The sequence below is a fragment of the Pelecanus crispus genome, chromosome 1 (genome assembly GCF_030463565.1).
Source record: "Pelecanus crispus isolate bPelCri1 chromosome 1, bPelCri1.pri, whole genome shotgun sequence".
Lineage (NCBI taxonomy): Eukaryota > Metazoa > Chordata > Aves > Pelecaniformes > Pelecanidae > Pelecanus > Pelecanus crispus.
In genome coordinates this window covers 1,957,441-2,239,084 of record NC_134643.1, presented here as the reverse complement: position 1 = coordinate 2,239,084, position 281,644 = coordinate 1,957,441, and the positions used below count along the sequence as shown (strand labels likewise).

Sequence of the window (281,644 nt, the reverse complement as noted above, 5' to 3'; positions counted from 1 at the left end):
TGCTTCTTCTGGGGCTAAAACACAGCTGCAAGGAGGGAGGCTTTGGGGTGGGAGGAAGATCTTCATCCTGTTAAGCTTTTGCAGGCAAAAACTGAGTCCTGGGATTTAAATGCCTGATTTGGGGCTGAAGGAAGGAGAGTTTTGGGTCCCTAATTGCCCTCACATGGGGGTCGTATGCCTGGGAAGGGTTTTCCTCCCCCATCCTATGGCAATGGCTTTGCCAGTGCTGCCTGGGTCCCGCCAGCTGGGCAGAGTTAAGGGGACGGTTGTTGCCTGGGGGAGCTCTGTGGGGTTTTGTGCAGGGGCAAGCGAGGCAAAGAAGTGGAAATCGAGCAGCTCCCTCAAATCCTGCCTGTACGACCTGCCCCAATCTCCCCCTCCGAGGGATGGCAAAGGGCAGAGTTAAGGGGATAAACCTGCCCCAATCCCCCTCCTTCAAGAGACAGAAAAGGGCAGAGTTAAGGGGATAAACCTGCCCCAATCCCCCTCCTTCAAGGAACAGAAAAGGGCAGAGTTAAGGGGATAAACCTGCCCCAATCCCCTCCTTCAAGGGACAGAAAAGGGCAGAGTTAAGGGGTTAAACCTGCCCCAGTCCCCCCCTTCGAGGGACAGAAAAGGGCAGAGTTAAGGGGTTAAACCTGCCCCAGTCCCCCCCTTCGAGGGACAGAAAAGGGCAGAGTTAAGGGGATTAACCTGCCCCGATCTCCCCCTCCGCAGGACAGCAAAGGGCAGAGTTAAGGTGACAGCGGTTTCAGGGACCATGGCTCAGTGGCAGAAGAGCAGGTCCAGGGTGACAGCTCCTGGGGACAAGGGGGTTGATTTGATTTTGGATCAGTCTGAGGACATCTCCCCCACCCAGCAGCCTCTCGTGCAGCAAGGCACAGCCTCCATCCCCAGCCGTAGCCCCAGGACACGGACATCCACAGAGACTCAACAGCAGCCATCCTGTTCCGCAAGAGATTCCCAGAGGCTTCCCCAGCCTCCCTGGCCCCTCCACAGTCCTGTCCCCATGGGAAATAACTTAGCAGCCCAAAGCCCCAAACCAGTGGTGAAACCTCAGCACCAGGCCGGGTCCCCGCACCCCTGGGGACTGTCCCTTGTCCAGGGCTTGCCGTATGACACGCTTGCCACAAGATGGGGCCCGAAGATTGGGAATGCCAGCACGCCTCCTGGCACTTGGAAGGCCCCTGTGCCCTCAGGGCTGGCCCCAGGGACACTTGTGTGACCTTGACATGGGCAAAGACCCCCACCTCGAGATGCCCTGTGGCCTTTTAGGTGGCCTTTTTGAGTGGTCGGGTGGGTATACAGGGAGATGGGTCGCTTCCCGGAGAGACAGGACTCAGAGATGCAGGGAATGATGCTGCTGTGCTGTGATTTTGAAGGTGCCCCCAGGTCCCCAGGCAGGGCTGTCCACGGAGGGTGATGTGCCCCAAATGTGCCATCAGATGGAGCAGCCTGTCCTGCAGCCAGGGTGGAGGGGTGTGCTGGGGATGGAGCCATGGGGTAACAGGCAACCCCAGAGCACCCCAGGCCAGGGCTGGAGAGGGGATATGGGGCCATCACGTTGGATTCCCCCTCCAGCACTGGGACCTGCTCCACTCTCCACACCCTTTTTGGACCAAGTTGGGTGAGACAGGCAATTGCCAACTTCAGAGAGCACAGAAACATCACTGGTGGCTTCAGGCTGACCAGAGAGGAGCTGAGAGGAAAACCCACCTTTACAGCAGCTGGTGGTACACACAGCTATTCTGTGGAGGTATTAGCAAGGTGGAGAGGGATGCATGGGGACCGCAACAAGATTGCCCCAGGCAAGGGGCATGGTAGAAACCAGCTCTCCTGCCACAGGCACTTGTGTTTCGGCAAAGGGATGGCCAAATTCTCCCCTCTGTGAAGGCTTGCAGCCTTGCAAATCACCTTGGACATCCCACCTCCCACCCAGCACCCCAAAACTAAGGGCTAGGGGGTTCCACCTTAGAGGAGGAGGCTCCAAGGCAACTCATTCCCACCTGCCCTAACTATTAGATGGGACCTGGGGGGGGACCTGGGAGGTGAATCCAGGTCCATGGGATGTGAGAAGATGGGGGGATGATGGTGCTCTGCCCCGGGCCCCGCGGGAAGCTCATGCCCATCTCTGCCCTCCCCTCGCTCTTTCCACTGGGCAGGCCACCACAATGCCCAACACCAAGCTGCTGCTCCTCCTTGCCCTCCTCTGCGCTGCCGAGACTGGAAGGGCTCTCCGCCTCTATAACGCCGCCTCCATCTTCAGCTGCCTCAACACGGCCCTCGCTGAAGCCCAGAAGAGCCACCCAGAGGAAAACGCCATCTTAGACAAGCGTGGCTTTGACTCCCCATTGCCAGAGGAGGCTTCTGAGGAGGAGGAAGGGGAGGACATGGTGGATGAAGAGATGGGGAAAAGGACGTTCCCGGGCGAAGGCCATTACAAATATGTCTCCCAGGCGCAGGTGAAGGGGAAGACGTACCAAAACCGGGCCAAGACTGACCGTCGCACCAAGGTCACCCTCTCCCTCGACGTCCCCACCAACATCATGAACATCCTCTTCAACATCGCCAAAGCCAAGAACTTGCGGGCGAAGGCCGCCGCCAATGCGCACCTCATGGCCCAAATCGGGCGGCGGAAGTGACCCCCCCGTGGGGCAGGGGGGACTCGGAGCAGGGCTGGCTGCATGGGGCCACCGCCTGGCCCTGGCCTGCTGGCCAGAGGGGACTGACAGCCATGTATGATATCAGTGTTGTATATTTTTGACCCATAGAGCTACCTAACTTTCATATCTCTTCTTCCTCCTTCTCTCCTTCCTGATCTCCTCCGTCCCTCCTCCTCGACATTTCCATGCCCGGGGAAGAGGCTCATGTCCACAACAGGGCAAGGGGACGCGTCACCTCGGGAAGGTCCCTAATTAAAGCTCTCTTGAGTTTTAGCTCTCTTGATCTCTTGAGTTTCCAATGCTTTGTTCTCCCATCGCCTCCACCGAGTGCTCGGTCGGGCCTGTCTGGGCCTGTAGTGTTTCCAAAACATCCCTCCAGCTCAACTGCAGGCCCTGTCCCCACCATGGTCCAGACCCTACACCCTCTCAAGTCCCCATACACAAGCTGTCCCTACACACAATCATCACTGCATTGGGAAGGGAAAAGGAAGACTGGTCAGGGGACCTCAAGAGGGATTTCCCAGGTTCTCCTCCTGGGGACCCTCTAGATTATAAGGTTGTCTTGCAACCACCCCTTTCTCCACCAACACCTTCAGCAGTCACAGCTGGGACACAGCATCACCCTCTCCATTTGCATGGCCCTTCACGAGTGTCCCCAGGCCATCAGTTGGCCCTGGCCAGGACCACCCCATGACCTCAGGTGAGTTTGGACTGCTAGAGTTGCAAGTGCCTCCCTGGCTGCTCCAGACTCACCCTATGGGGACTGACCATGTTGCCCAATCTACCCCTGCCCACCTTTCCACCACTCTCCATTTCTTGGTAGACCTCTGTACCAGCCCTGGGGCTTCAGCTCCCCATACACAGACTGTCCCTGTTCACCGTCCTGTTTTCCACCCTCCACTGAGCCCCAGCTCACCAATCTCCCATCCCTCCACCTTGGACTATTTATCCCTTCCTCTAAATCTCCCTTTCTCTTCACCTCCCAGCCCAGCTCCAAAATGAAACTGTGTCTCTTGGCCTCCATCCCTGCATGTAGCAAGCATGGGAGGTAGAGAGAAATTTGGCCTTCCTTCCCCAGGAGATGTTTGCTAAGCACAGCAAAGCAGTTCCCACCAGCCCTGTCCAGGTGTCCAGGGCACGGCCATGGGGAGCACTCCAGGTGAGACATTAAGAGGGGACAGGTCTCCAGTTGAAGGCTTGGCAGGTGGATCCACCAGCCATCTGCAGAGATGTAGCTGGAGGCATCTCCCCTCCACTTCACTGGGCACCCAGAGGAGGCAACACAGCAGAATTCAGCTCCAGTGAGCCCATCCTCAGGTGGCCAAGGCTTCTAGCTGACCCACAGCCCAGGAGCTCAGGATCCAAATTCGACTGAAGACCAAAAAGCAAAATAAAAATAATATACCAGGCCCTTCAGCATCTTCCCCTTATAGCACACATCTCCGGCAGACAGCACATCAACATGCCCACAGCACCTCTGTGCAGTGAACTCCTCCTGCTTTGGCTCAAAGCATATACAGGTGAGATCTTTCCTTGTTGCAATCTGCTGTAGCCTTGAATTATATGGCCCTTTATGTACACTGCATATAGCTTTATGCATTTTTATAGCCCAACACCCTACACATCCAACCCCATTGGTATATTGAACTTTTGTTTAGCAGGACACAGTCATTGTCCCTATTTTACACCCAGGGAAACTGAGGCATACATGCCCGCTCACATCTGGTCAGGCAAAGCAGGGCAGATCAAGGTCAGACCTGGCCGGACACCCAGCTGGACGCACTCTCGTCCCTTTGTGGGTTTGGCCAGAGGTGTCCCTGGGTTGTCCAGGCTCAGCCTTTCTGATGCACAGTGCTGCCTAGAGGAGCCTTGGCACAGCAAGGAGTGTCAGAGGGATTTGCTCAGAGCCGAGGGAGAAATCATCGCTTTGAGCAGAAAGTTGAAGAGATTATCCCCTGTGCTCCACAGTGAGTTCCAGTAAAGCACTGGCGGAGGCTGGGAACAGGCTTTTCCCCACCATCAGCTGCTGTGGGGATCTGCACCAGCCCTGCTTGGGGTCCGTGCCCAGCACCAGGTTAGACAAGGGGAACATCTCAGCTCTGTGCTAGTGCCTGGAAATCAAAATATCACATGCCTGGGACTCAGACCAGGTCTTTCTTCTGCTCCCCTTTAACAAAGGGGATGTCCTGCCCTGCTCCTGGGATGTCCTGTCCTGCTCTGAGCTGGGCCAGGTGAGGCTGTGACCAGCTCTCCCATGAACAGAGCCACCTCCAGCCGCCCAGGACCTCTGCACAGATCCCCCTCAACACAACCTGTGACATGGTGTATTGGGTTTGCGGGGCAAAGTTTTGGGACTGTGGGGGCTACAGGGGGTGGCTTCTGTGAGAAGCTGCTAGAAGCTTCCCCTATGCCTGACAGAGCCAATGCCAGCCGGCTCCAAGACGGACACACCGCTGGCCAAGGCCAAGCCCATCAGGGACAGCGGTAGCACCTCTGGGATAACGTGTTTAAGGGGGGAGGGGGGAATAAATGGGCACAAACTGCAGCTGGAGGGAGGGGTGAGAACATGTGAGAGGAACGACTCTGCAGACACCAAGGTCAGTGAGGAAGGAGGGCAGGAGGTGCTCCAGGCACGGAGCAGAGATTCCCCTGCAGCCCTGGTGCAGCCCACGGTGAGGCAGCTGTGCCCTGCACCCATGGCAGCCCCCGGGGGAGCAGAGATCCACCTGCACCTGGGGAGGAGCCCACACCAGAGCAGGGGGATGTGCCCCAAGGAGGCTGTGACCCCATGGGAAGCCCACGCTGGAGCAGGCTCCTGGCAGGACCTGTGGACCCACGGAGAGAGGAGCCCAGGCTGGAGCAGGTTTGCTGGCAGGGCTGGGGACCCCACGTGGGACCCACGCTGGAGCAGTCTGCTCCTGAGGGGCTGCACCCCATGGGGGACCCACGCTGGAGCAGTCTGCTCCTGAGGGGCTGCACCCATGGAAGGGACCCACGCTGGAGCAGTCTGCTCCTGAAGGGCTGCACCCGTGGAAGGGACCCACGCTGGAGCAGTCTGCTCCTGAGGGGCTGCACCCATGGAAGGGACCCACGCTGGGGCAGGCTGCTCCTGAGGGGCTGCACCCGTGGAAGGGACCGACGCTGGAGCAGTTCATAAGGAGCTGCAGCCCATGGGAAGGACCCACGCTGGAGCAGTTCATGGAGGACTGTCTGCCGTGGGAGGGACCCCACGCTGGAGCAGGGGAAGAGTGTGAGGAGTCCTCCCCCTGAGGAGGAAGGAGCAGCAGAGACAACATGTGATGAACTGACCGCAACCCCCATTCCCTGTCCCTCTGCACCACTCAGGAGGGAGGAGATAGAGAAAATTGGGAGTGAAGTTGAGCCTGGGAAGAAGGGAAGGGTGAGGGGAAGGCGTTTTAAGATTGGGTTTTAATTCTTATTACCCTACTCAGTTTTGATTGGCAATAAATTAAACTCATTTTCTCCAAGTCGAGTCTGTTTTGCCCATGACAGTAATTGCTGAGTGATCTCCCTGTCCTTATCTCGACCCACAAGCTTTTCGTTATATTTTCTCTCCCCCGTCCAGTTGAGAAGGGGAGTGATAGAGCGGCTTTGGTGGGCACTTGGCATCCAGCCAGGGTCAACCCACCACACATGGACAGAGCGCATTAAGATGCAAAAGCCAACCCCATTCTTCAGAGGAGGGTGAGAAACTGCCCCCACTCTCAGCCCCAAATTCGCTGGCTGATTGTCCTGGTTTCAGCTGGGATAGAGTCAATTTTCTTCCCAGTAGCAGGCATAGTGCTGTGTTTTGGATTTAGTAGGAGAAGAATGTTGATAACACGCTGATGTTTTAGTTGCTGCTAAGTACTGCTTATGCCAGTCAAGGACTTTTCAGCTTCCCATGCTCTGCCAGGTGCACAAGAAACTGGGAGGGGGCACAGCCAGAATAGTTGATCCAAACTGACCAAAGGGCTATTCCATACCATATGACGTCATGGGCAGTATAGAAACTGGGGGGTTGGCCGGGGGCAGTGATCGCTGCTCGGGAACTGTCTGTGTATGGGTCAGCGGGTGGTGAGCAATTGCATTGTGCATCACTTGCTTTGTATATTATTATTATTATTATTATTATTATCATCATTATTATATTATTATTATCATTACTATTTTACTTTATTTCAATTATTAAACTGTTCTTATCTCAGCCCAGGAGTGTTTCTCACTCTTACTTCTCCGATTCTCTCCCCCATCCCATCGGGGCAGGGGGAGTGAGCGAGCGGCTGCGTGGTGCTGAGTTGCTGGCTGGGGCTAAACCATGACACTGATGGATAGGTGATTTGCTCTGCTCCATGTCCCCCGCACATGCTTTTGCTTTGACTCTTGGACCTTTCCCTTCCTGTCCATTTTCTGTGGGTTGTACCCCTCAGAGAGTCCCATTTTCTGCTCTGCCTCTTGGCAGGCCCTAACCCTCCCACTGAACACAAGAAGGGTGGTAGGACAGAGGGTAACTGACCTACACCCAGGGCACCAGATCATGAGGTTTAATAGTTTCCAGAGGCAGTCTCCATGTCCTAAGTCTAGATCAGATTTTAAAACTTGAGTTTCTGGCCTCTGGAACATCCCGTGTCAGTGAGTTTCTTCCTTTCATGTATGCTGCATGGAAAATGACACCCTTGGCCATTTGCAACGGGGCGGTCTCATTGGTGTCTCTCAATCCTGCTGTTATGCCATGTACTGTCACCTCACCGCACGGCTATCCCAGGTCCTCCAAGGCATCCATCATCCCCACATCACACAACAGCCTCAGCATCTCTGATGAACTTTTGCCACCTAACAGCTGTTATCCCTATTTTAGAGAAGGGACACTGAGGAACAGAGAAGTCCCATCGCCCACCAGTGTGCCAGCAGCGCACAGGTCCCACGCTCCCCTCTGGCAGTGGGACCCAGCTCCATGGGGCAGGCTGGGGAGAGCTCTGGTCTCTGCACTGTCGATGGCCTGGGGCCAGGGAAGGGGACGCTGCAAAATTCAAGTAGTCTGGTTGCGTTCGAGGAGCCAGCACTGCCCTGGAGCTGGGACAGCCCCACTTTCTCATGGCACCTGTGATGGAGAAGCCATCCCAGTCCCATGACATTACCCCCCAAGGCAGGAGCCCCATCCTGCAACTCCTGTCCATCCCCAGGAGATTTAACAGATGTGCTATTTGCACTTGGAAAAGGGGGATGGAAAGCAGAAAGTACATTTCCAGCCCTGAAGATTGCAAAGAAAGTCTTACAAAATGAGCCTCATTTTTTAAATTTAAAAAAAAAAAATTAAATAAACCCACATACTCCTCCCAAAAAAACCCATTCAGAACTCTTTTCCTGATTTCACAGAAAGTGCTTTTAGACATCATGGGGAAAGCAATACTGAATGAGCATGTAAAAGCCAAAGAAACTCCAAATTCCATGGGTCTGCAGGTGCAAGTTCTTCAAAGCACCTTGATTACTCCACATGGCTATCCCTCCCGGAGCACAAACACCTGAACCCTTTGCCAGCAGGTGCCTGCACGAGGAGGGGGCAGGAGGAGGGACCTCTTTAGCAGAGATCCCAGCTCTACCTGCTATAAAAGGCCCAAGAGGGAGGCAGGCAGGGTGTGCTCTCAGTGAGGTGGTTGTGATTGTGGTGAGGAGTCCAGGCAGTTCAGAGCCATGGTAAGTAGCTGTGGGGCTTGGGTTTGCTCTCTGGTAGCTGGGGTGGTTCTTCCCAGCTCTGCAGGAGGGTGAAGCTGGAGGTAGTTTTTCTTTCTGGCTGGGGAAAGGTGTCTTGCCCTTGGCTGTGGACTTCCCCTGGGGGTGAAAGTGGTTGTGGGCTATGGAGGAGCATGAGAGACCTGGAGAAGGGGTTCCTGGTGGTGTAGAGCTCATGCTTAGGGGAGAAGGGTCTGTAGAGCTGTGTTGGCCTTGCAAGCCTGGTGTCTACCTCTTCCTGGCCTGGGGAGGACTACCCTGCTGAAATGTATTCAGACCTGCCTGTCCTGCTGCATGAAGATACTCTGAAGGTTTTGCTGGTGGCATCTGGTACAAGACTCAGCTAGGTGCCCATCTGGTGTTGCTGTGGGGCTGGAGCAGGCAGTACAGGTGTCTCCTTGTGAAGACTGGTTCAGCATCCCTGTGCTGGTGCTGGTGTGGGAGATTAAGGCTGTCCTGGGACTGTTTGAGTAGGAAGAGAAAGGCAGTGGTGGCTGAGGGCCCATACATCAGATATCAACCCTCAGGAAATGAACCTCTGGTTTAGTGTAGGATGTTGCTGCCCTGTTCCTGTGTTTGGTTGGAATCCTGCTGTGCCAGGCTTCTTGCACAAAGAAACTTGAAAGTTGCTATGCTGGGTCTCCAGTCCATGTCCTGCCTGGGCCACAGCTAAAAGCAGGTGATGAGGGCAGACTAAGCCCTGGATAAGCCTGTCTGAGACTTTCCTGTCTTGTAGCTCAGGGCTTCCTGAATTGCATGTGTGGTTTGGGTTTTTTTTTCCCCTAGTAAGCCTCAGTGGAAGTCTCTAGTCCAGTCTCTCTGAACCCAAAACCTGGTTTTCACAGCTTCCTGTGTCAAGGAGTTCAACAGCTCAACCACACTTTCTGCATAGCAACTCCTCCCTTCAGTTCAAGCCAAGAGCAGTTGATTCATGGGGCAACTGCTAGTCTTGTATGGAGAAGATGAAGAATTGGTCCCTACCCATCCTTGCTTGGATCCTCTCTAGCTGTCTCCAGCCAGTCATTTATGCATGGCTGTATCTAGCCTAAATGGGGATGAAACTGCTCTGGCAGTCAATACTTGAAGCCCAACAGCACAGGCTTCTCCCATCAGAGAGAGGCAGAGGTCTGCTGCTGCCCATCTGGGTGGGGAGAGGTCTGCCTCTACCTCTGTGGGAAGGGCATGGTGGGGAGTGTTTGCATTGCTGTCTAAGGCTGGCTGGGCTGAATCATTCCCTCCTGCCCAGCTGAGGGTACCCTGGGGAGGCTGTCTGTGCCCTGTCTTCTGCCCCAAGGCAGGATCAGCAGAGCAAAGAGAAGAAACCATGAGCAGTTGGACTTGACAGCTATCATGTGCTATAGGTTCAGCAGCTGGGCCTGGTGGCCTGCTCCTGGGAATGGGGCTGTTGAGCAATGTAATGACAGTGCAGGGATGCAGAGGGACCTACTGCAATGCCCTAATCTCTGCATCTACTTGGTGGGAGATTGCAACATCTTAGCTGTGATTCATGATGCTTAGCTGTTGCTCATTCAGCAGCTCTTGGGTGCCTGCTAGGGAGAAAATGCCCTGGCTGCCACCAATCTGGGCTAATGCTCCTCTTCTCTGTAGGTTGTTGGCTATGTGCTCTAGAAAGACACGCAGAAGGGCCAGCTTTAGTCTAATTCCTCAGTGCACATTCCTAACCTCCTCTTCTCTCCGATCCCCATGCAGAGGGAGTGTATTTCTGTCCACATTGGCCAGGCTGGTGTCCAGATGGGCAACTCTTGTTGGGAACTGTATTGCCTGGAGCATGGGATTGAGCCAGATGGCATTGTCTCCTCCAGTGCATCCTCAGGGCAACCAGACTCTTCCTTTGGGACCTTCTTCAGTGGGACAGGATCAGGGAAGTATGTGCCCAGAGCAATATTTGTTGACCTGGAACCCACTGTCATTGGTAAGTCATGGCAGGTCTCCAAACCTCTTGGAGGGGTGGAGAGGGAGTAACTTCTCTGACCTGAAGTGTAGTGTTGGCTACCTAAACTGCTGGCGATGCTGCCAGCTACCATGTGAAACTGCATCTAAATTAGTACAAGTAATTTGGTGGACAGTGGATCTTGTGCCAGTGACACTCACGAGATCTCAACTTCCTCCAGATGAGATCAGGACTGGGACCTACCGCACGCTCTTCCACCCAGAGCAGCTCATCAGTGGCAAAGAAGATGCTGCCAACAACTATGCTCGGGGCCACTACACCATTGGGAAGGAGATCATTGACTCAGTTGTTGACAGAACTCGGAAAATGGTAACAACCCTGTGGAGGGTCTTCTGCATTAGCCACTCTGGTTCCTGTTGCCCTGGTCATCAAGAGATGCAATGGAGGGGAGGGCCAAGCAGATCATGGTCAGCTTGACCACGCCACTGTGACCTGGAACAACATGATGGATGTATGTGGGTGTAAGCCTTGCTGGTTGGGACTTGAGGGGAAAAACAATGCACTAAAAGTGCCCTCAGCTTAGGCAGGAAAACAAGCAGCTGTTATTTAACTGTCCAGGCAAGATGGGTTTCTCCTAATGGGTGTAGTGTCTACTGTGTCCACCCTGATCCAACATCTCAGCCCAACCAATGTCACAGCTCAGCATCTGTCTAGCATCTCTCTTAGGCCTCTCCTCCCTTGTGTGGTAGCCTCTAGAGTATGAGGTTTCATCCATGTAGACCCTCAGAAGTGCTGTGATAACACTAAGATATTCTTGATTTAGGTGGAACCCCTTAGTGGCCTTCAGACTTTTCCTCATCTTCTTGACTGCTTGTATCATGAGTCTCTATCTGACCCAATATATCACTCTGTCAGGCTAGGCCCTTCTTCCTGCTAAAAGAGGAGATAAATTAAAAGCAGCTGCATTTGCTGTGTCTAACAGATCTCACCTGTTAGAAGTAGAAGGTGTGTGTAAGCAGTAGTAAAAAAAAAAACACTTGATGGTTAAACACAACTTCAGCTTAAATTAAGTCCAAGGAGACCAGAACAACTCTAGTAACTTCATTCTTCTGGTCTTTTCCTGGTGCTGCAGGCTGACCAGTGCAGTGGCCTCCAAGGGTTCCTGGTCTTCCACAGCTTTGGGGGAGGCACAGGCTCTGGATTCACCTCCCTCCTCATGGAGAGGCTCTCCGTGGAGTACAGCAAGAAGTCCAAGCTGGAGTTCTCTGTGTACCCAGCCCCACGGGTCTCCACAGCCGTGGTGGAGCCCTACAACTCCATCCTCACCACCCACACCACCCTGGAGCACTCGGACTGCTCCTTCATGGTAGACAATGAGGCCATCTATGACATCTGCAACCGCAACCTGGACATTGAGCGTCCCACCTACACCAACCTCAACAGGCTCATTGGGCAGATAGTCTCCTCCATCACTGCCTCCTTGAGATTTGATGGTGCTTTGAATGTTGACCTGACTGAATTCCAGACCAACCTGGTGCCCTACCCACGGATACACTTCCCGCTCACCACCTATGCGCCCATCATCTCGGCCGAGAAAGCCTACCACGAGCAGCTGTCGGTGCCAGAGATCACCAATGCTTGCTTTGAGTTCTCCAACCAGATGGTGAAATGTGACCCACGCCGTGGCAAGTACATGGCATGCTGCCTGCTGTACCGAGGCGATGTGGTGCCCAAGGATGTGAACGCGGCCATTGCAGCCATTAAAACACGACGGTCGATCCAGTTTGTGGACTGGTGCCCCACTGGCTTCAAGGTGGGTATCAACTACCAGCCTCCCACGGTGGTGCCCGGGGGTGACCTGGCCAAGGTGCAGCGGGCTGTCTGCATGCTGAGCAACACCACGGCCATTGCAGAGGCGTGGGCCCGCCTGGACCACAAGTTTGACCTGATGTACGCCAAGCGAGCTTTTGTGCACTGGTACGTGGGGGAGGGCATGGAGGAAGGGGAGTTCTCGGAGGCCAGGGAGGACCTGGCTGCCCTGGAGAAGGATTATGAGGAGGTTGGAAGGGACTCAGCAGATGGAGAGGAATATGATGAGGAATAATATTTGTACCTGTGGAAAGGCAGCTTGGATGGAGCTTTTTGTATCCTAGTCTTGCAATTCCTTCCAGAGAAGGGAATTGTGGGCTGGCTCTGAGGAAATGTGACTTGGAAACTCTGCAGCTTGGCCAAAAGCAACTCTTTGGTCAAGTCTTATGTATCCACAATATTGGCTGAATAAATGGTGACTAGCAAAACATCTTCTCCTGCCTTGATGTGCCACTGACCTGGCTCATGGAGGGGTGGGGATTGCAGGTGTGGTTCCTGTGTTTTGTTGGTCGCTGCAGTCCTAGCCTTTAGGCTTTCCTGCCTGTAGATGCTGGGGTGAGTCCTGTGAACTGGGATGGGTGACAGCATGATGTGAGCTGTCTGCCCTGGGGTGGAACTGCTGTGTTAAAATGACCACTGGGGTGATGGTTCCACTCAGGCCCTGGCTGCCCATGGCCTCTCTGTGTGCTCAAACACAGCTGGCTCTGGGTTTTCTGTGCTGCTCTCTGCTCCAAGGCATAGCAGGGAATGGGATCAGGTTTCCCTGGTCCCCTGCTGCTCTGCAGAGCTCTGCTGAACAATCCATGTCCAGCTGCCAGGGCTGGGCCTGTCTGGAAGTCTAACTGGAGTTGAGATGAGAATTCAAGTACCTCAGCTATCTGTTAGACCCCTGCCAAAGTAACCAAACCCTGTCCTAGCTCCAAGTTCTAAAGCAAGGAGGTGTCTTCCTGGATCAGACTTCCTCCTTCTCATGCTGGGTGATGGCTGTTTGCCAGGCATGATGCAAAAAAAAAAAAAAAAATCCTTAGAGACAGCTAATGAGCTGGAAAGGGGGATTTAACTTGATCTCTGCAGATCCCCTGGACTGCAGCAGGTTATTCCTCCACTGGGAACTCTCCTCCCACTAAGTGATCCAGGAAAAGGAGCTGGCTGGGATATGGTGGGGAAGCTGGATCTGCAGTCAGGCTGTAATTGAAGGGCTGACAGTCTTGGCTCTGGGTTGCACTGGAGGAAGGTTTAAACAACCTGAGGCAAGGGTGGTGGGGGGTGGTTATTATTAAAGCCTGTCTCCACTTGCCATTACTCAGCTGGGCTCTGGGAGGTGGCAGTTGCCCAAGGTCACCAAGGTGGGAGCTCCTGGGGGCTGTCTCACCTCCAGCTGCCCTCTGCCTGGGGGAGCAAGGCGGCTCTGACTGGTGGGGCTGGCAATGTGATGAATGCAGAAGAGGGAGTGAGCAATCCTGTGCCCCCTTTGAGCCTCCTGGCTCCACCAGATGCAGTTTTATGTGCTGAGAAATCCTTTTCTGCAGAGGGCTGGTGCAGACCCCAAAGTGATGCCCAAACCTCCCTCCAGCAAAGAAGGAGGGAACAGAGCATAAGGAAGCAGCTCTGCCTTCCCCTCCTGGATACTTGGCCAGGAGCTGAGTGAGGGTTGCTTGATTTTTTTTGGTGGGGGCAGCTCTTCTGCTCAGCACAGGTGTCCTGGGATAGGGGTCCTGTTTTGGTGTTCATGGTCCTCTGTCAAGGCAGGTCATCTCAGCGCTCATAGGAGGGAGGCATAGTAGCCTGAGTGGCTACACCAAGTCTGGTGGCCTGAGGGCACATCTAGACCATCTGATTTTATGACACTGGAAGGGCTTAATCTCCATGGATCTGTGGAATGCTGCATTCTTGGAGGGTCAACCTCCTGCTTGGAAAAAGTACTATTTTTGTATTTTTTTCTTCTTATTGTAATTCTTGTGGTGTGCCTGATAGCTCTTGAAGGCAGAGCTCTACGTTGTGAGCTGGTGCACAGCTATTATTGATGCTGGAATGGAGAAAAAGTCCAGCTGTTGGTCTGTTGGGGACATGAGTGTCTCAGCAGCCGCAATGTGATCTTGCCCACTGTCCTGACAGCCTTGCAGTTCCATCAGGGTGTTTTTGTGAATGCTCATGAGCTTCAGGCTCATCAGCTTGTGATGGCAGCAGGATCCTTTCTATCACATCTGTGTGCGATAGCCCTAAGCTGGGCCCAGAAGTGATGATGGAGTGAGATGGTTTCTCTCCCAGCCAGATGAAGACCATGTCCTGCTGTGCTGAAGACCAACCCCCCCCAAGCAGCCTCATCACCACTGGCCCCAGAAAGACCATGCACAGTTCCCCAGCTGCTCCAGACACAGCTCTTGGCTTGCATCAGGCCATGGGATGGAAGCAAGAGGCAGCAGGTGCTGCTGGATCAGGGCTGGATAGCAGCAAGGAAGAGGGAACTTGCCCAAGACCTTGTGAGAAGTTAGTGGCAGAGCTCTACAGGCACCTTGAGCCTCCTCCCTGTGGGATGATGATGAACAAATCTGCACTGTCCCCTGTGACTTACCCTTATTGCAGTAATGAAGTAGTGAAGGAAGAGTGGTGAACGGGCTGGAGCAACATGGTGGAAACACGGATTCTGCATGTTGCTCCATGTGTTGCTGTTTAGTGGACTGGTCTTTTATGACCATTTTTGCTATTCCAGCACACAGACAGGGAAAATAAAGCTGAAGCCATGCAATGAATTGTGTGCCACTCTTGGGTGTGGGTCTGGAGGATCTGCCACTTGTGGAGAGGCCAAAGCATTGCCTGTGGCCATTGAGCTGGAGATGCCAACTCCCCAAAAGCCGTGGGATTGCTCCCCCCCCCCCCTCCCCCAGGAAAATCCTTTCCTTCCCTCCCTGACCATGTGTGTGGGAGGGCAGGAGCAAGTCTGTGCTGATGGAAGTGCCAGAGTAACTGATTTCAGCATTAAACAACTGCTCCAATTACATCAGCCCTGGTGCTGTGCTGATGGCTTTCCAAGCTGCAGGAGCACATAGCTGCGCTCCTGCCCTTGCTCAGCCACGCTGGATTTGCCTGTGGCTCCAAAGTGGGAGTGATGCTCACTTTGTGTCCACCCCAGGCTGCTGTCACTCACATTTTTGGGGGATTGAACCAGTGGCCTCTAACCCCAGCTGTCTGTGGGGAATGGAGCCACCAGGGAAAGGTGGCAGCCCTCAAGACCATGCCTGGAAACTTCCCAGCACATTTACCTGTGGGCACAGAGCCAGAAGTCATCTTTGCTCTTTTAAAAACCATCTTTGAGCCCTGAACAGTCTAATTTCTGGCAAATGGAGGAGTTGCCATTCCCCTGTGAGGGTTACTGTCAGTGCTACGGTCATGGTGTGGGGACAAGCAACTGGAAACCCAGGAGGTGGGTTGGCCCTGTCCCCAGGAATCAGGGGGTGGAAAGTGACTGCCTAGGGTGGATGAGAGGACATCCACTCAGCCCCAAGGTCTTTGGGCTGACCAGCTTTGGGGTATCTCAATGGGGTCTATATCACCCCAGCAGAGCTGGAGGTGGAGGAGAGGACTCATCAGATGAGGCAGCAGCTGGTTACCATTCCCCAGAAGGACCAGCCTAAGAGGGTAGTCTGATGCTCAGCCTGCCCATGAGCAATGGAACATGCCTAACATTTTAGCCCAGGCAATCTCATAGCAGTGAGTTGAACACAGAGGAGGCTTCAGCCCAACAGGGATCTTCCTAGGGGTCCATCTGCTGCCCATTCATACTCTCAGCACCCCAGCTTTTTGGGCTAACTGCAGCCAACAATGAGCTCTGGGCTCCTTCCCCTTCCATCTCCCAAGTATAGGATGCAGCAACACCTCCCCACCTCTCTAACCATCCCTGGCTGTACCTCCCAGTGCATCACTTTGGGAACGTCTCCAGAATCATACCCCCATCAGGGGAGAGGGCAGCCGTAGCTACAGGGCACGGAGGAGGTCTGGGGTGACAGCCTGGCTCCACTTTGAGACAGAGCCCAGCATTGAAATGAAGGGTGGATGTGAGGCTACAGTATATAACAAACACAAAGTGTAATGCAAGTCATGAGCAGGGTACCTAGAGACTCAATGCACGTGGAGCCAGCCATTCTCCTACCCCACAGGCTTATGAACACTCCCTCTCCATATCTTATCGGGGACTTTTCATTACTTTTCCTCCTGAGTCACCCCATCACATGGGCCTGACTCACCTTCTCAAGGCAAACTCCTACCCCAGGCACATGGGGCTTGTTTCACACACACCACTCCTGAGCAAGACCACAGCTTGGAGCTACAGCACTGCCCCAACAACCAGGACTTGCTCAGGAAACAAACCAGCTTCACCAGAGATGGTGAGGAGGCAAAACTCCACCAGAAAGATGTTCTTTACCCAGGCACCACTCCCCATTATGGCACTGGTCAAACTGGGGATTGCCTCTCTGCTCCCAGACAGGCTTCCTCTGGGCTCCTCTTGGAGGTGAGAAGAGCAGCATCCAGCCCCAGACAGACGAGTCCCTGCAGGATATAGGTCATTTCCCTCACAGCAATAATTATGGGTGATGCTCCTCACAGATGGCCTACCCAGAACACACCCTTATCAGCATTTGCCATTCTCCCCAAGACAACATCCTTGCAGTTGGGACCTCCCCACACAAACACCCCAATTAAATCTAAAGAACTCAGAGCAAAAAAAAAAAGTCTTTATTCAAATACAAAAAGACAGTTGCATAGAAGTGTACAGGTACAGTTCTAATTAAAAAGTGCTTTTACAGTAAAAGCCAGAGCAAGAATTTGCCATTTCAGCCAAAGCAGGCAGCTTGCAACATTCCCCTGGACTAGGAACCAGGATCCTCTGCCCAGGCAGGATGTGTCCCCAACACTAAGCCAGGCACCTATTCAGCGTCACTCATTGATAAAAAGCAGTGTGATAGAGCTCGAGACACCCATGCTACAGAAGTGCACTATGAGCATGTAGACTATGCAAGCAGAAAAGGTATAATACATCAAACAGTAGCGTTGAGGTTCAGGACAATCCTTTGGCACCTCCAGGCACTCAAGACCAGTTTAGCCTGATGACAGAGGGTTTGTATTTCATCTGAGGTTTGACTTCATTAAGAACAGACTGCAGTTTGTTAATACTCATCCTCATCAGCCTCATCTTCTTCTCCATCTGCCGAGTCCCTTCCAACCTCCTCATAATCCTTCTCCAGGGCAGCCAGGTCCTCCCTGGCCTCCGAGAACTCCCCTTCCTCCATGCCCTCCCCCACGTACCAGTGCACAAAAGCTCGCTTGGCGTACATCAGGTCAAACTTGTGGTCCAGGCGGGCCCACGCCTCCGCGATGGCCGTGGTGTTGCTCAGCATGCAGACAGCCCGCTGCACCTTGGCCAGGTCACCCCCGGGCACCACCGTGGGAGGCTGGTAGTTGATACCCACCTTGAAGCCAGTGGGGCACCAGTCCACAAACTGGATCGACCGTCGTGTTTTAATGGCTGCAATGGCCGCGTTCACATCCTTGGGCACCACATCGCCTCGGTACAGCAGGCAGCATGCCATGTACTTGCCACGGCGTGGGTCACATTTCACCATCTGGTTGGAGAACTCAAAGCAAGCGTTGGTGATCTCTGGCACCGACAGCTGCTCGTGGTAGGCTTTCTCGGCCGAGATGATGGGCGCATAGGTGGTGAGCGGGAAGTGTATCCGTGGGTAGGGCACCAGGTTGGTCTGGAATTCAATCAGGTCAACATTCAAAGCACCATTAAATCTCAAGGAGGCGGTGACTGATGAGACTATCTGCCCAATGAGCCTGTTGAGGTTGGTGTAGGTGGGACGCTCAATGTCCAGGTTGCGGTTGCAGATGTCATAGATGGCCTCATTGTCTACCATGAAGGAGCAGTCCGAGTGCTCCAGGGTGGTGTGGGTGGTGAGGATGGAGTTGTAGGGCTCCACCACGGCTGTGGAGACCTGCGGGGCTGGGTACACAGAGAACTCCAGCTTGGACTTCTTGCTGTACTCCACGGAGAGCCTCTCCATGAGGAGGGAGGTGAATCCAGAGCCTGTGCCTCCCCCAAAGCTGTGGAAGACCAGGAACCCTTGGAGGCCACTGCACTGGTCAGCCTGCAGCAGAATAATGTATATTTACCTCTCTCTGTTAAGGACTGGAATAACTATCCCAAATAATACAGCAATAAATCCTGCTTAGAGCACTTACTGGCCAGAGTGCACCCAATCCCCAGAGTGGATTCACTCAGTATATTGCCCTACTGAGCATCTTAAGTATACATGTCTTAATCAATTGCAGCATTTCCATGGAGATACCACAGGTAGCTCCGAATGGTCAGATGGAAACTTGGCAAATTTCTCCATTATCAGCTCAATGCATACCTCAGGACCAGAGAGAGGATGGAAGGTAGCATGTGGGTCCTAGACCTTTAGGAGACATCTCAAAAACATTTCACTAACAGGCATCCAAGTACATTGTCACAATCTTGATTCACTCCTATTAAATGTGGAGTTTGGTCTGCCCAGCCTGGCCACCAATTGTGTATTTAGAATTAATATCCGCAATTGCACAACCACAGGGTGTGGCTACCCTGTCGTCAAAAGTCCTTCTCTTCTGCCTCTTAGGTCTAGTGTTGTGTCACTTCATACATGTATGATATGCAATCACAGCTGCTTTTAGGGCAGATATACATGTTCAGATGCCCCCTTGCTTTACTGAGCCCCAGTAATCACAGCAGCAGCAGCCCTTGAGCTCACATAAAGGGGTTTTTCTTCTAAGACTTTTGCCCCAAACCCAAACCTCAATTGTATTGTCCATGGTGTGTTATTTTAAGGGAAAGACTGTCTTTTCTCTTACCATTTTACGAATTCTGCTGAGGACAGTGTCTATAATCTCCTTTCCGATGGTATAGTGGCCACGAGCATAATTGTTGGCAGCATCTTCCTTGCCACTGATGAGCTGCTCTGGGTGGAAGAGTGCATGGTAGGTCCCAGTCCTGATCTCATCTACACAGGGAGAAGCAGTCATGAAGAGCAGCACACAGTTACAGGTTCTGGACATTAGTGTGACAGAGTAAAACACATAGCAAATCTACCAGGAGCCCACGTGAGATGACAGTCATGGCATGGTTAGTTCAGACTGGGAATAATGGAAAGGGTAAGAATAACCACATCCAGGCTGATTTGTCAAGGTCCTACTATACCTCCCCCATCTTCACCCAGCAGCCACCTTGAGATCCTAATGTAATTTGGCTTAAAGAGTTAGAACACTGCCTATGTTTCCAATATTATTGTAAGATTACAGTTACCATAGGCAGCTTGTGTTTCTGCTTGTTGCAAAGCATCTTGAGGTGGCTGGAAGCACTACCTCCATCCTCTGCTCTACAGCACACTGAAGAGGAGACAGAGTGCCTCCAGTGTCAACATTTCTGCTAGATGTATCCAACCCAGCTTCAGGCGCCTTATGAAGGCAGGCGTTAGGAGCAGTTTCTCTGGACTCCACACAGTCAATAAGGTTGGAGACACCTCCAGAGGGTATTTAAACCCACTCAGTCTCAATATTGGATACATTTCATATTCTATTGGCTTGCTGACGAGGTTCCCAATTTTGTGCCTTGATAAGGCGCCTAAAAATTAAGTGGAGCCAAAACAAAAGTCTACATTCCTTCCATCAGATGAAATAATGAGTCACACATCCTAGATTTTAAGATAGCGGCAAACGCCCAAGAGAAGCCTAGAAGGCAGAAGCAGGTAGATGGATGCAGGTGGTTGGGAGTCATTTCCACCAGTTCCTTGAGCAAAAAAATAATTTGTTTTCTAGGAAGGTACTCTAAATTAAAGTGCCATGATTGAGTCAAACACCCAGAGATCACTAAAGGAGCTGGAAGGAGAAACAGAAAGCTTGCAGCAGCAAGACACCCAGTTTCTACAGAAGCATGATGTGTAGTACCCATCTGCCCAAAGATGCTTCACAGGTAGCATTAAAACCAGATGTGCTGCATCAGGTCATAGGATGGTGTAATTCAGTTCAGAGCCACTAAGGTTAATAAACCCATGCCACTTTACACCTGCTGAGGATCTTGCTCAAGACAGCAGATCTCTTGAAAGGAGGGATCAACTAAAGACAAGTCAGTGCAGTAAGAGTAATGGGTTTGTCACTCCAGGTCTATTTGGAAATGCAAACTTATGTCTCCATCCATCAGAAGGAGACATATACTAGAGCAGAGGAGTGGGAGCTGCTGGACAATATGGGCAGCAACACAAGCCCCAAGTAAGAAGGGTCAGAAGTCACGATTAAAGATGCCACAACACCCAAATGCCCCATTATTACCAATGACAGTGGGCTCCAAGTCTATGAACACTGCCCGGGGCACATGCTTCCCAGACGCTGTCTCACAGAAGAAGGTCTCGAAAGAAGAATCAACTTGTTCAGACTTTGGTTCCACAGGTTTCACCTGCTTGGGGCCCGGAATGGTCCCGTCCGCCTGGATCCCGTGCTCAAGGCAGTACAGCTCCCAGCAGGCATTGCCCATCTGCACGCCAGCCTGCCCGATGTGGATGGAAATGCATTCCCTCTGGAAGGGGAAAGGGCTTGTTAAGGCAATTTTTAGATATCCTGTGACTTAGCACTAGCCCCTGTGGTTCTTGTTTGAGCCATTTGCTACTGCGGATGATTAGGGAAACAGGCAGCTTCCGCCCACTGCCGGGAGTTGGAGCGAGGATCAAACCATGATCTGCAGGGCAGCTGGACACAGCCGAGCGGCACATGCAGTGTCCTTAGGAAGGGCTCTCCCAGCCCAGGGGAGGAGGAAGGAAGGAGGTGATGGGCTTCGTGCTGTGGCAGGAAGCAGCTGAGCAGTGCTGGCTCCTCGATCGGTGCTCAACTGGCCCTGCCATTGAGCCGAGCAGCCGTCAATCCCCTGGGTCCCAGAGCAATGGGGCATCAGGGACAACAGCTCCAGGCTGCCCGAGCTAGAAAAAGCTCTGCACCAAGCAGGGAGAAGCCAAGCTTGGGAAACCCACAGCCAAGCTGGGAGTCACAGCTGAGACTGGAGGAAACCAGCAGTCACCCAGGGCCAGAACAAGGGCAGGCTGGCCCCTTGGGAGAGGCTCGGAGTCCTGATTTAATTGGGTCACCCTCCAGGAGCCTCTGACTACCTCCAGGGCAGTATTGGAGGTACTGGCGTCTTCTGGAGACTCTCTGGGGACTTTTGATGGCTGCGCGTTTCCCTGGGTAATTGGCATCTCTGCTGTTTCCACCAGCCCAAGATCAAAGCACTGCTGCAGCGATGACAAAGTCTCATGTCCCAGCTCCCAAGCAGAGGCTCCCAATTACTGCCACGCATGGCATGGGGCAGTACTGCTTCCCAAGGGATCACCATGCAAGGGAGCTGGTGATCCCACCTAGGGATGGCAAGCAGCATGGCTGATCCCATTATTTGTAGTGTTGATGGGCAGCTTGGTTCAGGTCTCACCTCATTTCACACCACCACCCAGTCCTACCCAGAGCTGGGGGTCTCCACAGATAAGCTCGGCTTCCCTGCCCCAAGTAGCCCACCTTGAGCAGAGCATGACAAACGCCACTGACAGCTCAGTTGTCTCAGGGCTGAGAGGACACTGTGTGTGCACACCACTAGGCACGACTATCCTGACAGAAAGAACTCTGTCCCTTGAAGGTCACTACCCTCTAAGCAATGCTGACAGTCTTGGGCACCAACCACTTGCGGCAGTAGCCATCAGGAGAGGATGCAATGCAACTTCTCCCTTCTTAGTCTCCAAGCATGGATGTGCCAAGACATTTCTGAGTCCCCAAGCAACTCCAATAGCCACCACATGTCCAGGTCATCCACCATGAAGCTAGACACCAACTGGATGAATGGTCCTGGTACCACAGAGGGACACCAACCCCTTTACCCACAGCTGGCTAAACACTGCTTAATCCCAGTCTGGGCCGAGACCACCAGTTCTGCTGGGTGTGGAGGCTGTGTTTAGGTCCTCCCTCTCCAAGTTGATATTTGCACTATGTGGGAAATGCTGACTGCCATTTGCCCATCCCTCTCAGCAAGATGGTTGCAATAGCTCCTCGCCACAGTTTGCAAGGGTCAGCGCCACAGCCGCTTCACCAGCGCTAGCTGGGACAGCTGCTCTGCTCACCAGCCTCTCCCAGCTCCCTAGTCCCAGCACCTGCTTCAAGGGAGCACTGGTATTTTCAGCCCAGAGCACAGGGAATGGGAACAAAAAAAAAAAAAGGAGGGGGGGGAAGAAAGAAAAAAAAAGAAAAAAAAAAAGGAGGGCCTGCTGGAAAGAAGAAAGTGCAGCTTTTTTCTGCAGGTCCCCAACCCCCCCACCCCTCCAAATATGCCAGAAGGTTTTTTTGAGATCCCAGATCTCCAACATTTGCATGAAGATGAACTGCATTTTACAGACTCTGGCTATAGGCAGCCTATTGTTGTCCAGCTGATTTTCCCATTGGAAACACCATGTAAATGTTTAACTGTTTTATAACCAAGACAGACTCTAGAAGTCAGCAGATAAAAGGAAAAGTTCAAAAGCTGGCTCGCTAGGAGTTACTTTGAAGTTTTCTTCCATTTGCAACATGCAAAGGGACACCATCAGATTTTCCAACAAGTTACTCTTTTGCATTCACAATAAGGTGACAGTTGTGTTATTCTTTACAAAGAGTTTCAGCTAGATCAGCCAGCACTGTACAAGGTTGCAGTTTTTTTAGTAACCAGATCAATCCACTTCAGTTTCACAGCTGCAAACTCTTTAGATTAAAGATTCAATTAAAAAGGTAGAAGGAAGGAGGACTTTATTCACTTAATATCTAATCCCAAGGGTTTGTAGCAGACAAAGGCAACATGGCAGCTCACTCCTAAGGAAAAAAAACCCTAAAGGTCTCTGCAAGTTGCACTAGTTCCCTGTAGCAATGCAAGAGTTGAAGTGTTAAACTTTGGGAAAATGGCCAGCAGTGTCAAAATTTAAACTTTAGTCTATCACACAGTTGTGTATCGAGATATGCTGGACCCCCCCAGAAAAGTAAACCCCAACTTGCATTAAAGAGACAAAAACTTTGCAACTCTACAGACCCCACCTCAGGAGCTGCAAACTCAGAGTGAAAAGCAGCAAGAGGCCACCTAAATAGCTCTTCTCCAACCAAGCCCCTCACTTTTCCCTTATAAGGAGCAAACATTGAATCAATAAACCATAAGGTAATCAGCAATTAAACAAAGCTGTTTGGAATTAACATCCCCAGGAGAAAGGAGAGAAAAAAAGCAAGTAAGCTGTTTTAGCTCAGTAGACCTGGAAAATATACAACCTATATTTTAAGTTTAGGCTAATACAAATACAAGGCATGCTCTTACCATGATGAGACTGGAAGCTTGCTAAGATCTAAGCAAAACAGCTGCTGCCCCTGCCTCTCCCTGCAACTTTATAGCCCAGGAAGGCTTGACTCCACCTGAATATAAAGAAGCTTTCTGCTAGCTTAAAGGAACAGAGCTCCTTTTCCTTTGCATCCCTAGAAATAGCAAGGGATAAAATGATCTATTAGTGTCTAGCTGGTGCAATTTCTGTGATTAAACAACCTTGCATACAGGGCAATGTGAGCTTTTGGGTTTTTTTTTTTTTTTCAAAGAGCCTCAACTGGGGGAAAAAAAAAGTAGATGTCAAAGTTTGGGTTTGGCTAAAAAGAAGGAAACTCTGGGGAAGTTTGAGTGCCCCCATATGATTCACTTTATCCAGCAGAAACAATCTTCCCCTTATCATTATTCAGAGCGCTGCCACTGATGTGCTGTATCTTGTCTGGTTTTAGACACAATCCCGCAATTTTTGGTCTTTGTTCCATACACTCCATGACCTTCATGGGAATCTGCTGATTTGTGCACCTCTGGGACATTCAGGTGTAGGCTCAGACCCTCCGTTTGCCTTAGCTGCTGGCCATTGAGGGTTCATTTTGCCCTCCTGCCGAGAGCTGACAGAAGGACTCTGAGCCAGTTTTGGCCCCATCCTGCAAATGGGTAGGTACACCTTTAAGACTGATCTGGATCTTCCCTTAAATCTAAGTAGCGCTTACTAGCAGCAGGTAGATAAGAGTGGTTAGGGGTAACTTTTTTACTAATTCCCTTATTTACCTCTTCATTCTCCCACTGAAAGGTTCCCAAGCCTTCTTTGGTCCAGCCTTAGCTGCAACAGGTTGACAGCTCTGGGGTGGGGGAGACAACCATGTCACAGACTGTATCAGCACGAGCACAGCCAGAGAGTCAAGACAGTGAGTTTTTCCTCTGTTCAGCATTTCTTAGTCCCTCTCTGCTTACTGGGTCCAGTCTGAGCTGACCAGTACAAGATAGACATCGGTATTCTTGAGCAAGTCCAGCGTAGACCGACGAGCCGGTCAGATTTGGAGTACAGGGCATAGGTGGACAGGGTAAGTGGGCTCGTTCTTCCTCGAGAAGGGGAGACCTTTCAACTCACCATGAAGGTGGTCAGACATTGGAGCAGGAACCTAAAGATGGGGGAATTTTCATCCTTGAATGTATTCAAAACTCACCTGCTCAAGTCCTCAAGCAACCTGTTCTAAGTTGACCCCAAGGTATTTTTAGGAGGCAAAATTAACCCTCTTGCCAAGGACCTGTATGCACCAACCTGATTGTAAGAACATCCCCAGCCATAGGGTAAATTTCTTTAGAGAAGCTTTATTTCCCTTTGTACTGTCAGCACCGCATATGGGCTTAGCTGAGCCTGGAGCGTGGCAGGTATTCACCTCCCAGCTCTGCCGAGGCATGGGGACAACACTGCAGCGCTGATGGACAAAGAGATGAGTTGACCTGCAAAAGGAAGGCATCTATGGAAGAGCTCTCCTCCACTGGCGTGTTCAGCCCAACCTCTACCTCTGAGGGCAGATGGGAGCATTACCGTGTTCCTGCTTGGGGCTATGTCATGGATTTAGGGAATTCGAGCCAAGCAGGTTGAGCACATGGCTATGCCTGTTTTGGAAATGGGGGAATTGGGCCGCAATTGGGTCAGGCAGGGTTCTTTTGTTAGAGGGAGCAACATACAAATACTGCTGTCAGCGACATGGCCTCCAAACCTCTGCTTGGAATAAAGGCGGCCTCTGAGTATAAAGAAGCTATTCATTTCTGGCCTAAACCAAGCGCCTCCCAAATGTGTGCACCAAGCCTGCTGGTCAGACAAGATCTTGTCTTTCCAAGAGGCATCTGTTCCGCAGTGAGAAAAGAGAAAATGAGGAGCTCAGGCAGTTTAAATCATGAAGTATTTCTTCACTAAATGATGTGCTTTTGGTCAATCCCAAGTCAAAAAATTTGGGGGCTGATTTCTGTCTTTCTTGGGACTCGGAAAGGAAAAGAGAGAAGTGCTATAGTCTGGTGGTGACAGAGAAAACCTGCCTGCGATCTCAGCCCCAAGACATATTTAGAACGGCATCAACGAGAAGGACAGAGACCACCCCCTCCCAGAGGACCCATTGCAGCAGCTCCCAGCCCTTTTATAGCCAGACCTCACAGCTGCTGCCTCCTTTTTCCCACTCCCGCATCCTAAATATCGCCTCCTCACTCTCCCTGGTCTTCCTATTGCTGTCCCCACCATGTGGTCTGGCACCAGCTGCTGTTCGCCTCTACAGAGCAAATCCTTACCCATGAGGATGTGGGTGGTGTCCCAAAACATGCTGGACGTGTGTCCTGAGATGGAGGGGAGAACTGATCTGTGGCCACGCTCTGGGCAAGCACTTGACTCACCAGGCTGCTGAGGAACAGAGAAGGTACCGCTTTTGCTGTGCTACTTTGGAGAATGGCACTTACTTGTCATCTTTTACGCCTGTGGCTTGCTTTTGTTAGAGGACCTCCCATGGAATCAAAAGGGTTTGTTCCTGGGAAGACAAAATATTTAATTCAGTATTAATTTATATAATTCAATATTAATTTTTGGTGTTGATGAAGCAGGAAAAAGTGGGGAAAAAAATCTCACTTTGCTTCAGGCTGAGCCAAATGTGGGATTTTGGGGTATTTTTCATTTGTTGGCTGAACTGAAAAAACCAGTGATTCATGTAGTTCCAAAATCCGCCATTTCAGAAATAATTTGCTCCCATGTTTAATTGTTCACCTAGTTAAATTTGCTCCCTGTTTCACACGTGAATTTCCCTAGCATCAGCTTCCAGCCACTGGCTCTCATTATGCCTTTTTCTGGGGAGTAAAAGCTGCCAGCTTTCCACACCCTCCTCCCCCCGAAGGCAGTTGTCTTTTCAAGTGAATTCAGCGCTGGCCGAATAGGCAGAACAACAGTCCTAGAGATCTCCATCCTCCCCTTTAGCCTGAACTGCCAGATCCCATTCCCCAGCAGGTCTCCATCTGCCTCCGGTGTCCTCCAGAGGCATAAAGCCACTAACACCATTAATGAGAACTCCCCAGTGACCTGGGCAAACCTGGGCTCATCCCACTTAATGCCAGTATCCACTAACAAGCCTCTGCCAGGGGAGGAACTTGCCCTGCGCCAGCGGTTTGCAAAGCTCAGCCAGCGATGAGCACGTATCCCACAAGGCCGTTGTGACCCTCAGAAGCTTTGGTGGCCATCACACGGTGGCCCTGCAAATTTTGCTCTATGGCCTTCAGCCTCATGTCTGATGAGCAAACAAGGACCCTCCCAAGGGGCACCCACTTAGTGATGGGCCAACTAGTCCTCTGGACACCCCCACTTCTCCTTGTAGGGAAGCCTCAGGCCACCGTTACCCTAATTTAGGTTTGCCAGGGCTGACTTTGAAGCGCTGCTCCTGATAGCGGTTGTCCTTTATCTATCATGCAGTGAGGCCCCAACCTCAGCTCAGGCATCTGTTGCTGATAACCAGAGATGATTTATCCAAGCATTAGCCTGCATATCTCTAGCATTTCACTGTGTGTGCTTCTGTCCATGCACGGTTTGTTTTTATACTCTTCCTTCTCTGGTCTTGACGTCAGCCCTTTCTGCTTCGTGCACACGAAGGATGCAAGCAGGGACAACTCCACTTGTTTTGCTTATGTGGTTTCCTACCCCTCCCTCCAATGTACAAATTTTGCTTCAGCCAAACTCCATCTGCAAACACGTCCTTGCAGCGCGAGACAGCAGAGCGATTTGGATGTGGGGGGATCTGTTCAGATATACTCACAAAAAAAGAATTAAACTTACCACAAAAGTCAATTACTAATACAGTACTGTCAAAAGAAGCATGCAGCACCAGTAGGAACTTCTGACATTCTCTATTGTAATGCAAAAAGTTACAGCAAAAAGTGATTAAAACTGAAAACCTTCATTTCAAGGCTATCAGTGTGGGATGTTTTGACAATCCAACTTCTCCCCCACTCCCCTCATTTTTTCTTTCCAAATAAAACCCTGGCAGACCCATCCCGTTCTGCTAGACGGCTCGATTGGAATGGAACTGCATATTTCAGCAGAATACAGTTCCAGCAGAATTCCCCCAACCAGCTCTGCCTCAAAGCTATTCCCGTAACTGAGGGTGGAGAAAGCACCATCTCTTTATTTGTGTCTGCACAGCTGTGCTTCTCCTCTACGTTCCCTAAAGCAGATAGGAACCAGCTGTGGGGTACGGGCTTCTTTGTGGCAGGGTTAGGCTGTAGCAATAGCGAGCGCATAAGGACATATTTTTATTTATTCTCCAGTTGTAAAGGGTTATTTCTACTCTTCTCCCTTTAATTGCCTTAGCAGTAATGAGGTAAACGCTTTAAGGAAAAGCTTTCTTCTAAAGTAACTTGAAGAAAGATGGACTTACATTCTTTAATGAATTTCAGGGTGGCTGTAATGTGTCAGGCAAAGGTCTGCCTCCCGGTGCCCTGCTCCCAACCATGGCCACAAGCAGCTGCTTGGAGAAGTGAAAAGGGCTGGGAAAATGTATATAACATATCCCCTGAAGTCTCTCCTCTGATTTTTAATCAGCTCAGGGACTTTCCGAACGGCATGTGGTTTCTACATACTCACTAACCTTCAATGCATTTCCCTGCCATCAGTTTGTCTCGTGCCCTTGAACATTGTCCAACGTTAGCGTCAGCTCACGGGCACTTCTAGTTTCAATTTGTTCAGCAGGACTCCAAGTAACTAACTTCCTGCTGCGTGACTTGTTTTCATCTTTTTGATACCCCTTTTTTTTTTCCTTCTTGATCTCTCTCTTGCTTTTCCCTGTCTACAAAGCTGAAACCATCTCATCAGTCAAGAGCATGTGTGTGTGTGCGCACAGGTTTCTTGAAGAAACCGAGTTGTGTCTTTCTCTCTGCCAACGAAGTGATTTTATCCGGTTCTGCAGAGGATCCTAGCAGCTCTCTGCTCTCTTAGCAGCTGACCCTACTACCAGTCCTGCAAGTTTTTGTTTTAATCAAAGAGACTGAGCCAGAATCCCCATCGTTCACTAGGGCGTTGCTGTTAGTCCTCACCAGGGAACTGCCTGGCGCATTTCAGCATTGATTCAATTCATTGTTGACCCTCTACGAAGGGCCCTTCTCAGTGGGACTTTTCCTTCCCACCTGTCTCTACATGGGAAACACCTAGAGCAAAGATGGGATTAGAAAAGCTCTTGCCAAATTCATGACCAGTTTAAGAACTCAGCCTTAGCACTTCCCTTCATGTTTAATGTCAGAGCTACCAACACCGCCTTTAGTGGGGTTGAAAACTGAAGCTTTGCATCAAGTGTTTTAGAAGAATTAGATTTCAGCACAGAGGCTTAATTTGAATTATTTGGATTAATTTGTATGTGTGGTGTACAGAGATTTGTTGCGTGGCTGGAAAAGGTAGGTAGACACATTTGATTCTCCAGGCTGTTCTTGGCTGCATGGGATCTTCTCATTCCTGCACATATTCCTGCTCCCTTATGGAAAAAGGATCGTTTTGAAGCTGCTGAAACCAAACCCGTAGCAGTGTCAAAAGGGCGTCGTAATGTTGTAGCTAGAGACCTGTTCCCCTGCTGTGCTGAGCTGTGCAAAGGAGAAGTTTTGAGCAAGAGCCCTTCCCATCGCCACAGACAAAGCTAATAGATGACTGACGATTCTGATTACTTGCAGTTCAAGGGGCTTTTCTAATGGTCCTAAATCTGTGATGACAATAAATGCTGTCATTAAGCCTACATAAACAACCATTCTGAAGATGTAAAAGCAAACCACTTTTTCCTTCATCTTCTGAAAGCTGGAATGCATTGTAAAAATACATGCAGGGCTGCGCTATTATTGAAACTGGCTTTTTTACATTGGTCAGCTCTCTGGCTAAGACAAAACACAAGCGAGGCCCAACTATAATATTTGTAGAAGGTGCAAGGACCAAGAACAGAAAAGTAGAGTGACTTGGATTATCCAAACTAATCTGCTTAATTTTTTTTTTTTTTTTTCTGAAATGAATCAGTTCTGCATGGTGTGCAACAGTTGGGAAATGCATCACTCGAGGCTTACAGTGGCAGTTTGGCCAGCTTGCGTATCTCGCAAGCCTCATGGAAGAGCTCTGAAACCTTTCATGAGTTGATCGTGTCGCTTGGCAGAGTTTCTGTCGTGGCTGTGAACTGCAAGCATTATCTAGCCTGATGCTTGCTGACTACCTGGAATGCAAGGATAATTTTCATGTAGTTTTATGGCACTTATTTTCTAGGGTTTTTTTCCTAGATGAAAATACAAGACAGGTTGTTTTTTTTTTTTTAAAATGTCTCTAAATACTGATGGTGACACACACCCTAATCATGTGCAATTTATGGCCTAAAGTTTTATGGCACTGTAAATGTCTAAGCTGCCTTGAATCCTCCAGATGACTACTTTCGAAGAAGTGCAAGTGCTTAAATGAGCAACGTTGCCAAGTGTATAAAATTCTACAAAATAACTTGACACTTCGAATCCTGAAAGAGATCGGTGTCAATGAAGCGTGCTTTAATCTTTGCCTAATTAAGTCTGCTTGTTTGAGAACCACAAGTCCTTAATGCATGTGTTACTAATCCCCTGCCTAATCCAAAAAACCTTTCCGAAAGGGAATAGTCCTAACAAGACAGACATTTAGGTCAATAGAGTCTCTACTACTCCTTGCTGAGAGCGGGGAGGAGAAAGCTTAGCAGGCAAAAGCCCTCCTTTGAGCAAATATCTTTTCTGGCCTCGAAGATGAAGCGTGGAGCAAAGCTCAAACTTAAAATTTCTGCTGGAGCATTGTGACCTTCTGAAAATGCAGCGAAACTGTTTTGCAACCCCTGTCAGCACTTGTGAGCAGGTAGGTGCTGTAGCATCAGTGGGATTCTCACCACCATTTTAGCCAGCCCCTGAGAGGCTGTGCTCTGTCAGTAATTCTAGCTGCGCGTCACTCCTGAGATCTCACGGGTACCATGTGGGCATAATCTTCAACCATTACTTGGCTTTGATGGGCACTGGGCTGCCCGAGTCCATCTCCAGTGGTGTAAACAGCCTCAGACACTACCAGGGACTCAGCCATAAAGTCAGGATGTAGCCCGAAGCAAGGCAGAGCTTCTGTCCTGACCATCACAACAGAGGCAGGTCGTACCAGCCAGTGATGAGCTAAATGCCTGACTTTGAGATAATATCTTTATATCGCTATGTGATGGCTGACCCTGGCTGGATGCCAAGTGCCCACCAAAGCCGCTCTATCACTCCCCTTCTCAACTGGACAGGGGAGAGAAAATATAATGAAAAACCTCGTGGGTTGAGATAAGGACAGGGAGATCACTCAGCAATTACTGTCATGGGCAAAACAGACTCGACTTGGAGAAAATGAGTTTAATTTATTGCCAATCAAAACTGAGTAGGGCAATGAGAATTAAAACTGAATCTTAAAACACCCCTCACCCCTCCGTTCTTCCTGGGCTCAACTTCACCCCTGATTTTTCTGTACCTCCTCCCCCCCAAGCAGTGCAGGGGGACAGGGAATGGGGGTTGCGGTCAGTTCATCACATGTTGTCTCTGCTGCTCCTTCCTCCTCAGGGGAGGACTCCTCACACTCTTCCCCTGCTCCAGCGTGGGGTCCCTCCCATGGGAGACAGTCCTCCATGAACTTCTCCAGCGTGTGTCCTTCCCATGGGCTGCAGCTCCTTACGAACTGCTCCAGCGTGGGTCCCCTCCACGGGTGCAGCCCCTCAGGAGCAGACTGCTCCAGCGTGGGTCCCTTCCATGGGTGCAGCCCCTCAGGAGCAGACTGCTCCAGCGTGGGTCCCTTCCACGGGGTGCAGCCCTTCAGGAGCAGACTGCTCCAGCGTGGGTCCCTTCCACGGGTGCAGCCCTTCAGGAGCAGACTGCTCCAGCGTGGGTCCCTTCCACGGGGTGCAGCCCCTCAGGAGCAGACTGCTCCAGCGTGGGTCCCTTCCATGGGTGCAGCCCCTCAGGAGCAGACTGCTCCAGCGTGGGTCCCCCGCGGGGTCCCAAGCCCTGCCAGCAAACCTGCTCCAGCCTGGGCTCCTCTCTCCGTGGGTCCACAGGTCCTGCCAGGAGCCTGCTCCAGCGTGGGCTTCCCATGGGGTCACAGCCTCCTTGGGGCACATCCCCCTGCTCTGGTGTGGGCTCCTCCCCAGGTGCAGGTGGATCTCTGCTCCCCCGGGGGCCCCCATGGGTGCCGGGCACAGCTGCCTCACCGTGGGCTGCACCAGGGCTGCAGGGGAATCTCTGCTCCGTGCCTGGAGCACCTCCTGCCCTCCTTCCTCACTGACCTTGGTGTCTGCAGAGTCGTTCCTCTCACATGTTCTCACTCTTCACTCCATCTGCAGTTTCGTGTCCCATTGGTTTTTTTCCTCTCTTCTTAAATACGTTATCCCAGAGGTGCTACCACCGTCGCTGATGGGCTCAGCCTCGGCCAGCAGCGGGTCCATCTTGGAGCCGGCTGGCATTGGCTCTGTTGGACATAGGGGAAGCTTCTAGCAGCTTCTCACAGAAGCCACCCCTGTAGCCCCCCTGCTACCAAAACCTTGCTATGCAAACCCCATACAAGCATCCTAAATCCACTTATGTTTATTAAAATTCCAAGCTCTGGTGAGCACATAAACTGCACAAGTAGCAGTTATCAGGGCGATGCAGCTGGTAAGTCTCATGCCTAAGTCAGGGGAAGAAGACACAGGGTGAGGCTGGTGTGTCTAGCTGAAGACTCTTGCTCATGTGCTGATTAGTAGAGTCACGTACCCTTCCTGCCCAGTGCTTGCCCTCCCAGCTGCCTGTGATGAGAAGCTGGGGATCCCCTTGGGCACGATGTCTCCAGTCTGATAGGCACTGCTGTATGGCGGTGCGAGGGAGGAGTGTGTGAGAGGCAGGTCTCCTCAGCATCAAGAATGATTTTCTTGTGCAGCCTCTGGCTCCTCTGATGAAATCATTGCTGTTGCTACTGCCTCTCAGCAGGGAATGGAAACTGTGAAAAGGTTTCTTTCACAGAGCACCTCGGTTTGCCTCTTCCCTGGTCCTACGCCGGGGTTCTGCATTTCCATCTCTGCCAGACAGGGTGGTGTGCAGATGGACAGTGCAGTACTGCCTCGAACATGGGGGTCCAACCACAAGACCCTGTTCCCATAACCAAGCAAATGAACGAGCTCCTCTGGTTCCTTCGTTAGTGAAAGAGGACTGGGGGAGCAGCTGTCCAGACTATCCATCCAGCTCCAGAGCCCCCAGTCACTGGAGAGACACCAAAAATCAGTGGAAATCTAATAAAGAGGATTACAAGAGACATGAAAAGGATCCCTGAGCTGGACTGGCTTCTCAGCTTTCCTAAAATGTTGGCACCAGGAATCTGGCTGCCCACAATGAGAGGTTCTTCCCTCTTCTGAGCTGTGGCCCATGCTTTGAGGTTCCCCTTTGTCTTCTTCCACTGTTCAGCAGATCCTGTGACTACTGTGGATGTGAGTTCAAGGAGAGCTGTAGGTGAGTCTCTGTAATTTAAATTCATTTAATATAAAGACTTAAGGCTCTTCTAGAGAAAGGTAGCAGTGACTCTGATTTTCAGTCTACTTCTCCCTGCTCTGTGCCTCTCTTTCCACTGCTACCTGGCCTCCCTTTTACTATGGTCTCCAGCCAACATGTTTCACTACGGCTGAAATTCAGATTGGTGTCCACTGCTGTACTTTCACAGTGAGCCGCACATCAGTGGGAAGGGAGATGCTACCAACAGTCTGGGACTGTTGCACCCCTAGGAAGGTAATGCTGGATTTGGGCACTGGCTGATGAGACTTCCAAAATGGCAGATAAAGCACGATGGGTGCAGAGGGGAGGCAGTCTGAGTTCTGTCACGCTTCTGCAGCTTGAAGATAGATGGAGACTTTCTTTGTCTTGAACACGTAACTGAAAGGCAAAGACAGGTGGGTGTAACAGAAGTCGATAACAAGGCAGACCTGACTCTGCTCGAGTTCAGATTTCAGGGTATGTTTCCCTCCCCAGTCTGTCCGCAGCTCAAATCCAATTGTGACTGACTCCAAATGAAGTGTGGCCTTCAAAAATCTATATTTTGATTGAATGCTCATCTGTAGCAGTCTCTCAGAACCCCCTTCTACTGCCTGCTGGTGGATCCTGCAAGGGTTCCTGGTCATTCAGATCCAAGCTGTAGCTCTGCAAATCGAATTGAAGACAGGGAGCTTCCACAGGCAGCTCCGTGCTGACCTCCCACCCCACCCTGGCACACTTAGGCTCCACAGGAGACAAGAAGGCCATGTCATAGATCTATGACATCAACCAACTGCAAGCTGGATACCCAGCATCCCACTTGAACTTGTTGGCATGGTGGTATCCTCTTCCATCGCATCCTTGGTTTAACAGAGCCTTCAGTATTGACTTCACCAAGAGAGACACACCTGGTGACCGCATCCTCGGATATGCTTTGCCCTCATGACCTACATACCTAGAGTTTCAGCAGAGGAGGCCTGCCCCAAGCACCTCCTCAGATCACCAATGTCTGTGCTGAGTTCTCCAACTACATGGAAAAGTCATTTGATAAGTCCATGGCTCACTGCCTGCTGTATTGCGGGGGGGATACAGTGCTCAGGGGTGCAGCTGCAGCCACTACAGAATGCAAAAACAGGAGGTCTTGAAAAATTGGAAGCTTTTCAAAACCAGGAGGGTACACCAGTTTGTGGATGGCTGCTGCAGAAACCAGGGTCCAGCTGAGCAGAGGAGGTCTCTGGGGTAGGAGACAGCTGTGGAGAAGGACTGGAAAGAAGTGAAAGAATTTGGCTGGTGGAGATGAAGTGTATGAATGTCTATCAGTAACTACAAGCCAATATAAATGAAATACAAAGTGAGGCAATACAACTTGCTAAACTGTTTAGGTTTGAACAAAAATAGAAACTTCACAGTTTTGTCATGTGACGTCTACACTGGAATAAAATAAGCAAAATTAATTCCCTTAGGCTTGGCATAATATCAGTGCTGAGTCTGACAACTCTGGCATACTCTGCTGAGAGTAAGACTGGTGTACTGGGTGTGCTTACTCTTTCTCCCATCCCAATGGTACATTTCAAAATAGAAGCACAACTTCTTTCTAAAACCTTCCAATCTTTTGTCTCACATATGGTTATGTTAAACCTTTTGGCAGGCTGCTGTATTCAGCTTAAAAGAGGGGGCATCTACTTTTCTGAATCGAGCTGCAGGTTCTACTTCAAAAGGTAGACCTTTTTTTTAGTATCTCTGAAGAATCCATTTCTGATTCATTACTAAAATACAGCCAAGTCAGTGAAATGCCTTGTGCATATGTGGGGTTTTTAATGGATTTCAAAGCATTTCATCCAACTGCTACATAGAAGTTGAGATCAACCTGCGACTGAAATGAACATGATAAGCTCTAAAAGGCCATTCCAGCATAGCTGCCTGGGGTGCCAGCACTGTTAAAAGGAGATCTTTCTGCCAAAATTGTCTGGTCTAAAGGCAGATTTGCACTCCAGAGGAGATACTTCCAATTTATAAGCAATGATAAACCATAATCCACCTTCTCTTACAGGAATGGCTGGGGCTGCTACCCCATGAGGGCAGAGACCCCATGCCCTCCATGGCAGCCACTTTCCACAGAGAGAAAGGGCTGAAATGGAGGAAAAGAAAAATCTCAGCCAAGTGGGACACATTTCCCACTGATACCCTCACCTGAGCACATCTAAACTTTCACCCAGCGTCTTACTCAAAGCACCACTTAACCTGAAGTGGGACGGGAGGAACCATGAGGGCTCCTGATCGCTTTTCAAGGCAGAGTTTCTGGGGTTTGCTCGCCAGCGCCTGTCTAGCCAAGGTGTCTGCTTTTCTCCGGCACTATCAGAACTGAAGACCCCGCTGCAAATGGATTACACAGCGGTTTCGTGCGCATGGCTCAGGGATGGCGGACCACAGCCTGGGAGATCCCACCCTCCCTGCACCAGCGAGCGAGAGATGAGAATCCCACCTCCTTCCTTCACATGGTTTTATGATGCTGCACGGGGCCAGTTTGGTCCAGGTACATCCCGTGTCGTCTGGAGAGAGGGAAAACCCTGTAAAAGCTAGAGGGAAAAGGGGCCCGGGGGTGCAGGCAGGCAGCTCTCTGAGGGAAGCCGCTGCCTCAACCCCATGCGCACACCCAGGGCACACCCCGAAGCTCGCACCGCATTTAAATCTCTTGTATGTGTTTTGAGGGGGGTGTTTGAGGTAAATTTTTGAGATTTGAGCTCATTTCTGAGGTATGGGGTTTTCTTTTGGGGGGCGGGGGAGGCTCTCCTCCAACACTTTGTTGATTTCTGCCTCCCTCCGACGGGGACTAGGACGTTGCCGCGCTCCCCGGGGGCCGTGGGGTGCTGGCCTTGCGTTCGCTGAGGAGGAAAGGCTGAAGGGAAGGACGGAGGACGGGAGAAGAGGGAGCACAGCGCCGGTCGGGACGGAGATGGCTGGCGACGGCCGGGCACAACGGCTCCGTGCCTCAGTTTCCACCCCCAGCGGGGGTCCTCCCACGCCGCGGGACACTAGGGGGCGCTGCGCCCTTTGGGGGGCGACAGCCGCCCCCCGCCGTCCCTCTTCCCTCAGAGCCCCGCCCCTCGCTCGCCCCGCCCCTTCTCCTAGCAACACGCCCCGCCCGCCGCGCTGATTGGCCGCCGCCGCTACCGCCGCCATTTTCAAACCGCCGGTTCGCCGCCGCCGCTACTGCCGCCGCCATTATCCGCCGAGCGGAAGCGGTGAGGCTTGGTCCTGTCTCCGCCTTCCCCGTCGCGACCTGTCACTATGGAAGCAGAGCCCATGGGCCAGAAGCCCCCTCGGCGGAGACGGGGCAGGGCCAGTGCCGGGGCCCGCGCCAGCCGCTCGCCTCCGGCGGACAGCACCCCCGGTGTGGCCGCCTCGGCCGCCTCCTGCAGCCGGTAGGAGCCGCGATCCCTCCCTGTCCCCCCGTCGGGGGCTGAAGCCCTGCCAGTGGCCCGCGGTTCCCCCTGGGTCGTGCGCGCCCCGCAAAGGGGGACCCCACCGTTCTCCTGTCTTATACAGAGGGTCCTCCCCTCAGGCTGCAGGGGACTCTACGCCCTCTTCCCTTGTAAAGGGAACCCCCCGGCAGGCTGTGGGGGACCCCTCCCCCTCCTATCTTACAAGGAAAATTCCCTCACTTCTGCTGTACGCGACTCCCCTCCTATCTCATAAGGGGAATTCCTCTTCTCCAGGCTGTAGGGGGCTCCTTGCCCTCCTACCTTATGAGATGGACACTTCTTCCCCCCCGCCCTGGTTGTAGGGGACGCCTCCCTCTGTGTCCTATAACGGAGGACAACCCTCTGCCCACTCCCGGCAGGCTTTCCCTCCTGTCTTATGATGTTAACGTGTCCGTGAGTTTAGGGTATCCCCGAGTACCCTGTAATTAGGCAAAGGGCCCACCAGTGCCCCATCTTATATGGTAAGAGTGAGGAGGGACATTCCTCAGGTCATAAACGGTTTCTCTGCCTGTTCCTGTCCCATAAGGGGGTAAGCTGCTCCTGTCTCCACCCCTGCATGCCAAACTATCCCTAGGCTTTCGTGCAAAGACTTTCCTCCTCCCTCATCTCTTGTGGGAGTGGCTGGTGGACTGCCTACAGCCCACATCAGTTTGGCAGAAGGAGGAGAGGATTTTGTGGCTCCACGGGGTGGGAACGCTTTGGAGATGAGGTGTCTTTTACATCCCTTAGAGAGATTGGCTGAGCCACCAGGATCTCTGCAGGCCATAACACCGGATCAATTCCCTCTCCTGGGCATGGGGAGACTCGCCTAAGCTCCAGTGTCAGTCCTGGCTTTTATTCTGATTTTTAAATCCCTCTGTGTGTGCGTGCCATCTATTAGTGTTACTTTGATATGTTGAACTTGGGAGACTTTCCCAAGACCACCCTGTGAAAGCAACTGTTACTTCTTAAGTTAACCTGAAGATCAGCTTATCTGTGTTGACCCCAATAATGATACTTGGATGTGTTTATAAGCAGCTCCTGCCCTATCAGCAGCTGACCCCTGAGTGACCCATCTCCTGCTGACTGGTATCTAGACAAACCCAGATTGATCAGCAGAGGTTTGTGTTTTCTGTTGCCCTCAAGGTTAGGAAATTACTTCTCCAAGCATGCAGGTGATGTAGAAACCACCCATTTCTGACAAAAGTGGCTCTAGTTACCTCAGCCCAGTTTCTACTTCCATAAGCTGTATTTGGGCAGAAGTTCACCCCCCGATGTGATCAAGGTCTTTTCCTCACTGTCCTCATTCTTTGCACCTGATGGGTGATGGGGAGTTGCAGCCCTTCGCATCCCAGCCTGTCAGCTGCTTGGGCTGGAGTGGTGAGAGATGCTCCTGCTCTTCCTCCAGCCTCATTTGTGCCATGGGAATGAGTGAGAGGAAGATGACCGGGGCAGTCCCTTGTTTTGAAACCTGGTGAAATTCCCCACAGGCTGGAGTGGATGTTCTTTATTAGGTGACTTAAATCAAAGCAAGGTAAATGTTGGTGAGCTTGGTTTTCATAATGGCTGGGTTTAGTAACCATTGTGTGTTCTGGATGGCAAAACTTTTTAATGAACTTTTAAAAATAAATGTTTTCATAGCACCATGCTGCAGTATCATCTTGAAGATCAAATTGTAGTTCCCTAATTACGGCACTTGAAAAGCGTAGCATAATTGAAAGCTTCAGTGATTCGGTGAGGCGATGAAACACACTGGCTCAGTTTCTGGGATGGTTGTGCATTCCTTTGTAAGGCTTGTCTGTGTGGAGAGGCCCAGGGAAAGTGTGATAAAACTGGGAAAGGAGTTTATGCAGATAAGACATGTATGTATTAAACCTTCATCTGGAGACTCAGAAGCAAGATGATGCCAGCTCGGCACCTAGATGTGGTCTTGTGATGTAGGTAGAGCAATTCAAGAAGCTGCTGTCTTGAGGCTTTTTCACAGAATAATGTAAAACTTTAACTGGAAGGGACTTCTGGGAGGTCTCCAGTCCAACTTCTGCTCAAAGCAAGGCCAACTTCAAATTTAGGTCAGGTTGCTCTGAGCATTGGCCAGGTAAGCTTCAGAAACCTCCAAGGACAGAGATTTTCTTACCTCTCTGGGTCCCCTTTCCAGAGTTTGACCACACTTGTTGTGGGGGAAAATATTTTTCCTTCCATCTAGTGGGATATTTTCCTTGCTGCAGCTTGTGCATGTTGCCTCTTTCCATTCTGCTGTGTGTGCCCAAGAAGGGCCTGTCTCTGTCTTCTCTCTACCCCCTTTTTAGATAGTTGTAGCCAACGGTTAGACACCCCCCCTGCCTTTGCCTTCTCTTCCCCAGGCTGAGTGAACCCGCTGTCAGTCTCTCCTCATTAATCCCATGCTTCAGCCCCAACACCATTTTGTTTGCCCTCAGCTGGACAGTTGTTATTTCTTGTACTGGGAGGCTCAAAGCTGGACCCAGTATGCGGATGGGGTCTTGCAAATACTAACTGGCATCGTTTGACCTGCTTGCTGTGGTTTTTTGCCACCCTAGTAATACACAGCCAACCATCTTGCTGCAAACCACTAATAACAGAATATAAATTGTTTAATCCCTTTAGCTGTTGGGGAAGTGGCAAACTAGGACAGAGGGACAGGGTTGGTTTGGGTTTTTTTTTTAAAAAAAAAAAACACACAACCTGGAAGCAGGTGTTGTTTGTTTTAAAACCACTTTAGCCAAATATGCAAAATCTGTGTCTTATGTTCGAGTGGCCTGGTTGCTGTGCTCAATTCCTGAGCTGTAAGCCAGTCTAACCTTGCATGGGCTGGTATAGGTTAGTGTGTGATTTTTTGCCTTGTTAATGGTGACTGCATCTACCCACCTGTTGCGGGCAGGATCAGTACTTGAGTCTCTGGGCTGGGACAGGAAAGAGCTCCAACTGTTTGCGCTGTGTTTGTGGTCTGAACAGCCAGCCTGCTACGCAGGGCTGCTCTTAACAGAAAATCATGAGCTGGGGGGTTGAATTCAGCTGGGCCTCCAGGAAAGCCACATGGAGCACTTTAAGCAAAGGCTTCCCCTGCTCCCTGAGCAAGCACTTTTGTGCTAGAACATAAATATATTTAAACATACGCACGATAAATACCTCACTCCCCCTGTTGATTTGCCTTAACCTTGTGAGTGTGTGCACACACATGCATGAAAAAGCTTTTGTCTCCAGCCCTGTAATCTGACCCTGGAGGAGGAGTCCTCTGCCCACCAGCCTGATTTTAGTCAAATATCTGTCCGGGTAGAAATGGAGCTCCGGTTGCAGGCCTGAGGCCTCTGACTGAAAGACTATGAATACACGAAATACATTCAGCAATGTTTGAGGGCGAGGTAATATCCTTTATTAGATGTGTCCTCTTGCAGACCCTGCCTTGCTTTTATATGCTTAGACTCTCATGGCTACAACATTCCTGAGTAGTCTCAAATCTGCTGTTTCAGTGAGGGTTTTTTTAAGCATTCGTTTAACTTCTGTAGAAAGCATCAAGTTTCATTTCTGTGATGCTAGAGAATTCCTAATGCTTCCAAAAGAGGAGTATGTGGCCAGAGAGGTGTGAAGGGATGTGGTTTGGACAGAGTATTTGTAGTCAGCCCCTTGTGTGTGTAATGCCAGAGTTGTGTCTAAAAAGGGAGGAGACAGTTGATAGCATGCTAGAGACAGTGACTTCACACAGTTATGAACGGTGAGTATTTCCCCTGATAGCTCTGATCTGGGGACTGCTTTAACATCTTATAATTTTCCATTCATCTGTTTCCCCTATCAGCAACACAACTGTAGCTCTTGCACAGCAATGTGAATCAGGTTTAAGGTATAAACATGAGAGGTAATTGCTCTGTTGAACAGAGGGAGAAGAAGATACAGAGTATGCCCAAAGAAGAGCAGTCCCAAAGGGGAAATGAGGAGTGGGTTTACCAAGAACGCATTCTCTCTCTTGCCAGCTAGTTTCTGACCCAGAATCAGAATGCATTACTAGTTGCTGGATGAGTGTTTCTCTGAGCTTTCTCCCCCCAGCTCTGGCAGCTAGAAGGCAACAAAAAAATTGCAGGTAGGCTTCTGGGACAGATAAAAGCAACTTTGCTTTGGGGTTTGTTTGCTCTGTAATCTTATTCCCAACTTCATAGTTTATCTAGTCTCAAGGTAAATCCAGGTGAAGCTGACAGCTCAGGGGCATGTTATCTCTTCTGAGGTAACACACATAAATAAAACAGTGAGTCCTCTCTCCTGCCCCAGACACTATCTAACCCCGGCTTGCATCTTGCATACATCTTTTGCCAAGCTGCATGAGTCGGTGTGGAGGCTGGCTCTGGAGGAGCTCCCTCCAGCTGGGATGGCCCAGCACCCGGCTGGGAGGAGACAGGTACCCTCTAGCCCCAGGCAAGCCTGGAGCTTGCAAAACTTTTTTATCTTTGTCCAGAGTCAACTGTTCGCTCCAATATCTAGAAATATTCTGTAGCTTTCATACTGCAGAAGCACCCGGAGGCGATCGTGCAAGGTTGGAGTACTGCTGTGCCAAGCTTCTGAGGATGGAGGTGGGCTGTCAAATCACACATCTAACTAAAGCCCTACCTCATGCTCCCCTTCTTGAGCGTCTGCATCTTTGGTAGCACAGAGCCACAGGTCTTTGCAACCACTGATCCTGTGATTCATAGGCAGTGTTGTGCCTGTTCTGTGATCTGTTGGTACTTGCTTGGCACCTGGGGTCCCAGACCTTGTAAAGACAGTGCAATTCTGAACAAGAGACAGCGATGTGTCACTTTGAGACAAGCTATTTGCAGTGGGAAGGGAAGAGAGTCACAGTTGATTGTACTTATTCATATACTTGTAAATATTTTAATTGTAACTGTCACTTCTTGGTAGTTATTCAATTGGGATTAATCCCAATTAACTGGCTGACTTTGTATGGAAGGATTAGAAGAAACTAGTGTTTTTATGTAGGTCACATTGGGGTGGAAGGTGGAAAAGATGCTCAGTTATCAAGTTGTGTAAGCAAGGGTGGTATCACAGTAAACCCCTGAGCAAAAGGTGGTCTGAAGCAGGTTGACCAGCGTTGACTTGAGAAAGCAAGGACAAATGGCTTCTGTCTGGTGTGATCAATGGATGGGGCTGACAAAGGAGCTTGGTAGAGTAGCAGGTGTTGGAGAAGAGCCAAGAGTCTGGTTTTGTGTTTTCTCACAGATGGTGCAACCGCAAACTGCTGCCAAAGGTGGGGTCTGGGTTCCCCAAACCAGGTCCACTGCTGCTGCTTTCCTTGCAGCAGTCCCGGTCACTGTGTGGCTGCAGGGTGAACGGGGTAGTTGGATTTCTGCTGAACCTACACCCCAAAAAAGTGACATTTACATTAAATCAGCAGCTGAACCACCTTTCCCTATGGCCACAGGATTGCTGAATTAGGCTTGCAGGGATCTGGCTGGGAGGAAGGGAGAAAGGTGGCCTTTTTTGGTGGCAGCTTGCAGTCACAGTGGAGAGGTGTAATGTGAAGTGAGACCCTTCGCTGCGGCCTGTGCAGGAGGTTTGTCAAGAAGAACAGGAATGTAGCAGAAACAGGAGTGAAGAAGCTGGTTGTCCACAGGGGAGAAGGATGGGTTTTTAAGGAGGCATCTGGAGAGAGAGAGAGAGAGTCCTTCCTGAATTATATGTTTACATATTAAAAAAAACAAACTCTTTTTAAAATCATCCCTGATCACCCACTTGTTCTTCACAATCTGCAGTAAACTCTTCAATTGGCTTTTCTTTATTCACTATACACATTTAAACTATTTCAAGTCAGTTGTTTGGCCAGTGACCTAACACTCTGCTGTGAAGGCCAAGTGTTTTTGATGGTGATGGCTCTCTCCTTTCTTCTCCCTAATTATGGCTTTTCTGAAATGAATGTTTGTTTGCTCTTGATCTCTGTTGTGATTAAAGCCTATATTCCATCAGAGTTTCTTGGGCTGGTAAAATAGTAATGAAGAGTGCAAACATACACTTTTCCTTCCTATTATCATGTCAAAGTTAGCACAAATGGAAACTTTTACTCCACTGAAGAAGGTAGCTATTAAAATGCATCACTTGAACATAATTGGAAGCTACAGTGTAGCTTTCAGAAAATGCCTAGAGGCTCTCCTATTACCACTCTTTTATTCCAAAAGCAGGCTTTGAGTGTCTGGGTCTGAATGTGTTCAAGGTTTATGTGCAACCACTTCAGTCAGTTGTCCTTCCTCAAACGCACAGCTCATAGGAGACTGGTAACGCTGCAGTAGCCGTAGTATCCTAAATTGTGTGTCCATATTTTGGCATGAAGTTACTGTAAGAGAATGCCAATACTTTGGCAGTCATTCATAAAAATCAAATAAGGGCTTGGGGTTTTTTAAGGGTTAGAACCCCACTTGTGTACTTTGTTGCTTGTGCTTCTCCTCAGCTGTCCTTTGCACAAGAACTCCACAATGTTTCAGCAACTGGGAGAGGGCTGGGAACAAAGTATCCCCAAAACTGAGAGGCTTTACACTGATAGCAGTGATCTTGTGACACTTTTCTTCCTATATAGATTGTTTTTCAGTGAAATAGCTAGTGCCATTTTAAGGTCGTCTTTATCTTTCTCTACACTTCGAGTGTCAGAGGATTTATTAAAATCCAGTATGATGTTGTTGTAGCAAACTGGAATGAAATCGTGACCTTACTGGGCACCTATCAATAACTATTGGTGCAGGGCAACTGTCTTGTACCTGGTGTTTTTCTGCAAGGGACAAAAGATCTGAGCATACCTGACTAGTCAGTTGCACAGCTCTGGAAATAGTTCCTGAGTTTTTTGGTTTTGTGTTAAAACACAGGCAGAATTAATAACACAAGCTGAAGTATATGCTTCATGTACTTCCATTGGCATCTGAACAAGTATCTCTAGGAAATGCTGGTAGTGCCTGTGGGAATGTTCTTCCAGCGCCAGTGTGCTCCCATTGCAACTTGGTGTTTCTCAGTGCTTGGAGATGTTGGAAATGAATTAAATTTCTCATACACAAGGGTTGGAGGAAGAAGGAATGACCTATAAAATCATTCAGAACTTGCTTTTTCTAAACCATGGTACTGCTGCTTTCCCAACCTACATGGCAAGTACCACCAGCCAGTTACTAAAACCTATTAAAATATTTCAGCACTCTCAACATCCCTCTATGTGAATGTTGATTGTAGGCAGCACCAGTCTCTTAATTACTATATGCTGATGATAGCCTCCTTGTTATTGTGTTGTAAAACAGAAGTCATGCTATGCTTACCAAATAATTATCTTCACTCACAAATCATTATCCTCAACATCCAGTTGCTTAAGCCCAGCTATTACTGCTTCAATTAATATTTTCAGGGCAAGCTCATCACAGATGCCTTGCAGAATGCTCCCTTCAGATAAGTAACTCGCAGTGGATGACGACAGGATATTACTGTCGAGCCTGGCCAACTTTAGTCCTGCGAGTCAAAAGATAACGATAGCATCTCTCCTGTAAATATAATCCCTTCAGTCCTTTTGCACCCAGTGAAGTCATCTTTGTGTGTGCTGAAGGTATCTTTGCTACAATAAGGGATGTTCTTAACTGTTCTTAGCTGTCTCTTCTGACTGGTCTTGCTTCTGACCAAGGTATCGGGCAAAGGTTGGTATGAGCCCACAGCAATGACATGATTCAGTGTGATGAGGAGAAGACCTCGCTCTTCCCCATTTTTTACTTGTGAGTAGCTGCAGTAGTTCTTAAGAAAAAAAAAAAAAGCACTTAGTCAAATGCACTTGCAGCAGAGATTGGTATTGCTTTCCTGGTTTCTAAGAGGCGGATTGGTAAAATATTCTTTCCAAAATAACAAATTATGTTAACACCTACATTTCTTACTTGGATAGGAATAGAGCACAGAGGTAGTGTTTCCTGCAATTGCAAGCAACAGTGTAATAGAGCCTACAAAATGTCTGCTTCGTGCCCTCTCACTGCAGACTACACATGTTTCCAGATCCCTTGAGCAAGTTTAACAGCTGCTGGTTATGATTGCTGATCTCCTGGAATCTGCTGTCGAAAAAGAAGAGATAAAAATCAGTGGTACTGTTGGTCTTGTAGGAAGACTAACATGTAAAGAAGAGCTCTATAAAAAGGGCCTTGCTGCTTTTGTAGGGAAAGGCCAAGAAAAAGCAACTAATCCTTACAGTCCTGCTGATCTGACCAGGGGAGAACTGACAGACTCCAAATGAGGAGAATCATTATACTGAAATCATGCAAGTGAGAGACTACCCAGGCATCTACCTCAGTTACCTTAATTTTAGGAGACTCTGCATGTCTTCACTATATCCTGTGTGATCAGAGGAAACTGAAACAACATAAAGATGGCCTTTCTCAAAGGACTGAATCTTGCATGTGTAGTGCAAGAAACAACAAGTAAAGGCAGGCAAGGGAGTACAAGAACAGAAGAATTTGAAAGGTACGGAAGAATGATTATGTCATCTACTGTAGAGGGTAGAGACTACATTGGGAAATACCAGAGTTCAGCTAATCAGGAACAGCAGGAAGTTAGTTACCAGCCTTCCTTCTAAGTAGCAGTGGTGGGCACAGGTTTCATTGAGGATAGCAGTAGATGTCTTGTGAGGAGCCTTAAAATGAAGGCAAATACATGTGGTGCTATAGAAAAAGATGGATCCTCCAAAGGGGGCTGGAGGGTGCACAGAGTCATTAATATGGAGGACTAGAAATTACTTTTGTAGTGGTTTGCCAAAGAAGTGTGCAGTGTTGTCCTATATACTTGCTCAAGTCAGGGAAAGTGTTACACCAGTAATATATCCAAACAGGGAGCAGAGTTTAGCTGTTGGGAAAGGCTGCATCTATTCCCAACAAACTCTTATGTTTGCCAGAACAACATGTTGACCTATGCTTAAGTGTGAGGTCCAAATCCTGCCAAAGTTCTCTTGACTTGTATTCCACTGCCAGAGAGGCAGCCTGGCTGTACCATGTATGCTGCCACCATATTAGACCTCAAGTCTAACGAGCTTAGATGAGAACAGCCTATGGATTAAAGAAAAGTTTAAGTTGTGAAGGTGAAAAGATCTGGTTTTGTTTACTTAATCCCCTCCTCAACTCCAGGAACATAATAGACCTTGTACTTGCATCCCTACTGGATAAAAAGGAGATGTAAGAACTTGAGCTCTAACTGTCTGGGAATGTGGGGACAATGCTTCAGACCAGCATCGTGGTGCTTTCCATCATGCTAAGCAGATGTAAAAACAGCACAGACTCAAGGTGCTACTACTTCCCTGACTGCCCTAGCTTCACACAAAATCCTTGAAACTGCTGAACTTGAAATATTCCACCAGCTACCGCTGCTTGCCCTTAACCCTTTCAAAGAGTTTAAACTCCCAGTTTTGCTTCCAGAGTGTTTTCAAGAGCTCATATTGAAAAGAATTGGAATTTTTTTTCTTGACAATGTTTGGTTTTTTTCTTGTCTAAATCAAAGAAGAGATGAAAAATGTAAAGACTGCTTCCAAAAATCTTTTCCTGCCCAGGTGGGACCCATAAGGCTTCTGATTATCAAATCACCTGTCATTCATTCTCACATGCTGGCATGCAGATTTGCAGGTGGTAACCAGCAAACCTCATGCTCTTCTTGGTGTGCCTGCTAAAGACATCTCAAAGCACTCTAAGGTTGGCACTGATCAGTATGTAAGGAGGGAGCATTACCTCTGGTAAACATAGCTAAGCAAATTACTGAAGGGGGTGAGGAAAACTGACAGCCTCAGAGCCCTTGTGCTTCTCCATGGAGATGGTATTTGCCTGAGTTTAATAGAGCACTGGGCATGTCAAGTAGGGGCAAAATTATTGTTAACCTGCAGAATTGCCTGTCACATGGATAGGCTTAATGTGTGATTCTGCAAAGGAGGGTTGGAACTGTGAGTAGGTTGGAGAAAGCAGAGTGCTGTAGCACTGTGGCAGCTCTCTGCAGGGCTAGACCCAGGTATCTTTGTGAAAGGGGAGGCTATGGAGAAAATAAAGGAGGAGGAGAAGCTTGTACAGGCTGAAGAAGAGGCATTCACATGTCTGATGGGAGAAGAATGAGACTGCGCTGCTGTTTTGCCAACAGAGAACTTGTGGGACATCTTCAATTTCCACTGTTGGGTCAAGCTTTTCAAATGTCAGAGCTGTGTGCTTTAAATATTTAGTATTTTTCCTATTCCTACTGACCTAAATGCTCAGTATTCACACTTGACATCACATGAGATGTCAAGGCTCTCAGTTTCTGTTGTATTAGGAAGCTTCTGCTTAATTTTTTTTGTTTCAATTTTCTGGGCAGTTCTCTGTCTTGCCACAGTTATGCCAAGTAAAACCCAACCCATTAGGATTTGAAAATGTTTCTTCTTCCTCTGGGCTTGATTTCTGAGAACCGCTTACACGTGGAAGGATGTGAGCAAATGCCTGAGACTGTTTTTCAGAAGTGCCAAAGTAGATGTCCTGCACTAAAGTCCCCTTCAGCTCTTATGAAGTAATAAATATGCCAAGCTGTCTTCCTCTTCCACTTCACAGGAGCAGTTTCTTTTAATACAGTAGCACAAGAGAAATGCAGAATGCTTCTTGGCCTTTCTCACATATTCAGGAGGGTGACATTTTTCTTGAATTTAGCTTATTAAAATATTAGGGGTTTTCTTTTACTAATAGCTTTTATAAAGTACTTGGGATAAGCTGTAGGTAAACTTTTCTCGCCTGCAAAGAAAGGTTTACTCTGTCTTTGCCTGATCTAAGACATGGGAATATGATAAGCAGTTGTCTAGATTCACATGTATTAAAAGCGTGGAGAAACGGTTCAGAGCATTTTAGTGTGCATGTCTAGTGGCTGCAGAATCTTTCTGTAGGAAGATAATGAAAAAGTACTAACTTAAAAACTTATCAACGTAATTTCATAAATGAAGGTTTCCTAAATAGGGGTTCATCTTTGCTGGAGGCTTGGAGAAAGACAGTTGTGGGGATAAGTGATTTTAAAATAAATTTTTGTTATATATTGTGTGAGGTGATAACTACGGAAGTGGTATTTTTTGGCAGTTGTAGTGGATTTTGCTGTCTGTGGTAGTAAGCAAGCACAGTTTGGGGGCCTATGATTGAAAGTACCTGAATGAGGGAGGCATGCTGGTGAAAGACAGAGTTTGGATCTCACAATTATGAATCTTGGATGGACCTAGAACAACCTGATTTCTTACAGACATCAGTTATACTAAGAAGTTGTCATTACTGTTTGACTTCCTGATTTGCAAATCCTTTCTTGTTGGGTTTTTCAGCAATGCTTTTCTTTTAAAACATTGTGTGAAAATATGACCTCACTGAAACTGGTGGTGAAATTCCCAGTAAATTCACTGATTTTACCATAGTATTACAGGATTTTACCCTAGACTCTTTTGTACAATGGATTCATGTCAAGTGCGAGTCAATTTGACAGCCACAGAAACTTCCAATGTCGGCTGACTTGCAAGGACTTCCTCTCTGGATACTGGAAAAATTTCATCCCTTCTGTTAATGCTTGTTTTCTAGCTCTGCTATCAGTTGGCTAAAGTTACTTGTTGCCCTCTCTATTTTTTCCCTTTCCCCCCTTCTCTTCCTTTCCTGTCAGATCTGCCAGGATATTTTATACTTTCATTTCTGCATCAGCTTTAGATCTGTTGCCCTCTCTCTATTTTTTCCCTTTCCCCCCTTCTCTTCCTTTCCTGTCAGATCTGCCAGGATATTTTATACTTTCGTTTCTGCATCAGCTTTAAATCTGCTATCATCTGTGGTATTGCTCTGAAGAAACAGCAGGAAACATGGGGTTTCTGGTGAGTGTCAAGCCACTGCAGCAATGGAACTTAAAGGAAAGTTTTGAAATGCCTGAGAAAAGAAGTGATAAGGCAGTCCTGACAATAATATGTGGAAGGAAGAACTCTTCCCAGAAAGGAACGTGATAGAGGTGAACAAACACTGGGAAGCAATGGGGTGAGAGAAACAGAATGATTATGTGAAAGTTTCACTAAAAAATAATTTATAAGTGGGAGGAAACAGCTGGTGATGATCCTGATGTTGCTGAGGTAAAACAGTTAATGAGGATGGAAAAGCCTTTCCCCCCAGTGTAAATCAGTTGAATGAAGAGTAGACAGTACTTAAGCTTTATATGGGCAGTTGCCAGGGAAGCTAATGGAATTTGACTACTTGTATTCCTTTTATACTGGCAATGTTGGGCTGCTTTTTGAGAGGTAAAAGATGTAAATGTTCAGAGTACGCTGAATTTTTATTTAAATTCCAAAATTCTGCTCACAGGTAATGAGTATTCATGTTTGCCTCAGCTGTTCTTGAAAATAGTGTCTCTTCTAAATAGTGTGGTGTCCTGGTACCTGATGCCTTTTACTGCTGTAATTGAAGGGCCTTCTAAAAACCTGTAGTGGAAGTGAATGCAGGAACTACTTCATCTGCTAATTAACACTAGCAGCTGAATTTAAATATAAAATACTCCAGATAAGGATAATGCACCCACCAGATTCTGAAAAACTCTAGGTAGATGATTCAATTTGAATTTGGCTTGGAAATAAGTAGTATCACCTAAGCACTTCCTGAAAGGAGTTTTATATTGCAAGAGCAGGTCCTACAGCAAGTTGGCCAGTGTGTCACCTTCCACAGAGCTTGTCACAGCAACTGGGATGGCTGTCGCTGAGGGATTTTTGCTTTGGATTTTATGGGGAAAAATGCTTCATGCAGTGGAGTGCCATGGAGAACTGGGCCTTCTGTAAATGTGGTAGGAGTGTGTCCCCAGCAGGCAACCACTGCTTTACTTTGTGCATGTCTTCACAGCCGCGCGTGGGCAGTGTCCCATTCAAGCGTGACTTTGTCACCTCCTGACAAGCCGTGAACACAAAGGCTGCAGGCATGAGCTTAGGAATTAGATTCATCTTCAAAACTAAACCATGTCACACTATTAACATACCCAATGAGCTGGAGAAAATGGCAGGGGAAGGTTTGTGACTTGCTTCCAAATAGGATTTTAAACAGTCATTAAGTTTGTCCTCCTAGCTGCACATCTTTGTCGCTTCCTAGCTTTTATACTCTCCGGGGCAAATTTCAGCGGTCCCTGGAAAGCAGCTGCAGTTTCATGTAGTATTCACATACCTAAATACATACCTTGTTCTTTTAACTGTTTAAAATTTGCAGCTTCGTTGTTTCAACTGGGGTACCTCTTCCCTTTGCTGTGCGAAATGTAAATAATTTTTCAGTTTCTCCCCACCCAAAATTGCAGGTTGCCAGCAAATCTGTTTAACTCTGCGGTGCCATAGACTTGGTGGTCCCACAGTTACCACATCCTGGTGAGAGGGGAAGTACCTTATTAAATGTGCTGACATAATTGTAAGCAATTATCTGACCAAACCTTCAACTTTACCTGCAAATGGACAGGAAGGCAGGCTTGATCACAGGCCTTGACTTCCCGGTGCCTTGCCCTCCTCGGGCAATTTTATTTAGGGTTACTTTGAAGTCTTCCCAGAAATTAAAGTGAGGACGGAGGCCCTCCCAGTATTCTTAACAGAAAGGAAAAAGGCACAGTTTATTTCAGACCTGACTGTCAGATGTTTGGATGGGTCCCAGGTGGACAAGGCAATTTCTTTGTTCGTTGAGTGGGACCCCATGCTTGCCAACAAGTTCTCCAAAAGAAGCATTTAGATCCCGGAAGAGGGAAGCAAAGCATATCTATCTGTGCAGCCATGGTCTTACAGGCTCCGTGCTGCAAGCATTATCCCTCCTCCATTTGGATGGTTGACTGCTCACCTTTATTCTTGATCTTTATTTTGGTGAAGCCAAAGAAAATGCAGACTTCAACAACAACAAAAAAGGCATAAAGCCAATAATGTAGTTAGAATTGCAAATCCAGGTGGGCCCCACCTTATGTGGAGGAGTAGGAACAACCTTGGCTGAAGTTTCCTGCATGTTTTAGCAAGCAGTCCCAAGGACAGGCAATAATGCAGCCTGGTTTCCTAAAGAGCTGGCTTGTGCTTGGATTCTCTGATGTCTTTTTCCTCCCACCTCCACGGTTGAGGTGTAACAGTTCATTCATGATGTGCAAAGTTGAGAGAGAAAGGTTTTTTTTTTTAAAAAAAGGGGCATGTGGAGATAGAGTCCTTGAGTCTGGGGAATGGAGGTAAGGTCTGTTAGGAAAGGCATAAATGGGCTTACCTGCTGCTGGGGGCCTGGGCCCTCCTGGGCTGTGTGATCCTGGAGGTGCCTGAGCATGATTTGCATCCCGCTGATGCTGCTGTGCAGAATACTTTGCTCTTCCTACAGTGTGGGGGGTGACTGGGCAGAAGGAGCTGCCACAGAGGAGCTCTTGGGAAGGCAGAGACCTTCCAGTGCCATCTGGAAGGGGCTCAGGCTTCTCCCTTTTCTCCTCCATCTTTTTCTTGTGTCTTTCTGGAGCGCTGTTACTGCCAGAAGCTTTCTTCTCACTGTGTCTTCCTGTGCTGGAGCACATGCAGGGAACTCCAGAGTATGAAATAAGGGTCTCCAGAGCCATTGCTGGCTCTGGCAGAGCTTCCTAATTTCTTTTTCAGTCCCTTCAGGAGCTGCCAAGCACGCAATGAAATCCTCTCCCTCTAGGTGTCACAACTGGATTGGGAAACAGATCTTTTCCTCCTTTCCCTCCAGCTTTGAGCTTATTATTTACAATAAATTGACTGGTTAGGCTACATTTAGGATTAATGTCACTTTACTCAGTCAAATGGTCAGTGCCTCCCCATGCAGAATGAAAGGAAATAGTTTCTTGAATACTACAGGCTGACTTTTTTTCCTTTCCCGCACTGAAGTAATACTCTTCCGTGACATACTGTCTGCTGACCATGTCATTTTCCTAAACCATTCAAACTCGGTCAGCTCCAAGGGGGAGAAAAGCGAGCACGGAACCAAAGCACATGAACGCATCCTGGGTGCCCTGGGCTCTCAGCACGTGGGTGGGCTGGAGGAGGAACGCAGCAGGGCTGGAAGCGTTCATCACCTGTGTCTTCACTTAAAAGCTCTTCTGCAAAGTTGTCTGGGTGGTTCCAGTTTCATTTCTGAGAATCCAGAATATGTTAGTCTTTGGCATCAGAGAGACCACAAAAGCCTATCACATAAAGTTACAATTAAGCTGATTTCGCTCCCCCGCACACATAAAGGTCTTAAGACTTTGTTTGTAACAAAACAAGAGTTAGTTTAAACCTCTAGATGCAAGGTTTTCCAGCGAGACAGAGAGATTTAATTCCTGTGAGTGGCTTTTTTTAATTGCAGTTGTGTTCATGAGTCCCTTAAACTGGCTGGTAAATATCACCAGAGCACTACAAAGCATTAACTAATTAGCGGCCCTGTCCTTCACAAATGACATTGCCATTTGTTTCATGGGACTTTGCACTTCATACGGTGATCTTTCGAGGCTTGAGCAGCTGATTTTGTTATAACTGTTTTACAGATGGGTCAGCTTCGAAACTCAGCAGTTAAGGACAGACCAAGGCTGGTGCAGAAGTGCTGACTTTCAGCAAAATGTCTATTAACCACAACACAGCCTGGCCTCTGGCTCGCCCGCCTAGAAGGCTGCCAGCTGCCATTGGTGTCACATCCCCTTCCCTAAGGTGGTTTATGTCAGTAAAATGAGTTGGTGTTTTAACTTGTGCTGTATCAACAGTTGGGAAAGAAGGTGCTCTCCATAATAGGTGAGGCGTTGAGATACACAGTGTTGTCAATGCAATAGTCCTTATCGTTGTATCAAGCCCTGTTTTCTGAACCAGCTTTACATATGTAATGTTTTGTGTTGCTGCTTGTTATTTCAGCTGACTAATGTATCTCCCACTTGTTTTTTAATATTCATTTTGATTTGTTAGTGATGATCTCTTTTCATTGAGCCTACTACGCTTTGTAGTCGCATGTAGTGGGTCTGTTGCAATACTAATTCATACACGTAAGGGGGCAGATTTGAGATTGTTCTGGAACCTAAATCAATTTTTTTGTGTGTGTAAAGAATTGCTTCGGGATAATCTTTAGAAGAGACAGAGTAATCTTTGTACTAACTGTCCAAGAATGTTCTCTTGAACATGAATAACCACTGGTGAGCTGAGTGAGTGTTAATAATGGGTTTCCTGTGGACATGTCTAGCAGACTTTCTCTTCTTGTCTCTAAACACAGTACGTGCTTTCTAGAGAGGTGCTATTTTTCCCTTGCACTGGGAGATGTATTTTGTGTGGGGGTGGTTTGTTTGTTGTAATAACTGGAAATGGCTATAATGCTTTTATGAAAACTTCATTATTACTCTCTGTTTAAAACTTGAAAACAGACTTCAGGTGTATTTATACTTGTCCCGTGGAAAGAGATTAGAGACTCGTGTCTGAACTCCTCCCTTTCTCATCATGCTAGCTCATATGTCTTCCTTGGCCCCCGAGCAGCCACCTTTCCCTGCCAACCTCCATAAAATGATCCCTGGAGGCAGCAGTTCCTCGTCTACTGCAGTAACAACATTTTCCCTGATTTCTTAATCCTTCATCTGTATTGTTTTGTCTGAGTTTCAAGCTCTTTTCCTCTCCTTGCAGGCCTTTTTTTCCTCTGTTCCTTATCTGCTACTGCCTCTAAAACCTCTATGGTCAGATAGCCCAATAACATCTGAGACTGTCATCCCCACAAAGAGAATTTGGCTTCTAGCCTGAGGTCTAACCTGATCTCTACCACCACCCATGTGCAAACTGAGCAAAATTAGTCAGATTAGGAGAACAGAAGGTATCTCAAACTGGAAATTCTCATCTAGGATGAGAACCAAATCATTTGAGAGCTGATACTCCTCTAATGCTTTCCCACCGGCAGGAGAAAGTGGAGGGTCTCAGCAGGAAGCATCGTGAGGTATGTCCTAAACACACACAGACGGGCACGGAGGCGGAGAGGACCGAGAAACATTGCTATGGTTTTATGTTGGAGCTCTGTGACTGCAAGCTTGGGTCAGACAAAGGTACCAGCCATTTGGACAAACTTTAGCTGGGACCCACCACTGAAGCTCTCGTGGAAAAGGCAAGGCTGAAGTGCTGCGTGAAAAGGGAACCCATTGAGGAATTGGAAGCCTCCAAACTCAGGTGAAAAGAGGTAGTTCAAGGTTAAAATAGTGTGAAGAAAGGTAGTCACAGTGAAAGGAAATGGTTATCTTGCCTGAGCACAGTTTAAAAGCACTAGTTAACGTGCCTTGAATGAATTTAATAAAACAGTGCAAACCCTGTTTGAGAAATTGAGTTCTCCTGGGGTGGTTACTGGCCTATGTCAACTTAGCACAGGTCAGTTTATTACTGGCTTGCAGAGCTGCCTGGGATATCAGCACTAAATGTGTTTACTTATTTTTACATTTAGTAAGAAAAGAATGAAAGGGACCATGCCTTCAAAAAGTAAAAGCATTAAGCAATCTCTTCACCTTCAAGTACACCTTCAAGTCCTTGTAATGTTTAAATATTTAAAATATGAAGTCACTCAGTGCTGCCTTACCACCCACCTACTAAGGCCTGTTTCTCTTCCGATCTTACTCTTAAATTGTATAGACATTACATTATACAGCTCCACCCTGCAGCCATTTCCTGCCCAGCTCTTTAGTCCTTCATATTTTCTGATTATTTTTTCTCTTGTCTCCTTTTCTGTTTTTCCTATGGCTCCATATTTTATCCATGGTTCCTAGACTGCTTCTGCTGGCTTACTCTGTTTTGCCCAAATCTAACCCTGCCCCCATTTCTTTTTTTACTGTATGGGATAAGTGCTAATCTCCTTCAGCTTGCAAAGCAATGCAGGGCATCTTTTTATAGCCCTGCCAAAGATGAGAAGGAGGTGAACTTTCTTAAGAACATAAGAGCTGGTTCAGAACAAGGGTCCCTCTGACCCAATGCACTGTTTCCAACAATGATTTGGGTGGTAAGTAAGAAAAAGACTGACATTTATGATGCTCCTTTCTCCTATACCATCTCAGTCTCCACCAGTTTTCAAGTTGTCTGCTTAGTAGCCCCCAGTAAATCTCTTCCAAGGCTTTGTCTAGTCTTGTCTTGATTCCATGCGGCCCTTGCATCTGAGGCAGCTTTTGGCAAGGAGTCCTGCAGGTCAGTTGTTTATCCGGCATGTTCCTGGTGGGGCCATGGCTGGGAAAGGCTCTTCTCTACTGAAATGGCCAGGAAAAGGGGACATGACCTACCCCCACCCCAGTCAAGTTGTATTTTAGGGCTTCTGCAGAACTGCCCTGAGCAGTAGGAAAAATGCTGGCTTAGATTATTTCAAGCCCAAGCCATCCTGTGACTTGGTTTGTTTTTGTTGTGAATCATAAATAATTATGAACACATTATTCTAGTGCTGACGAGTCCCCACACTGGTGCTAGAGCAAAGGGCAAGATGGTTTCCTTTAAATACACACATGGCAGTACCACTGCTGTTACAAATCCCCCACCTCCTCCATTTTTAAGAGCCTTGAGCTGCAGTATAGTCCTGTATAGTAGAAAAAAAAGCTATGCTAGTACAAGCAAGCAACCACATTTCAGCTGTTCTTTAATAACCTTTTACATGCATATGTTCAGCCTCAGCAGAAGATGATTGCCTTTGACTAAACACAAGCCTAACTGAACTCTTGCTTGGACTACCTCGTGTTTGCTGCAGGTTGCGAGGATGCCTGTGGACTCTTATAGTGCTTAAGCTGGTCAGTGGTAACTTGTTACACCATGTTAAGTTGCTGTTCCAGCCCTTGAGCCCTACAACTGGCATAACTGCATTCATACCAGGGGCTGCAGTGGCAGTTTGCATAAAAAAAGAAAAACGTACAGCTGAAGTGACTGTTTGCATAGCTGCTTTAGAGTTAAAAAAAAAAAGTTTGTGCCTGTCAGCACTAAAATGTATGTTTTCCTGACTGTTCTCTTGTGATAACTTCTAATATTTATTGGATCAAGCTTGGTTCCCACAAGAACTCAAAATAGTTGTCTGGATTTGAACCGACGCAGTTTTCCTCAGCTGGCATGGCTGCTGGACGGCAGAGCTTGCTCCCATGGCTTCTGGGCACTTGGAATTCCTCCGTCCCAACCACTCTCCCCCGAGAGCATTCAAAATAGGTATCGGAGGGGAAGGGTCTTGCAGGGGTGACTCTAAGTGGAAAAAGTTATGTTTAAAGTACAACTAGTTTCAGCTGAACTTGGAGCCTTTTGCTCCCTGCCTGGAAATGTTCAAAAAGTTTAAAGTTCACTTGCAGCCCTCAAGAGCTGCTGGTTTTGTGGGAATTAAAAGTCAGGTAAAGTTAATCCAAAAAGGTCAGTGGTTCATTAGAGCACCCAGAGACAGTGGCCTTTCACTTTGGTATATAAAAACACCATGAAGACAGCCTTATCTTCAAGTCTAGTCTCTATGAGACAGGGCTTTCCTGTAAGCATGGCGATTGTTTACAACATTTGCTTCCTTTCTCTTTCCTCCTTGAATGTGGTCCAGATACCTAAACGTTTATTCGTGGCATTGTGCTTTATCACCTGGTCACATTAAGTTTAACATCTCTTTATTGAGAAGACAGCTTTTATGTTTTTTTAATGACGGTGGTTTCTCTGGAACACAGCTCATTTCTGACATTGAGACCAAAATTGCTGAAGAGGGTGTGAACTATTTAGAATAAAGCCTGACTAAAGATTTCTCTAAGCCTTTAGAGGTACGTGCTATCAACTGTACAGCTAGGATGACATGATCAAGTGAGTAAAAAATGTATTTATGAATCTTGCATCAGAGCTCTAACTAAAAACTTTGTCAGCTGGTATCTCCTAAGCATTGCATGGAAGATTCATTTCACCTAACTTTGGTCACCTAAAAGCTGATTGCTTAAATCTGAGCCGCACACAAGGTTCCTTTATAGCCGATGCAGAAAGAGAGGCGCCTCGAGGGCATAACCAAGCCAGCTTAAAATGCCTGGCTGGAGGTGTCAGCCTCTCTCCAGGAGTGACAGGGGAGCCTGGACAACTGCTTCCCCGTCCAGGGCTGACAGATGAGATGAGCCCTGGCCTGGCTACACACTCAGCAGGAAAAGGGAAGCCAAGGTTTGGCATGTCGTGTTGGTGTGGTTTCATTTCTGTTCCTGGTTTTTAATTGGTAGGATTATCTGCTAGTCCATCATTCATGAGAGAAGTCATGCATGGCCGACAGACCTGATTGACAAGGGCCTGATGCACGAAACTCGGGCAGCTCAAGAGCTGGGGGTGCATTAGCTCTGCCGCAGGAGCTGTGCTCTTCTGCCAGAGATGATCCTGCAGCAGTGAGAGCGCTTGCACAGCTGCTGACAAGCAAAATATTTTGTCAGCAGCTGCACCGCTTCTCCCTACAGTCCTCCTCCCCACTCTGCTTCAGCATTTACATCATATCTCTGGAAGTGAGAGTACAAATAGCTCTGTGAAGTGGGCAGAATTGCTACATGCAGCATGTGCTTAATCATGTATCGGGAGATGTTAGTTCTGTCAGTAGCTTTCATTTTCTCTTAATAAAGAGGAATAAAGTTTTTCTCTTGAAGAATTATTGCCATAATCCTCTCTTGCAGGCAAGAATACCTGCCTGCAGAACTGGAGCTCTCTTTGTACAGCTCTGCTCCTGTGTGCCATAAGGCTGTATGGTGGAGAGTCTGCTCTTGCTATCTTGCAAAGCAAAACATGGATGGAGCCAAGGGCAAATGCTTGGGTGAGAGAACAGCTGGGCGATGCTCTGGGCCATCGCTGGCATGAAGAAGTTAATGCTGATGAGTCCTTAGGGACACCAGCTCCCTCATGTGCCCTGTAAGAGGAACCGTACTTCTGGAGCACCACAGTTTTGGCTCATGCCTAGTGGTGCTTCTGTCCTCTCAGTTTGGGCATGGCCTGGACTCATGGACTCCTCAAGGCATCCAAGTTTTTTTTGTTTCCTCGGTAGTACATGTTCCCTGGGATGTTCACAGTGTTCCCATCACCTCCTCGCCGTGTTTGCACGTGCGTTTAGGGGCAACCTTAGGCCATGATGGCAGTTGAAGATGGTCTGTGGTGCACCTGCAGAGTTGTCTCAGCAGGCCAGCTCGTAAGCAAAGCGGAACAAAGGCTTATGTTTGCTACGTCTTGGTTTGGCCAGCGCAAATGTTTGCACAGTCATGTTGTAAACTAAATTGCTGAAATGGTCCTCTTACAAATAATCTTCACAAAAGGCTATTGTTACCTGTTTCATTTCAGTGCTCAGTTGACGGTGTATTGCAGTGTGTCATTTGACCAGAAGCCTTTGAAAAATGCCACTGAGTGCTAAGCATAAATGTTGAAGTAACTTGAAGAGTTGGACAGGGGAAGAAAGGAGACTTGACCATGTGCTACTGAAAAAAACCTTCTTTTTCTCCTGCAGAAAGCTCTGCTGCCAGCCCTAGCAACAGTGCTAGGGAGCTTAGCGCTTACTGAATTTGACTTGGAGCAGATACCCGGTTGGGGAGGGAAGTGTGAAGGCGAACTGGAAGGAAGATGCTTGGGTCATAAGGGAAGTCTGCTGTGAAAAGATATCACTTCAATCCTCAGATGAAACTAGATGTTGCTGCGTTGGCTGTGGAGAGGCTGTTAATGTGCAGCTCTAGAGAGGTCAGGCGTGTGATTATTTAAGGATATCGGCGCATGTTTAATCTCCTTGGGGCTTATCTGCGCGTGTTCAGTGCTGCTGTTGATTGCTTCTTCAGACAAATAGCTATAATATTCCACCAATACCTGTGAGGAGCAAACACTTCTAAAATGGAAAATCACTCTTCCTGTTCAGTCTGCGCTGAACTTCATAAAACTATTTAAACAAAAATTTAATGTTCTTTCTATAATTTAAACCTGCCCAGAGTGTCTGAAGGCGCTTCCTTTTAGAAGCTGAGGTTGTTCCAACATAAAAGAACAAAATAATAGCTATTCCAGAGTGTCTGAAAAGTACAAGAAGTTCTCAGCTCAGCAGTAGCACCGCTCAGCCCTGTCCAAGTGGTAGATGGATTGAAGCGTTTTTGATCGCTGTTTAACTCCACTGCTGGCCGTGTGTTTTCATGGCTTTGCTATTTGAAAGCTGAGACTGCTAGAATTACTAATTGCACCAGTGTTGCAAACCGTGATGGTGCTGTTGCCAGAAAGTTATTGCAGCTTTCTAAACCACATTTCCAGAGAGCAACCCGTCATTCTTTTGCTCTCTATATAATTATGGCTGTAAGTATCCCGCTTCCTTTTGTGTGCTACTAGCAGCGATAGCATTAATGAGGTAGCATTAATGATGGAGAAGCAGTCTGCAAACTTGAACTCCGTGCAGAGTTCACCGGCACCATTTTCCTCTCCGCCATTGAAGTACTGAGTTCTTCTGTCTTGCTTTTAGATATTTAAAATGTCTGTCAATAGGTTTTTCTTCAAGTAAGGCTTTTACCCTGGAGCTTTTCAAGATAAGGAACCGTGACAAGCACTGCTCTAAGTGCCCTTAGTTTGTTTGCACAGTGCTTGGGAGGCCTCTTACGTTGGCCAAGGCCCCTGGATATTGTTGAAGTGGAAATATTAACTATAGTAGGTTGGAAATCCAGAGGCTCTTTTTTCCCCCCTGCAGAAAAGCTTTAAATTAAAATTGAAAGGACCCTTTGTGAAGCATTTCTGTTCTTGTCCTTCAAAACAGGATTCACCAGTGCGGCTTGCTTGTTGGGGAAAGACTTACTTTTAATCTGTTCATGTTGCTGTAATATTCATCATCTTAGTACTTAACTGGTGCAAGTGGTTTATATTTAAGAACAGATTGCACTGAAAACAAAAAAAAAGGAGGGGGGGATGGAAATCAGAAGGGAAGGAAACACAGAATTGCTGCCCAGTCTGAAGAATGTATTTTGGAACTTTAAAAAGTTGAGAACTGCCAGATCAAAGCATTTCTGCAGTTTCCTGGATAAGTCATCAAAAATAAGTAAAAAAAAAAAAGAGTGCAGACTGTTGAATGATGCTGACTAGGCGGTGCACATTTACAGTAAAAAGGGAGAAAAATGTTTCAAATAACATTAATGGGAAGTTGCTCTAACCTGATGAGTGAAGCTTTTCTGTGCTTTATCCTCTAGTCTGACTAATAGGAATCTATTCTAGCACGCCCTTTGTGGATGTCTTTTGGATTTTTGTTGACCCCAAAATCTCTTTTATGGCTTCCCTTCCACCTTCCTCAAAAAATAGCAGAAGTCAACACAAAAAAAACCCTGTCTCTGGAGAAGACAAGCAATAAAAAGATGCTTAAGAAGCAACACAGTACTTGACAGAAACATTTACTTTCTGATAAATTGATTTAAGATCAGGTGTGGTTTTTCCACTGCTGTTTAGCCCTCCCTTCTGAACTTGAAAATGTGTCCAGCTTTGAAGGGAATCATCAACCTTGAAATTAAATTATGAGGATAAATTTGTCCAAGTGTTCACTGCTATTGCTTCATCCATACCGTCCTGTGCTGGTGAGAGGATCCTGATGTTTATTCAAGGAAGGCAGCGAACAATGACTGTTTCCTTAGTCTGGCTTCAATGTGAAACAATTGAGCCTACCGGCTTGCCTTTATCAATATGTTATCTACTAAATTGCCCAAACTTCCTCTGTTAAGATTATTGAGGCCCCATCTCCTCCCCTGCTATGTTGCCGAACAGGTTTTATGTTCAGGACTTCCCCTGCTTCTCTCAATGTTTGGTAGCTGGTTTTCTAAACCTGTTTGCAGGCCAGCTTGAAAATACAAATGACACATGCTCTTTTAAGGTTAAAAAGTATTTCACAGCTAATCTCGCCACGGACCATCAGCATGGCAATCTCTATTTTAACAGGCTCTGGAAAGATTTACTCTTGGCAAGACTGGCAGTATCATCACTTGCTGGTAAGCAGCCTGGAACATTCATTTCTTGAAACAAACAGAGGGTACCAAAACAGAAGTGTTTGTTCTTTCTGTACAGTCTCAACAAGATTGCCCTTCCGCTGCTCTTAGTTTGGAGAGATTTGCTTTGCCAGCATGTTGCTGCAACGTTTTACATCTTGAAAATTATTTTCGTGTGTTCACGTAATCGTCTTCATAGCCCTGAAGTTCTTAATCACTTTGAAATACCATGAATCAGCCAGCTATAATTAACACTTTCTGCTTGTCTTGAGCCTCATAAGATAAGGAAAGAGTCTGTATCTGCTCATCCTGTCTTAAACTAGGAAATTATGCTGGAGACACTCTATCAAGAAGAATCTTTTTCAAGGAAGTGACTGAACACAACTTCAGTCTTTTCGTTTGGGTGACACAGCAGGGATATCTATGGATGTTCTACAATAGGGCTGGGCTCTTGGAACAGCTTTGTGGTAAACACAGCAATTAACTACATCCAACTGCTGGCACCAGCACAATACTTTATTCTGCTATCTTCAGGTAGTAAAACATTACATCCAGGCTGCCCTGCACTTGTTTGAATTAATCATACATTGTTTTGAGCAATGACCAACAGCACAGTGCTCAACCTGCAGCTCTGCTTTTTCTCATGTTGCATTGTGAGATACACTAGGTAAAACTTCTAGGATTGCTCTTACGGTCATCGCTGACCTTTAATTCACCAGCGCAGTCTTCAGATTCTTCACAGACCTTGCAAGGGATGCCCATCTGAGCACTGCAATCATGAGTCATCCATTTGCACATAATACGCATGGTAGTCATGCAGGTGACTAAATTTGGCTCTGTAGTTTTGAAGAGCTTTGCAGGCTGTAGCAGAGCTACAGACAGAGCAAAAAATCAAGCAATTCTGCAGCCAATTATCCCAATGATCTTTGCTTAAAGGGTACCTCATCAAGGCTCAGTTAGCAAGCAGTGACTGGAGATGGGACAGCAGGAGATGTGATGAAGCTTTGAGATGACAGAGGCCACTTTCCTACAGGTCTTTTTTTCCTAGGAGATCTCGGCTCCCTGTACTTGGCCAAAGACTTGAAAAAGGAAGGAGGATCAGTAAGATATCTTTACACCATAAAAAGCTTATTCCTATTAACAAAAGATGGTCAGGAAATGTCTGTGATACCAAGATCTAGAACAAATAAAAGAATTCCTACTCCCAGAACACTGTCGATGTTGGTGGCATGTGAGCAGGAGCAGTTTCTGGTTTATGCTTTGCCCTTTTCTGTTGATTGAGTTCTCTTACTAGACCATTGAAGAGAAAGAAAGAGCAGCCAGCCTATAAGGGGCTCTGTTGTTGCAGAACATCTGTGTTGGATGTTTGGAGGACTGAAGAGAACTTTTTAAATGGGGCAGATGTTTCTATATGACATGCCTTTTGTGGGAGGTACTAGCTGCATTTCTCCATACAGCTGAGTGACCAAGGGAGAAAGTGTAGATGATGGAGTCTGAGATGGAGAAATTTCTCTCCAACTCTTGTGGACAACTGGAAACAAAGCTGCATGCAGATTTTTGAACCTTAATCCTATTGTACTCCCCACCCCTACAACTCATTTTAAAATGCTGAGGTTTCCAAGTTAATGCCTCTCATATGTGATCATTTCTCCTTTTCATGAAAGAATAGTAGCTATGCAGTCTTGATATTGAGCAGTAGCAGCAGAGAGGTTAATACCTGTGTGATCACCTCTGCAGGTTGTCTTTTGAAAGGCACCATCAGGCAGGTTCCCAGGAGACACCAAGAAAAGCCTTTTTGAAGGACAGTGGGGAGGCCAGGGTGGGAAGCATCTTGCGCATTTAGCTACGTGAGTCCCACCCCAGCTCGAGCAGAGGGGTATCTGAAATACTGCATAGGCAGTCCCATGAGGTACATTGCCTTATAGTGTGCATGCCAAAATAAAACACTGCTTTGCATTAAAACCTTATTGTAATGCCTATATTATAGGAATGAAACACGTTGGGCAATAATTGGAGAGCTACGGTGGTTGCTTTAAACCTACGAGTGTAGGAGGACATGATGATAGTTGTGCAATACCTTTAAATTTGAGCTTTTTGAAAGGCTGCTGTAGCCAAACGTACTTGATTATACTCCATAAAATCTCCATTTGGTTGGAAGCTGAGTGCCCTCGTACAAATGGGCCAAACTCATGCTTGTTCTCAATGGCAGTTTTTTATCTGCAGTCCTGTTGCTCCCCATGGGCAGGAGGGCACAACTCGGGTTGCACCCAGGACCCCAGACAACGCAGCTGGGGCAGCTACAAGCAGCTCATATCCATACTGGGACGACTGGGAGTTACTCTGAACAGTTTGCAAGCCTCTTGTGGCTTCCAGGCCACAATTTGCCTGCCTCTGGAGAGCAAGAGTCATGGAATAAAATTATGCTCCTGCTTCCCAGCATAAAAGCTCATGCCTGCCCTAGAGACTGAGGCTTAGTCCATTCTGGTAGCTCTTTATAGCTGCGCAGGGCACAGTTTACAGACCATTAATTATCTCTTTGCTTTTCTATCTGTAGTCAAGGAAGGTTTAATCAAATTCAGAAATTTTGGTCTGGGCAGCCTAGCAGGTTAGATGTTGGGATTAAAAAGCGAAGATTTTTCTTTCTCATGAGAAAAAATGGCTCTATGTTAAATTTCAAAGAAATCTGATGCTCATTCCCAGATTTTCTTCCTGAGCGGTATGTACTCTTATAAATCCTAAAGAATGTTCCCTTCCAGAAATTTCTTCTCCATCTAGCAATCAGTGTACTGGTATGCAGCTCTTGGAAATGCCACTTTCCTTTCTGGAGCAGTGTCACAGACACGGTGATTGTATTAAAAGGTTTTGGCTGATCCTAAGGTACCTGAAGGTCATGTGGTCTGAGGAAAAGTTTCCTCTGGTTTACATAAATCATAATTCATGTGTATGGTACTCTGAACAAGCTTATTTTTTATATTTATGTATTTTATAGATTTTAGGTATTTATTTTGGATATCTATATATTTAGATCTCTAAGTCTATCTGTACATATAACGTAGATGGCATATTTACTATTCTAACCACTTTGAAGCCCATGACAATGTTCCTGCTTCCTGGTTTTCCACTGGAGATGCTGCTTGCTTGGCATTTTCACTGCTCACATGGCAGCTGCCTTGCTCAAACCCTTGGAGGAGGAGAAGTGCTCCCTAAACAGGTCCCAAGGGGACTTCAGCCACCCCAGAAGCTGCAGGGAAGTGTTGATCCTATTCCGTGTGACCTACTGAGGTGGCCGAACAGCTCTCGCTCCCTGTCTGGATCAAAGTATATAATTTTCTGCTGAGGCTGCTTCAGCTTTTTATGTGTGGCAGACACATTCCTTCACCACGAGTGGGGAATGAAGAGAATATGCCATTCTTGCACATAGTGGTCTTGTCTTTTTGGTACCAGGTGCAAGATAAGTTTTGGGTCATCTCCTTGGGTCATCCCAAGAGTCAAAATCCGCTGCCCGGACATGTCCTTCCTAGAGTGAGGAGCACAGAACCAGCTCAGCCATTCAGCAGTTGGTTAGCTTTCTTCTCAGATTTGAGTTTGAAGTAAAATACGGCAACGCTTGTATTAACAGATGTATGCTAAGCAAAGGCTCAGCATAGAAAGATATTTCTGGAGGAAAAGTGCTAATAAGCTCATCTGTGTAGTCTACATCTGCTGCATAAAATGTTTGTCATCACCAAAAGTATCTTGTATTCCTTCACATCTTGCTTCCAATAAGGTACACTTCATAAAACGTTTATCTTGTTGCTCTGCATTGGCTGTTAGAAGTGCAAAAATATTTTCTGGGTGGTTGACTTATATGTTCCAAATACCAATCCAGAACACCCCACCCTGCACAAACCTTTTACAGACAAATGCTTTTTCTCTTCTGATACAGAGAGCTGCTGACGTTAAATACTGCTAATACTCGGTGAGATGAATTTTCAGCAATGCCTGAGCAATGCTGGAGTGCAAGTCCCCTGAAAGTCGGAAGGGTTTGCATTCCTATATTATTTCCAGGTTTTTTATAATCCTGTGGGATCTTAGTACAAAGAAAGGTGCAGCTGGTGAGGAGATGCCTTTTCTGTCTGAGTTTGTGATAGCAAGGGGGAAATCTTCTCCCCAACAGGTGATACAGCTGGCTGCCCTTGGAAAAAAAAAAAATTGTGTGGCCCATTTGGGACTAAAATTCTACATGCAGAAACCCAATGACAGACAAAAATGTTTCTCCATACTACGGCCAGAATAAGCTTTAAAAAGTTGTTGCTGGAAACATACCTTAAGTCCACCAGACAGTGAAAGTTGGAACATAACTTGTTTGCTTAACTCGGTGCTAGTACAATAAATGACTTGCATAAGGCAATTCGTTTACCATTGTTCAAAGAGCAAGGATTATACAAACGGTCTATTGTGTGTAATGCTTTCTGGTGGTTTAACTTTCTTGGATTGAGAATGACTTAATGAAAGACCACAACTCAATTCCTGGTTGTAATTTTATGGGAAACTACAAGGCTGCATTGTCAAAGATGCAGTTTGTTGCCTTCTTTCATTTCAGCTTCATTAACCTTGGAAAATGAGGCCACAATATTATTATTTTTTATTATTATTACTATTGTTTTATCCTTCCTCTTGGTCAGATTGGCAGGTTTGTGGTCAAAGAGAGATTTTCCTGCAGACCAGCCTGCAGGGCCCAGTGGGAAGTTTTTGCCTGCCTCTGTTGCACAGAGCCATTTATTGTAATAAACTGGGATTTTTAATCTAACACCTGCAATCGTGACGCGGAATACTGGCAATCCTTTTGGTCTCTATTTCCCAAAGTCTGTGCTACATCATTGTCTTTGTAAGTTTTGTGCTAGGAGCTGAGGATGTATGATACCCTCTTTGGAAAAGACTTCCAAAGCTGTGGAAAAGAGATGTAGTTTATTAATTGTGGCAGCGACCTATAAATTATTTACCTTATTCCTTTTTTTTTTTTTTTTTTTTACTCCCAGGTACACTCTGAGACGAGGCAGCTCTTTCACGTTTCTGACTCCGGGACCACAATGGGACTTCACCTTGGTGAGTAAAACAGCTGGTGTGTGCATATTGCAAAAGCATGCAAACAAAAGCAGGAATACAGAGGTGAAGGTCCCTCTGCCTGGAGGAGAAAGAAAATCAATACATTCCTCCCTCCCTGGCTAGACACTTTCTGAGCCACTGAGGCTTCTGAGCTTTAGCCTGGAGGGTGCTTGTTGCACACAGGGATTAAGAGAAGGCAGGATATCCTGGACACTGCAGTTCCTTTATGAACTTCTTCTGGTGTGTTTCAGCAGTCCTGCTAGCTAAGCTGGCAACGCAATAGGTGAGATGTAAAACATGGTGTAAAAATAAACCTTTTGTTTTTTCTTAAACACAAAAATCTGTATTTTATTTGGTATAGAGAAACTATCTAGAGTAAGTGCACGGCCTTATCACCTCGTGCTTTCTTCTCTCCATCCTATAACATGCATCCCTTACTATGGAAGTGGTTCGTATCCAGCCTCTAGAGCTGGTAGAGAAAGATGGACCACTCTGGCGAGTGGTTCAGAGGACTTACACTGGGTTTCTGTTCTGAATTGCTGCTTCATGAAGTCTGTCCCTCTTCATGCGCTGAGGACTGCAAGGCAATTAGTCAGCTGAAGTAGGTGCACAGCACTAGTGTTAGGTATATAGATCTTGTCCCATCTTAAAGCTCATTTTCATGAGCTGCCTAAGCTGATTTGCCCCCCGCTGCCCCTGGAAGCGGTGATCCCATCCTCAGCCAGCAAACTGATCTGGCTGAAAAACTTGCCTTACCAAAAAGAAAACAAAGAGTTTTGGATGAGCTGATCCAGCTGACTGCACAAGCTGTATGACTGCCTGCGTCGGCACGAGGAAGGGCGTGAGAACATGTCTGGAGGTGGGGAAAAGGACAGGACTACCTTTTATGAAGGAAATCCCATCTAAAAATCAGATGGAGGTTCTTGTGAAAGCATGTATTTAGACAGGCATTTTGCTGGCTGTGCCTCGGAGGGCAGCCATGTGCAACTTTGAGGCCGCACAAACGCCAGTCCAGTGTGGGAGTGGATTAAACAAAACCATAAGCTCTTGTAGATTTTAATTTTGCTTCATTTTAGAAACTTTCATCTGGTGACTGCAGCTACAGTAAACATATATACATTTGAATATTACAAAGCCCTAGAAATTATATTCTTTCAAATTTGAAAATATTGTGCTCTAACATCGCAAATTCAAAGCATTTTGATTGAGTTTCAAGTTATTCATGTTCTTTGCATGGTTTTTTTCATCTGCTTTTATTTGGCTATACACATATTCAGTTCAACTCTCAATTACAGTTAGAGCGTATTGTATGTCATGACAGACTGCAAAAAAACAAAGCAAATGTTTCTGAAGGACTTAATTGCTTGTCTGCGTTCCTCCATCATGGCCCTCATCCTGGTCCACTGCCACTTCTCCCTTCAAGCCCAAGCAGCTTTATTTCCAGCTACAGATGGTGGGTAGCCCTGGACTCCAGCCCTTTTCTGGAGATCCAAGCCTTCCTGTGACTAGCTAGAGGTTAGTCTTGGATTAATACACCTAACACTGGAAGAGAAGTAAATACAGGAGGGAAAGAATAATGAAGGAGAGCACATAGCTGTGCAGTTCAGTCACCCGGCAGGCATACCCTTACTGCATGGCCAGGGACCAGGTCTCTGTTTAGAAGCTTTGCCACTGTAATTACACTGGCATACATTGACCAGAGCGCTGCATTTTGGCAGCAGCCTGTAAGCAAGAACTGTACTTTTCTTGGTGTCATGTCTCTCGTGTGCTGGCGTGTGTCACACACAGGGTTTTGCTCCCCATGACCACCAAGTACTCGTATGCTGCTCACAAAGAGCATCTCTTCATGCAATAGTTTGTGCAGCCGTTTGGCCAAAAGTCTGTGAAACATAAAAGGTAAAGAAAGGTAAAAATACCTGGCCTGAGTCTCGGGGGAAGTGGGTAACTCAGCCAAGTGTCCTCTTCATGCCTGCAGAGGTTGGGTGGTTTTAAAGGGAAGGACTAGTGTGTGCTCTGCACAAGTCTAAGACAAGACTAACGCAGTTTGGATTAAAACATCCTCTGGATGGCTTCTGACTGGAAGCAAGGTTACTCATGGTCTGTTTTCCTTTCCTCATTTTCATTAAGGAGGATTCATTTATGAGAAACAGGCACTTGATCTTTGTTGACTTAACGGTCCTGATGCACATTCCTCACCTGAAGCCGTGTTGGTGTTTTATGACTTCAGGTGGGCAATAAGCAGCAAAACCAGACTGATCCCTAAAGAACAAAATATCCCAGTTTAAGGCAAAAAGCTCTTAGTAGGAGAGAGGAAAACTAGATGACTAGAATTGTTTTTAAATTGAAAACCAGTACTTTCTTAAAAAGCGTTCCTGGACCTTTAATCGGAATCCTTGAAATGTAATTACCATTTTCATTGGTAATTACCAATTACCATTCATGCTCACGGCATTGTTTAGGTCTTTCTAAAATAAAGTCACAAAATATTTAGATTTTCCCTCCTGATTAGGATTTTTTTATGCTTCTCCTGTACAATACCTCTTTGAGAGCCTAAATCGGGTCTCACGTTTTTTACAGTTTAATAACTTTCGTAGAAGTAACTTTTTCCACATGACTTGAGTTTCGTGAGAAGGTTAACGTATCGGATCTCTGATCGTGACCGTCTCAAAAATGTGAGAAAACAGTACTGTAGCAGTTGCTTTTCTATCATATGGCTTTAAATGCCCAGATTTGAGCAGTCTGAAGAGGCCGTTTTCTTGGAATCTGTTCCTGTTCTGGCACCACACAGGAATGATACAGCTGGCTCTGTAGTGAAATGTCTAAGTTTTTGTATGAAACTATATTGGGCAAAGGAAATGGGGTCCAGCCAATGCAATACTTATTGCATAAGTCTAGCCAGTTTAAAAACAAAACTTTGGCCTTCCTTTCGTGTCTGGGCTCTGGTCTGGAGTTCTATGTTAAAGATGTTAATATACTTGACTACATAAGGAACGAATAATAGTCAGACCAAAAAGGCGTGGTGTCTTTTGTCTTTATTGCAAGTTTTCTTCTGTTAAATAGATGCTAATATCTTTGACTTACATATGGGAAAAATAATCTGCAGACCAAAAAGGTGTGGTTATAGCAGTCTTATTGCAGGGTTTGATAAATAACCAACCCTGAATATTTTACTAAACCTAAAAAAAAACAAATGTCTGCATTTGCATGTCTTCTCAAGCCTGCCAAAGGTCTGTTCAAAAAGTATGGAGTGTGCTGGGACATTAATTCAGTGTCAATGCTACAAATATGGTAAGACATAATGTCTAACGTGAGAATTTTTTCCTCTGTAGTTAGCAAGTCTATCAGTGAAGGGATGCACTCATGTGACAAAGTCGTATCTTGTCTTTGCAAATACAGAAAAAGAAAAAAAAAGAAAAAAAAACAGAAAAACTTAAATCAGTGGGGAACTTTGTACTTGAATCAACTTCTGTAGCTAATGTGAATAGCTAAGGAAAAAAACCACAGCACCAAAACCCAAAATATAAGAAACTAATGAGTGCAATTCTGTAATATCTCACCATTACATGTGTATATTTAATAGTTAAACGGTAGAGTCAGCATAGCATGGACAGGCAAGAAGACACACAGGAGGCTAAAGGCACATCATATGAAAGGACTAGCAAACAAGAGAACAGGTTTCTGAGAACCCTGCAGGGAAGCTGGACATCCCCTCCACAGCACCAGATTTTCAAAGGAGCCATGGAAACTAGGCTGGTCAACATTTAAAATAATTTGAATGAATATTTGTATTCAGACATTCTAAATACACTTACAATGATGACAAACCTCTATTAAAGCTGAAAAATTTAAATTATTTGAATATATTATTAAATTCTAAGAAAACAGGAATTACATATTTGCTCCCGACAGCCGGTCAAGCTGCTGGACTGGTAGAGCACAAAACCGAAATTTGCTGAAGTTCAGAGTGGATTTGTGGTAGTAGCTCCCTCTGCAGCTGCAAGAGAGGGTGTTTTCCCCATTTCATCTAGTTCAATGTCTAGTCTGTTAAACTGATAAACAACATGTAGACCCTTATAAAAACATAAAATAGTTTATTTTCTTTTGTGCTTAATAAAGTGGAAGAGGAAGAACTTGACTCATTCTGAAATGTTGAAGGACAAGGGTCAAACACAGGATGAAAACCAACTACCTGTTTTGTGGGTGACCAAACAATTTATGCTCGTGACCCATGTTTTTTTCCAGACCAGGTGATTTGCAGGCTGGCACAGTCTAACAGGATGAGTCTATGATCAGTTTTCCATTATCTGGGTAATGAAAAAATAATGTAGAAACCCAGATAGTACAGAAATAGTGGGAGGTATCAGGAAGCTCAGTGCAGATGTCTTTGATCATTGGTCCACTGGCTTGTGCTCTTCTTCAGAAAAGAAAATAGCTGAGAGCTCCCTGGCCAAAAGCCTCACCTTTCTTCCACAAAAACGCTTATTCTTTTAGCCCATTGCATTCCTAGCAGGCGTGCTTCAGCCACAGCTGTCTACTGGCATGTCCAAAGTAATGAATTAAATAAGTGACTGAAATGCCCTCATATACACACATTCAGCTGTTTGGGGAACAGCACTAAAACAAATCCCTGATCCGCAGTAAGAATCCCCTTAATAAAACATATTTGGGTATTAGAGGGTAGCTGAGGAGCAGGAACAACCAACCTAGTGCAGAACTGCTTTGTGCTGGCACTGTCCCCAGGGTGAAATCTGTAGATCCCCTCACTCTCAAACCCCTGCCCAAGCCCAGCTGTGCTGGTGAGCAAACATAAGAATTAGGCATGGCATCTTCTGGTGTCCCCTAGAGACCTCAGATCCTAACGATCACCAAGTCTGACCCTCTTAGTACCTAACCCTTTCAAAAAGCCCAACTTTATTGCTGGATTGCTGACCTCAGAAATCACAAAAAATATTTCATTTAACTAAATGAATCTCAAATCATTTCACAGTGGTAACTGCTGCATTCTGTCCTGCTGCTGAGATTTCCTACTTAAAACTTTACTCACAACCACAACTATGGGAGTACAGAGAAACCAGATTATAGGCATTTAATTTATAGGTATCAATCAGGTGACAAACCTTATGAAACAGCATAAATATGCTTCACGTTTGTTTTCAACCTTTAGTTTTTTTAGTTATTACAGTTAGTTGGGGGTGTAAAGAAAGAAAATGTCTCTAGTCTGCTTTATAAAAAACAGAGCCTTCTTTCTGAACGCAAATCTAGTGTACAGCTATAACTCTCTTTCATTTCTTACAGAAGAGGAAGCGCCGAGAGAAAGATGATGATGTAGTCAGTCTTTGCAGCCTTGACTTTAAGGTAATCAAAACACATTCCTCTATGATATAGACAATCATCTGCTGGTCAACTGTAGTGGCTTCTACTGGGGAATGCCATACTTTCTGTGTTTGTGTTTCACCATCAACAGTTTTGAGACATGTACAGCTGTGTTTGCTCTTGCACACACCTCTGGGGTGGGCTGAGTCCTGCTAGGGATATCCGTAACACTCTGATCTCCTGTTTTAATCATCTGAATCCTAAGTCTGCCACAGTTTTAATGTTGTGTGAAATGAATGCATGTAACCCGTACTTAGCAAGAACATAAGCATTTTCAAGTGCTGGGAAGGAAAACTGTGCAAAGCCCCTTCAAATGTTGCTTTTGTTTGACTTTAGTTAGTGCACTTAGTTGTATTGCAAACAAGCTGGACTGACTGGGTGGTAAATTGTTCTTAAAGCTATGGATTAAATTGGCTTACAGAAATGAGGGTGGGGATGTGCAAAATTGCATCTTTTTCCAAGGACTATCCAACCTTGGTTTTCTGAAAGAAAAACTCCTTCCCGCTGTCCACCTGCCCTGAAGATCTCACTGTCGGACACTCCTCTGAAGAGCAGAAGGAAGACTAACAGGGTTTTTCCTAGGAAGGTAGCTATTGAGTTGGGAGTTAACTTAAGTGGGTTTTATGGTTTATTAGACTGGGATTAAAAGTAATTTGTTAGTGGGGAATTTCCTGTTTGACCTAATGACCAGTGCATCCTCTGTTGTTGTCACTTTGCATTTGTGCATTATTTATTAGCCTCAACCTGGCTGCTGCTGGATGCTTTCCATGACTGATTGTCCCATCCAACAGGCTAACTCTGGGCTTTGACCTCTCTAGGCTAGATCTCCTGTTCCAGATAAGACCATCCCTGTACTTTCCAAGTAGGGGAGGGAAAAGAGCAAAAAAGATTATCTGCAGAGGGCTGTGACACAGCAGTGCTGATGCCTCTGAACTGACTGTGTTTTGGGCTTGTTTTGTTTCTGAAATCTTTCTGGTTTTCTGATGCAGATGGGAGTGTTATGGCTAGGAAATCTGCCCTCAGGGAAGAAGATTTCTTTTTCTTCTTAATTGGACTACCTTTTTATGTGTTGGACAAAATTGCGTGAATTAGGATATCTCCCACAAAGCAATGTCTTCAAGGTGAAATTAAAATATCAACAGTAATCCATGTACTCGCCTTTCAAGAGTTTTAACAGGAATCTTCCAAGGAACAAGAGAAGTCCCTAGGCTAATACAGTCAAAGTTCAGACTGCAGCTTTTGTTTAACCTGACTTTTTAACCTGTTCTTTTGAAAGGGTCAGGCTCTCCTGGACATTTGAGAGTTTGAGGCACACCCACAAAATACACTCCAGTATTCTTGTGAAAATACATAACAGTATTGATTGGATTGTTATTTTCAGGCTTTTTGATACCAACTCTCAAGGTCATTAAAAGTTTCAAAAGCACTGTAGTCAACTACTTATAGTCAGATTTTTCAAAACACATCACCAGGATGTCTGAGTCTCGACCAGGATGTCTGAGTCTCGTTGAGCACTTATGCTGTAGTACAGATTATACTTTGCTCTGTCCAGATTTGATGAGGGTGAACCAATAGCCTAAAATTTGGCTCCATCACACACAGATATATCTATTTTATTGATGAAATAAGGTCACAAGAGAAGATCAAGATAATTTAAGAACGTTACGTGTAGGTCAGACCATATATTGTTTATCCCCATCTTACAGATGGGAACTGATTTTTCAGAGTTTGTCTCTGTAAAGTGTCTTAACTCCACAGCATAACTGCTATTTCAGCTCTGCTGTCTCCCCTGGCAAATATAGCTCAGCTGACAAGCTGCTGTTTTGTCACCATACTTGTAATAACGTAGGAGTTTTGCTAGCATACTGCATTCACACTCCTACTAGACATAATTGTGCTGACAAAATTGCCATGTAGATGGTGATCCCATGAAGGGCTGGTTTGGAGCAGGGCGTTGCATCCTAGTATCCCAAACTTGGCACCTTACCCAATGTATGTTTTTAAAATAAAGGTGGGGGAAGGGATTCTTTAATTTGGATGCGTACCTGTCTCTGAAAAGGTTGAGCAGTCCTTTAATGACGTTTAAACCTCACATATTCTACATCATTGTTCTACATACCAGGAAGATAGTATGCAAAATGGCAGGGGAGATCATGCCAGCCCAGATCATGCAATGTCCCAGCTATTCTTCTTTATTTTGGCTTGTTAACCTCCTCCTCGCCACCCAGAGTCCTACCCAAAAGTGAACCAAATCTGTTAGGTCTGTTAAGCTTCTAATGTGACATACAGCCTAAAACCCTCCAAATATTACCAAAATATGAGTGGGAAATTACAACCTGAGACCATAGTTACAACAACCACTTCCTTCAGCACTGAGCCACCCCTTCTCTTCAGCCAAAACACTCTTCTTTTGGGAGCAAGAAGGTATTTTCTCCCCAGATCATGTCTGGAGCAGTACTACAACGTGGGCTGTTGATAACCGTCTGGGCAAGACAGAAGGGAGGGTGAATTGCAGTGCAGAAACAAGAGATTGAGGACAGGAATTTCTTTATAAAGTAGATCTTTACACTTTAAGAGTTATTTTTGCATTTCAGGTAGGTTTATGGCCAACTTTTGTCAAGTGATCGCATATGAAATAGTTCCATATTACCCCCGCAGTTATGTAAGGTGTTGAATGATTCATGCGAGGAAGCAGTACTGTGTTTTTTGAAGGTGTGTGTATCTTCATGTTTGTTAGCAACTAGATAAATACTTTGCAGTATATGACAGGGAATAGACGGATGTGATGGTGTATTTTACCAGAGGCAAAATGAAGCCAGGCTGAGTAATGTCTAAGAATCACGTCTCATCTGGATGGTGTTTTCTGTTGGTTGTGGGACATCCTTGTAAGGCCTTCGGAAGAGGGATTTCGGAAAGGATGTGAAGTTTTAGTGAGGGCCCTTTTTATGAACCACCATGCTGTGTCCTTCTCAAAGTCTTACTCACGTTTTTGGGACCAATTCTGTGAACATTACTCAGCCTGGATAGGATTTCAGCCCAAACAAGCCCTAGAGTTGTATTAGGCCAGGTAAACATTGAATTTTTTTTTTTTTATGTAAAAAAAAAACTTGGGAAAAAAAAAGAGGAGGGGGAGAGAGAATCCTTGTGTGTCTGCATTCTTGCTGGTCCAGATCACTTGAAACCATCAATGAGTGTCTTTCCATGGTCAGAGTCCCCACAAGCAGCTTGGCTTCAGGCAGGGATAACACAGCCTCAAGATTATCACTAAATAATGCAATAAACTGCAGGGCTAACTCCTTTCTTTAGATATATACACACAAGCTTTAAAGAAACAACAAAAACAGTCCTTCCCTCCTCTCTTCCCCCCTCTGAAAGATACAACTGCACTAAAGGACTTTTATGGAAATTTTATTGGCGTGTCTGATTCATGCAAGAACATGCCCATGCATAAGTTACAAATTTGTATTTGGAAATAGACTTTGATCAAAACGAACATCTCTGGCATTGGCTACACCGTGCAACTCTGAAAAACAACATTTGGCATGTGAGCAGGTCGGGAGCTGAAGTCAACTCTAGCTTCTCGCTCCATTACTCGGCTGTTAGGGTAGATACCGTGTTCAATAATATCACAAGATTGGACGGTCCACGTTTTCTGGTGTTGCATTCATATTCATAAGATGGAAATTGCTTTTCTGGCCTGAGCGCACAAATGTTCACTTCAGGGATGGTTGAGGTAACTCGTTTTCTACAGAGGTCTGCAGAATGACGTAGGTTGTATTTCAGTAAAAATGCATCTGCACTGTGGCTTGGGTTTTGTTTTGGTTTTTATTTGTAACTGTATAATGGAGTTGAATGGCAGCTAATTGTAGTGACCTCCCACCATCCAAAATAAATGCTGGATTCCAGAGCGGCTCGTAAACTTTTCAGATGACCCAATAGTCTCTTGATGGGTCATAGCCTACTTTTGCTCATTTTCCAGAATACTGCTCTGAATTTGGCTCTGAATATAAATATCTGGGAGTGGAATGTTAAACACAGCTCACGGACAGTAAACAACTTTGTGTATGGCAGAGGGGGTCTGACTGCCCTGGGCGCGTGAACATGTATGGGAGATGATGATTCCCTGTGGAGATCTTATTTATTCCAGTCCTCGAGCATTCTGCATGTTACGCTATATATAGCACATTAAGAATAGCTGTAAAGTGAGGGTTTAGGTGGATTTCAGTTCCTAGTAAATAGGATTTCAAAAAGTACACACACAACAATGAAAATGAATATACTATGAATATAATGGATGCTTTCGTTTTCCCCGAGACTTCAAGCCGCCAAAGGGATTAAAATGTCGCAGGTTCTTTCTTTGAAGAAACTGAATCCAGATGTCAGGCACATCAGAGGCATCCCGGACCTGTGAAAACTGGGAAAACTGTCCAATGAGGAATACCCCTCTGCCTCTGGGCTCTGTTAATGCATCAGCTCAAGTCTTCTCCTCTCGAGCCAGTGGCAGAACAGAGGTCTCTTGTCATTGGCTCTTGTCAGCAGCAGCAAAGCAAACATCCTTCTTGCAGGGTTAGGTATAAAATAAAGGAAGCTTAAAGTGTCCTGGCTGATGGTCGGGGCTGTGTAACCTGGCCAGCCCTGAACCTGATATTGAGGGTGCTGTAATGGTTCTCTTCCACTGAAGGTAGGCTGAAAATCACAATCCAGGCCTGCTAGGGTTTTATATTAACTGTGTCTGCCTGCCATTCTTGCATGTGATTTGCTTGAGTACTGCCAAGAGAATAGATGGGATCAGGTCGTGAGTGCTGGCCACCCTGGACACAGGTGCTGGAGGACATGTTCAGCTGTTGGGGTAGCATTCCTGCATGCCACGCTTGGCAACCCCTGGCACTAGCCAGGTGCCATGTGTTGCTTAAACAACTGAGTATTTTTAACTGTGAAAACTTACATCAGTCTGGAATTGTACACTGGAATTTGGATGCATGTTTTCTTAGGAATTCATCATTTGTTAATCTAAAACTTATTTGATGATGCTTTGGGGCTGAAATAACAAAATGGCATGTCAATACCCCGGAGAGCATTTTTATTTAGTAGCAGCCCTACCCAGAATAACTTGCAGGAGCAAGGAATGGCGCAGGTATGAGGCCGCCCAGGACTTCAGGCAAACAGCTCTGTGTAACAGCAGTCCTCCCTTCTCTGGGGAAATGAAAACCCAGGCTAAAAATAAGAGTAAAACAATGAGGGATGGTTAACTCCTCTGTCACTTGAACTCTTCCTGGCTCCCTAATTTGATAGTAGGATAGGAGTCACCAAGGTATTTTGCTCCTAGAAGTGAAAATCCCCATTGGAGTATAAGGGAGGATTGCTATTAATACCCACTAGCAGGAGAGCAGGAAGAACTGGTCTGTTACCCATCGCTCAGCACAGCGACCGGCCGGGCTGCATTCTCATGGCTGCAGAGCTGCCACGGAGCGGGCTGATCCCTGCTCAGGGGGCTGGAGGGGCAGGGGAAGGCACAAGGGAGGTTGGGGCCAGGGCAGAGGGGTAAGGGGGCACTGGGAAGACAGAGGGAGACAGTGTTGGGTAGGAGAATATGCCCTGAGTTAGAGGGAAGTCGGGATTGTGGTGTGGGGTGTGTAGGGTACAAATCTGTAAGTCTGGCTTCCTTGCTTCTGCAGCACGAGGAACAGCTCTCCTTTCTTTTTCCATTTGTTTTGGCTTTCATCTGAGGGTCCCTAAGTCCCACATAGTCTTGTTTGGGATCATTTTGCCCACTGGAGTGCCATTTGCACTACAATGAACTTTACTAACTTAAAGGTCATATTCACGCTGCCTCTTGCACGTGTAGTAGAGCAGAGGCAGGTAAGTAATGTGCAGGTATTGTAGTGCTTTAAGGCCGTGCTGATTATGTTGCGCTAGAGGGGACGCAGTGGGCCTGCGGAATGGTTACTTTACCTCTGCAAGATCACCTTCCACCCTTGCTGCCTTCAGGCGTCTCCAGATTTATTGGCTACCCTGCGTTTCACTGGTCAGCAAGTACCCATTGCACAGCGCATGTCTCCACGACTCAGGGTGGATTTTGCCTCGAAATGGCGCTTGACGATCTATACAGATATAGCAGGCATACAGAAATCATCCCATCTCCTGCAGGCGCAGCTGGGAACCGCTTCTTAAGGGTTTTTTTGTTGCTCTAAGGCCTTATCCACCCCTTGCTTTGAACAAAGGGCAGTTGTCCAGGGCACGTAACCCTTCGCACGTGCCGTGCCAGGAGGCATACAGCGAGCCCTGTTATAGAATCATAGAATCGTTTAGGTTGGAAAAGACCTTTAAGATCAACCTGTTGCATCAGGCCAGAGCTTTTATGCTTCCACAACATGACATCAGCAGGCTGCATCAGCCAGGGCTGATGCATCACTACAAATTAGTTAGCCTCACAAGGTGTCACGCAGAAAGTCAGGGATCTCCCCGCCGGTGAATCACGTGCTTCCCCTGTGCCCAGCAGCAGGGCCCTTCCCCGAGGGCTCAGGAAGGAGAAGGGCTATTTAACGCTTGCATCACAGAAAACACTTCATACGGCATCAAGTGCTTCAGGACACGGGACATCACATTCTGGTCCTGATGAGAAGCGTTTAAGTGCCACCTTTGTGCGCGTGACTCTGTTTTACGCCTTCCCTCTCAGGTCCTGGTTGTTCATCCCCTATTTTTAGTTGACTCCGCGTGGCCTGTCTACATCTCAGTGAAAAGAGATGTGCTGTCAGGGTCGGCAAGCATTCCTGAATCTTTAGACCAAGGTTAACAAACTTTTGACCTTAGATTGTAGGAGAAATGGGCATGTTCGATACTCGCCAAAAAAAATGATCAAACTCAACAGAGCGTTTGCCTGCTCCTCCCCAGTGTCGTTCTCCCTTTTTGTTTTCTTAAAAGTGGTTGACTTCACTAATCCCAAAAAGGATTACCCATATCTGAAAGAGTCACAGTCTGTCCTTTCAACAAGGGTATGGAAACTCACTGTATCCCAAGTTTATGAGAATCCTGCAGTGGACAATCCTCAATGTCCTGGTCTCGTGTCGCAGAGACTAAATGGGCACAGATTTGGTGAGAGCAGCTCCCCATGGGAGAGAAGCAAACAAAGCTTAAAAAAAAAAACCCCAAAAAGCCAGGGGAGGGGACAGCAGAACTTTCCTCCTGCCCATTACTCTGAAAAATGCCGTTGCAAACCCTCTGCCCATCCCACATGCGAGCTGGGGACCCTGCACCCCAAATTTATCTCCTCTGAGAAGAAGGTTGGTTAGCATAGGTAGGCAGCAAAGCAGCTGCCCTCCTATTGCCAAATAACCTCTGTTTATTTTTGCCAGCACAAGAGACCTTTTATTTTGGAGAGTTGTAGCAGTGCCAGGAATAATATGACTTGAACAAACAAACAAAAAATACGAACCCTTTGCATCTATGGCCAGGCCTGCTGGAACAGGCTCCCCTGTTAGAAGAGGGGGAGAGGCTCAGCCCAGCCCCTGGCTAACAGAGCTGTGCCAGCACAGCCTTTAAAGCTGAGAGCAGACTTAAAAGCACAGGTCTAGACAAGAATTCTTTTTTTATTTTTTTGAGCAAGGAGGGCTGAGGCTGGTAGGAAAAAAAAAAACCAACTCGCAGTGGCAAATGATGTATGCTTCGGTGGGGGCAACAGGAGCTGCTGTCAGGAGGAGCACGTCCCACCGCCACACGAGACGGCTGAGGGTGGTGGCAGGCCCTAGCGCTGCAAGTGCCAGCAAAGAAAAAGAGGGGAAAAACCCCCCAAAACCAAAATATACATTTGGCTTTGTCCCTTTTTCAGCGCAAATTAGCGAAAGCCTTGCGCTTTTCAAACTGCTTTCCATCGTGGGTTGTGATAGAACAGTCCCCTCGACCCTCAGTGGGTGCCTGCGTTTGTGCTGCCTTAGAGTAGAGCCTCTCAGGGGTCCCATTTTGGGGGAGTTTAGGAGGAAATAAGGGCTGGGAAAGGGGCCCAGGGGGTCCTCGCCCCCGGGCACCCTGCCTCCGGCGCGGGGGGCGGGGCTAGCGGCCGGGGGGCGGGGCCGCGGCAGTAGCCCCGCCCCCGCCGGTGAGGTTGGGGCGCGGCGCGGCGGCGGGCGCAGAGCGGGGATGAGCGCGGGCTGAGGCGGCGGGGGCGGCCGCGGAGCGCGGCCATGGTGGCTCACGACGAGCTCGGAGGGCTGCTGCCCATCAAAAGGACTATCCGGGTGATCGACGCGCAGAACCAGTCCTTCAGGGAGCAGGAGGTGAGGAGAAGAGGGGGAAAAAGGGGTTGGGGTTTTTTTTTTGAGGGGAAAGTGGTGGGTTTGGGAGCCCCCCCCCCCCCCCCCCCGCCTCCCCACTTCCCGCTCTCCGCGCCGAGGAGAGGCGACGAGCCGGGTGTGCTGCCCGCTGAGAGCCGATCCCGGAGTGAGCTGCAGGCAGCGATTTAAAAAAAAAAAATTTAAAAAAAAAGGGGGGGGTTAGAAAGCAACAACAACTTCATAGCCCATGGAGGAGTGGGACCAGGGAGCCGAAACCGAGCTCGGCGCCTCACCTGACCCCGCTCCCAACAGCGGGATTTTCATTAAAAAACGCCTCTTGCTCTGTGCGCTCTTTCCACTGACAGGATTTTTCCTAATTTGGGCGTTTGTTTGCTGCATAAACCAAAAAAAAAAAAAAAATCATGGGGGTTGGTTGGGGTTTTGAGTTGGCTTTTTTTTTTTTTTTGGAAGTATTGTTATTTTTATCATCTGTTGTTGTGTAGCGAGAATAATTGCATTCCTTGTAGATGCTCGCATGCCTCCTGCTGCGACAGGAGGCAGAAGTTCAGCAGGCAGGTGGGGGCCGGCTGCCCTAGGCGGGGTTTTATTGCCGAGATTAGCGGTGAGATGAGGTGGAAAAGGAAGGGAAAAAAAAAAAAAAAGGCGGCTCCAGACAGCTCTGGGGCTTGAGGGCTCCGGTCTGAGTCGCCAGCCTCTTAAAATCCTGGCTTTAAAACAGCCAAACTTGGGCAATCTCATTGTGCAAAAGGGAAACCAGATGCGGGGAGAGAAATAACATAAACCAGATCTTCTAAAGGAGACTAATTCGCCTCTAATTCTTAAAACGTGTATTTTCTGTAGGTTATAAGCAGCACGCTGGCTGGCTGAGGTTAAACTTTAGGGCTGGGCTTGAGTAACTCCTGAGCCAACACTCCTGTGCCAGGTACTGAGTGGCCATCGAGGGCCACTGAAGTGATCAGCGGAGCGTGAGGCCAGGTTTCTCCCTCGGTCGCGAACAGCTTGTTGAATTTGAGAAAGGAGAGGGTTGTAATCTCCGTACTGACGTTGTCAAGCCTAGTTGACAAGCCTGGTTGGTTGGTTGGTTTGAGTGCAGACAGCAGAACAGAACTTGAGATTCAGCGAGCTCCTTGCACGTGAATCTTAAAATAAGATAGTCAGGTGGCGATGATTTCTGGCAGGAATTTTTCGAGCTGGTGACTAAAATCCCTTTTTGCTTATTTGGCTCAAGAAGAAAAAATTTTGCTGCGCGTGGTTTTTAGATTTGTCACCGTGTTTGTACCCCTTGATATGGGACAGGCACGTAGGACATTGTACTCTAATAAGTGATCCTTGTAACAGCCACTAATTATTACATAGCACACGGGAGAAAGGTTATAGGTGTGCGTGCTGCTAGAGGGAAATGTTTGTTGCTCAAAAGCAGAGCCTGGTTTTCTTCTGAGCAGCAAGGTGCAATCTTTTCACAATGTGAAAACCTGCGCTTAGAAGCACTTGAAGAAATTCCACTAGCGTGAAGTCTTGTCTGCCAGCTGAGGCACCGAGGCACAAGTTTAGCTTTCGTGTGTATGTTTATGATGGATTTATATTCACTTTTAATAAATAGTCCTCTGGGGAAAAAAAAAAAAATCCTGAATGGAAGCAGAAGTGCTGTTGAACTCGCTGGGGTTTTAATTATCTGTCGGTGCCGTAATGCTTAACACTGCTAGCTTGGTACAGAAACTTTACAGACTTCATTCTAATCTGGGCTTCTGTAAGTAATACAGCGTGGAGACAGGCTAATCATTGTTTGCAAGTACAGAACTAAAAAAAAAAAAATACTGAGACGAAGTTATCCATAGTATGAACTGCGCTGAGTCTCAGCTTACACCACGACTGAGTTTACTGTAAGTGGAGTACGTGACCCCAAGCTGAAATGCAGATCTCGGAGAAGGTGAAGTTTCTAAGGAGAGGGATTTCCACCCCCCCCCCGCCTTGGATCAAACGATATCGCTGGAAGGAGAAGAAGAAACAGATGCGGTTTTTTGGCAGTTGAGCCGTTCATGTCTGAGAGCACTCGCAGGACAGAAAGTGGGATTTGTTTCTCTTTAAGAGAGGGGAAATGGCCTTTTGCTAAGCTGACTTTATAGCATACAGAAGTTTTTCTGTTGGCCTAACACCCCAGGGGAGCACATTGCATGTACAGAAAATGCTCTGGTCGTGCCGATCTGTGCGAAATTCCTCCCTCCACAGAGCAGAGGAGGGCTGCTCGGGAGCCGTGCTTCCTCCTGTTCAAGAGAGCAGTGCTTTTCACTGCAAGCCTGTCTTTGCATGTCTCCGTATGTATCGGCTGCTCAGAAAAGTGGCGATTTAGAATCCCAGGGAGCCCCTTTGTACCGCCTGTCCCAAACGGAGAGGCAGGAATGCCTTCTGCCAGACCTTGTGCATATGCATGTGTCGCTTCAGCCTAGCACAGATGTGCTGGCAAGGCATTCACACATGTCCCTTAGCGCAGATAGTGTGTCACCGTATCTCATAGCTGGAAAGGCTGCAGAGCTGACCCTTTAACAGCGAGCTGCAGAAGACTGTACAAGCGTCCTAAAATACTGAGGTTTCTTGCTATTCATTTTCAGTGTCACCTTTTTTGTTTCCATGCTCTTTATATCACTGGCCTTGACAGAGCCGTGTGTGGCTTATGTCTGTATATTTTCCACTTACATTCCTGCAGTTTCTTAAGCTTCTTTTGGCTTGCGTCCCTTTATTCTAGTACATTGATACATGGTTTTCTAAAAGTGAATTACCTGTCCTTTTTCTCCGCTCAGAAACATCTGGAATTAATTAAAGTTTCCTTGTCCTCTTTTGAGCCCGGCCTAACTTTCCAGCCTTCTGCGTAATCCTTTTCCTGACTGACTCTGTCTTGAGTGCAGTGGCTCATAGTTGGCAAAGGAAAGAAGTGACTGCAGTGTTCCCAGTGCTGTATCTAAACCCAGCTGAAGGTTGGGGTCCCAGGATTGAGGGTGCTCTCTTAGAGCTTTTCCCCATTTCTGTAGTACTCTCATAGTTCTGAGATGACCCACACGTTTCAAGCACAGCTTTGAACACGCTTTGTGCTGTGCCAAGAGGTCTTTCTGTTCTGCATCACTCATAAATTGTTTCTTTTCATGTTTCCCCCCTGCGACTTTGAAGGCTTAATTCAGTGTGAGCTAACCTCCTCTGTTGCTTAACGCTGCGTGTAGGCAGACAGGCGGGCCACTCCTCGGGTCATGTTGCTGAAATCAGATCTTACATACGTAGCTTTTATGCTTCCTCAGTCTCATGACTGGAATCCAGCTCTGTGTGTTCCTATTCCCCTTTTTTTGTTTTCAGCATTTGTCACTTCTGTTCCTACACAGAAGCAAAGGGTTTGGGCACCTTATCTTGCAATCTCGGACTGAAAACAGAGACAGCAGAAAGCTTGTCCGAAGCGGTCTTCTCAGTCTTTGCCTTTTAGCCTTTTGAAACAGAGGAGGAGGGACTCAACTGTAATTAACCAAAAATGCCTAATAAAGCTTTGGTAAAATTTCTGCTGAGATGAACTCAAAAAAGAGGCTGCCTCTATCAACTCATCTGAACTTCATGCTAAGAAACTTCCTTCTGATGATGAGTTAATGTCCAACCGTCTGCCAGATGCAGCAGGGCACCTCATCTAGCCTTTATCCTAGCCTTAAGCTCCGAGTCCATCTCCTCCTGGCGTCCCATTGCGCACACCTTTCCTGTACAGTACTTACAACGCAATATTTTTGATGTAAAATACATAGGGTTGCCAGCATGGTTTTAAAAGCTGATCTGAGCTTAAGCAGCAGGAGGTTTCCATGGGGCGTTTCCTCTTTCTTGGCAGCATTTCGGTCAGGACAGAATTGAAAACGCTCTGGGCTCCCGGCAGGGATTAGTGGTGTAGAAAAGCAGAAGCTCCATCTTTCAAAGCTAAACAACGTATGAGAAAAATTATGATGACTTGTGCGGGGTGGGGGGGAGCAGAAGGGAGAGGAGGCTTTCTAAACTGAAGGTTTTAAACTTTATCCACTTCGTGTGTGTGTGTGTCCCTCGCAGGAATGTTCAGCTTGTGGTCATTTGCTCTTTGTTAGAATAGCTGCTGAGGCTGTCCTGGGCTCTGGCTGCTACTTTTCTCTCCAAAATAAAATTAAAATGGAAAAACACATTCTTTCTACAAAGGAAAACATGGTAAAATGGAGAAGCGGATCACCGCTCCATCTTTAGATGACAATCACTTGCCTTGCAGAGAATGCTTCAGTCTATTTATGTTCCAAACCATAACGGTCCCTGTTCGAGCCCTGTTTTGAATTCTGACTACTGCGTATGTTATCTTCCCTCTTTTACACTGGGCAAAATCTCTGCGGTTTAATTGCAGCCTTAAAGTTCAGACAAATATTTACAGCCTCTGCTTTCCTTTTAAGACGAATGACTACTTCAAAACACTCTATTTGCTGTGTTTCCCACTCCTTAAGTGGGTTCATGCTTTTTCAACCTGCCAGAGCAGCTTGAGAAATTAAGTGGGAGTCACAGCCAGTACAATTTGTTCTCTGCTTTATTTACAGGAGCCAAGCAATAAGCGGGTTCGACCTTTAGCACGGGTCACATCCCTGGCGAACTTGATTTCTCCTGTAAGAAATGGTGCAGTGCGGCGCTTTGGGCAGACAATACAGGTAAAAAGCAGAGCCTTCTAGTCCTAGAAGTCTAGAGACATGGGGAGGGTACTGGCTGTACGGGGGTAAAACAGGCACCAGGATTTCAAGGCATCTCTTGAAAATGTCCTGTATGATTCATGCAAGGACAGAAAACTTGCTTGGGACTTGGGGGTGAAGAGCTCAGGAGTTTAGAGGTAGCTTGCTAGGCAACCAGGTTACTGAGGGTTTAAGCAGTAAAAAAATAAACTGATTCAGATCAGCTAATTCTCCTTATCTGAATCAATTTATTGTTCCAGTACTTGAGATACACATATTGGAGCATGTACTTAAACATGAACTGACCCTGCTGTTCAGGGATCTTTCAATAACGTTAGGAGAAGTGTTGTCTAAGGAACACTACACCCCACACATGCAGATAAGAGCGCTTCTGCGTCTGGGTTTCAGTAACATTGCAAATCACAAGAGCAAAGTTCAAGTGTCTCCTGATTAGCCCCATTATAGGTAGAATTATGATCCTCGTTTATTTACTTCCTTATACCTTGGAAAAAGACCCGAGCTTTACTTGCCTGCCCTCCTCCCGAGCACTGCTGCTGGATCAGTGTAGGGAGAGGAGCATGGAAAAGCTTGCCAATCTCTGGGCTTTCAGGACTTTCTCGGCAGCTTGATTAAAGTTTTCCTTTATCTGATGAAAAGTGTCTGGGTGTGTTTTCCTGCCCTGTACAACAGAGGAGGATGAAGGATTGGGAGGGGTATGGATAATACTATAATACTTCTGTACTTCTGAAATGGTGGCTCTACAAATTTTTTTTTTTTAAATTTTTTTTTTTTTTTTTTTCAATCCCTATAGTCATTTGCCCTTCGCAGTGACAGCAAATCTCCTGGCTGTGCCCAGAAGTCATGTAGCAGATCTGCTGCTCCTACTCCTCCTAAAAGAAGAAACAGCGTGCTTTGGTCGGAGATGTTAGATGTCAACATGAAAGAGTCCCTGAGCACCAAAGAAATTAAGCGCCAGGAGGTAGGCTGTTCGTTAAACAGCAGGACCGGGAAAGGCAGCCAGGGCCTTGGCTTGGGCTGTTTCCTTGGCAAGTAGAGGAGTAATGAGCATCTGTGGGTGCCTGTATCTTCCTGTGCACCTTCATTTCTAAACCGCTAGATTTATTTCTGCATTAGGCATGGGAAGAGGTAGGCTTCTCTCTCTTGAGTCGCTAGGGAGTTTGTCTCCCCAGTTTGACCCTTCAGAGATGCCAAACTCTTGCCGTAGGGGTGCTCAGCATTTCTGAAATTCGAGACCCAGCCATGCTGGTTGCTTTGCAGCAGACCCAAAGTCGGGTTCCTTGTAAATCCAGCTGTCTTTCTCTTAAAGCTCTTGACAATTGGTTGAAAGCCAAATAGCAAGGCCTTGGCTTGCCTTTTTCCTGTAGTTCGTAGACAAATCTTCTAGTGACAACACAGAAGCTGACTAAAGACGCCTGGGATTTGACCTCTGTGGTTTTCTGGGTTTTGTTTTTTTCGTACTTGCCTGTGTAAAAGCAGTGATTTAAAAGGCGCTAATATTTAATTTGGCTTGTGCATGAGCGTCAGAGCTTTCACACAGTTGTAAGTAATGTTGCTTTCTCGGAGCTGGGAAAGCCGGCAGATTTACTTGAGGTTGTCATGCCCAGGTGGCATACGGTGATTCAGATGGCAAAACCGCCTATTCAAGCTGCAGAGACAGGATGTACATTTTGTGAGCTAAAAGGCTCTTTGAGAGGAAGACTGGTGTTAAAAATGACTCTCGATGCTTTATCCTCTTCCTCACAGGCAATATATGAAATGTCCAGGGGAGAGCAGGACCTCATCGAAGACTTGAAGCTTGCCAGAAAGGTGAGTCGTTTTTTTCCTGCAGTCAGTAGTCATATTACAGATAATAATAATAATAAAGTTGCTTTGCACCTACGAACGTTACATATCAGCTTTATCAGGCCCAGAATCCACAGTTTGAAAGCTGGCCTGGAAAGTTGACGTGAGCAGTCCTACAGTAGTGGTTTGATTGCCACAAACCCAGCCAAAAAAGGATTGCACTTTGTGGTTCTGCAGAGCTAGTTGGGGAATCCCTCTCCCAGATGAGAACAGTTCCAACAGGAAAGTCCTTTTCATTTGATACCTTCATACAGAGATGAATCTTTGAGCGATCAAAGTCAGCGTTACTGTTTCTCTTGGCTTCGCTTCATGTCTGTCCTACACATGATACATCCCCTCATATTTAAATTGTCAGCTTTTGGGTTTGGGAGATTTTAATGTATTTTAATACTGATATTCTTTGACAGGCTTATCATGATCCCATGCTGAAACTCTCTATCATGTCCGAGGAGGAACTCACCCACATATTTGGGGACTTGGATTCTTATATTCCTCTGCATGAAGGTAAGAACAACGAGATCGTTTTCACACAATGTGCTGACTAAGAGTTAAACTCTATGCTTTCTCACATTAGAACAGCTTGCTGGGGCATTGATGCAGTTTCTATTCTTGTGTTTCAATTCCAGACTTGTTGGCAAGTTTAGGAGAAGCAACAAAACCAGATGGAACAGTGGAGCAGATTGGGCCCATTCTTGTGAAGTGGGTGAGTACATAACTTGGAGACAGCAGGCTAAAAACGCACTTATAGAACGTTTAAAGCTGGAAGCTGAAAAGCTGTGGGCTTTTGTGGCCTTGAGCGAAAGATTGAAACGGAAATCCTGGCTACACTGAAAACAATGGGAGTCTGTCAGCCGTAATGGGCCACGATTTCACCCTGGAGACTTACGCTGGTGTGACTGCAATTACTTGCTGATTTATGTTTGAAATGTCTGTATCTTCTGGACTGTTTGTCAGTGAGGTGATTTCAATAGCGTTATCGCTGTTAATCTCAAACATCTGAACTTCAAAGGCATTGCATGCAGGATGCCCTTGTTCTCCTCACAAAAGACTAGCTACATATACAAGATAGTCTGTCAGCTTCTTCACTAGGCAAAGTATTGCAGTAAGGGAGGTAGAACTCCCCAAGTTTGACACGTTAATGTGATTTGCTTTTCCTACGTGGAATTTAAGTGCTGAACGTTGTTCTGTTCTGCAGTTACCACGACTCCATGCCTACAAAGGTTACTGTAGCAATCAGCTGGCAGCCAAAGCACTTCTGGATCAGAAGAAGCAGGACCGGAGAGTGCAGGACTTCCTTCAGCGCTGCCTTGAGTCTCCTTTCAGCCGCAAGCTAGACCTTTGGAGCTTCTTGGACATTCCTCGAAGTCGGCTGGTCAAATACCCGCTGCTCCTGAAAGAGATCCTGAGGCACACTCCCAAAGACCATCCCGATATCCAGATTCTGGAAGAAGCCGTAAGTAATAGTGATTTCGTGATCATTGTTCTGACGTAAGCATGTCATTCTGGAGCTTCAGAAAGCTTTCTTAAACCCTCAGCAATTTTGCGGGGTGGTTTTCTCGGTGGACACAAATCTGTGACTGTAACCCTTTGTGAAAGCAAGTGAGAGATCAGTCCACATGGATTCCATCCTGGTGTTTTTAAATAGCAGTTGAAGAGAAGATACATAAGCAGAGGTCCTTTTATTTAATTATTTGTAAATGTTTTGTTTTATAGATAACTATCATCCAAGGAGTCCTCTCTGACATCAACCTGAAGAAGGGGGAGTCAGAGTGCCAGTATTACATTGACAAGCTGGAGTACCTGGATGAGAAGCAGAAGGACCCAAGGATTGAAGGCAGCAAAGCTTTACTGTGCCACGGGGAGCTGAAGAATAAAAATGGACATGTAAGTCCCTCGTGTTCATGGTAATTAGTTCTCAAGTTTGAAAACCTTCCCTCAGAGGTGGTTAAAGTGATTTGTCTGTCATAGCAGGACCAGGAGCCCTTCTATCTTTAGGGTTAGTTTAGACAATTAGCTGAATTTAAAAAGCAGAAGAGAAAGCACCTGATGGCAGCCCGCATTTCAGGGTGTAAGGGAAAGTTTCCTGCTGACAGCTTTACAATTGGCCTTCAGAAGCTGGAAAATAATTAGCACAAAATTACCATAGAAAGTGTGCTCTGTGCCCAGGCACTCCATCAAAAGGGATTTCCTGCCGGCTGTTTACTTTCAGGTGCTCTGACATTCCCCATTATGAGCGCAGTGCACAGCTCTTCCAAACAAAAGTGTTCCTGCAAACGCCTGTTTGGCTTTGAGATGAACTGCCAGAAGTTTATCTCCCACTGCAGCAGCGCTGAAAGACCCTGCTGTACTCGAGGGTTTGCTGCCTTTTGTTCTGGCTTGTATTTGATGTTCTAAACATCAAATCTTTTTCTGGGTTCTTAATTTTTTTGTTGGGTTGGGGGGGGGGGGTTGTTTAATTTGGCATGAAGCATTTAGTATTGTCAGAAAAGATACTGCTTCTAATCATCCTATTCTTGGCAGCTGTAAATCATAATTCACTTTTTAAGAGTCGTTAAAATAATAAACCTGTTGATGTAAGTCTGGTCTGTGCCTCCACTGCCAGGGCCCTGCGTTGCTGGAACAGGAAACTCAGAAATTTAATGTGGGTGAAACTTCAGATAACGTGGCCTTGAATCCCCGAGGAAGTGTCACCGCTTTGAATACAGAGTACGACGCTTTGCTTATATTCAAATGCGTTCTCCCTTTCAGAAACTCTACGTCTTCCTCTTCCAAGACATCCTGGTTTTGACGCGGCCGGTCACTCGCAATGAGCGTCAGGCCTACCAAGTGTACAGGCAGCCGATCCCCGTCCAGGAGCTGCTGCTCGAAGACCTGCAGGATGGCGATGTGAAAATGGGGGGATCCTTCCGAGGAGCTTTTGGCAATTCCGATAAAGGTACGGACCAAACCCGGTTCCTCTGCGTGGGAATCTGGTGGTGAGGAGAGATTACACCTGGGCGCAGATCCCCAGGGACTGAGGATCCTTCAGGATGGCAGACGTGTGACGTGTTAACGTCCGCCTTTAGACCGCCACTGCTGGGCTTTGCAGTTTTATAGTTGGCCATAAAATTACCTATGGCGCTTTGCAGTTGGTGCTCAAATTAGAAAAACATCTATTTCAACATGCCTCTGCTGGGTTTTCAGGGGTTTTGTGGTGGGGTTTTGAACACTTTTCCCTGAAGCAGAGCAGGGCAGTCCAGGTCGCTTGTCTAGCAATGGAATCTCTAAATATTGAGCTAGGAACTGATCTGCTTTTTGCTATGTTTATCTTCAGCTAAAAATATCTTCCGAGTTCGTTTCCAAGATCCCTCCCCGGGCCAGTCCCACACGCTGCAGGCCAACGATGTCTTCCACAAGCAGCAGTGGGTTAACTGCATCCGAACCGCCATCGCTCCCTTCCAGCGGACTGCTGCCGCAGCAGAGCTGAAGGAGCTGCCAGAGCTGAGCGAAGAGTCGGAGGAGAACAACCCCTCCGCACCCAACGTCAAAGCTCAGAAGAGGCAGTCTGCCATGTCTGGCGTAACCGAGATGGAGCTAGACGAAAGCGCATCTGAATGCAGCTTCATCCTGGACTCGGAGGAAGCCAAGGGCGTGAAAACGCACAGAACGTCGTCTGGGCACAGGAAAACCAGGGAGAAGCAGCTGAGTGGCAAGCGGAAAGAAACGCTAGTGTAAAGAGGAGCCCAGCAACGTCCCGGTGGAAGACTGTTTATTTATAAATAATGTGTACATTTTTCTTGTAACGTGAGCATGATCAGATTCACTCTACTGAGCAGAATATTTTGTTGTTGTTGTTTTCTATGTTGTAATGGCAGCTACTGGTATACAGGTAACACTGTTGAACTGGAGTCTGTTTTTTACAAACCTGGCCACTTCGAACCTGGTTTTAACGCTGTGAGCGAGTGATTCGGAAGCCCTCGTGCTTTTGACCGCTCGTGCCGGCTTTGAAGAGCACGCTTTGGTTTCTGAAAGATTTGCACGCGCGGTGTTTGAGGCTGGAAAACAGTAAAGCTGCAGTGGAAGGTCGGGCCGTCACCGCGAGCCTGGTGGCACCTCCCTCTGCAGGGGGTTCGGATCAACACTGCGAGAGTCCTTTTAAAGTGGACTCGAAACCTGAATTCGTGTTTTCTTCTTGCCTTGTATGGCGCATGTTTTGCAGTGCGTGGTTATCATAATCTGTGCAACTTTTTGTGTTTAAAAAAAGGAGAGAAAAAAACCAAACAAACAAAACCAAACAAAAAAAAAACCCCAAAACCAAAAAACAGACCCCAGGTTCAACAGGTTCTCAATTTACCTACTGGAATCTTTCATCTTAGTGTGTCCTTTGTACATTCCTCATTTTCAACTCCTGTAACCTGCCAGATATTTAATTTTTTTAATTAGTTGTTTTGTTTCGAGTTTGGGGTTTTTTTTTTTATTTTCTTTGGTTTTCTTTTCTTTTTTCTTTTTTTTCTTTTTTTTTTTTTTTTTTTTTTTTTTACTTTTGTATTTTCATTGTTGTTCAGACTTGGCATTTCCTTTCAAGTACTTGCTCCTCCTTGCTCTGAGGTGCGTGTGTACATACTGTTTCTCACGTTGCTCCACAGTTCTGCGGAGCGCAGGCAAGCCGCGGCGTTACGAGCCGGTGACTGGCGGAGACGCTCGACGTACCCCGTTACCATGAGCGACGTAAGCGGCTTGTGTGCGCTCCGGACTACTGAAAGAGAACTGCATTGCTTAACGGGGTTTTAGGAAGGTTTTTAGGCACGTCGTAAAGGGTTTGGGGAGGGAAGAGGAGCAGCAGCTAGAGGGGGATAGCAGGGAGTGAAGGTAGATTTTCTTGTTATCGTTGCCTTTTGGAAATGAAATGCCTTCCGCAGGGAGGCAGGACTGGAGGCAACCAAGGGGTTATTGCATGTGGTAGAAAGGTAGAGAAAAGAAAGCGTTCGAAGCTGATGAGGTGTGAGGAAAGAAGAGGTAGTGGTTGTATATACTCATAGCGGCGACACTGCTGTGTTCTAGCGGTCCAAAGATTCGTGTGAGAGATGCCGGCTTGGTAACTGCGCTGCAAAGCGTTGTAGGAAACAAAGCGGTGACAGCTTTAAGCAAAGCCAACGGGGTCGCTCCTGTCGTTCGACCGGTGATGACGGGGCGAGGACAGCGACCCCACGATACCCGTCCTTGAGCGTTACCTGAAATCCGTGCTTGAGGAGCCGTAACTCGCGTGTAAAGGGTTACTGCCTGTCACGTGTTTGGCCAGTAATGTTGGAAACGGGAGGAGGGTGTACATAGACACAAACGTGTGGTTCTCTGTAAATGTATTGTACAGTTTCGACTGCCAAGTACAATTAAATTCCTGACGTCCTCTTGCCTGCCACGTCTGAGTCACTGCCTGGGAGGGATGGGCCTGTGCCGCGGGTGCTGCCAGACGGCAGCAGGTAAGCGTGTACCTGCGCTTCTCCGAGCGCACGCAGCTGGCCTACCACCACGTAAACCGGGCGTGGGCCTGGAGCTCGCAGGAGGAAGCCGTGGCTTTATTCAAAACCCTTTTTCTGTCGCGGTTCCTCTTTGTGCCGCGGCAGCCAGGCGGTTTACAGCTCCGTGCGCGGCGTGGGGCCCAGCAACATGTGCGACGGGGCGGTCGCTGTAACACGGGCACAGCTGCGTGACTCCGGCTCTTGCGGCATTCTCCGTTTTGGGCGGGGAAGAGGGAGCAGTGGCAATAATCCCTGCCCTCCTGCGGGCACTGAAACCCCCTTCCTTCAGAAAAGAAACCTGAAAGGCTCCCTAATGAGCAAATATTTTAAAACCCTCTCCTAGACGAACCTTCAGAAGCCCCTGCCAGGGCTGCTTCCCCCGGGGTGGTGGGGAGCACCCGCTTAGCAGCAGCATGACAAAACCCTCAGCTCTCCGCGCTCCTCCCGAAAAGCTGCAGCCTGGCCATGTAAGGGGGTGTCTGGGCAGGGCTGCAGCTCCCTGGGGAGAGCGGCCCCGGCTCAGCAGCAGCTCCCTGGGGTTGGCCGTGCTCCCCTGGGTCCCCTGCTGCGCCCCGGGGCCTGCTCGGGAGGGAGGGCACGGCTCAGTTTGCAGGGAGAGGGTTTACAGCTGAGCTTTGATCTGTGAAGCTTGAGTTTTCATCTGGAGGGGACTGGGCTCTTCCCAAGCAGGGAGAAGCTGGAAAAAAGGCTCCTTTTGCCAAAAAAAAAAAAAAAGGTGGGGGAGATTAGTGAGCTGCTGGGGCACCCGGCTCATCCTCGGCAGAGAGGAAATCCTGCAGAGAGCCTGCTTATCCTCCCGCGCGTCAGGCTGGGGCTGAACCTTCATCTCGTCGTCCTGTATCCAACAGAGGGCAAATTAGCCAAAAACTTAATTTCCCTTTAAAAGTAAATTCCCCCCCCCGCCCCAACTCCTGGTGGTTCCTATCCCAGCTCCGTCCCTCCGGGAGGAATGTGCAGACCGCAGCCATCCGCCTCCTCAGCCCTCGCTTCGCTAGACTAAACAAGCCGGGCTTTCCTGGTTTCCTCCTGCGCTAAGCTCCATCGGGTCTTGGCCAAGCCCTCTCCTTGCATCTGCTGCTAAACCGCTGAGCCGAGCCCCCCCATCCCGCACACGGGGGGACCCCGGGACACGGCGGGGTGACGTACCCACAGGCAGAGGGGGGACCTGGGCCAGCGCAGCCTCCCCGAGCCCCGCTGAGCCCCTTGGCCACCCTGGCCGTAGCGACATCGCCATGGTGGCCGGGGAAAGGGAAAGCGTCCGTGCCCGGCGGATGCATGGGCACCTCCGCCTTGGGTAAGCAGCTCCCCTGCCCCATATTTACCTTTGGGGATCCACCCAGCTCAGGTGCTACGAGACCTTCCCGGAGTCGGAGTCACAGCGGGGCACGTTCTCCCGAGCACCTCCCCGGCACCCCGATCCCAGCCTCCCTCCTCCGCTGCGGTGACAGCTGGCAGACCCAAAAGCGGGACCCGCGGTCCCTTCGCTTGGGGTAGAAAAGCCCGACTTCAGGAGCGCTGCCCTGCAGACCCCACGCTTCGCCCTCGGCTTTGGAAACCGCCCTTAAAACGATATCTAAAATAAAACACAAGCCACCAAAGCCCAAATTTTACACCCAGCAACTGCCGGCCCCTGGATCACGCCCAAACTCAGCCTTTCCAAAATCCCGTTTTGCACATTAAACCCTGATGCAATTTAAGCCGGGCTTTGCGGAGGTTCCTCCCCATCCCTACGGACGCTCCTGGGACCCGCCGGCCTCGGCGCGTCTGGGCTCACGCGGGGGCACGGGGCCCCGCGGAGGTTTCCCTGTCGGAGCAGTTTCCCTCTCCGCCTCCAACTTTCTCTTTTTTCCACAAATTCATCAGCCTCCCCCACACACACCGCCGCCTCGTCTGCAAATGCAAACCCAGACATCGCCGCACACATCTGCGCGCATCTGGGCTTGCGTTACGAGCCGCGCAGGCTCGGGATAATCCAGCTGGGTGCTTTTAACCATCTGGTCTGGGGTTTTTTTTTTTTTCAGCCGTTACCTAGATCAGACCGCTCAAAGCCAGACGCTGAGGTTGAGCAGGGCGATGTCGCCTGGAAAACGCTGCGTGAGGCTTTAACATCGGCCGTTTGCACCCTCTTTCGTCAAAGGATTGACCCCTCCAGCTCCAGCTGGAGGCATCCCAGGAAAATTGGCTGCCAAAATACCCGTCAGCTGGTGGCTGCGTGGTCCTGCCTCCCGCTGTGGTGGCCTCGCCACCTTCCTGTCCTACCCCACGACCCATCTCCGCTGTCGTAAATAGGACTTGGCCATAAACCGTGGGATTTTATGGGCCAGCAGGCAGTTTTATTAAGTTAATTATTTGTCCCTGCTAATGAGGGCACAGTTAAGCAGTCAGAATCAAGGGCTGGCTTGACCTTCTCCCAAAGAGTGATGCAAACGTCAGAGGCAATGGGTGCTGGTGGTGGGGAGGTGATGGGTGCTGGTGTAGGGGAGGTGTTAGGGAGGTGGTGGGTGCTGGCAATGGGTGCTGGTGTTGGGGAGGCGATGGGTGCTGGTGGTGGGGATGTGATGGGTGCTGGCGATGGGAAAGCAAAACCCCCAGCAGCTTCCAGCGTCACTCAGCACCAAGGGACACCCAGGATGGAGCAACCCCTTTGTCCTTAGCGCAGTGACCCAGGGTCCCCCCCACCCAGCCCACCCTACTTTTGGAGCTCAAACAACCCCCTCCGTAGCTTGAACAAGCACCTTTATCCTCCCGGGCTTTGAAAACACGCTGTTATCTGATGGCGTTTGCTTCTCCCAGCTGGGTTCGAGCCAGCTCCCCCTCCTCTTGGCTCCTTGCTTGGCTGCCCGGGGCTTTTTCACAGAAATTTTGATTCAATCTTATTAAATCTGGAACAGAACAGCAAGTGTGGGCAATTAGACAGACAATTAGGGAGCAGCTCGTTGCACAAGAGGAGCTGCCAGGACCTCCCCTCCCCGAAACGCACTCGCGGGGCGAGTAGTGCCGTGCTTCTTGCCAGACAGGTTCCCGGCACGGCTCGGCCGATTCCTCCCTGCAACTGCAGCATTTAACGTGCCCGGAGTTTTTTTTTCCAGATGAGGTTTTCCTTGAGATGGTGATCCCCTCCCAAACTTTGTCCCACCTGGAGACCCCATTTCCCATGTGTTCCTCAGTTGCCCCATGGGCTGGTTTCTGCTTTGTGGCCTTCCCTCCAAATCCCACAGCTCTGATTCCTCACTGGGTTTAACGGGGTAAATTGGTGCCATTTTCTTGTAGCCAAGAAAGTCAAAACTATCTTCTGCTTGTGCCTGATCATCTGGTCCATTAAACGCTCCTTGGCCCAGCTGGTGAAGGTCGCTTGGCTGTTACGGGCACATAGGAAAGAGGGATGGATGGTTGGAGGGACAGGTAATGGATGGGAATGGGAATGCATGGATGGATGGACAGATGCATGGACAGGTGGTTGGAGGGATGGACCAACAGTTGACTGGATGGATGGGTGGAAGGACAGATGAATGGATGGATGATGATGTGGTTGGGTGGATAGATGGACACGCGGATGGATGGACACGTGGATGGATGGTTGGGTGGATGATGATGTGGTTGGGTGGATAGATGGACACGCAGATGGGTTGTTGGGTGGATGGATGGATGGTGACATGGTTGGGTGGATAGATGGACACACAGATGGGTTGTTGGGTGGATGGGCGGATGGATGGATGGTGACGTGGTTGGGTGGATAGATGGACATGCAGATGGTTTGTTGGGTGGATGGATGGATGGTGACATGGTTGGGTGGATAGATGGACAAGCGGATGGATTGTTGGGTGGATGGATGGATAGTTGGGTAGATGCATGGATGGATGGATGGATGAGCAGACAAATGGATGGATGGAATGTAGTGAGAATAGGTGCAGCCACCTATGGATGGTAGGATGGATGGACAGGAGGACAGAGAAATAGCCCTCATTGTCATTTGGCTCTGAACCCTGCTGTACTCCCTGCTGTAAGAGATGAGTAAAATGAAAGCAGGCCATTACAACATGGTTAACCTTTACTCAGCCCCAGGGTTAACCCCTGACTAACCAAGGCAGGACTCATGGCATTGCTCACCTGATGCACCACCACATCAGCTGCCCCGGGGGCTGCGAGGCCGTTCTTGGGGAGCCCAGAAGAGGCGTCATGGCTGATTCAGGTCTCCGTCAGCGCAGAGCACATCAGCTGGGCTCTGCCTGGACCTGCACGAGGGAATCCTCCCTCAGCAGGTTTGACATGCTGCCAGCATCGCCGTGGTGGCCCTGGGGCTGGGGAGACTGGGGCAATGCCTCTCAACACACACACACACCCCCCCCATGCAGGGCTGGAGGCCTTTGCACAACTCCAAACCCCACCAAAATGGCCTTAAAATAGCCAAAAATAGCGTGTATCACCCCCCTTCCGCCAGCACCCCTGCCTCTCCCCGAAACCACCGCTTGGCTGCAAGCCACAGCACAAATCCCTTAATTAGGGGTTTCATTAGGAGCCAGCCCCGTGAAATGCCACTGGCGGAGCAAGTGGGAGGGCAGCCGGGGTAACCCCAGGGGGCTGGGGGTCACCCTTCATCTCCAGAACCCCAAAACTCCCCCACCTGCTCCTTCAGGGTCCAGCTGAACCGTTCCTGCTGACCCCATGGCTCGGCCTCTCCTGTGTGCCCCAGCTCCTGCCTCCTCCTCCTCCTCCTCCTCATCCGGGGAGAGGCAGGTTGGAGGGAGGAGGCCCCGTCTGCGCCTCCCCGCCGGCGCCACGGCGTGCCGCGGCAGAGACGTGTGCGAGCGGGGAGCACCATGGCCGAGCGGCTGTCGGAGGAGCAGATCACCGAATTCAAGGAGGCTTTTTCCCTTTTCGACCGGGATGGAGACGGTTGCATCACCACGAAGGAGTTGGGCACCGTCATGCGCTCGTTGGGGCAAAACCCCACCGAAGCAGAGCTGCAGGACATGGTGGGGGAGGTGGATGCCGACGGCAGCGGCACCATCGACTTCCCCGAGTTCCTCTCGCTGATGGCGAGGAAGATGAGGGACACAGACAGCGAGGAGGAGATCCGCGAGGCTTTCCGCGTCTTCGATAAGGACGGCAATGGCTACATCAGCGCGGCGGAGCTGCGGCACGTCATGACCAACCTGGGTGAGAAGTTGACGGATGAGGAGGTGGATGAGATGATCAAGGAGGCCGACTGCAACAATGACGGGCAGGTCAACTACGAGGAGTTCGTGAGGATGATGACGGAGAAGTGACCCCCTCCATGACCACCACCTCCAACCCCATCCCACAGGTAACTCACTAGGATGTGGCTTTGCTCCCAACCCCATGTCCACGGAAAGCCCCAGACCAAGGGGTCCACCCCACCCATTGCAATGGCCACCCCAAATCTTGCATATCCCCCATCCTGACCACCTCCTGCCCTGCAACTCTTGCTGGCAGTTGGAAAAATCAGTGTTCATGGTCCTTTTTTTAATCTTTCCTTAATTTCTTCATAGGGAACAGAGGCCGTGGTGGTCCCCCAGCCCCTCCATTCCCTACCACCTTCTCTCCACCATCCTGGGCTGGAAAAATCCTCATTTATCCCAGCCAGCGTCTGCGTTGGATGCAGGCGTCCTACCTGGCAGGATGGGGCTTGGGGTGCAGATGGACACGGGGGGGGTCTCTCCTCACTGCCCCCCACGAGATGCACCCCTCATGTCCGTAGAGGTGCCAGTAGCCACTGCGCGTCCCCCAGGCCCGTGCCGAGTCCAATAAAGAAATGTCCCCCCGTGTTCTGGTGGCTGCCAGTGCTTCCTTTGGCTTCTCTTTGGGGTCCCTGCTAAAAAACAACCCCCCCAAACCACCGACATCAGTGCATCTCATTGTGTTCAAAAAATGGGTAGATGTGGCACTTCGGGACATGGTTTAGTCTAGTCTACCCTTGATTGGCTTAGAGTAGACTTGGTAGTGTAGGTTAATGGTTGGCCTGGATGATCTTCAAGGTCTTTTCCAACCTAAATGATTCTATGATTCTATCTCAGCCAGGGTCAAGCCCTGCATCGCCCCCATCCCCTTCCCCCCATTCTTTTTCCCTACAAGCTGGAAAGATGCCCCTCATGGGTGCTGGGCACCCTCCAGCTGCAGGCCCCAGGTTGTGGCCGTCCCCACCCCAAATCCCCATCGCTTTTGGGGTCTGCTGTCTGCACTCCCAGGGTGTTGGGGGCCTTTTTCTCTCCCCCAAACTAAGAGGAGAGTTGGCCGCTGGATTTAGCCCTAATCCCCATCCCAAAGGTAAGTAGAGCAGGATTACACCTTTCCTGGCCGTAATCCACCCCGTCATGCTGCCCGTGACTCAGTTTCCCCACAAAAGAGGGTGAAACCCAGTTACAGCAGCCCTCCTGCCCCGGGCTGAGGTGATTCCCTATATGGAGGGGTTTGAAGGAGAATTAATTATAATGGGTCCTATTAATGCTCAGGCACTTACGAGCAAACGGGGAGGCGGTGTACACAGGGCATAGCTGCGTCACGGGGGACATGGCGGCTCTGGGGATGTTCAAGCTGCCACAAGGACCTCACCCCCCCCCCCCTCCTCCAGGCTATCCCTGGGGCCAGGATCTTTGGCAATCCCGGTTGTTTTCCCAACACCGGGAAAAACAGGCAGGTGCCTGCACGCCGACGGGCAGAGCCGAGCACACCCACACTCGCTCCACCCCAGGCACAGCCCCCAGCCCAGCACCCAGCGCCTTCACCACGTGCTGCCCTCTTGCTCGCACACCCAGCATGCCTGCAGCTCTGCAGGGGACAAGAACGGGGCAAAGCCCAGCAGAAAAAAAAAAAAAAGCCCCAAATCAGCAAAATCAAGACAAGCGAAGGGGTCACACCAGGCTATTGTACCCGCGCCGCTAAAATTAGACCTTCCCGAAAACGTGATTATTTGTTAATGCTATGCTTCACAGGCAAAATCATTCCCTGTATTTTTAGGGTTGACATTTTTCTTCTTCTGTTCTGGGGTTGTTTAATTACCGGAGTATTTTTTCACACCCCTTATCCTGAGCTGGTTTTTCTTAACGATGGTCTTTAACAGGAGGCTGGACCTTGGCCAGAAACGCCAGCCCCACAGCCCCATCATCAGCGGCACCGGCCTGGAGAACAAAGTTTATTTGTTGTTTTGCACCAGAGATGTTTGCCCATTTCTCCCCCAATTTGATGCTCAGGAGTGTGGCGGGAAGGTTTGCACCAGCATCACTTGGGATGGACAGATGGACAGACGGGAGGGTCCTGTTCGCTTCAGTATTGCCAAGGGCGGGGATTTTGCTTCCCAAATCCAGCTTTCCAGGCCCCAGTTGCCCCACTGGAGGGGAAGGAGCTGATGGGGTGAGCAGGATCCATCCCGGAGCTTCCACGCTGCCTCCCTCCAGAGCCGTGACTCACAGGGCGTTTTGGATCGGGCATTGGTTAATGATTAAATTAATTGAGCCGGTACAGGTGATGCACTCGCTGCCTGGGAGGTGGGGGCAAAAGCGGGGGATGTAGGGTGCCAAGGGAGAGACCGGCCATTTCCACCCCAAAACCTGGTCAGGATGGTCCCCTGCACCTGGGGATGGAGATTGCAGAATGGGACCTGGCGTAGGGGTCACCTGGGACGGGTCCTGGGGGAATCACCTAGGCCAGGACCTGGGGGATCCCTTGGGATAAGACCTGTGGGATCAGCTAAGAGGGGACCTGGAGGAGGGTCACCTGGGATGTCACATGGGGGACCATCTAGGATGGGGTTTGGGGGATTATTTTAGATCAATTCTGGGAGATCCCCTGGAATAAGACTTGGGGGATCATCTAAGATGGGACCTGGGAGTGGGTCGCCGGGGATGGCACACTGGGGATCACTTAGGTTGGGGCTTGGAGCATCCTCCAAGCGATTGGACCTGGGGGATCCCCCAGATGGGGGATCATCTAGGATGGGATCTGGGAGACCACCCAAGATGAGAGCTGAGGGGGGAACCACATGGAGTGGCCGATGAGGGATCACTTAGAGTGGACCATGAGGGATCACCTGGGCTGAGACCTCGGGGTTCATCTGGGGTGGGACATGGGGATCAGCTAGCACAGGACACGGAGGATCCTGCACTTAGGGGATCCCTTGGGCTGGGACTTGGGGGAATCTCCTGGATCCAGACTGTAGCAGCTGATCCCAGCTCCACCGCTGGCAAACAATCTTCCACCACCTTGCCATATATTTTCCTCCAGCCTTTCCAACACAAAAGCCACCGAGGGCTCCAGCACCACCCAAAACCGGGGGCCCAACCATAACCCCCCCATCACTCCCCTTTCCCTGCTCACGGTTCTGCTTCACCTGGACACAGGTTTTCTCTAAAATGATACTTTTTAGGAGAAAAGCAGCTCATGAACCCCCCAGCATCACCCACCATGGGGGGGGCCAGCGATGCTTCTGCTCCAGTGCTGCTGAATCAGTCACAAATTCTCCCCATTCCCTTTTATTTTAGCAAAACCAAGACATTTTAATACCATTTCAACAACTGGGCTTTAAAAACACATTATTTAAACATTGGGGAAACAATACTGAGACCCACCAAAAGACACCAAGGAGCTTTTCTGAGCCCTCCCAAAGGACGTTGAAAAGAAAGGCAGGATTTTTTTTTTCCCCATTTCCCCCCATTTTTTCCCCCCCTCCCACAGCCCCCGGGGCTGTAGCTCCCTGCCTCCTCCCCGGCAATAACTCTGCTCTTAAGCAAACATGACGTATTGCCCGGGAAATGTCGCTGGCCACAAGAAGGGGAGGCCCCTGGACACCAGGCTGCTGTAAAAAAAAAAAAAAAAAAAAAAAAAAAAAATGGGGGGGAAAAAAGGATTTTTGCAGTGAGGTTGTTACGAGTTGGTGGGGCAAGGGGTTAGGGGATGCCGCAGAGGAGGGCTCAGTTGGGTTGCAGCAAGCCAGGTTCTGCATTAAGGGAATAAGTAACTAAACAAACCCCCAAAAAACCCAGAACAGCTTTGCAAGTATGTCTTTCCAATATTTAGTTTGGTGGAAAAGTGTTTAATTTCTCAGAGGTGTTTTAAAGTGCTTTTTCTTGCTGATTTTTCACTTTCAGATTATTTGTGAAAGAAGAAATCACTGTATGGGGGAGAAATTTAAAAAAAAAAAAACAAAACCCAAATTGCCCCGCAGCCAAGCACCAGCTGTGGGGCAGGATGGGCCACGGTGCCCGGGGATGGCCAAGATGGTGCTGAATGGAGCAATTTGGGGCCAGATCCAGTGCCGAGCCCGAGGTTGAAGCAGATGGGGCATTGTTTTGGGGCAAAGTGCCTCATTTTTGGACCAGAGAGGTTGTTTTAACCCCCCTTTTTTTTTTGGCATTAGCCCCTTCACCCTGCGCGGGACTCTGGGTACCACTGTGATGCAGATGTCCAAAAGCATCTGAGGCACCGAGCTGCTTTGCATGACACGAGTTTCCCCGGTCTCAGCTCACAGCCAGGCCAAAATCATGTTACCCTCTCATGTGCGCTTGCCAGGGCATCCAGTGATGGGGCCTGGGGGCTGCGCTGGGCTTCCCCCTGGGTGGGGAAAGGCTCTGGCCCCAAAAATTCGTGCTGAATCCCAACAGGTCTGCACCAAAACTGCCTCTGCTGCCCCTGAGAGCAGGGCCAGGGGATGGGACAAGTGGGATGAGGAGAGGGGCCAAGTGGGACAGGGAGATGGGGATGAGTAGGAGAAGGAGAGGGGACAAATGGTACCAGGAAACCAACAGGACCAGGAGAGGGAAATAAATGAGACCAGGAGTTGGAGACACGCGTGACCAAGAGAGGGGACTGGTGGGACCAGGAGCTGGGGACAAAAAGAATCAGTAGAGGGGAAAAATGTGACCAAAAAATGGAACAAATGGGACCAGGAGATGGGGACAAGTGGAACCAGGAGAAGGGACCAGTGGGATCAAGAGATGGAGACAAGTTGGACCAGGAGAAGAGACCAGTGGGACCAGCAGACAAGGACAAGTGGGACCAAGAGACAAGGACAAATCTCTGGGCTGCAGATAAGTGGGAGCAGGAGACAAGCGGGACAAGAAGAGGGGACCAGAACAATCAGGAGATGGGGACAAGTGTGAGCAGGAGAGGGGACCAGGCCAGGGGCTCCCATGCTCTGCAAATGCCAGGTAGTTTGTTGGGGCATGAGGTGAGCCAAGAGCAGCCCCGGGCTGCTCTAATGCCCTGTGCCCCGCTGCAAGGAGCGGGGGACATCTCCCCCGGCACCCCCATCTCGCTTCCCTGGCGTTCCCAAGGCTCAACGTAAAGCCCCAAGGGATTTTGTGAAGAAGCTTGGGGCTCCTCGCGGGGATGCCGAGAGCCCCCAGCTGCCACTACATTTCACAAGGCTCCTCTCCCCACCTTCCACGGCCGAGGGGTTTCCCAAGTTCAAGTTACCAAAATAAGCCCCCAGTCTCAGCCTCGGGGGCTTTCAAGCGTGAAATGCAACCAGCCACCGGCCTCCCGGGCGCTCAGCGATGGCCGGGTTTCCAGCATCGCAGTGTGGGCAGATGTGGCTCCAGCCCGGCCGGCTGGCGGGGAATTAAATCCGACAAGGTCTTTGCAGGCGCCGGGAGGGTTTTCCAGATGTCTCAAGGGACCCTGAGCCCCCCCCAGGAGCCAGATGAGGACCTGCAGCAGCCGTAGGGTGGCCAAGGTGGTGACCATCAACCTTCAAGGGATGTAGCCTATCGTCGGCACCGTGAGATTTGGCGCTCTCAACCCAAAAAGTCAGACATCCCCCGCAGGGGTTAACTGCAGCAGCCGCAATCAGAGCTGCTTCATTTTCCATCCCTGCAGCGCCGGAGCCGTCGGGGCTTTTAACGGGAAATTAATAGCACCATGACCTCAGCCACCACGCACGCGGGCTGCTCCTCCGCGTGCCGGCAGCCCCACGTAACCACAGCCCACCACATCCCAGCAGGAGGAGATTTTGGGGCCTTTTCCCTCTTTTCTCCCCCGGGATAGGCAGGAGGAAGGTGCTGTAGCTCTATAAATCACCCCCCAAGGTAAACAAACAATAAAAAAAAACCTCATCCCCATCTCTGCAGCTTTACAGCCCAGCACCTTCCCTTCTTTATAGCTTAAAAAACCCCATTAATTTCCCACTTTGGTTCATCCTAGCCCCAAATCAGCCCTTGCAAGAAGACATGCCACAAAAAAAGTGAGCCCAGGCAAAACCAAAACAAAGAAATAACTGCTTTGCAGTCCCTCCATCCCCATTTTTTGCCCTATTTTCATCCCATCCAGGAGGCACAACCTGCCCCACATTCCCTATCTCCCCCCAGCCAGGCTGGGTTTGCACAACTTTCCCTCAATTCCTGTTTTTCTCCTTAAAAATGCAGCCCCCCCACACACACACACACACCCTGCCCCAAGCTGAGATGAGTGGGAATTCTATTACTGACAGATCTGGGAAATATGAAAAAGCTTTTTGTGACACACAGGACTGAAGCCCGGTGGTGGGAATTGCATCTCCCAGAGGTGATTTGCTGTTGCTATTCATTTTTACCCAGGGTAAGGGTTAAAAAAAACCACCCAAATACAGGTGAAATGGGGCCCATGTTTGCAGATTTAAGAGCTTTGCTGGAATAAAAGAGCAACTTGGCTCAGGGGGACCCGCAATGCCTTTGCCGCCCGCCCACGGAAAGCTGCTCAGGCTTGTTTTGGGGAGCAGATTTTCAAAGCTTTTCCAAGATTTGTCTTTCTCCTGCAAAAATGTGGCTGGTGCAGACCCAGCCGGTTAAATATTTCCCACTCCCGGGGGAGGTTTTGCTGCTCGTACTGGGGGGGAGCAGCACCGCCAAGCAGTACCCGCGGGGGGAAAAGGCTCCCCGCAACCCCAACTGCAACAAAACCTGCAGATTTTGAAGCTTTTCACGCTCCCATCACAAATCAGTGCCAATTCCCCAAAAAATCCACCTTCCCCAAAACCCGCAGGCACCTTTTCTGCCCCTGACCAGCTCCTCCAGTCCACAGGAAGGACCTGGTGAGCAGGTTGGCTGGAGAGCATCTCTTAGGGAAGAGAGAGGCTGTCCTTTTGTCCCCAAACAGCATCACCTTCCTCCCAATTTCTTTGGGATGTTGTTTCTAGACTCCGTTTTTCTTCCAGGACTCAGGATTTCCCCCAACCCCTTTGCAAGCTGCCCAGGGGGAAGAGGTTTCCCCAGCCCTTCTCCCCAGGTTTCAACAAGACATGGGAAGCATCCCTGGGGAACAAGGACTAAAACTTTTTGGGGGCATGGTGGGGCTTGTTTTTCAACATTTCAGTGTCCTCTAAAAATCTCAGCTAGTGCGCCCCTAAAAGCCTGTGTCCACTATTAAAAAAAAAAAGGGTTTTTTTTATATTATTGTTATTTTATAAAAAGCCTGTTTTTATAGAATCATAGAATCACAGAATGGTTTGGGTTGGAAAGGACATTAAAGGTCACCTAGTCCAACTCCCCTGCCATGAGCAGGGACCCCTTCCACTAGATCAGGTTGCTCAGAGCCCCGTCCAACCTGACCTTGAACTCTTCCAGTGATGGGGCATCCACAGCTTCTCTGGGCAACCTGTGCCAGCGCCTCACCACCCGTGGCATAGAACATTTTTTTCTCATGTCCAAACCAAACCTACCCTCTCTCAGTTTAAAACTCTTGCCCCTTGTCCTGTCACTACAGGCCTTGGTAAAAAGTCTGTCTTTCTTAGAAGCCCCTTTATATATTGAAAGGCCCCAATAAGGTCTCCTCGCAGCCTTCTCTTCTCCAGGCTGAACAACCCCAACTCTCTCAGCCTGTCCTCACAGGAGAGGCGCTCCAGCCCTCGGATCATTTTTTGGCCTCCTCTGGACCCGCTCCAACAGGTCCATGTCCTTCTTGTGCTGAGGACCCCAGAGCTGGATGCAGTGCTCCAGGTGGGGTCTCACCAGAGCAGAGTAGAGGAGGAGCATCACCTCCCTCAACCTGCCTGGCCACGCTGCTGGGGATGCAGCCCAGGATACGGTTGGCTTTCTGGGCTGCAAGCGCACCTTGCCGGCTCATGTCCAATTTCTCATCCACCAGTATCCCCACGTCCTTCTCCACAGGGCTGCTCTCAATCACCTCTATCGATACTGGGGATTGGCCCAGGTGCAGGACCTTGCACTTGACCTTGTTGAACTTCATGAGGATTGCACAGGCCCGCTCCTTAAGGTCTCTCTGGATGGCATCTCTTCCTTCTAGCAAATCAACTGCACCACTCAGCCTGGTGTCATCTGCAAAGTCCATCCCGCTATGCCATTGATGAAGATATTAAAGAGTATTGGTCCCAGTACAGACACTTGAGGGACACATCTTGTTACTAGTTTCCACTTGGACTTTGAGCCATTGTCTATAACTGTGGATGTGGCCATCCAGCCAGCACAGACCTGGGCTGGTTCATCCTCAGGAGGGTAATTTCAACTGGTTTCACAGGTCTGTAAAGCCATGGGCTGACGTGCTGCCTGCCCGCAACCTCATTGCAATTAGGGATGAGGCTGACAAAGCAAGAGGAACTGGCAGGGCTCCTGCACAGACCCCCCCACCCCAACCACAACCGTCTACGGAAGAAACACAGTTGGGCACAGATGAAACCTTTCAGAGCAAGTTTTAATCACGGATAACGCTCTCACGCATTCGCCCCTGCCCAAATCTTAGCGCCACGGTGTGCTAGGAACCATTAAAAATCAGACAATCAGGTATAAATACAAATAGCATCTTCGTAGCGTGCTGTACTCTTTCCAAACAGAGGTCAATGCTTTCTGAGCCCGATGTCTCGGCGCCTAAACCCAGAGCAGCATCAGGGTATCACAGTTACAGGGCGCCTACTGAAGCACAAGCTGCTATTGGGTGAAAAAGTGAGTTGGTTTGGGTTTTTTTTGCAGGACACATGAGGTTTTTGTCCCTGGTAGCATGCAGGGAGGAGAGCCCGGGGTTAACTAACAGCACAGGGGAACCTAAAGATGCCACGTAGAAATCAAGGTTTTGAGAGGCCCTAAGAAATCAGTAGTGGGTTTTTTTTTTTTTAACTCCCTTATGCTTTGCTACCTTGCTACAGATTTAGGTGCTGGCTTTAAGTTTGAAAATAACAACCTTGGCCTTAAAAACCCTGATTTCAAAACAACTGGTGCTCCAGCCGCCCCCAGGCCAGGGAGCAGGACGTTCACCAGCCTCCGAGCTGGCCAAGGCTGGACCTCAAGCAAGCGCAAGTCAGCAGAGACCCCCCCCCAACTTGGTTTACACCAGCTCCCACTCAAGCGTGCGGGACAGGCGCCATCTTCTTGCAAGTGCCTGCAAGATCACTCATTCCCCTGAAGAAAGGAGGGAAGTGATGAACAGGGTGTGTGAAAGCTCAGGTAGATCATATACTCAAGGTCGTCAGTGTTTGAGTTGTTTTTTTTTAAATCAAGAGGTAGAACAGACACTTCCTGCTCATGCTTGCCCTAAACGTGATGCAACCACTGCATTACTCATCTTCCGATGCCACTTTCCAGAGGACACTGAGGTCTTTGTTTGCCGATGCTAAGGTTAGGGCAGCTCCTGGAGTTTGCTCTCTCGTACAAACTCCTCTGAAGACATTAAAAAATAAACATACCAATCCTGTTTGTGTTTGATGTCTTCCCTTCACCGCCGTTTCTTTACGCCAAGACTTGGGGAGCTGCAACCAACAGCACAAATCCTTCCTTCATGCACAGAGGGGAAGGGTGGCTCCTCTCCGCCTCGTCCGGGGAAAGCAACGGATACTGGCATTACAAGGAGTTAATTCTTCAGCACCGTGAGGCTTTCTTCCAAGGCATCGGCTTCAGTCACACCTTGTTTTTTCTGGACAAACTTCACATAGTTGGAGAAAAGCTGCTACGATCAAGCTCCCCACTCGCGAGCCGACCAGCAACCAGCAGCGTCCAGGAGCAAGGCTGACTGTCCCAAAAGATGATTTTCACAGATGAAAGCAAAGCCCTATTCTCAGCTGGGCTTCCCCAAAGCAGCGGGGTTATTTCAGACCGCTCCATGTGCTGCTGGACCCATAGCAAAGCTGGTGGAGAAACCCACAGGAGAGGGGAGGTGGCCCGAAATGCTCAACTGGGTTTGCAGTTTGGGGAGCCTGGGAAGGGTACAGATGAAAGCAGGAGTGGCCTGGTGGGTTTGGGTTTGTTTGCACTGGATTCATGCCCTGATTTGACATTTGGATTAATGGGTGAAGGAAGTCAAATAATAGCCAGCACCTGACATAAAAATGAAGCAAAGGGTGTAACCCAAGCAGAGTCAGCTGAAGAGTTTCACTTAATGCCCGTGATTTAGACAGTCTCTCTCATTCCCAGCAATCCCCAAACTCTTTGCAAACCCATGGGTCCTTCAGCTGCCACTGAAGCAGCAAAGGCACCCAGTCCCTATAAACTAAGCGTGAATTGGGTGTTTGGGACCTCCAAGTTTTTTAACCCATAACTGAGAGAAATCAACCCTACGTGGCCAGAGGGTACATCACCTGGGCGAGATGCGTAAAACTTCCAGACAATAAGGTCCTCCTGAGACCTTCTTTCTTATACACGTAAGAAACAAAACACAACCAGTGCAAAAATAACCAGAGGAGGAATCTCTCAGGGGCAGCCACAACTGCCTTTCCCAACCCATACCTGTAATGTGATGGTGCAATGAGAGACGGGTACAGCTTAATGGGATACAGAACAGCACGTCCACAGCCTCTGGGATGTCTTGCGGGCGATCCTGAGCCGTCCACTTCTGTGGCTCACGTCAAGCAGGGCGACACAGTGTGATGGTTTTGCAGCAGCGGAGTGCTGGGGATGGCTCTCCAATGACCTGCCGCAGCCTCTTGTATCAGTTAAGTGGAGGTACCCTCAGCAATTCACCAGGAGAGGAGAGTCTGTAATCCAAATTTGACCCCCAGCGTAGCCCCCAACCCCTGTTAGGGCAATGTTATCTCCAAAGCTTCTAATTTTCATCTTAGTTTGGGATGGCTGCAGCAATTCCCAGCTATCCAGACTATATTGTGGCAAGGATGATACCGCTACTCATGCAGTAACTGCTAGCTGCCACAAAAATTGCAGTCTGAGATATTAAGGGAAGCCAAAAAAACATCGCATTGGTTTAATTTGGCATCTACTTTGCCTTTACTCTGAGCTGTAAAACAATAGCTCAGAATATGCTTCACAACCAGCTGAGAAATCCCTGCAAGATTAAAAAAATTGAGGGCTAGGCAGGTTGGATAAAAGATGAAAAAGAATCTCAATCTCAACTTTCACTTGCAGTTTAGAAACCCAGAAACGCACAAGTAAACACCCATCAGGTGTTTAAAACAGCCATGGCATGATCCGGCCACCTGCCTCAGTACCATGGCACACCGGGGAACAACTCGGGTGTTGTTTTTTAGCTCGTTGACTCCCAAAGGACCTTCCTGGAAAACCTCTCCCTCCAGACATGGCCATAAGAAGCAGATGTCTTAAGAAAACTGCTACTGAACAAGTTTGGCTATTGCCACCAAATAAGAGGTGCTTAGCTCTCTTGGTAAGTCCTCCCTGGCTGCGTGCATTGATCAGCAGGACCTCTTAAAAGATATTAAAAAAAATAACCAAAACTTTAGAACCTACCAGAGAAGTGACTTAAAAGAGAGGAATAAAATAATGACATAAATAGGAACTTGTAATTTTATTCTTAGTTGTTCGAGGAGTCTTTTGTTTTGACATTGGAAACTTGGGACTTTATAATTTCATTATTTCACTAGCTTAGGCAATGTTAAAAAAGCAACCCAACAAGGGATTTCAATTTGAACCAAGAGGGAAGGTTTACACCCCAAATTACCAAAAGGTGCACTTTCCTAATACATATTTATCTGTAAGGAAATGCACGTTGGGCAGAGGAAGCTTTTCTTGAAAGATACAATACAAAACCTTTATCCTATCAATCACAGGGATGAATCCCACAACAAAGATCTCTAGGGCTTCCCTGAGCTTCTTGGCAATTTCACATTTCTGATCCTTTAAACACAAAAATCAGAATTACAAACAGACAATCCCCCAAAGAGCAGGATCTCGAACCTTTTTCTGTCCTGTTCTATACAATAACTGCACAGCAAAAAAAAAACCCAACCCCAAACAAACAAACAAAAAAAAAACAACAAAGGGATGCAGGGGGGAAACAAACCTCAACAAAAGTTAAAAAACAAAGTGATTTGCTGGTCACCATTAAAGTGCATTCAGTTCCACCTCAGCTCTTTAACCCTGTGCTCATCCTATTTTCCGCCTCCCTCCCGAGGCTGAGCCCCATCGTGCTGGCTGGAGGAGCACGAGATCTTGCAGGCAGCAGGCAAGCGAGCGTTTGCTCTCAAGTGTTAGTTCACAGCATGAAGGATGTTGAGACATCCTGTCACATTAGACAGCGGATTTCATAACATCTGCTGTCATTCAGAGGAGGAATTTGTTGTCATCACAGTGCTAAGACTTGCCATGGTGGCACCTTGGAGCTCCATTCCCTTAGTACCACGTAACCAGTAGGCTACTGCCTTCAGACAACACGTAACGCCTCATCAGGATGGTAGATAATAATTTTTGGCTCTGCTCATACAAATGTCACCCTGAAGGTTTAAAATCACTGAAGGACAAAGCTGCAGTCACGCCTGCTGAAGCCAAAAGATTCGAGCACAACACTCAGCAGCACATGGCTCAGGGCCAGCTCCCGCTGCCAACCTCTGGAGAGGCTCCAGCATTGAGAGAGAAACTCAGAGGGGGAAAAATAAAAATAAAAATGTCAAAACCCAAGGCAGAGCCCAGCCCTCCTATTGCCTTTCACGCAATGGGTATACACCACAGGGATCTGCTGCACCACTACACAAGGGACATGCCCTCAACGTACTTCAGGCACCTCCGGGCAGCAGCTCTGCCACTTATTGCACGTAAAACCAACAGGGTGGCCACAGGGCTCAGAGCAAGTGGAGAAATATTCTTTGGGACCAGCCATCTGGAGGGAAGCATCCTTGGACATGCAGAGAGACCTGCTTCCTGCTTGGGCTTGCAAATTAAACGTGGTGATACCCTAGAGGAACACTACAGTAAGAGCTGGCTCACCTACAGCGAGGAAGGAGCACGGGCAAAGTCAATCCTGATCTGGCAGCAGTTTGTCCTCACTGCTGGTGCTGAGCCAAAGCCCGCTGAAGTTCATGGAAAGTCAGTAACCAGTTGCAGTGCCTCTAATTATTCCTGAGCTTGCTGGGGACTTAATTTGCCTCCAGCTAGAGCGCGCAGGTCTCTCGAGCCTTGTCCCTTGGCATTAGGCAGCTGTCACTTGAGTTATTAACACAGAGGTGGGATCCAGCGCTCCCACTGCAGAAACACAGACGTCCGTATCCGAGGGTATCACCTCTAAATCCCTTTGCAGTCAGTGGAGACCGGTGCTCCCAAGGCACACCCTATCATCCCAGCACAGGCACCTAAAATAGGACAGATGAATCATGCTCCAGAAGGATCTATTTCTCTCCACTGACTGCAAAGGGAGCCTGGCTAGATCATACGGAGATGCCTTTAGGCTACAGACAGGTAAAATTAGGCAAGATTAATCCCGCTCAAAGAGCGAGCGCTACAGCCTCAAACACAGTGACAGTCTAACAGATCACCCCAGGAGAGGTTACAACTTCAAGCCAGTGCTACACGTTGCCTGAGCCTGTCTTTGCCCATGGAGAACAGGAAGTGCTGCCTCATAAATACTATTTACACCAGTTTGCTTAAATTAAAATTAGTTTCTTGGGGGGAGGTAGAAGAGAAAGAGACAGATACTTCATACTGCAGGAGCCAAAGATATCGTCCTTCCTGGCCACCTTCGCCCCTGTCAGTTGTAGGACAGGTATTGGATTAATCGCGGAGGAATATTTAGCTTGGCAATCTTCTCCAGTGCTCGCTGCCCAGCGGCTTTCCTCACCGTAACTCTGCAAAGCTGTGACAAGCTCAGAGGCGTTTCTAAAAGGAGAAAAGAAGATCCAAAGTTAGGACTGCAGCGTAGCGGACGGCTGATCTTCCCGCAGAGCGCAGACCTCCCAGGAGGGTGACGCCTGGCATTGCCCCCACCGTGATCACAAGCCTGGCTCTGCTTACAAGCGCTCGACCTCCCACAGCACCCAGGCCCTAGGAAGGCACCGCAGAGCCACGGGCGTGCTCTCTCAAGGCTCATCCTGATGCAAATCCCACCAGAAACAGTGAGCACAGCTGCAGCACGCTTCTCCCAGCTCCCTTCCTCACCTGCATCCCTCAAAGGCCAACAGCGCCCACTGGATCACCTCCTCTGATCCACTGGGGCTATCCAAGACTTTCAGATTTCCCTTAGTGATGCTGTATTAAGCCTCAGCAACATTGTATATAGGAACAAAACCTACTTCCAACACTTCTCTACTGCTCCATTCCTCCATCTAAGGATTGCGTTAACCCTTTTCATTCAGCACTCTGCTGAGAGCTCCAATAAAATTCCCCAAGCCCCGTCCAGACAGCCCCCAATCCACAGCCCACAGCCTCGACACCGGGTGTTGATGCTTGTGCAGTTACAATTGGGCACATTGCTCTGGAAGTAGTCAGTCCTAAGAAGCTGTGCTCCCTACTCCCACAGCCTTTGTAATCACCAGCCTCCAAGATCTGCATCCATCCTGACTCTAGTCCCGAATTTAATGATACAAATCAAAAGGAAAAAAAAACACTATTAGAGCTAGCACAGTACTGTTACAACAGCCTGCGTTGAAAAGCAACTACACGTGCAGTTCTGACAGCTGGGTTTAGAGGGCAGCAAACTCTGGTGAGATATAAGGAGTATTTATGGGCATGTAGGATTCAATCTCTTCAGCCAGCTCAGCTGCAGCCAGACCAGCACGCTTCACGGCTCTCTAAGAAAACACAGCAATGAATAACTTGGAGGAGAGCATGCTACAGGGAGAAGAGAAGTCAGAGGGAGAAGGGGCTATAAGGCGCTCACAACACAAAGGATTGCAAAGCCAGAAAATACTTTATTCTTCTATACAGAAGGATTTTTTTTATGATGAGGGTGGTGAGACAGTGGAACGGGTTGTCCAGAGAAGCTGTGGATGCCCCATCACTGGAAGTGTTCAAGGTCAGGCTGGACAGGGCTTTGAGCAACCTGATCTAGTGCAAGATGTCCCTGCCCATGGCAGCAGGGTTGGACTATGTGGTTTTTAAAGGTCCCTCCCAACCTAAACCATTCTAGGATTCTATGATGTTTAGGATCATCTAGTGCAGCAGCAGTCTGCAAATGCTTGGAAAGGTCTGTGCATTACTCCTCTAAGGGTAACCAAGACAAAGACTGACTTAAAGCCATCCTCAAACCTCAGTCAAACGCCTCCTCCAAAATCAGACAGCCAGTGCAGCTAAAGTTTAATGCGTTCCCTGCCCCAAATAAAAGGAGTTTTCAACTGGGCGATTTCCTTGACCAAACTTAAAGCACCAAAGCATAAAGGTTGATGCTGCCACATGAGAGGGACCTGAATTCAGTGACGGCATGATCTGAACCATCTTACTACTGTCATTCAACCACAATTAAGCAGAGCTAGCCTACAGCCAGCTGGCGTACATTTGCCACCAAGAACTCGCTACCTTCACAGGAAGATGATCAGGGACCTACAGATCAAAGCCGACTGAGAATCATGATGTGGTGCAATGGAGTTGGCAGTCACTGAATTCCTGGGGCAGCGATCATATCTCACTTACTTTCATAGTACTCAAAGCACTTTGCTGTGGGACTGCTGCTCCAGGTGTAATCCGATGGCTTCTTTCCTCGGTTGTCCCTTGCGTAAATGTTTCCTCCAAATTCAATCAGCATCTCCACCAGATCTACGTTTTTCACTTTTGCTGCATGGTGGAGGGCTGTCTCATGAAGTTTAGCAGCATTCACATTTGCCCCTGAGGCCAGAAAGAAAGACAAGCCTGTTCATGAAAGCCTCACTTGACCCAAACGTAAGGAGTGGTTTGACTGGAGAAAAAAATGCTGTTAAAAAACGCACGACCAGCTAGAACAAGATCCAAACAAAACAGCACAAACAGGAAACCAAACTGCTGAACAAGTTCTCGGTGCTGGCAATGCATGAATTTTCTTCTCTGGGTTTACGTTTTCCTTGCAGAGAAAGGATTTTAGTCCATGTTACTGGGTAAATAAGCTGCTGAGTGTGAAGTTCAAAACTGCTTCCTGAAGCTGTGCTGTCCAAAGCCAGCCAAGAACCATTCCCAGTCATCTCAATGGAGTGCTCCCACTCAAGGCAAACAGTGACATCTTTGTTAGCAGAAATACCCCAGACCCACAAGATGTGGCAGCTCACCATCAGACACTACTGCAGGATCAAGTTTTACAGATATTTTTGCTAAGAAAGTCTGGCTTTTATAAGCTGACAGCAAAAGGTCTTTCCAATCCCCCCACAATGCTTGCATTTTGTCAACCGAGTTGTTCAGCAGCGGTGAGATAAACCTCACTGAATTCAAACAATTGACTTTTAGATATGTGTAGCCATACCGAGCTGCCCTTAAAATTAACAGGGAGAAACAGGCATTTCTGGGGAATCAATTAATGACAGGGAACCGGAGCCGCTGGAAACAAACTAGCTTAGATGTGTAATTTTTAGACAACTAATGTTCAATGAAACAAATCCCCACCTCTGGGACAAATCTCCTCCTGGTAAACACAGGCAAAGACAAGAAGTCCAATGCCAAATTCCCCAAAGTTAGCAGCAAGAAAACTGGGATGTGAAACCTGGAGCATAGAACATTAACTTGAACATCTAGCAAACTCATGTGGGTGTAACACTAACCAGATCTCCCTGAGGTATGAAGTGACTTCATCTCTGGTTTTCTGTACAACATCAAACCCTAACATTTCTCCTTAACACCCATCCAAAACAATATGACTGTGCTACCAAAGCTGAACCAGTTGATACCACTTTTGGGAAGAAGTTGAAACTTCGCTCTAGGGGGCTGAAGAGTTCTGAATTTTATTAAAATAAGAGAATGGGAATGTCACTGGGAACATCACAGACTGGATATTGACAGGCGTACGCCAAAAAAAAACGCTTAAGCATTAAGCTTTGCTCAGGTAAAGGCAAAACCTTTCACCTTTGTCATCTGTATTATGCTGTGAATGAATAAATTCTTCGACAAGAATGCCGCTGTGGAACACCGAGGGAAACGCTGCGCACAGACACCACCGTCTCCTGCCCACCCAGAAGCAAAGCCTGCGGCTGCCGTACCTGCCTTCAGCAGCAACTTTGCACAGTCCAGATGCTCCCTGGCACAGGCCACGTGTAGGGGCGTCCCGAAATGGCAGTCGTGAGCTTCCAAGTTTGCACCGACGTCAATGAGGAGTTGCACGCACTCTGAGCTACCTTTAGAAAGGGAAGATGCAAGTCAAAAGAAAGAAACCGGCTCAAATGGGAGCATATGGGATGCTGAGATCAGCTTGACCCACAAACAGCCTGTTTGATATCTGGGGTGATGGCTGCAAAAATAGAAATGCTTGTGAGCCAACACTGGAGGATCGAGACTGAGACCAGGGCACAAGAAATAGAGTCACATCTGCTAGGTGAGCTAGAGCTAACAGGTCTCGCAGGGAGTCAGGTCAAACAAACCTGAATTCAAGGGTTTGCACTAAATTGCCTGTTGTTCATGTAGCTGGTTGTATTGCTGAGCCTGCCCTGGGTGGATTCGATCACCTTCAAGACTACTCCAGCTTTACTTTTTCCAGTGCTAATAATACGACTTAACAGAAAGCAGGCAGTCATCAACAAGCCTTAGGAAAAAGGCTTAATGAGGAAAAACTAAGCAAGAGCTCACAGCTAGGTATTTAAGTAACTACCTTTTTGTCAAAAATGCTGACTCCCACAGCCTTCGTAGTCGAAGGGAAACTGTCCAGGACAGCATATAACAAAAACAGTGAAGGAGGGAGAGAGGAGGTATTACATCTTACAAAGAGGAAACTGAGGCACAACACGATTGAAAGATTTGGTCACAATTATCTAACGGGGAGACTGCCACTCTCACATCCCGGCTTTCCTGCTGTTGCATTTGCGCAAGTGTAAGTTCAGGGTTGGAATTACACTCAAATACCCCTCCGCCACTTCTTCCGCCTCTGCGGCTATCACAGCCACCCCTGATGCTTGCTCTTGCTCTGTAACCCCGATCCAAACACCCAGGAGAGGCTTGAGTAGAGGACAGGGGAGGCAGAGAGCAGCTGGCACGTGCCAGCTGGAACATTATTTTGGCCCCTGTAGTTTTCTCTTATCCCCTGGACAGACCCTCCAGCTGGAAAAGGCCGAGAGAGGGACAAGGAGCAGTACAGGCAGCAATGCTGCCCCACAGTCCCTGGCACCTGACAGCTTCATCCATCAGCTCTGAACAACCAGGAGGGGTCTGGGACAGGACCACCTGATGAAGACGGTCTCATGTCTTAATCATGTCATGTCATTCTACATCTTAATCAGAACAATTTATCCCATCTCAACTTGGATCAGAGGGAAAGGATGCAAACTCCCCTCTGCTCGCAAGAGCAAAGCTACTGGTTTGGCTCAAGGTTTTCTAGCAGAGCATCAAGGAGCTGGTGCTTTATCTGCCTAACATATCCCATGTCCGTCATGTGGGATAAAAGCACCCAACACAAGGGATGGCTTTATTCATCTGATACCGCAGCGCTTTGCATTCTGCGTTCAAAGGGAGCTCTGCCCACGTAAGGCAGATATATTTGCAAGCTGTAACGGTCTGATGAGCAACACGGTCAATTTAAGATACTTGGCAGCTGCTTTTGCTGATTTTTTTTTTTTCCAAGCTGCAAATAACCATGCAAAGATAAGACCACGTGGACTTACCGTTCATGCAGGCTTCATGGAGAGGAGACGCTGTGTAAAGGGGAGGGTTCACCTTGGCGCCATGGGACAGCAGCACTTTCACACACTCTATGCTACCCGAGGCACAGGCATCACAGAGCGGAGTGCTGCCATCGATATTCCTGGCATCCACCTTCAAGGTAGAAAAAAAAATGTTAGGTACCCGCAGGCTGCTGTGTGACGGTACCCTCTTGCCTACGTTTTCAGTTCTTTTAAATCTAGAAATAGTCTGGACTCAGGAAAGAGTTGGTTGTTACTGCCAGCAACCTGGCTCGTGCTGTTCCCATTACTCTCAGGGGACAGATTTACATCAATGTCACAAGTTTCGGCTGTTATTTCCATCATTATATTTTTCTGCCGCTTTCCTGCTGAAGGTTACAAGCATTGCAGCTGAGTAATACGATGCAACTCCTCTCTGCTTTAGTGCAAAGCCCAGCTTCACCAGCGGACCGAGCCAAGCTGGCTGACTTTGCACTGAGAAGGACCACGGAGCGCACGCATGCTCCACTTCCCCGGCTTTCCTCTGAGGACAGCTGTCCTTAGCATGTGAGAAATCACAAGCCCTTGAAGACAGTCGTCGCCAGCTATATCCAAAGACTCTGTTTAGCTGATTGTTGTTTCCATAATAAAATTAAAGAAATAGAAGAAGAAACAAAAGAATAAATGTAAATCCCCTCTGGAAGCTACATGTCCCCTGCTCCCCTTCTGGCCTCTGGATTCATCCCAGCTAGCTTTAGATACTTGAGTCATCTAAACTAGATTTCTAGTCACGCCGGGCTCTGCTGATAGTCACTGAGGAGAGAGGGGGAGAGACAGAGAGAGAAATACTTTCAGGCAGTTTTTTAAGTCCTCATCAAGCTCAAACACCCTCTGAAGAGGCCTGCCCTCCTCTGCTGACTGTCAAGAAAGCCCAGGGTGATGAAGAAGAGCCTAGAGCTAAATGGGGAGAATCCAGATCCCAGAAATAACTTCAGACATCAAGATGATGTTCCCAGCTGGATCAGACCCGACTGCACACCTGGGCCCCTGCAGCCAGCAGGAGCTTGACACACTGCGTTTGCCCTCGCAGGCTGGCCTCGTGCAGTGGGGTGATAGAGTCATAGGTGACCGCATTGACACAGGCTCCGCTCTCTATCAGCTGCTGCAGCTGCAGGATTTCTCCCCGCCTGGCTGCTTCATGAACTGGTGTTCGATCGGCCCAGAAGCCTAGAGAGGAAAGAATAAATAAATAAGTAAATAAATAAACCCATACACGTGGAGCAAATGGGTCTCTGTGCTGGAGAAAAGCAGACGGGGAACATGGGCCGGCAGCTAGAAGAGAGAGCGGGGAACGAGGAGCTTATTCTGCACCATGCCCCCGCTCAGCATGTGTTCTGAAATCGGGTGCTTCACATTTGTGGGTTCCCCACTGATCACTGCCCTCTCAGGGACTGTTTGTAATGCTGGGTTCCCTTACAGTTTCTGAAATGCTTTGCTGTACTTGCTTGAAACTTTACCCAAGTTACAAACCCCAGCGGCATTCATTAGGTCCAGATTCATCCCAGCGAGCTCTTATCTATTTAGCATTAGGAGTGCTCTCCCTCCTGGCTCCATCTGAAATCACTGGAAACGGGACAACTCCAGAGAGCAACTCAGCCCACCTAAAAACTCTCTTCCCGAAAAGTCAATGGAGCTTCGACAACTAAGTTTCTGGCTTCGATGCCTTTGCTGAGCATCTACACGTACACAGGGCAAGCCTGGGCTTCACTTGCCAGCACGAGCTGACAATATCATCTCCTTTCAGGTGTGTTTTGCTTTCAAGGTAGCAATGAGTAAAGAACAGGCACGTGCATTTTCATGCAACCTTCAGCAAGGTAAATGCATCCTCTCTGTAAAAATAAGTCCCTCGGTACCCTGCAAAAGCCGGGCTTATAGGAGCAGTATGGTGCTGTTCGCATAAAACTCGATGCTAAAAACCATTGGCAAACCAGACCTTGAAGCTACAGTTACTCCCCGTCTCCATAAGACCCCCATTTCAAGGCAAGCACTGACGGAGCAGGAGCAAATGCATGATTTGCCTTATTCATAAAAAAAATAAACACCTTGCCATGTATTTCAGTTGGACTGACCATCCCTCCTCCATCCCTAAACGCAGCATTTTATTTACCAGCAGAAAGCAGTAAATGCCGACACAAGGCAGTGGTTATGAAAGATGGAGCAGACCCAAAGAACACCACAATGCTGAGGTGTACGGTGGACCGAAACCACCCCCCGAAAGGGAATCGCGAGTACCAGCCTTTTCACAGCACACAGTATGGACAGGCTTTTTAATTTGCTTGTTAGATCCTCACTCCCTTTGCCAATAGCCCTGGGCAGGATGTTTTTTCCTTCACTGGAGCTTCTCACGGTGTATGTCAGGAGAAGCAAGAAGTCCAAATGAGGATGGAGCCCTTGAATTGCCAACCACCAAGCAGCATCACTTGGTCACCAACAGGACGGGGAAGAAGAACAAGCCCCAGCAGCATTTCATTAAAGGCCTGTCATCTATTCCAAAAAAACCCCAAACCTGCAAACTGCAGGCTCCTCAAATTTCTTCTCTCTTACTGCACAATTCTTTATGTGGCAGGCTCACGTGAGAGATAACATCATCAGTCCCCACGGATGGGGCTCCCACATCCACATCCAGCCAGTTGCACCCGGGGTTATGGATCAGGAGGGAGACTGCAGCCGGGGCCAGACCTCCTAAACCTGCACATTCAAGACTTACTCCTCTGCCTCGCCAGCTGAAGCACAACACAGGGGAACACGGCCAGCTCCTGATGCAACCAAAGAGCATTCCTACCAGGGGAACCAACCACGCAGCACAGCCTTGCACCCGCTACGGTTTTTGCTGCGGTCCATCCGCAGGGCAGGCTGCCAGGCTTGGCCCGATGCTCCAGCCTGCTGTGCCCCATCCCAGCGGCACAATTTCTCAGCAGCTATGCAAGCAGCTTTGTCACCTCCAGCCCTGAGGAGGTAACACAGCAGGCAGCTGCGGGCGGGAGGCAGGGTTTGGGCCCTCCGGGGTGTTGCATGGCTCCCATCCGCTATCTCCCTCCAAGGAGGGAGCCATCCGTTCTCCTCCAGCTCCCCACCACCGCCTCTTCGGATCACACACGCACGTTAGTTCATGGAGGAACAATAATAACTCCCCATGCCCAGAAACAAGGGGACTCCCAAGAGCATCCTCACCTTCCTCTTATCCCTTTCCTTTGGAGAGGCCACTCGCCCCCCAAACCATCCTGCCCAACCCCAAAACAACCTGCCCACCCCCAAAACCACCCTGCCCACCCCCAAAACCACCCTGCCCATCCCCAAAACCACCCTGCCCACCCCATTCTGTCCATCCTCAAACCATCCTGCCCACGCCCAAAACCATCCTGCCCAACCCCAAAACCATCCTGCCCAACCCCAAAACAACCTGCCCACCCCCAAAACCATCCTGCCCATCCCCAAAACCACCCTGCCCACCCCAAACTATCCTGCCCACCCCCAAACCATCCTGCCCATCCCCAAAACCATCCTGCCCACCCCCAAAACCATCCTGCCCACCCCCAAAACCATCCTGCCCAACCCCAAAACCATCCTGCCCAACCCCAAACCATCCTGCCCACCCCCAAACCATCCTGCCCACCCCAAACTATCCTGCCCATCCCCAAACCATCCTGCCCACCCCCAAAACCATCCTGCCCACCCCCAAACCATCCTGTCCACCCCATCCTGCCCATCCCCAAACCATCCTGCCCATCCCCAAAACCATCCTGCCCATCCCAAACCATCCTGCCCACCCCCAAAACCATCCTGCCCACCCCCAAAACACTCTGCCCACCCCGAAACCCGAGGCCAACGCCAGCCCCGTCTCTTCCCGCAGCAGCTCCACGCCACCCCCGTGCACATGAACCCCACCGCCCCGCCGCCCCCCACGCACTGATCTCGCCCCGCAGGGAGCCGCTGCCCACGGGGCTCTCCATGGCCCGGGCCCGCCGGCTCCGGTAGCGCTGGGGCGGCCGCGGGCCCCGGCACCGGCCCCGGCCCCGGTCCCGGCCTCCTCCGCCCGCTCCGCCCCGCTCCGCCCCGGGCGCCCGGCACCGGCCCCGGCTCCGGCCGCGGTGGCCGCCGGGACTTGTAGTGCCCTGGCCGGGCGGGTGAGGAGGGGCACTGGGGGTACCGGGGGTGGGGAGGGGGCACCGGGGGCACTGGTGCGGGGGGCAGGGGGGTACTGGGGGCACTGGGGTGTGGGGAGGGGGCACTGGGGGCACTAGTGTGGGAGGGAGGGGGTACTGGGAGCTACTGGTGCGGGGTGCAGGGGGTACTGGGGGCACTGGTGTGTGGGGAGGGGGCACTGGGGCCACTGGTGCGGGGGGCAGGGGGTACTGGGGGCACTGGTGTGTGGGGAGGGGGCACTGGGGGGCACTGGGGTGTGGGTGAAGGGGGGTACTGGGGGCACTGGTGCTGGAGAGAGGGGGCACTGGTGTGGGGGGCAGGGGGTACTGGCGGCACTGGTGTGTGGGGAGGGGGGTACTGGGGATACCGGGGGGTGGGGAGGGGGCACTGGGGGCACTGGTGTGTGGGGAGGGGGCACTGGGGGGCACTGGGGTGTGGGTGAAGGGGGTACTGGGGGCACTGGTGCTGGAGAGAGGGGGCACTGGTGTGGGGGGCAGGGGGGTACTGGCGGCACTGGTGTGTGGGGAGGGGGTACTGGGGGTACCGGGGGTGGGGAGGGGGCACTGGGGGAACTGGTGCGGGGTGCAGGGGGTACTGGGGGCACTGGTGTGTGGGGAGGGGGGTACTGGGGGTACCGGTGTGTGGGGAGGGGGGTACTGGGGGCACTGGTGCAGGGGGAGGGGGTATTGGGGGCACTGGTGTGTGGGGAGGGGGCACTGGGGGCACTGGTGCGGGGGGCAGGGGGGTACTGGGGGCACTGGGGTGTGGGGAGGGGGCACTGGGGGCACTGGTGCTGGAGAGAGGGGGCACTGGTGTGGGGGGCAGGGGGGTACTGGCGGCACTGGTGTGGGAGGGAGGGGGTATTGGGAGCTACTGGTGTGTGGGGAGGGGGGTACTGGGGATACCGGGGTGTGGGGAGGGGGCACTGGGAGCTACTGGTGTGTGGGGAGGGGGGTACTGGGGGCACTGGTGCTGGAGAGAGGGGGCACTGGTGCGGGGGGCAGGGGGTACTGGTGGCACTGGTGTGGGAGGGAGGGGGTATTGGGAGCTACTGGTGTGTGGGGAGGGGGCACTGGGGGCACCGGTGCGGGAGGCAGGGGATACTGCAGGCTACTGGTGTGTGGGGAGGGGGCACTGGGGGCACTGGTGTCTGGGGGGAATGGGTACTGGGGGCACTGGTGTGGGGAGAGGGGGGTACTGGTGTATGTGGGGAGGGGGCTACTGAGGGCGGGTAGTGGAGGTGCTGGTGTTTGTAGGCAGAGGGTGCTGGGGGCATTGGTGTATGTGGGGAGGGGTACTGGGAGTACTGGTGTTTCTGGGAGGGGCAGTGGATACTGGTGTATGTGGGGGAGGTACTGGGGGCACTGGTGTATGTGGGGAGGGGGATATTGGGAGCACTGGTACGTGCAGAAGGGGGGTAACGGCAGCACAGGCGGAGGTGGGGTACAGGGGGCATTGGTTAGGGGGTACTGGGGTGTGTGGGCAGGGGGTATTTGGGGCACTGGTGTGTGTGGAGGGGGGTATTGGGAGCACTGTTTTGCACAGAGGTGGTACTGGGGGCACTGGTGTGTGTGGGCAGGGGGTATTTGGGGGAATGGGGGTGTGGGAGGGGGGTACTGGGGTACATGCACGTGAGAAGGAAGATGAAGAGGGACTGAGAGCTGGTGTTTGTGGGAGGGGGTACTGGGGGCACTGGTGAGAGAGAGCTGGTGTTTGTGGGAGGGGGTACTGGGGGCACTGGTGAGAACAGCCTGGGGTGCAGGCTGGAGGTGCCTGTGAAACTGGTGTGGGACGCGGGGAGATGCTGGGAGGGCAAACTGGGGACACGGGGCGTTTTGGGGGGAGGAAAGGCTGGGGGAGCCGGTGCTTGTGGGGAGCTGGGGAGGGGCCTCAGCGTGGAGGGAAAGGACAGGCTGGGACGGCCACCGGTGTGGCCGTGGGATGGGGTGCAGGAGCTGGGTGAGAACGTTTTGGGGGGAGTTGCTGTGGCAAAGGGAGGTTTGGGGCGCGCTGGAGTGGGCTGGAGAGAGCGCTGGGGCAACATGCACCAAAAACGTAGTGGAACCATTTTCCCTGGGTCCCAGATGGCAGCAGAGTCCACTCAGGACCCAGGGCTGAGTGAGCTGCTCTTTCAGAGTCCCCAGGACCAGGGCGAGTTCCTTGGTAATTGTGTCATTGATGATATTACCTCCTGGAAACAGCACGTCACACGGGCAACGCGGAACTGGGCCTCCTGACCTCTCCGTAAGGACTGGCATTTCTTAGTTATTTGTATTCCGGTTTGAGCTCTCCAGTTTTGTCGGGTTGTCCTGTCGATGGCTGCTCTGCAAAATTTACAAGTAGGTACGACAGCGGAAACAGAAGCACAGAAAGGTGAAGTGATTTGCCAAAGATTACAAAAATAAATCAGGGCAAGGCTGAAATTACAGCCTGGATCGCTTGATTCCCACTTGATTCACCCAGGAGCATGCAACCCTTCTCTACCACTTCTCTACTGTCTACCCCAGATCTCTCCTCTCTCAGGATAGGAGCTAGGATAAGATGCATTCCTTAAAATCTGGATTTTAAACCTTCCAAAATAACTGTGCCCACACGGAGGCAGCAGCAGAGCCTACAGGAAACAGCCACGTACCAGGCTTGATCATGCTGACGAAACCATCAACAGCACTGCTGGTGTCTCGGGTATCCGGTCCCCATCCCATCGCCTTGCCTGCCTCAGGGACACGGCTCCAAGCACATCCCTTTCCTCGGCTGAGGAGCCCTGCGCAGCAACTGCATCTCAGGAACAAATCGCTGCTCAAATTGCTGCTCCGTGACCAGGGTCACAGAATGGGAGAGAAGCCACAGCAACCCAACTGCAGGAGACAGGAGCCACACATGAGTGCATCACACTCAGAATATGAACATAAATGTCAGTGACTGCCCTAAAATCTTCCACTTTCTCCTCTGTTTCTCCCATCTTATCACCTAGGACAGAAATCAAAGAGCCAGGTAATACACAGACTTCATCTTCCACCTTCCCCTCCTCCTCCATCTTTAAATTACTGTTCTTTGCATTAAAAATGTAGGAGAAAGAACCCAGGCTGTGCAGTTAGCTGCTGTTCATCCCTGGATTTTCTTCCCCTGCGCGCCAGGTTCCCCCTCCTGCCCCACACTCGTGTAGCCACATCCAGAAATACAAAGCATTTGCTGTCCTAATTCCCAACAGATTATTTAGGTAGCTGGTTTTTCTGAGGACTTTGTAAGAGGCCTTGGTGCCTGTATGTTTATTTTGCCTTGGCAAAGCAGTTTACCCAAAGAGAAACCAGACCTGTGGGTTGGCATCTGTGTGGGCAAGAAGTTAAATCTGGGTGCTGGTTTGAGAAACGCAACTCGACTCTGCGCTTCCTGAGCTCTCAAAAAGGTGCCACATGCTCAGGACACTGATGCCTTGACTAGCAGAGCCAAGCTTTGTCAACAGCTGCCGGCAGCCTGGGCAAATACCCTGCAATAGCTTTATTAACCTCTTCTCGTTTAAGTCCAGGTCTTGAAAGAGGAGGCGTGTATCAGCTTTCTCGTCTGTCCTACTTCTGTTAAACTCCCAGTCTTGCAGTCTTCCCCTGACATCCTTCCCAAATTGCTGGAGTAAGTAAGCGAGGAGACCTAAGAAATGGATTAAAAACAGAGATCAGAAAAACCCCCTTCACCTCAAACAATCTCTGCAGGAGTAGATCTGCAAGGAGAGCTGCTCCTCCGAGGAGAGATTCTGCAGGATTCCTTCGCTTCACGGTCCTGACGTACATTTGCAATTCTGTTCATGTTTTTCATTTTGCCCACCTGCTTTGCATTTGTATGTGCATTTCTCAGGTGGTTGGGAGCTATGCTCTAGGGTACACAGCCAGCTAAAGAACACCTGCTTTCCCCTTCCATCCACAGCAGGATAAAGGATGAAACCAGATTTTAATAAAAATTTTAAATTACATGTTTAGAAAAAAAAGTAAAATTCTATTGCTTCTTACTATTCTGCAGCAATTGCACTTCTAAAATAGAAATCTGCCCTCTGCTTGTTCCCCACTTTGAGGGAAAAAATCAATGTTTTCCAGCAATGGACATTTTTCTCCTGAAAATATTAATTTTGAAGAAAACCAATTTTCCATTGCAGGAGGATGAAATTAAATAACTCCAGTGGGAACCTTCTGGTCAGCACGGTGGTGGACCAGCTGCCATTTTCATGTAGTAAGAAAATCAAGCATGTCTGCACTAACTTTGTAAAAACTAAAATTGCTACACCCTGTCAGCTGCAACAGTACGAGGATTAGCCCAGGATAGGACCTCTCAAAACAGAATCATAGAATCATAGAATTGTTTAGGTTGGAAAAGACCTTTAAGATCATCCTGTCCCACCATTAACCTAACATTACCAAGTCCACACTAAACCAATCAAGGGTAGACTAGACTAAACCATGTCCCAAAGTGCCACATCTGCCCTTTTTTTGAACACTTCCAGGGATGGTGACTCCACCACCTCTCTGGGCAGCCTGTTCCAATCCTTGACCACCCTTTCCCTGAAGAAATTTCTCCCCATATCCAACCTAAACCTCCCCTGGCGCAGCTTAAGCCCATTTCCTCTTGTCCTATCACTAGTTACTTGGGAGAAGAGACCAACACCCACCTCACTACCCCCTCCTGTCAGGCAGTTGTAGAGAGCGATCAGGTCTCCCCTCAGCCTCCTCTTCTCCAGGCTGAACACCCCCAGCTCCCTCAGTCAGCCCTGTGCTCCAGACCCTTCCCCAGCTTCGTTGCCCTTCTCTGGACACGCTCCAGCACCTCAATGTCCTTCTTGTAGTGAGGGGCCCAAAACTGGACACAGCATTCCAGGTGCAGCCTCACCAGCGCCGAGTACAGGGGCACAATCACCTCCCTGCTCCTGCTGGCCACACTATTCCTGATACAAGCCAGGATGCTGTTGGCCTTCTTGGCCACCTGGGCACACTGCTGGCTCATGTTCAGCCGGCTGTCAACCAACACCCCCAGGTCCATTTCGGCCAGGCAGCTTTCCAGCCACAGGCAGGATGAGGTTGCTGTGTAATTGTTTTTAAATTTTTCAGGGCTTCCATTCCCTACTTAGAGATGCAAAGAGCTGGCATGCCAGCACTATAGCAGCAACACAGACAACAGGGCTGGAAGCGATCTCGGAAAACCATGTAAATTCTCTCACCTCTTGCCCAAAGGTGGGTCCAGGGATGAATTTATTTAAGAAGTGGATAAACTCATTGTCTTAGTGCAGGAGAATAGCAGGTAGTGTCAGGTAGAGATGGAAATACTCTGTGGACTTGCATATATTGTCAGCTGCAGTTCAGACAGTGCTGGGGGTTAATCAGCTGTAGATAATGAAATTATGATACCGGCAATAATATGAAGAGATAAATGCAGTGTCTGCCTCAGTTTGATAAGATCAGGAATAAGTGTTTCTATTTCAAAACATAGCCCTGGGGCTAACAACATAACATAACAACATAACAACATAAGAATGATGGCATTTTAACCTTCCCAAATTCCTTATTTGGCCTCCAGCAAAACATTTGGTGCCTCAGTTTTCTCCTCTGGAAAATACGGATATTACTGATTTATAACATCTGCCTGATGGAGGACTTTAAGCATCACCAAATGGGCTGATGTGGCGCACGGCAGGAGAAACTTCATTCTCCGAGACCAGCCAGCACCTCTTCAGCCTCACCTGGCTCTTCTGTAGGGAGAATGCAGGATTGCACGGAAGGAGATAGATTAGAGGTTGGAAATAGTACAAAGTGGGGAAGAAGCAGTTGTGGAGGCGGATCATGGATACAATCTAAATTTCCATCTATAAGCAAATAATCCACTGTAAATATTGCTTAGCTGAACAGGATCACTTGCCCGCATCTGCAGATAGTCTGAAACAAGAGTGGTGCGACCAACTCCAGCCTCACACAAGCCGATATCGGCTCAATTGCAAATGCTCCCTCTGTTTCATTACTACAGGACTGCATGAGAAGAAAAATACTCTGTTTAGATCTGGACAGTCTCAAACTTGCAGTCTCGTGTTTTGCCATGACCAAGCAGTAACATTTCGGTTACAGAAAGAGCTTGCACCTCCTGGCTCTGGTCTTGTGCCCGGTAAGGAGTCATAATTAATGTTTAGAAAGTGCTACATAAAACACTATCTTCAGAGATTGCCAGGTTTACATTGCAAAAATATACAGTAAGCAGCACAGCTATTTATTTTTAATAGCTACCTGACTGATTAAAAAAAATGGGGGAAAAATGGTAAAGGGACTTGGAAAAAAAAAATCACTTGCTCACCACTGAAAATACTCATCTGCACTTTGTCACATTCTTGTCATCTTTGACTGATTTCCTGAGTGGACCTTGTAGCTGCTCATGCGGTGTGTGGTTTTACACCGTTGTGAAAACACCATAAAACAAAGCTGGGTTTTCTTAGACGCTTTTGTAGGGGATTGGTTGGCTGTTTTAACAGCTTTGATTCTGATTCCCCAGTGCCGCTAGAACTATTTTAATGTTTTGTCATCACAGCTCAAACAAAAAGTTCGTTTCTTAGGAAGCTGCAAGTTGCCAAAATAGCCAAAAAAACCAAACACAAGAATAAATCAAACCAGAAATGAAAAATCTTAACTGTGCTTTACTGCAGGAGGTGTATACTGCATGAATACACCGTGAGCAAATACCAGAGTTCAACGGCAATGAAAATACAACGCATTTGCCAACAAACACGAGAAGCAGCATGCCACTAATGGGCACGTCATGGAGAGTTACTTGGGATTTCCGCGAGGAGATGGAAGACTCTTGACAGATCGGTAGGCTCGGAAAATGTGCTGGCCTATCTAGATAAGCATATGCTGGGAAGGTAAGAGGGAAGATTTTGAGGGAGAAGACTCAATCAGCTATGTCTTTGAAGGGAATAATCCTCTGCATTTCATCTCGATCTGTCTGTCAGCCGCAGGCTTAGAAAGCATGTGGTAAATGTTACGTTCTCAGAGAAACCACATACACGTACCATGGTGCTGAAGGATTCCTGCATCTGTATAGAGCTGGAGTTGGTATTTGCTGTGGTATTTTTAAAGACTTTCCCCTATTATTGAAAGACACGACAAAATTAAAAGTCTTGGGCACAATCTGGTTCTCTTGCTGCCAGATCCCAAAGTGATTATGGGAGTTTTGCTTGAGTCGAGTGAAGGATGGGGCAAGACAGCTTTCTGGGGGATGACATACACCTTGACAGTGTTGTAGAATAAAGTAGACCGCTGGGTCAAGAACTTCCTGACTTTGCATTTCTTGTTCTTCCTTGCTGTTTGGCTTGGCACTCCCTTACAGAAAAGCCAGTAGAGCAGAAATGAGTGGGACCAAACTTGTTTCTGTCCACCTGGATTAAACCAGAAGGGCTCGAACTCTGTGGTGGTGTGCAGGAGCCATTTCTGAGCTAGCTGCCTGCTCCCACCCCTTTCTCAAGTGCCCAGGAGTCTTTGCATAAACTTTTCATGGTCTGAACACGACACCTTTAAAAAGAGCTCTGCAGTTTTTCTGGGAATACCAGCAGGGATGACCAAACATAACAGGCTACCAAAGAGGTCAAACAAGCCCATGAGTTCTCTTTCCCCACTTTCTCTTTCAGTTAAGGTCCTGAGCCAACACTTCTCAAGCCAAATGGCTCTGAACTTGTTATTTTACCACAACACATCAGCAGTTCCTCAAACAACAGATGCTGGGGCCTATCTGACCCTCCAGATTGATCTGGTGATGCTGCATCTAGGGAGGCTTCTGGTTCTTGGCGCAGACTTGTACAAAAAGTTCAGTCAGGAACAGTCCTGCTCTGCTTCATTCCTGAAAGCACTGCTCGGGAAGGGAAACTTCATCTTGAAATAAAACCATGCTAGGATCCCGCGGTGAGAGAAGCCCATCTTGCCTCTTCTCCCTGCTGTAGCCATTTGCCTGGGGTTCCTCTTGGTTTCTGCAGTTGCCCCTCTCCCGTCTGGACGCGTCTGTCCAAAATCTCAGCAGCAGCAGAACACCGGGGTTTTCAGCACCCTCCCAAAAGGCACCCCTGATATTTCCACATGCTTGCATTTTACCTTTTAGACCTTCTTTAATCTGTCCCGACAGCCATGCCAATGAAACAACAGTCACGCTGGGCATCAGCCAGCCATGGGGTTCATGATTTGGCTTTGAGGTCTACGCAAATGCAAACATTTATTCAGAATTACCTTGAACCACTGGTGACCTCCTCCCATCTGGACTCCTTCCACAGCAACTTGCTGTGGGGGACAGTTCAGCCTTTGGATGTTCTCACGAGCAGGAGAGGAAGAGGGTCCTCCAGCAGACCACTGATTTTCTAGAAAATTGAAGAAACCAGTCTGTGAAACCACTGCCTTGCTGTCAAATTTGGCTGAAACTGGTTAATGGCTTCAAAAGTTAATGGGAGAGACAGACAGACAGAAATAGTACGATCACAAGCCTTGTTTCCTTAGGAAACCAAGCAAAAAACAAACCAATCTCTCATACCACATATTATAAAGAAATAGGAGAAAATCAAAGAGAAGCTCAGGGTTTCCACATATTTCTGTGTCATCTGCTGTCCCATGATTCACACATGGCAGGAAAAGGCAGGGGAGCTCGCAGGTCCTATGCCATCCAGTGTTTGCAGGCTGTGTTTGTACACTTTACACAGCAGCTGGGACTCCTGATGCTGCCCCACACAGTCAATAACGATTTCAAATCTAATTATTTGCTTTATCGTGTATTGTCTTTCAGCAGGACACTGTCATTTTCAGGAACTGCTGCTTTCACCTCCCAGTTGACTCATTTCATTGCAACTATTTTCTTTCACGGAGTGACTGATGGCATCTGCAGGCATCATTCATTTTTCCCTGAATAGAAGAGGAAATAGAAGTTCAGATGACTACTTCTTTATTTCAGACTTGCAAGTATGCCAGAACTTTATGAGTCATTCTTTCAAAGAAGCCAAAATAGTGTATTGCCAGGAACTAGGTCCCCACCACAGTTAGAGCATGGGCTCTCCTCTTGCACAGACCACACGTGCCATCGCCCAAAAAGGCACTGAGGCACCAAACAGCAGCACAGAAACTCCAGTTAGAAACGGTCTGACCTCCAGAGGCTCCAGTTACTCTCCCCAGAAAAACGATGATAAAATTCCCTCAAATTCCTTGTTTTTCTAATAGATTAAATGAGAATAGATCATTGAGAAAGGAGCTCTCACCAGAAATCCCACAATTCCTCATCAGAAATAATTCCTAATACTAAAATACTCGTGTTTCATTGCGGCGGTGGCTGAACGGCCACATTCAAGGTGGAAATCCAGGTGCTCTGACTGCGGATCTGCTCTTCCTTGTAGCTGCTGCAGAAGCTCAGAGCCCTTCTCCTGTCTCCTAGGACAAGGCACACGGTTACACGGGGCTGTTCATCTTACACCCTCACGGGGCAAGCGGGGACACTGACCCCCCAAAGATATTTCTGTCTCACCTCACCTGAGTACTACGGCATGGGAACACAGAAAGCCCTTTTTCTTACTCCTAGGCTAGCTGCCTCTAGGACACCAGCAAGAATTCCAGTCTGATATATCAGCAGGAGCTAGAAAAATCAGTTGATCTGGCAAATCGGAGATAATGCTGCTACACGGTCAAAGCACAAGACTTCCATGGACGCTGCCCTTACTGACTGTAGGACACCAGAAGAATCACCTAGTCTTCCCCATGCCTTTGTTTTTTCACTGGGTAGTAGCACTTTGTACTCTCTGCTACTGCAGTAGCAAATGCTTAGTATGGGTGAAATATCTGTAATGGCATGACTGGAAGCATTACTGACCTGAAGCATTGCTTTGAGTAATAAGTGACTTATTAGTGAGCTGTCACATCATTGTCACTTTATTCTTTCTCCTGTTTTCCTTCATTTCTCAATCATTCCTGCAAAGGCTATGACTACCCCAGCATGCGAAAATACACCGGACTGGGTCAGCAGAGCTAAACCAGAGCCTGGGCACTGGGGAGCCGAGTACAGAGACACCCAAATGGGCTGTGCAAACACCAGCAAGGATCGGGAATCAGCCTCTCCATAAACTTATTCGCTCGGCTGGGTGACAGCACAGAGCGTCCACGATGCACATTGCTGTGCGGACACAGCAGCACGGATCTCCGGTCAAACCGTCAGCCACAGCTCATTGCTGAAAGTACTTGAAATCCCAGGTGGGCTCCCCTCCATGCACCCACCAGACTCGTTGCCCGGCATGGCCAAAAGGGCATTCATGCAACACAAATGTTAGACCCATAATTTGGCACACTGCATTCACACAACCGCTTGCATAAGAGGTTGGGCAAGCCCAGATCACCCCGTTCCCTGCTCCAACGTCTATTGCAACATTGACTATTTGCTGCATTCGCGATGTCCTCGAGATGCTGCCGAGCCTGGTGAACCCTAAAAATTATCATCCGTTCTTACTGTTCCACTTAGCGTCCAACGATACTGCGACAAGGGAACTCAGCACCATCAAAAGAGACTGTACGTCCCTTGGAGCAACATTAAAAGGATCTGGAGCATAGGCGGTGTTCTCCTCTGTCCTCCCAGTCAGGGGAATTGGTTTAGGAAGGAGGACACAAATGGGCAAGAGATTTTTCACCAACAAACTGGCCAGACTTTATGGAGAGCTTTAAAATAGACTTAGTGGGAAAGGGGGATGGAGTTTCAAGCAACAGAGAAGAGCCAGGGGCTGTTGATGCATCAGGAACCAACCAGCTGTGAAATGCCTCAGAGGAATTCGGGCACGTTCCTCTAAAAAGGTGTCACGGTCCTGAAATGCCCACCTGAAGTGCCTCTATACCAATGCACACAGCATGGGTGAGAAGGAGGAGCTGGAAGTCATTGTGCAGCTAGAAAGCTACAATCTAATCAGTATCTTAAAAGTCTTTTCCAACCTAAATGATTCTATGATTCTATATTCAGTATATAAAGGGAGCTTATAAGAGACGGAAATAAGACTTTTTACCAGGCCTGTAGGGACAGGACAAAGGGTGACGGTTTTTAAACTGGAAGAGGGTGGGTTTAGACTGGACATAAGGAAGACGTGTTTTGCGGTGAGGGTGGTGAGACACTGAAGCTGTGGATGCCCCATCACTGGAAGTATTCAAGGTCAGGTTGGACGGGGCTTTGAGCAACCTGGTCGAGTGGTTTACCTGCAGCTACTCGAGTGACAAACCATCTCCCTGCCGGGGTGATCTAGACAGGTCCCAGGTGATCTAGACAGGTGGTGGAAGGAAACTGGATTATTTATCTACTTTTTCTGCTTAAACGTTCATTTATCGCCCTCAATCCTGAAGCAAATCCACCCCCAGGCCACGCGCTTCCGTGTTTTCAACAGAGGAACGAACCCCAGAGTATCTGGGTGGGACCGGGCATTTTTTAACATCCCAGGGAAAATCCTATTTAAAAGGGGTGACCCATTAACCCCACTGCACAGGGGCTGCTTCCCCAGCACTGCTGCCATGAAGTGGGGCCTGGAGCCACCCTACGAGGGGTCCCGGGGGTACCTGGGAGGGGGACAGGGATGGGGCCGAGGGGTGAAGGGAGGTGCTGAGGCCACAGAAAGGGGATGAGGAGATGAGGGAAGGGGCCAGAGGGGCTAAAGGAAGATGGGGGAAGGCCCTGAGGGAAGGAAGGGGCTGAGGGAAAAGCCAAAGGAAGGGGCTGAGGGAAGGACCGAGGTGAGGGAAGGGGCCCAGGGCATGATGTGAGGGGATGAGGGAAGGGGATGAGGAAAGGGGTTGAAGGAGTGAGGGAAGGTCCAAAACAAGGTGTGGGGGGAAGGCACTGAGGGGCCGGGGGAAGAACGGAAGAGAAGGGGCCCAGGGCATGATGTGAGGGGTTGAGGGGATGAGGAAAGGGGTTGAAGGACTGAGGGAAGGTCCAAACCAAAGGGCTGAGGGAAGGCACTGAGGGGGAAGGACTGAGGTGATGGAAGGGGCCCAAGGGCACGATGTGAGGGGATGAAGGAAGGAGATGAGGAAAGGGGTTGAGGGACTGAGGGAAGGTCCAAAACAAGGCATGGGGGGAAGGCACTGAGGGGCCAGGGGAAGGACCGAGGTGAGGGATGGGGCCCAGGGCATGATGTGAGGGGATGAGGGAAGGGGTTGAGGGACAGAGGGAAGGACCAAGGTGAGGGAAGGGGCCCAGGGCATGATGTGAGGGGATGAGGGAAGGGGTTGAGGGACTGAGGGAAGGACCAAAACAAGGCGCCGGGAGAAGGACTGAGGTGAGGGATGGGGTCCAGGGCATGATGTGAGGGGATGAGGGAAGGGGATGAGGGAAGGGGATGAGGGAAGGTCCAAAACAAGGCATGGGGGGAAGGCACTGAGGGGCCAGGGGAAGGACTGAGGTGAGGGACGGGGCCCAGGGCTGAAGACTGAGGGGACGAGGGAAGGGGCGGAGGGGAGAGCTGAAGCCAGGCGCCGAGGGGAGCAGGGAAGGGGCTGAGGGAAGGCCCAGCCCAAGAGGGAAAGAGCGAGGCGAGGGAAGGGGGCCGGGACAGGAGGTGAAGGATGAGGGAGAGGGCGCTGAGAGGACGGCGGGCAGGGCCGCCGAGGGCCGGTGACTCGCGGGAAGAGGAAAGCCGCGGCCGCCCTCTCTTTCCGGTTCAGTTTTCACTTTCTGTTTTTTTCCCCGCTACCGCCGCCGGGCCCCGGCCCCGGCTCTGCCTTCCCGCCCAGCCCCGTCCCCTCCGCAGCGCCCTTTTCACTTCCTGGGGCCGGCGAATGGCGGCGGCCCGCAGCGCGCCCGCCCCGCATGCCGCCCCGCGCCGCCTGAGCCCGCCGGCCCGCCCGGCCCGGTAGCGCCGCGCCCTCCCGGGGCCCCGCCGGGAGCGGAGCCGCGCCGAGGGCCGGGCGGGGCGGCATGCGGGCGGCGTGAGGGGGCCGGCGCGGCGGGGAACGGCGAGGAGGGGGCCTCGGCCATGGGCGAGCGGCGGGACGAGGAGACCGGCGGGCCGGGCACGGGTGAGCGGGGCCCGGGGGACGGGCGGGGACCGAGCCACGGGGAGGGCGGGCGGCTCCATCCCGCCCTTCGTCTGGGGAGGAGAGGCCAAGCCGGCTTTGCCCCTCTGTTTCTCCAGAGCCGGGGCTGCCCGGCCCCGCGGGGACGAGCTGGGAGGGGGGGTGCCCGCTGCTCGCCGGCTGAGGGGGAGCAGCCCCCGGGCCAGCGCTGGGGGCACCTGCCCCGAGCCCTTGGAGGCCTTCGACACCTAGAAAGCAAGCTCTTGTATTTAATTTTGGCTGGCTCACTGGGGACACGTTGGCTTTTCCAAGCTCCCGCTTGTGCAGGTAGCTGGCTCCAAGGCCCGTGCAGCTGGGAGAGCTGCCGTCCTTTTTGGTGTCGTGGCTGCACGCACCTTCCCTCTGTCCTTGGGGAGCCGTGCTGGTCAGTGCGGGTGCCCGTCAGGAGCGGGGTACTGAAATACAAACAGATCGGCTGCGTGCTGCTCCCTTCCTGGGATTGGCATGGGGAGCTGAAGGCTGGAAGGCCTCTTTGCTCCCTCCTTGGAGCAGCTGCGCTGCTCTGCAGGGCTGGAAATTTGCCCTAGAAGTGGTGGTGGGGGGCCAATATATTTGTGCTCTGGTCCCGCACAGTTCTGCTCCCAGATTGTCCCCAAACAAATTGTCCCTTTGGCAGGGGCTGAGATAGGAGCGGGGCTTGCCGAGCTGTAGGTCTGCCCTCCTTAAGGGGGGGGATAATCTGGGATAGGCGAAGCGAGCAGGAGGGTGGATGGCATAAAAATAGTTGTAAAATATGTTCCTTACTCCAGGGGGAAAAAAGTTATGTTTTTTTTTTTAAAAACATGCAAGAAAGCCTGCCTGGCCCAGAATAATCAGCAGCCCGGTGGTGTGGTGCTCATCATGGATGCAGGAGACGCTGAGGGGGATTCCAGTCAGAACATTAACCTCATGGTTTTACCCCAAGCATTTGGTCAAAGTGGATGTTTCTTAGTGCTGCTCGATAGATCTCGTTACAGTGCTTATAAGAGACTGGTAATGAACAGGGAGACAAACACGGGGCTCTACTGGCACTAGCTGTCCTATGGTTGAGTCTGGAAATTACGGTTCTGTGCTTGAACAAAATTGTTAGGTATAGTGTGTCGTCAAGAAAATGTCTGATTTCACAGAAATTGCTGTTTTTCCAATCAAAAAATTGTTTTGTCAGAGAATTCCCTATCTGCTCTGATACGAAGTGTAGTACTCGCCTAGGACCAGAGGCTGTTTTACCCGGCTCTGAAACTGGTTTTACATACTTTGGTCTATTTTTAGTGTTCCTCTTAAACCTGGTGGTTTTGGCGGTAGCAGAGCTGGCTTAAGTGTTCCCCATTCCCCAATACTCACCCCCGATACCCTGTAACATCTGCATCCTGCCCGACTTCGAGCTGTGTTGGTGCAACTCTTTGTGGAGCTGTGCAGCAATCCAAATTGCTGAACCTATCTGGATTAAAAATAGCTACTTTTACTTTATTTTCTGCTGCAGTTTACTGATTTTCTTCATTACACAGCCCCAGCTGTGCCAGGAGGGGAACAGAAAGAGCATCGGGGCAAGAGCCTACGTAGGTCACTGTAGCCACCCACCAAAATGCGTGTGGGATTACAGCTTTGGTGGAATGGGCTGCTTTTATTACATGAAATACATACGTTGGTCACTCTGGCACCTGCCAGTGACCAAGTGATTATTCCCGGTTAGAATCGCTTTGAGACAAGAAAGTGAAGTGTTTATTTTTGTAAATGCTATTTTCGCACAGTTTGGCTTTTTGGGGTTTTTTTTTTTTTTGATGGTGAGAGAACTAGCCACTAGTTCTGATGGGGCGTTTGGACTCAGTGTACGTGCGCGTGGGGATTGTAGTACTTGGCTTTGGTTCTGTTTTTATTTGAAACTATAAATGTGTGTTGGTAATTTCCCCAGCCAAAGGGTCCACAGAGAGCGTGTGGTTAGAGCTCTGTTGTCCTATCAAGCAGAACAAGAGACCGGGGGAAAGAAAGTCAATGCTGAAAGGAGAGCATCTATAGTGAGAGCAAAAGTAATGCAACAAACCACACCTAAGGAAGACTATATCCCTGTTTGGGAGGTTTTTGGGCTTGCTTCAAGGCAAAAGGAGTAAATAACCAGCAGTCTGGAGGAATGCAGCTGCAGGATTTGAGGCAAGGGAACTGTACACTCACTTTCTCCAGCCACAAACAAGTTGTTTTTTTGGTTTTTTTTCCTCTTCCCAAATGGGGGAGCTTTGCCTTCAGGAGGTTGTTTTTAACACATAAACCGTTGCTGTTGCTCTCACAAGGCTGCCTGTGTGTTGGGAGACCCTGGACATCGCTGCAACGTGTGCATTTGCCTTGATGGCATGTGGGCTTTAGATCCAGGACGTCCTCAGCGTCAATTTTTTGGGGTCCTGGAGGGCAGCAGATGAACTCCAGCTCGTGTGGCAGCTGGCTGATGTTTTTTGCAAGGGCTGGGTGTTGCTCTGTGGGCGCTGTGCGGTTAGCTGGGTTTCAACACGTGGGTTTCAGCGTAGCATCGGTGGGCTGCGCGCAAGGGATCCTCGAAACGTAACCGAGCGAAGGCAAGCCTGTCATCAGCGGGATTTTAGTTTGACGTGCACTGTCTACAGCTCTTCCACAAGGTCAAACCACATCAAGTCTGGCTGTCAGGCCATCAGGCTACTGCACAAGCATGGAGAATCACTTGGCTGGCTGGTTTTGAAAAAGAAAGGGTTGTGTTTAGTTGTCTTCAGTGCTAAAACACCTATGCTGGTGCTAGATTTGGGAAGAGTCAATGCAGACACCTGCAGCTGAGTGAATCCACAACAGGTGGCAACCCTGTATAAGATGATAGAAGAGGGGAGCTGTGGCAGGACCGGGCTTTGAGGAGCCTCTGCTGAGATGAAAGGCAGCAACAACTGCCTGTGCAATGAATTAACGAGGGCAAACCTGTAAAAACCACATCTTCAATTACATGAGCAGCTGAAAGTAACAGGAGGGAGGTTGTAAAACCAAAAAAATGTTACCTGGAAGGTTTCTCTGGTGTAGAACTCCTGCTCTGAGTAGAGGGTGTTGGTCTCTTCTCCCAAGTAGTTAGCAATAGGACGAGAGGAAATGGCCTCAAGTTGCATCAGGGGAGATTTAGATTGGATATTAGGAAAAATTTCTTCACAGAAAGAGTGGTCAAGCACTGGAACAGGCTGCCCAGAGAGCTGGTGGAGTCACATTCCCTGGAGGTGTTCAAAAAATGGGTAGATGTGGCACTTTGGGTCATGGTTTAGTGGGCATGGTGGTGTTGGGTTAACAGTTGGACTGATGATCTTAGAGATCCCTTCCAAACTTAATGATTCCTAGTTTTTACTTTCATTAAAAAATCATCCAGCCACCAAGCCAGGAAAGATGAAATTATTACTCTCCCCTTAACTGGTTTAGTGGTGGACTTGGTAGTGTTAGGTTAATGATTGGACTGGATGATCTTAAAGGTCTTTTCCAACCTAAACGATTCGATGATTTTTTTACCAACATCAGAGTGGGGCAGCTGTGGCTTTGCCCAGCCAAGGATGGGGACCCCCAGCTCTCTGCAACCTGTCCTAAGGCTGCATCACCCTCCGGGGGAAAAATTTCATCCTCTCGTCCAGTCTGAACCTCCCAAGGTGCAACTTGAGGTGTTTCCCCTTATTTTTTCCATCTGCCGGTGCCAGAAGAGAGGCTCCATCATCTCTGTGACTCTCCATCAGGGAGTTGTGGGCTGCAGTTGGATCTCCCCAGCTTTTCTCCCCCAAAACTAAACAAGCCCATCTCCCTTGCTCTCTGTGTCATTATGTATGGTCTTGTTAGGGCTGCCTTCTCTGGTAGGAATTTGGGGCAGAGTTTGAAACAACCAGGTTTGCTGAAATTTCTTATGACATAGGGTTTTTTTTACATAGTGTAGGAACATAACCTTCCCTACCCGTGAGGAAACTAATAATGTTTTCTCCCCAACCAACTAGATGCATTCAGCTATCGCTGTGAGACTAAATCTGTGTTGGCAGAGCTCAAGTGGAGCTGTCTGTGTAAAGGTTGCTGGTCCTCTGGGCAGAGTGGTAGCCCTCCTGAGAGGGTGTCAGGGGTTCCCTGCATCGCCCGACTCCTAAAAGTGATCTAAATAAATACTGTCAGTCTCTGATATTGAGATGAAAAGCATTACAAAAGCTCCTGCAGCTTAGATATCTGCATTCCCAGGCTGCCTGATCCCAGAGGTAATTTAAAATACAATTCAGCACCTGGGTTTTCCAGCTTAGCAGCAATCACCTTGTCTCACTATGGAAGAATGTTTTAAATACATCAAACCAGGAGATTGCAGAAGATACCATCTCACCCCAAACAGGGACATAACTCCCAGGTTTAAGGCCAAGGATGTTAATTTAGGAGAGGGGAGCTACATCAGCCTGCTTACTTTTTTCAGCTAATTGCAAAGGTTAGAGAGCTGTACCATGCCAAAATTCCCTCCTGCCTGGCAATTTGAATGCTCGGTTCTTCTGGGGGCAAATAGCTCCACAGTTATGATAACTCTTGAACCTCCACGTGAGCCAACCGCTCTCTTTCTGAGAGTACGAGGGAACATCTGCTGCAGAGAGGAGGTTTGTAATGATCTGTTACGATGATTTACTTGCAGGAGCCCTGTATTGGTTGCAGGATAATTGGCTTGGTAAGTTCCTGGTCTTGCCCATGAAAGCACCGCATAGAGTAAGAGATGCTTCCTACCACAGCCACGCTAATGTGGCGCTGCATATCCATCACATGGTGTCAGCCTGGCTCCGTGCACGTAAAACCTTGCACTGATTTAATGGGCTGTCCCAGCTGAGACCGAGTATCTATCTTGGCTGGTGTCCTGACTCCAGGAGTGTCCGCTTAGGGAAAAGCATGTGAACAGGGCAAAGGTACAGTGCTCTTTCTCTGAAAACTCAAGCCAACTGCACAGGTTTGTGGCTCAGGGACTTCCTGAGGAAGAGCTGGAATCTTTGTATTTAATAGAGTATTTTCCCTGTAAATCTGTCCAGTTGATCTTTGAACCCATCTGCAGCAACCCATGGTGAGACCTTCAGGAAATTCTGCTTGTTTTTAGAGCCCTTCCTGGCTCTGCTGGACAGCCCGTGATATGACCTGTGCCGCTTATTCCATCCCCCGTGGAAGGCCTTTTCCCCTTTCATTTGCCAACAGACTCGCTCCTCATCTCTGCAAATGGGTGCCTTCATCAGCCCAGTTTAAGCCAGAGATCTTGTTTTGGCTGGACCATGAGCACAAGCCTGCCCTGGTAACCCACCCCATGCCCAACATCTGCCTCTGGTACGTGTCATATCCCGGCCGTGTTGGCTCTAGTGATGCGTGGTTTAGATCAGATCCGTTACTGCATGGCAGGTTCAGCCAGCTCTGCTCATTAGCAGCCTGACAAATACAAGGTTAGAACAGTTGTCTGTGTTTCGGAGTGGAAAAAGTGAGAAGGAAAAAGGCGAGAAAGCGAAAGAAAAAGATGCTGGGAAGCAGCAAAGCTGTAAAAGTTGCTGATGATGGCAGGAGCAGCAGGAACTAGGCCCTTGTCTGGTGTAGGAGAGTGTATTTTGAGATCGAAAGGCTTTGGAGAACCCACACTAAAACACAAGAGAACCTCTGAGAGGCTTGAATATGCCAAGGCAATAATTTTCTGCTTCAGTACCATGCTAACTGTGCCCTGGACCGGTCCCCATGGGCATAGGACACCTGCTCCATGGTGGGGATAGCTCTGCTGCGCTGCACGGAGCGGTCTCTGGGGTCTGCCTCGGGTGATCAGCTTGCAAATACGCCTAATACCAGCTAGCCACGTGAGCGGTCTGTGCTACATCTCCTTACCTGATTCCTCCTGGAGAATAAATGTAAGCTTGGTTTACATCATGTCATTAACTGAAAATACAATGGTCAGAAGCATCTGCCATAGTCAATGTCTTGTTACTTTGCAGGCATGACACCTTCCTGCTCCTAGACGTTTGTGGGAGATGGTGATTTTTGGCTTCATTTGGCTTAATTTGGCTCAGTTTTTGGCTTAAACTGAAAGAGGAAAAGTGACTTCAGCAGTAATGAGCCAAGACTCATTATAAAAGTTGGGCTGCGCAGGTGTAGTGGTCATGGTCATGACCCGTGAGGGTGACCTGACCCGCAGGTGGGTAAAGATTGTGATCGTGGGGTTCTTGGGATTCTGCAGTACACGAGGACACGGAGGTCTGGGTTTCTGAGAATTTCTTTATTACGAATTGATGCAAAATTACTATTAGTAAAAACAAATATATATGTATGTAAATATATACTACAAGTCACTGTGCGAGGAAAGCAAATATATATATATTACAAGAGTAAAGCAAATATAGGTATATTGTAACTTATTACAGAATTCCAGCTAGTGAAGCAAGTATATACTTAATGAACCTTTACCTGCGGGTGCAGCTATAATTATATTGTGTGAGGTGTCACCGGTGTGATGCTCACCGAACTGCTCCCAGGAGCGGGGCCAATTGCTGACGGAAAAGTCTCTCTTCAAAGGTGATCCGTGTCACTGAGTCCAGAGTCAGCCGGGTGTCACTGGCGAGGGTCTCGTCTGGCTGGGAGGTCTCATGCAGGGACGTTGTTGGTAGGTAGCGAGTTACTTTTTATACCTTTTTGGTGTAGAGACATAAGTGGGCGTAGGACATCAGTTCCCAGAATAGTTGTTGCTGACTTCTGTTTTCCTGGAAGGTCAGTTTGTTATCTCAATTTCTTTGTCCTGCCAGCTGCTCCCCATCAAGGAGGTTCTGGCTCAGCTTATCACGGATGTCTCAGGACTCCTGGAAAAAGAGACATCCTTCTTTGTCAGTGTGTTTACCAGGTCACCTTTGTGGCTACTCTGTCAGCAGGCTGTAGCTAAAAGAAGTTTGCAGGTGAAGAGCTGGTCAGGCACGTAGTACCGTGGGTTTTATAACACAGAGTTAAAAGGGATAGTTCATATGATTTTCATAATAATTTCTAACACACAGTAATTATTAGAAAGTAGAACTAAAGCGTGAGAACAGCAAAATGAGGATGGAAGGTTATAAGAAGAGAGAAACTGGACTTCAGCAGAGCCAAAAAAGTTGGGAGGGTAATGTTAAGGCGTCTCAGCTGGCAGTATGTGAACTGTTGACAGTACAGAGTGGTATGTGGTGGTGCCAGAACTGACACTGCTGGTGTTGCCTGCTAGTACAGCTCATACTAACGATGGGACCAAGCCAGGAAAATGGAGGAAATCCTGGTTGAAGAGAGGCGAGATGGAGAAGGGCTGTGGGAAGGGACAGTGCCAGAGCAGCTGTGCCGAGGACAGGTCGAAAGCCCCGTAAGTGAGCAGCATGGCTGCGTTCAGCGTGCGTTGACCACACTGAGTTGCAGACTTTTGGAGATTTGACAGCATTCAAGTGTCTGCAGCAAGTGCTACTAAAATTTTAAGGTTAAAAAAAAAAAAAAAAGACCAAGAAGAAAAGCAAACCTTTTTCTCTGTACAAGTCTGTACAAGCAAGCAATGCAAAAGCCATAGGTTTTCTTCGTGGTCTGAGTTTGGAAGTCTCTGCGTGGTGAGGCCATCCAGAGGTCACATGAAAATGGATGAGCCAAAAGAGGATCCTGTTTTGGGGAAGTATGTGTCTCTTGGCCTTGGCTGGCCCTCCTGACGGGCATCCAGCATCTGCAGGAGCCCTGAATTGGAAAGGGGAACAAAGGCATGCAGCTCCCGGGAGGCGTATGGGCCGTACATGTCTGCCGGTGGGGCATCTCCACTCAGGCTGGCTTTAGCCAACGCTTTGCAGAGGACAGCACAGGGCACGTCGAGACACTTGCAGGCGCGATCAGGGAGGAAAGGTCAAAGGAGCTGGGTTTAAGTCTAGAAGAGGAGGAGGAGCGAGTAGGTCAGCAGCCTTCCAAGGAATGCAGGGCTCTTGGAGGATGACTTCTGCACAGCCACAGCACGAGGGAAAGATCAGCCTTGCTTGCAGCATTGGCAACTGATGTTAATAGCTGCAAAGGTGACTGTTTTTTCTTTCTTGCTATCAGGGTAGGAAATCACCAGGACAGGCTGTGAATTCCCTCCCCAAGGATTTCAGGGCACGGATAACACCCACCGTAGGTTCAGCTGGGCCGTGCTGGTGCAGAGCTGTGCTGGGTTTCTCCAGCTCGCCTCCAGCCATCGATCCTGTGATGCACCTCTGCTATCTGACCGAACCCATGCGAGAAGTCGGTCCCGTTCCCTGAGGATGCTGCGTGGTAGTAGTGGCATATCCAAGCTGCTCAGAGGACAACGGGCACTTTCACTTTTACTTCTGGTTTAGGCACTTTCGCTTTCACCTCCTCACAGCCTGCGCAGAGATTGTCAAGGGCCTTCAGCTCCTGCAAATGAAACCTGGATGTGTCAGGGTTTTGCTTGTATTTCTGTAAGCCCAGACTCTTCCTTAGGGTGGGAACAGATCTGAAGGAGCCTCTGAAATCTGAAACTGGAGATGAGGGTCACAGCAGGCTGCCAGGCTCAGTGCCACGCTCTGTGATTGTTTCATCTCATGTATTTATGTATTACTATGACAACTTTTTTTTTTCCCCCTTTTTGGACTTTCATTTTTACACTGCAGCTGAACTTACAGGGAGGACCAAATGTTTGAGTTACCACCTGCAAAATTGCTGTTTATGTTGCATTTCCAAGAGCTTCCCAGTCTTTATTTTTTTTTTTAAAGCCTGTAGCTTTTACCCCTGAAAGATACCGAATATCCAATGTTTTTGCTGATTTAACACCCCACACCCTCCATATGTGTTCTGCGCCTGTTTTTAACCCTGTAATCTGTCTTTGTCAACCCAGTGGCTCACATACTCAGCGTGGAAACACACAACTGGCTCCCAGCTTGCACGTTTAGACATGGCCTTTCTCATGCTTCAAGACCCCAAACTTGTCGATGATGCAGAGTTGCAAGACGCTATCAGTAGGAGGAGCAGAATGTCGCACCCTGAAAAGTGAGATGGTTTGGAGCAGCAGCTGTGAAATTAAATAGCACCTGCTGCAGTCCTGTGTTTTTGGGACATAAAGAGTGGTTGAGGGAGCTGGGCTTGTTTAGGCTGGTCAAGGAGATGCTGAGGACGGGGCTGTCCCTCCTTGGAGGATGACTCCGGACACAAGCGTTGCAGTGCTCCAGCAAGAAGCAAAAAGGGACATTATGTTCGGTCCAGGCCTTTGAGCAGAGCTATGAGCTGGGATGTAATTCCTTGATCTGATTTCAGTGGAGGAGTCTGAACTCCCTGACTGCTTCTTTGAGATCCACAGGATGCAAGAGAGACAAAGCAAAATGAAAGACAAGTGAGGAAAAAAGTAAGCAAACTTAACATCCCTTCCTATCCTCATTAGGTTCAAAGAGAGAAAACAGTAATACTGAGAGAGAGCTGGAAGACCTCTTTGTTTTTCATTTTTCTGTGCTTGAGAGCCAAGTTGTGTTCACCTGCTTTTTTACTGCTGCTAATGATTACAGAGGCATCTCCTGAAAGTGGGAGGTTTAGAAAGTGAATACAAGAGGGCACAGAAGACCCCAGAGCAACATTAAGAGAGGCAAAAGTACTTTTAAAGACTTCCCTTTCTGTTCCCCCAACTTCCATTCCCACCTGCCCTCTACATGCTTTTCTTAGAACCATTTTTAGAGCCATTTTTATACTGCTTCCCCCCCACTTTTTGCCTTGTCCGGATTTTCTTTTGCTTGGCACAGTGCAGACACTATCTCCCTTCCCCAGTTAAGCCCCGTAGCACGGACTGGCTGAACTGGCTTAGAGTGGTGTAGCTAAATGAGTTTAATACACACAGTTTGAACTGTTATTTTTCCTGTTCCTTATATTAGGTCCTTTTTGGCCTTGAGTAATTTGAAAGGAGTAACGATTTGTGACATAGGGAATAATTCTGTCTTTTCTTCTTCTTTTTAATTGAGGGAAGGAAAAGAAAGAAAACTTACCCTTTAAAAACGGGAGTCAAAACACCAAGTAGGCTGCAGGGTGACAACAGATGCTATCTTGCTCATCACCAGAGGAACATGGGCCTTTCTGCTTTAGAGGTTAAAATGAGAACTTATCTATTTCTCCTCAAGAATTTCGGTGAGGTTTTTCTTTAAAGAGCGACCAGCAAAACCTGCTCTTCGGGTGGGGTTCAGCAGTTCTACGTTTCTTTCCTTATAGATGAGTGCTTTATTTTCTGAAGTTTATGGATCAGAAGAAATAAACCTTTTCAATGTGTCTATGTTGCAAACTCAGCTTGGGATTTGAAATCTCGCTGCTCGTGAATTGCCACAGTAATAAAGGTTTTTCAATGTGCAACAGAGACTGAGCCCAGGATTTCCTGTGTTTCTAGGTGGCTGCTTTATTTAATATTTAGGTTTTAACAGCTGCAAGAGCACAAATACTGCAGTGCTTTCCTTTGTTTCTGTGTTGGTATTTAATTTGTCAACTGCTTTGGGACCTCTTCTTGGTGGGATGTTGTTGGGAAGTGTTTTACTGGGACGTTTTCCTTTGGAGATGTTGAGAGAATTTGTGCTTTGAGAAGACACTGCCTGTTGAGGCTTTGAAGGAAGGTTTGCTCTCGTGGTATTGAAAAACTACATTCACTCTAGGCCTGAAGATCTTTATACTAAAACAGATAACCCTGAGAAACTGAGCATGCACCGAGATTTTCCCTGTGTGCAGACATCAACTCTCGCACCCTAAAAGAGTGCACAACAGATCTAACTTTTTGGTACAAGAGAAAACTCTGACCTGCTCAGAGAGCGTAAAGCTAGTTTACCACCAGGCTTTGCTTCTAGCAGTTGCTAATGATTTCTTTTTTTTTTTTTTTATGTTGCAAAGGAAAAACTTTAAGGGCTGACTGGCAAACAGGGAGCTCGTATTCCTCCTGTGGAAGGGCAATTTAACTCGCAGACAAAGACTTGGGGGTTGTGTGGCTGGAGGGGAGCTACCACTCCCAGTGGGAGCCATGGAGCTGATCCATGGAGATCTGGGCTTGATAAATGAGGCCGGTGTGCTGTGAGTCACACTCAGCTGCCACCCGCCTCTGCTGAGGCCCCATACTCATCTGGGGATGCCCAGAGTTAATATTTGCACCTGCTTTTTTGCTTTCTTCCTCCAGGTTTTCATCCAGAATTGGAAGAGTCGAGTTTCCTTTTGCAGACAGCGGTTTCGGTGCTGCAGAGCTCCTATTTGAACTCTACATCTCAGGACGGTTTTCAATACAGCCAAGCAATTCTGGTGGAAAACGATGTTTTCCTAAGTGAGGTAAGGCTGGTGGGGGAACAAGGTGGTGGTGTTTCTTTGGGAGCTGCAGGCGTCTGTAAATGCTCATTTATTGGCAGTTTTTTCCTTGGCAGCGCGTGGCTGATCTGCCTGCCTTGTAGAGCCCCATTTGCAGTTCCTGACTGAAGGGAGCCTTTGCTTTGCTTTCTTGCACTTCCCAATCTGATCAGGAACAAAAGGTCTGTTCAGCATTCAGCAAACGTTGACAAACATTCAGCAGCAGTTCCTGGAGCAGGCCTTCGGGGTGGGTTGAAATGCTGGTTTGATACCTAGCAGGAGAGCTTTAATGTTACTGCACCTCTCCTGATTCACAGCAAGGCAGATTTCCACACGGTATTTCTTTTGTCTGCCCTCACACCTGTGCAGGCACCAATTTTAACCCCATTTCCCTTTCTCCGGCTGACTGGGGCATGTACAGAACCACTTTTAAAGTGCCTGTATCCCTACAGTCCCACTGTCATTGGCATGGAAGACAGGCTGTCTCCTCCAGGGACTGGAGATGACCAGTCTGCTTGTTGTCGGGAATTAAATAGAGCTTAGACATTTTGGCTGCCTAAATCTGGGATAGTCACTGTGGAGCTGGATAAAAAACTGGGAAAGCAGGTATCAAGTAATTTGTTGATTTGCCTGTGAGTTCTAAAGCCAAAGTAAGCAAAAGAGTGATGAGATTGTTGTTTTTTGTCTTCTAACCCCGTTTAAAAAAATCCCATCGTTCTACAACTTCTTTTGTTAAAGCCCCAAAACATCATGGACTCAGACCAGCTCTGTTTGCTCCCATGATGTTCTCCCTGTCTGCACTGAGAACACGCTTTGCTTTAATTATCAGACAAAAGAAATTGGAATAATGTGTTATTTGGCTGTAGCCAAACTCTCTGAGCTGTAGTTGCATAATAGCACCCGCCCTCTAGTCAAATAATCTAGGCTTCCCTGGTCAGTGGAGAGAGAAAACAAGAAGTGCCTCCAAGCATCTCCCCTTCTGTAGGCATCTTCTCCATGGCTGAGATAATTTGTCTTCTGATGGCCGTAGCTGGCTACTAAATGTGATGCTCTACCAGCCCGCATGCTGCTTGGTGAAACAAGCTCCCCAGTAGCCAGCGATGTGTGGCAAGAGGGGCAGGGTGGAATAAGGCTGGACTTGCCTGGGATGAGCACAGCGTGATGCTGTGGGGCTGGATGTGCCTGGTGTCCCTTGGAAAACATCGAACATGTTCTGCTGGGGGCAAAGGCAGAGACAGACGGACAGACAGATGCATGGATTGGGGGCCTTGTGGGGAGAGACTGGGTGTACATGTGCCTGGGGGAGGGAATGATGTGTGGGCGCATGAGCTGGTCCAGCATCGCCCGGCTGCTGCCAGCTGCCCCATACTGACCACGACTGGAGGTACGCGGGACACGCTGTCCTCACACCATGAACGCGTCACTTGGCCTTGGCGTGAGTGGACTAGAACAAAGTGTTGTTTTGTCTTCTGCAGCTCAAAGCTTTTGCCCAAGCAAAGGAAGCCGCTGGGTACAGCCAGGAGGAGCTGGAAGAGACCTTTGCATTTCTCCTGTTTGATAATGAAGAAGAGGTAACCTGAAATGTTTATTCAGCCTAAGAAGTTTGATGCCAAGTGCCTGCACATGTGCTCCATCCCACCAAACCTGACAGATCTATTGACAGAAGTGTCCTGGCTCTCTCTACCCCAGTTACCAGTGCAATTACTACTGTATAAATAATCCAGAACAGATTCTAAAAGCAGCTCCTGGGAGGTTTTAGTGATGGATCCTATTTTGCGTCTCTCCAGTTGATTACTGTTTGAGATTTGGCTGCCTCCTTTGCCTTCTGCAGGGAGATAGAAGGAGTCTTCCTTTGTCCCAGTGGATTTATGGTCAAGTACAGGCAGGTGAAACCTTTCATGTACACTTAGAAGAGAAAAGCGCCTTTGCGACAGAAGACAGGAGTTTGTCCGGTGGTTTTAGGCAAGTTCCCTTGGTTTTGCCATCTAGGTGGACAGAGAGCCTGACACAGCTATTGGGAGGTAGCTATTCCTGCCCATTTTTCACAAGGATTCTTTTGATTTTGTGAGAGGAGTTTGTTTACTCAAGGATGCTCAGGAAATCTAGTGGGAATTCACGTTTAACGTGATTTAATTATGCCATGTTAAATCACTGTAGGGATGGTTTTGTTCAGGTTGAGAGTGGCCTGAATGCAGCTTAGTTCTGTTCAGTTTGGACTGAGCTACAGCAAAATAAACTACTTCCAGTCTCAGTGTGGGAGCAGGGCTTGTCCCACTTCATTTTAGCTGTTTGAAATTTAGCATAGTCTGTGCTGAGTGACTGAGCTCCTTGTACAGACCCTAGGAAAGAGGGAGCTCTCCAGAGGACAGCTGGAGCTCTCCAGAGGATAGCTGGACCTCGTTTAATGCAGGCATCTAAAGTCCTGGGGCTAAATCGCTCTCTGGAGGTGCCTTTCTCCACTGTTCAGAGAAGAGGTCTAGCTGGGTAGTCTAAGCTAGACACGTGCCTTTTAGGAGGCAAAATTTAGGTGAGATGAGTGCCCCGTGTTGCTTATAAAGGGACTGAATACAGTTTGACTCGTTTGCTTTTCTTTCTCAGCCTTAATGAGTTCAAACTGCTCCTGTTGTCACTCTTTGGTCAATATGCATTTGGTTTTTGCACGCTTTGATGAATCTGCTTTGGACGTGGATTAAATCAAAGCCGGTGAGATGCTCCCAGGGCAGTAATTGTGCCTATGGAGGGTTGAGCACAGAGTAGCAAATGTCCTTTGCCTTCATGCCAGCTCCATTGCATTTATTTTTCCACAAATTGCCCACACAGATAAAGAAAGTGCAAAGTCCAGCCTTGTGCTTGCAGTGGTTTCTAGAGATGCTGGAGTTTTTCCAGGTTTTTCTAAGCTTTTGCTTCCACAGAGGTTTTTGTGACAACGCTTGGTAAATAAAAGCATTTAGTATCTGAAACAACAAATTTTCTTCCTGTTGGTTCTTCCTGTGAACATTGTGTTTAGTTTTCTTTATACCACCGGTGTTTTGGGACTGTAACGATACGTAATTGACTTGCAGCATGTGTTTGCCTGTTGCAAGTATTCTGCCGACTGTCGTGCTACATATTTCAGTAGCTGTGTCCTTTATCTTTGCAAATAGATGGTAAAAGAGGCTGTCTCTTCTTTTGAAGGCAAAAGAGGTGTGTCAGACGGGCCTCCGTGTAAACAGCAGTTCTATTTCCACGCTTGGTGACCCAGCAAAAGGTAAGATTTCCATTCAGAGGACCGCGAGACCTTTTTGCTGTTCTGGGGCTATCAACTCCTTTAAAAACAAAAGCAAAAGCCCAGACAACCTCCTGGTACTGCCTTGTTATTTACTGCAAAGATCCACAGAAACGCCCATGTTTCTTACATGGGGAACTTCATTTGTTTGGATCAAGCAAGCAGCAGTGTTTTCCTTCTGCCCCCTCAACCAGATGAGGATGGGATCTTCCCCAGGGAATGTTACCATCTCTTCACTTCTCCATTTCATTTTTTTTTTCCCTTATTAATAACAACCCTTGTCACCAAAATGGCTTTTTGGCAGCTCTCCCTGCCAGTTTGCTCTTCAGAGTCCATTGCTGAGCTTTTGCCAGCAGTTTTGTTAATAACCAGAGCAGATCGTGACGTGTCGAAGCTCTTTTCAGTCTGTGCTTGTTCCTTGCTCAAAGGTCTGGGGCCTCAAGACAGTGCAGGACGCATTACTCAAAGAAATCCTTCTGCCAGAAGTAGAATGTCTCCCAGTGCTCATCCAGCAAGTCTTTGCAGGCCAAGGCACCTAATTATTGAACAGTCCATGGCAGTGAAAGCAAAAACAAGCAAGAACAGGTTATTTAGCTGGGTGTATATCTTAGTCCTGATGGACTGAGATGAATATTACGGTGTGTCTCTTTGTAGCCCTTCCCCTGCCCAGTCCCCATTTCCCCCCCATGTACTTCTCTTACCAGCCTTGTCTACAAATATAAAGCAGGAGTGAAAAGCCAACACCGTTCCCCCCACTAAATCCACGTATGATACTCCCTGAACATGGAGAAGGGATGGGAATAAACCATGTCAGAACAGGCCTTGTCACAGGGTAGAAGGTTCACGTTGGCATCTGGGACGCTGAAGGACCATAAAGAGCCAAGGAAGTGGCTTGGGAGGGTCTATGCCATGCCATGGGCCTGCTCTCCTGCCCTTGCAGTGTGTGTTCCCCACGTATAAACATCCACATTGCCTTTGCGTGACTCCAAATCGAGCAAAGCACCTGCCCCTCTTGCCGTCTGACCTGGAAGCCCTTCACCAGATCTTCCTGTAATAGAAAAACCCTCGCTCGGTCTGTTTTCACGTAGTGTGGGCAAAACTGATGTTAGCTGGGCTACTTCTCCCAGGAGAAACCCACGTTAACTCCTTTCCTAGAGCTGACCCTGAAACATATAACAGTGTTCCATACCAGCAGTCAAAAAAAGGAAGAGTCAGAAAGTTTCACCCTTTTTATGGCAGCAAGTGCTACTGTAGTATGCAGCACTGGCTCTGCAGAGACTCCTGTTCCTGCAAGGAAGGTCCTCTTTACAGGGTTTTTTTGGCAATCAGCTTTACTCGACAGGTGATTCACGTTACCTTCCATTGCTTTGTTTTCACAGGGGTTTATATTTCCAAGTATGCAGACTGTCTTCATCCGAGACCCTGGTATCATGGAAAATCAGGCTATATTGTCATTTGTAAGCTAATTAAGGTAAAATGCAAGTCTTGCTTTTTATGTGGAATGGTTTTCAGAAGCCACTACACAGTGCAAGCAGTTTTTAAGGAGATATTGGTGCCCATAGCTGGTGGGGTGGGGTGTAAAATCAGCTCTGAGAGCTCATCGGGATTTTTGACTATGGGATGTGTCAGACTAGGAAGCAAGCAATCAGACTGGGCTGGGCTGGGCTGGTGGCCTGCGGGGGGGCGGAGAATCATAGAATCATTGAATCATTTAGCTTGGAAAAGACCTTTAAGATCATCCAGTCCAACCATTAACCTAACACTACCAAGTCCACCACTAAACCAATTAAGGGGAGAGTAATAATTAATTTCATCTTTCCTGGCTTGGTGGCTGGATTATATTTTAACGAAAGTAACAACTAGGAATCATTAAGGTTGGAAAGGATCTCTAAGATCATCAGCCCAACCATCAACCCAACACCACCATGCCCACTAAACCATGTCCCAAAGTGCCACGTCTGCCCGTTTTTTGAACAGCTCCAGGGATGGTGACTCCCCCACCTCTCTGGGCAGCCTGTTCCCATGCTTGACTGCTCTTTCAGTAAAGAAATTTTTCCTAATATCCAATCTGACGCAACTTGAGGCCATTTCCTCTCGTCCTATTGCTAACTACTTGGGAGAAGAGACCAGCACCCACCTCACTTTCAGGGAGTTGTAGAGAGCGATAAGGTCTGCCCTCAGCCTCCTCTTCTGCAGACTAAACAACCCCAGTTCCCTCAGCCACACAATGCAGCAGACTTTCCAAATTCCACTGCTGAGATCAGAAAGTCCCCATAGGGTCACCTTTTTCCCTGGACTCTCATGCATTTGGGGCACTTGAGGGGGTAACTTTAAGGTGGCTGAGATCACAGCCCCATTCCCTTCCTCCATGGGGCTGGTGTGTGGTACCTGTCTCCCCTCCCTGCGGGCTCTCTGTAGCTGGCATGGAAAATGCACTCTCCTGAGCAGCGCTGATTTGTCTGCCATGCCGTGCCGAGCTCGGCCAAGTCAGGCCCTCCTGTTTGGAAGGATGCAAATGCACACAGCCCCCTCACAGTGGGCAATGTGGGGCTGCCAGCAATTCTGTCTTTGGGGAAAAGGAGGTTTCGGGGGTCTTTTAAAAGAAGTTTCTGCAAACAATTATGTCTAATTTTTTTTTTTTTTTGGTAAATTTTCTGGCACAGGGGAAGGTGAGGGTGGTATCTGAGAATTACACAACCAGCTACACCTGCCCGTCTCCCGGCTATGACTGCCACGTCGCTGTGAGCAGAAACAGCATAACATCAAAGACCAGCCACTGCCAGGCCTTCGAGCAGAGCCAGGTAGAGGTTTGCAACAGGACGGTGCAGATGGCTCACTTGCGGGCTGCAGGGGAGCACAGCGCTGGCCCCAGTGCCTCGCTCATTCTTCAGCATGGTTTTTTTCATCAGTGTTTCCCTTCTCACCCCAGTATTACGTGTATGAAGTGTCCGATGGCAGCACTGCAGAGCGGCCCAGGCAGATCTGCCCGTACATAGTCATCGCCTGCCAGTACAGGGAGCCAAAGGAAATGCCCGTCTTAGCTATAGAGAGCCTGTAAGCAACTTCTTGTCATTCCAGAATACCCGGTTGCTTTTGTAGGCTGTTTTCCTTTTCCCATTGCTAAATGTTCCTCTTTTTCTCCCTTTTCTCTAGACCTGAGCTTAACCACAAAGGTAGGAGCATCTGGTGGTTGTTTTTGTTTTATAAATGTACCTTTCTCTGTTTGCCCTCCTCTCCTGCTTTCTCTGAGCCGTTCTCCCTTTCGCCTGTAGCGTTGTACTGTCCATGGCGCGGGCAGCTCTCCATCCGGGGCCAGCTTTTGTGCAACATCGCCCTGAGGACCCCATACAGCTCCGCGATTCCAGCCCAGCTGTAAGTTGCCCCTTTCTCTTCTTTCTGTGCAATTTGTGGAGTGTGAAGCATTACCCCTTTGGGTGTCTTTGTACCAGCGAAAGCCAGTTTTGTCTCTCCTGCCCCATCTCCCCTTATTGTTCATCATTTTCTTGCAGCTGTACCACCTTACCACCTGCACTGTCAGGGCAGTCATCAGTGTCAGGAAAGTGGTGCTGGGCAGCCAGCGGTGCATTGTCACAGCAACAGCTGGATGAGGACGTGAGATCAGGCTCTGAACTGCAGCTGGAAACGGCTGTATTTTGTTATCTGTTTTTGTTAACTGCTTTGGGATGTTTATTCCAAATCAGTTATTCCTGCTTGGGATTTTTCTCCTTGTGAGAAGTGGGCTTCCCGATGGTGCACGTACAATCAGCCAGTTGTGTTTACAGATTGGCACGATGGCAAATAAAATATTGAGGCAACTGGCATTCAAAAAAATGGGATATTTAAGATCTTCAGTAGTCAGAAGCCAGCCAGCAGGCAGCAATTTGAAACAGCCAGTGACAGCCAGTAGCACAACCACCGATGATATCGGTGTTTGGAGATGTTTACAAAGAGGATCCTCAACTCAGCAAAGTGCTAAGCAAGCTGCACCTTCTCCAGCCTTCTCCAGAGCTGCTTTCTCTGGTTTCACAGTGACAGGGCAAGCAGGACTCTTTGCTGTGCTTAATCTTGAGAGGCTTTTATGCTTGTGATCTCACCGTCTGCTACTTTATCCCCACAGGCCTCGCAACCTGGATGTTAACCATGTCATGGGTTTGTCCGACTTGAAGAAAAAGCTACCAGAAGCTGCGTTTGGGAAAAGAAATTACATTGAGAATGAAGGTGAGTGCAAAACCCACCGGCACAGTGAGTAACGTATGCTTGTGCTGTCCCATAGGAATTGCTGCAGAGGGTCAGGGCTCAGGTCCATGTAGCACTGGGCCCTGTCTTGAAGGGTGGCTGATTGCAGGCAGCGCAAGGATGTTTTCCTGTCCTCACTTCATATGGTCTCCTGGTGTGATATAATCCTCTTACCAAAGCAGCCCTTTAATCTGCCCATTCCTGGGACAGGACAGATTGGGAGACCCTGTTCGGAGACCTGGGCTCCCATCCTGCAAAGTGCCAAACATGGCGCAACTGAGAGCAAATGCAGGGAGACAAACTTTCCCCTTCTTACATGATCTCCCCACGAGGTGAGGGACGCTCCACCTCTTGGGGTCTGACCCAGTGTCTCCTGCAGATGGGGGTAGCTGCCAGCCAAAGCCAAAAGATAAGGCTGCCTGCAGTAGCTTTGCGTCACGGGTAACCTACTTGTCACTTCGAGGGAACTGACAGTGACAGTGAATTGCAGCGTGAGAGGACTCCAGAAACCTTGGGGAGAGGCAGGGAATGCTCAGCAATCAGCAAATAAAAGCACAGATTTGGGGAAGGGAGAGAAAGGCTCTGCTGTCCCCTTAGGGATGCTAAGAGACACTGCTTGCCTATAGTCAGCCACTCTCTGTCCTGGTCAGCGCAGGGTGGGGAGGAGGGCACCTGTGTCTAATTACATTTTGGGGTTCGTATTACTGATTGATTTTTGGGTAGGAGTTTTGATGAGCCTGGCAGCTCTCAGCCCCAAGGTATTGAGCTCCCGATGGCTGTGAGTGGCTGCGTATTGCAGCGGACACGCGGTTACTGACATGGATACTGCAGGTTGCACGTGGAGAGCTCTGAATGTGATTTGCAGAAGCTCCAGGTGCATTTCTATGTCATCTTACACCAAAATAAGTGTGGACTGCTGCAGTGTTGCCTCCAGTCTGTGTATCAGCTCTGCTGAGCCAGGTCAGGGCACTGATCAGGCCAGCTGACAGCTAGGCTGTTCTGGAGGTTAGCATTCAGCTCGCAGTGCGGACGGACACGGGATAGTACTAGGGCAGGGGAGGAGACAGGAGAAGTGGGAGGAGGCCACATTGATGCTTGATGAAGGTGCTGTGGAGCCGCAGTCTTAGGGTTGGCTGGTGAAAGACGGGAGATGCTTGAACAGAAGAATTTTGCTGCAAGATTCAGGAGGGGTAAAGACGGGACCGAGATCTTGCCTTTGTTAAAGTCCCTTGGGCATCAGAGTGCAGAATAAGGATACTCCATAGCAGGGGAGAGTATGGCGTGTTAGAGTGAGGTATTTGCCTCTGAAAGGCTCCCTGTCTCTGTTGAAGGCCACAGCATTGGTTAAATTGATTTCGTTAGCTGCAGAGATAAGATAGGAAACATCTCTTGTGAACCATGGGTTGAAGGGGAAACTCACTGCGGTATGAAAGCATATACTAGCTTAGGAAATATTTTTAAGTTTTTTGTTAAACCCCAGTGCTTCCACCAATTGCACGCCCATCTTCCTGGTACGGGAGCACTTGTTTGTTCAGAGTTCATGCAAGAGGCACTGGGGACAATCTTTTTAGCAAGGCCTGTTGTGACAGGACAAGGAGTAATGGTTTTAAACTGAAGGAGGGTAGATTTAGACTGGATATAAGGAAGAAATTTTTTACAATGAGGGTGGTGAGGCAGTGGCACAGGTTGCCCAGAGAGGTGGTGGAGGCCCCATCCCTAGCAACATTCCAGGTCAGGTTGGACGGGGCTCTGAGCACCCTGATCTGGTTAAAGCTGTCCCTGCTCCCTGCAGGGGGTTGGGCTGGATGAGCTCTAAAGATCCCTTCCAACCCAAAGCATTCTGTGATTCTATGATTCTCTTTCAATGTCATATTCTCTCTCTTTTGTCTGCAGTCTGCTTTCAGGGACTTTACTTCAGTCTGTACGAAGTAGAAATATCTAATAAGGATCAATACAAAATGGATCGGCTAGTAGAAAATCTAAAGGAAAAGGACTTGGTAAGTATTTTAAAACATTGTCATTCTGTGAGGGAAATAGGCTTTTAAATGAACTTGGAACTTTTGGTAACATTATTGACAGATTCTGAACTAATGCAAAATGGAATTAATTTCCCTGCTTTAATTATTATTTTCCTGCTTGGTTAGTCTCAAACATAGTTTAGTTTTTCTGTATATAAACTGTTAACTGAAGATTACCCACTATGAGCTGGGAACTGATTTCTACAGTGACCACGCCCTGCTGAGCAGAAGACATTATACCAGGCAAACCTCTTCTTTGGCTATGTTTATGCCAGATGAGATTATTTTATTGTCTTTATTAAATGATTTCCCTCCTTCATTGCAAACAGCATGGTGGACAAGGACTGCAAGGGGATCTTATATATTAAGAAAGCAGAAGCAAAGTCTCCCAGTGCCAGAATCATAATTACTAAGCAAAAGACATAAGCTGTCACATTTCTGCCTTTCTCCCTCGTGCTGAAAAACAGCCCCCACTCAGCTAGATACTCAGAGTTACGCTGCCGAAACCTCATGGACTTCCGGGAGCTCTGAACGTGCTGAGATTTATTGGTTTTTTTAATGGGGAATTTCCCTTGCGGTATATTATCTGATAAGGCTTTTTTCCAGCACGCTGGGGTCGTCTTGTTCCCCGTGCAATTGTCACATCTCCTTGGGGCTCCAAGGGATAAACCTCACCCCTGTGGAGCCCAGCACCTGCCTCTCTGTTGGGATTTGTGGTCAGGTTGGGTTTGGCTTTGCTGCTGCTGGTTGCTCTCTCCCATCTGATGCTTCCTGTAGATGTAGGGTTGTAAATTCACGGCCGCAAACTCACAGCTGGCTGGGCGCTGCTTCCCCTCGCTGTAAGTTGGCAGTGGCCCATGAACTGCCTGGAAGTGCTGTTGCTGTGCGGCACTGCTGAAGAGCTGCCCACCGATGTGCAGCTTCCCACATGTAACGTAGCGGAGCACGTTTGTTGTGGATCCCCTTAAAAACACACTGACTCCCTAAAGTATTGATTAAACTATCTTTTATTGGTAACAACATGAGAAGAAAAAAAGGGGATAGGAAAGACAATCTCAATGTCCCTTCACGTGCAGGTAATCCTGAAGTGTGCAGCATAGAATCATAGAATGCTTTGGGTTGCAAGGGACCTTTACAGGCCATCCAGCCCAACCCCCTGCAGGGAGCAGGGACAGCTTTAACCAGATCAGGGTGCTCAGAGCCCCGTCCAACCTGACCTGGAATGTTGCTAGGGATGGGGCCTCCACCACCTCTCTGGGCAACCTATGCCAGTGCCTCACCACCCTCATTGTAAAAAATTTCTTCCTTATGTCTAGTCTAAATCTATTCTTCTTTAGTTTAAATCCATTATTCCTTGTCCTGTCACAACAGGCCTTGCTAAAAAGATTGTCCCCATCCTTCCTGTAGGCCCCCTTTAAGCACTGAAAGGCCACAGTAAGGTCTCCTTGCAGCCTTCTCTTCTCCAGGCTGGACAACCCCAACTCTCTCAGCCTGGCCTCATAGCAGAGGTGCTCCAGCCCTCGGATCACTTTTGTGGCCTCCTCTGGCCCCACTCCAGCAGGTTCATGCCCTTCTAGTGCTGAGGGCTTCAGAGCTGGACACAGTGCTCCAGGTGAGGTCTCACCAGAGCAGAGTAGAGGGGCAGAATCACCTCCCTCGACCTGCTGGCCACGCTTCTTTTGATGCAGCCCAGGATTCAGTTGGCTTTCTGGGCTGCAAGCACACATTGTTGGCATTAGTTGGACCTCTGGCTGGGGCACAGATCTGTCTGTGCTACAGCTCATCTTGAGGTTCCCAGCATCTGAAGGGACATAAGCTTATCTATGCTATCCCTTTTTTCTTCTCCTGTTCTCACCGATAAAAGACAGTTTAATCAATACTTTACAGAGTCCAAGTGCCTTTCTTACTGGGATCCGTGACAACCGCTTGTTCCGGTGCATTACACCGTGTCTGCAGCCACTGAGGGTTATAACATACATCCTGCCAAGCAGTGCTGGGGTCTCTAGAGGAGCCAGGGAAAATGAGATAGTTGAGCTGTGGCTGTGAGCAGTGTGGTATTGAAAGCCATCAGGAGCATTTTTTTCCTAAATCTTCCCCACCCTCATGTATCTGTCAAACTGGATTAAAGTATGTCCCCTGTTTCAATGAGGAAACAGTCGCAGCCTATTTTGGGTGTGCTTCTTCCTTCCCCTTAGCATGCTGTTGAATGGCCCACGGGTGAATCCGCTTTGGCGGCAGCTCCCAAAACTACGAATGAAAAATGCCCTCTGTCTCCTTTCCCTTTCAGTGGTGCATGGGCCAGGCACCCACCTTGCACAGGGTCCAAGTGAACATGAAAGGGTGGCTGGGGCTAGGTGGGGTTGCCTGAGGCCAGCTGCATTTCTCTGGGTGCTGAGTGATGTCTCTCAGCTGTGTCAGGTGGCTGCTGCCTTGTGGCTTGAATTTCCTCCTCACCTGCCTGAAAATCATCCTGTCGGTGAGAAACCGCAGCTATTTCATTGAGCTGGATTTATGCAGCAGAGATGCTGGCTCTTATCCCTTCTGCTGTGCTGGCTTGAGACAACCAAAGCAAGGAGCTGCTGTTCTGAATAGTAAATATTACACTGAAATTGTTCAGCATTTCCAAAGTTGTTCTGTTGTCCTAGAGAAATGAGGCTGCGGGCATTAATCCAATCCTCTGTTATGTCTGAACATACTGAATGGGATCAGCAAAGTTTCACAGAGCATTAGAAGCCCTAGGGTTATTCAGTTCCTGTAGGTTTCCTGACAAGATGTGTCTGCATGGAAGAAAGAGATCCAGATGGGTGTCCCCACGGAGGGAAAGGCAGTCCAAGCCAAGCTTCTGTGACGAGGAATCAAACAACACCCGAACACAAGAAAAGCCTCGATAAGTGCACGTAACTTTTTAGACATGCGGTCATCCAGCAGGATGAGACAGTGTCGCAGGAGTCTCTTAGACTCAGCAAATTTTTTTTCACATATTCATTGATACTGATGCTGCTAATAAGCAAGCTGCATGGCCTGACTTTCAGTCAGGCTTGTGGCTGGGACAGTTGGTTGTGTTTTGTCAGATGCCGGTGTCCGGTTTTGCTTTCCCTGCTGGGAAAACCTTGGGCTGTGGAAACCAATTCCTGGCTAAGATGCCCAGGAGCTTTTGAACTGAAGGGACTAAGATTATTCACCTTGTTCATTAATTACAGCTAGTTTGGCTAAGCATATTTATTTTTTTAAGGAACAGATGGGAGGAATTTGAGAGCTGAATAACAACATAAATGGAATGCTTTCGGTTACAGGTCCCAGTTGACCCAAGTGACACGGACTGAACAGTGTCCTGCTCAGCAGGGAATGAGCTGGTGGTGTTGGCACACGTTCACCGGCAATTAGGGCTTGTTGACAGTCATGCTGAGTGATATAAAGTGTGCTAAGGAGGAGAGGGAGTGCACTAACTTTCTATGTGTTTGTTATAGGCAATCATCAAATATTTACAAGATCAAGGAGTCCTTCTCCTCCTCACATCCTCTGCCTTGGCACGAGATGATGGTAAGACATGGCTACGTAGAAACCAATATCTGTGCTTAAACATTCTGCTCTGTTTTAGAGATGGAGGGTGGGCACCCTCAGTCTAAACAAAACCTGTTGCTTGCTTTCATAGGCTTCGACCCTAAGGAGCCCGTCAGCCTCCTGGCCCTGTTTCTGTTCACCTCGTCCCGGTCGGTGTGCCTGAGAGGTAGGGAGGTTCCCTTTGCTAGCTTCAGACACCGTGTTTTGGGTGTGGGATCCTCACCAGAGGGTCCTTACAGACAGGATACTCTCGAAGAGCTGGTTTCTCTGCTCAGAACCACCTACAGCTTTAGTGCAAAGGGTGTTAAAAGAGGAGAGAAAAGTCCCAACTCTCTAGCTGTGCTGCTTTTGGATCTGGACAGGCTGGATCGGTGGGCCAAGGCCAGTTGTATGAGGTTCAACAAGGCCAAGTGCCGGGTCCTGTGCTTGGGTCACAACAACCCCATGCAACGCTTCAGGCTTGGGGAAGAGTGGCTGGAAAGCTGCCTGGCCGAAAAGGACCTGGGGGTGCTGCTTGACAGCTGGCTGAACATGAGCCAGCAGTGTGCCCAGGTGGCCAAGAAGGCCAACAGCATCCTGGCTTGTATCAGGAATAGTGTGGCCAGCAGGAGCAGGGAGGTGATTGTGCCCCTGTACTCAGCGCTGGTGAGGCCGCACCTGGAATGCTGTGTCCAGTTTTGGGCCCCTCAATAGAAGAAGGACATTGAGGTGCTGGAGCGTGTCCAGAGAAGGGCAACGGAGCTGGGGAAGGGTCTGGAGCACAGGGCTGATGGGGAGCGGCTGAGGGAGCTGGGGTTGTTCAGCCTGGAGAGGAGGAGGCTGAGGGGAGACCTTGTCGCTTTCTACAACTACCTGAAAGGAGGTTGTAGTGAGGTGGGTGTTGGTCTCTTCTCCCAAGTAGTTAGCGATGAGAGGAAATAGGCTTAAGCTGCGCCAGGGGAGGTTTAGATTGGATATTAGGAAAAATTTCTTCACGGAGAGTAGTCAAGCATTGGAACAGGCTGCCCAGAGAGGTGGTGGAGTCCCCATCCCTGGAAGTGTTCAAAAAACGGGTAGATGTGGCAGTCTGGGACATGATTCAGTGGGCATGGTGGTGTTTGGTTGATGGTTGGACTGATGATCTTAGAGGTCCTTTCCAAACTTAATGATTCCTAGTTTTTACTTTCATTAAAAAATAATCCAGCCACCAAGCCAGGAAAGATGAAATTAATTATGATTCTTCCCTTAACTGGTTTAGTGGTGGACTTGGTAGTGTTAGGTTAATGGTTGGACTGGATGATCTTAAAGGTCTTTTCCAACCTAAACGATTCCATGATTTGATGATTTTAAGCTGATCTAAACCAGGTTCCCTGCCTTGCCCATTCACTTGCACATCCTTGCCCCTTTGCAGGAAGTTCATGTGAGTAACAAATAATTACTTTTCTCCCTCTCAGTCAGTTTTCAGCAGCATCTGCTCCCTGAACTGTCTTATGTGCGCACATGGGAGTCTGACTCCTGCAAAGCCTGCCTTACATCCCTAAAGGTGCGCTGGAGCTGTGCTCAGGGGGCAGAACGACATGTGGCACTCACTAGACCCTGCGCGGAGCTGATGTGATTTGCTAAACCAGCAGGAAAACAGCCTGCCCTGAAAAATAACTTAATTTTTTTTTTGCTGAGATTACAAGTAAAACAGGCTCCGTGAAAGGTCGCTGCTGGCGTGGGGAGGGAGACCAGAGGTGGGGGAGGGGCATTGCTCCCTAAAGAGCAGCAAGGGTTTGGAGGCTCAGCCGTTATGTGTGACTTCTCTGCTGTGGGATCCGTAAATGCTGGTAGTGGGGCCGTGACGACTGGTCAGGGTGCGTGACGGGTGAAGGAAGGAGTCAGGGAGATGGTGTCGGGCAGAGCTGCGGTGCTTTGCTGCCATCAAGGTGAGTCACAGCTCTGGGACCTGGGAAGTGAATCCAGGCTGTCTGTAGCCCCAAAACATGCTTCTTTTCATGCAGAACAAACACAGAGGCACTAAATAAGAGAAAATTGTTGACACGCCAGGAGGACAAGATGTCATCCAAAGGGACCTGGACAAGCTAGAGAGGTGGGCCTGTGTGAATCTCATGAGGTTCAACAAGGCCAAGTGCAAGGTCCTGCACCTGGGACGGGGCAACCCCCGATATCAATACAGGCTGGGGGATGAAGGGATGGAGAGCATCCCTGCGGAGAAGGACTTGGGGGTACTGGTAGATGAAAAGCTGGACATGAGCCGGCAGTGTGTGCTCGCAGCCCAGAAAGCCAACGATATACTGGGCTGCATCCCCAGCAGTGTGGCCAGCAGGTCGAGGGAGGGGATTCTGCCCCTCTACTCTGCTCTGGTGAGACCTCACCTGCAGCCCTGCATCCAGCTCTGGGGCCCTCAGCACAAGAAGGACATGGACCTGTTGGAGCGGGGCCAGAGGAGGCCACAAAAATGATCCGAGGGCTGGAACACCTCTGCTATGAGGCCAGGCTGAGAGAGTTGGGGTTGTTCAGCCTGGAGAAGAGAAGGCTGTGGGGAGACCTTACTGTGGCCTTTCAGTGCTCAAAGGGGGCCTACAGGAAGGATGGGGACAATCTTTTTAATAAGGCCTGTTGTGACAGGACAAGGAATAATGGATTTAAACTAAAGAAGACTAGATTTAGACTAGACATAAGGAAGAAATTTTTTACAATGAGGGTGGTGAAGCACTGGCACAGGTTGCCCAGAGAGGTAGTGGAGGCCCCATCCCTGGAAACATTCAAGGCCAGGTTGGACAGGGCTCTGAGCAGCCTGATCTGGTTAAAGCTGTCCCTGCTCCCTGCAGGGGGTTGGGCTGGATGGCCTGTAAAGGTCCCTTCCAACCCAAAGCATTCTATGATTCTATGAAAATAAAGATTGCACAGTTTGAACCTGCAGATCTTGAATTAAGAATGAGCCTCAACCTCTTTTGCGTTTGCCTCAAGTTTTCTCTGTATCTCTTGGCTTTTTGCTGCACTGTCTATGTGGAAATATTCACACTACAATTTCCTCTTGTGGACATAAAGAAAGTTACTGCTCTGCCTCCCCTGGACAGCTTCATCCACACACCTCTCACTGCATCCACTCCACCAGTAATACTTCTAGCCTTGCAGATCCCCAAGCAACATATAAACAGGGGCCATTTGCTCTGCGTAACTCTGGCTTGCTCTTTTTTGAGTCATCCTAGGGACGAGCCAAGAGACTGTTTATGCCAGCACACACTGGTATTTCAGTCCGTCTCTGTGTGAGTGATGGCTGGCATTGCTGACAGAGCTGCACAGGACATACCCATCGCCTCTCCCCGGAAGACAAAATCGGCAGAAAAGCCAACAGGACCTACCAGCGCATCCAAGCATGGATTGCTTTGTCCGTTTCGGTGTTTAACCTCCAGCTGTAAACTTTTTCCTACAGGATCCACATACGAAGTGGGCTTGTAAGTCGAGTGAAGACGTGATGGTAACTTGGCAGTGTGGAGTGCAAATGTCTTTTGATGCCTGAATTCAGTCAGCCTAACTTTAAGGACGTGCTGCTGGTGGCTGTAGTAGCATGGCAACTTTCTTAGTTTCTTTCTAGGTGAAGGAGAGAGACAGGTTCCTCCTGAGGCAGACTGAAGATCCAAAGTGCCAGGTCAAACCTGGGAACAGGTTGTTGCTGTGCTGCCTGAAGCAAGGGCCTGAAGTTGGTTGAGGTGAAGGGGGGAAACGCATGGAGACCAGACGAGGTGGGAACTTGCCACCCAGATATTGCGATCTTGCCGACCAGCCCTGCCAACGGTCAGAAAATACCCTCTGGAGCAGATGGATCTATTCCTGAAAGGCTGACTGCGAGCACTGTATGCCCGGGGAGAGGAGAACAGGGCAAGGAGGTATTTATCTGGAAGAAGGTTATTGTGGAAGAAGGTGGTGGAGACAGGAGAGGGCACCAGGCATAAGGAGAGTCCCAGAGCGAAGATGGTGCAAGCAGCTGGTTGGTAGGAAGGTTTGGGGCTGTAGCAGATGTTGCGTGTGGCTGGTGTTGATCTAAAGAGGAGGCAAAGCCTGGGCAACCGGAGGGTAGCTGGTAGCGAAGCGAAGAGGCTGGGGGAGAGGATAATGTTGAGCAAACACTCCATGTTGTTACATGACACAATCTGAATGTTCATGGCTTCCAGATGTTTTCCCTCTGGTGCTAGCGGCACTCCTGCACATGCTGTCCTGTTCTGCCTACGCAAGCAGCGTTACCCCAGCCAGCTCTGACTGTCCCCTGGGTCCAAGACCTCTTCTTGCTGGGATTATAAACCCTTTTTCCTTTAGGGCTTCTCCTTTCTATGAAGATAAGCAGAACCGTGCAGCGGTTTGGGATTGAAAAGGGATGGTCATCAAAGATGGCAGGGGTGCAGAGGAGATGCAAAGAGAAAAGGAGGGTGAAGGATGGACTCATTTGAAGTCGCTCAGCTCAGACTCGAAGCATGAATAATGTTTCCTGTTTCAAAACAGGCGGCCTCTGAAGCTGTTCCTTTCCTGTCCAGACAGCTGTCGGCAGGAATGTGGGGCAGGCGTAACAAGCCCACTGTGCAGACGTGCTGCAGCATTCCTGAGCCAGCAGCAGAGTCAGGCAGCTGGGATGTGGCTCGTGGGGATGCCTGGGCTTGCCGGTAACAAGGACCAGCATTGCCAGTGCAAGGCAGCAGCAGGGCCAATAGGCAAAGAAAATCACACACCTGGAAAGGGAAGAGAAATGCCTTTGCCTTGCTGGGAAGGGATGTGATGGGGAAGGGCACTGGGGTTGTCAGCCTGGCCCTGCAGCCAAAAGAAACCTCGGAGTCAGAGTATAACACGCAGATGGGCCAAGCCTGCAGGTGCAAAGTGCCAACATCAGGCTGCTGGCTTGCAGCGGAGGAAGCCGGATAAGTCTGGCTTCTGCAGAAAGGGAGCTCCACTGACAGGCTCTGCATATCACACTGGCTTTCCAGGCATTTCCAGACACCGAGAGGATACTGCTGTGCCAAGCAGAGCCTACTTCCATGGTGACATCTGCGAGGGCAGGCGCTCTCGAGCTCTGGGACTCGTTCATGTTGATCCCTATTGGGAGCTAAACTTTATGATACTACGCGCTGTACGTGGTAGGGTGTTAGTCCTGCTGAAATGAGAAGCACCAACTGTTTTCAGTAGGATCAGTCCTTCAGCTTTAGAAAATCAGCCAGAGGTTCATGTTCTTGATTTATACGGTCCCCAGGTCTGCTTGGGGAAGCCTGTGTTCCCCGTCCCGCTCCAGAGCACTAATGTGTGTCTTCATGTCAACTGCATCCACCTACACTGACAGCAGGTAGAGATGGAGCTGCTGGAAGTTGCATGTGAACAGGGACATAAACAACACAAGTGATCTGAAAATGGTGCTAGTCTAAGCACCGTGCATGGACAGCCCTAAATTTAAACAGGTTTAAAAAAAAAACCCCAAAAACCATGTGTTTTTGGAGCTCTGACTGTCCTAAATGTTGGATTTAGAGAGAATTGCTGGAATGAAGGGACTTAGACCACTATGTGTGCGATCTCACCCTGTATTTTCCTGTAGAACGGGGCTAGCTGATACAACAGCAGTCTTTCATCTTAGTTTAATCCGCTTTTGACTCCCACGTGCAATTCTTTTTTACCTTAAGCAGTTACAAGCATCCGTCAAACCAAGACATTGCCCCTGGGGCTAGCTTTTTGTAGATTGGCTTCTGGGGCTTTCATAGCTTTCATGTTCTCTTAGCATATAACAGTGAGGTGATTTGGAGAATTTACTCCTTTTTTAATATGAGTAAAATTCTGTTTTTTTCCTTTTGCAGTTGAAAAGCACGATCCAAAAGATGAAAGGGAAGATAGTGACATCTCATTAAAAACAGCCTCAGTTTTGCCTGGACTTCGCTATGCCGTACAGAAAGCCACCGATTCTTCGTGGGGGGACAGAGTCAGCGCTAGCATACGTATCAAACAGCACTTCCAGGAATACGCAAAGCTGGATCAAAGTCTACAGCCCACCTCTGGCCAAACCAGCAAAATTCCCCTTTCTTCTCTCCTCTCGCCAGCCGAGGATGAATGTGCTAATCCCTTCAAAAAATGCACAGTGCAGTCCTTCTCCCAGCTGCAGCATTATCTCTCCGATCCCAGCAGCTATACTCTGGACATGTCAGCTGCCTTAGGATGTTTGACTGGTGCTGTTCAGTCTCTTTGCTGTGATTCAGAGACTGATTGTAAAGTGGACTTCTCTTCAGCTGTGCCACCGGACCCTACTTGTCCCAACACAGCAGTGGAAATAAAAGTCAAAAGTGAAAACCCAAAGCCTACAGTGGGGCTGGACCAGAGTGGTGAAGGGCCTGCAAAAGATGTCAACTCAACCAGCAAGCTACGGGTGCAGCAGAGCAGGAGGAAATCCAGCCAAGCCGTTGTGACCAGCACCAGGACGAAATGGTCACCCCTCAAGATGCAAATGCATCCTATGGGGGACAGCAGCAGGAACAGGAAAGCAACCAAGAAGAAGAAAATCAGCATCGCTTTCTCTTTTTCTAAAAAGCCAGGCCTCACGGCCAACTCCAACGAGCCCATGCTTAAACTGGCCAATTTGCAGTTTCCGCACAGAAGGAAAAGAGGTAAGTGCTGTATAACGGGACTGACTCCTCCTGCTTCTCCAGGGTATCCAGCCAGGATACTGAGGGTTCACTAGGAGCCGCGTCCCCTTGCCATCTTCCCGGGTGCCCAGAGCAAGTAGATGCCTCTTGAGAGCATCCAAATACGTCTGTGGTGATGTCTCCGCAGTCTCTCGTTCAACCTGGGAAGAAGCCCAGGGCTATGACAGGGGATTTCAGTGAAGGTGCCTGAAACCCGGTGCAGTGGTCCATGCTGTTGTCTTCCTTTGCTTACGAGTGACTGCATAGGGACATCGGCCAGGTCATGGTTATTGCATCCCTTGTCCACAGGCTGTCGATGGCTCAGGCAAGGAGCAGTTGCCAAACCCACAGTCATTACAGGCTGCCTAGATAACCAGCTACCCTACATGGTCTTGTCGTGACTCCCTGAGAGTCAACTTTCTTGCTGTGGCCTTGAGGAAACAAGAAGTGTGAGATTGATCACACCCAACTTACTCTTCTGAAAGCTGGTATCTGGCCTGAGCTGCTCACGCGAGGTGTCTCAATGGCATAAATTGTCCTCCGAAGGCTCCTTGTCTCACTGCCCAGGATAGGCTGAGCCTGTCCTTTTGAGCCAGCCTGAGCCTCCACCTGATTTGTAGAGACACTCAAAGTGGGTTGAGATGAAACGTGGCTGAAAACATCTGAAGGAACCTCTCCTGGCATTTACATACATCACAGGTAGTGGCAGCGACGGGGGAAATGGGCTGTCATGCAGCACAGGGGGTGGGCATGGTGTCTGCCCACTGTGGGCTGAAGTCAGCTCTGATTCACAGTCCATCGAGCTCTGTCCTGGGACACATTGCCTCGGGCCTGGGTGACGTTGCTGATGGATCTGGGAGAGGTTCTTATGTGCTTCTTGGAGACGTAAATAAGCACCCTCAGGGTGCATGTGTGCCAGGCAGGCGTTAGAGTGACTTATCCCCCGAGAACGCCTATTCTAGGCCAGGAAAACAGGCTTTAAATGAGCTTAAGAAGCGATGCTTAATTTTTAATAACTGCTTACTGATCACTTGCATCGGTAACAAACCCATTTGTAAGAACAGATGCATAAATCAAGTCGTTGAAGACTACTCTGCTGCTGCCAGTTTGTCCTAGAGCAGTCCTTCCACTTTCCTTAACTGGATATTTTGCAATTACTCCTTTTTAATCTGAATATGTCTCACACCAAAACAAATCCCCTCCCTTTTCCTTGTCCCAGGTGCGGAGGTCCTGTCTGCAGAATTTGTACACAAAACACAGTCTGAACCTGTTTGGAAGGAAACCTCAGCTCCCGACGATCCTGGCTTGGAAACAAAGAGACCAAAGACACTGAAGAACCCAGACATGAAAAAAGTTCCTGTTGCTGAGACTGTCACGAAGCCAGTGAAAAGTAAGTTGCTAAAAGGTGTGGCTAACAGCCCATCAAAGCATCAAGCCAAAAAGCAAGCAGAAGGTGGTAAGAGCGCTGTTCCCTGTGGAAATCATTCCTTTAAAAGCTGAGCCATCGAGCAGCACAGTCAGGTGATGGTAGTCACAGCACGTTCAGCAGCAGCTGAAGGGCCTTACCACATTTAGCGCCGAGGGTCTTGCTTGGTGTCTGGGTACTGTTGCCCCACAGCCTGCAGGCTCCCAGTTGTGCACTCATAGCGTAAAAACATGAAGGCGACTGTGCAAATCACCGTTACAGGACGTCCAAACCACACGGGGTCTTTTCTGAGTCCTTTCCAAAGCCCTCAGTTTGCATCCTTGGCAAACTGCTGGGATAGTTTAAAAAGCCTGATTTTTAACTGCTGAGCTCTGAAACTGTGTTGAGGCAGCTCATGGACAGAGGATTGTACCCTCTGCTCGTAGCCAGCATCTGCCTAGATTTTTAGTCTGTTATGTTGTAAATCCAGTCGTTTTAAAAAAGAGTTGAATTGTCGCAGCCTTTGCAGACAGACTGCAGCAGATTTAAGAGGCAGCGTGGACAGCCCCTGAGCGTAGCGTCTGCAGGTGCTGGCTGGGAGTCTGCTGTTAAACTGAGAACTAGTATTACGGTGCCAAAAAAAATGCTGGAACAGGAGAGTCATTTTCTGTTAATTTGTCATCTTTTCTCACACTCGCGCTGTGATGTCCTTTTTCAGATCTGTCTCTGGTCTTTCTTTTTCCCCTTCCCGGGCGAGGCGGAGGCTTTGGAGACTAGTTTAGCCCCCTCAGCTCGGTTTATCCATTCTTCTTGGTCTTTTATTGCCACGTGTTCCTGAAACGTGGCACTTTGCATCAGCGTGTGTGTATCAAACGCCGCCCCTCGTTGCCTGTGTCACATGGGGGTTCCTGGAGCAGATCTGGCCAGTGCTCTCACACAGGCAGGGTGTCAGATGGGTCATGCTGAATACCAGGATCTGCCAAAAATGCAAAATCAGAGTGTTTAGAAATAAATAATTTATATGTTTTACTATGCCGTTCCCAAGGAAATGAAATGTAACACGTGGGACCTTAGCACAGATGTAATTTAATAAGGTTTTACTTGAAGAAAGATTTTTGTGCTGGTTTTTAGTAGAAAGCATTAACCTTGTTTAATGACTTCATACTGTTTTTACGAATGTGGGCTTTGAGCCATGGTGAGGGGCATTTTTAACGCTGAAAACTAAATGAACACCTAATTTGCTGTGCTCTGACTGCTTTTGGGAGCCCCCAGGTTTCTGCATATGCTCTGAAGTACAGCTCAGGGGCAGGTTATGCTCTTGAGAGGTTGTGCAGTGGGAAGCATGACAGCAGAGTGGTTTTTCTCTCTGTTTTAGAGATGGTTTTTTGTGACTGTGGATTATTGAAAGCATAGCACGGGGTTTATCTGAGAAAATTGCAAATACTCAAACTAGAGGAAAATTTAAAGGAAAAAAAAAAGATTAAGGGAACACTTAAAATATCTCAGGTTGTATTTAAGTGGCCAAACTACCCTATGCACAGAGGCCAAAGGAAATTTTGTTCACTCTGGATCCCGTGCCTTTTATTTCTGAGGATAAACCCCTTTCCTGCAGTTGCTTAGATCCCAACTCTGGATCCTTTTGTAGCAGCCATGAAGGTGGTTTTGTAGTACGATCATCGAGGTGGGGTTTTTTTCAAGTGTGCAAATTCCGTGTTGGAGAGAGACTTTTTTCCTGCCAAACTGAAAGCCTGCTTTGAACCCCTTCTTGAGGCAGAGCTCTGTGGCCTTCATTTATTCTCTGAATTTGTTTTTCTCACGCAGAGTGGAAGGAGCCATCCTCTGTCCACCCGAGCGAAGTTTCTTCCCAATGCCACGGAGCAGATAGCCAAACAAGTGAGATTTACCCAGGCGGGGCTGCTGATCCCGGTTTTGATCTGGAGAGGAATGACTATGAGTCCCACGCCTTGAACTTGCTGGCTGATCTGGCTCTGGGTTCTTGTATTCCTTCGTTTATCCCCAGGAACAGTGGGATGATGGCTGTGTCCTGCAGCCCCTCCAGCGACTCTGCAAAGGAGCAGCAGAGTCATCGCAAGCACAAATCCTTGCGTGTTGCTTCCGACCACGAATACCACAGGGTAGACAAGCTTGCAAAGGGAGCCACCTCTCCTAGCAAAGCATCACCAAACCAGAAGCTTCCTCCTGCTGAAAAAATAGACTTAAATGACTTGGCCTCTATTCCCAGGGAGAAAAGCCCCGGGATTTTCAGCAAGAAGAACAGTGCGAGCCCCAGCCCTGCAAAACCCCATGCGTTGCCTCCAAGAGAGACTCAAGAAGCTGCCGAGGTGAACAAGCACTCCTTCATCTCTGCCGAGCACTCGTATGCGTCGCAGCTGCCTGAGCACTCAAAGAAACACCTGTATCCCAGAGGTGCCCCTTACCCTGCACCAGCACCTTCCAGAAACGGAACCAGGAACGCCCAAGCAGGACCCCTGGTTGGGAAAGTCCTGCCTTTCCGCCACCAGCAGAACAGCACCCACCACCAGCGGCCCTTCAAAGCTGTGACAATGAGGCGCAGGAGCAGCCTGCTCTCCCCCAGGCTGAAGGAGGACTTCGCCAAGTCCCACACAGTGAACGTGTGCGGCGAGTCCGTGAAGGTGACGTGCCACTGGGAGACAGAGTATCTCTTCAATTTGGACAGCAGGTACACCAACGATGCCCTGGAGAAAACCGTCATCCGTGCCCTGCATGGGTAAGTCAGTCTGGAAGGCCATCTGCAGGGGATGTCTCTTGCTGGATACCTGGAGAGATTTTTGGAGGGGCTTTCTTTGCTCTTTTTTGGTTTGCTTTGCATGATAATTGCCTTTTTCCCCATGCTCAGATGCCCGGTGTTGCTGTGTTAAAGCTGGTGTGCCTTCCCTGTGGAGAAGGAGTTGGGGATACTGGTGGGTGACAAATTGGACATGAGCCGGCAAGGTGCGCTTGCAGCCCAGAAAGCCACTCATATCCTGGCTGGCATCACAAGAAGTGTGGCCAGCAGGTCGAGGGAGGTGATGCTCCCCCTCTGCTCTGCTCTGATGAGGCCTCATCTGGAACACTGCGTCCAGCTCTGGGGCCCTCAGCCCAGGACAGACATGGACCTGTTGGAGCAGGTCCAGAGGAGGCCACAAAAATGATCCAAGGGCTGGAGCACCTCTGCTATGAGGCCAGGCTGAGAGAGTTGGGGTTGTTCAGCCTGGAAAAGAGAAGGCTGCAGGGAGACTTTATTGCAGCCTTTCGTTATGGTGGAGTCACCATCCCTGGAAGTGTTCAAAAAACGGGTAGATATGGCACTTCGGGACATGGTTCAGTCTAGTCTACCCTTGATTGGTTTAGTGTGGACTTGGTAGTGTAGGTTAATGGTTGGACTGGATGATCTTAAAGGTCTTCTCCAACCTAAACAATTCTATGATTCTATGATTCTATGCCAAGGGTGGTGAGACGCTGGCACAGGTTGCCCAGAGAAGCTGTGGATGCCCCATCACTGGAAGAGTTCAAGGTCAGGTTGGACGGGGCTCTGAGCAACCTGACCTAGTGGAAGGTGTCCCTGGCATCTTCCCCCATGACGGGGCGGGGATTGGACTAGATGGTCTTTAAAGGTCCCTCCTAACCCAAACCATTCTATGATTCCTGTGTCTCTGCAGCTAGAATTGGTACCTAGAGCCATGAACAGAAGTCCTCCTTTGCAGCTGTGAGTTTCTTTTTTTTTCAACAAGCTGGAAAAAACACATCAAGGGATTTGTGTCTGCAGCTGGGCATTTGCAGCCCTCCTGCATTGGGGCTTAGCGTCGTGGGGAACCAGGAGATGAGTTACCTTGTGCTAAACAACTGGAGGGAGGATGAAGACATTTCAAGCTGTGTTTGCTTTTCCTTCCAGGCCCTGGGACCCTGATCTGCCCGACGATGTGGATGAGATGAAGCTGATACTTCATATGTGGGTGGCTCTTTTCTACAGCAAACCCAGCAAATTCCTGAGCAGCACGAGGAAGGTGGTGGAGCACAGCAACCCCGAGAAGTATGTCTCAATAAACAGCACTGGGGACTTTCTTGAGCTGAGTGATGATGGTGAGGATTGTTTTGGGTTGGAGACGTGCCCTGCAGACTCTCGGTCAGACCCTGACCAGACTCCCAGCAGCTCTCTGGATCACAGCACGCGTTGCCAGGGACCTTTCCGCCCAGAGGAGAGCCCTGCAGACTCTCAGACCGATGCTGATGGGGCTCCTGGTGTTGTCGATAGTACGGTTTCATCTTCTTCAGGGGAGCTGCCCTGTGGGGAGGAGGAGCCTTCCTCCACAAGCTGTCCCGGGAGCCTTTCCCTCACTGAACATGCTGATGAGGGCCTGGCTGTGAAAGACAGGCAGCCGGCGGTCATTCCTGAGGAGCGTGTGCATGATGTCTCAACCATCACTGCGGTAAGAGCTTGGAGTTTGGGTGATACGAGTCTGCAGCACACACAATGCATTTTGTGCTTATAGGAGTAGGATCTTCTGAGAGGAGTGGAGCGGACGTCCTTGTGGGCTCTCTTAGAGCCAGGTAGTGGGGGTCCCCAAAGCAGGATGGAGAAGCGTCCCCCCAGCATTTAGCTGCCCCAAGTTATTGCCACGCAGACGTGCTCAGAGTCAGCATAAAAAAGCTGAAAGCTTCAGTCCAGGCTTGGATTTCCTCTTGGACTGAGCTGGTATCCCTGGGCTCTGGCACAAGCTGTATCTATCCCTGTCCAAGGGAGCAGGGCCTTGACATGGATGCTCTCCAAGGGGGAGGAATTCCAAAGAATTAGAGCAGTGACAGTGTTGAGCTCGGCATCCGTCCCAGGTTTCGGCTGCGAGCTGTGCAGGCCTGGCCGAGGTCTCAGACCTGCACTTAACTGAGGGAGGAGAGGAACCACAAACACCCCAGACTGACACTCAAAAGCCTGCCTGTCTCCTGTGGGCAACTGCATTTGTCTGCCTGTGGACGCAGGAGCCCAGACGTGTCACGGGACACAGCACAGCCTTTCCTCCACTGGTTTGGGAGAGCTGAGGTTTGCTGGCTTGGAAGGGTTTCCCTCACACAGATAGCAGTGCAGTGCTTTGCAACATTTCCCTCACCTCTCCAGCAAAATTAGTTAATATTCCATTCTGGGTAGGGTTTTTTAAATTATTTTTTATAGTTTCTACAGTTTACAGATGGTCAGGAGTGGAGGTACTTGGGTAAAATTAAAACATGGGTGTCTGATGACATTTTTCAAGCCTGAGTTGAAATAATTCCTTTAAAACTCCTGCTCTGAACACACGGGCAGCTGCCATACGGCTGCAACTGTTTTGCATGAAGGAAAAAATATCCCAGTGTTTTTTACCACCTGGGTTTAGTGCTGTGGAGCAGGCAGAAGTGTTTTGTGAGGAAGTGTGGGATCACTGTCCGTAGGGTCCATATAGCTTTCTTGGATAGATAAACACAGTAGAGATAAGAGGATGCTGCTGCATACATTACCTCTGGGCACCAGCTGATGGCCCCTGCACAGTTTGGCCTATTTTTAAGGCATTTCATGGCATAAAGAAGGTAGAAAGTTTCAAAACCTTTCCCTGGCTGTCTGCGGGACTCTGCTTGGCAGCTGCAGTGGGGATGGTGGTGTCTCATGTGGGGTAAGGATTCAACTTAGACTTATTTTAGAGACAAACTAATGTCCTCAGGTGCTGTGGGAATGGTTGTACTCACAAAGTTTGAGCATTTAAAAATGTCCATGTCCTCCTGCATGGGGGTGTCAGCTTTTGCATTTGCCTCCCTTGAAGATTAACCTCTGAATTGTGTTGTTTCAGGAGGAGCCGCCCAAGGAGGGGCTGCCGGATGCTACGATCGCCTCCAGCCTTTCCACCGAGCTTGGCAATGCCAGCAAGCCCCCAGCTGCGCTGGGCAGGGAAAGCCCATGCAGCCAAGCCCCAAGTTCCAGTATAGCTCCCTGGAGTGCTGCGCCGAGTGCGCTGTGTGGACATGGAGAGCAGCAAGAGAGCGGGTGGGCATCAGGGTCAGGGGATGGCCCTGGCCCTCCTGAGGAAAGGAAGAACATGGGAGACGCTGGGCACTGTATGGAGGTTGAGGACGGCAGCTGGGCCACCAGTGACGGACCGCAACATGTCTGTGATTCAATGCTCTTAGAAACGAGTCCCAAAAGTGCAAAGCCCGATGGAGTCAGCAGGGAATGGAGGGAATCACAAGAGCCCTTCGGACATCCAGAAAAAGAGGAGGAAGAGGTGGAGGAGGGAAAAAAAGAGAAAGAGGACTCTGAATACGAAAGCACGGTCCTGGGGCCTGTTGATTTAGCATTTTCTGAAAGTGGTGATGCCGACATGGAGCATGAAAACAGCGAGCAAAAGCCAGTGAATTCAGCATGTCTGAAGGACTTTGGCCTTCCCGAAGAGGGCTCGGTGCCCAGCCGCACTGCGTTGGCGTTCCCCTGCCCAGGCAGATCAACACCAGTGCTGTTAGATGGGACTGGGACTGGCCCTCAGGAGCTTCCTGGTGAGATGGCACCAGGTCTGGACACGCTGCAGGAGCCCTGGGAGGCTCTGGCCACCTCAGGTGCAGAGACAAACAGTGTTGGTTTGGCACACCAACAAGCCAGTCCAGCCGATCTGGGGTCGCCCCGTGACAGCGGATTGATGCTGACGTTACCATCTGATCCAAGCCTTGTCTGTGGGGCACAGCCAGACAGCATTACAGGCAATGTGGGAGCTGCCGGGGAGACACTCAGGGACAGTTTGGAGCAGAAAGACAAGGATTGTGCGCCCTCTGCAGAAACATGGGTGCCTGCTGGGAGCGAAGCTGCCGGCACAGCTGGTCTCGGGTCGCCGTTCGGCCAGGGACTGTCACTAACCTCGTCCCCTGACTCCAGCTCTGTCTGCTTCGCCTCTCTTGATAGAGCAACAGATCCGGGGGCTGCTCAAGAGGACCAGAAGGCCATGGCAAGCAGCCAGTCTCCGTCCCAGAGTAGCCTGGGAGGGAGCAGCTGCCTCTCCCAAAAGTGCGGAGGCGACGTTTATGCTGACCTCACTTTACTGAGCACCAGTGAATCAAACCAAGAAGGGAGCGAGGTTTTGGTGGAAGAACAGCATAGCAGCCCTTCTGCCAACCAGACAGATGTGCTGGATGAGTCCTTGGGAGCAGGTGATGGCCAGGACTTCGCCTTCAACTGTACAGCCTTAGCAGGTAACTCTGAAGCTGGGGAGGGCGATGATGTGTGCATCGATGCAGAGAAGTCCCCCAGGAACGATGAAACGAACGCAGGAATGGTGATGAGCCCACCGCAGGAGCCAGAGACCTCTCTTCATGACCTGCTGGAATCGGAGCCCTCCTCCCTGGTGAGAGAGGGGATGTCTGCCATGAAGGAGCACCCTAGGCAGCAGCAGAGCTCCCCAGACAGCCTGTCCCCACCTGCCCACGCAGGCTCAGCTCCTGCTTTTTCCCCCCAGCAGGACCCTCACACCCATGGTGGAGATGCAGACCCCGCCACGCACTTGTTAGAGCAAAGCAAGCAGGTGCCAGTCCTGTGCCAACATGGGAGGTCCTGCGAGCAAATAGGTGCTGCAGAAGTGAGTGTGGCTGCCAAGAGCCCGCATGGCTCCTTAAAGCCCAGATGTGCAGAAGAAGTGAAAAAAGACACAGGTCTGTGCCATGTAGAGCCGGCGAGGAGCTCCCCTGTGGATGTGCTTGTGCCAGATGACCCAGGATCGGTGCTGCCTCCTCCTCCACCTGGTCACAAGGCAGGTCTGCACAGCGCTGAGCAGAACTCAGTCCTTGATGTGCACCCCAAGATGCTCTCTCCTGGCATGAGTCCGGTTCCAGACAGTGCCCCATGGTCCTGTTGCATGGGCACCTGCCCCAGGTGTGCCAGCCCTGGGGGCCAAGCAGTGGATGCAGTAGGGAGCCACAAGAAGGAACCCATCCTGCCTGAGGATTCAGAAGGAGGAAGCGGCATCCATCTTGCCAGTCCCGCATCTTTTTCAGCAGGGGAGTTGCTCATGCCGTTGTGCGAGCCCCAGTCTGTGTGCAACCAGGGTGAGCACAAGGCCGAGGGATCTGACGCGTTTGCTGATCTGCACCATGCCAGCATGGAGGTGGGAGAGGAAGAAATCCCCACTCTCCCCTTCCCGACGTTGCCGTTACTTGTGCACAGGGTGCTCTCTGGAGAAAGCCTGAAGCTTAGTGACACTGAGGATATTTCGGACGTGCTCCTGAGGGCAAAGCAGCTCCCCAGCAAAGACAGATGCATGGGCTTGACCTTTGATGATCTATTTGAGACTTTTTCTGGCAACTCAGACCAGGAGTATTCTGGGGAGACTTCCCGGTCCCTGCTTACAGCCAGGGGTTCCTACAGCACGAGATCCACGGATGCTGCAGGCACAAGGACTAACTGCAATTCCCCCTCCACGAGCTCGGGGCACATGGAGGGGTGCAGCGAGGACTGGAGCTTGCTGGGCATGGAGCGGGGCTGCTCACAGGCTGAGCACTGCTGGTCACCTGGCCCGGGGGAAACCAGCAGCAGGCACGTTCCACCGTATGTCAATATTAGGGACAGCCAGGGGATTGCCAAGGACTACCGGAACTTTGTGGTCACCAAGAAGTGCCAGGAGAGCATGGGAAATTTGCAGACTTCGAAGAGGCACAGCCACTGTTCAGGGCAGTCTCATTTGTTAAGGTCACTGATAGGGACTTCGAGGGGTTTTGAGGAAATCACCCAGCACACTTTGGACATGGAGTGTCTCCGTTTCCATTATAAGCTAAAACAAATCCTAAAGAGTGGGAAACCACCCTTTTCTACCTCCAAAAGCATCTTTCCAAAAGACTTTTCTCCCCAGGCGATGTCTGAGACATTGTCTGTGCGAGAAGCTCCCATCCCACTCTCCCCGCGGAGCAGGAGCCCTTTGCAGGTGACAGTCCTGCCCTCTGACACGTGGCCGAGCGGGCTTGGCTGCCACCAGCGAAGCAGCTGGCATGGGGACCCGTGTACCCCGTGGCTGGACACCCTCTGTGACAAGAGGAGCAGGGCCAGATCCCAGAGCCAGGGCTGCGCGGCTCCCTTCCACCTCAGCAAGCTCAAATATGATAATAAGCTAAAGGACTCGTGGGGAGACATTGCTGTCATCCTCGATGAGTACGCCGAGTTCAACAGGGTGATGCTGAGCAGGGCTGAGATGGAGAGTGAGGGTGGAGGGCCGGTCCCGGCGCATGGGGAGGCTGCAAGCAAGTGGACGTGCACGTCCCTTCCCAGGAGGATAGCTGCCTTCGAGGAGATGATCGGGGACCTGTGCAGCACGCTGTGTTTCCACCTGCACAGCGTGGCCAAGGAGGCTTGCAGCCGCACCGGCATGTTCTACCTGGTGGAGACGGGCAAGGACCCTTTCTTTGCAAAAGTGAAGGTAACAGCCAGTCCCACCAGCCTGGATGGGGAGGGGTGGCCCTGGGGTGAGAGCTGAGGGCAGCAGGAGCAGGCGCAGAGCAAACTTCCTCAACCCGACGTGGATGGTGTTTGGTTCCCTTAAGCCAGGAGCCGCCTCTGCCATTTCATCTCAGCTCCTGCCGCCAGAAATTATTTCATAGAATCATTTAGGTTGGAAAAGACCCTTAAGATCATCAAGTCCAAATGTAAACCTAACACTGCCACGTCCACCACTAAACCATGTCCCTAAGCACCACATCTACACGTCTTTTAAATACCTCCAGGGATGGTGACTCCACCACTTCCCTGGCAGTTCCAATGCTTGACAACCCTTTCAGTGAAGAAATTCTTCCCAATATCCAATGTAAACCTCCCCTGGTGTAACTTGAGGCCGTTTCTTCTTGTCCTATCACCGGAACATCCCCTGGGCCAAAACAGATTGGAGTTCATGTAGAAGCAGCCCAAACTCAACCCCCCGAAGGTGGCTTTTGCTTGAGCTCTGATTAAAGGGTTCGAAACTCGGGGAGGGTGATTGCATGGGAAGATTTTGCTGCTCCAAAATAGCAAGGAGGCTTCATGCATGGTACAGTGAGATGCTTGAGGTGGTTTTCTAAAAGGTTTTTGTCAACAAAGGTAAATGGCTGCTTCCTCCACCTCCAGCTGGAGCCCCAGCCTGGAGCACACCATGCTTTTGACAGACAGACACCGTAGGCTGCCCTTGGCACCAGGGTGTCTGATTGGGGTTGCTGTCATGCTCCTCCCTCCTCTCCCCAGGCACATGTACGCCAGGAGTGTGGCACCACTATTGTGAAGATATTCTCCGTACAAACCTTAGAATCATAGAATGAGTCATTCAGGTTGGAGAAGACCTTTAAGATCATCCAGTCCAACCATTAACCTAACACTACCAAGTCCACCTCTAAACCAACTAAGGGTAGAGTCATAATTAATTTCATCTTTCCTGGTTTGGTGGCTGGATTATTTTTTAATGAAAGTGAAACTAGAACAGAACCATTAAGGTTGGAAAAGATCTCTGAGATCATCAGTCCAACCATCAACCCAACACCACCATGTCCACTAAACCATGTCCCAAAAAAACTTCTTACGTGCTGCAATGATTTCTGTTTCAGACCTTGCTGAAGAAAGACGGCCACATGGAGATCGAGCCTCTGAGCTTCTGTGAAGCGAAACACCTGGATGCTGACAGGCTGCTCGTCATCATCAGGAACGAGGACATTTCCTCACATATCCACAATGTAAGACCTGAGTCCGTCCTTTTTTTCTACCGGCAGCATTTTTGAATATCAGGATCCATTTTAAAGGTTTTTAAATTTTACACTATATATAGCTGTAGATTTAATTGTCAGTCTCTGCGGATACACTGTTCTCTCCACTGAAAGAACAGTGCTTCATGAAGAACTGTTAAAAACAAATGTCTCAAAAACATGAAGCCTGTCAGTTCTACTTTTCTTCTGTCTCCATTTTTGATCACTGAATAACATCATTTGGAGTAGCCCAGCTCAGAGGAGTCAGGCTGGGCTTATCTTGTGTAACGGAGCAGTTCAGCCAGGCTTTGGCTCATGGGAGCCAGTGAATATTGCGGCAGACTGAGCTGCCGGTAGCTCCCCGTACCATCGTCCACAGCTTTGGGGTCAGGCTATGGAGACACGAGAGCCAGGGTGACGCAGACAGAGGACGGGGTGGGCTCCCCGGGTCTCCCAGGAGCGGTGTGAACTGCAGAGCGGTGCAAATGCTGTTGAAACGCAGCTGTGTGCACAAAAGCGTGTCTGCCTCGAACAGGTCCCGTGCTTGCTGGAGCTAAAGCACTGTCCGAACGTGGTGTTTGCCGGAGTGGACAGCCCCGAAGATATAACAGATCGCACGTACCAGGAGCTGTTTCATACCGGTGGCTTCGTGGTGTCTGACAACGAGGTGTTGGAAACAGTAACGCTGGGTGAGTCTCACTACGGCCTCTTGCTTGGATGCAAACACACAGTGTTGGCTCCTGGCCTTGTCCACTGGTTTGCCAACACCTTCCAAAAACTTGCCATGGGTGTCCTCTGCTCCTGCTTTTCCCTCTGCTTGACATTTGTAGACCCCATCTGGATAGCGGGTCCGTGTCTGGGCTTCCAAAAACATCCAAGTACAGCAAGGGCCACCAAGATGGTCAGGGGCTGGAGCAGGGGTGGTACAAGGACGTTCAGCCTGGTGAAGGGAGGGCAAAGGGGAGACCTAGTTGCTGTCTTCATCTCCGTAATAGGAAGGGGCAGAGAAAATGGAGCCACGCTCCTCCTGGAGATGCACAGTGATGGGACAAGAGGTGACAGGGACAAGTTGCTCTTTTACTTATTAGGAAGAAAAAAAAAATCATAGAATCATAGAATGGTTTGGGTTGGAAGGGACCTTTAGAGCTCATCCAGCCCAACCCCCTGCAGTGAGCAGGGACAGCTTTAACCAGATCAGGCTGCTCAGAGCCCCGTCCAACCTGACCTGGAATGTTTCCAGGGATGGGGCCTCCACTACCTCTCTGGGCAACCCGTTCAAGTGCTTGACCACCCTCATTGTAAAAAATTTCTTCCTTGTCTAAATCTACCCTCCTTTAGTTTAAAATTCACAGCAAGTGTGTTCAAACACCAGGACAGGATCCCAGTTTCACGACCCAGGTTGTGAATCTCCATCCTTGGAGATCTTCAAACCTCACCTAACCAAAGCCCTGAGCAACCTCAGGTGTCCCAGCTTTGAGCAGGGGTTGGGCCAGAGACCCCCAGGCACCCTTTCCACCCTCAGTTTACCCTCCGGTTCTTGCTGTCTCCCCAGGCCAACTGAAAGAGGTAGTGAAGGTGCTGGAGAAGCTGAACAGAAGCGGGAGGTGGAAGTGGCTCCTTCACTACAAGGAGAGCAAGAAGCTCAGAGATGTCAGGTAAGGGCTCTGCGGTGGCAGCTCCCTCATCCCCGCTGTCCTCGTCACCGCAGCAAGGACGCGCCCACCGTGGTGGAGTGTGGTGTCCCATTCGCTGCACTCAGTGCAGGGGCACAGGGCGAGTTAGGTGCCTCTGGTTGGATTTTGGCCTCTTAGAAGATGAATTTGAAGATTTTTGTTTAAGTAAGAACTTTTCTTATCAGTGAGTGACCGTGTGCCTCAAGTCTGGAATTGCCAGAGGTCAGCATTTGCAAGTAAAGTGCGATAGATTTTTTTTTTTTTTAATACCGATATGAGATGGAGCAGCAGGACATTGGACCTGCAGAGGATCAGATGGCCTGAAATGTTGCGTCTTGCACGTGATCCTGGATGAGGCAGAGCTCTGGCAGCTGCTTCTTGCACCCCGCTGTATCTCCATAAGGCAGTTCCTCTCCTCTGTTTGGCAGAGACGCCCTCTGTGAGCGTTACAGCCTGCAAGTGGCTTGAGGAAAGGCACAAATTTCGTCTGCGGAGCTGCACGCTCCGAAAGCTGCCTCTGCAAACTGCCCCTTCCCACCAGCTCACCCCAGGTCCTGCACACACACACACCCCGGGAGCTCGGGGTGCCTTCCCGGGCCTCCCACTGCCCCGCTGTCTCTTTGCTGTTTCTTTTTCTGTCCCATCGCTTGTCTGATTTGGGTGAGCGATGAGGAGCTCTGACTTTGTAACGTGGAGAGGAACTGGGGTGTCTTGGGGAGCACGTAAAATCAAACCCTGCTGGGAAAAGCAGAACTTCTCCTGTTTGTATTTGCTACTTATTTTAGGTTATTTGCAACAATGTGTATTTAAAAGATGCCATTTGAAAAAGAGAAGTAAGAGGGCAAATGTTTTTGTTGTGGTTTAACTCCAGCTGGCAACCAAGCCCCATACAGCCGCTTGCTCACTCCCCCACTGTGGGATGGGGGAGAGAATCGGAAGGATAAAAGTGGAAAACTCGTGGGTTGAGATAAAGACGGTTTAATAGGGAAAGCGAAAGTCGCGCACGCAAGCAAAGCAAAGCAAGGAATTCATTCACTGCTTCCCATGGGCAGGCAGGTGTTCAGCCATCTGCAGGGAAGCCGGGCTCCATCACGCGTAACGGTGACTTGGGAAGACAAACGCCATCACTCCGAACGTCCCCAATTCCTTCTGCTTCCCCCAGCTCCGTGTGCTGAGCATGAGGCCACACGGCGTGGGACATCCCTGGGGTCAGCTGTCCCGGCCGTGTCCCCTCCCAGCTCCTTGTGCCCCCCAGCCTGCTCGCTGTGGGGTGGGTGGGAGGCGGAAAAGGCCTTGGCTCTGTGGAAGCACTGCTCGGCAGTAACTAAAACATCGCTGTGTTATCTGCACTGTTTCCAGCACAAATCCAAGCCATAGCCCCATACCAGCTACTGTGAAGAAAATGAACTCTACCCCAGCCAAAACGAGCACAATTTTCCATTGCAGTGTCCTGCTTTTATCATGTTTGAAGTCAGAGGGGGACTTTTTTGTCAGGCAGGCTGCCTTTGTTAATGCCAGACCACGGGCCAGAAAGGATGGCTTTCTAGTACGACCTGCAAACAAAGAGGAAACTGGTCTGGTCTGTCTGAGCAGAGGTAGTGGGTCTGAGATGGAGTTAATCTTCCCCACAGCAGCTCTCATAGTGCTGGGCTTTGCATTGGTAGCTGGAAAGGTGTTGATAACACACCCGTGTTTTGGCTACTGCTGAGCAGTCGCAGCACAGCGTCAAGGCTGTCTCTCCAACATTCCCCCCTCACCAGTAGGCTGGGAGTGGGCAAGATCTTGCGAGGGGACAGAGCCAGCACAGCTGACCCAAAATGACCAAAGGGGTATTCCATACCCTGTGATGTCCGCTCAGCAATAAAAGCTAAGAGAAAGGAGGAGGAAGGGGGGACATTCGTTATTTACATTTGTCTTCTGGAGCAACCACTATGCGTACCAAAGCCCTGCTTCCCAGGAAGTGGCTGGACATTGCCTGCTGATGGGAAGTAGAGAATAAAATCTTTGTTTCCTTTTTTTTGCTTCTGCATGCGGCCTTTGCTTTTGCCTTTTTTTAGTTAAACTGCCTTTATCTTGACCCACAAAGTTTTGGGTTGGGTTTTTTTTTTTCTTTTTTCCCCATCTCATTTTCTCCCCACCTGTCCTGCTGAGGAGGGAGTGATAGAGTGGCTTGGTGGCACCGGGCATCCAGCCAAGGTCAAACCCACCACAGCAGAAGATGCTACAACAAATGACATCTCAGATCCTCTCCACACTCAGCCTTTATGGTGATAGCACAAAGTAATCGCTCTGAAGACCTGATTTTCAGTCCTTGAGTGGTGAGATGTCGCAGAAGCTCGGGGTTGGGTATTTTATAGCCGTCTGTGAGATGAGGACTCAACCTGTGCAGAGTGGATGCTGCTGTGGAGCAAACATTTTCTTTGTGCTCTGTCAACGGCACTCACATAGCATCTCTCGACTCCGTTGTGGTGGGATAACGAGTCGCGGTCTGTTGGAGCTGCCTTGAGCAAGGGATCGTTTTGATTTCCTGCTGCACGCACGATCCGTACGGTGACACCCGCTCCTGCCATCTCTGTTTAGCGCAAGGTAGCAAGCGTAAAGGCACCCATGAGGCTGGAAGAAACACACGGAGGGGGGAAAGGCAGGTCCCGTCATACCCACTCATTCCCTGGGAGGGGACAGAGTGGCGAAGCCCCTTGCCACTTCACCTTGCCCCTCTCCCGGCAGGGTGGACGCCAATGCCCGCAAGAAGCACTTAATCCTCAAATTGTGCCAAGGAACCGATCTCATCGAGGTGCTGCACTACCATGCCTGTGACTCCGGGTCGTCCCCCAAGTCCGAGTACGTCAAGTGTTTGTTGAACCTGCAAGTTCAGCACGTTGGCGCCAGGTTCGCTGTGTATCTCACAGGTAAGGGTGGGCTATGGGTGCTGCCCTGTGCTGGTGCCCTCAACCCCCACAAGCACTGTCTTAAATTGGCCTGGGGAGGCGGTGGAGGAGGGACAAGAATCACCCGGTTTGCTCCCATTTCTGTTAGAATCACGGGTAAGGTGTGAGTTGATGCATTGCAAGTCAATGCAGTAAAAGGCAAAATGATTTTTGGAGCGCTGGTGAATTCTGGCAATTTTTTGAGCCTGCGGATGGCTTTACGTCACGCTCTAATTCTGGCCTTGCTGGGCTGAGCCTGTTTGCAAAGCAGCGCTGTTAAGCTGCTCACAGTTGCAAACCAGAATAACTGCGGTGGGATTTGGGGATGTTTTCTGTAGGTTTCAGAACAACCTCGTTTGCTTGTTTCAATTACGGTGCCGCTCCTTCCTTTGCAGAAAAGCCCAGCGTCAGCAGGGAGGTCCTTGAAAGCAAAGGAATCCTTGTGGCCGATGTCAACACCTTCCTTGGGACGGTGCAGAAAGCAGCTGCCCCGTTTAGAAGAAGCTACTGGTAAGTGGGGGAGGTCAGGATTGTCCCCTTCTCCCCCAAAAGTCCGGGGGAAGCTCCCAGGTTTTCTACAGGGTGGCGGGCAGGGAGGTGGGGTCCCGCAGCAGAGCCGGGACCTTTCCCAGGGGCTGGCTGTAGGATTTGCTCCGGCTCTGCCAACACTTAGGGCCGACTCCTGAAGCCGTACCCGGGAGGGCCCGTGCTCAGCCGAGCCGTGCTCGGCACCGCTGGCAACGGGAAACACGCCGGCGCTTCCCTCGGGGAAGCTCTGCAAGAAGTCAGCGCTGCCCGGAGTGAGGAGGGGAGCGGAGCAATAACTTGTGCCACGTCTCTGTGTTGCAGGTGACGAAGCGAAGCCACGGTGCGGCTCCTCCCCGGGCCTCGCGGCGCCGGTTTGGGTGTCCTGGTCCTCTGCGGGATGGCCCCGACGTCCTGGTGGGTTTTGGGTGCTGCCCACAGGAGCCGGGCACAGAGAGGTGGCGGGGGAAGGTGGGCTCTAGTTCTGTGTAAAGAAGTTATTTAAAGATGGCTAATGCAAATCTTCCCGGGGATTTACTCCCTGCCGTCAAGTTGCATATAGGACAGAAGCTATTTTAACATTACACAGTTTTAAATTATTGTTTTCAAGTGATTAGTGCAGCTGACCTTGGAAGAAATAGGAAAATAAAAATAAAAAAAAAAAGCCGTTTACTTGAAGGTTAGAAGCAATACAAGCCTACGATAAATGCATTATTTTCCACGTGGCTGTTGCTGTACCTCCCGTACACAAGACGCATGCGTTAGTCGCTGGGGTGGGTGTACGTTTTAAATGGGTGTTAGCGACCATCACCTGAGTGTCGGTGAGCCTGCGGCAGCCCGCTCTACACTACGTGTCAAGTCCTCTGTGTTGCCTCTCGGTACTATTTCACTGCTGGGACTCGAGCGTGTTCCAGCACGCGGAAGGCTTGTAAACAGCCAGACCACAGGGTGTGGGAACAAAAAAAAAAAAACAAAACAAACAAACAAAAAAAAAAACCCACCACCTCTTACTTGTGGTAGCTCAAATGCGCACCAGGAAGAAAACGCCGCATTAAAAAAACCTTTGTAACATACGGCTGTGGAGGACAGGGTTGTCCTCTTTTTTAATTTTAATAAAAGGATGCAAGACTTTGTGTAGAGTTTGACTAATTAAAAAAAAAAACCAAAATGAAACACAACAACAACAACAACAACAACAAAAAAAGTAAAAACTAAGTTTCACGCACCGCTGCTCCCTGGAGAGGGGCTTCCCACTCAGCACCCACCCTCAGCGGTGGAGTACGGCAGTGTTCCCAGCTCAGACGTAGACCAGACATCAGCTTTGTTCTGCATTACCCCCAGCTTCGACGCTCACGCCGGAATGAGCGAGCGAGATGGCTCAGCACCAACAGCGGTGGGCACCCGGAGCCTCGGGGCTGCAGGATCAATACCCTCCTCCTTCCCCGCAGGAAAGGGGCACCGGGAGCCAGAGGAATAAGCAGGTTACAGCGGAGAGGGGTAACAGAATGATTTAAGGTCTGATTTAAGGTCTGTCCTGCCTTTGAACAGGCTCAGCTTGGTGACCTTGAGCCCTGAAGCAGCTGGAGAGAGGAAGCGCAAGGCAAGGGAGAATTCCCCCAGCCACCGCTGCGTGCCTCGCTCCGGCAATGCAGGCACCAGCGGCTTGAAACGGAAAGGTCATTCCTAGACCCGGTGCCCAGGGAGGGAGGAAGCACCAAAAGCCGCCAAGGCCAGGGAGGGAGGAAGGAAAGGGGCAGCCGCAGCCAGGTTTAGCACAGCGCCGCTTTGTGAAGGAGATGCGGTCAAAGAGCCAGTTCCTCTTCAGCGGCAGCAGGAGAGTGGCACGGCTACGGCCGAAGGGAAGGAGAAGCCCTTTACCAGCACCTACCTGGCCAAGCACAGCAGCTGAGAGCAGGAGAAAGCTGTTCCAAGGCACTTTCTCTGGTTTTTTTTTTCCCCTGGCACTTGGCATCACCATGTATAAACACGAGCCCTGCTCCTCACTGTACGCCGGCCGCCCAACAGCAGGAGCGCTTCAGGCCGCAAGATTCAAGCCGGGGGAGCGATAAGACTTGCTCGGAAGAGGAGCATCACTTATTCAGCGATCAATACCCTGCAGAGGAGCCGTGAGAGCACGAATTACTTACTGCCGCTTCAAGCAAGTGCTATTTTTGGATGTAGGCACAGAGGGGGGCTGCAGGGAGCGAGCAGGCTTGTGCCTAGCCCCGGCTTTAGCCACAGCAGCAGGCCCTGTGCTGCCGCAGCTTCTCCCCTGCCAAAAGCAGCCCCAGAGCAGCTGGAGCAGCCGGGGCAGGGAAGCCCAAGTGAGGAAGTCGGAGCCTGTTTTCTAGTAGGAAATGCTCTGCACCGCTCCCGGTTCAACCCTGGCAGGCGGAGATCCAAGGGATCTCGGAAAGGAGATGCTGCTCCTACAACTGAAGTGAATCAGACCAGAGCACAGGACTGGTTTCCAGAATTTGGCTTTACTTCGCAGTACAGAAATCATTTGGAGCCTTCAGGAGACACGAGACGCACAGGCTCTGTCATATCGATACCGCAGTGCCGTTTGGTCCATCCGAGAAGCCACCAGGGTACAGAAAATACTTCCACATCTTGCCTGCTCTGTAATTTGTTCTCTCAATTTTATTAAGATTAAAACACAAAGGAGCCTTAGGCACAGCTGTGTCCCAACCGATGTAAACAGTTTTAGAAGCTTAAGTGGAGGTTAAGTTCTGTGCCCAGAACTAAGCCAACATTTGCTGCTACAATAGATGTGGGCTTTGTCCATAATACAACTCGCCACAAAGTTAGATTGATGGGAAGAGACTTTAGGGATGCTGTCCACAATAATGGAGTGCTCAGTTTCTATTTTCCAGGTTTGAGTGACAACTGTCACATCTACTAGCTCACCAGAAGCACATAATTGTGAAGGATGTTTACAAATGATTAAAAATACAAGGTAAGACACAGCTGTCAATGAGTTATTTCAAATCTGCACCAACGTCTATGTCTGCAAAAACAAACAAACAAACAAAAAAGTTCAGTCTGCCTTTCGCTTACGAGGTTAGTCATTAAATCGGTCAGTAATTTGCCAGATTCTGGACAGCAGCCCTCCTAGAATGAAATAATTAACACATGATATCCAAAAGGGGAACATTACCAGTGCAGTACTCTTCAATCTCTCAGAGATGGGATTACAAAAGCAGGCCTTACAATATTGAATTTCATACAGTGTTCATTAAGTTCCTTATATATTCATATTAGCCGATTTAAATTTCTCCTAATTAGAGATTCTCATTACTGCTGCTCCTCCTCCCCATAGATATCATTTTTCTTGCGTTTCATCTCTTCGAAGTCAAACTCTGATCCCATCATCCTCTTATAAATATCTTTGATGTCATCGCACGTCGTCTCAAAGTGAGTGGTGGCGTCATAGGTGCGAGAAATGAAGATCTGGAAAGAGAAGCAGCAGTTTAGCATCGAGCCTCTCTCCTCAACCCCTCAAACACGAGCTCGGCGCTCACTAACCTGGCTTTCGGTTCCCAAGTCGGTCGGTGCGAACAGATCACTGATGCTAACGAACCTGGAAGGAGTCAAAAAAAGAGCTTCAGAATGGTTTTTAAAGCATCGCCGAGCATCAGTATGGGCACAAGAACGGCTGAATTGAAGGGCGTCAGCAGTCAAGGTGCAGAGGAAATTCAGAGTTTCAGCACCTCTGTGCAGCCAAACGGCCTTCGGATCCCCTCTGCCTTCACGCCTCAGGCCCAAGCGCTCGCAGCGGAGAGCAGCGAGGCGAGAAGGGGGAGAGAGGGCTCGTAGAGGGCTTACTTCTGCTCAATGGGCTCCAAGAGGTCCAAGGCCGGCTTGATTTCCTTCTCTGGGTCCGCGGTTTCCACAGTAGTGCTGGCGATGGCGATGTACTTCCCCTGCGCTGCCACGTTGTGCGCGGAGGAGATCATGCAGACGTAGATATCTGGGGAAGCACACCACAGCAGCGGGTCAGTATGCGCCAGGCAAGCCAACGGCCTCATCGCAAAAACCTCCTCTAGCTTGCACGCTCATGCGCCTCTGCCTGCTCCCCAGACGCTTGGTACCTCCTTGTCTCGTTTAAAACCACGCTTGAACGAGTTCTCTCCTTGCCCCGCAGGCCTATGCGCTCTCAGTCTCTTGGCTCAGGGGCACGGACACGAGCAGCCCTGCTGTGAGATCGCCAAAATTCTGTTTCCTGTGGCTATGACGGCTCCTGAAAGCCGGCGGGGTCCCTAGCAGCCAGCCCACCCCTCTGTTCAAGGGCGAGGAAGCATTTCCCCTCCTGCACTCAGCCCTCGCCCCCCTCCCAGAGCACCCCCGTGCTCCTCACCCACCTCTCCCAGGTTGGGGCACTTCCTTCAGCGGGTTCCTCACACGCCTTTCTGACCACAGGCATCCCCGCTTCGCCCCCAACCGCTGCTCTAAACTAAAGCCCAGCCTCGCTGGGGCCTAAAGGATTTCTGGACAAGGACGTGAAGTCTGCCACAGGAGCAGCAGTAAGCGCATTCTCCCGTTTGATTCATATTTACCAGACTGTCAGAGCGTGTGGTTGGCGCGAGGCCGTTTACCGACCGCTCTGCCTCAACCCAAGCGTGAGGAGAACTGCGCACACCCCCGCAGTTCCCACTCTCCACACACCTGATTTTCGGTTGACTTGATTCTGTGGAATGATGATCTGGCACGAGTTGGCATCGTTTGTATTCTTGATCGGGTGGCTCAAGATGCAGATTACCCGAATCACTTGGCCGACCTTCGTTACGCGGTCCGAGACGTAGCTGGGGTCACAGATGAGCTGTTTGCAGCGAGCAACCTGCAGAGACAGACAGACCTTGCGTGACCACCGCGTGGAGGTGTGTACGCAGACAGCCAGAGGCAAGGAACCAGCTGACTGTGAGGAAAACCAAAAGTGGTTTGAGGTGGCCGTTCCTGCATCAGGTTCTTATTTCGCTGCCAGCAGCACGCTTCAGCTTGGACAATCCAAGTCTCAGTGCATTACTCTTAAAAGAGCACGCAGAGCTGCACGATCAATCACATTTAGGACGAGAGGAAATGGCCTCAAGTTGCGTCAGGGGAGGTTTAGATTGGATATTAGAAAAAATTTCTTCATGGAAAGAGAAGTCAAGCATTGGAACAGGCTGCCCAGAGAGGTGGTGGAGTCACCATCCCTGGAGGGGTTCAAAAAATGTGCAGACGTGGCACTCTGGGACATGGTTTAGTGGGCATGGTGTTGTTGGGTTGATGGTTGGACTGAGGATCTTAGAGATCCCTTCCAACCTTAATGATTCTGTTCTAGTTTTATTTTCATTAAAAAATAATCCAGCCACCAAGCCAGGAAAGATGAAATTAATTATTATTCTACCCTTAATTGGTTTAGTGGTGGACTTGGCAGTGTTAGGTTAATGGTTGGACTGGATGATCTTACAGGTCTTTTCCAACATAAACAATTCTATGATTCTATCTTCCCCTTCATTTGCTGCACAGTTAGGCTCTAACCACTACAGAGTCCAGTCCTTCCAGTCTAGGACCATAACTTGCTGCAGTCCAGGCTGACCCAAACAGCTAAGAGTTGACCATTTTGCGTTAGAACTCATTTTTACAGTAATAGTTTAACATTTGACCAGTTTGAAGCCTCCAGGCAGCCTGCACTTGGGCACATCAGTCTATGGCATGGATTATCACCTCCACTGCTAGCCAGGACACATCATCCCCTCCCCAGAAGGGACACGTTCCCTACCAGCAAGTGCTAAACTGTCTTGTGAAGCTCCTGCTCTGGTTGGGAGCACATTTATAGCTTCCAAGCAGCTCGCAGGACTCTCGCTAGTTTTATATCGCCAGGTTGAGAAGAAGCTGCAGAAAGGCTGTGTGCCAGCTGTCTGAGCAGCTAATACTTAATGTCAAGGGCAGAGCAGGTTCCATACCCAGCTCAGACACAAGCAAGCAGCTCCCTTCCAGTTTAGCCAGCCTGATTTGTTCATGTCCTCGCCATGAAAACAGCAACGTGTCTTAAGCGAGTTGGCATGGGGAAAAACAGCAGTGGCCAAGCAGTTTTGGTCCTAGGGCTCTGATGAGGGTTTTTCTACTGCAGTCGTTCAGATCGATGGCCGACAGCCTCAGTTTTGAGAGGCAAGACACGGGGTGGGGAATAAGGAAAGAATTGGAAAGTACCGTACCTCCCCTTCAGACTTCACACCAACCACTTTGCCATTTTCTATCACAATCTCTTCGATGGGCTTGTTCAGCATGTAGGTGCCTCCATATATAGCGCTTAGCCTGCAAGAATAAAGCCACTTCAGCACATTCCACAGGTGCGCGTTTGATTTTTAACAGCCCTTCCAGCCCCTTGTTTCTGTTCCTCTTGGACAAGCCACACATTAGACTTAAACCTCTTCAAAATATGCTGCTTAAACATCTAGGCAGCAGATGGCATCTGCTGTTCTTTCTGCAAGGCGTCGGCCGGTATTTGGAGCAAATTATAGGTGCAGTTACATCCAGCTACAAAGAATCTGCTTGGCGCAACCCAGACAGTCCTACAGCGTGAGAGCTGCAGGCTGCACAACGTAGGCAAATCCGACTTCTTGGATAGACTACATGCTGCAAACAGTATCTCTGAGCAAACCCGGAACTACCGCTCCTGACAGGAATCGCGTTAAACAAGCCCAGAAAGAAGCAAATCTCACACGAAGGAATCGCTTCTTGATTAAGACAGCGAGAGAACCATTAACGACCACGGTATTTTTATGCGGCATCACGTTCCAGAAGCCTGAGCCCTGACTCCGCACATCTGATCCCCCACCAGGTACCACAGCAGGGCTGAGAAAACACTGGAGTTCAAAACCTAGTTCTCACCTTGCAAATCCCTGGGGCAGCTCTCCAAGGCCATAGAGGGGATAAAGGTACGGGCTTTTACCATATCTAGCCAGCGACTCACTGTAGAGCTTAATCCTGTTGATTGTTTCTTGGCAGGGTTGATCTAGATAGCTGGAGAGGGCAGTTACGTGATTTGCAACGTTTCGCAAACCAAGACTCAACAGCAGAATACACTCAGAGCGCAAAACATTTACTTCCCATGATGTTTCCTTCCCCACCCTCCAGCTGCTCCTGGCAAGTAATTTCCCTGGAAGTTCCCTTTTAGAAGCACTTAGTGTCACAAGGGGTTTTATCCAGGACAGAGATGCTTTGTTAACCTCAGGAACTCACAAACTTGAAATAGCCCATCAGCAGAGGACCCCATATTTTAAGATTCGTGCAGCACTCGTGGACAGGCACACTTTGCAAGACACATCCCACCCTCAATTTGCAAGGCCTGTGCTGTAAGCACCCAGCACCCCAGCTGATTTGGGGGAGCAACTGAACCCACACTTACTCGTCAGTCCTGTAGAGCGCGAGGGCGTGGCCCGTGAAGTCTATAACATCTTGCCCCAGGTCAAACTTCTTATACACGTCACGCATGGTGGTCTTCTTGGGATCAACGCCTTCGAAAGTTCGGGGGTCGTTCTCATCAAAGTTGGCAACGTACACGAGGAATTTCCTGAACCGGCGTTTCTCAAACAAGCCCATTAAGCCTAAAAACAAGGCATTTTGTCAGAACGTACACAGCTACTAAGTGGCTTTTCACATTGCCGCAGAGTATCAGAAGCGGGTAAGAACTGCCGAGCGTTTCAAACATCACTCGATAATGCGGAGTTTGGCCTCGAGGGCTAACCAAGGCTCTCCATTCGAGCAGGAGAGACACCAACATCTGCCAAGCTGTTCCACAGTGACAGCTGTCCTGGCGTACCGGACCTCAAGAGGTAGTACAGCCTATTTTTTCAAGGCGTGGCCAAGCTTCTACATGCTACTCCCAGCTGCGGGAAAGCTTGGAGAGCAGTTTCCACTTGGCCTGGTGTAAAGCCCAACCTGAGCTTCCCTAAGCAGAGACCCACGTTTGGCATCTACCAGACTTACCGTCAAAGCAAGCGGTGCTGGGCTCTACTGCAGCCTCGCCAAGGAACTAGCAAGTGCTGCGAGGGTCAACACTTCAAACACAAGATTGGCCAAGGCACCATTTATGCATTTTAATTTTCTACAAATTGGAGAAGCAAGACTGGACTTGCTGAAACACAAAGGCAGAGACAGCACCAAAGGCACCTCCTACTTCTACCAGTACGAGTCTCTTAAGAGACCACTTATGAGACAGCAGCGTGGCCAAATTGAAGGAACAACCGATTACTGCACAACAAACAGGAATATCTGCCATGAGGAAGGCTCCAATGTACAGACAAGCCACATACCAGGAGCCTTATTTGCAGGAGTCACTTCATCACGAGACTTTTCAGTGAAGTTGCTAAATCCATCCCACATCTAACACTAATGGACTGCCCTCTGCCAGCTCCTAATGTATTTCACTACGCTATTATGAATGATCAGTATTTTATCTGAAGAGTGAAATTTAAGTAGATGACAATTAAGATTTGAGCTAGGTGCCACATGTCGGAATTACTCATTCCAATTTGCCTGCTGATGAACATGACATTTTTCACACACACAACTCCGTCCAACAAGGACCTGACATTGAACATTTATGGCACGGCTCGGAGCATAAGCCCCAAATGTAACCTCTTGAGGAAGTAAAATACTGCCAAATTCTCACCAGATGAGCCACAGAACAGGCAGCTTGAGCGGCTCCATCTGAAAGCTCCAAGACAACAGTAACTCAAGGCTCAGGAAGCCCAAGAGTCCTTGAGGTGTTTAAGTCAAATGAGATGCAGAAGAATCCTACGCTAAGCAGAGCTTGTTACCACAATAGAGTCTACACACAGCACCACGTGAGGAGTGTCAAGACTTCTTTTGTACACGAGCACGGAATATCCTGAGATGCCTTTGTTCAGGGGCGGTAGCCTCAGGAGGAAACAAAGCAAGGTGCAACTACTCACTGGATGCCAAGGCTTCTGCCTCAGTGGAAGGAACTTTGTAGATCTTTCCTCCCTTGTAGACGAAGCTCCCCTCGATCACCTTGAAGTCCAAGTAGCGAGTGACTTCTGTGTAGAGCAGCATCTTTACCAACTGACCTGGAAAGGAGGGTTGGCACAAGTCAACCAGCTGGTCTGTAGCCAGAAGCCAAGAGAAGGACAGCGCTTCTCCCAAGGCAGACAGCTCTTCCAACACAGCAAACCCTTCAACGGCAGCACCAAGTTCAACCCACACAGCTCCTACACCTTTGTGTACCAGGCAGGGTGTGGCAGATACTCACTACTGCAATTATTAGGCTGTTTTAAGGCTTTTGTACAGGCAATTAACAGCTTCCTTGTCACTCCTGCGTTTCCATCAGTTGTCTGAGTAAAGGCCACCCTGCAGCATGTTTCCCCCTTACCTGTCCTCACCCATGGTCACATCCCCAGAGGCATGGTGGTGTTGGGGTGACGGTTGGACTGATGATCTTGGAGATCCTTTCCAACCTTAATGATTCTGTTCTAGTTTTACTTTTATTAAAAAAATCATCCAGCCACCAAGCCAGGAAACATGAAATTAATTATTACTCTACCCTTAACTGGTTTAGTGGTGGACTTGGTAGCGTTAGGACAACAGCTGGACTGGATGATCTTAAAGGTCTTTTCCAATCTAAACGATTCGATGATTCTGTTCTATGATTCTATGCTGTCCCTTAGAAATGCACCACAATGCCCGTGCAAGCTGAACGTAAGCTGTGACTAGAGTAGCCAAACCTTGACTGGACTCTTATGAACTCTTCCACTGCACTAACCTGGAGCAAGACTGGCACTACACAAAACATCTATCCCCTCGTGCTTCAGGGACAAGAGATTCCAGTAGCAAGTGGTTGGTATTTGGCAAAATGAGTTGCCCCTGAGCTTGTTTGCATTGATGACCACTTCACTGATAGTGGATTTGGTCCAGAAGACCTGTCCCAGTACTGGGACACAAAGATTAAAGAATGAGGATTTGTAGCATCAATAAGGCATGACAGAGTCTGCAAGCCATAAAATAGGAACAAAGGGGATTAACAGTCACCATGGAATCAACCATTTCTTCCTAAGCCACGGAAGAATAACAATGCACAAATTCATGGCATTAACTCTGGCTAGAAATGCAAACACTTTACGAGAGGATGTTGGAAAATGGACGTTCAAACCTTCTAGACATGCCATGGCTGCACGCTCTGAGCTGGAGCCATCTTCCCAGTTTGAGAGGTCCACAGCCAAAACAAGTCACAGCACAGAAGCCGTGCTGCTTCTGGCATAAGCGTACACAGATCAGCTCAAGTGAGCTTTCCGCGGCTCTTTGATTAATGCTTCAACAAGTTCACGAAGAGATAGCTGAAGGGCTGTTTATTCGATTACAGCGCTGAACACTAACCCAGGCTAAGCTTACGAGGCAGATGTGGGAGCTCAGTATCGCTTACCGTTAGCCATAAGGAATTTTGGAATTAGGTCCACGTTCCAGTCTCTTCCTCGCCCCATAGATTCTGGTGGAGTTCCTGGTAGATTAAACCTTTTGTAGAGCTTCGGAGAGAATGCAAAACTTATTATAGCAGAGGAAATATCTATGGGTATAATTTCTCCCACACATGTACACACTTTCCACCCCCACATCTCCCCAGCTGAACATAAGCTCTTCACAGCAAGCTTTTGGCCAGCGTTTTAGCTCCAGTCTGATTTTTGATGCAATACACAATGCACATCCAGTAAATTCTTACAGTAAGAATCAGGCAGCATTATTCTGCTCATCCAGTCTTTCTTCCTCCAAGGCTTAAAGCTTGGGAATTTATGACCTGCTGAACCGAAATACTGTTTAACATTGCTAGAGGTAATCTGATCAAAGTGCCTGCTTCAGGAGAGGGCAGGCTCCTCCACATACTTAAATCAGATTCCCCAGTATAAATATTTAACCCCGTTAAGCAGCAAGGAGAGCAGTGATTTCCTGACATCTAATTAATCAGCCTCACTAACAGCTTTAGGGGCTACACAATCACAGGGCACAAGCAGTAACCAAATGAGATGGCGCCTACCTAGCTGGAAGTGCTCGCAGGCCAAGGACCAAGTGTAACGTTGAGGCACAGAGAGCACACAGCATCTGTCAGGCCAATGTTTGCCGGCAAGCGCGGCAGTAATAATTCAGCCAAAGAGTTTTAACATCTAACTGTCAGTTATGATACCTCCGAAGGATCACTCAAATGCTGCGTGCTTGAATCTTGGCTGGGAACTACAAAAAACGAGTGCTGTCTACCACGTATAAACATACATGCTGGTTTGTCCCCAACTATTATCTGGTGTGGAAGTGCCATAAAACATCCTTACTCAAAGGAAACCCTTAAGAGTCATTACTTCGAATCCACCCCTAGGATAGCTTGAAAGAAAGCCCCCTTTATGTGTCTGGGGAGGACACAATAGGCGGGTGTCAGCCTCCATACTTACATCCTCCAGGGGTGTAATGGATGCGCTCTCCCCTCCATAGTAAGAGTTACGATCCATGTGAAGGACTTTCTTTCCATTCACTGACATGATCCCGGAGAGGATGCATTCCTACGGAGAGAGGGAACAAAGGATGCAAGGGACACGTTAGTTGCATTTGAGCCTCCTCCTTCCATTCTTCCTAATGAGCACGTTCAGACAGCCTGCTGCATGCCTAGATTTGAAGGTACCTGCACAGTCCTTTGAAAACAAGCACACCAGTTGCCTCACTCCAGAATTAAGACATGCATGCTGAAAGAATTCTATTTGAGACAGAGTAACCCCTTAGTAGGTTTGCTGTCTGCTCCGGGCAGGCCAACCAAGATGTTTTAAACCTTCCAGGGCTCCCCTGAGGATATTTCTGGGAAGCTCATGTGTTTGGGCTAGATTAGGAACATCTTGACTCCTAAACCACCAGCTATCAAATTAAGGATGTTCACAGGGAGGTAGCACCCTCATTTATGGGTGACACCAGGAGCATAAAACCTTGCCTTAAAGGACTCCAGGTAGTCTCCTCAAAACCTCAATCTTTGCTATCTGCCACGCTGGGGCACACAAGTGAGTCAACAGCTACTCTTAGAGAACAGAGGTAGCATAAAGAATAAATTAAGCCACTTGGGAGTTTTATCATCTCAGTAGACACTTTGCTATCCTTGCTATGTACCCACTGAGATTAAAAACACCGAGATTACTTTGAGCAGCAGATCAGCTGCTACGTCTGAACGCAAGACCAAGAGGCTGAGACTAATTGCAGAGGGACAGAATTGTAGCCTGCAGAGCAAGCTAAGGACTTGCACGGCTAAATCCCCATTAAAACACAACTTTGCAACTAACCCGGTTACCGGCTCTGGCATTCACACACCAAAGAGCTTAACAAAAACTTGAATACTTGCACGCTTAGGAGTGCTTATCATGGAGGTTTTACTGATCTTTCCTGCTCTGCCTCCACTCTCTCCAAAGGCAGAATTACATCTGCAATTGAGTTCTCATTCACCATCAATGTTATCTAATCCATAGGTTCCAGCCACATCTCATGTTTTCTTTCATTCAGCCTGTAAAACCCCACATCCAGCTGCTGAGAGATGCCACCGCTGCACATCTGCTTGCCCATTCAAGAGAACCAGCAGCTTGGCCCTCCTGGCAGAGATCCGCGTCTCTGCTGAGATCCTCATGTTTACTCCACATGCATTTTGCCCCACGGAACATTCAGGACTCTCCTCGGGTGTCACTTCCCCCCTGCTGCGGCGTGTAGGAGGCTTATTTCAAGCTGTGTTATGGCAACGCTGTCCAATACGGGTATCGGTTAGCGCACTCAGCCAAACCACAGTTATAACACAAAAAGTCTCCCACCGCGTATTGTTTATGTGACTTGCAAATCCTAACTCCAGTAAATCCTCAGTGTAAAGGAAGCTTTTAAAACCATCTTGAACTTCACCAGCCAAAGACCAACCCACGGTAAAGGCAGCTTGCAGGAGGGAGTATTTTGTTCTGAAGCATCTCAACATCTGTAGGCACGTGGATGGGTGACAGGCATCGCTGGCGTGAGGACTTGCGTTTCTCACATTTCCAGGTGGCAAGGGGCAAATCTTCTCTGCTGGAAGAGCACAGCACCGCTAGCCAGCCCGTTACCCACCAGGATGCCACGGTAATTCAGCCAAGGCCCCGAAGAGCAAAGCTGGAGCTGCCTGCCTGCTGTACAGCAAGAACGGGCCGCTGCGAGTTTAATCCCTGAAGTCGTGGGTGATTTCAAAACACGGTGCCCACGAGGCTTCGTGGTCACCACGCGGATCCTGAACAGAGTCAGCCACGGTGCTTCCCACAAAACCTCTCCATGATCCATCAGCCGCTCCTTCCAGTGCCATACCATCCTCCACAGACTTCAGATCCCTCATGTCCTACAAGGCCCCTCCACTTTTTCCAGACAGGCTGAAGCAAGCAGAGACCCTTACAGCAGAAATGGCTGCTGCTACTTGAGAGCGCCATGAGCCCTGTAAGCCTGAGGAACTGCACAAGTGAAAGTACAGGTGGCTTTTATGGTGTCAATTCAAATGTTAATGATTTACCACAGGCAACGTGGGACTATCACACCAAGTGCATCACCACTAGCCAGCATGATCTCCTCGGTTAAACCAAATTTCACAGAGCTCTACGCAAAGGCTCCGGTTTGACTCTTTGCTCTAACCTGTGGTTTTATTCCCCCGGAACATCTTCCAAAACCCTGGCTCACCAGCTCTGCCAGATGGTGGTACAGGACTGCCAACGTCCACGCTGGAGCTGAGCCACGAGGAAGCCAACCAGGATTTCAAAACAAAGTAAGTATCAACTGGAGGGATGAAGTTACAGTAAAAGCTGCAGAAGCTACATTCTTCAGTCCAGATGTCAGCTGATTTCCTTCCTCCATTTAAGGAAACATCAAAGCATTTCTTGCTCTATCTTCTCAGAATAGCTCACCCGTCACTTCCCAGTGAGCGTGTATCCTTTCAACAGGTTGCCTGCCCAAACTGCGAGCATCCTCCTAGAGCAAATTTGGGTACCAGCAGAAGATATAAGAGGTCTTAAGCACCTTCTCAATCTTATTTCATACCCATTAAACACCAATATGGGGATAGAGGTGGAGGTATTACGATACTATTTTATCCAAGACTCATTTAACAGGTTCGTTATATCACCCAGGCATCTGCAGAACCCCGAAGCGTTGAAATCCCGCGTAGGCCTTGCACCATTGCTTCCCTTCGCAGCCGATGAGGCAACGGCATGGTCATAAAACACGAGACGCACAATAGATTTATCCTCCCAGCTCAGCAATTCCTTTTGACGGCTGCGCTGGCTATACACATCCACGGGTGCACTAGTCTGCGTCTAGGAACTGCTTGATATGTCATTATGTCGTTTGGGTCAGGGAGCGAGGAAAACAAACAGCCTGTACCGATAAGGGAATGGCTAGAAACAGTTTAGACTGCAAATAAAAAAGGGGAAGCGTCAGAGTTCAAATCTCTGCCTTTCTGACCATATTATAAACATCAACCCTGTGGAAGCAGGTAAAACTGGGCTGCTGCTGACAGCAGAAAGGGCACCAAGACATGGCAGGGAAAGCTCCAGGCATCCAGCTGGGGTCAAACACAATCTTTGTGCAAATTACAGTCATGCTGTGCTACTATAATCCACCGCTTCAGCCAGTTCAGGTTACGAGGGGCTCCCAAGAGCTCGCATTGTGTTGTCGAATGAATGACAGAGCAAGTCTTACAGCGATCAATGTCGTCTGCAGCACCGCTTGGCCGCTTCAAATGGCCAGAGAGCACAGAATCAGAGAGCGATGTGCATCAGAAACGTAGGGACAGCACATTCGATACAAATCCACGGGAGGGGGGAAGAAAAAAAACAACAAACCACGAGTCAGGGTAACTCAGAGGTATTGACGTTTTCATGCTTGCTTAAGACCATCAGCTCTTCCCTCACTTGCATGAACTGGTCACAAATACACCTTCTACACTCAGAAGCCTTCAGGAATCAAGGGAAGCCAGTAGGTTTACATGGATTTTCTCCAAGTAGGGCGGCAGTTCAGAAAGGCTCAGACAGACCAATGGAAACTCAAGCCAGTGGCGGTCCATCTAACAGCGCCGAGGGGAGGATTCTGCGCAGAACATTTAGCAAAATCCCTTCGTCTTCGCAAATGGGTTCTGGCACAGCAAGAGCTCTTTCTTAGAAAGACAGGGCTGTGCTGTAGCGCGCAAGAAGTTACACACAGCTCGTTACCATCACCCAGGCTATTCCACCTCTAACATACGCTGGCTACGTTTACTGTGCTGGACTCCGCTTAGACATACAAACTGCAAAAGCAATTACTCACTGCACTTGAGCAATCCCCTCAGCTACCAGGGGATGATGCAAGGGACAATGACACTCCACTCGGTCCTCGCAGTTGCTTTGATGTTCTTTATTTAGGCTCTTTAAGCAACGAGGCCTGTGGCTATACAGTTAAATATATCTTGAACCCAAGAGTTTGGCTACTCTGCTCCCATAGAAAGTGAATCTGTATCTTTGCGGTGGATTTACATAGCTTTAACGCGGTGAGGCAGCTGGCAGGTAAGAAGCTTAGTTCAACACATTGGTGCCTGCGACAAGTGAAAACCCAGCAGGAACACAGCGTTCATCTACTGGGGCTAAACAAGATAGCGTAATTATGCCCAACATTCATGTCAAATAACCCACGTTGTCTGGAGCACAGAAAGCAGATAACGCCTGTCAGAGGGGCACAACGTCCCACTCCCGAACGTCCCGGTAAGCACGTACCGAGTCCTTTCCAGACCACAGAGGTGTAAATTAAGGCGAACCAAAAAGACAAGTCTGAAAATAAAAAACACTAGGTGTTCTCCAGCCTGCCGATTACCGCACCAGATTAAAAACGGGTTTGTGCAGTAGGTCTGGAGAAAGATGCTGCCTAATCTGCAATGCGTGACGCACCTAGCAAGCCTAAGCCAAGGTTCTTAAAGCTATTAAGGCTTGAGCAACTTGGAGAAGCCATTCCCACCAGCACCTCCAGGATGTGGTAGCTGGAAGACCTACCAGCTCTCATGCAAGAGCAGCCAGACCCACCAGCGCTTTGCAAATGCCTGCCCTGTAGTTAGCACACATGGCCTGACACTTCAGCACTGCTCAATGCACAGAGGGATCGGGAGGAACGTAGTGCTCACGTACGAGCGCTGTGAAGTTAATTATACCTCATGTAACTTCGAGGCCGTCGTATCAGCAGTAATTCAGGATTAAAGATGCTCTGGGATTATTTTCCCCCATACTGCTAAAACATATCTTTACAAGCTCGGCACTGCAAGGGGGTCTCCCATAAGGGAAAAAGTTAAATATTTTAGTGCCAGTAATCGCAGTCCTAGAGCTGCCCGAGCTCTTCATTACTGGTTGAAGAAAAGATTAACACACAAAATATTCATGTTGCGCTTTCAGATCCATCAAAGTGGAATTTATGCATGCACTCTTGGGCACTTTGGTAGCGGTGGCCCCACAGACCCAACCAGAATGACCACTGCAACAGCTGTATTTGTGGCTCTTTTATAAAGGCCCCGACAATTTATTTTTAGCTCTTTAAACCAACAACTGAATTTTCACTTTGGAAAGAGAAAGAAAAAACCCTCCAGATCAGCTTGCTGCCTCTCCCAGATGGTCTGGCTTACAGCTATTTTATTGGGCTTTGTACAAGTCCTAGCGATGGTCCCTGGGGCAAGTCAAGCGGTAACTCTCATGGGACAAGACGTAAGATGGGCACAGCCCAACAGGTAGCCTGGCAGAGGGGCACAGCGCTCGAGTATCTAGCAAACAGGACCCCCGGTTAATCTCTTGTTCAGGCAGCATCAAGATTGGTACATGAGGTGCAAATGAGGCTTTTCAGCGGAGGAGACCCAAGCTCACTCAGCTCCAACAGTTGCCTGGTGGGACTCCAACACTCCATTTCTGCAAGGGCCAGCTTTAAGGAAAGGCTGGTTGAAAATATCACCTGAAGTTTCATGACAGTTCGAGGCTCTCAGAAAAGGAAAGAAACAACCGAATGTGTTTACGCAGTGCGTTTTCCAGTTCCCTTTCCTCAGGGAGCCTGGCTCTGCCAGCACTGGTACCAACCAAAGTTGGAGGAGCAACCTTCAAACTTCCAGTCTGATGCCTCATCTGACTGCAGGAAGTCCTGTGGCCCAGCCTGAACCAGGCTCCGCTCCGACACTACTCGCCGGCCAAAACGGTTGAGCCAACACCGTGCATTTTAGGATCGGGAACATCCTGGCTGCACCAGGACCTCTGGTTTCCATTCACCTGCTTTTCCGCGTGCTTTTCCACACGCTTCTCCGCATCACGTCAAGATGAAATCCATCCTGTCCCAGTTGGTATTTCAGAAGTAAAGCCTACACATCAGAAGCAAAATAAGCGCGCCTGCACGCTCTCTGGCTCCAGAGTTTGGTCAGCACACCTTAAAATACAGCCGTAATTTATTCCTTTTAACTCAACTGCTGATCATTAGCATTAGCTTGTCTTAAAAGTGATTTCACAAGAGGCCTTTTGTCAAATTTACATTGGCATTTGTCAGTTTGAGATTAAGCACGGTGCTTACCAACTTGATACCGCAGCTCACTCTAAAGCATAAATTAACATTTTAATGGCGCTCAGATCTATTGGAGGCCCCTTCCCTAGAAGCTCATTATATTTCACCTCCCCAAAAGTCCATTTCCCTGCTTTGGCAAGCCAGAGACAGGCTTCAGGACAGACTGCAGCTTTCCCTATCAAAGGGAAGAAGCTTTTGCCTCGTAAGTCATTCCTGCTACCTCAAAGGAAGAGCCTTGAGAGAAAGGAATGAAAGCAACCAGGGAAGTTGGGTTTACCCTACAGCAGCAGCTGGGAAGACGCTCCCACACTTTGCACATTTTCTTTGTGCCACATCCTGGCTTTGTTACCATTATTCCCATACTTGAAACAGGGGGATGATAAACCAGATCTGCCTTAAGCAGCCGTGCCCCGGCCCTGTGTCAGCAGACATGATGCCTTCGCTGCTGTGGCAGCCCCCGTCAATCACAGCGCCAAAGCCACAGTAGGAAGCGCATGTATTTCTATTTACAATTACCATCAACAGGGGAAGTGGGGGAAATCCCTCACGGTGAACCCCAAAGCTATCTCTTTGTCTAGCCACCTCTCCCCAGAAGGAAACAAAAGCAGGAAAGGCTATTTAACAGCGAGAAAAACCTCCTCTCCACCATATTGGATTTTCTTCCCCCCTTCTTCAAACAATGCCTCTTATTTCTAACCTGCAATCCACCCTTCAGCCCCTACTAAACCCACAGCGGATAAGCTAGCAGTGGCCCCAGACATCTCTCCAGTTCGAAGGAAGGCAGGAACCAGAAGAAATCCCCACCAGCAAACCTCACGGGCAGCGGCACTGCCATTTTTTTTTTTTTTCCCCTCGGCAGCCTGCAGCATGGGCTGCATCCTCCACAATAGGACAAAGCCCCACCATGGCTCATCCCCCTCCCTCCGCCGCACCCCCAAGTGCCATCAGCTGTCAGCTTTCCTCAGGGATGACCAAGAGGAAGCGACAACGCAAAAGAGGAGTTGGGGTTTTTTTTTTGGGGTGTGGGGGGGGAATCGGACAAATTTGACAGGCGTGCAGGGCTCGCCCGCCTCCCCATCCCCCTCCTGCTGCAGTCAGGGCTGGATGGAGAGCCGAAGGCTGCAAAGGCGGAGCGGGGAGGCGGGAGGGGGGGGATAACCAGGTCTGCCTCCACCCTAAGCCAGGCTCGGCTCTGGGGAAGGGCACAGCTCGATGGACCTGCAGCTACCTCGGGTTGGGGGGGGGGGGGGAGCGGTGTGTGAAGGGAAAAATAAAATGGTTTTGAAAAATAAAATGAAATAAAATAAATAAAAATCAGGCAATAAATCCCCGGTAGCGTTTTATTGTCCGTCGTCCCCCGCCCTCCCTTCGCTAAACAACTGCATTTCCTGGGGCCTCCCGCAGGCGCGGACCCGGGGCCTCCCCGGAGCCCGGGCCGGGCCCCACGGGGCGGTGGGGGGAAGCCGGGCAACCGGGGATCGGGGGGGGACACATCCAAACATGGGGGTCTGTGACAATCCTGTAAAAACCACAACTCAGCCCGGGGGTCTAGTTAGGGATTTTGCGGGGGGGGGGGGGGGGATGGGGACGCAGGTGGCCGAGCCGGGAGTGGGGAAGGCATTCAAACGGGGGGGGGGGGGGGGGGGTAGTGATGGGGTGCCATGATAATTAGATGAGAGATGGGGGAAAGGAGCCAGGTGTCCCGGGGGAGGGTGGAGACCAGAACCCTGCCACCACAGGATAATTTTTTTTTTGGGGGGGGGGGGGAGGAAGTGGGAACCCAGGCATCCCAGCCTGGGTTGGGGGGTGCTACGCTGGTGAGGTGACAGATGAGGAAAAGGACCCCGAGGTCCGAGCGGCGGTGAAGGGGGAATGATAATCGGGAGATATTGGGGAACAGACCCCGGCATCCGGGGGAGGGGGCCGGGAAGCAGGGTACCCGGGGGGGGGGGGTGGGCCGCAGACCCCAGGCGCCCCAGCCCGGGGCTGAGGGGGGGATAATCAGGTGATAGACGGGCAAAAGGACACCTGCGCCCGGGGGGAGCGGGGATCAGCACCCGTGCGAGCGATGGGGAGGCGGGCCAGAGGCAGGCAGGACCCAGGCGCCTGGGTTCGGGGGGGGGGGGGGGGGGGGGGCCGGCAGGGCGGCGGCCGCCCGCGGCAGGCCCGAGGCCCAGGCGGGCGGCGACGGCGGCTCCTCCTCACCGTGAGGCCGGTGCCCAGCACGATCACGTCGTACTCCTCATTCATGGCGGCGCGGGAGAGGGAAGAACGGGGTGCGGAGGGCAGTCTCTCGGGTCTCTCTCCGCCGGCCGGGACTGAGGCGAACCGGGCGCTGCGGGGCCGCGGGAGCGGGAGAAAATGGAGCCGCCGCCGCCGCCGTGAGGAGACCGCGCCGGCAGGGGGCGGAGCCTCACCGCCCCCACCCCGCCCGCCCGCGCGCCTGCCAATCACCGCCCTTTGCCGCCCGCCATTGGCTGACCGCGCCGTCGCTAAAGCGCGGGGGGGAGGGGGGGGGCGGGCGCTGCGCTTTGCCGACGGCGCTGCCACCGTGGTGGGGGGTGCGGCGCGCATGCGCGGCGCTGCGCAGCGCGCGCCCTCCGGGTTTGTCCAGCGCCGAGCACCGGCGGGGGGGGGGGGGGGCACGCGCGTGCACGTGCTGCGCGTGCAAAGGGCACGCGGGCGTGCAAGGCTTGCGCGAGGAGCACGTGCAAGCGTGCAAGGGGCGGGTGCAACCCGCGCGCCCCTGGGTGTTAATTACAACCCGCTTCGTTAACGATCATCACGACAAACGCCGACAGTGACGGTGCGTTTCCACTTCCCAGTCGCGGGTTTCGCTTCTCGCACGCAGCACCTCTCACGTTTCCCCCTTTTCACCCCAAAACGCGCACCAACGCGTTTTCGCTCGCGCTCAGGATCACGCGTTGTCCGGCAAATCCCTCCCCGTCCACGGCAAAACCGCAGCGCAGCACCGACGCAAAGGAGACGGCGCGCTTCTGAGAACATTTGGACTTTTTTTTTTTAGCATTTAAGAGGTTTTGGGTTTTTTTTTTTTTAAAGTCTCTACCGCCCACCGCTTCCTTGAAGCGAGGCAGGAATTTCCCGGCTGCGCGCTGCTTTGAATGCCCCATGGATCTGCATCCCGTGGAAGAGGAGCGAGCCGGGGAGGGAACACGTACGCAGCGGTCGCGGCAAAGCCGGATCAGACACCTGCAAGGCTAAAGACATCTTAATTTGATCGTACGGTTGCGTCCTCCGTATCGACCAGGATGCACAAGGCGGAGGGCAGCGCGCCGGGGCTGATGGAGAACCAGGCGAAGCTCCATCACGCAGCCGAAACTCCGCTGTGATGGCTCGGATGGGGAGCAGAGCGGCTCCTTTTAAACGACTTTAACAGTCCGCCGGCAGCGAGGCGGTGATGTTATCTGCCCAGGAACCGAGACAAACCTCTTCCTGCACCAAGCCATGCACAGAAACACCCACGAGCTGGTGGCAGTGTTGGGCCCTTCAGGGACGCTTGCTTCTGGTGCCCGAACAGCAGGTACAGGTTTTCTACTTCTTCGCCAACATCCGTGAGCATCAGACAACCATCGCCCTGCATTAGCCACCACCACCAATCCCCGTTGGACAAGTCACAAGACGCACAAGCAGCTTGGGATGGGACAGATCACAGAATCATCGAATCGTTTAGGTTGGAAAAGATCTTTAAGATCATCCAGTCCCACCATTAATCTAACACTGCCAAGTCCACCACTAAACCAGTTAAGGGGAGAGTAATAACTAATTTCATCTTTCCTGGCTTGGTGGCTGGATTATTTTTTAATGAAAGTAAAAACTAGGAATCATTAAGGTTGGAAGGGATCTCTAAGATCATCAGTCCAACTGTCAACCTCACACACCCATGCCCACTAAACCATGTCCCAAAGTGCCACATCTACCCGTTTTTTGAACCCCTCCAGGGATGGGGACTCCACCACCTCTCTGGGCAGCCTGTTCCAATGCTTGACTACTCTTTCCATGGAGAAACTTTTCCTAATATCCAATCTAAACCTCCCCTGGCGCAGCTTAAGCCCATTTCCTCTTGTCCTATCACTTGTTCCTTGGGAGAAGAGACCAACACCCACCTCACTGCACTCTCCTGTCAGGCAGTTGTAGAGAGCGACAAGGTCTCCCCTCAGCCTCCTCTTCTCCAGGGTGAACAACCCCAGTTCCCTCAGCCGCTCCTCATAAGAGTTGTGCTCCAGACCCTTCACCAGCTTCGTTGTCTCGTTGGCAGCTCCAGTTTGGCTTGGAGGACTCAAGCAATGTCTATGTGGAGGTACCTGCAGTAGAAAATCCAGTAGAGACTGGATGGAGGATGAGCAGGAAGGTCTGGCTGTGGAAGCAGCAGAAGGCAGGAGAAGAGTCGGCAAAACAGTTGGTGGCGATGCACCACGGTCAGCAGGTCCTGAAGCTCTTGGCTCATGTCTACTAGCAGCAAGCTGGGACACCAGGGTTGAGAGACAACAGGCAGAGAGTGAATCCTCGTAACTCACAGAGAAGTGGGCCAGGATGGAGCAACAATTGCTGACAGCTCCTAAGAGGTACAAAAGGGCACATCCAAAACCCAAACGTGGTCACCAACCTAAGAAAAACCCGTGAGATGTGATAAGGATGCAATAGCTGCAGTCCCTCGTCCTCAGCGTCATCGCAAGGAAACCTGGCTAGGCCACCCAGGCACAAGTGACTTGGTACTTGAGAGTTTGGGGGGGGTGTGATGGTGCGACCGCCAGAGCAAAATCCATTTTATTTAAAACCAAAATGCCTTCCTTTTTGGTAAGGTCTCTGACAGTGTGGCAACGTTATTTCATAGAATCATAGAATCGTTTAGGTTGGAAAAGACCTTTAAGATCGAGTCCATCTGTAAACCTAACACTGCCAAGTCCACCACTAAACCATGTCCCTACGCGCCGCGTCTACACGTCTTTTAAATACCTCCAGGGTACTCCACCACTTCCCTAGGCAGCCTGTTCCGATGCCTGATAACCTTTTTGGTGAAGAAATTTTTCCCCATATCCAATCTAAACCTCGCCTGGCACAACTTGAGGCTTGATTTTCAACCTATCCAGATGCTTCTACTTACCCTGACTGTATCTCAGCCACATCCTACAAGACGGAGGCACTAGGTCTTCTCCTCCACGGCTGTAGGACCAGGAGCATTTGCAGGGTCCCCAGCGAGCACCAGTGCCGAGGGTGGAAGAGGTGGCATAATAGGACAGCGCCAAAGCCGTACACCGGCTGCCGGGCTCTGCTCCAAGCTGCCTTCAGCACTGCGTGGCACGGAGCCTGGCTCCTGGGCTTCCTCCCTGGGGACCAGGCACCCACACCGTCTCTCCACGTGAGACGTCTGCCAGGAACGCGACAGGGGTTCACACACACGCAGTCTAGCGCTGCTGAGCTCTTTGTATTTTGCAGCACGCTCCCATGGACACAAAGGTGTCATGACCCCTTGCTCCTACCTTGCAGCAAGTAAGCAACAGCAAAAACAGCAAGAAAGACAACAAGGGCTCTTCCCTGGGGTTAATTTTGCAGGCATAATGCTGAACATTCCTTTTCTCATGTCCTTTTGTACCTGATCATCTGTGACAACAACAGCCAGTTTGTTTCTGTGCCTCTTTTTGTTGGCTGAAGGGCAGATTTAAACCAAGGGTAAATAAGACAGCGCTGGAGATGTGCCATTACATCTCACTTTTGGACGGGAGCACAGTGCCTGAGCTCCCTGTCCCAGGCGGACAGACCCTCTGCTACCATCCAGAAGCCTTCAGAAATCATAAAGCACCTTCAAAATAATGCAAATTCCCTTTCATGTTTTCAGGGTGTTTGCCATAGCCAGGAATGCTAGAGACAGACATTTGAAAACATTCTTGCTTGCTTTCTGGTAAAAGCTTAGACTCACAAGCAATCTGAGCTCGTTAGCAGGGATATTAGGAGGAGACAGCTACTTCATGGTTTGCTAAAATCATGAAAAGTGGGAATGAAGCGGCCCCTTGCACTTCCCAGGCTGCAGTATTGCTGTATGGAGGCCAGGGACAGCTTTACAGAAGCATTCAGGATCTTTAGAGGAATAAAGCCACTTCCTCGCCTGCCCAGGGGCAGATACAGCTCCCACCACCCTGCATCATTAGCGCCTTCCAGCATTAATTTTGTTTTTCCTCTCTGGTGGAGAAGAATCTCCTTCACAGATGGAGAAACAAGACAGGGGAAGACTGGCAAAAAGCAGGTCTTTGCAGGCATGTTCAAAAGTCTTAAGATGCTACCGAGCCCTGCTTCTCCTCCTCCTCCTGCAAGCTATCAGTCCCCTCTCATAGCCCCGCAAATGATTTTTGTGAGGGTGCTGCCTCTCGAGCTGGCAGAGGGGAAGAGGCCCTAACCCTGCTGGGATGCTTCACTCAAGAGGAGAGCGGCACTGTTGTCTCTCTGGCTTAGGATTGTCGTGGCAAATTCTGCTCCCGGGACCACAGGGTGGGAATTTCTCACCCAAACAAAACTCAGCATCGTCTTAAACCCACCCCCGAGGCACGTGGGTCGCACATCAAACCATGACGTGAGCACCACGGCTCGGGCAGAGCAAAAACCTAGCTCGCTCGCTCAGTTATAGGCCTGTCTGGTTTTTAGCATCTGCTATTGCTAAAACAGCAGAATCCCCTTGTTTTTTATGTCTTGACATTACAAAGAGACAGAGGCGTGCCATGTTTCTATGCAAAACCAAATTTATAAATCCAGATGGATACAAATAAACCGAACAGCTACAGTAGCTCTTACCTTTATGTGATTCCAGGCCACTAGAGACTTACTGGCTACACTGAATATTAAGCCATTTCCCTGTATGCTTCAAAGAGCAGAATTTTTTTTTTTTTTTAAGTTCATTGGTGGTGAGAAGTGCCAAGTGAGGCCGTCTGGAATAACAAATACCTCTTTTTGAGTCTGATCCAAAGACCCTTGATGTCACTGCAAGGTTGAGGTTTTTATATTGATTTCAGCAGGCTTTGAGATCGGGTTTGGGCCACAAAAAGGATGTAAGAGGTTGATGCAGCTTGAAGACTCCCTGCACTTGTCCTCTGCAGCTCAAACCTGATGAAGGAAGAGTCACCAAGGGCTCACTCCCACTGCACCGCACTCGGCCTCTCTCAGGGGCTATTGAAAGAGGCGGACACTTAAAACAACTTAAGAGATTAGCAGAGAGCAGGTCCATTAAGGGCTACAAAAATCAACAATCCAGGTATATCTTCTCCTTCAGGATGCCCAACGTATGGAAACGTCCCAGCAAGAGCTAGGCAGGCTCCAGGGGGTTCAAGCCATGCAGGTCCCCAGAGGTCATCTAGCAGCAGCCCAAGAGGCTCCTTGCTTGGATGGTTGTACTTCAGGGAGCTGCGGCCTCAGCTGTTTGGACGTGCTGGGCGCTGCACAAGAAGAGATGAAGTTCAGCCCTGAAATGTGGAAGTGAAAGAAGAGCAAGCCATGAATTTACAAGGATGGGATCAGGACAGGAAGGTGACAGCCCAGACCCATTATATCCATTATCTTTTTGAGATAATCCTATTTAAAACATGCTTTTCATGTCTGTTCTCTTTTTGAGATAATCCCATTTAAAATGTATTTTCTCCTAACCATATTTCCCAGATGTCAAGCTTGGTTTCTCTGATGAATCCTTGGGCAAAAATTCCATCATTTTAAACAGGTGTTTACCTAAATCTGAATAGTTGATAAGTGATAACTAACATACCACGCTGAATTGAAACAGGCTTTTTTTCACATTTTGTCTCACGTGCTCACATTCGTTTCCTGGAAAACCTGCATGACATCCGGCTTCCTCGCAAGCTGCCGTGCCAGCGTGCCGGTGCTATCCGGGGCATCCTGCAGCCCAGCGCAGAGCAGGATCCGCGCAGCAGCCGCCTGCTGCCCAGCGCACGCTGCGTGCAGGGCTGTGGGGGAGACAAAATGTCAAGACAGGAGCTGAGATTGCCTAGTGATTTCAGCCTCAGTCCGCTTCAGATGCAAACACTGGTGGATGAACAGCTGTACATGAGCCAACAATGTGCACCTGCTGCCCAGAAAGCCAACTGAATCCTGGGCTGCATCAAAAGAAGCGTGGCCAGCAGGTCGAGAGAGGTGATTCTGCCCCTCTGCTCTGCTCTGGTGAGACCTCACCTGCAGCCCTGCCTCCAGCTCTGGGGCCCTCAGCACAAGAAGGACATGGACCTGTTGGAGCGGGGCCAGAGGAGGCCACCAAAATGATCCAAGGGCTGGAGCCCCTCTCCTATGAGGCCAGGCTGAGAGAGTTGGGGTTGTTCAGCCTGGAGAAGAGAAGGCTGCGGGGAGACCTTATTGTGGCCTTTCAGTACTTAAAGGGGGCCTATAGGAAGGATGGGGGCAATCTTTTTAGCAAGGCCTGTTGTGACAGGACAAGGAATAATGGATTTAAACTAAAGAGATTTAGACTAGACATAAGAAAGAAATTTTTTACAGTGAGGGTGGTGAAGCACTGGCACAGGTTGCCCAGAGAGGTGGTAGAGGCCCCATCCCTGGAAACATTCCAGGCCAGGTTGGATGGGGCTCTGAGCAGCCTGATCTGGTTAAAGCTGTCCCTGCTCACTGCAGGGGGTTGGGCTGGATGGCCTCTAAAGGTCCCTTCCAACCCAAAGCATTCTATGATTCTACGATTCCCAGGGAAGGAAACCGAGGCAGCAGAGGGAATGCGTCGAAGGTGAAAAATGGCTTTTCTCAGCTGTGACACCCAGCCAAGCAGCTGTGTGATGGTGCAGCAGGGCTCAACTGCTGTGGCCGTGTGTATCTACAGCAGCGATGGGATGACAACGCCTGCCCAAGCAGGGGACACATCCTCTTCCACACCCAGCCATGCTGGCAGAAGAATGATCAGCCTGGCTTAGAATTGTTTATAGAATCATAGCATCATTGAATCATTTAGGTTGGAAAAGACCTTTAAGATCATCCAGTCCAACCATTAACCTAACACTACCAAGTCCACCACTAAACCAGTTAAGGGTAGAATAGCAACCCCACGCCTCCTGGCTGGATCATTTTTAATGAAAGTAAAAACCAGGAATCATTAAGATTGGAAAGGACCTCTAAGATCATCATTCCAGTCATCAACCCAAAACCACCATGCCCACTAAACCATGTCCCAAAGTGCCACCTCTGCCCATTTTTTGAACGCTTCCAGGGATGGGGACTCCACCACCTCTCTGGGCAGCCTGTTCCAATGCTTGACTACCCTTTCTGTGAAGAAATTTTTCCTAATATCCAACCTAAACCTCCCCTGGTGCAGCTTGAGCCCATTACCTCTTGTCCTATCACTAACTACATGGGAGAAGAGACCAACACTCACCTCACTACAACCTCCTTTCAGGGAGTTGTAGAGAGCAACAAGGTCTCCCCTCAGCCTCCTCTTCTCCAGGCTAAACAACCCCATTTCCCTCAGCCGCTCCCCATCAGCCCTGTGCTCCAGACCCTTCCCCAGCTTCGTTGCCCTTCTCTGGACACGCTCCAGCACCTCAATGTCTTTCTTGTAGTGAGGGGCCCAAAACTGGACACAGTATTCCAGGTGTGGCCTCACCAGTGCTGAGTACAGGGGGACAATCACCTCCCTGCTCCTGCTGGCCACACTATTCCTGATACAAGCCAGGACGCTGTTGGCCTTCTTGGCCACCTGGGCACACTGCTGGCTCATGTTCAGCCAGCTGTCAAGCAGCACCCCCAGGTCCTTTTCGGCCAGGCAGCTTTCCAGCCACTCTTCCCCAAGCCTGTAGCGTTGCATTGGGTTGTTGTGACCCAAGTGCAGGACTTGGCACTTGGCCTTGTTGAACCTCACACAGTTGGCCTCGGCCCATCGGTCCAGGCTGTCCAGGTCCCTCTGCAGGGCCTTCCTGCCCTCCAGCAGATCGACACTCCCACCCAGTCTGGTGTCATCTGCAATCATTTAGGTTGGAAAAGACCTTTAAGATCATCAAGTCCAACCATTAAAGATGATCATCAAGTCCAACCAGTCTTACCCCAGCTATTACACCGTCTTTCCCTCATGGGTTACTAGTCCCTCCAATCCATCGAGCAGTACTAACCTGGCTGAGCCAAAGTTAACCAGGTTCGCAAACTTATTGGCAGTATTTAAAACAACTCAGTTCACTTTGACCGAGTCATGGGCAGAGTGTTCCCAAGGCAGGAGGGGGAGGCTGTGGGACAGAGTGGGCAGAGCAGAAGGCCTCTGGGCTTCTTACTGCTCTGTGTTTGGGGTGGATTTCATACTGACGTGCAAGAGAGGGGTTTGAAACTACTCTGGATGTGACCGGGGTCCTTTATGGGCTGGGGCTCCCTGCCAACTCACTCCACGGTCAGGGAGTAAATCAGAAAGGTTTCCGTATGCTGCATGCAGCAAAGAGCATCCCAAAGGAAGAGGCTGAAACAGCCAAGCCCAAGCCCTGGCTCATCCCGCAGACCCCTCCGACAGCCGGCACGCTGATCCAGCGTGGCTCCAGCACAGTTAGGTGCTCCTGTTACACTTGGTTTGTGCAGCAGGGTGAGCCAGCCGCTTTCTCCTGGCCTAATCCTGCGCTGGGGTGAGTATCTTTTACGCTGAGGGTCGTTAGCTCCTGCTGCAGGCTGATGTTGACCATGAAGCATCCTGATCCCCATGGATAATCCATGCAGGACACTTTGCAGGAGCGGAGTCAGGGTGAGAAGCTCCCCAGGATGCAGTGACACTAACACAGCAAAGGTGCTGGGGAACGGGGCAGCTGATGGGCACAAGGGGCCACCAAAAACGTCCCAGGGTTGGACAAGTTCAGCAGAGTTTGAATTTACTCACTGAGGGGGTGGAGGGAGAGATCGAGAGATACAAGACTGTTCATGCTCACCACTGAAGCATGTTATTAAGCAAACCTGAAGACTGGGTAAGTTGCCAATTTTGGCAATGGCTGCAACCATTTATATCCACTTTTTTTGAGAGATGCTGATGCAAGAGATGCCTCACACTCTCACGCTGGGAATGCCAGCTCACTGACATTACTATAGCAACTATATTTATGTTCAAGCTCTCTGTTATTTGCTCATAAGCCATTCCTAGGCAGTTTGCTAAGGAATTGAGGCTTAAGAGCTTGCGGAATCGTTGTATTTGTCTGCCCACCCTAACTGTTTCGAATTGGCTAATTTCAACCAAATTTGATGGTGAGGCGGGCGGTATCAAAGATGCTAAGCTCCCAAAAGTTTCATGCAAAATAAGCAGCTGGGTAAAGAGAAACACCAGTTAGCATCTCTGATCTTCCCCCAAGGGAAAGGCCCCGGTGTAGGCTCAACCACGCCATTAGAGATCAGAAAGTCCAGCAGGACGAGAGCCAGTGAATGAAAGCTGAAAAAAAAAAAAAAAAAACCCCACACGTCACGCTGCTCCAAGAGCCATTTGCATACGTGCATACACTCCGCTGAGCAGACACGGCACGGGCTGCTTTGGAGGCTGGGCTCCTGTTACTAAAGCACGCTCTCGCTGTCATACAGAGGGTGAAGAAAGAGCTCGGCAGCCTTACCAGAACGGCTCTTCCCATCCTTTGCGTGGACATCAGCGCCGAGGGACAGCAGCGTCTGGATGGTGTGCACGTGTCCTTCCTGCAGTGGTGAGCACAAGCATGTGGATTATTTATTCAGAACCAGCTCTGCACAATTTCTCACCTTTGCATTTAGCAGAAATAACACAGGCCTGAAAAGAAAGGAGGCCGCAAGTGATCTGTCCCTAACTGCATATGGCACCTGGAAGGGTACAGACGCAGATCCACTCTGTCACAGTCAAATCTGGAGCTACCAGGAGCTTCTCCAAGCTCCAGAGGACCTTACAGCGGCTTGAAATCAGGGTCAGCTGCCTGTGGCAGCGCAGATCGGGTCCATTAGCCAGGGATTGCCCAGGCACAGCAGACACGTTGCCGTTACCCTCCAGGAATTGGTCACAGAGATGCCACCGGGCACCTTCTCCAGCCCTCCTACTGGCAGCCCGTGAGAGGAGCCAGAGCTTGGCCCTTGGTCAGCGTGTCTGCACGCCTCGTGTGCTCCTGGCACCGATTTCAACCCAGAAGCTGAAAAAGCAGCAAGAGGCATCCCAGGAGCATAATTCTCTCTGCAAATATTTAACACAATATTTTAAAATCAAAAGTGTTCAATTAAGACCAACAGCTATTAAAATCACACTACAGCGCAGAGGTGTCTCTGGTGGTGCTGGACCAGCCTAAGACTGAGAGCGGTGCCTCGGCAGGGCAGGCGTGATAGACACACAACCCAGTCCAGATCCAGGCACGCAGATCTGCTTTTAGACAACTGTAGATCCCCATATGATCCTCCTGATCATGGTCAACAGATCCACCTTGCACAGCCAGGACCTTGAGGCACAAGGAATTTGGGGGACTGTCTCCCAGCATGGCTTTGCCTTCACCAGTGGCTGCAGAGGAGTTAATGCACAAACGACCACTGACTTACCGCTGGGTGACACAACCTAAAGATGTTTCTTAATAGCAAATTAGCACGCTAATTTGTCAACCGATCTTGCCTTTTCCTCTCCTCGCCTCCAGTCAAGTAACTCAATTAAATTGCTTTTAACTTCAGCTGGCCAGAGCCGTAGGATCCCTGACTTACCTTTCATAATTGACAGCTGGCTGTTTGTTAAAAGGACTAAATGTCAGCAAAAAGCCGTGTGTTTTCCCACACTGTAAATCCCCTTCAAGTACCACAGGGATCTAGAGTTGCTCTTACTGAGGTGTATTTCAGCTCAGAGAGCGGAACCTGTTCCTGATGTGGACTGTTGTGCACCTGCCTGCGGTACCCTCAGGCACCGGCATTTCCTAAAGGATTACTCCGGTATTTGTAATGCCCTGTGAGAAGATGCAGAACGCCACGTTTACACACCGTCACGACCCACAGCGTCCTCTACCTTTCCTCTGCCAGTAGGCAATTTTAAACGCTGCAGAGGAAAATGCAATACAGCCCCCACACCCCTCCTCTCTGCACAAGCTTCTCCGTAAATAAATCCTCTCTCCCTGAATAACACGCCCGATTTTGTAATTACTTCTTCGATGCGATGAATTAGTCTTTGTCGTGCGGCATGAGAATGGAAGGCCCTTATTTTTATCCCCACCACCCACTCTTTTCCCCTGTTATCGTACGACTCGGTAGCATCTTTCCCCCTGCTCAAGGCTCCCATTTCCCTGCTGCAGGCACACCCCCTCTCAGTGGCAAAGACAGCAAGCCAGGAACTGCTTTAGCTGCCACAGCCTTGGCAGCAAATTGAGTTGAAAGCGTAATTTGATTTTCACATATTTATAAATGCAAAGTAATAAGAAAAGAAGGAAAAAAAAAAATCACCAGCCAAACAAATGGTGCTGTAAATATAAAGTGACACTGAGCCTCGGGAAGGAAGAGAAACCCATCAAATCACTCCCCAATCAGCCACTCGCCAAGACAGAGCTGGGATCTTCTCCAAGGCACATTATATTCCCCAATAGCCTTGCTGTTAAACGTACCCTTGGCAACCAAAAGGGCTTTCAACATGGTTTCTCAGAGCATGAGGAAGGGAAGCTGGGAGAAAGGCCTCCTTTGTGGGAGCCAGCAAATGCCACGGCTGGGTCCTGCTGGAGGAGAATACTGTTGCCAGCACACCCAGTAAGTGTCAGTGATGCTTTTGTAGGAGTGGAGCGCTGGGACGCTGCTTCGTTCCCACTACAAGTCTAGACCGGGCTCCGAGCGCTGCATGTTAAAGCTCATGAGGTTTAACATGCAGGGATCTGAGCAGGGACCTTCCCTTGCTGCCAGCATGCTGCACGCTGTGGTGCAACAGCACTGAGCAGAAGGGAGGCAGCAGGGTTCCAGGAGGGATCCTGGTCAGCGGTGAGGCTTTTGGGATCTGCTGTGCGCTCCCAGGGAACGTTGCAGGACCCACAGCCCTCCAGGCCCCGCTTCCCGCACAGGCATGAGATGGGAGGAGAACAATCAAATGACTCTCACTGCCTGGAATTCAAAACAACTCCTGTTCGAAGGACACAGATAAGCACCTGTGAGCTCCCTTTGCCTTTCCACCTCTCCTTTCTCACATCTGACCATGGGCAGGCCAGAATCCGGCCTACTGGGACAAACAGTTGCTGTTTCACAGCACATCAGCCATCTTCTGGCCAGCAAGCTGCTGACAGGGAGACTGGCTGCTGCCCGCCATGACCCAAACTGCCAGGGCTGAATAAAGACCGAGAAAGAAATCTGAGCAGCGTTTCACCCACATCTCCTCTGCCAAGTGAGTGAGAAGACGCTGGTCAAGAACTGTCACAGCTCGTGAACTGTTGGTACGTACAGCTCCCAATAGCTAGGAGGGCAGACTCCCTTCAGGTATCGCACTTTGGTCCAAAAGCAGCAGACTGGAAGAGTAACGCTCACCAGAGGCGTGGGTCAAGCCCTATCCACAGCATGGCCAACGGATGTGTGGCAAAGGAGCTGGGTCCTATCACCACTCGCCTCTGCTCCCGCACGATCCCGCTCAGCCACACGCCAGGCAGGAGGGTTTGCTATGCCTCAGCGCAGTCAGCGGCGTAGGCAGGAGAGTGGTGAACAGAACAATTCAGATGTTGCCGCCACTCTGCAGACAGCTGGACACACTTAATGAGGGTCTAAAAACCGTTAAACAGGGTATGGGACTGGTCAGGAGCAGACAGACAGTGACAGAGGATGAGCTAGGAATGTAAATCCTCTATCAGTGGCCAACATCTAAACCAGCCTGTTTTAGATGCCTGCCTGTGGCAATCCAACTGGCAAAGAATTTGTAGAGGAAGCCTGGGAAAAGGAACAAACCTTGGCTGCATAGTGCAGTGCTGTGAGTTGGAGGGCCGTCGCTCTCTCGTTGACATCAACACCCAGCTCGGAGACGAGGAATCGGATAGCTTCATCCTGGGCCGTGACGGCTGCCCGGTGCAGAGGCTGAGCGCCTAGTGCATCCACGACTGTAGGACAGGCCTGGAATGGGGGAGGAGGGAAAGGGAAAGCAGTGAACAGCCTGGCCAAACCTTCAAAGACAATCACCAGCCCAAGCAGAATCACGTCTGCCTGCCACCGGCCATGGTGATGGCAATGAGCACGTGGGACGTCACCAGCAGGACCGGCACAGTTGGTAGCACCATGTTTTGCAGACCGGAGCCAGCTCTCTGCTGAGCTTGTTAAGCGGTAAGTAAAACTAGTGCCAAAAAAGAAGAACCGAGCCCCCTCTCTCTTCAGTTGGAACATATATGTTGGGTTTCAACTCTTTAAAGCAGCAAGAAACAACCCACGTCCAACCTTTGTGCTGGTGGAGAAGAACTTGGACACAGGTAGAGGGAAGGAGACCGGTGGTGACCTCATGAGATCTCTTCCATAAGTCTCTGAACGTGAACCGCAAAGACGTAAAATCAAGAAGGGTAATGGAAGTAATACACAGTGCACTCATCTTAAAGGATATAATCCAGCCTCTTGACGTTTAGTGGGCCTGGCTCACGGTTTTATAAAACCTAGAAGGTAGCAACACTGCCATTAGCGTTTCCAGTGCTGCTTCATGGCAGTAAGCCAGGGCACCACAACGAGGAAATTAAATCAGCTATTGCATCTTCATTGCCTGAAATGTGAGACTAAAAACATAAGCAAATTTCACAAATGTTTTATCCTGTAAGGGCCAGATGAACAAAGACAAGCACACGAACATCTCCTGAAGTCAACAAGTATCTACGCACTCAAACACAACCTGGGCATCAAACCGTCTCTGCTGGGTGAGGCTACGTGTTATGGCTGAATTAAGTCCAAAGCCTGTGATTTTGAGAAGCGTGGTACCACCTTCCCTGGCCCACTCCATGCCACACTGGGGGCTCAGCTGGCCAATTCAACCTGCCAGCGTGGCACAAACAGACTCACTGGTTTTCCCGTGCTAGCTTTCTGCCAGGCCAGTGAGCCGCACCAGTTTGGCACGGTGTCCAATGAACACCAGAGCTGGTGCAGGGGAGAGGCAAAGCGAGGGCAAAGTAGGTGAGAAGGGAGGCGCAACCCCACCTCCGTGAGAATCGGCCATTAGGTGGGCTCCAACCATCTTGCATCGGTTCAGTGATCAATAAATAATGCAGTGGTCGGGTTCCTACGATGCACAATTGGCTCTAATGACATCTCTGTTACGCTTTGTACGTTGGAGGAAATCGGAGATTACTGGGAGACAACACGGGAGCAGCAGCTGGCACAGGAGAGGGAGGCCAGAGATGAGCTGCTGTCGGCACAGCCAGATGCCTCCGTGTTATCCACCCTCGACGCTGCCACAAGAGCCTCCACGCTGAGCCCTGGCATGCCCGAGTGCCGGTCTTGCCTTTGACACAGCTGCCCCTGCAGTGCTGGGCAAGTCCCGTCCCTCCTGCCACTGCCTTGCGTCTCCATCCCCCCCTCACCAGCTATGGGGACATATCCCTGCCCCAGGGTGAGATCTTCACCGTGAGCTGAGTCCTGGTGGCCTCACTTGGCAAAATCTTGCTCATCTCCAGAGGGAATTTGCCTTCTTTCGCAATTCCCTTCTTTACAATTTGGGAATTTGCTTTTTTACAATATGGTTATAGTGAACATGTGGATTGTCTGTCCTGGTAGTTCTAGGTCAGATCCTGGAGGAAGGAGGTGAGGTTTCTGGCACCTACCTGGTGTTTTTCCAGAAGCAGCCGAGCAATGTTAACATGGCCGTTCTGGATAGCATCCATAAAGGGAGTGACTCCACATTTGTCTCTGCTGTCAGGTTTGTACTGGCACCTGGGAGAGAAGACAAAAAGCCAGGACAGAGTTGTTGGCGTCTCTAAAATCCTCACTGCACCAGTTGCTTTGCATCGGTGGGGCAGGAGACTATCAGTGGATGGGACTGGAAACGGCAGATATAAAGCCTACTTGTACACCACGCATAAATCTGCCTTGGTGCTTTATGGCCTGGGGTACGGTCTGCTGGGGTTTTTTGGGTCAGAGATCTGGTACTCAGCCAGCGCAGCTTGCTTGGGCTGCAGGAAAGCCAAGGCTCTACAGATCATTTATATTTCCCTTGTCCCCCAAACAGAGGATCTCTAGAAGGGGTAAGGTGTGCGCTGGCAGAGGGGAAAACCATATCCTCACGTAACCCCACCACACACAAAATCAAAGCCCACAGGTCTCGCTCAGGTTAAAGCTCCATTGAAATGAGAGAAGATGGTTGGACTGGATGATCTTAAAGGTCTTTTCCAACCTAAACGATTCTATGATTCAAAGACTGAATTAAAATTGAAAGCCTGGCTCAAATCACAGGACTATGTTTATGCTGGGCCAAGCGTGGACATGAATTAACAAGACTGGGACGAGTCAGCTAACAGGAGCTGTGGCTAGCAGCGGCTGCGATGCCTGGGGAAAGCTGCTCCAGCTCTGGCAGCAGGCAGTGCTGGTTAGGAAGGTAACAGGGTCAAGATGACTGGGCACGGGCTGATTTAAAGCCACTTCACAGCAGTCTCCCAGGAGCTGGAGCTGGAAAATAAAGCCTGGAGGGTGAGTCCAGCCTGAAGGAGCTGCATCCAGAACCGAGCTGCCAGAAAACTGCTCTGTTGTTATCGTATGGCCTCGGACACATCGGACGCAATGGGAATGAATCAGCACAGAAAAAGAGCAGGGTTACATAACCGGGGTTTATGTCAATCAGAGCCCATCGGAGCCCATCCAGAGAGCATCCTTGTCTCAAAGGTCCCTAACCGGCTGTGAAAAACCCGGAGGAAACAGCAACAGCCTCGGGATCACATGCAGGGCAGCTGTGCAACTGGGCTTCCCGAATGGCATAAACGCCCTTTGTGTCCGGGCGGCTGCAGCGAGCCTGGCGGTGGACGGGAGGCGGGGGAGAGCTGGAAGGCAGAAGCAGTGCTGGGAGGAAGCCTGCTTACCGCTCCAGGAGCAGCTCCACAACGTCAAAACAGCCATGCATTGCTGCGAGGGAGAGAGAGAAGCGCAGGGTTAATTTATGTTTTCATGCCACTGTCCGCCTACGGTGAAACATAATCAGGTTTCTGACCCCTTTGGCTTACTCATGATGTGGGAAGGGGTTCCAAGAGATTTTAAATTGAAAGCTTTTGATACTTTTTTTTGTAATTAAAACATCGGCTCCACATCTCAAGCCTTCCCTTCCCTTGATCCTATAGGGAAACACCAGATAAAACAGGGAAAAGGCACGCATATAGGCACCATTTGCGTCTACCTGCAGAGCGCGCGCACGAGACCGTACATGTAATTAAGCTGACACAAAGATCTTTTCTTGCAAGTGTTTGTTAATCCCTGAAGTGAAATCTCCGAGAAGCAAAATGAACACAAAGCAGGGAGCTGGTGAATAGCTGGATGGCATTTCCACCCCTCCTCAGCCACACAGACTACCCATCACTCCCATCTCATCATCCTAATGAAGCATCCTCACCCAGACAGCATCTCAGAGGAAAAACAAAAACAGTGGGGGAGGATTTAAACATCACGTACTGAAACAGTCTCTTTTTTTTTAAAAAACACATCATGTTACAGTAATGTAAGGACAGCCTCGATCTGGCTTTTTTACTGCAGGTCATTTTGCAAAACAAATGAAATACATTAAAGAAAAAAAAAAAAATCAAACCAAGCCCGGAGCTGCTACATCAGGCTATTTACTCTGTGCGATGGAAGAAGGGCCCCTGGCAAATGTGTGTTACCAGCAATAACCTTCAGATGCAGCTGCACAATAGATACTCTTTGAGAGCCCAAGGAGGGGTTCCCATCCTCCCAGATCTTGGCCGTTTGCTCCTGCTCCCTGCCCATTTATCACCCCTTCACCTAAGCTGACGTAAATACAGGCAGAGCCACACTGTGAAAAGGATTTTCGAAATGGAGGCTTTAAAAAAAAGAAAAAAACCAAACAAGCTATGTGAAGAAAAAAAACACCGCAAGCAACACGATTACATCCTCCAACAGCAACAGAGACACAAGAAAGCTGCAGCGCTCAGATCCACTGTTGCACTCCACTTCCTCTAATTACATCTCCCCCGCTCTCTTGCCTCAGGCTACGGATATATGAAGCAGCAAAGCTTGAGGAATCAACCGCCCCAAAAAATTGCCCAGGGGAGAAAATTACCCATCATCTATCCAGGGATAACAGTGCCAGGAAGCCAGCTGGACTGGTCACGGGTTAATGCGCTCATATCCACACCCTTGGGATGTAAACACATTGAGACAGCAGTTCGTCTTGACATGATTTCCCCCGGCAGCTCCAGCATCATCTCCAGCCCCTCGCCGTGCTCAGGAGCTGCGTCTGTGTAAGTGGGCTACGTGGTGGTGTGCATGGGGATGCTGGCACCAGCACCCACCCAGCAGCAGCCCCCAGCATCGTCCTGGGTTAAAATTATGCTGGGGGCAAAGGTGGGTTAAGCAGCTCCAGCCCTTCCCGCTGCCCAGTCGCTACTGTACTGGCTACTGCTCCACTAACATGGGGTCCAGGGTTTAATCTGGATCAGTAAAATGACCAGAAATCAACCCAAATCACAGGTTGATGGCTTTGCCAAAATGAAAGTCAAACATAGGAGGTGATACAGAGGTGGAGACACCTCTATGAGGCAGCGAGAACCGGGCGCTGGATCCCACCGCTGCTGTCTGTACCCCCATATCCCAAGCGCTACAAGGCAAGGAGGAGACTTTAAGCTCAAGGTTAAAAGCACCCCTTTTCCTCAGGACAGTCCTCACCCTGCTCCTGACCCAGTCCCCAGATCCTCAACCTCCAGATCCCAACCCAACGTCCACCTCTCTGCGGGGAAACGGCTGAGAGGGGGCTGCGAGCCCAGCCTGCCAGCCCGGCCACAGAAACACAAGACCTGGGATCGAGCAGGGACAGGAGAACGCACGAACAAATGAGGATTAGCCACTTCTCATTCAGGCAACCTGTTCCTCGCCGCCCAGCCTGAAACATCAAACAACTCATCAGCTATTTTTAATTCCCAGGTCAAGCACAAGGACTAAGGTGCAGCCGATGCCTCTGGGCTGGGACTGTCACTGCTGATGAGCATGGTGCGGTGGACAGGCAGCTACTGAGGGCCGGAGAAGTAACAGGAATGACAGCTAAGGGACAAGATACCCAACAGATTAATTACAGCACAGCAGGGGTCTCCTCACGATACCTCGGGTCTTTCCAGAGAGTCGATCCCTATTAAATTCTTTGGGAAATGAGTTTAGGTAGCCACAGCTTTGTGCAGAGGCTCCCCACGTTCATCTCTCCTGCGGAGAAACTGCCGAGCCCTGGGACACACAGCCTAATCCCCGCTCAGGGATGGGGCACGTTTCGGATTCAGGTCAGCTACCACCCTCCAGACCTGAGCTTGCCCCACAACATCACCTGGACTCGGTGTCACACACCTCTCCCTTCATTCACTCGCTCCCTTCATCGTCCACTCCCACTGCATCTCTGGAGGGCAGAGTTAAGGGGATTTAAGCTCTGCGAAGACCCATGCTTTATCTGCACTGCCTAACTTGCACAGGTCTGTGGGTAACCAGACCTGATACTCTGTAAGGGGCAGTGAGACACGGTGGGACGAATTTAGTTCTGCATTAACATATTTTTGGGCCATTCAACTTATTAAGGCTCAGAGGACTTAACCGAGGCACACCTTGTGCATCAGTCATAAATTAAAATGAATCACTCCCCCATCTTAAGGATGAAAGAGTCAGAAAGCCAGAAACCAAATCCAAACTGCCTCTGGGTCACCGTTGAGCTGTGTCCTTCTGCTCCCCACCATGCCTACAGATGATGTCTGTGGTTCCTCAAAACCAGTTTGCACCCTTTATATGTCCTTTTAAACCAATGAAAAGGGCAGGGCAGGGGAATCGGACATGGTGGGCTCCAACCCTAACAACAGTCCCTGTGTATTCTCAGCAGAGACTATCCTTTTCCTTTGCGGAAAGGCATTCTGGATTTCTCACCACCCAATGCTACCTTCTTAAGAGCAATGTGAGAATCGCAAAAGCTGTGATGTTTCTTCTGGAGGTTATGCCTAGAGACACTACGGCTCTGCAGATTTGCCATAATGACCTAACCCACCAAGCACTCGGACAAAAATGGAGCATTTTGAGAGACAGGCCTCTTACAAAAACTGACAATGAGACTATAAACCAAATTGGTAAAAAATGTCCATCAACAGGCAGATCCCAAAAGGTGCCTCTCAGCACCTCTGCCGGTTTTAGGGCTTTTAAAATGCCAGGATATGCTCAGAGCCTTGTAGATTTTCCAAGTACAATTCGCAGCTTTATACTCCAGCAAGGAAAAATGTATCGCAATGTGTTCTGAGCCACGGGAGCTTGGACATATCTGTCACAGGGAGGCAGAGATGGAGACCAACACCCTGGCCCAAGGAGGCCAAAGTCAGCGGGTGATTGCGAGTGCTCCTGGCACAGATCCACCACTCCCAAGAGAACATAACTGTTATTCACCACAAAAACATGCTTTGAGCAGAGGCAAAATTGGGTGCAATAGGAACTGAGGACCCTCCAACATCACAAGCTCAGTCTTTGGTACATCATGAAGAAATATTAAGCCCAATTCTTGCTGTTTATTTATCTGAAAGCAACTAAAATGAGTGTCTGTCCTGAGGTGAAAGTCTGCAAAGATGTAGCAGAGCACTGTTAGCAGACAGAAGTTCAGAGAGGTGAGCTCCCACTAGTGCCCACCACTAGGCTCCTTCCATTTAATTTCAATAATTTAACATTTAACTGTTTCCCTGTGGTTTTGTATCAAGATAGGTTTGCTTCTCCAAACTAAACGTGAACTGAAACAACAGCCCTTTTCTGTTCTCTGCTGCCGCCACAGCCTGCTCTTCTTTTCCAACCCATCTGGTGGCAACGGGAACCCTCTTTTACCTGCTGTGTGCAGAGGCGTTCTCTTTATCGTGCTCTCCGTGTCCCAGCTGCCCGGGGACATGTCCAGCAGGTACCGCAGGACCTGGGGATGGCCCTCCCGGCTCGCGATGTGGAAGCAATTCCAGCCATCCTTGTTCTTCAGCAGCGGGTTGGCTCCATGCTCCACGAGAGCTTTGATCACCTCCAGGTTTTGCCTGGTGCATGCCATCATTAGGGGAGTCCTGAAAGAAAGAGGAGGCAAACATAACAACCAGAGAGACGGTGTTGTACGAGCCTGACGGCTTTTGTTCTAACAGCTGAGCTTGAAGCATGATTTAAAGTTGTCTGTTGCACCAACTACGCTGTCTAATAAAACATAGTAGCTCAGTGCCAGCTGTGGTAAGCTGGCCAGAGGGAAAATTGATGTGCTAAAACCACTCTGAGGTAGCAGGAAACTTTGCTGGCTAAAGGCAAAGACCTTCTCCAAGGCAAAGACCTTCTCCAAGCCCAAGGCTATATTTATCATCTCACCTGCATTCGGATGCTTTGATTGAGGCTCACCAGACGCTGCATATGGGCCTATGAGATTTTACAGCACTGTTTTTTCATGCAGGTAATATGGGGTCTGGACTTTTGGGGACTGCTGAGACAGAGCTGTTAACACCAGTGTTTCTTAAACCAGCCAGTCACCCAGACAGGCAGCTGTGGCTGCAGGCAGCAAAACACAGACAACTCCGCGTCTCCTGGCAGTAGAGCACGAGTGTACCAGCAAATGCCACTCTGGAGCATTTCTGATGCAGAGCAGCTGGCCTGAGAATGAAGCTTTTCACACTTTTGTCCTGTTTCACATGTCTGGGAACAACCTTTGATATTTAAAAACATTTTTACAAGCTCCCCAGGGGAACAGCACCTTCTCCATCCCACAATTTCTAAGCTGTGCCTTGCACGGATTGTGCGCGTGCTCCTGGAAAGCCAGTGGATACATCTGACACATAAACACAGCAAACAGCTCATCTCACCCTGCTTTCAACCCCGTGTCCAGCAACGACCACGTTTTCACACCTCTAACCCACACACTGCAGATTAACAACCACCCCAGCTCCTGCTTGGCAGCAGGGCAGGTTCACCACCGAGTTTCTCCTCCTTGGTGACCTGTTATCTCCTCGCCCATCCTTCCCCACTGAGGACCGGTGCGGTTGCTGGATCTGCAGCCTCCTTTGGACAAACGAGCTGAGAGCCATCAGGAGGTGGGCATTCGCTGAGGGTTTATTCGCAAGGCAAAGAGCGGGTAACTTGAGGCGGTGAACCCACAGACACCTCCTGTGTTGTGTTTGGCTTTACTTAAGTGACTGATTTCACTGCCCTCACCAGCACCAACCCCTGTTTTCCTTAATTACCACATTATATAACAGTAATAGTTTAACCGCAGCAAGTGGGAGCTGCATTCTCCATTTCATATGTTTATAAACTTCACCCAACCATTGAACGTTGGGTGTACGCACAGATCGGACAGAAACCTCTGAGCTTTCCCAGAAAAGATGAACACTTCTTCAGCATGGAGGGGACTTACCTCTTCACCAACCCACACACATCAGCTGGGAGACCGAAAAAAAAACCCCAAAAAACCAACCCATTCCTCATTCAGGAAAAGCTGCAGCACAAAAACTTCCTGCTACACAAGGAATAAGGATAAGGCTGGGAATACTGTGTCCAGTTTTGGGCCCCTCACTCCAAGAAAGACATTGAGGTGCTGGAGCGTGTCCAGAGAAGGGCAACGGAGTTGGGGAAGGGTCTGGAGCACAGGCCTTATGAGGAGTGGCTGAGGGAACTGGGGTTGTTCAGCCTGGAGAAGAGGAGGCTGAGGGGAGACCTGATCGCTCTCTACAACTACCTGAAAGGAGGGTGTAGTGAGGTGGGTGTTGGTCTCTTCTCCCAAGTAGTTAGCGATAGGACGAGAGGTAATGGGCTCAAGCTGCGCCAGGGGAGGTTTAGGTTGGAAATTAGGAAAAATTTCTTTACGGAAAGGGTAGTCAAGCATTGGAACAGGCTGCCCAGAGAGGTGGTGGAGTCACCATCCCTGGAAGTGTTCAAAAAACGGGCAGAGGTGGCACTTTGGGACATGGTTTAGTCTAGTTTAGCCTTGATTGGATTAGAGTAGACTTGGTAGTGTAGGTTAATGGTTGGACTGGATGATCTTAAAGGGCTTTTCCAACCTAAACGATTCTATGATTCTATGATTCCTTGTCCTAAACAGCAGGGAGAGAGATTTGGCTTAGATATTAGAACAAATGTTCCAGTTGTGAGGACAGATAGGGACAGGAAGAGAGCACTGAGAAGGGAGATAAAATTTCCAGCGATGGAGATTTTTAAGAAGAGATTAGACACGCGTCTGTTGGGGACGATGGGGTAGCGCTGAGCCTGGAGCTCCATGTTTCCTGCAGCTCCGTTTCTATACAGTGCCTCAGATCAGCGTATATGTTCGCTGCAAACGAGACTTTGTCCAAAGGCTGGGAGATGCGCTAGCAAGAATGTAGCTCCCCGGTTTTAACCCGTGGATGGAAGGATACTGCAGGCCTATCAAAGAAAACCAGGCTCTTACGCACGTCTGCACGCAGCTCATGAGATCTCTGTCTCCCTCTGCTCCCCCTGATATCAGCACGATGCTGGCACAGCCTCGAATTACGAGGACTGGGATGCTGCCTTTGTATTTGTGTTAGTTCAGCTTCAAAACAACCTCCCAGGGCCTTAACTTGGGAGCTGGGGTGAATCTTTGCTTTCTTTTGCAAGAAAGCTCCCTCCCCAAAAGGAGAAGTTGACGTTAATCAAGCCTGCTGCTTGTCTGTGGATTAGGCTTTATTTTTTATTCCCAATTCTCATTCCCTCATCATTTGCTTACGTGTTACCCATGTGGCAGGAAACAAAAGCCCTGAAGAAATCAGTTGTTTCTTGGGTTGCTGAGGCTGTTGCTATTGTATCAGTACCAAATCTGACCTGAGATGCTTTGTTTGCTGGGGGTAAACAGGAGTAAAACTCACTTTTTATCTTCTTATTTCAGTTTCTGAGGACCAGGACACAAAAATGTGAATCGGTATCACTGATTCTCATCAAACAGGGGAATGGGGAAGAACGAATAGCTGCAGATGAAAGCTTTTAAATTGGATCTGCTTAGGAAGCAGCAATTTACAACTTCTACGATAAACAGGGGAAAATCAGTGATAGGGCTGGAATTTAGCCCAGAAAGCTAACCGTATCCCGGGCTGCGTAACAAGAAGCGTGGCCAGGAGCTCAAGAGAAGGGATTCTGCTCCTCTACTCTGCTCTGGTGAGACCCCACCTGCAGCCCTGCATCCAGCTCTGGGGTCCTCAGCACAAGGACATGGAGCTGTTGGAGCAGGTCCAGAGGAGGCCGCAAAAATGATCCGAGGGCTGGAGCCCCTCTACTATGAGGACAGGCTTGAGAGATTTGGGGGTGTTTAGTCTGGAGAAGAGAAGGCTGAGGGGAGACCTGATCGCTCTCTACAACTACCTGACAGGAGGGTGTAGTGAGGTGGGGGTTGGTCTCTTCTCCCAAGTAGTTAGAGATAGGACAAGAGGAAATGGGCTCAAGCTGCACCAGGGGAGGTTTAGATTGGATATTAGGAAAAGTTTCTTCACGGAAAGAGTGGTCAAGCATTGGAACAGGCTGCCCAAAGAGGTGGTGGAGTCACATTCCCTGGAGGGGTTCAAAAAACGGGTAGATGTGGCACTTTGGGACATGGTTTAGTGGGCATGGTGTTGTTGGGTTGACGGTTGGACTGATGATCTTAGAGATCCTTTCCAACCTTAATGATTCCTAGTTTTTACTTTCATTAAAAAACCATCCAGCCACCAAGCCAGGAAACACGAAATTAATTATGACTCTCCCCTTAACTGGTTTAGTGGTGGACTTGGTAGTGTTAGGGTAATGGTTGGACTGGATGATCTTAAAGGTCTTTTCCAACCTAAACAATTCTATGATTCTATGAAAGCAAGCCAGTGACCTACCAGTCTGCCTTTTTCAAGCAGTCTACGCTCGCACCTCTCTCCAGGAGGTAGGAGACACACTCCCCTTGGCCCATGGAGGCCGCTTCATGGAGGGGTCTTTTGTAGTCGCTATTGAACACCTCAACGTCCATACCCAGCACCTCTACCAGGTAGGCGAGGACATCCCGGTGCCCGTACCGGGCAGCGTGGTGCAGCAGTGTGTCCCCCGAGCGCCCGTAACGTTGGTTCCGCACCACCGGGCCCAGCGCCTCGTCCGGCCGCAGCTCGTCCCGGAGGAGGTCCAGCCGTCCCTCCTGCACCAGTCGGAGGAGCGGCCTCGGCCTCTCCCCTTCTGCCATGGCCAGAGATCTGGAAGAAAGAGGAAAAAAAGTCAGGATTATGGTTTCAAACTGCGTGAATACAATGGCTGCTCCCTGGGTCGGGAAGAACGGAAATTACCTTTTCCCTCAGGAAAAACAGAACCCAGCTCTCCCTCCAGAAAAAACAGAGATTTCCTTCTCCCTCAGGATAACTAGAAATTTCCTTTTCCCTCCAGAAAAGCAGAACCTGGCCTCCCCTGCAGGAAAACCAGAAATTTCCTCTCCCCTTAGGAAATCCAGGAACCTCAGTAAAACCAGAAATTTCCTTTCCCCTCAGGAAAACCAGGAGCCAGCCTCTCCCTCAGGAAAACCAGAAACTTCCTTTTCCCTTGGGAAAACTACAAACTGGTCTCTCCCTCCAGAAAACAAGACATTTCCTTTCCCTTAGGAAAACCAGGATCCAACCTCTCCCTTAGGAAAAACAGAAATCCCCTTTCCCCTCAGGAAAACAAGAAATTTCCTTTTCCCTTGGGAAATCCAGGAACCAGACGCTCCCTCCAGAAAACCAGAAATTTCCTTCTCCCTCAGGAAAACCAGAAACCAGCCCATCCCTTAAGAAAACCAGAAACTCCCTTATCACTTAGGAAAACCAGAAATTTCCTTTTCCCTCAGAAAAAAGAGGAAAGCTCTTTTCCCTCTGGAAAACCTGAAATTTCTGAGGGAAAAGGAAGGTCTTTTCCCTTAGGAAAACCAGGAAGGGGCCTCTCCCTCAGGAAAAACACAAATTTGCTTTTCCGTTAGGAAAACCAGAAACCCAACTCTCCCTCCAGAAAAACAGAAATTCCCTTTTCCTCAGGAAAAACAGAAACCAGGTTCTCCCTCAATAAATCCAGAAATTCCCTTTCCCCCAGGAAAACCAGAAACCTGCCTCCTCCTTGGGAAAAGCAGAAATTCTCTCTTCCCTCAGGAAAGAGGGACAATTCCTTCTCACTCAGGAAAACCAGGAACCTTCCTCTTCCTCCAGAAAACCAGTAATTTCCTTTTCCGCTTGGGAATTGTCAGAAACTGGCCCCTCCTTCAGGAAAAACAGAAATTTCCTTTCCCTTCAGGAAAACCAGAAACTTGCCGCTCCCTCAGGAAAAAAATAGAATTTTCCTTTTCCATCTGGAAAACCAGGAACTGGTCTCTCCCTCAGGAAAACCAAAAATTCTCTTTTCCCTTAGGAAGACCAGAAATTTCCTGTTCCTCTTAGGAAAACCAGAAACCAGTTGCTCCTGCAGGAAATCCAGGCATTTCCCTTTCCTTCAGGAAAACTTGAAATTGCTTTTTTCCTCTGGAAAACCTGAAATTTCCTTTTCCCCTCAGGAAACCCAGAAACCAGCCTCTCCTTCAGGAAAACCAGAAAATCCCTTTTCCCTTAGGAAATTCAGAAAATGACCTCTCCCGCAGTAAAACCAGAAATTCCCATTTCCCTCTGGAAAACCTCCCTCAAAAAAAACCCGTAATTTCCTTTTCCCTCCAGAAAATGGGAAATTTCCTTTTCCCTCAGGAAAACCACCCCTTTTTCCCTCAGGAATACCAGGAACCGGCCTTGCCCTCAGGCTGGGGACCCGCCACATTCCCCTCCCCTCAGCCCCCGCCATGGCGGGCCCCTGCGCAGAGCATTCCCCGGCGGTTAGAACCCACCCGCGCTCTGCTGGGGTGGCGTGACGTCACGCGTGGCAATACGCGGCGGCGTGATGTCACTCCCGGAGCGGAGGGGGTGACGGTAAACAAACTCCGGGATCATTTCTCTCGGCCCCAATAGCGTTGGCGGAACCCGGAAGAGCTGCGCCATTGGGCAGCGCCCCGGCCCCGCGCGTTCTCTGATTGGACGGCGGGAAGGGGGCGGGGCCGAAGGATCGAGCGGGATGCGTAGAGGCGGGGCCGAGCGCGCCGCGAGCGGAGTGAGCGCCTGGGACACACGCACCCCCCCCCTTAGCAACGGGGGGGCCATAGCAACGGGGGTCCCTTGGCAACGGAGGGGGGCGAGCAGCGGACTCTCGGCTGAGAAGGGGTTAGAGAAGGGACCCCCTTTGCGTTGGGGGGGCTTTGGCAATTTGGGGGGGGGGGGGGTCCTTGGTAACCGGGGGGGTCCTTGGCAATGGGGGGGCCTTGGCAATGAGGGGCCCTTGGTAACGGGGGGGCCCTTGGTAACAGGGGGGGCTTGGTAACAGGGGGGGCTTGGTAATGGGGGTCCTTGGCGATGGGTGGGGTCCTTGGCAATTGGAGCCCTTGGTGATGGGGGGGTCCTTGGCGATGGGGGAGCCTTGGCAATGAGGGGGTCTTGGCAATGGGGCCGTGGTAATGGGGGCCCTTGGCAATGGGAGGGGCCCTTGGCAATGGGGGGGCTCTTTGGCATTGGTGGGAGGCTTGGCATGGGGGGGCCCTTGGCGATGGGGGGCACGGAGGAGGAGAGCCCTTGGATATGGAGGTGGCAGGCTGGGGGCTGGCAATGGGGGGGCTCTTCTGGGCCAGTGTGGGGCAGCCCCGGGGGGTCCCTGGGCTGCCAGGGGTCTCCTCAGGTGGGCACCATGCTGGGGGGCACAAGGCTGGTGCATCCGTGTGGGGAAAGGGTTTGGAAACAGCGGTGGCCAGATGGGGCAGGGACGGGAGCAACTCCAACCTTCTCCTCCCAAATATTTCTCATCCCCATGGATCTTTGCCCGTTCTCTGCGGCTGCTGCTTATGGCTGATCTTTTCACTTCGCAGCTGGAGCGTCTTCTCGTGGCTGACGAGCTCCGTTCCCCGTCATGTTCCTTACGCGATTGAAGCAGTAAACCGTGACATGACGCAACCTTTGCTCAGCACTTTTGTGTCTCCTGCTGTCGCCAATGGAAAACCTTGGGAAAAGGGAGCAAAGATGAATGCAGGTGAAGTCTGAGCCCGTCATCTTCTTGTGTTGGGTTTCTGGACTTGAACCCTGTGCCCTGGTCCTGGTACTTCGGGGGTTTTGCTGTTCTGGGGCAGGGGAGCAGAGGTTTTGTCCCCAGTCCAGTCTTGCACTTTCTTGTCTGACAGCTCTGGGAATGGGTGCGGAGCCGGTACCTTGGCTCTGACGTTTGCCGGGACCGCGTGGTTAAGAGAATTGGGGCGCTTCAATGATTCCTGCTGTTTGATCTGAAAAACTTTTAATTTTCGAGTGAGAAATACCATTTTTAAGTAGAATCATAGAATAGAATCATAGAATAGGTTGGAAAAGACCCTTAAGATCATCGAGTTCAACTGTAAACCTAGCACTGCCAAGTCCACCACTAAACCATGTCCCTAAGTGTCATGGGACTGTCTTGCATTGCTTTTTTTTCTTCTGCTTGCCTTGTTTGCCATGTTTTGAGGAACATGTGATGTTACAAAACAGCCTCTCCAGGGAGCTCAGCAGTGCTTGTAATGCTGCTCTGTTGAGCTGACATGGATGAAAAGGAGGAAGCTGCATAGTTGAACAAACTGACCCTTGGATCCTGCTGTACAACATCAGCTGACTACTTTCATGGCTGCCATAAACATGTTAGAGGAGTTTATCCTCCGCAGCACAGTGTAGTAATAAAGTAAAAGGGATACTGCATGAGCAGTGTTTTGCTGGTAATTCTATTGGAAGGGAGCCCATCTTGTGCTGTGGTTTCAGGTTTCTCGTGAGCGTTTTTGGCAAGTTGCATTGGACTTTTCCTGTTGGCTGTCCCGCATACAGAAGAGAGGAGCTCATGGAGTTTTCAAGTAAGATTTTCTCAAAATAACTCTTCAGATAGTTTCGTGCTGCTTCTTAACCGTCCTTCTCGCGGGGAAGAGCTTTGCTGCAACTGGGTTGTGTTTCCTCCTTAACGGAGGATCCCGGCTTGAATCTGTTTGTGAGAGGCTCAAGTTTGTGTGTTTGAATGTTGGCTCTGACCTTCCCCAGGCGAGTCACTGGCATCTCTCGTAGGGGGTTGCGCAGTTCAGCCTCCACAGGCTTCCTCAGCATCTTCCTAATGATATTTTGGATTTGCATAAATGCCTGTATCTTCTTCCTCCGTGTTACAGTATTGTAAACAAAGCCACAAAACTCGCCTAGATTCTGATTTTACATCATTCTCTTTTGTTCCAAAGCCTCGTACAACGCAGGAGGGGGGACCCGGGCTGAAGTCACTGTTGTGGTGACTGCAGATGTGTCACCTTGACACGATGCGTTGCCCTCCTTAGCACCTCACCAGACCGTTGTACAAGCTTCTGCTATGATTTATTTGGAGAAAATCCTGGCTGAAACACTGGGACTGTCCTATAAAATTTCTGAAAAGAAACTGTGTACTTATGCCTCTGTAAAAGGCATGGACTGTATATCATTGTTTGCTAACAGTTTGGTTTTGGGGTCTTTTTTTTTTTTTTTTTTTTTGCACGTTGGCAAAGCACGGAAGCGATTCAAAAAAACTCACCTCACGGCTGATGACTGCGAAGCTTTCGCACGGAGCACAGAAGGTTCATCCTCCCTGACACAGCCGTGGAGTCAAAGACAAAGTAGAGGAGACATAAACAGCGGCCTCCATCCCACCCACCAGACAAGGAGATGTCAAGGAGGTACGCTGATTGTGAACGCTTTGAAGGCTGAGGGATTTGGGGGAGAAAAATGCTAATATGGTGTGGAACAAAAGGGTGTTGTGTGATCCATCATCAAACTTGTGCTGCTAGGAGAGTAATGCCGGGCGAGATGAGTGCAAATGGAAGAAATTGGTCGGTTTTGAGTGGTGCATGGCAAAACTGGGCTTAATCTCTGCCTCCGCAAAATCACGTGGCAGGAAAAAGAGATGCCTTGACTACTTCCCTCTGTGGGGGAGCGAGTTTGCCTTCGCATGTGTGTTTAGTCTCTCCTCACACCAGAAATGCCTCCATGTCTCTATCGCTGAGCTGTCGGAGACTACCTGGGGAGAACAGCAGCTCTCCCTGAGGAACGCTGCAGCCTCTGCAATTAGGCACTATTAATGATGTGACTCCAGCTTCTAGATGCTCTTTAGGGTAATTATTAAATAATAATGAGCTGTGTAGTTATATAGGACTGCAAAACTGTTGTTGAGCACTTAACAGATATTAGTGATCTTGGACTTTCCTGGGAGTGGGAAACATTGTGATACACAACTCATAGATGTGGGTCTCAAAAGTGCCAAAGCCTTAGAGGGCTTTTGAGGATTGGTAAGACTTTGAGCTAATCTGCACACGACAGGGCTCGGCTCGAGCTGAAGGTGAAAGAGCTGTTTTGAAATAGCTCATAGTGCAGGGTTAAAGTTCCAGCCTCAAAACCTGTGTAACAACAAGAGACGCTACACACACGTGTGGGCGAGGAGACAGGTAGAAAGGAAAGACAAAACATCCTGAGTTATTCTTGAGCTCCTGAGTGGAAGGTTAGACTTAGGAGCATTTCGGTGTTTCCCTGCGAGGCTTGGGAATCCCTCTGTACGTTGGTGCGAGTGGACTCCCTTCAGAGAACATCTGCTGGTGAGCCAGGACAAGACACCAGAGTCCTAGATTCTGTGCTCGTAGACATTCTTTTCTTTTCCATTTTCATATCGGTGGTATCTTTGCCTAGCTCACCTTTTAAAACCTAGTAATCTTAGATGCTGCAGGTTTTAGGGTATTGAACCCTATATTAGCAGGGGAGCTGTTCTTTTTAAGCAGCAAGTGTCTTGCAAATCAGACCTCTTTAAGCTATGCCTTCATGAGCATCCAGCAGTAAAATGCATTAAAATCAGCAGTAGCTCCTTGTGATTTTGTTCTTCTCGAGTTGCCTATTAGCTAAGCATCAGGATATGTTGCAGACTAGGAGCTGGACAGAATGAATACTATGAGTGCTGGTAAGTTTGGTCTGTGTGCTACATGGACTGTGTGGCTGTCAGAGAAAGGAGAGGCTGCTGACAGCAGTCTCTTGCCAAGTTTCGGTTTCCTTTGTGGTTGTCAGTGCTTTCTGCTTTCTGATGTTGCAACCAGGAAGTATCTGGCAAGATACGGCTGTTTATCCTCTTAAAGGCATTCGTCTCTTTTATACTGTGGTCGGATCAGCCTGCTAGAGGCTTGGTGCTGTGACCTTCTCATAGCGCAGAGCAGTAGTTAAACCCTGAAGCTTTTCTAAAATCTTAGTGTGCTTCTTAGTGTGCATTCAAAAATGATCCGAGGGCTGGAGCACCTCTCCTATGAGGACAGGCTGAGGGAGTTGGGGTTGTTCAGCCTGGAGAAGAGAAGGCTGCGGGGAGACCTTAGTGCAGCCTTCCAGTTCTTAAAGGGGGCCTATAGGAAAGGTGGGGAGAATCTTTTTAGGAAGGCCTGTTTTGACAGGACAAGGAATAATGGATTTAAACTAAAGAAGAATAGATTTAGACTAGATAGAAAGAAGAAATTTTTTACGAGGGTGGTCAAGCACTTGAACGGGTTGAATGGAGGCCCCATCCCTAGAAACATTCAAGGTCAGGTTGGACGGGGCTCTGAGCACCCTGATCTGGTTAAAGCTGTCCCTGTCACTGCAGGGGGTTGGGCTGGATGATCTCTAAAGGTCCCTTCCGACCCAAAGCATTCTATGATTCTGTGATTCTTGTTCACCTGGTTAAGAACAACATATAATCACTGGGGGCCTAACCTCAGTCTGAGGCACACCACAACAACTCAAGTCTTGCATTTTGTTTCCTTCCTATTTCTGTTTCTTTGGATAGTGGAAATACCTCCCATGAAATTCATTCTGCAGCTGTATTTCCGTTTAACACATGTCTGCTGTGTTATGTTAGCTAAGGAGTGTTGATCTGAGAGATTGTTACACAGACAATATCTTTTTCTAGAAGCTAGTGGAGGTGTCAGATGTACCTTGGCAGTGCCCAGATTACGTGGACAGTGCAAAGAGATGAACGTTGTTCTGTTGACTTCCACAGGTTGCCAGAGAAGCAATATGAAGCAGGATGGTTCACCTGTAGTTAGCTCATACGTCTGTGAGGAACCCTGTGGAAATAACTACCACCTTACACAACCTCTGGTCTCCTTGTTAGCTCAGTTAGGAGCAGTGCGCTTTGCGCTTGTTTCTGTTGACTTCACACATGCTCTTCCTCTTTCTGCAGGCCAAGGTCGGCAGAAGAACATCACTGATTACTTCAGGATCTCTCAGATACAAGTAGTAGGTGCCGGTGGGACAAAGAGCAGGAGAATCAAAGAAGAGCTACCGGATCCCATCTTCACTAAACATGATGCTTCCTTCAGCAGTGTCTCCACTGTCACCAGTGGTGATTTCTGCTCCTTTCTGGAGGATCAGGACTTTGTACCAGCTCCCAGGAAAAGCTCCAGAAAACAGCCTCTGTCCACTGCAGCTACAGGCATTTGCAAGCCAGAGCACGATTTATGGGGTGAGCCTGAGAAGCCGCCAGTGGCTGTTCATCCAGAACACAGCCAGATCAAGCAGGAATGCAGCCAAATCAAGCAGGAACTTGATGATACGGAAGTCGAACCAGTCCCTGATGCACACTACGGACTCTTGGGGACTCGGAACTGGGAAGTGCCTCAGGGAAGTATTGACAAGCTGCCTGTTGAAGTCCTTAGGAACATCTTTGCTTTTCTGCCAGTGACTGATCTGTATCAGAACCTGAGCCTGGTGTGTCACTGCTGGAGGGACATAGTCAGTGATCCACTGGTAAGGACTGCTGTGATACTGATTTGAGCCTGTCCCTTCTCCTCCTGCTCTGTTCTGTCTTAGTCTTGTGACTGCATGTTTTGCTGTAGGAGCATCCATGCTGTGTCTCTCTCTGTTCCTTTAAATACCTTTATTATTCCCAAATGCCCACATCCTTTCTTAGGAGGTCTTTTGTCATTCTTTGGTCTTCAGGACTACTGTGGCAACTTCAGATGCCAACCTGTATCAGAAGATCAATATTGGAGTAACTTCCCTTGATTCATCCTTCCCATACATGGGAAGTGAGCATCCCGTAAGACTCCACAAAATCCTCCTTCACTGTTTTCCTTGCAGCCTTTTTTTCTGACAGGGATCATGCAGGAAATTCTGGCTTCCAGACTGGGCAGTGTCCTCTCGTGGCCAGCGCACGTCACTGTCCTCCAGCCTGTGTATGTGTGCTGTTTCTTGTAAGTAAACAGGTTTAGAGCAAAGGCCTTTAACTCTGTTTTTGTGGAGCTTGGTTCATCTGCAGTCAAGGCCCTCACAGTACAAACAGTCGTGAACCCACTGGCAGTTGTTTTGGCCGCAGAGAGGATCTCTGCATTTCAATTAAAGGTGGCTCGGAGACAGCTGGCACCACTAGACTTGCTCGCCACTCACACTGGAAATCCTCAGCTTGTATGAAGAGGCTGTCTCAGAGTGGTGGGGAGCTGATCACAGCCCTAATTTTTGTGGAGGTCCAAGTTCTTGTTCATGCCCTTCCGATAAATCTGAATGGGTAAGGCTGGGCACAGTGCAGGAGGTGTCCTGCACTCAGTGCTTTATCAGCACGGTGTGCATGCGTTTGAGCCTGAAGAGCTACAGAGATGCGTAGAAAATGCACTCATTGAATGCTCGGTGTGCTCAAGTCCTCTCCCAAGTCCACTGTTCACTCCATAACACAGCCTAAAAGGCAGTGCCCTGTCTGTTTTTACTAAAGAAGTCTGAACAGCAGGGTGTGGGAGAGTAGGGCTTCATGGACACAGGGTGTTTAAGCACTCAGACCCCACTCAGAGCTTTTCTAAAATCTTAGTGTGCTTCTTGTTCAGCAGGTTAAGAACAAATAACGCTGGGAGCCCAACCTCAGTCTGAGGCACACAGCAACAACTCAAGTCTTGCATTTTGTTTCCTTCCTATTTCTGTTTCTTTGGATAGTGGAAATACCTCCCATGAAATTCATTCTGCAGCTGTGTTTCCGTTTAACACGTCTGCTGTGTTATGTTAGCTAAGGAGTGTTGATCTGAGAGATTGTTACGCAGACCATATCCTTGCACAGACCAGATCTGTGCAACAGTGCTGAAAATATCCCCATTCCTTTAATGTTTTGACATTTGAAACAGAACCAGCATCACCCTGTTCCCATCATTCTAGAAAAAACAGCCTTTTATAGGCACGTTTGCAGGCTGAGGAATAAGTCTTTCTCTCTTTCCTCTGTTTCCTCTTTCCTTCCCCATCTCATGCTTGGTACCTGTTTCCATCAAGCTACAGGGACTTTTTGAACTCCAGGTCTTCTTTGGAAGTCACGTTGATTAGCTTATTGCCAGAAGAAACCTATTTTCCAATGCTGTGAGATGAAAGATGGTGGTATGTGCTTCACATTCTAGTTCATTCCTTGGAAAAAGCTGTACCATCGGTACCTAATGAAGGAGGACACGGCCCTGCACAGAGTTGAACAGGTCTTGCGGGATTTTGCCATAACAAAGGAGCAGGAAGGATGTGTGTTGGGGCTGATCAGGTGAGTCCACTTCAGCATTTGACTTTGTACCTGTAGATCCTCAGACCTTCCTTGCTTTGGGTCTTCTTCCATTTTATCCTGTGAATTGCCAGGAGAGAAATGGGTTTGTCTTCTAAACAGGTGGGAGACGTACAGGAAGATGAGGAAGGAACAGTAGCAGTCACTAATAGGGTTCTAGAAATCGGTAAAAAACCCTTCCCTTTCCTCTTTGTTGTGTCGGGAGCACATGATGTACAAGCAGAGGATGAAATCTGGAGGTGGAAAGGGGATCTGCTTGCTGTCTTCCTCTGCCTAATGAGGGGCTGTAGAGAGCATGATGCCAAACTCTTTTTGCAGGTGCAGAGTGAGAGGACAAGAAGCAATGGCCACAAGTTACAGCATAGGAAATCCAGTTAGATATTAGGAGAGTGGTCAAACACTGGCCCAGAGAGGTGGGGAATCTCCATCCTTGGAGATGCTCAGACCTCAACTGGACAAACAACCAAACTCTGAAGTTGTCCCTGCTTTGAGCACATGGCTTCCAAAGTCCCTTCTGCAGTTTCCCTGATTTTGATAGCAAGTGAGATGTGATGGATAAGTGAGGGAGAGGCTGCAATGTCTGGGGCACGGATAGCCTTGTACTAATGCCTGAGGAGATGGAGAAGCTGAACATGGACTGGGAAGAGAGGGCGGAAGAACAGTCTTGGTGGTGGCCTTTTGACTTGGATGGTGTTGCCTCTTGGAGGACGGGGGGATGGTTGTTGCATTGAAGGAGGAAAGAGGTGAGGAAAGCCTGAGCAAGACGGTGTCAGCAAGCAGCTGCAAGCTTTCTAGAGGCTGGATTTGGAGGCTCAAAGGAAGGTTTTGGAGACGGACCTGTTTGTCAGAGCACAGCCAGGTTGGGTACAGCAAGTGAGAGAAGCTGCCAGGAGCTCCAAGACAAGCGTTAGAAGACAAAATCAAAAAAGGCTGGGCTGTCCTGTCGCTTGCTGCCTTCTGGCACCCAACAGCAAGCTTGGGAGAAGATCTTATTTGGTTGCTTCCTGCAGGGTGGCTGTGCTGGAGACAGTCTCAGTTTAAGCACCTCATTTAGCATCCCTTTACGTTTCAGGATCTGTCATGTCAGCACTGCTTTTCCATCTCCGGATCAGCCAGGGTCTCAGAGTGGCTCAGTATCTCCTGGATTTAACTAAAACACAAATATCTTGTAGAGTGTGTGAGCTCTTCTTCCTGGTCCCTCCTATCTCCAATGTATTTTCTTCTCTTCCTTTCCTGACAGGCTGCTTTCCTGGACCCGCACTGACTTATCAGTCACAGCTCAGCAGCCAGCCCAAGCCCAAGATGGGTCTCTGATAAAAGCAAGCACTCTGTTAAGATCTTTGTAGTCCAGAGGGCGATTTTGTATGGCAGTTAAATGGTGCAAATAGAAGAGTCAAACTGGGTTAAGAGCAAGGTAGATCCATCGTTTGGAAGGAGACTTCAAGACAGCCAGGATGAATTTGCAGATTCGGGGTTTGATGCAGCAAAGTATTTAAGCACATGTCTGTGTAACAGAACTGGGAAATACTTGTCTAAATGACTCTAGGCACAAGAACAGGGTTGGAAATCCAAGTTCAGCACCTTGCAACCTCACTGCTGAATGCATCCAGTCGAATCTGTGGGGCACACAGCAAGGTATAGTTACACTTGACTGCAGCCTGACTGATGGTGCTTCGGAGAAGGCATTATTTACTTAGAGAATAAACTCACTTGATAAGGCTTCTTTGCAAATGCTGCTGTTCCTGTTCCACGCAGGTGCGTGTCTGCCATAGCCACTGAATGGAAGGTAGATCCCAGTGCGGTTCTCCGGTGTTTGAAGAGTCATCACCTCTTCTCAAAGGCTGAAGTCTGCGTCGCCAACAAACTGCCACATTTACAGAGCAAGATGGGGGTAGGTTTAACAGCTATTAACTGGTTTATTTAAAAGGTTTAACAACTGCTGGTGCTTCAAGGTCATATTTGCCCTCCTGCATCTAAAGTTTTCCCTTTGGAGTGTTATTTGGTACTATTCAGGGTGACCGAAGAGGATTTAACTATTCATTGTGACATAAGTGTTTTTTCAGCGTTGAAACAGAGTTTCCCTGCTCCTAAAGGCTCAAAGCTTTTTGATCACTCTTTCTTGTCATTGCCTATACCAGCCTGAGAACACGTGGGCCATAATTGCAGTCATGGTGCTTTTCTCCGATGGCATCAGCGACATCCAAAACCTGATGGCATGTCTGCAGAGACCCTGCTCTACCCTCTCTGTTGTGGGCATGATCGAGACGCTTTACTGCATGGCCACGCTGCTGTACGCGATGAGGGACAAGAACATTGCGATCACTAACAGGTAAGGAGTGGGGAGATGCTTCCTGCCTGCCTGCCTCTTTCTAGGCACGGTGATATGTAATACATATTTTAGGCCTCTCGGTACAAGAAAGACATTGAGGTGCTGGAGGGTGGCCAGAGAAGGGCAACGGAGCTGGGGAAGGGTCTGGAGCACAGGGCTGACGGGGAGCGGCTGAGGGAACTGGGGGTGTTCAGCCTGGAGAAGAGGAGGCTGAGGGGAGACCTTATCGCTCTCTACAACTGCCTGACAGGAGGGGGTAGTGAGGTGGGGATCGGTCTCTTCTCTCAAGTAACAAGCAATAGGACGAGAGGAAACGGCCTCAAGTTACGCCAGGGGAGGTTTAGATTGGATATTGGGAGAAATTTCTTCACGGAAAGGGTAGTCAAGCATTGGAACAGGCTGCCCAGGGAAGTGGTGGAGTCCCCATCCCTGGAGGTATTTAAAAGACGTGTAGATGTGGCGCTTAGGGACATGGTTTAGTGGTGGACCTGGCAGTATTAACGCTTGGACTCGATGGTCTTAAAGGTCTTTTCCAACCTAAGCAATTCTGTGATTCTATATACAGTGAATATATGCTCATGAGCAATTGTGTTCCTCTTCGTTAGGGTTCTTCAGTTCCTTGGTGTATGCAGTTTGTCAGGAACAGTGTGCACATCCCTAACTTTTTGCAGGAACATTCAGGAGCATTGCTTTTAGATTTGCTTTAATTCCTAGACTGTTTCATAGTCCGCTTGTTTTTGGGAAGTAGTGTTCAAGAAAAGTAATTTTTTTCAGAAACAAAAGCAGTTTTTAAAGCAACTGTAGCAGCTTTCTGATTAGAAATAGATACACATTAGCTGCAACAATTTAATGCAGTTATTACCTCCCTGAGGCCAGTTATTCACTTCACTCCTCTTAAATCACACTGCAAGCCCCCATGAGCACCTATTGCATGTGCGTAGTGATCTGCCCTGTGCCTTTTGTTCACAGAGGTGCCTGGTAATGCAGGTAAGAGCCCACAGGTTGCTTCAGGATTGCAGTGAGAATGAGATGAGGATTAGGACACATGTAAATTCTTCTTATGAAAAGACTGGAGAGGAACTGCACCAGAAAAGGAATCTATAGCCAGAAAGAAGATGGTTCTGTAAGCTGCCCTCTGCAAGTTACAGTTCAGCTTGTGTTAGACACCAGAGAAAGGTTCGTTCTCTGCTTTCTCAACCATGGGCCATGTGCTCAGGCTACCAACCAGGGAAATCAGGATGCGTGTTTGGCCAGTTAGTGATTGATAATTGCTGGCTAAGGTCATAAACTTGAGTAAATGCCTGCTGAAGATGTGGCAGACTGAGGGTGTTGCTCACAAGCTCGTGGTCAAAGTCACCCACGTCCCATCTCCATCTCCTTGAACAATCTAGACTAGAAGAAATAGGAATGACCATGTCTCTTCTGCCATTATCTCTTCCAACCACAGGAGGTTTGTGATTTAGGGCGTAAGGAAGAAACGTCCTCAGGGAACTGGCTGGTACCTATTTGCAGCTCTTAGAGCAACTAGTGAGTCTGAGTGTGCAGGTCACCTAATGTGAGACACAAAGTCTGTCCTGGAGTGTGGCCTGGGGTGGCAGCTGTTCGGTCACAGGAACAAAGCTGCACTAAAAGAGGTAAAACCACAGTGGTGTCAACCCTGATGTACGATGGAGGTTAATTTTAAACCAGCCGTTGCCAGCGTAGTTGTTCCTTGCTTTGCAGTAACAAAGCATCATGAAGTATTGTCAGGGCTAACACACTTGTATAAAATCATCATAAGACAGTTGATGAAACTGGTTCACTTTAGAGGCTTAAACTAGCCCAAATTCTCTCTCGGGCTCCCCCAGACTCTGTTGCTGATAGTGGTTCAGGAGAGCAAAAGGATCCTGTGGATTCTGATCCCAGGTCATGTTTGCGTGGCAGACCCTAAAACACAAACCTAGCAGGAGTGAGGGAGGGGCCACAAACAGAGCTGTCCCCGTGGTGCCTTCGCAGTCACTTTTCAAGGTATAACTAACTGCACTTTAAAATACTAATGTTGTCTCCTGCAACTCCCTGAGAGCTTGGGGTTTTGTGCATTGTTCTGTGGGAAGTATTCAAGATGTTGGCAGTCTGTTAGGTGGCTGCAGAAGTTTTAATTTGTTATTGATGATTTCTCAGTGATAGATTCTCTTTTGTCCTTTCTACCAGGATCCATTACAATATTTTCTACTGCTTGTATCTGATGGAAAATTCTTCTGTAACTATGCAGACAGTAGAAGAGGAGACACTGGCTTCATGCTGCAGGCAAGATTTATGGTCTAGGTAATGCTATTTTAGGTGATCCGAGCAATGCACCTAAGTACGCAGGGCCCTGGTGGAGTGCTGAACTTTGGAGGGGGAGCAAACATTTCATGGCAGGGACTGGTTGACAGGACTCTGAGATTCATAAGGATTAGGACAAAACCTTATTCTGCTCCTTGCCATCTTCTCCCTGATTTCTCAGAGGAAAACCAGAATCAGGCCTTAAATCTGTAAAAATTGAATTACCAAGTGCTGACTGAATTTAAAAGTCGTTATTCACCGATGGGTCTATGTATCAGTGGAACACAGTTCTGTGTGCTCCAGTGTGATGGCCGCTGAAATTTCACAGAGCCCAGATCACCCCAAAATATGTTCCCAAATGACCACTGTCCCTATGGATAAGAAGCTCTGTGAGGAGGGGAGAGTGCCTGCTTTAATTTTAACAGTGAGTTCCTCTGGAACACTGCAAGCTGCGGTCAGCCAAAATGGGGGCTAGCTTGCTGGTGATATTACTGTAGCGTAAATAATGCAGCTGTTCATTTATAAACATTGCTATCTGTGCATGGGAGTAAACGAGATACCAGCCGCAGGATATTGATTTGGCTCCTGTTTTCTAGATCCTGTTGGATAACTGTTATATACTACCTGTTTTATATATATATCTGTTATAAATTAGTATCAGTTGCTACCTTGCTGCCCAGAAAGGAGAGACAGTAAAGAGTGAAATGCTTTCCTGGCCTGTGGAGATCCAGGCTTGGTTCCCCTTCTGCTGCAGTTATCCTGGGTTGAGTCATTTAGCTTCCTTGTCCTTACAAGAAGGGGAACAGTTGTGCTTTCATCCGTCACAGAGGTCTAGCAAAGATAAATCCAATAAAATCGCCAATGATCCAAGGCACAACAGTGAGAGAGGTCGTAACAGAAAAAATAAATCAAGGGTAAACAGATGTTTGGTTTCAGTGCTTCTTGGTTTCCCAGCCCTTTCATTCTACCTCTCCATTTGAAGTCTTTTTGTGAGCAGATTTGGCTTGTTCAGTAAAAGATGCGTCCTGGGGGCAGCCGTCTAACTGCCAGCTGTGAAATGTCAAGGATACTTAAACAAGGCTTTCCGTCCTTACGCATGCTACCGGGGAGGACCCTGTGCAAAGAGATGGTTCACACCGTTGGCTGATTACAGGTTTCAGACCTTTATGAATAAAACAATTGTACTCCAGCCAGAAGCGCTGAATGCCTTTGTTAATGATAATCAAAGCTCTCAGTTCCCCTGAGAGGCAGGGATGATTGATCTGACCTACATGCTGAGAAATCAGAGAGCAATTTAAGGTACATGCTCTCAAAAGCAACAAAACACCCCAAACCCAAGTTGCTGTTTGTTTTCAATAAGCCTAAGGAGCCGGGGTGCCAAATTAATTTTTAAAGCATGGCTTAGGACCCTTGAGAAGATCTTTTCCTATGTAAGCTTCCCCAAGGCTTAATTTTTATTTTGCTATCTCCAGTCTTTTCTTATTCCCTGCTTTTCTCATTTGCACAATAACCAAGTTGCTCCAGTGCCACCTTCCTGACTGTGGGATGGGATAATTCATTCATTGGTTTCCTTCTCCTGTTAGTCAATTTGTTTGTTCTATGTAGGAGGATTTGTTTTCTTAATTCCTTTTGCTCTGTTTTTTTGCCTGTTTTTAGTAGTTGGCCTGAAGTAAAGCTGACCCATGAACAGCAAAGGATTTTGAATCACAAAATTGAGCATGGTCAAATAGTGAAAATTATGGCATTTGCAGGTAAGAGCCAAAAATGATGTTGTAAGAATAAACGCATGACCTCTAATTCTGCTCCTTCCTTCCCTGCTTCTTCTGTTCAAGGAACTGTGTGGATGCCAGGGGGATCATCCTTACTTTTAATCGATACAAAAAATCGGAGCAAGCTTTTGCAGAGAAATAGGAATGGGAAGCGTGGTGGTGGTTACTCCCATGCAAGCTGGGTAAATTCGGACATCATACTGAAACCAAGTGTTTGGGTGCTGTTGATGACTGCCCAGAGCAGCTTGTCAGGGAACCCAGGAGAGGAGAAGCAACTCTCTGCATGTTGCTTAGTCGCACGCTGCGCCTGTTTCGCAGTGTTACTGTCCACAGGCCACTAGACGGAGTCACTTGTACTTGTTTAGAGTTAACATCTCTGTAAGAGCAACACAAGCCAAGAAATCTTCTGCACTTGTGCACTGTTTTGAAAAGGGGACTGGCATAAAATTGAGGGAGCCTATTTAAAAAGAAAAGGAAAAGTAAATCATCTCCCTCCGCCTGCAGCGAGTTTCTTTTAAAGACACCACACTGGGAGCTCAGAGCTAATGCATGCTCTCTGCCTGAAAGGCTTGCAAAAAGACATGTACAGCTAAGCGCCACGGTACAGAAGCCACTAATGGTGGTTTCTTATGTCTGTACAAAGTCACCGTGTCCAAATGACAAAAATGGGAACGTTCATGAGCTTTGACAGGTTATGTGTAACTGCAACAAGGCAGGGCAGAAAAAGAGCTTGAGGAACTGCAGGCAAAAAGCATAAAAGACTCATAATCCTTCAAACGTGTGGATGAGGATGCTTGCCAAAGCATCTGTTAGCTAACTGCAGTGTGAAGGATGCCTTAGAGTGAACAATGTGGTGGCAGAAAAGCTAAAAGTGTTTCTGCATCTGTGTTCCTTGTAGAAGGTCTTGGAAAGGACCGGCCTCAGGATTGTTCTCTATAGGGGTTCCACCAGAGGGTCAGTCTCACATTCACATGGGAAAGGTTGCAGGTGAAATACATGTTGGTACTGTTCGTTTCATGATCTGGACTGTGTCACCCAGAAGATGTAAAGGAACTCAAGGGTGAAGTGGCTGAACCAGTAGCTGAGCGTGATAGCTGCCGTGGCAGTGGAGTTATACAGGGAGACATGGGAGCAGTCGACTGGCTAGACCCATATCTGTACCAGGCAAAATGGTAAAAGATGGTCCTCATGGGTGAATAGCTGGTTAAAAGCTAGGAAGCAGAAGTAGGAGCAGATGGTCAGTTTTCCTCATGGAGAGTGGTAACCACTGAAATCCTGCAGAAACCTGTGCTGGGATCTCCTTTGTCCAACACTCATGAGTCATCTGGGAGAAGTGTGAACAGCAAGGTGACAGAGTTTACTGATGCTGTGTCAGCACCGAGGATATGAAAAGGGGCAAAAAAGGAAATGTGCAGAGCCCTTCTTGTCTCAGGTTTCTGTTGTGATTGGTACTCCATGAGTGAGGCAACTTTGCCATGAGTGCTGTCCTGCAGCGAAATGGGGTAAAGGAGAGCAGCATTAGTGGGAGATCTTACGAGGAAATGAGCCTATGAATCATTCAAAAGAGCAATTTTAACAGTTCATTTACCAAGCTGTCTTTCAAGAGACTTCTAGAATACTGGGTGATAAAAAGATTTATTTTTTTTTTAAAGGCTTTTTGGCTGCAGACTAATTTTTCAAAGCTACTTTGCTCCACAGCTTCTGCTGATTTTGGTTGAGTCAGTGAATAAATTCCCATTAGCTGCAAATAGTCCTGCTGTGCAGTTAGGACAGCAGGAGGGAGAAGGTAAAGCTGATGAGAAGTGTGCGGATTCATTCATGCCTGACTCTGGATGCTTTTTCTTTACTTTCTTCTGTTCTTCAGGTACAGGAAAGACCTCAACCTTGGTCAAGTATGCGGAGAAGTTTGCTGATCTGAATTTCCTTTACGTGACGTTTAACAAAGCTGTTGCAAGCAGGGGGGAAAGTATCTTCCCCAGAAATGTTACGTGCAAGACTTTCCATTCGTTAGCATTTGGAAGTGTCGGCAAACAGTGAGTGGGGATTTTAGATTCCTTCATTGAAGGCCAGTGGAGCAGGAAAAAGACATGTCAGGAAAGGAAGGTTTGGTTTTGAAGTAATCCTCCAGGACTTGAGGAAGCAAAAATAATGGGAGAAATTATTTCTTTCACTTGCTTCAAGCCAGACTGTAATTTACGGTTTCCAAATTCTTTCAGGTTGGATGGGCCAGTGATCTTAGCATCCACGTGAGCCTGGGGAAGCAGACTCATTGCCCTGCTCTGGCATAGGCTGTGCTGACATAAGCCCCATTGCTGTTTTGGGGGCCATTCATCCTGCCTGTGTTTGTAGCTGAGGAGCACCTCACAGGGAGATAGAAAGCCACTGAGAATGGCTTTTTCCCATTTTCCATTCACACTTCAGTGATACAACCACTCTAAATCTCTAAAAGCTGCTTTTTGTTAGCAGAGGAGGGGTTTTCTTAACCTGAGTTGTTCTAGTGATACAGTTTCTGGCACCAGCACCAGAGTGCTGTTGACTATTTTGAGGGACAAGAGGCCTTGCAGAGAGATCTAGATAGACTGGAGCATTGGGCTATGATTAATGGGGTGAAATTTAACAAGTCCAAATGCCGGATCCTGCACCTAGGATGGAGTAACACCAGGCACGAGTATAAATTGGGAGATGAGTGGCTGGAGAGCAGCCCTGCAGAAAGGGATCTGGGGGTGGTGGCCAATAGGAGTCAGCAGGGTGCCCTGACAGCCAAGAAGGCAAACTGCATCCCAGGGTGCATGAGACACAGCTTGACCAGACGGTCAAAAGAGGTGATTATCCCGCTATATTCAGCGTTGGTGCAGCCTCACTTTGAGTACTGTGTGCAGTTCTGGGCCCTGCAATTTAAGAAGGATGTTAAGGTCCTTGAATGCATCCAGAGGAGGGCAACAAAGCTGGTGAAAGGGCTGGAAGGAATGTCCTACAAGGAGCAGCTAAGGACTTCGGGCTTGTCTAGCTTGGAGAAAAGGAGGCTGAGGGGTGACCTCGTTGCTCTCTACAGCTTCCTGAGGAGGGGACATGGAGAGGGAGGAGCTGAGCTCTTCTCCCTGGGATCCAGGGACAGGACACATGGGAGTGGCTCAAAGCTGCATCAGGGCAGGTTTAGACTGGACATTAGGAAGCATTTCTTTACCATGAGGGTGGTCAAACACTAGAACAGAGAGGTGGTCAGTGCCCCAAGCCTGTCAGTGTTTAAGAGGCACTTAGACAACTCTCAATAACATGCTTTAACCCTTGGTCAGCCCTGGATTGGTCAGGCAGTTGGACTAGATAAGTTAATGCTTGGACTCGATGATCTTAAAGGTCTTTTCCAGCCTAAACAATTCTATGATTCTATCACTGTAGGTCCCTTCCAACTGAAATGGTCTATTGTATTCTATTCTGTTCACCAATTACATTGGCACGTCTGAACTGCAGACAGAAGGGAAAATGAGCCACAACATGGAAGAAGAGGGGAATCCCCTTACTTGGCTCTGAAAACAATCTGTAATTGCAGGGCTGAATGATGGGAATATCTCTCTGGCTCAACTTTTCATCTGTAAAATCTATAAAATTAACAAGTTTGTGCTTCCACCAGGAATACAGTGAGGATAAGTATGTGTAGATTTTAAAGATATTCCATTACTAGGTCAAAGTGGGTATATAAAACAGAGCTTCTGCAAGTGTTATTGTGCAACAGAAGCAAAAATGAGCTTGCTTTTCCAGTAGGCTTTTCATATGTTTCAACATGTCTCACTTATTTTTTGTCATCCGTGGCACAGCTATAAAGAAAAAGGCAAGCTGAACTTCTCCAAGATGTCGGTTTACTCCGTGAGTTTCCTTATCCAGAACCGCAAAGGACAATCTCTGTTCATAAGAGGGAAAACAGTCAAGCAGACCCTTGAAAACTTTTTTGCTTCTTCAGATGAAGAGATCTGTGAAGAGCACATTCCTATTTGTTTTAAAAATACTCATGGTGAGACAAGACCTGTCAGTCAAGTAGAAAAGGAAGTGAGTATCTGAGATGAAGCAAGACTTGGGCTACAAGGTTTAGAAGGGGCTGTAATTATCCCACATTTCTCATAGCTCACAGGTATTTGTGCTTCAGCTCTAAGAACTGACTGTCAAAATATTTTTTTCCTCTGGTGACAAATCCAAAGAAACTGGGGCCTGTTTGTTCTCCCCGTTCGCACAGCTGGTTTCTAGAGAGGAGAGTATCACTGTCTCTGCTCAGCGCAGATATTTCCTCCCTACAAGGAAAAGAGAAGACATTGCATTTATATAGTGCCTGAATGGCATTGTGATATTACATGTAAAGGCAATAAACATTTTTGTAGTCATTTTAATACACAGAGCCAAACCCCAAAATTCTCATTTAGAGTACAAACATCTTAGCAACACTTAAAGGACAGCACTGACATTGCAAGCAACATGGGCTGGAGTTGCGGAGAAAATTGGCCTTTCTGCTCCGCATTGATCGCATCTGATCAGACCCAGCCCAGCTAGCAGAAATCCAGTTTGCAGTTGTTATTTCTGGCAGGAATGAATTGACAGCCTCAAAATATTAAATACCTTTAAGCACCTTGCAAGATGGCCAGAGAAGCCAAAATAAACACAAAGTGTTAATGTGCAGAAGTTAGGGGGTCTTGTATTATACTGTCCTAATAGCTGAGCCAAAGAAATGTTCTTTTCAGGGGGCTGCATTTGGAAAAGACCGTGTTGAGGCAGTTAACTGGTGGTGACACAGAAGAGAAGTAGGAGAAAGGCTTCAGAGAAGCCTTTCAAGATCTGCTGTGCCTGGGCTGTTTTTCTGCTCAAAGCGATCTATTCAGACCCTTCTGTTTTCTCTTTCTAGATCGTCATGAAAGAGGCAAAAGAGATATGGCACAACATGAAGAAGCTGGATGGAGACGTAGAGAAGAATTACAAGATAACTTCTGATGGTAAGAGAGGACAGATGTCAAATAGCCTTCAGATGAAGAGCTGCAGTAGAAAACTGAACAGATTAATACTTCTTTCTTCTGGCTGTGTACCAGGAATGAGCATCAAAAAGCATAAAATTCGGGTTCTTCTGCTACTAGCTCAGCAGGGAGCTCAAAACAGGCCCAAAGGCTGGAAGTTTGTTAATTTTTCCTGTTTGGCCTCAGAAGATGGTGGAACTATTCAGCTGTGTGTGACTGGCAGCAAAATCATAGAAATAACAGGCGAGACGAGTGCTAACAGCAAGTGTTTGTTCCTTGCTGCTGCCGGCATGTCCTTTCCTCTTGCTTCTTAGCATGTGTGCAGATCCTGCCAGAGGTGGTTCATAATGGGGAAAACTTTCTTTCTTGTAATTTTCTTTCTGCATTAAGAGTTTTGGAGTCATCAGCATAGCTGCCTTCCTCAAGTGCAGTCAGGTTGTTTTGGGTTGGGTTTTTTTCATCCTTCATACAGCCGAGGGAGACAGAGCAACATCTGGGAGCAAGAGAGATTTTTGCAACCCCTCCAAATGTCATGCAAATTCCAAGCAATAAGTAGGGCCAGAAACATTTTTTTTAAATGGACTGGTTTTAAAGATCATGGTGTTTTATGATGAGAAAATTACCCTCTCACTGATATGCCTTGTTCTTTCTCTCAGGCTATTTGAAACTTTGGCAGCTCAGCAAGCCTCAGCTCTCAGGATACGATGCCATTTTTGTCGATGAAGCGCAGGACTGCACTCCAGGTGAGCGGTGACAGGAGACAGAGCTGCAGCCTTCTTAAGCACTTTACAGAGAGGATGTTCATGCGCTCAGGGGTGTGTGAGAAGTAACACAATTAAAAAAAATTCTGCCCCTCAGCTGTAACATTATAACTGACCCACTGCTAGGTTCCAGATCCTTGCAAATTCAGTAAGGCAGCTTGTAAGCAGGTTACAAAAGTACATGTGCATCAGCAGTCCTGGTTAAAAGGGGAGGTCCCTGATGACTGGAGGCTTGCCAACGTGACGCCCATCTACAAGAAGGGCCGGAAGGAGGACCCGGGGAACTACAGGCCTGTCAGCCTGACCTCGGTGCCGGGGAAGATTATGGAGCGGTTCATATTGAGTGCACTCAACAGGCAAGTGCAGGTCAACCAGGGGATCAGGCCCAGCCAGCATGGGTTCATGAAAGGCAGGTCCTGCTTGACCAACCTGATCTCCTTTTATGACCTGGTGACCCACCTGGTAGATGATGGAAAGGCTGTGGATGTCATTTACCTGGACTTTTTAGCAAAGCTTTTGACACCATCTCCCACAATACTCTCCTTGGGAAGCTGGCAGCTCATGGCTTGGATGGGCGTAGTCTTCACTGGGTAAAAAACTGGTTGGGTGGCCGAGCCCAGAGAGTAGTGGTGAATGGAGTTAAGTCCAGTTGGCAGCCGGTCACCAGCGGTGTTCCCCAGGGCTCAGTACTGGGGCCAGACTTGTTTAATATCTTTATCGATGATCTGGATGAGGGGATTGAGTGCACCCTCAGTAAGTCTGCAGATGACACCAAGTTGGGTGGGAGTGTCGATCTGCTGGAGGGTAGGATGGCCCTGCAGAGGGACCTGGACAGGCTGGACCGATGGGCCGAGGCCAACTGTATGAGGTTCAACAAGGCCAAGTGCCAGGTCCTGCACTTGGGTCGCAACAACCCCATGCAGCGCTCCAGACTTGGGGAAGAGTGGCTGGAAAGCTGCCTGGCCGAAAAGGATCTAAGGGTGTTGGTTGACAGCCGGCTGAACATGAGCCAGCAGTGTGCCCAGGTGGCCAAGAAGGCCAACAGCATCCTGGCTTGTGTCAGGAATAGTGTGGCCAGCAGGAGCAGGGAGGTGATTATGCTCCTGTACTCGGCACTGGTGAGGCCGCACCTGGAATGCTGTGTCCAGTTTTGGGCCCCTCAATAGAAGAAGGACATTGAGGTGCTGGAGCATGTCCAGAGAAGGGCAACGGAGCTGGGGAAGGGTCTGGAGCACAGGGCTGATGGGGAGCGGCTGAGGGAACTGGGATTGTTTAGCCTGGAGAAGAGGAGGCTGAGGGGAGACCTTATCGCTCTCTACAACTGCCTGACACGAGAGTGTAGTGAGGTGGGTGTTGGTCTCTTCTCCCATGTAGTTAGCGATAGGACGAGAGGTAATGGGCTTAAGCTGCGCCAGGGGAGGTTTAGGTTGGAAATTAGGAAAAATTTCTTTACGGAAAGGGTGGTCAAGCATTGGAACAGGCTGCCCAGAGAGGTGGTGGAGTCCCCATCCCTGGAAGCGTTCAAAAAACGGGTAGATGTGGCACTTTGGGACATGGTTTAGTCTAGTCTACCCTTGATTGGCTTAGAGTAGACTTGGTAGTGTGGGTTAATGGTTGGACTGGATGATCTTAAAGGTCTTTTCCAACGTAAACGATTCTATGATTCTATCTCCCACCTGTACTCACTGGAGACCTGGTCTTGCAGGGCTTTGGCTGTGCCTTCACAGCTGTGTGCGATGCAAGCGGTTGCTCTGCCAGCATGACTGAGACTTGGGCAGGATTGGTTGAAGTGGACCAAAGAGCTTACTGAGGTGTGCAGAGTCAGTGCGCACACATGTAGCACATCTGGGTCACTGGGGATGGGTGGTGGAATTGTGCTGGGCTCACAAATGTGGGATTAAGATGCTGTGGTGCTACACTCCAGGTAAAAATACCATCAGACAAATAGTGGGAGAATGTTTGTAGAGCTCCCAGTCAGCTGTGCACTTCCCTTTGCTTCTCCCCAACTTGTCTCCTGCAGCTGTGTTGACCCCTTCTTAAATGCTGTGAGTCATCAGGCAAGAGATCTTGCCTCTCTACAGGCAAGAGATATTGTACAGCTCGCTCTTGGTTTATGAGCAGGCTCCCCCTTAATTTTCCGATGTTTTCCTGCAGCCATCGTGGATGTTGTGCTGTCACAGACATGCGGCATAATCCTCATAGGAGACCCTCACCAGCAGATCTATACCTTCCGAGGCGCTGTCAATACCCTCCTCTCAGTGCCTCGCACCCATGTCTACTACCTCACCCAGGTAAGATGATCTGTCCTTGCCTGGACAGATCCCTAAAGCAGTGCAAAATGTTTCACGTCCTTCTTCAGAAGGCATCTAACAGTCAGACTTACAGAGTTCGTCACCGTGGAGTGTTTGCATTGCCTGGATTAGTGGCATGCTTCGCTGTTCACACTCTGCACTGCAGAGCTCCTTTGTGCCTCTTAGTGGAGTGATTCCATCGCAGCCAGTGAGCTGTTGGGATCCCCCTGTCACTTCAGAAATACAGATGGGTTCTGCCCCTTTATAACTTGATGGCATTAGGGTACACTGTGCACTGGTGTCCACTAGAGCCATATACTCCTGTGGGTCTGATGTGCCAGGCCATCAAATCCACGTGGTCCAGTAAACCTGGTTGTCCCTTTCCTCCACCTGGCTGGAGGCAGGGCCCCTCTAATCTTGATTGTAGTATTCGTTACTCACTTCTTGTAAACAGAAGTCAGGAGTCCCTTCATTAGGATCAGAAGATTGATCAGCCCTTCTACTCTGTCTGGGGAACTACCCACTGGAAACTGGAGCACTAGTTTTCCTGGAAGAACCCCTTTGTGTGATTGTTTTTCCTTGCAAATCATGTACCCGTGCCTCTAGGGTCAAAGTAGGTTTTTCATCCCACTTCCTCATGTCCTCTCCATGGTCACACAGGTAAAACCACAGGGTGCCCTGTGGTGTGTACCCCCTATATCCTCTCTCTTGAACAGAAGAACGCTGACTCCTAATAGCTGAGGTATCAGTCCATATAGGTGGAGAGCAGGACCTATTCTCTTTGAGTTGCTGGACCTCCCGGAACAGTTTCTTCACAGCTGAGATGAGGGAGGAAGAGACACTTTCTTCATATTCCTGGAGTCAGCTAGCCACTTCATCCGCCGTTGGTGCCTCTTCATCTTTCCAGGACAGTATTGCCAACAAGTTGGCATACAATACTGGTGCGCTCCATACCAACTTCTGCCGCATGGGTCATGTGCACTGGACTTCATCTGGATCTTTGGGTAACTGCTCATTGTTCAGGTCACTATAAATCACCTCCAGCATGGCTAATTCCCTCAGGTACTGGGTATCTCTCTCCATGGCGGTCCATTTGCCTGGGCGATATACATCTTCCTTGAAGGGCTCTCTTTCCTTCATGCCTGACAAGAGTCGCCTCCAGAGGCTAAGGGTTTGTGCCTCTTTTCCAATAGCTTTGTCAATGCTCCCTCCCCTAGAAAGGGATCCCAGCTGTTTGGCTTCCTTACCCTCTAATTCCAGGCTACTGGCCCTGTTGTCCCAGCATCGGAGCAGCCAGGTGACAATGTGCTCGCCTGGATGATGACTGAAATCTTTTCGCATATCTCACAGCTCACTCAAGGATAACGATCAGGTGGTTTCTGTCTCATTTATGAGTTCTTCCTCCTCCTCCTCCTCCTCCTCCTCCTCCTCCTCTTCTCCTTGTGATGACCCTGGTTTTTCATCATCCCTTTCTAAACAACCTGACTTTCACTTCCAAGATTTCTTCTTGTGTGCTGAGGTTGGAGTGGCTGCGGTGCCTGTCGCTTTGGTGTCAGATCCAGAGACCTTCTCTTTCCCTTGAGGGTACTGAAGAGTGTTTAACAGGGCCCGGTAGGCATGGGCCAGGCCCCAGCACATTGTAGTGATTTGTGTCTCTCTGGAGTTGCCAGGGTGACAGCATAGTTTTTCCAAATATTCTGCTAATTTTTGGGGATTCTGCACTTGTTCAGGGGTGAAGTTCCAAAACACTGGAGGTGCCCACCGTCCTAGGCATTTGCCCATGCTATCCCACACGCCCTGCCACTCATAACTACCCAGCCTTGGGGTAGATCTCTGGATGATATTCTTAAACTGCTATTTAATCTTAGACTAAACTGAAACAATATTCCCAAGAAATATCAATAGATATATCTTAATTACCCAAGGATGTTCAAAATACTGAAAAGCTATCGTAATGAAGGAGGAAACGGCAGCGAAGGTGCCATTCTGTATTTCCTCCATAAAAAACCTCTCAGAAGAAATAGTATAATTGCTGATTTTCTCCACAAGGTCGTACCCGAAGGACATTAATGGTTTCAGTACAAAACCCAAATACTGAATAAAACTCAAGGTCAGTGTTTTAATAACAAATCTCCCAGGCAGAACATCACTGATCACTGCAGAGCACAGCAAACTGCAAAAACCAACACCAATCTTTAACATGTACAGCAAAAAACGGAGCATGGTGCAGATCAGATAAACTAAGATTGAGAACAGATGAGTCAATATTGTGACCCGCAACTATTAACAGATACAAATTCCTTAATAAGCTCTGGTTAATTTGTTATTATCTCAAACCCTTCGAGCCCCTTGTTGGGTGCCAAAAAGGACTGTCGTGGTTTAGCCCATGTTGGCAAGCAAGCACCACGCAGCCACTCACTCACCCTCCCCCCCGGTGGGGTGGGGGAGAGAATCGGAAGGGCAAAAGTAAGAAAACTTGTGGGTTGAGATAAGAACAGTTTAATAAATGAAATAAAATAATAATAAAAATAATAGTAATAAAAATTTTAATGAAAAGGAGAACAACAAGAGAGAGAAACAAACCCCAGGGGAAAAAAAGACAAGTGATGCAACCGCTCACCACCCGCTGACCGATGCACAGCCAGTCCCTGAGCAGCATTCGCTGCCCCCCGGCCAACTCCCCCCAGTTATATACTGAGCATGACACCATATGGTATGGAATAGCCCTTTGGCCAGTTTGGGTCAGCTCTCCTGACTGTGTCCCCTCCCAGCTTCTTGTGCACCTGGCAGAGCATGGGAAGCTGAAAAGTCCTTTGTTCCTAAGTAGTGTAAGCACTACTTAGCAACAACTAAAACATCAGTGTGTTATCAAAGTTATTCTCATACTAAATCCAAACCACAGCACTATGCCAGCTACTAGGAAGAAAATTATCCCAGCCGAAACCAGGACACCAGCCAAGGGAGGGACCTGGCTGTTTTTGCACCACCTCTAGCCCCTGCCCTGCTGCAGGACAGACGTGCCATGTCACGTTAACTTACTGAGGAAGAGTCTTGGCAGCGGCAGCTGTTGGGGTGGAGAGGCTGGAAACCACATTTTGCTCTGTATGTCCCCCTGTACTTGGCGCTGGTGAGGCCACACCTGGAATACTGTGTCCAGTTTTGGGCACCTCAATGCAAGAAGGACATTGGGGTGCTGGAGCGTGTCCAGAGAAGGGCAGCGGAGCTGGGGAAGGGTCTGGAGCACAGGGCTGATGGGGAGCGGCTGAGGGAGCTGGGGGTGTTCAGCCTGGAGAAGAGGAGGCTGAGGGGAGACCTGATCGCTCTCTACAACTGCCTGACAGGAGGGTGCAGGGAGGTGGGTGTTGGTCTCTTCTCCCAAGTACTTAGCGATAGGACAAGAGGAAATGGGCTCAAGCTGCATCAGGGGAGATTTAGATTGGATATTAGGAAAAATTTCTTCACAGAAAGGGTTGTCAAGCACTGGAACAGGCTGCCCAGAGAGGTGGTGGAGTCCCCATCCCTGGAAGCGTTCAAAAAACGGGTAGACATGGCACTTTGGGACATGGTTTAGTCTAGTCTACCCTTGATTGGTTTAGAGTGGACTTGGTAATGTTAGGTTAATGGTGGGACTGGATGATCTTAAAGGTCTTTTCCAACCTAAAGTTTCTATGATTCTGTGGTCCCATCTCACAGCACAGTTCCAATTGCCCTGTGTGTAAGAGTGACCAGGGTTTCTAGGAATAGTCTGGGGGGATTTGGGTGCTTTTTCTAAGAGAAACATTGTCCAGAAGGTTGGTGGGAATTGTATAGTTCCATATATAGTAATGCTTTTGTACATTCTAACAAGTTCCTCTTCTTTTCCTGCTGTTTCCTTCATTTTTCCATGTAGAGTTTCAGATTTGGTCCTGAAATAGCTTACATTGGAGCAACCATTCTGGATGTCTGCAAGGGGATCAGGAATAAGACATTAGTGGGTGGAAACCAGAAGGGTAAGTCACGTCGGTGCACCACTCAGCTCGGTCAGCTCTATTCAGCGACTGGGAGTCACAGAGCTACTGCGTAATAAACAAAGCGTCTCAGGATTAATCCTGATTTATGAAGATCTTTGGTTTTTAGATACCTGCTTTGTAACTGCCCTGGCTAACTGGGAATTTCTTCATGCAGGTGATGTGAGAGGTAGCATGGGAGGGAAGATAACATTATTATCACGAAGCAATTTTAACGTGTTTGAGGACGCTGTGAAACTTACTGGAGGAGGGAGACCGATTAAAATACACATTATTGGGGTAAGGGGAAATTGCCAATGTGTCTTTCATGTCCCAACCTCAACTCCCCAAGCCTCCTAGCACGTGTAGCAACGACACCTACAAGTATCTTGAAATAGGTGCGGCTGATCTGCTGTCATCTGTAGCACCCAGGTTTAAAACTAATATTCAGGAAGAAAGCAGCAATCTGTTGTGGCTGGGGAAGGGTTATTTGGAGCAGCTGTTCCTCAAATCTGTGCAGGCAAGGCTCTCTTTTTAGGCTCATCTGTTCCTTTTTTCATCAGGCTCAGATGAGACGGCAGCAGCTCCAGTCTGCTGGGTGGAGCTGGGGCAGGGGCAGAGTGATATGTGACTGTAGCAGGTCACTGCAAGTTTTTGCGTTAGATGGAGTGCTGCTGGCTGCCTTTGGCCACTGGCAGTGGCACAGTGTTACTGCATTAGGGAAATAAAAATCAGCTGTAATTGCAGGCTGAGTGTAAAATCAATGAAAGGCAGTTGGCTGTGCCCTGGAAGAATAAATGTTTTTTAAGCTGTCTGGAGAGGTGAAGACAATGGTTGATGCTGAAGGTGACCTTTGGGCTTGTAAATGCCACCAAGGGCTGTGCTGTGCTGTGCTCATTCCTCATTTCCAGCCGTGTGGCGGTGTGTTCCCCATCTCAATACACCTAGGAAAGCCAGGAAATTTGGTTCACCAGCATAGTTGGTGAGGGAAATTGAGATTTTCAGCAATGCTGAATGTTAACTCCTTGAGGGAGCAACAGTTCTGAGGTTTGCACTGAGTTTTCATCTGCAAAAAGCACCCACGTATCTGAAGAAGGAGAGTGTGCATGTCTGCAGAAATTCATGTGCTTGAATTGCAGGGAGGTTTTAATAAGGCTTCACATTTCAAAAGCCTCAGAGGAATCATTAGTCTTCAAACTCTGAATCATCAATACCTATGATTTAATCTGAGATGTTGTTCTGCACCCACAAACATAGAAGCACATGAACAGTTGTCCTAGTGCTGAGTGTGTTTGAGGAAGAGCGTGGTCTTTTGAATTTTAGGCTGATATTTTAATTTCCTTTTTGCACTGGGAAACTGCATATTGCAATGGAATGAATGTTTGAACTGTCTAGCCAGTACAAAAATCCTTGTCTGCTTTTGCAGTTTGCAATAAGTCTAAATTCAGACTGACAATTCTTTTGATTGAACAAAATAAACTGAATTTGGAAAGGGGGAAGAATACTTTCTGAAGGTAAAAATGGTCAAAGCAAAGCCTTTTGTTTCAGTTTAACTGAAACATTGACTTTTAAAGTTTGTTTTAACAAAGCAATATGCAGATATTGGAAGCTAAAATGACCAAAACCCAAAACTTTTCTTGTTAGTGAATGGGAAAACATTATAGCAATATTTTTTCCTTTGAAAAGACTTTGAATATAAAATTCTGCCATGCTCTGTTACAATGCCAATCAGACAGTGTCCTGTTCTCTTCTCGCTGTCTGTCTGTCCGTCCACAGAGTGGGCTGTATCATCCTTTTTTTAGCTGCCTTTGATTGTGCTGCAACCCCAGGGATTTCAGGAAACCAGCTTCCTTCCGCATTTTCAGCACATTTCCCTTTTTCCCTCCCTCTTAACACCAATAACCGCTGGTCCCTGCTAGCTTATCTAGAAACTCTAGACAGCACCTTTACTCCTGTATAGTAAGATAAATTTTTGTTTGTTTTAGGGGCTTGCCCGTTTTGGCCTGAGCAGAATTCATGATATTTGGAAGCTCAGTCAACCCGCAGATAAACGGAAAGAATGTGAGTATGTGTTTACCCTTCTTTCTGTGTGATCCTCCCTACAGCGGCACGGACTTTTTAGGTTTTGCTGCAGTGATGGAAAGTAGCGTGCTTCTTGGTGTTTTATTTCATATTTCTTCATGAAGTTATCTGTTGAAAACTGACTTCTCAATGGTAGTGTCGTGGCTGGGCTATTCCGGCTGCTTCAGTGGCCGGTGTTAATACCAGAAATGCTGAAATTGTGGGGTCTGTATCATGCAGCCCTCCCCAGCTTTCCTCTGTGATGCCTTATTTTGAGTGCAAGAGCCCAGTAAACTCATAGATTGGGATTTTTTCCTTATGTTTTCCGATTACTTCATTTTTCATTTGTCTTAGGCTTTTCCTGTTTTGTTTTGTTTTTAAACCTGGTGTGTTGAATCTTCTACCACATGCTTTCTTTTCACTGGTGGATATGGCTCTGTTTTGGGGCCAGCCTTGTTTACCATCTTTATCAACGATCTGGATGAGGGGATTGAGTGCACCCTCAGTAAGTCTGCAGATGACACCAAGTTGGGCAGGAGTGTCGATCTGCTGGAGGGTAGGAAGGGCCTGCAGAGGGACCTGGACAGGCTGGACCGATGGGCCGAGGCCAACTGTATGAGGTTTAACAAGGCCAAGTGTCGGGTCCTGCACTTGGGTCACAACAACCCCATGCAACGCTACAGGCTTGGGGAAGAGTGGCTGGAAAGCTGCCTGGCCGAAAAGGACCTGGGGGTGTTGGTTGACAGCTGGCTGAACATGAGCCAGCAGTGTGCCCAGGTGGCCAAGAAGGCCAACAGCATCCTGGCTTGTGTCAGGAATAGTGTGGCCAGCAGGAGCAGGGAGGTGATTGTGCCCCTGTACTCGGCACTGGTGAGGCCGCACCTGGAATAGGGTGTCCAGTTTTGGGCCCCTCAATAGAAGAAGGACATTGAGGTGCTGGAGCATGTCCAGAGAAGGGCAACGGAGCTGGGGAAGGGTCTGGAGCACAGGGCTGGTGGGGAGCGGCTGAGGGAGCTGGGGGTGTTCAGCCTGGAGAAGAGGAGGCTGAGGGGAGACCTTATCGCTCTTCTACAGCTGCCTGACAGGAGGGGGTAGTGAGGTGGGTGTTGGTCTCTTCTCCCAAGGAACAAGTGATAGGACGAGAGGAAATGGGCTCAAGTTGTGCCAGGGGAGGTTTAGATAGGATATTAGGAAAAATTTCTTCACAGAAAGGGTTGTCAAGCATTGGAACAGGCTGCCCAGAGAGGTGGTGGAGTCCCCATCCCTGGAAGCATTCAAAAAATGGGCAGAGGTGGCACTTTGGGACATGGTTTAGTCTAGCCTACCCGTGATTGGTGTACTGTGGACTTGGTAATGTTAGGTTAATGGTGGGACTGGATGATCTTAAAGGTCTTTTCCAACCTAAACGATTCTATGATTCTATGATTTAGGAAATAAATCATTTTAGGAAATAAATCATTCATTTAAAATCTCCCTCTGCCTTGGCAGCAGTAGGCAAGTGTTGTTACATATGGGGCACAGAGACAAACAAAAGACTTACTGAACTGCCACCACTGATTGATTATATGGGTAGTGTTACTGGTTCTTTGGAAGGCGAGCTACCAGAAAATCTCCTTGCCATCTGGGTAAAAAGAGAGAATAATGCAGGTTGGAAGGGCCCTGGGGCTGTCTTTGCCCTGAGCCCCTGCTCCAGCCACTCTGAAGTCACGTTAGAGTCTTTTCATACTGCTCAGAGTCTTTTCCCTTCAATTTCCAAATATCTCTGGGGATGAGACTTTCATCTCTCCTGAGCTCCTTAAACTTCTGCACCCTTCACAGTACACCAGTGCTGCATCTCAAAGTGATGCTGTTTTGTGAAGCTACCCGCTCTGATGAAAGCATCAAGCTTTGACGGTGTTTTGCATCAGTAAAGAGAAAATCCTGAGCGAAAACCACCCATCAGAGAGCGAGTACACCCCAAGCCCCTGCATCCCACAGCAGTGGTCCCATCCACTGCCCCACACTTGCCTTTCCTAATACTTACTCTGAAATTTGATTGGAATTACGAAATGCCATTATATGTGTCTATCAAATAAACTCATGTCATCGGCTACTTTCCTTTCAGTAAACCTTGTTATAAATGACTCCTTTATCAAAAAATGGGAAGAAACCGAGGGCTTCCTTGGTTTAAGGGAATATGCAGAGCACATCGATGAGAAAGACCTGGAAGTGAAGGTTGCGATAGTGGAAAAATACCAAGACCGGATCCCTGAGCTGGTGCAGAAGATTATGAGCAGCCACGTGTCACAAGAAACCAGGGCAGGTAAAGCTAAGCTGTGTCTTCATATAGGATCAAATTCAGGTCTTTTTTCAATCCAGCTCCAGTGCTGAATCCACCTTGTTCTGCAAAAAAGCTACATTTGGATCAAGTCGGTCTTTTAGGGAGAAGGGAAGTTGAACAGCAGCTTTTGGGGTACATCTGGGAGTTCAGGGGGAGTTCAGTGCAATGAAGCTGCCACCAAAGGATTACTTAATGTGACTTTGCTAGAGGCAAATAAACCTTTGGACACAGTATTTCCTGCAGTTGGAAAGCCCTAGGACTTTATCCTGCTTTTTGCGATTCCTATTGCAGTTGCCCTGCAACTTGCTGACTAAAATTTGGGGAGGAGACAAAGCAATCAAGTCAAAAATTCACCAAATAAAGAGCATTCCTGTTTGGGAGTTGGGGCTGGGGCTCAGGCTGCTGACAACCAGGCGTTTTCCTTGGCAGGGAAGTTGTCTTCAGCATTCTAGATTCCCAATAGAGGTGCTTTGCTTCTGATTTTTGTTTGGGGAGAAGTGAAATGAATGCAGAATGAAATAACTTCATTTGACTCAATGCCTTGTGAAATTAAAAATACTATTACTGCTGCAATGACTGATCTGTTTTCCTCCTTGTTCCCCATGTGCACTGGTTACAGATTACCTAATAGGTACTGTCCACCAAGCCAAAGGCCTGGAGTTTGATACGGTGCTGATTGCAGATGACTTTGTGAAAGTACCAGGCCACAGTGGCAATTACAGGAGAAGCACGAACTTCAGTATTGGTAAGGGAACAGCTGTGTGTGGTATCCATCCTGATCTGAAAGTAGGAAAGCAAAGCGTGCTGCCGGTGCTTGTCCTGCAAGCCCGTGCTTCTTGGTGGCGTCAAGTACCGCTGGCTGTCCTAGTGATCACTGATCTTGTCATAGTTTCCTTCACAGCGAGATAAGGCCAGGGGAATATTCCTGCGGTCGAGCTTGTGGCCATCTAGCAACAGAGAAAGACCAACTCCATGCTTGGGAAAGACACTGCTTTCCTTAGGTGCCACAGTTCATGCTTTGGAAGAGCTGGTCTCTTCCCAGCGAGCAGAGAGGAGCCTGCAGAGTGAATCTAGAGACTGAGAAACTCCTCCAGTGCCAAGTTTGTGCCCAGGAGGTGGGAAAACATGTAGCAGTGAGCTGCTTCTCCAGGCATGTAGAATCCTGCCTTTGCCTGGAAGGGAGAACATGAAATGAGGCAGGAGCTATGGGTGGCGTCAGGAACTGCACAGCAAACACAGGAGAGTGCTGCACAGCTGTCCTGCTCTGCAAGTTCATGCTTCTCCCAGAGAAGCACCGAGTGTCCTAGAAGTACTAGCTGAAGCATTAGAAGAACTGCAGAGCTGTTCATTCTTGTTCTCTAAAGCTCTTGATGATCTTCCCTCCAACCTAGACATGTATCCTGTGGATGAACTGAACCTCCTCTACGTAGCAGTGACACGTGCAAAGAAGTATTTGCTAATGTCAAAGTCCCTGGAATGCATTTTAGCATTGGCTGGGGTAAGTGAAATCTTTCCAAGATAAGCCAATCCTCAAGTGGGCAATTTAGGGCCCTGATACCTGCGTGTGGCAGGCTGACCCTGGCTGGACACCAAGTGCCCACCAAAGCCGCTCTATCGCTCCCCTTCTCAACTGGACAGGGGAGAGAAAATGTAATGAAAAAGCTTGTGGGTTGAGATAAGGACAGGGAGATCACTCACCAATTACTGTCATGGGCAAAACAGACTCGACTTGGGGAAAATCAGTTTAATTTATTGCCAATCAAAACTGAGTAGGGTAATGAGAAATAAAACCAAATCTTAAAACACCTTCCCCCCTGCCCCTCCTTTATTCCCAGGCTCAACTTCACTCCCAATTTTTCTCTACCTCCCCTTACACGGTGCAGGGGGATGGGGAATGGGGGTTGCGGTCAGTTCATCACACGTTGTCTCTGCTGCTCCTTCCTCCTCAGGGAAGGACTCCTCACACTCTTCCCCAGCTCCAGCATGGGGTCCCTCCCACAGGAGACAGTCCTCCATGAACTGCTCCAGCGTGGGTCCTTCCCATGGGCTGCAGCTCTTCACGAACTGCTCCAGCGTGGGTCCCTTCCACGGGTGCAGCCCCTCAGGAGCAGACTGCTCCAGCGTGGGTCCCTTCCCATGGGCTGCAGCCCCTCAGGAGCAGACTGCTCCAGCGTGGGTCCCTTCCATGGGTGCAGCCCCTCAGGAGCAGACTGCTCCAGCGTGGGTCCCCCGCGGGGTCCCCAGCCCTGCCAGCAAACCTGCTCCAGCCTGGGCTCCTCTCTCCATGGGTCCACAGGTCCTGCCAGGAGCCTGCTCCAGCGTGGGCTTCCCATGGGGTCACAGCCTCCTTGGGGCACATCCCCCTGCTCCGGTGTGGGCTCCTCCCCGGGTGCAGGTGGATCTCTGCTCCCCCGGGGGCCGCCATGGGTGCAGGGCACAGCTGCCTCACCATGGGCTGCACCAGGGCTGCAGGGGAATCTCTGCTCCGTGCCTGGAGCACCTCCTGCCCTCCTTCCTCACTGACCTTGGTGTCTGCAGAGTCGTTCCTCTCACATGTTCTCACCCCTCCCTCCAGCTGCAGTTTGTGCCCGTTTATTTTTTTCCCCCCTTCTTAAATACGTTATCCCAGAGGTGCTACCACCGTCGCTGATGGGCTTGGCCTTGGCCAGCGGTGGGTCCATCTTGGAGCCGGCTGGCATTGGCTCTGTCAGGCATAGGGGAAGCTTCTAGCAGCTTCTCACAGAAGCCACCCCCTGCAGCCCCCCCCACTCCCAAAACCTTGCCACGCAAAGCCAATACACCGCACTTCATAGCACACTGCACCAAAGCAAGGCATCGTCATGTGCAGTCTGGCTCAGCAGCCCTGCCTGTGAGCTGCAGCAGTTCCTCAGCTGGTGTGTGAGCGCTCCAGAGGCAGAGCAGATGGCTGGGGAGAGCAAACTCCCAGACACGCCGCTGTCTCGTTAGGATTTGGAATCTTGAGGCAGCTCTGCAAGCAATGACGTCTCGGGCAGGATGGGCCGCTGCCATTTTAAAAAGGCACCAAGAGAGGCAGCGCTCACTACCCATAAAATTTGCACATCTCTGATTATTACATTTGGAGGGGAGGGGTGTGGTAGAGAAGCATAAAAAAAGATTGTCATAAGATTCACCCTGATCCTAAGATTCATGCTGAACGTGGACTATGGCCTGGCTCATGCTGGCATAAACCAGAGTAGCTGAGGTCACCTTTTTTCCTCAGTTCACGCTGCTCCGCACTGTGAATTCAGTAGCAAGACACAAGGTTGCAGCGTTTTTTTCTGATAGTCCTTGCATCTGGGTGTGTTTTCTACAGATTCTGACTTCTTATCTCAATGCCAGGGTATAGGTTCCCTTTTCTCTGTTCTACAGTGGTTGTCAGCTCTTACTTCACTTCCTTCCTCACGAGCTACTGCTGGCTTCTGCTTGATTTTTGTCACCAAGGGTTTGTGGGGTTTTTTGTTGTTTTATTTTAAAAAAAAACCATCATGTTGCAAGTCTCTTCCGAGGATGTTAAAAACAATATGAAACAACCTATTCCAGTATCTCAGCTCCTTCTCAGTGGTGGTGTTTGGTTTTTTTTTTTTCTAAGGAGCGTTTCCTTCGAGTGGAGCTGATGAGTGAGGCTGCGAAGGACGGGGCCACCGTCACTTGTTCTATGCCAGAGTGTACGGCAACACTGCAATCCAACTCCTGGCTGGTTGTGAAGAAGCTCCCCTTGATTCATGTATGTCCACTCCCTGGGCCTTTGAGATCACGTTTCTGAATCAGGAGCCTTCCCAAGGCACTCTGGTCGCTTGGGGGACGGCTGTGCTCTGTGACTCTTCTGAGCTATTGCACCGGGGAGAGACAACCTCAGTGCGATGCTTCAGTGGAAGCGAGCAGGGAACGTCCCGTAGCTGGATCTCATGCCCACAGCTCCCCAGCCCTTTGCTCCTGCTCACAACCCTGGCTCGTAACTGGGGGTGACTTCCCGACCGCATGATTCGGGGGGGTGGTGCAGTTCCCACAGACCTAGTGAAGCCTTGACCTCTCTTCTGAGACTAATTGTGGTCTCAGGTGGGGCTGGTTTGGGGGTTTTATTGTGTCAGATCCCATTTCTGACTCTTAGAGCTTCTGCCGTGGCCATCAAACATCTGTCTGGGTTTGGCAGAGCACCCCTCGCCCCTGCCAGCTGGATGGAAGCGACAATCTGACTTTTGGGTCCAGTTTTGGCTTTTGTGCCACCTGGCTTGGTGGTTGATCCTTGCCCAGAAGGTGCAGTGAAGGCCACGTTTCCTTAGCGCTGGGATCTGCAAGCCTGCAGTAAATCTGGCGGAGCTCCATGTCCACAACAAGAGACAGCAGATGGCTCCGAGCCATCAGCGGGGGACACAAGCACTGAGAAAGGCAAAGCCTCATCCTTCACCAGCAAAGACCTGCACAGGGACATTTTGGTTGTTGCAGCTATTGAACAAGCTGTCCCGTAAGAGATTTCCTTGCAAGGGAGGTGGCAGGAAATGCTTTGGGCGCACCGTTGCTCTTCCCTGGATGTGAGGGGGTTGCGTCTGAGGTTGGAAGCCGCCTTCCAGCCTTCCTTTTCTCTCACGTCTCCTCTTTCTCCCACAGAGCAATGGCAGCAGGGATGCAGGTGGCTACCTTTGCTGCGCTTGCACGCAGAAGTGCTTTGGCTCTCTGACACCGCTCACCTTTTTCCCAGCGCTTCAGGAACAGCCCATCCAGCTCTAACGAAGCCCTCCAGCTCCCCAGAGCCCTGGCTGCACCCCGGAGCTGTCCTGGGTGCAGGACAATGCCTGTTGTCACATTCCAGCTCCAAAATCAGGTGGATATTGGAGCAGGATTTCAGACCAGCGCTGAGAGGAACCCTCCAGGCTCTCTGCAAGGAGGTGTGAGACCTTTTCTCAAGCCCTGCCTTGCCCTCCAGGAGCTGGTTGGCACGGCATGCTTCACTGCACAGAAGAATATGCACTATATAAACTGTATCGGACAAGACGGCTTGCTTTTCTTTTTTGAGCATTACCCCTCTGTTACCTCTGTCACCAGGTAAACACCTCTCATGGCCAATCTGCCAGCATATCCCTGCCTATTATGTCATGCCTCCGTGAAATCCCTGTGATCCATGGGAAGACGAGGAAATGTGACGCTGGAAAGTACCGAAAAAACCACTTTATTCCTAGAAAATGGACTTTTTCCTAGAGCCTGTTTTAATGGGGAAAATGTCACTGTGGGCTCTGGGAGGAACTCGTTAGTCTCTCCCAGCTGAATTAATTTTCCACACTTGCAGCAGAGTGGTTTCCCCAGATTCTGTTTCTCTTCTCCCTGCAGCAAACCATAAGGGAAGAAGAGAGAGGCAGCATCTGAAGAACTGCTTTGGTTTGGTTTCAGTCTAACTCAGAAACTAGTCTAGAGAGCGTTTTTAATGCTGAAATTAAATTTGTAACAACAAAAAATGCTTCTTTTTCCTCTTCTCTTCTGTTAAGAAGTTGTCCTGAGTTGTATTTATTTACCAGCCATCACAGTAGCAACGGTGCAAGCAGCGTGGTGGTCTTGTAAATCAGATGGTTTCTCTGTTTGAAGACACTGTGACTCTTTGTACCAGAGCCCGTGTCATGCAGAGATCAAAACCAAAACAAATTTCAGAAGAGATCTTGGATGTGGACCCGGAGCCAGGAGCCATGCCTGGCTGGAGGAAGCTCGTGCATCCTGTTGATATCCATGGTTATTCATTCAACAGTAGCTGCTTCGCTGCTTCTTTCGCTTTCAAAGCACTGACTCCAGAAAAGCTTTCCCTGTTCTGCTCAACTAAGTGTGGGCAGAAGTTCACGCAAGACTTGGGACATTAGATGTAACCACAAAGTTCAGCACGGACATTGCACCAGGCACCTCCAGCGATCCCTTCCAGCCTCACCTGTTTTCCAACCGTCCCATGGTACATTGGGGAGAGGCAGTGCCGCTGCAGGAGGGTTTGATCCGTCACACATCCAAAGTGCTGCTTCCTCCAGCTCCGACAGTCCAGAGCAGTGGCACAAACAGGAGGACAAAAGACAGCAGCAAGAAAAGGATGCAGAAGTTAAGTTGCTAGATACCTACAGCTAAAAACCCTTTTGCCGTCCAGCTGAGTGATGGCAGCTGCCACCCTGCCATCACCTTTTGCCTCTAGAGGACGGCAATACTGGTGGGCGGCGAGCCCTTGCTGCTGCGGAGATGGCTTTTACCCCAACCCAGCTGTCGTCTGTTCCTGCTGTCCTCCCCACCATCGTGGCTGCCAAGATGCCTGACCAGACAAAAAATCAATTGCTGTATCTGCATTATTTTATGTACAATATATAGACATTTATACATAAAACAGCATCAGAATAAAGCTGACTGTTCTGTAGCAAGGGGGAAACAAGTGGATAACAACTGATGATGGATGAAGGGAAAACATGCAAAGGAAAATATTTCTTAGGTCGTGTGATTGTCTTCATAGAATCATCGAATCATTTAGGTCGGAAAAGACCTTTAACATCATCAAGTCCAACCATTAACCTAACACTGCCAAGTCCACCACTAAACCATGTCCCCAGGTGCCACATCTACACATCTTTTAAATATCTCCAGGGATGGGGACTCAACCACTTCTCTGGGCAGCCTGTTCCAATGCTTGATGACCCTTTCCGTGAAGAAATGTCTCCTAATAACCAATCTAAACTTCCCCTGGTGCAACTTGAGGCCATTTCCTCTCATCCTGTCATTTGCTGCTTGGGAGAAGAGACCAACACCCACCTCACTGCACCCTCGTGTCAGGCAGTTGTAGAGAGCGATCAGGTCTCCCCTCAGCCTCCTCTTCTCCAGGCTGAACACCCCCAGCTCCCCCGCTCCCCATTAGCCCTGTGCTCCAGACCCTTCCCCAGCTCCGTTGCCCTTCTCTGGACACGCTCCAGCACCTCAATGTCCTTCTTGCATTGAGGGGCCCAAAACTGGACACAGTATTCCAGGTGTGGCCTCACCAGCGCCAAGTACAGGGGAACAATCACCTCCCTGCTCCTGCTGGCCACGCTATTCCTGATACAAGCCAGGATGCTGTTGGCCTTCTTGGCCACCTGGGCACACTGCTGGCTCATGTTCAGCCAGCTGTCAAGCAGCACCCCCAGGTCCTTTTCAGCCAGGCAGCTTTCCAGCCACTCTTCCCCAAGCCTGGAGCGCTGCATGGGGTTGTTGTGCCCAAAGTGCAGGACCCGGCACTTGGCCTTGTTAAACCTCATACAGTTGGCCTCGGCCCATCGGTCCAGCCTGTCCAGGTCCCTCTGCAGGGCCATCCTACCCTCCAGCAGATCGACACTCCTGTCCAACTTGGTGTCATCTGCAGACTTACTGAGGGTGCACTCAATCCCCTCATCTGATCATTGATAAAGACATTAAACAGAACTGGCCCCAATACTGAGCCCTGGGGAACACCGCTGGTGACCGGCCACCAACTGGGTTTAACTCCATTCACCACAACTTTTTGGGCCTGGTCATCCAGCCAGTTCTTTACCCAGTGAAGAGTACGCCCATCCAAGCCGTGAGCAGCCAGTTTCTCCAGGAGAATTCAGTCTTTGGTAGCGTCTATAGTGAAATCGCTCCTGTTTGTGGTCCCCTGTGAGCAGCCAGAGCTGGCAGGCACCTGGGGTCAGCACCGAAAGTGCTTCTGAAGGATCCACGAGCTGCGTACGAGTGCCGATATCTGTGACCGCAGCAGGACGGTGCCGGCACCTTTCGCTGCAGTTGCGGACTCACCGGTGAATGGCTGAAAGTGAGCAGGAAGGGGGTGAGGATGCAGCAGAGGGATGCTTGGCCAGGTCCCTCTCTCTCCATCTGCCACGAGCAGTGCTGCTTTCTGGGTTTTGGGGCAATTTTGTGGCAAAACGGCTCTAGGGAAGGGGCTGGTGTCCATCTGGCCCAACTCTGGCCTTGCTCTTGACCAGGGGACGGGTTCTGCCTGGGGCAGGGCAGCCCAGCTTTACCCCCAGCACCCAAACCCCATCCCCTACACCCCAAATGCCCTCTGCTTGGGCAGGCAGCCCCTGGCCCGCTCCTTGCCACCCATCAGCACCCACAGGACCACCTCCTCCAAATTCTGGCTCCCAACGCAGAACACCCACTGCCTCCACACCACCCTGGGGTGCTTGCAGGGCTCACCCACCCCCCTATTCAGCCGCACGATGGGACACCCACACACCTTTCAGTGCTGGAGCGGTCTCATCCACAAGAGTCACTCGTTCAGGCTGGAAAGAGCAGCCCCATGTCCCTGGGGCGAGGATGCTCCACGTGGAGGGCAGCTGGGGAACGGGACGTGCTCTGCCACACACCACCGCCACTCGAGGAAGCGTCCGGCTTTCCATCCAAGCCCCAAGCATCCTCCGGGCTGGTGGGTGCACCGAGTTTCCCGGTGGTGGGTGCTCAGCCCATGGGGAAGACGTCGGGCGGCAACCTCTCCTCATTCTCAGCAATGGGAGCCACCATGGGGATGGCCGTCTCCGCCACCGTGTAGTACTGCCCCACGCGCCTGCGGAGGGGAGAGGAGCGTCACCAGCACCTGAAGGGCCTTCCCCAGCTTTCAGGAAAGCACAGAGGCCTTGGACAGCTCATCACTGGGGTGGAAAGACCTCGTGGGGCTCGGCACACTTACATTTTTATCCTCCAGTAGCAGTAGGCCACAACGCTGACAACCACCACCACCGGGACCCCTGCGGGAGAGACACGGTGGCCGATGAGCATTTTCCAATGCACGGCCGAGGGCACAGCCCGGCTCAAACATAACAGCTCCGCAAAGAGACGAAAAAGCTTTGTGCATGTTCGCAAGGTGCCCTCCCCACCCAGGGAAGAAATTTGGGTGCTGCATCCTTCACCCCTCGGAGGCATTGCCCTCGACCACAGAATAGATTGGATATTAGGAAAAATTTCTTCACGGAAGGAGTGGTCAAGCACTGGAACAGGCTGCCCAGAGAGGTGGTGGAGTCCCCATCCCTGGAAGCGTTCAAAAAATGGGCAGACGTGGCACTTTGGGACGTGGTTTAGTGGGCATGGTGGTGTTGGGTTGATGATTGGACTGATGATCTTAGAGGTCTTTTCCAACCTTAATGATTCCTAGTTTTTACTTTCACTATAAATGATCAAGCCACCAAGCCAGGAGGCATGGGGTTGCTACTCTCCCCTTAACTGGTTTAGTGGTGGACTTGGCAGTGTTAGGTTAATGGTTGGACTGGATGATCTTAAAGGTCTTTTCCAACCTAAACGTTTTTATTATTCTATGATAATAAAGCTCCCACAGCCCTGAGGAGCACTTTTAAGCTAAAAAGTAAAGAAAATAAGCCCCTGCTTGCCAAAATAAGCTTTTTGGCTAGCTTACCGATGGAAGGGCCCAGGATCTGGATGAAAGCTGGAAAAGAAGAGAGAAATGGAGATTTTTAGCTGCAAAGCCAGGAAAGGGAGGGATTCTGGGGGGACCCTCACTAAAAAGAGGGTTGAAGAGAAGGGAAAAATACACTGAAAAAGTAAAAGAGCCTTTGCTGGCTGAAATGCAGCCCCCTCGTTATCTCTCCCAGAGAGGCGGCCTGACCTGTGGCGTGGCTCATGGGGGCGGTGGGCAGTGAGGTTGTCTCCAGAGATGGCCCCAGGGCCGTCCCCTGTCCCGGTGTGGACATCTCCAGCAGTATGGATGTCTCTGGTGACGGCCCATCAGGTGCTGGTGACCAGCTGGCTGCTCCTGGAAGCCCGGGTGTTGCTGCTGGAGAGGGACTGGAGACTGGGCTGGCATCGGTGGTTCCTGCTGGGGAAAATGGTGTAAAACCTTTTAATTTAAAAAAAATTAAAAGGCACACTCCGGGTAGCACCGTTATTTCAGTGCTCAGCCTCATGGCCACTTCGGGCAGGTCACAGCGGGGACCATAGAGCCCATCCAGCAGCTATGAAATGACATCATTTCAGACAATTGAATTAATTCGATCACATAACTGAAATATTTTACTTTCCACACCACAGTGGTTGTGGTTTTGCCGTGGCTGTGGTCACGGTGGCCCCAAACCAACCCCCATGGGATGCGTTTGCTCCTTCCTCACCCCTTTGGGTTGTCCTCTCGGTGCGTGGCGTGGTCAGGAGCTCAGGGCTGGGGGTTAGTGGACGTAGAGCCGGATCCCCTTCGGGAAGACACAACGTGGAGACACCATCAACAGCAGCACCCACGCCACCCCGCATCCTCCTCCGCCACGCCGGTGGTGGATGCGTCCCCCCTCCCCGCTCCCCATCACATCCCGGCTGCCAAGCGAGGGCTTACGGATGCATTGCAGCGTGGTCTGGGTCCAGTCGGGCTCGGTGGAGCCATCACGGAGGATGCACTGGATGAGGCTGGAGGTACCGGCTTTGCGCTTGTAGCCCGGGTTGCAGGTGTAGCGCAGGCGGGTGTTGAGCAACGTGTTGTTGCCCACATCGATGTGCGCGTTGGCCACATCCTTGGGGCGGCTGCATCGTGCTGGCGCTGGTGGGGGGTTAAAAAAAAGAAAAAAAAAAAGAGATGGAGATCACAACAGGGAGATTTGGCACTCTCCAGCCCTGGCTCGCTGTGCTGAACAGCACCCAAGGGGGTCAAATCCTGCCAAGCTGGGGGTAATGGGGTGTTGGTGCTGCCCCGGGTCTGGGAGAGCCTCATCCAGCCTCCAAAAAGATGGCAGTGAGATGGCTGTCCCTGTGCACAGAGGATGGAGAAGGGGAAAGTTCCGTTTCCGGCACGTTTGCGGTCACTTGTAGCAGTTCCTCTGGTCAATGAAGCCTTTTCACAGAATTTCACCCCTCTGCTGTGACCATCACAGGCCAAAAGCCCCGGCTACATCCCACCACCAGCTGCTGCATTTCGGCTGTGCTCGCTGCCCCCTTTTTTCTCCACTCATTTTGCAGCTGGAAGTGAAAAACTCCAGGTGCTGCATGACTCCTCCAGCCACTTCCCAGGGTGTTTTCCCTGCCAGAGGCTGCAGCCCGTGGCCCCGGAGGCAGCTGAAATCTGAGCATCATGTGGCCAGGCGATGGGGCAGTGACGAGCTCTGAGTTACGGCTTTTCGGATCCCCAGAAGGGCTCGTGCTTCCCCTTTGACCCTGATTTGAGGTCAGTTTTGCAAGAGGGTGTTAAAATTTCACTTCTTTTTCTGGTGCAATGGAGAAAGTTTCTCAGCTGCCCCGAGACCATGCCTGTGCCTGAAGCCCTGCCGCAGCGTGGGAACAGCTCACCCGTGACACCCATGCGAGCCGCTGCGGCGAGGTGATGCTCCCGCGCCGGGATGGAGAGATGGACAGCGGGGATAAAGCAATATACAGCCAGGCTGGAGCGGTCCACAGCTGGGACGGAGCGATGCACGGCTGGGATGTGATGCATGGGTGGGACGGGAGGATGGAGTGATGCACGGCCGGGATGCAATGCACGGCTGGGATGCAGTGCACAGCCGGGATGGAGCAGTGCACGGAACAGGATGTGATGTACGGACAGGCTGGAGGGGTGCATGGCTGAGACGGAGCGATGCACGGCCGGGATGTGATACACAGCTGGGACGGAGCAATGGACGGACGAGATATCATGCATGACCAGGACGGAGCAATGCATGGTTGGGATGGAGCGATGCATGGTCAGGATGAAGCGATTCACAGACGGGATGTAATGCATGGCTGGGATGGAGCATTGCATGGGCCGGATGGAGCGATGCACGGCCGGGATGGAGCAACGCACGGCCGCGATGTCATGCCCAGCATGGATGAATGGATGCCCGGCATGGATGGAGCAGTGCCCAGCCGGGACGATGCACATTTGGTATGGAGGGATGCACAGTTGGGCTGGGAGCAGGAGTGGGATGGTGATGGGAGCACAGTGGGGACAGGAGTGCAACAGCAGTGGGGACAGGAGCACAATAGGGATGGGAATGTGCTGGTGATAGGGACAGGAGCCCACCGGGGACAGGAATGTGATGGCAGCGGGGACAGGAACACAACATGCTCCCCCAGGCACCCAAAACACCTGGAGATAAAAATCTCCTTAATCTTAAAAATCTCCTTAATCTTAAAAAGCTCCTGCCCCTATTTCTTACGTATCACCAGAATACCTCAGGGGCGTCTGCTCCATTTTGGTGCTGGGGTGGGTCCGTGCTGTGTCCCCTGGCATCGGAACATCCCAAAATGCTGCAGCCGCCGTGCCCGGAGGGCATTGAGTAATGTGGCAGCCACACATGTGCTAAGCACGTCGGTTCTCAACCTCCACTCAAGGCAGTGGCAAAATTCCTGGGAGCGTTTCAAGGAAATGTTGTGGGCTGTTTTGCAACGCCCTTGCATGTCACCAGACCTGAAACCACGCCAGAAAGTGAATGAAACACCCTCCCAGTGCCAAGACAACCCACAGCCACGTCTGCAAAGGGAGTGCGGTGGGAAATCCAGCATGCAAAATGTCTCAGAAAAAACAAAGACCTGTGAGTCCTGCTTATGCCTTTCAGCTTTTAAACCTGATCTCGTCACCCTAATCCCACTGAAGCACTTTTTTTCTGGTTGATTTGACTGTAAAATAATCTCTTCCAAAAAATGCTGATGGCAAGACCCCATTGTCTTCTGCTCTCCAGGATCATGACCCTGGCATCTTGCACCATTGCTGCATGGATTTCCGTTCATTTGATGAGATGAAACACGTGCCAAGGAGGAAAAGGGGAAGAAATCTTTGGGGATTCAGGTTTCCAGTGCTGCTACAGCCCTGGAGATGCGTGGCCAAGATTTAGGCTTTCTTTTATACCTCAGCAGTGAATTAGAAATGGTGTAAAACGTGGATGGATGGGGAGAGCTGTGACCGTGATAAAGTTCTTGCTTCCAAGCAAGATCTGCGGTAACTACAAGCCTCTCCCTCTCTTATTTGCTTTTCTATCGAAGCTGATAAAATTCCCTGGATCTGAGCACCGCCGGGGACTTGCACGCATTAAAAAACCCACGTCTTCTATTTTTCCTGTTTAATTCAAGGAGAAGCTCACAAGACTCTCCCAGGACAGCCAAAAGCATCTCTCTGCCTACCTCCATTCCCTTCAAGCTTTGCCAGTTGAGTTTTCCCATTGATGAGTCAGCCCAAGTGCTCGAAGACTCGTCACATCATCAGCTAACCTCCGAAATGAGCCACGCTGCCAGGTTCCAGCCTTCTTGGGAAAATACCTCTGGCTGCCTTATTTCCATCCGAATTCCCCACTGATATTGAATTTCCAGGTTGAAACGCGTGCACGATATTCAGGGGTTTTTGTATCTGTATGATTAATTCATGCTTTCGCTTTGCTTTTTGGCTTTCTCCACCGGTGATCTCAAATGATGCCTGTGTGGGTGAGCTCATCCTGGCACGTCAGGAAGCAAACCACGCAAGCGTTGGGCATGTGGCCAGGATGAGTCCCAGGGATGGAGATGCTGCCATGTGCTGTCATCCCACGTCGTGGAGATGTCACCCTCCGGCTTCATGGCATTGCCAGGGGATTCACAACCACAACTAGACATGGGAGAATCCACACTGGAAAAACTTGGCTATTTTTCTTAGAAAATGATCGGCAAAAGAGCCAGAGTGGCGCTCATTTTCTGCTAACGGTTTAAAAATCATAAGCCAAAAAAAAGTGGAGAAAAGAGAAATTTCCAAAGTCTGTGCCCAAGACCGGAGAATTCACAAGAAACACCAAAATCACAGAAATAAAGAAAACTTTTTCACCTGTTTAACTGAAAAACATCTACAATCAATCGGCTGTGCCAGGGTGGAAAGCAGGAGAGGACATGATGCCTGGCACGAGCATCACGGGATGCATCAGCATGGCCGGTGCCAGAGGGGCTACGGCACCTCCCAAATTATCCAGCAGCTGAATTAAAAGCAATAAATATTATTCCTGTTGTCTAACACCCCAGATAACCACGTCTTCTGCCCCAAACGATGGTCCTGATTACCTCACCGCTACAAGGAATGTTGTCTGCAAGTCCGCGATGGGACGCTGAAAGGTATTGCCTTCAAGGAAAGCTATTTTTAGCCTGTCTCTGCCCGGAAGGGCATGCAGCATTTCTGCCTTATTTTTGCCACTGGATTAATTTTACATCCCTCTCTGCACCTGACAGCTTATTAGAAACAGGCATAAATTAATTTTCCAGGGACTGGTAGCTTCATCAGCAGATGAGAACCTGGAGAAGGGAGAGCACTAAAGCTATCCAGAACCTTTGCAGTCCCTTCCAGCTTTATTTCCTGCGCTTCCATGCAAATCCTTCACAATTTACCCATTTTCCATGAATTGAATATTTCCTAATGGTCTTGCCGCCACCGCCACCACTGCCAGCAGCTCCCTTGGGGCTGTCAGCATCGCTGGCTCCGCGATTTTTCCCCAAGTTGCTTTCGTTGCGGCGAGACACGATGTCATGTTCCCGGTCCGGCGGCAATGCTCAGCCGTGGATAAGTCACAGTCACATGGAAAATCCAGAGATCCCACCCGGGGTGAAATCCTGTGGTGATGCAGCTCCCGTGGGTCCATCTCACGGCCCCTAAAAATCCCTGGACACCGGTGGAGAGGTGGCGTGGGCAGCCAGGGAGGGAGGTGGGCACCCATGGGGGTGCAAGGTGAAGGCGGGGGTGCAGCCTGAGCACCCTGGGGAGCAGCGCTGGGTGCCCCACGGGGAGCCTGGGCACCCCGGGGTGCAGCCTGAGCAGCCCGGGGGTGGGTGGGGGGCGAGCGTGGGCACCCCGGGGTAGCAGCGTGGGTAACCCGGGGGGTGCGTGGGGCACTCAGAGGTGTGGGCACGCAGGGAGCAGCGGGGGCACCCCGGGGAGGGGGCGGGAGGCACCCCGGAAAGCTGAGCGAGCACCCCAGGGACGGCGTGGGCACCCCGGGCAGTAGCGTGGGCAACCCGGGGAGGGCGTGGGCATGCCGGCGGCGGGTCGGGGAGCCCGGGGGAGCCTCGCTTACCGGTATCGGAGGCGACCCAGGGCAGCAGGAGGGCGACGGTACCGCAGAGCACCGGCAGCAGCGGCCGCGCCATGGGACGGCGGCGGCCCCGGGGTCGGACCGGGCCAGGGAGCTCCGGGCTCCCGCCGCCGGTCTGGGTCCGTCTTCCCCTTCCCCTTCCCCTTTCGCTTTCGTTTTCGACCTGCGAGGACCGGGGGGGACGAACCGCTCCGCCGGGATGGGGAGCGAGGGAGGGGCGGGGGGGGTGGATGCAGCGCCCGGGAGGATTCGGTACCCGAGGAAAGGGGGGGAATATCGGGGGGGGGGGGGTGCAATACCGGGGGGCGTGCAATAGTGCAATACGGGGGAGGGGTGCAATATCGGGGGGGGGGGGGGGGTGCAGTATGGGTGGGGAGGTGCAATACCGGGGGGGTGCAATACCCGGGGGAGGGGGGGGGGGGTGCAATATGAGGCGAGGGGGGTGCAATGCCGGGGGAAGGGGGGAATATAATACCGGGGGGGGGTTCAATACCGGGGAGGGGATGCAATACTTGGGGGGGGGGGGGAGGACGGAACACCTGGGAGGGGGTGCAATACTGGAGGGGGGGTGTGCAATACCGGGGCCGGCGGGGGGATGCAGTATGGGGGGGGTTGCAATACCGAGGGGGGGGTGTGCAATATGCAATACCGGGGAGTGTGCAATACCTGGGAGGGGGGTGCAATACCAGGGGGATGAAATATCTGAAGGGGGGGGGTTGCACTACCCAGGGGGATGCAATACCAGGGGATGTGATGCCCAGGGCGGGGGGGGGGGGGTGCAATACCCCGAGGGAAAGCAGCACCTGGGGTGATGCAACACCCAGGGGTCACTGCGGTGCTCGGTTTGGGGGTGTAATACCCAAGAGGGCCGTGGTACCCAGCGGGGATGTGGTACTGGCCGGATGCAGTACCTTGGGGAGGGATGCAATTCCTGGCAGGAGACGATGCAGTACTTGTCATGGGGATGCATTGCCCAGCAGGATGCAATTCCTCCCCTCCAGTACCTGGGGGGGTCTGGCTGGGTGCGATGCCCTGGGGAAGGGACCCTGGGGATGGAGATATCACAGTGCTGGAGCTGGAGCTTGCTGGTCCCTGGGCAAACCTCAAAACTGGAACTCAAGCTATGATTCAAGGCCCTGGAAGATAGAGTTATAGAATCATAGAATCATTTAGGTTGGAAAAGACCTTTAAGATCATCCAGTCCAACCATTAACCCACACTACCAAGTCCACTCTAAACCAATCAAGGGTAGACTAGACTAAACCATGTCCCAAAGTGCCACGTCTACCCGTTTTTTGAACACTTCCAGGGATGGGGACTCCACCACCTCTCTGGGCAGCCTGTTCCAATGCTTGACTACCCTTTCCGTAAAGAAATTTTTCCTAATTTCCAACCTAAACCTCCCCTGGCGCAGCTTGAGCCCATTTCCTCTTGTCCTATCGCTAACTACATGGGAGAAGAGACCAACACCCACCTCACTGCACCCTCCTGTCAGGGAGTTGTAGAAGAGCGATAAGGTCTCCCCTCAGCCTCCTCTTCTCTAAGCTAAACAATCCCAGTTCCCTCAGCTGCTCCCCACCAGCCCTGTGCTCCAGACCCTTCCCCAGCTTCGTTGCCCTTCTCTGGACATGCTCCAGCACCTCAATGTCCTTCTTGCATTGAGGGGCCCAAAACTGGACACAGCATTCCAGGTGCGACCTCACCAGCGCCGAGTACAGAGGGACAATCACCTCCCTGCTCCTGCTGGCCACAGCATTCCTGACACAAGCCAGGATGCTGTTGGCCTTCCTGGCCACCTGGGCACACTGCTGGCTCATGTTCAGCCGGCTGTCAACCAACACCCCCAGATCCTTTTCGGCCAGGCAGCTTTCCAGCCACTCTTCCCCAAGCCTGGAGCGCTGCATGGGGTTGTTGTGACCGAAGTGCAGGACCCGGCACTTGGCCTTGTTAAACCTCATACAGTTGGCCTCGGCCCATCGGTCCAGCCTGTCCAGGTCCCTCTGCAGGGCCATCCTACCCTCCAGCAGATCGACACTCCTGTCCAACTTGGTGTCATCTGCAGACTTACTGAGGGTGCACTCGATTGCCTCATCTGATCATCGATAAAGACATTAAACAGAACTGGCCCCAATACTGAGCCCTGGGAAACACCGCTGGTGACCAGCCGCCAACTGCACTTAACTCCATTCACCACTACTCTCTGGGCTCGGCCACCCAACCAGTTTTTTACCCAGCGAAGACTACGCCCATGCAAGCCATGAGCTGCCAGCTTCCCAAGGAGAGTATTGTGGGAGATGGTGTCAAAAGCTTTGCTAAAAAGTCCAGGTAAATGACATCCACAGCCTTTCCATCATCTACCAGGCGGGTCACCAGGTCATAAAAGGAGATCAGGTTGGTCAAGCAGGACCTGCCTTTCATGAACCCATGCTGGCTGGGTCTGATCCCCTGGCTGACCTGCACTTGCCTGTTGAGTTCACTCAAGATGAACCTCTCCATAGTCTTCCCCGGCACCAAGCTCAGGCTGACAGGCCTGTAGTTCCCCGGGTCCTCCTTCCGGCCCTTCTTGTAGATGGGCGTCACATTGGCAAGCCTCCAGTCATCAGGGACCTCCCCTGTTAACCAGGACTGCTGATAGATGATGGAGAGTGGCTTGGCGAGCTCCTCCGCCAGCTCCCTCAGCACTCTCGGGTGGATCCCATCTGGCCCCATAGACTTGTGAGCGTCCAGGTGGCATAGCAGGTCGTTAACTGCTTCCTCCTGGACTATGAGGGCTCCATTCTGGTCCCCATCCCTATCCTCTAGCTCAGGGGCCTGAGTACCCTGGGGATGACCGGTCTGGCTGTTAAACACAGAGGCAAAGAAGGCGTTAAGTACCTCAGCCTTTTCCTTGTCCTTGGTGACAATGTTCCCCCCCACATCCAGCAAAGGATGGAGATCCTCCTTGGCTCTCCTTTTATTGCTAATGTACTTATAAAAGCATTTTTTATTGTCTTTTACAGCATTGGCCAGGTTGAGTTCTAGCTGGGCTTTTGCTTTTCTAATTTCCTCCCTGCAGGGCCTAACAAGATCCCTGTACACCTCCTGAGTTGCTGCCCCTTCTTCCAAAGATCTGCAGAGCTTCTGTAGTTGGACTCCAACCTCCAGTACGCCTGGGACTGCACTGCTCCCACAGGTCCTGCTTACAACAAATCCTCCAAAAAACACCCTACAGCTCCTCGCTTGTGGCCTCCTGGCTTTGCCTGTCTCCATTTCCTTTTCTATCTGTCATGGTTTAGCTCCAGCCACCAACTCAGCACCACGCAGCTGCTCGCTCACTCCCCCTGCCCCGGTGGGATGGGGGAGAGAATCGGAGAAGTAAGAGTGAGAAAAACCCCTGGGTTGAGATAAGAACAGTTTAATAATTGAAATAAAGTAAAATAGTAATGATAATAATAACAATATAGTAGTAGTAATAATAATAATAATAACAATACACAAAGCAAGTGATACACAATGCAATTGCTCACCACCAGCCGACCAATACCCAGACAGTTCCCGAGCAGCGATCGCTCCTCCCTGGCCAACCCCCCCCAGTTTCTATACTGAGCATGACGTCATATGGTATGGAATAGCCCTTTGGGCAGTTTGGATCAACTATTCTGGCTGTGCCCCCTCCCAGTTTCTTGTGCCCCGGCAGAGCATGGGAAGCTGAAAAGTCCTTGACTGGCATAAGCAGTACTGAGCAACAACTAAACCGTCAGTGTGTTATCAACATTCTTCTCCTACTAAATCCAAAACCCAGCACTATGCCAGCTACTAGGAAGAAAATCAACTCTATCCCAGCTGAAACCAGGACACTCTCCGTAAGTCATTTTGTCTTGGCAGCAAGTATCAGAAAACAGTTCAACAATAACTGTGAAAGGGAAGGAAGAGGGCTATTTGGACGATAACATTTCACGGACAACTAGTAATTCTTCATGAGAAGTGTGTAAGTTCTCCCTCTGCCCATAAAGGAGAGAGCATTAACCTCTGTTCACCTCCTCTGAAGCAGAATAAATTCACTGATGGTGGCCCAACCAGTTGACAAACCACTTGACCCTGACAAGCGTATTTGAGAAAGAGCAAGGAACGAGACCGCAAACCTTGAGAACAAGGTGTGCACGCCGGAGGATCGCTGCTAAAAACATTCAGGGCCATGCCGGGACGGCTGAGCCCAGGGATATCCCACACCCTATGGCGTCATGCTCAGCACATAGAGCTGGGGGAAGAAGAAGGAAGTGTGGGACGTTCGGAGTGATGGCATTTATCTTCCCAAGTCACCGTTACGTGTGATGGAGCCCAGCTTTCCTGGAGATGGCTGAGCCGATGGGAAGCAGTGAATTAATTGCTTGATTTGTTTTGCTTGCGTGCGCGGCTTTCACTTTACTTATTAAACCGTCTTTATCTCAACGCACGAGTTTTCTCACTTTTATCCTTCCGATTCTCTCCCCCATCCCAGGTGGGGGAGTGAGCGAGCAGCTGTGTGGGGCTTTAGTTGCTGACTGGGGTTAAACCAAGACAACCATTTAAGTGATAACCCAGATTCCCAGGGCTCAGTGTTTAAATTGCTGTTGATTAAGTGCAATCTTTAATCTATGTACCCTGGACAGGTTCGGATTTCATATGATGAGCGTTATGAAAAGCAATCAGCAGGTTAGAGTTCACAATCAGCCTATGCAAGAAATGGCTGAGGGTAATAATACTGGGATGTGGTAAAGAAAATACAGTCTGCAAAGACTTTACCCTTCTTCTACAAGCATTCTTTCAAAAGCCATATAAAACCCAGTCATGTCATAACTGTTTCTGAGTGAGGATTTTTGCGATCCTTGTGAAAACAAGCTCTGTGTCCAGAGAAGGGCAATGAAGCTGGGGAAGGGTCTGGAGCACAAGTCCTATGAGGAGCGGCTGAGGGAACTGGGGTTATTTAGTCTAGAGAAGAGGAGGCTGAGGGGAGACCTTATCGTGCTCTCCAACTGCCTGACAGGAGGGTGCAGTGAGGTGGGTGTTGGTCTTTTCTCCCAAGTAACAAGCAATAGGACGAGAGGAAATGGACTCAAGTTGCATCAGGGGAGGTTTAGATTGGATATTAGAAAAAAATTCTTCATGGAAAGAGTAGTCAAGCATTGGAACAGGCTGCCCAGAGAGGTGGTGGAGTCCCCATCCCTGGAGGGGTTCAAAAAACATGTAGACATGGCACTTTGGGACATGGTTTAGTAGGCATGGTGTTGTTGAGTTGACAGTTGGACTGATGATCTTAGACATCCCTTCTAACCTTAATGATTCCTAGTTTTTACTTTCATTAAAAAATAATCATAGAATCGTTTAGGTTGGAAAAGACGTTTAAGACCATCCAGTCCAACCATTAACCTAACACTGCCAAGTCCACCACTAAACCAATTAAGGGTAGAGTAGCAATTTCATGTTTCCTGGCTTGGTGGCTGGATTATTTTTAATGAAAGTAAAAACTAGGAATCACTAAGATTGGAAAGGACCTCTAAGATCAACTACCTGGACTTCAGCAAAGCCTTTGACACCATCTCCCATAGCATTCTCCTTAGGAAGCTGGCAGCTCATGGCTTGGACAGGCGTACTCTTTGCTGGGTAAAAAACTGGCTGGGTGGCCGAGTCCAGAGAACTGTGGTTCGTGGAGTGAAGTCCAGTTGGTGACTGGTCATGAGCAGTGTTCCCCAGGGCTCTGTTTTGGGGCCAGTCTTGTTTACTATCTTTATCAACGATCTGGATGAGGGGATTGAGTGCACCCTCAGTAAGGTGGTAGACTTGGTAGTGTTAAGTTAATGGTCAGACTGGATGATCTTAAAGGTCTTTTCCAACCTAAACAATTCTACAATTCTATGAATCTAATCTTCAATAAGCAAAACTATGTGCGAGAGTTTATATTGGCCCAATTGGAGAATTGTGATGCCTGAGAACGGCACATTTTCAATAGGAAACCTTTCTACAGGACAACCAGGTGGTCAGGCCCAGTCAGCATGGGCTTATGACAGGCAGGTCCTGCTTGACTAACCTGATCTCTTTCTATGACACGGTGACCCACTCAGTGGATGAGGGAAAGTCTGTGGATGTTGTCTACCTAGACTTTAATAAAGCCTTTGACGCCATTTCAAACAGCATTCTCCTGGAGAAACTGGCTGCTCATGGCTTGGATGGGCATACTCTTCACTGGGTAAAGAACTGGCTGGATGACCGGGCCCAAAAAGTTGTGGTGAATAGAATTAAATCCAGTTGGCAGCCGGTCACCAGCGGTCTTCCCCAGGGCTCAGTATTGGGGCCAGTTCTGTTTAATGTCTTTATCAATGATCAGATGAGGCAATCGAGTGCACCCTCAGTAAGTCTGCAGATGACACCAAGTTGGGCAGGAGTGTCGATCTGCTGGAGGGTAGGAAGGGCCTGCAGAGGGACCTGGACAGGCTGGACCGATGGGCCGAGGCCAACTGTGTGAGGTTCAACAAGGCCAAGTGCCAGGTCCTGCACTTGGGTCGCAACAACCCCATGCAGCGCTCCAGGCTTGGGCAAGAGTGGCTGGAAAGCTGCCTGGCCGAAAAGGATCTGGGGGTGTTGGTTGACAGCGGCTGAACATGAGCCAGCAGTGTGCCCAGGTGGCCAAGAAGGCCAACAGCATCCTGGCTTGTGTCAGGAATAGTGTGGCCAGCAGGAGCAGGGAGGTGATTGTGCCCCTGTACTCGGCACTTGTGAGGCCGCACCTGGAATACTGTGTCCAGTTTTGGGCCCCTCAATGCAAGAAGGACATTGAGGTGCTGGAGCGTGTCCAGAGAAGGGCAATGGAGCTGGGGAAGGGTCTGGAGCACAGGGCTGGTGGGGAGCGGCTGAGGGAGCTGGGGGTGTTCAGCCTGGAGAAGAGGAGGCTGAGGGGAGACCTGATCGCTCTCTACAACTGCCTGACAGGAGGGTGTAGTGAGGTGGGTGTTGGTCTCTTCTCCCAAGTAGCTAGCGATAGGACGAGAGGAAATGGGCTCACACTGCGCCAGGGGAGGTTTAGGTTGGATATTAGGAGAAATTTCCATCTTCATGGAAAGGGTTGTCAAGCGTTGGAACAGGCTGCCCAGGGAAGTGGCAGAGTCACCACCCCTGTGTGACAGGTACACGCCGCCCCCACCCCCGATGAAGATCAGGGCTTTTAACATGGCGATCACCAGCTTTTTGCCCCTCATTTTGTTCCTCACCGTGCCCCCGGGCACATACACCCCTCAGTAGGGGCAGCAGGAGAGGTGGGGCCCCTCAGTTAACAGACAGGGCCCACAGCCAATGAGGCACCTTGGCTCAGAGAAGCTTCTAGATCATAACCACAGGTCAGATCCAACCCAGTGTATAAATGGGGTGCTGCAGGAGACCCCCTTGGAGTGGTCTTCTCAGAGCAGCAGGTCTGTGTTGGAAGCCTCTCCCCTTGGGTTGGGACGCCACCTGAGGAAACTTCCCGGGACTGAGTGCCCTCACCTCCTTTTGGTGAGTGTTTTCTTCTGGATGGATCCTTGAGGGAGCCCTTGCCCATCCTCCCCAGGTGAGCGATTACATCTTCTGGGTACCCATGTGAGACAGTTTCCCTCTGTGAGCGAGGGTGTGCATGCACTTTGGGTCATCATTCCTGTGTGTGTTGATGTGTAGTAACACCCCGACCGACACCTCGAACCTGTTACGTGTTAAATATTATGGGAGTGTTGACTGATTTTTGGTTTACCCCTGTTTCTCATTGGTTTCTGTTGTGTGGTTTTGGCTGTTTTGTGGAATAAAGTTGTTCGAGTTTGTCCTTCATTTGGGTTAGTCTTAGTGTACCTCCATGACACCCTGGAGATGTTTAAAAGACGTGTTGACATGGCACTTAGGGACATGGTTTAGCGGTGGACTTGGCAGTGTTAGGTTAACAGTTGGACTTGATGATCTTAAAGGTTTTTTCCAACCTAAACGATTCTATGAAAACTTGATGTTTCGGACATAAGTTGGCAGAATTGGTAGAAATGGGGTGGGTTTGCTGCCCAGAGGAACACCCAGATGATGGGTATGAGCCCCTGTTGCATTTGCGGCATCTAGCTGAAGAGGATCCTGCCTTTCCGAAAGCTGCTCCTGAGCTTCACAAGAGAAATTGCTCCATGTTGGGAGTTTCTGGAAGTGTGACTTTACCACCAAGGAATCTAGCAGGAGGCTAGTGAGAGACAGGGTGGGGTGTGCGGAGCTCAGAGGTTTGCAGGGGATCTCCACTGGGATTTTTTTGAAATTTAGCTCCCTTTCCATTTGGGGTGATGGGAGTGGAGTGGGAAACATTGATGAAACCATAAAAGGGGTTTTCTGTCTTGAGATTGCTTTGGGTCGTAACTTCTGGGTTTCCTGACTTTTGGGAATTTCAGTTCTCAGTTTGTAACGTTATTGGTGAGAAGCATTGCACCCTTTCCTCAAAGAGACCTAGTAGATTTTTGTCACAAGCCTTTATTTTATGCTATTAAATCAGATCCTAGGAGGCAAGGGTTACTTATACTGGAACAAATAACCACAAAATTGCAGCCACTGACCAAACACAAGGCTGTAAAATTGCCAGCTGGAGGCTTGGACACAACCCCTTTTGCCTGCCAATAACATCCCCAGAGGATTTCTCTTAAAGCAAAATTAATTCTACTCATATTTGTTTATTGTCTGATAAGGAAAAGGAGAATGGAAGATTTGTATGGCTCTTTCTACCATCACTTTCCAGGAGCACATAAATGTCTGTCACATGGGGCTTGTCTCCTTTTTCCTTTCCCCGTGGTAAAAAAAAAATTGTGCATAACATTATTTGTTTGCTGCTAGACAGTGTAACAAACTATAGGCAGATTGTGTCACACTGTAGGGGAAATCCTTCCTGTACATTCATCTTTAAAGCTGATATCTGTAAGATTAAGCCTACCTCCATTTGCTGTTGAAAGCTGTAAGTTATGGTAAGTTGAAAATCTTGACTTTAAAAGCCTTGTGCAGAGAAAATGGTGCTGCATCACCGGAAAGGCTTGAAAGAAACCCCATTACCCTCCTTGTAATGAATTTAAGAAAACGTCCATTGACCTTCACAAGCGGTCGAAGGAAATAGCTTGTTACAGTGGACTAAAAGCTGGGGGAAAAAAGCATGTTTGTCAGTGGGTTGGTTTTTATTTCGCAACTCTTCTCTTGTCTGCAGGTGGCCAAGACTGTGAAAGCTTTGGCTTGGCTTTATGGTGAGTTTGAGGGAAAAGCCCAGCATGGGGAACATGGCAGCAATGCATCGTTGCTGCGGGGGGCTGGAGAAAGGCAGCCGCTGCTCCTGGGGAAGCACCCACAGCTTGTCCTTGTTGGGAGGATGGTTGTTTTTCTTCTCTTCATCATGAAAAAATAAATGCTCGCAAGGAACATCCTGTGCTAACGGACTGAGTGTTGCCTACCCAAAGTGGTGCCTTTCCCAAAGGCCTCCTGGGGGTTGCAGAGATGTTGACAAGAATCCACATAAGGGCTGCAAGCTTGGTATTTATAGATGGTTCACTCTAAACCATGTTTTTGGAGATGTAGTGGTATGCAAGTAAGGAAGATGGAGTAGACTACAAGCTGACGCATTACCCCAGATAGTTACTAAAAGTTCTCATACCATATATTCTTATCCTTCCTCCATGCCACTGTTCAGAAGAGGATTGAGCAGATGCTGCTGCTCCTGAAGGTCATCAGAGGTATAACCATGACCTCAGCAGACTTGTGTTCAGCACGTAGCAACTTCAGTAATGTATACATATGGCAACAAGGGTATAAAGTATTGGTGAAGCAGTTTTCCAGGATGCTAAACCTGAGCAGCCAGGCAGAGTCACGGGCTTCTGCATAGATCCAGAGAAGCAAATATGAGATAAAAAGTTGCCACCAGAGTCAACAGCAAAAGAAAGCTGAAAGCTGGAGGGGTTAAAGCGAGAAATTTCTTCTGAAAGAACAAACTTGTTCCTGGTTAGACACGTTTCGT

General features: G+C 49.4%; 10 protein-coding genes and 1 non-coding gene across 12 annotated transcripts; 6 read left to right on the top strand and 5 right to left on the bottom strand.

Annotated features, from left to right (window-relative positions):
• Positions 1-2,171: 2,171 nt before the first annotated feature.
• UCN3 (urocortin 3) lies at positions 2,172-2,642 on the top strand. The gene has a single exon (XM_009478725.2). The coding sequence runs from the start codon at positions 2,172-2,174 to the stop codon at positions 2,640-2,642; it is 471 nt and encodes a 156-aa protein (XP_009477000.1).
• Positions 2,643-10,097: 7,455 nt separating this feature from the next.
• On the top strand, positions 10,098-12,409 carry LOC104035843 (tubulin alpha-1C chain). The gene is made up of 3 exons (XM_009489265.2): positions 10,098-10,326; positions 10,526-10,674; positions 11,438-12,409. The coding sequence occupies exons 1-3, from the start codon at positions 10,098-10,100 to the stop codon at positions 12,407-12,409; spliced, it is 1,350 nt and encodes a 449-aa protein (XP_009487540.2).
• Positions 12,410-17,336: 4,927 nt separating this feature from the next.
• On the bottom strand, positions 17,337-20,737 carry LOC104035844 (tubulin alpha-1D chain). Its single transcript, XM_009489266.2, has 3 exons — positions 20,536-20,737; positions 19,063-19,211; positions 17,337-18,320 (listed from the first exon to the last, which is right to left on the bottom strand). Exons 1-3 carry the CDS (start codon positions 20,735-20,737, stop codon positions 17,337-17,339), a joined length of 1,335 nt encoding a protein of 444 aa, XP_009487541.2.
• A 58,312-nt stretch (positions 20,738-79,049) lies between these two features.
• On the top strand, positions 79,050-89,641 carry NET1 (neuroepithelial cell transforming 1). The gene is made up of 10 exons (XM_075710551.1): positions 79,050-79,142; positions 83,729-83,836; positions 84,666-84,833; positions 85,619-85,681; positions 86,125-86,221; positions 86,344-86,420; positions 86,913-87,170; positions 87,431-87,601; positions 88,466-88,652; positions 89,031-89,641. The coding sequence occupies exons 1-10, from the start codon at positions 79,050-79,052 to the stop codon at positions 89,429-89,431; spliced, it is 1,623 nt and encodes a 540-aa protein (XP_075566666.1). The 3' UTR covers positions 89,432-89,641.
• A 6,409-nt stretch (positions 89,642-96,050) lies between these two features.
• On the top strand, positions 96,051-96,500 carry LOC104031942 (calmodulin, striated muscle). The gene has a single exon (XM_009484113.2). It carries the CDS (start codon positions 96,051-96,053, stop codon positions 96,498-96,500), a length of 450 nt encoding a protein of 149 aa, XP_009482388.2.
• Positions 96,501-110,091: 13,591 nt separating this feature from the next.
• On the bottom strand, positions 110,092-119,112 carry ASB13 (ankyrin repeat and SOCS box containing 13). Its single transcript, XM_075727630.1, has 6 exons — positions 119,070-119,112; positions 116,142-116,329; positions 115,106-115,256; positions 113,495-113,629; positions 111,969-112,160; positions 110,092-110,219 (listed from the first exon to the last, which is right to left on the bottom strand). Exons 1-6 carry the CDS (start codon positions 119,110-119,112, stop codon positions 110,092-110,094), a joined length of 837 nt encoding a protein of 278 aa, XP_075583745.1.
• Positions 119,113-143,347: 24,235 nt separating this feature from the next.
• On the top strand, positions 143,348-180,605 carry TASOR2 (transcription activation suppressor family member 2). The gene is made up of 23 exons (XM_075727583.1): positions 143,348-143,390; positions 143,501-143,646; positions 145,137-145,232; positions 146,836-146,908; positions 148,306-148,397; positions 149,590-149,727; positions 149,856-149,980; positions 150,080-150,099; positions 150,199-150,298; positions 151,044-151,144; positions 153,056-153,159; positions 156,648-156,720; positions 156,833-156,907; positions 162,555-163,355; positions 164,593-164,763; positions 166,600-167,527; positions 168,692-169,226; positions 170,610-174,206; positions 175,357-175,482; positions 176,027-176,180; positions 177,044-177,146; positions 179,892-180,073; positions 180,487-180,605. The coding sequence occupies exons 1-23, from the start codon at positions 143,348-143,350 to the stop codon at positions 180,603-180,605; spliced, it is 7,902 nt and encodes a 2,633-aa protein (XP_075583698.1).
• Positions 180,606-183,100: 2,495 nt separating this feature from the next.
• On the bottom strand, positions 183,101-200,477 carry GDI2 (GDP dissociation inhibitor 2). Of its 2 annotated transcripts, XM_075717016.1 has the most exons (11): positions 200,393-200,477; positions 192,055-192,162; positions 191,043-191,142; positions 189,559-189,693; positions 188,010-188,208; positions 187,493-187,624; positions 186,817-186,916; positions 185,285-185,456; positions 184,445-184,589; positions 184,145-184,199; positions 183,101-184,069 (listed from the first exon to the last, which is right to left on the bottom strand). In XM_075717016.1, exons 1-11 carry the CDS (start codon positions 200,435-200,437, stop codon positions 183,914-183,916), a joined length of 1,347 nt encoding a protein of 448 aa, XP_075573131.1. In that variant the 5' UTR covers positions 200,438-200,477; the 3' UTR covers positions 183,101-183,913. The 2 variants fall into 2 exon arrangements, with proteins under 2 accessions (XP_075573131.1, XP_075573138.1); XM_075717023.1 differs by lacking the exon at positions 189,559-189,693.
• A 5,510-nt stretch (positions 200,478-205,987) lies between these two features.
• ANKRD16 (ankyrin repeat domain 16) lies at positions 205,988-224,456 on the bottom strand. Its single transcript, XM_075727576.1, has 7 exons — positions 224,119-224,456; positions 220,118-220,338; positions 216,142-216,184; positions 214,894-215,002; positions 213,050-213,211; positions 209,761-209,839; positions 205,988-206,148 (listed from the first exon to the last, which is right to left on the bottom strand). Exons 1-7 carry the CDS (start codon positions 224,454-224,456, stop codon positions 205,988-205,990), a joined length of 1,113 nt encoding a protein of 370 aa, XP_075583691.1.
• A 2,293-nt stretch (positions 224,457-226,749) lies between these two features.
• On the top strand, positions 226,750-262,074 carry FBH1 (F-box DNA helicase 1). The gene is made up of 22 exons (XM_075727573.1): positions 226,750-226,760; positions 227,169-227,329; positions 228,630-229,001; positions 231,515-232,080; positions 233,703-233,833; positions 235,607-235,742; positions 235,990-236,180; positions 238,371-238,484; positions 240,141-240,235; positions 242,118-242,286; positions 244,066-244,294; positions 245,139-245,226; positions 245,901-245,987; positions 248,160-248,296; positions 252,186-252,285; positions 252,461-252,582; positions 254,268-254,343; positions 256,448-256,645; positions 257,283-257,408; positions 258,055-258,161; positions 260,274-260,408; positions 261,290-262,074. The coding sequence occupies exons 1-22, from the start codon at positions 226,750-226,752 to the stop codon at positions 261,407-261,409; spliced, it is 3,471 nt and encodes a 1,156-aa protein (XP_075583688.1). The 3' UTR covers positions 261,410-262,074.
• A 3,103-nt stretch (positions 262,075-265,177) lies between these two features.
• Positions 265,178-266,084, bottom strand: LOC104032573 (uncharacterized). Its single transcript, XR_012831990.1, has 3 exons — positions 266,052-266,084; positions 265,332-265,389; positions 265,178-265,208 (listed from the first exon to the last, which is right to left on the bottom strand). It is a non-coding gene; the product is annotated as an uncharacterized LOC104032573 (transcript).
• Between the last annotated feature and the right edge of the window lie 15,560 nt (positions 266,085-281,644).

Excerpts from the sequence above, each read along its gene's own strand:
- TASOR2 (XM_075727583.1), top strand. The coding sequence starts at position 143,348 with ATGGAGCTGATCCATGGAGATCTGGGCTTGATAAATGAGGCCG. Across the intron at positions 156,721-156,832 it reads TGCCTTGGCACGAGATGATG|GCTTCGACCCTAAGGAGCCC; the intron begins GTAAGACATGGC and ends TTGCTTTCATAG. Across the intron at positions 167,528-168,691 it reads GTCATCCGTGCCCTGCATGG|GCCCTGGGACCCTGATCTGC; the intron begins GTAAGTCAGTCT and ends TTTTCCTTCCAG.
- GDI2 (XM_075717016.1), bottom strand. The coding sequence starts at position 200,437 with ATGAATGAGGAGTACGACGTGATCGTGCTGGGCACCGGCCTCACG. Across the intron at positions 192,163-200,392 it reads TGCTGGGCACCGGCCTCACG|GAATGCATCCTCTCCGGGAT; the intron begins GTGAGGAGGAGC and ends CTCTCTCCGTAG. Across the intron at positions 191,143-192,054 it reads CCATTACACCCCTGGAGGAT|CTCTACAAAAGGTTTAATCT; the intron begins GTAAGTATGGAG and ends TTCTCTCCGAAG.
- LOC104035844 (XM_009489266.2), bottom strand. The coding sequence starts at position 20,737 with ATGGGCAATGCCTGCTGGGAGCTGTACTGCCTTGAGCACGGGATCCAG. Across the intron at positions 19,212-20,535 it reads CTTGGAGCCCACTGTCATTG|ATGAGATCAGGACTGGGACC; the intron begins GTAATAATGGGG and ends CTCCCTGTGTAG. Across the intron at positions 18,321-19,062 it reads TCAGCAGAATTCGTAAAATG|GCTGACCAGTGCAGTGGCCT; the intron begins GTAAGAGAAAAG and ends ATTCTGCTGCAG.
- ANKRD16 (XM_075727576.1), bottom strand. The coding sequence starts at position 224,456 with ATGGCAGAAGGGGAGAGGCCGAGGCCGCTCCTCCGACTGGTGCAGGAG. Across the intron at positions 216,185-220,117 it reads AACGCCTCTGCACACAGCAG|CAATGCATGGCTGTTTTGAC; the intron begins GTAAAAGAGGGT and ends TCTCCCTCGCAG. Across the intron at positions 215,003-216,141 it reads GTGGAGCTGCTCCTGGAGCG|GTGCCAGTACAAACCTGACA; the intron begins GTAAGCAGGCTT and ends CTTCTCTCCCAG.
- FBH1 (XM_075727573.1), top strand. Across the intron at positions 232,081-233,702 it reads ACATAGTCAGTGATCCACTG|TTCATTCCTTGGAAAAAGCT; the intron begins GTAAGGACTGCT and ends TTCACATTCTAG. Across the intron at positions 238,485-240,140 it reads AGGCAAGATTTATGGTCTAG|TAGTTGGCCTGAAGTAAAGC; the intron begins GTAATGCTATTT and ends GCCTGTTTTTAG.
- UCN3 (XM_009478725.2), top strand. The coding sequence starts at position 2,172 with ATGCCCAACACCAAGCTGCTGCTCCTCCTTGCCCTCCTCTGCGCTGCC.
- LOC104035843 (XM_009489265.2), top strand. The coding sequence starts at position 10,098 with ATGCAGAGGGAGTGTATTTCTGTCCACATTGGCCAGGCTGGTGTCCAG. Across the intron at positions 10,327-10,525 it reads CCTGGAACCCACTGTCATTG|ATGAGATCAGGACTGGGACC; the intron begins GTAAGTCATGGC and ends AACTTCCTCCAG. Across the intron at positions 10,675-11,437 it reads TTGACAGAACTCGGAAAATG|GCTGACCAGTGCAGTGGCCT; the intron begins GTAACAACCCTG and ends CTGGTGCTGCAG.
- NET1 (XM_075710551.1), top strand. The coding sequence starts at position 79,050 with ATGGTGGCTCACGACGAGCTCGGAGGGCTGCTGCCCATCAAAAGGACT. Across the intron at positions 87,602-88,465 it reads TGAAGAATAAAAATGGACAT|AAACTCTACGTCTTCCTCTT; the intron begins GTAAGTCCCTCG and ends TCTCCCTTTCAG. Across the intron at positions 88,653-89,030 it reads TTTTGGCAATTCCGATAAAG|CTAAAAATATCTTCCGAGTT; the intron begins GTACGGACCAAA and ends GTTTATCTTCAG.
- LOC104031942 (XM_009484113.2), top strand. The coding sequence starts at position 96,051 with ATGGCCGAGCGGCTGTCGGAGGAGCAGATCACCGAATTCAAGGAGGCT.
- ASB13 (XM_075727630.1), bottom strand. The coding sequence starts at position 119,112 with ATGGAGAGCCCCGTGGGCAGCGGCTCCCTGCGGGGCGAGATCA. Across the intron at positions 115,257-116,141 it reads TGCTGGCTGCAGGGGCCCAG|GTGGATGCCAGGAATATCGA; the intron begins GTGTGCAGTCGG and ends TCTACCTTGAAG. Across the intron at positions 110,220-111,968 it reads GTGCTTTGAGTACTATGAAA|AAACGCCTCTGAGCTTGTCA; the intron begins GTAAGTGAGATA and ends TTCTCCTTTTAG.